This window comes from Panthera tigris, chromosome C1, assembly GCF_018350195.1.
Source record: "Panthera tigris isolate Pti1 chromosome C1, P.tigris_Pti1_mat1.1, whole genome shotgun sequence".
NCBI lineage: Eukaryota > Metazoa > Chordata > Mammalia > Carnivora > Felidae > Panthera > Panthera tigris.
In genome coordinates this window covers 104,467,631-104,711,423 of record NC_056667.1, presented here as the reverse complement: position 1 = coordinate 104,711,423, position 243,793 = coordinate 104,467,631, and the positions used below count along the sequence as shown (strand labels likewise).

At 39.1% G+C, this 243,793-nt stretch overlaps 7 protein-coding genes and 2 pseudogenes across 16 annotated transcripts in view; 7 read left to right on the top strand and 2 right to left on the bottom strand.

The window, feature by feature from the left end:
- The first annotated feature begins 3,547 nt into the window (after window positions 1–3,547).
- ARNT (aryl hydrocarbon receptor nuclear translocator) lies at window positions 3,548–79,496 on the top strand. 5 transcript variants are annotated; one of them, XM_042994045.1, is made up of 22 exons: window positions 3,548–3,727; window positions 27,951–28,062; window positions 35,494–35,538; window positions 42,289–42,333; window positions 46,299–46,343; window positions 48,827–49,040; window positions 53,139–53,352; window positions 54,482–54,584; window positions 56,282–56,347; window positions 56,762–56,847; window positions 58,419–58,495; window positions 63,543–63,677; window positions 66,285–66,359; window positions 69,690–69,841; window positions 73,437–73,547; window positions 73,746–73,818; window positions 73,961–74,084; window positions 74,261–74,363; window positions 74,747–74,894; window positions 76,115–76,277; window positions 76,908–77,074; window positions 77,788–79,496. In XM_042994045.1, the coding sequence occupies exons 1-22, from the start codon at window positions 3,703–3,705 to the stop codon at window positions 77,875–77,877; spliced, it is 2,373 nt and encodes a 790-aa protein (XP_042849979.1). In that variant the 5' UTR covers window positions 3,548–3,702; the 3' UTR covers window positions 77,878–79,496. The 5 variants fall into 5 exon arrangements, with proteins under 5 accessions (XP_042849979.1, XP_042849977.1, XP_042849976.1 ...); XM_042994043.1 differs by lacking the exon at window positions 46,299–46,343 and having other exon boundaries at window positions 74,753–74,894; XM_042994042.1 differs by lacking the exon at window positions 46,299–46,343 and having other exon boundaries at window positions 76,118–76,277.
- Window positions 66,695–67,812, bottom strand: LOC102964929 (annotated as a pseudogene).
- Window positions 79,497–79,705: 209 nt separating the features above from the next.
- On the top strand, window positions 79,706–91,241 carry CTSK (cathepsin K). 2 transcript variants are annotated; one of them, XM_007088078.3, is made up of 8 exons: window positions 79,706–81,315; window positions 82,723–82,846; window positions 83,335–83,457; window positions 83,543–83,698; window positions 84,691–84,909; window positions 88,893–89,058; window positions 89,321–89,426; window positions 90,553–91,241. In XM_007088078.3, exons 2-8 carry the CDS (start codon window positions 82,724–82,726, stop codon window positions 90,650–90,652), a joined length of 993 nt encoding a protein of 330 aa, XP_007088140.1. In that variant the 5' UTR covers window positions 79,706–81,315; window position 82,723; the 3' UTR covers window positions 90,653–91,241. The 2 variants fall into 2 exon arrangements, with proteins under 2 accessions (XP_007088140.1, XP_007088141.1); XM_007088079.3 differs by having other exon boundaries at window positions 82,613–82,846.
- A 7,092-nt stretch (window positions 91,242–98,333) lies between these two features.
- LOC122240854 lies at window positions 98,334–101,113 on the bottom strand (annotated as a pseudogene).
- Window positions 101,114–109,963: 8,850 nt separating this feature from the next.
- Window positions 109,964–133,123, top strand: CTSS (cathepsin S). The gene is made up of 8 exons (XM_007088075.3): window positions 109,964–110,081; window positions 111,017–111,143; window positions 112,750–112,872; window positions 113,728–113,877; window positions 116,244–116,471; window positions 117,695–117,860; window positions 118,943–119,045; window positions 132,661–133,123. Exons 1-8 carry the CDS (start codon window positions 110,047–110,049, stop codon window positions 132,758–132,760), a joined length of 1,032 nt encoding a protein of 343 aa, XP_007088137.1. The 5' UTR covers window positions 109,964–110,046; the 3' UTR covers window positions 132,761–133,123.
- Window positions 133,124–144,772: 11,649 nt separating this feature from the next.
- Window positions 144,773–164,409, top strand: HORMAD1 (HORMA domain containing 1). 4 transcript variants are annotated; one of them, XM_042994038.1, is made up of 15 exons: window positions 144,773–144,876; window positions 145,599–145,661; window positions 146,357–146,501; window positions 148,318–148,381; window positions 149,177–149,213; window positions 151,218–151,238; window positions 151,512–151,538; window positions 153,058–153,125; window positions 153,639–153,790; window positions 155,010–155,269; window positions 157,102–157,168; window positions 157,251–157,327; window positions 158,046–158,129; window positions 162,114–162,185; window positions 163,753–164,409. In XM_042994038.1, the coding sequence occupies exons 2-15, from the start codon at window positions 145,629–145,631 to the stop codon at window positions 163,831–163,833; spliced, it is 1,188 nt and encodes a 395-aa protein (XP_042849972.1). In that variant the 5' UTR covers window positions 144,773–144,876; window positions 145,599–145,628; the 3' UTR covers window positions 163,834–164,409. The 4 variants fall into 4 exon arrangements, with proteins under 4 accessions (XP_042849972.1, XP_042849973.1, XP_042849971.1 ...); XM_042994039.1 differs by lacking the exons at window positions 144,773–144,876; window positions 163,753–164,409 and adding exons at window positions 144,904–144,995; window positions 163,365–163,445; XM_042994037.1 differs by lacking the exon at window positions 144,773–144,876 and adding an exon at window positions 144,905–144,995.
- Window positions 164,410–165,036: 627 nt separating this feature from the next.
- On the top strand, window positions 165,037–201,680 carry GOLPH3L (golgi phosphoprotein 3 like). 2 transcript variants are annotated; one of them, XM_042994036.1, is made up of 6 exons: window positions 165,037–165,413; window positions 165,865–166,001; window positions 167,416–167,610; window positions 187,178–187,309; window positions 188,837–188,951; window positions 199,868–201,680. In XM_042994036.1, exons 3-6 carry the CDS (start codon window positions 167,428–167,430, stop codon window positions 200,293–200,295), a joined length of 858 nt encoding a protein of 285 aa, XP_042849970.1. In that variant the 5' UTR covers window positions 165,037–165,413; window positions 165,865–166,001; window positions 167,416–167,427; the 3' UTR covers window positions 200,296–201,680. The 2 variants fall into 2 exon arrangements, with proteins under 2 accessions (XP_042849970.1, XP_007088133.1); XM_007088071.3 differs by lacking the exon at window positions 165,865–166,001 and having other exon boundaries at window positions 165,043–165,413.
- An 8,461-nt stretch (window positions 201,681–210,141) lies between these two features.
- ENSA (endosulfine alpha) lies at window positions 210,142–223,224 on the top strand. The gene is made up of 4 exons (XM_007088069.3): window positions 210,142–210,341; window positions 213,328–213,453; window positions 214,741–214,907; window positions 217,929–223,224. The coding sequence occupies exons 1-4, from the start codon at window positions 210,285–210,287 to the stop codon at window positions 217,942–217,944; spliced, it is 366 nt and encodes a 121-aa protein (XP_007088131.1). The 5' UTR covers window positions 210,142–210,284; the 3' UTR covers window positions 217,945–223,224.
- A 19,072-nt stretch (window positions 223,225–242,296) lies between these two features.
- MCL1 (MCL1 apoptosis regulator, BCL2 family member) overlaps window positions 242,297–243,793 on the top strand; it is a 4,837-nt gene continuing 3,340 nt past the window's right edge. The window contains exons 1-2 of the mRNA XM_007088067.3: window positions 242,297–243,077; window positions 243,432–243,679. Of these exons, the coding sequence (XP_007088129.2) occupies window positions 242,390–243,077; window positions 243,432–243,679 (936 nt within the window). The 5' untranslated portion in view covers window positions 242,297–242,389. The remainder of the gene's footprint in view (window positions 243,078–243,431; window positions 243,680–243,793) is intronic.

The following is a 243,793-nucleotide window of genomic DNA, read 5'->3' as shown; positions in this document are numbered from 1 at the left end:
AATTCTATACATTACTCAGTGATCATCAGAGGAAGTGTACTCATTATCTCCTTCACCTATTTCACTTCTCTCCCCCCCACCCCAACACTTTTGGCAACCACCAGTTTGTCCTTTATATTTTAAGAGTCTCTTTTTTTCTTTGTTCATTTGTTTTGTTTCTTAAATTCCACATATGAGTGAAATCATATGGTATTTGTCTTTGACTGACTTACTTCACTTAGCATTTTATTCCCTGGATCCACCCATGTTGTTGCAAATAGTAAGATTTCATTCTTTTTTATGGTAATATTCCATTGTATACCACATCTTTATCCATTCATAGGTCCATGGACACTTGAATTGCTTCCATATCTTGGCTACTGCAAATAATGCTGCAGTAAACACACAGGTGCATATGTCTTTTAGAATTAGTGTAACTTTAATTTTGAATAATAATCCTAACAGGAAGTTTCTGGGCATTTTTCCTTATGTACTGCATATATGCTGTGAAATGGTTCATATTATGTACATTGGTTGTGTCCACTGTTAGCAAGTACAGGGCTAATATTGCCCTTTCATGCTCTATACCATGATTCTGTGTGGTATTGGATTAGGGATTTTTGCCAACAGCTTGTTAAACTTTCTCTAAGCAAAACATTTGTTGTTAACTTTTTTTAATTTTATTTTTTATTTTTTTAAATTTACATCCAAATTAGTTAGAATGTAGTGCAACAATTATTTGAGGAGTAGATTCCTTAGTGCCCCTTACCCATTTAGCCCATCCCCCCTCCCACAACCCGTCCAGTAATCCTCAGTTTGTTCTCCATATTTATGAGTCTCTTCTGTTTTGTCCCCCTCCCTGTTTTTATATTATTTTTGTTTCCCTTCCCTTATGTTCATCTGTTTTGTCTCTTAAAGTCCTCATATGAGTGAAGTCTTATGATTTTTGTCTTTCTCTGACTAATTTCACTTAGCATAATACCCTCTAGTTCCATCCACGTAGTTGCAAATGGCAAGATTTCATTCTTTTTGATTGCCGAGTAATACTCCATTGTGTGTGTGTGTGTGTGTGTGTGTGTGAGTGTGTGTGTATATATATATATATATGTGTGTGTGTGTGTGTGTATATACATACCACATTTTCTTTATCCATTCATCCATCGATGGACATTTGGGCTCTTTCCATACTGTGGCTATTGTTGATAGTGCTGCCGTAAACATGGGGTGCATGTGTCCCTTAGAAACTGCACACCTATATCCCGTGTATAAATTCCTAGTAGTGCAATTGCTGGGTCATAGGGTAGTTCTATTTTTAGTTTTTTGAGGAGCCTCCATACTGTTTTCCAGCATGACTGCACCAGCTTGCATTCCCATGTTGTTAACTTTGTAGCTAGTTGTACAAGCATTGCTGAAACAAAATGACTTTTGCCATTTTTAAAGCAGGGATGTAACTTGATCTTTTTTATCCACAAATTCATCTATTTCATACTGGAAAACATTATTTTGCATTCATTCTGGAAAAATACATTTTACATGGCAAAGAGGTCATTGTATTTGGTTCAAATATGACTTGTAAGCTTTGATGGCTTTTTGAGTCACTGACAAAAGTTCCTAACAGCCAAAATGTAGCAGACAATAGACAAATGGATTGCTGGCCCAATAAAATCTAGTTTTTAGTTATTCATAGTTGTACTTTCTATTTACATTTTTATTTATTCATTTATATATTGCTGCTTGGATGAACTTACCACATGAAAAGGCACAAAACTTACAGTCTATATCTAAACTGCAGACTTTTAAAAAATGTTTATTTATGTATTTATTTGTTTGTTTGTTTGTTTGTTTATTTATTTAAAGAGCTTGTGTGTGCATAGGGAAGGAGTAGAGAGGGAGAGAGGGAGAGAGAGAATCCCAAGCAGTATCCGTGCTGTCAGCATAGAACCCAAAACCAGGCTCGGTCTCATCAACCAAGAGATCATGACCTGAGCCAAAATCAAGGGTTGGCTGCTTAAATGTTGAGCCACCCAAGTGCCCCCTAAACTGCGATCTTGTTTAATAGCTGGCTATCTTTACTAGATAATTTTGATTCTGTTTTTTTTTTTTAATGTTTATTTATTTTTGAGAGAGAAAGAAAATAGAGTGTGAGCTGAGGAGGGGCAGAGAGGGAGACACAGAATCCAAAGGAGGCTCCAGGCTCTGAGCTGTCAGCACAGAGCTCAATGTGGGGCTCCCACTCAGGAACCTTGGGGTTTGAACTCAGGAACTTTGAGGTCATGACCTGAGCCTAAGTCAGACACTTAACTAACTGAGCCACCCAGATGCCCCTAGCTTTACTACACAATTTTGAATTGAAATACTGTACTTGTGACTTTTTTTTTTATCACTACTTCTTATGTTTCAATATACTTCTTTTGAGTGGATGATTTTTCTTTTACGATGAATTGGAAATACAACACAATAAAATAGCAACAAAGAAAAAATTAATTTAACAAATGTAAACAATAATATACAAATTATGTTAAGCTACCTCAGCTAAGATAAACTGTGCTGTTAACTAAACGAGAGAAATGGATCAATGTAATCCTTGTATTACATATATAACCTATAAGAATGCAAAGATGCTCAATAGCATGACGGAGTTTCTGTTAAAATTCGAATTAAATTTATATTAAACAATTTGTGAAAGATATGTAAGGTGAGCTAAAACTGTAGTGCTAAAACATGTCCCTGGAGTCAAACTTCTCCAGTTTGCCTCGCACACCATTACTTACTAGTTGGTTATCACTTGCTTAATCTCTTTGCTTCTGTTTCCTTATCTGCAAAATGGAAATAATAATAGAATCTACATCACTGTGTTGTGAGGATCGAATGAGTAAATACACATAAAACAGTTTGGACAGCTTCTGGAGCGAATGCTCAATGCTTTCCGATTATTAAAAAATTTGTTCAGTCCTCATCTTAGCACTTCCCTACTAAAATCCCATCAGTATGTCCCTAAGTTTGACCAAAGGAAGTCATCCCACTCACTTCTGCATACATTGCCTTCCGTTTTCGCGGTAGGTATCTATCTCCCTTACCAGATCTTAAATGCCCAGATCCTTTTACACTACCAGTTCCATAGCAAGCACTCAAAAATTAGTTATTGAACTTTTTCCACCAGGGAAAAGATCCTTAAAGGAGAAAAAAACAACAACAACTCTAGAAAGGATTACAAATCACTGGGTAAAGTTCAAGCATTAGAGAATCTAAAGAAGATTTTCAAAACCAATCGTCTGCACAGCGGTCAGCCCAGCGAAACCACCACTTAGCGAAGCTTTTTAGAAATTGTTTTTCACTGACGTCACTTGATTACGGACCTCTGACGCACAGGAGGCGGGATTAGAGAGACAGCTGCACTTCTTTTTCAGGGCCCCTCCTCCAATGGACAGGCAGGCACAGTGGCCGGCCCTACCTCTTGGCGTTTCTATTGGTCAGTTTCCCCGAGCAGGCGGGTCTCGGCGAATGACTCCACCCACCCTGTGGGCGGGGTGTGTGCTCCGCAGGGGCTGGGGCCGGGGGGGGGGGGGGGTTGCCGCAGCCGCCATCTTAGATTCCGCGGTAGCGGCGGCGGCTGTAGGGTACCGCGTTTGGGGAGTGGCTCTCCCCTCCCCCTTCCCCCAGTTCGGTGGCGGCGGCTCCTCCCACTGGGAGGAGGGTGGTGCGACGGCAGTGGCATCTGCGGCCATGGCGGCGACTGCTGCTAACCCCGGTGAGTAGCAGGGCTGGGGCGCCTCCAAAGGAAGAGGGGCTGAAGAGGTTGGCAGCTGAGGAGACCCTGGGCTGAGGGGCCGTAGTTGGGGCTGAGGGAGCTAGGACACGCGGGGACAGCGAGGGGGTTGTGGGGGAGGGGAGGAACGGGGGGAGGGGCCGACCTAGGGAACTGGGGAGACCCGGGTGGAGGGAGGGAGCGTGCGGGTGGGACTTGCGTGGGGCGAGTGCTGCTGGAGCGGCTCCCCGCGCTGGGCTTGGCCTGCCTCCCTTCTGCTAGCTGCGTGCTGGTGTGCGATGTGGTCGTCTTTCAACTCTGCCCGCGGAACGGCTTGATGCAGAATGACTGTGGGCAGAATGGCTCCTTTTACCTTAAAAGTAATTCGGGTTTAGAAACACTGGACCGCCTTGCTGTTTAGCTGAAGTGTTAAACTTCCAAACGTTTAAACATTTACATTTAAAATAAAAAATCTTTGGATACTCTGTTTCTCTAGGCTGTAACCCCCCCCCCCCCCCCCGAAATTGGCATTCACGTATTTAGTGCCTCTAGTATCTTTAGCTGCTGAGGACTGAAGTTTGAGTAATGGTTGTTCAGGGCAGATCTTGCCCTACAGCAAGAACCCCAGGTTTAAATCTTGTTTGGTGTAGACCGAGGCAGTCCCCATTCTTTAAGAAAAGTTCAGTTCCTTGTCATTTTTCAGTGAACATCTCTTCTGAAGGGGGAGCTTGAACATTAACAACAACAAAAAAAATCTAGCCAATCATGTCTAAGTGATGGAGTGGGGTGTAGTGCAGATGAGGTCTCTAAATTCCTAGTCCTCTTTCCACTATATTACAGTTATTTATCCCTGGGAAGTATTTCATTTTAGGGATCCTAGTTTACCTTGCAGACTTTGGCGATTCTCTTGCAAAATAAAATCCTTAAAAAAAAATCCTTAAAAAAGAAGCCAGAAGTTGGGGGTGAATTGCTTGAAAATACAGCAGGGGAAGGGATTCACTGGTGTTCCCACCTTGAAACTGAAATTGGATTTTTTCCATGTCTGTGAACTGCAGTATTATTTTGTGGTACCCAGGTTTTGCTATAAAAGTTGTCACTATTAAATTTATTACCTTTACTACCATGTTTTTGGGAACAGAGCTATTTAAAGAAGCTAATTTGTCACATGTCAATATATAATCTTTTAAAAAATTTAGAGGAAAAGTAGATAAAATTAATGGCTAAAGTTCTATTGTGGGAAGTTCTGAATGATGGAATAAAATTGGAAAGATGTTATTATTACGGCCACCTGACCTTATAGAAGAATAATAACCTATGTGTTAAAACTAGGGAGTAAATAAACCTGATTTTAAACTGATAACACATTGCAAAATAGTTACATAACCCTAGTCAAGTTGCAAAGCATTTCTCTTATTAAGAGGTGGCCTTGGTAAACAAGTTTAGTGCATATGTCAGAAGCTTTTTTCCAGCAGTGTGGGTGGGGCTGCTTTATTTTGTTTTTTTAAACAACAGTGACCAGAATGACAGTCTTTTGACCACATTTCATTAGCTGATCGATATCAGCTTAAATCTGAAGCAGAAAATAGTATTTATTTGTGCAGAATCCTTGCTGATGAAACATTTTAGTTTTGTTTAATATCCTTTGACTGTTTCTGTATTTTGTAGATTTCCTTTTTGATGTTGAAACATTCTCACATCTCTTCCAAGTTATTGATACATTCCACACCTGATAATTAAATTAGAAAATGTATTTTCTTCCTTCCTTTCTTCTTTTGCCCCTTTATTTCAAAAGGAAGCGGTCATAGATGCATTGTGGACTTTATAGCCTGCTGTGTTTTGGGATATGTGGACTGAGTGGAGGGACAAGGGTGGAAATGTACTGTGCTCAGTGAAAAGAAAGTAAATGGTTTTCAGGTCGGAATTTTTTATTGCATGGTCAGATCTTTCCTCAGAGCCATTTTAGGGACTAGAGACATTATACCTATTTCTTTGATTTTTTTTTGTTTTATCTTTCTGCTTTTTGTTAAGATTCCCTCCAATTCTTGTTAATTCCATCTTCACATATGTCTGCAAAAGGTGTTTGTGATCATTATTTAACTTTTCTAAGGTTCATTTAAGTTCATCTGCAGCGTTAATAATGCGTGAAGATCGTGTCAATTGTACGTAGAGTATGATTTAGGGACTGTTGGTGGCCATTCCGTATCTTGCAGGGAACCTCGTTCCTTTGCATTTTCACTATGTCTTAACATGGTGCTGGATCACAAGTAGAGTAAGATGTGGTTTATACTCTACTCTCTTACGAGTTATGTTAAAGTAATAGGTTTAATGCGATAATGCCTTTTTCTTTGCATGAATTGATAATTCCCCATATTCAGTTATTGTTCACTAATTCTACTTACCATTGGCAAGTAGAAGTGGGTGGGTAGGTAGTTAATGAAGGTAGCCTGGCTGTTTTTTGTCTGTGGAACACTAACAATATTGAGGAACACTTTTTATTTTATTTTATTTATTTATTTTTTCAATATATGAAATTTATTGTCAAACTGGTTTCCATACAACACCCAGTGCTCATCCCAAAAGGTGCCCTCCTCAATACCCATCACCCACCCTCCCCTCCCTCCCACCCCCCATCAACCCTCAGTTTGTTCTCAGTTTTTAAGAGTCTCTTATGCTTTGGCTCTCTCCCACTCTGACCTCTTTTTTTTTTTTCCTTCCCCTCCCCCATGGGCTTCTGTTAAGTTTCTCAGGATCCACATAAGAGTGAAAACATATGGTATCTGTCTTTCTCTGTATGGCTTATTTCACTTAGCATCACACTCTCCAGTTCCATCCACATTGCTACAAAGGGCCATATTTCATTCTTTCTCAATGCCATGTAGTACTCCATTGCGTATATAAACCACAATTTCTTTATCCATTCATCAGTTGATGGACATTTAGGCTCTTTCCATAATTTGGCTATTGTTGAGAGTGCTGCTATAAACATTGGGATACAAGTGCCTGAGGAACACTTTTTAAATTGCATGCATGATCCGTAATGCATTGGCTAAGGTGCTGGTTGGGGAAAGAGCAGGTATTTGACTTCTAATTCAGTATTCATACCCGAGATGTGAATGAAAGTGTAGGAGTGTAGGTATTTCTTCCCTTGATTCTGGTATTCTCGTTAGTGGACACCTCCTCTTGTGCTATTAGGTACCACTTATTGTGGATGGAGAATGTAGCGGAAGGTAAAGGAAGGAACACTCTTTGGGTTTGTGAGGCTGACATTTAGGAAGAATTTTTCTTTTCAACTATTTAAATTATAGTTTTGAAAACATTAATTAACAAAATTCTTACCCATTACTTTTACTTTTTTCAGATATGGGAAAAAAGGAATTTATGTGGTATAAAGTCAAGGTGTCAAGATACTTTATTGCAAAAACTTTTTGAAAAGTATATTATTTTCTTTTTTACAAAAGTGTTGTTTATTCTTTTTTTTTTTTTTTACCACTTATTTATTTATTTTTAAATTTACATCCAAATTAGCATATAGTACAACAATTTCAGGAGTAGATTCCTTAGTACCCCTTACCCATTTAGCCCATCTCCCCTCCCACACCCCCTCCAGTAATCCTCAGTTTGTTCTCCATATTTATGAGTCTCTTCTGTTTTGTCCCCCTCCCTGTTTTTATATTATTTTTGTTTCCCTTCCCTTATGTTCATCTGTTTTGTCTCTTAAAGTCCTGATATGAGTGAAGTCATATGAAATTTGTCTTTCTCTGACTAATTTCACTTAGCATAATACCCTCTAGTTCCATCCACGTAGTTGCAGATGGCAAGATTTCATTCTTTTTGGTTGCTGAGTAATACTCCAGTGTGTGTGTGTGTATAGTATATATATACATATATATATACACACACACACATATATATACACACACACACACACACATATATATATATATATATACACATACATACATACACACCACATCTTTTTTATCCATTCATCCATCAATGGACATTTGGGCTCTTTCCATACTGTGGCTATTGTTGATAGTGCTGCTATGAACATGGGGGGTGCGTGTGTCCCTTAGAAACTGCACACCTGTATCCCTTGGATAAATACCGAATAGTGCAATTGCTGGGTCATAGGGTAGTTCTATTTTTAGTTTTTTGAGAAACCTCTATACTGTTTTCCAGAGTGGCTGCACCAGCTTGCATTCCCATGAAAAGTATATTAAATATAATTTACTAATTCAGCATTTGAAATACAATTAACATTTTTTAAAAAGAACCTTCATCCGCATATTAGATCTGTGCAGATCTATGATTTAGATTTGTGGCATCAACTGGGATCTTCTGTTTTCTTAGAAATTAAGAAGTAGATACCACTGCATTATTGGAACTCTAGTTTTCTTATTGTTATAAAATAGTGGTCTCTAATCTTAGTTTTTTGCATTCCAGCCCTACCCCTCTACTCAATCCACTAACAGATGAGAACAATATGTTGTTTATGGATGTTTTATGAAAAGTTTTTTGTGGTTCTCTGCTGTTGATGACTTTCTTAAGGCAATAACAGGGATTTTCATAGCGCCAAGTGGTGATCTTCAGAAACTAAATTGTAATAGTCAAGGAAACAGACCCTTTTTTCCCCTTGATTTTACTCAGGTCATGACATATTGTGGGTATTTCATTCCAAAACTAGTAAAATTTGAATCCTTGATAGTGGAACCTGTTTTCAGAGCCATCCTTTTTTTTTTTCCTTCAAGGTGTTCACTCACAGTATTTATTTTAAAGGTTAATTCCTTAGTGGTACAATCCTATGTAGGGGTGCAAGGGTAACATTTCTGTCTATGGTGGTATAGCAGATTTCATTTAGATGGAACAGAAAAAGAATACATTTTTTTAAAAAACTTCTGTTTTTTTTTTTTTTTTTAAGTTTTGAGAGAGAGAAAGAGAGAGAGAGAAAGCATGTATGTGTGTGCAAACGCACATGTGGGAGGGGTGGGAGGGGGTGGTGTAGAGAGAATCCCAAGCAGGCTCTGAGCTGTCAGCACACAGCCCAACAGGTGCCTCCATTCCATGAACCAAACTGTGAGATCATGACCTGAGCTGAAATCAAGAATTGGATGCTTAACCACTGAGCCACCCAGGCGCCCCAGTAAAAAAATACATTTAAGACCTTTCTGAAATCCAAGGCTTGAGCTCGCTGGATTGTATCTGGTGGGTCCATCATACACACCCAGTGATAGGCCTTGCTTGTAGAGCCATCTATTTTTAGGAATGATTAAACATTTGTTAAGTTCCTACTATAGGCCAGGTTGCACTTTTTGTTTTGTTGGCTATTCTGTATGTTAGAAATGTCTCTCACTTTCCAAATTAATTCTCTAAATTTACATCTCTTCATCATTTCTTTCTTTCTTTCTTTCTTTTTTTTTTTTTTTAATAATCTCTACACCCATTGTGGGGCTCAAACTGACAACCCTGAGATCAACAGTTGTATGTTCTGGCGACTGAGCCATCCAGGTGCCCCTCTTCATCGTTTCTTCATTTTGCATTTTCCCCTCTATATTTTCACTGTAGTTGAATGGACAAAGTTTATGACTTTTACAATTAATTAGAATTTAAGTTCCATGAGAACAGGATGTTTACCTTCCTTTTTCACCACACTCTTCACTGCTCCCAGTGGTGCCTAGGACGTTCAGTGAGTATTGGTTGAATAAATGAATGTTGGGGTTCATATCTTTATGCACTGTTAACATGAAAATATCTCTGAAAGGGTAGTACTAATAAAGTCATTAACATCATGAATTAATTTATAATAGCATTTATTAATATATGCCAGTTATTCTAAATGTATTATTTCATTTAGTCTTCATATATATGTATGTATTATTTAATTTTTGCAACAGTCTTATGAGGTATGTATTATTGTTTTACAAATGAGGAAACTAAGGCACAGAGTGAATAAGTAGTTTGTCTGAAGTCTCATAACTAGTAGGGGGTAGAGACAATTTGATTGTTGGCAATTCGTCTACATTGTCAACATTAAAAAAAAAATATTTTTTTAACGTTTATTCATTTTTGAGAGACAGAGAGACACAGAATCCGAAGCAGGCTCCAAGCTCTAAGCTGTCAGCACAGAGCCCGATGAGGGGCTGGAACTTGTGAACTGCAAGATTGTGACCTGAGCCGAAGTCAGAGGCTTAACTGACTGAGCCACCTAGGCACCGCTATATTAAAGATTCTTAAAAAAAAATTCTCAAAAATGTTTATTCCTGTTCTCTCACATAAACTTCTTTTCTATATTTTCATCTGTTTAAGAGCTATCTCTATTTGAATAATATTTAATACGCTATTTATGTATATACTCACAAGCATTTCCTTCAAATGTGTTGCCCTTCCTGACTTTTCGGTATCTTTCACGACTGTCACAGTTTTTCCAGTTCCCCAGGCTAAGCAACTAGAGGTGTTTTAGGTTCTTTCATGTATTTATCTGGTTGGTTATCACGTCATCTTTTTTTTCTCCTCCATAAAACATACGTATATTTAAACACATGAAATGTTTTAATCATGTAAATATATTTAAAATATTTATTTAGGGGTACCTGGGTGGCTCAGTTGGTTAAGCGTTGGACTCTTGATTTTGGCTCACGTCATGATCTCACGGTTTGTGAGTTTGAGCCCACATCAGGCTCTGTGCTGACAGTGCAGAGCCTGCTTGGGATTCTCTCTCTCCCCCCTCTCTCTGCCCCTCCCCTGCTCACGCTCTCTCTCAAAATAAATAATAAAATAAATAAACATTAAAAAAATGAAATAAAATTGGGGCACCTGGGTGGCTCAGTCGGTTAAGCATCTGACTTCAGGTCAGGTTGTGACCTTGCGGTTCATGAGTTCGAGTCCTGTGTTGGGCTCTGTGCTGACAGCTGGGAGCTTGGAGCCTGCTTTGGATTCTGTGTGGGTGTCTCTCTCTCTCTCTCTCTCTCTCTCTCTCTCTCTCTGTCTCTCTGCCCCTCGCCAACTTGTGCTCTGTCTCTCCCTGTTTCTCAAAAATGAAGAAATATTAAAATTTAAAAAAATGATTTAAAATACATATATTTAAACATTTAAATGTATGTTATTTTAATCAAAATTATCCATACATATATTTAAAGACTTAGTTTTACATGATTTCTTACAACAACAGTCCTCTACTCCCTCTCTCAGTTCCTTTTCCCCAGTAACAACCATTTTCATCTCTTTTAACCAAGCTTTGTTGTTTTTGTTTAAAAGAATGTTCCAGCAGTAGAAGACATGAGTTTCCAAATTGAAGGGGACAGACCAGTGAATGAAAACACACCCACATCAAGGCACAATATCATGAGATTTCAGCATCAGATACAAAGAGTATCCTACAAGCTACAGAGAAAAAAAAATTGGTCAGTTCAAAAGAATCTGGAGTCACGATCTCACGGTCCGTGAGTTCGAGCCCCGCGTCAGGCTCTGGGCTGATGGCTCAGAGCCTGGAGCCTGTTTCAGATTCTGTGTCTCCCTCTCTCTCTGACCCTCCCCCATTCATGCTGTCTCTCCCTGTCTCAAAAATAAATAAACGTTAAAAAAAAATTAAAAAAAAAAAAAAAAACAAAAGAATCTGGAATCAGATTGGTCTTGCTTCTCAGTAGTCACACCCGACAGTAGAAGACAATGAAGCAATGCCTTCAGAATTCTTAGGGGAAATAATTTCCGACGTAGAATTGCATACCTAGGCAAACTATCAGTTAGTGAAATATAAGAAAGATGTTTTTATATATCCAAGCTCTCCCTTACACTGTTTCTCAAGAGCTTAGTAGAGGATACTCTTCACCAGTAGGAGTAAACCAAGAGGAAACATGGAATACAGGGAAGAGGCAGTACAGCAAGGGAAGAGTGAAGCACCCATTTTGCATACACTGCTGTTTTCAGTATGGTACTCTCACTTCCAGCTTCGCCTGGTTTCCCCCGACTGGGGCAAATAGATCAAAATGATTTATACTCTCCAGAGAACAAATCAGTCTTTTGACAGGGTGGAATTAGGGCAGTTTCTTTCTTTTCTTTTCTTTTTTTTTTTTTTTTTTTAATCAAATAGTCAATAAGTTTATGAAAAGGTGTTCAACATCATTAGTTAAAGATAAACATCATTAGGGAAAGATAAACCAGGACACCTGGGGGACTGTTGGTTAAGAGTCTGACTTCAGCTCAGGTCATGATCTCACAATTTGTGGGTTCGAGCCCTGTATCAGGTTCTCTGCTGTCAGCACACAGCCTGCTTTGGATCCTCTGTCCCACTCTGTCTCTGCCCCTTCCCTGCTCAATCTTTCTCTCTCTCTCAAAATAAATAAATAAACTTATTTTAAAAAGATGAACCATGATGAGATACATTATCAACCATCAGTGCACACCAGAATGGCTAAAATTAGAAGGACTGATGAGCAACCAGAATCCAATACACTGCTGATAGGAGTGTAAATGGGTGTGGTCACTCTGGAAAATAGTTTGGAAGTATCCACTAAATGAAGCATATGTTTGCCATATGTCCCAGAAATTTAAATTCTGTGTATACCCAACAAAAATGAATACATATTTGTGTTCCCCAAAGACATATATAAGAATGTTCATAAAAACGTCATTCATAATAGTATGAAACCAGAAACAATCCAAAGGTCCAGTTACAATAGAATGTATAAAATAAATTATGACACAGTTGCATAACAATATTACACAGCAATAAACTACTATTTTGCAAAATATGGATAACTCTCATAGATGCAATACTGTGTGAAAGAAGCCAGATATATTCCATATGATTCTGATGATTTGAAGATAAAGATAGCAAAATTAACCCATAATAAACATAGGTCAGAAGAGTAGTTATTTTTATGATGGAGGGGGTAAGGACAGTGTACAAGAACGCTGTCTGGGGGCGCCTGGGTGGTTCAGTGGGTTAAGCATCCAACTTTGGCTCAGGTCATGATTTTGTGGTTTGTGAGTTGGAGTCCCACATCGGGCTCTGTGCTCACAGCTGAGAGCCTGGAGCCTGCTTCGGATTCTGTCTCTGTCTCTCTCTCTTTCTTTCTCTCTCTCAAAAACAAATAAATAAACTTAAAAAAAAAAAAACTAAAAAAAAAAGAAAGCTGTCTGGAGTGATGGTATTCTGTATTATCTGGGTTGTGGTCACATGGGTATATACATATATAAAAATTAATTGAGTTGTGCAATTAGTATTTTTGCACTTTGCTCTGTGTAAGCTATACCACAATTAGAAATGAAAGGAAGGGGGCACTTGGGGTGTCTTTGCTGCTCTGCTTCTATTTCCTTTAGGTGTGCTGTTAGATTTTGTATTTGGAATTTTTCTTGTTTCTTGAGATAGGCCTGGATTGCAATATATTTTCCTCTCAGGACTGCCTTTGCTGCATCCCAAAGCGTTTGGATTGTTGTATTTTCATTTTCGTTTGTTTCCATATATTGGGCAGTTTCCCTGCTAGAAGGAACAGGGTAAGGACCTGGAAATCCACCTGCTGCTTAAGCAGATGTTAAAGCAATCCTTTTTTTTTTTTTTTTTTTAATGTATGTTTATTTTTGAGAAAGAGAGAGAGAGCGTGCGCGTGAGCACAAGCAGGGAAGGGAGAAGGAGACACAGAATCCAAAGCAGGCTCTTGGCCCCGAGCTGCACAGAGCCCAACACAGGGCCTGAACCCATAAGCCATGAGATCATGACCTGAGCCGAAGTCAGACGCTTAACTGACTGAGCCACCCAGGCACCCGGAACCAATCCTTTTTACTTTAGCTTTCATTCATACACACCTCCCACTACTATACCTGGAGTCACCAGTTCCTGAGACTTTGGGGGATTCTAACATATATTGAGGTAGTTTTCTGCTTCTCCCTTTGTTGGGTTAGGATTCAGTTCTTTTTTCTTTTCTTTTCTTTTTTTTTTTTTTTTTTTGAAAGAGAGAGTGTGCATGTGTGAGTGTGCCAGAGGGGGAGAAGCAGAGAGAAGGGGGGACAGAGGATCCAAAGTGGGCTCTCTGCTGACAGCAGAGAACTGGATACGGCCATCAACCAGAGCTGAAGTTGGATGCTTAACCGAATGAGCCACCCAGGTGCCTAGGATTTAGTTCTTGTGGATCTATCAAGGCAAAGGTTCCAGTTTCCAAAAATTTGTTGCTCTTTTCTTTCTTCCATTTTTTCTATCCATGGATTTTATGTCTTGTATAAAATTGTTTTTCTTCTTTATATAAATTTTTAGTGGGAGAGAAAAAAAGTAGATGTATACACTTACCTCACTATTTTTTTTTTTTTTAATGTTTATTCATTTTTTTTGAGAGAGATGGAGTGTGAGCCGGGGAGGGACACAGAGAGAGGGAGACACAATCTGAAGCAGGCTCCAGGCTCTGAGCTGTCAGCACAGAGCCCGGCATGGGGCTCGAACTCACAAAACTGTGAGATCATGACCTAAGCCGAAGTTGGACACTTAACCTACTGAGCCACCCAGACACCCCTACCCCCTTATTTTTATTCAGAAGTTATATAGTTTAAAATTATAGAGGTTCCTTTACTTTTTCATCCTGCTGTCATACTATGTCTTTATCGCCTCATTTTGGTTAGTCTCATTCATTTCCCTGCTACTATTACTTCAAACTTTAAATATGTCAGATTAATCTTTAATTTACATTTTATTTTTGTCACTCTCACTTAAAGATATATTTTGTCTTTGTTAAATCAAATCTAAGATTTTATCTTGTCATTCAAGGCCTTCTCACAATTAACACTTGAGATCGTATTTTTTTTTTTTTTTCCCAAATACAGACTCTGTGCTCTGTATAGGTCTGACAGTTCTTCACAATTATTTTCATACCTCCCTTTAGGATTTGCTTATGTCCTTTGTCTCTGTGGAATGCCTTTTTGCTCTCCTTTACTTTTTCTGAGGCCCACATTCACTTTACCTTTTTGAAACTGCTGGCTGGCTGCCCTGTTTCCTTTACTTTTTCCTGTTACTGAGCACCTTCTCTGTGCTACAGACTGTGCCACATCTTAATTTAAACCATCTCAGAATCATCTTTTCTTTCTCTAAATTCCTCTAACTCATGGATTCTATATAAACCTATTACTAGAAGTGAGCTTTATTTTTTTATGGGAAGATTTTGCTTTTTCTTAGGGACGTTACATGTAATCACTATTTAAATTTTATAGGATGAAATAGAAAAAGTATTAGCAATAATATAAAAATATACTCAGTCTTACTAATAACAGATAAATGAACATTAAACCAACAATGATAATCATTTTATACCTAGAAAATCAGTAAAAATTTGAAGGATTGCCAGAACCCAGGGTTGGTGGACACATGGATAATTTGATATTGTTGGTGAGGCTCTTCATTGGTGTAGCTTTCTTGGAGGGTAATGTGTAAAGTTTTAAATATGTTCCCTTACATCCAGGGAGTCATTTTCAGAAATTTGTTAGTGTAGAAATACTGTCACCACGCATAAAGATACACAGTTATATTTATTGAAACATTTATGATAGTGATAGTTTGAATGTCATAAATATATACATTTGTACTGTGAAGTACTTTATAACTATTAAAAAGAGTGTGCTACCTGTATTTATTGACATGACACACCTTCCAGTGTATTATTACATGGAAAAAACAAGATTCAGAATAAGTATAATATGATCTCTCCCTGTCTTATGTAAAAATTACCCAAGCTATAATATATGATATGTAGAAAAAGATTTGGAAGGTTTCAAAATATTAATACCATAGGGGGGAGGTGGGATTGGAGTACGTGTGTAGAGGATTTTACTTTTATTTTATTTAATCTTTTTTTTTTTTTAAGTTGGCTCCATGCCCAGTGTGGGGCTTGCACTCATGACCCTGAGATCAAGAGTTGCATGCTCTAAGCCAGCCAGGTGCCCCAAGGATTTTACTTTTGATTGTTTGCTTCTGTATTGTTGAATATTTTTAGAGACTTTCACATTTGGTTTTCTGGATATGTATAGCATTTTCTGTATATCTATAATATTGTGTGTATGTGTGTGTGTGTGTGCAGTATACATATATTTTTCTAAGTAGGCTCCATGCCCAATGTGGAGCCCAGTGTAGAGCTTGAACTCAAGACCCTGAGATCAAGACCTGAACTGAGACAAAGAGTCGGATGCTTAACTGACTGAGCCACCCAGGCACCCTATATATCCATATTTTAATATATTACTTCTGTAATGAAAAAGTTAATCATAGCAAAATCAGTTAACATTTTGGTGTTTGATATATATTTATAAAGCTACTATTTAAGTACTACTTACACTGTGTCAGGTGCTATGCTAAGTACTTTTCACTTGCAGTATCTAATATAATCTTCTCCAAAGGTAGGTATTATTATTAGTTGCATGTAACAGATAAACTCAGAAAGATTAAGTAATTTGCTTATGGTCATACAGGTGGTAAGTGGTAACCCTAGGATTGGAATCCAGGTTTATCTAATTGTAAAGTTTGAGCTGTGTTCTCTCAGATTTTCAATGCATGCCACACACACACACACACACACACATTCATTTTCTTTTTTAAAAACTTGGGATCGTGTATTTCCCAGTTATAAAAGTAATATATGCTTAATGTAAAAGACAAAATAATATGGATATACAGAAAATTAAATGTAGAAGTCTCTAAATGCCATCTCAGAGATAACCACTATTAGTTTATTGTGTAACCTTTGCTCACTTCATTCTAGCCATGATATCATCCATACTATTTCTAGAACTTAACAGGCATGTTCTCACCCTGTGTCTTTGCACTCTGTCTGGAATGCATTTTCTCCAGATACCTGCATGGTTAATTCCTTTATCTCCTTTTCTTATCTCCTATTTCCTATTACCTTTTCAATGATGTCTTTCCTCACTATCTAAAATTGCTGTCCTGGGGCGCCTGGGTGGCTCAGTCGGTTGAGCGTCTGACTTCAGCTCAGGTCACGATCTCGCAGTCCGTGAGTTCAAGCCCCGCATCGGGCTCTGGGCTGATGGCTCAGAGCCTGGAGCCTGCTTTGGATTCTGTGTCTCCCTCTCTCTTTGCCCCTCCCCCGTTCATGCTCTGTCTCTCTGTCTCAAAAATAAATAAACGTTAAAAAAAAAATTAAAAAAATAAAATTGCTGTCCTCCTATTCTTCAACCTTATATACTTTTTTTTAATATATATTTTTTAATGTTTATTTGTGAGACACACACACACACACACACACACACACACACACAAGGAGTGTGAGCAGGGGAGGGGGAGAGAGAGAGAGACACAGAAGCTGAAGCAGGCTCCAGGCTCCCAGCTGTCAGCACAGAGCCCTATGCAGGGCTCAGACTCACGAACTGCAAGATCATGACTTCAGGTGTAGTTGGACGGGGCTCAAACTCACAAACTGCAAGATCATGACTTGAGGTGAAGTCGGATGCTTAACCGACTGAGCCACCCAGGTGTCCCGACCTTTATATACTTCTGATTTGACTTCCTATAGTTTATTTTTCTCCCTATTTATCACTGTATAACAAATTATTAGTTTGAACCATATGAAATTTGTTATTTATCTATTTTTTCCTATAAAATGTCACTTTCATATTGTCATCCGGTTTATATTTTAATTATTTCTCTTGTTGATTTCTCTCTCCCACTAGCATATAAAGTTCATAAGTATTGGGATCTTTGTTCTATTTATTGCTTTATATCTGGGATCTGCAACAGTGCCTGGCATATAGTAGGCATGCAGTTAATATTAAATGAGTTCTTCCAGGCTTTTGTTATACATATAAATTTTAAAAAAGAACATTTTATATGTTTTTTTCTGTAGCTTATTTTTTCTATAATCATATATGGTAGATAACTTTCCATTTCAGTGATACAGAGCCACTTCAAAATTTTTCTGGAAAAACATTTTTTCTGATATATTATAGTTTTTTTTTATTGTGGCAAAATACACATAACATAAAATTTGCTACTTTAACCATTTTTATGTGTACAGTTCAGTGCCCTTAGTATATTCACATTGTTGTACAGCCATCACCACCATCCACCTCCAGAACTTTTTTCATCTTGCAAATTGTCTTCAAGAAGTTACGAAATTCATTGTCATGATACTTTCCTCCTGTGCTTTCTTCTAAGAGTTTACTAGCTTTAATTCTTACATTTAGGTGTTTGATCTATTTTGAGCTGATTCGTATATGTGATGTAAGTAAGGGTACTTTTGTATGTGGATATACAGTTTTTCCTGTAGCATTTGTTGAAAAAAAAAATATTGAATTGTCTTGGAACCCTTGTTAAATCATTTAACTGTACATATAATGGTTTATTTTTAGACTCTAATCCACTGGTATGTAAATCTTTGTGCCAGTACCATACTGTTTTGATTACTGTAGTTTGCAATGATGCATCATCATTTTAATTGTATTTAAGTACATTCTTTATCCAGTATTAAGGGCAGTTATAAATGCCTGGACTTATAATAAAAGACATGCATAAAAGAGGTTTTGTGTTTTTAGGTTAGTTGCAGTTTATTTTAAATATAGTTTGGAGGTAGATTTTAGGAATAATAAAGAAAAAATTAAAAACATATCCAAAGTAATTCATATTTTATTTTGCTTAAAGTTTATGTATTTATTTTGAGATAGCATGACTGGAGGAGGGGAAGAGAGAGGAGACAGAGAATCCCAAGCAGGCTCTGCACTGTCAGCATAGAGCCTGATGTGGGACTTGAACTCAGGAACTGTGAGATCATGACCTGAGCCGAAATCAAGAGCCAGACGCTTAACCGGCTGCAGGTGGCTCCCAAAGTGACTCATATTTTAGACATTAAGAATATGATGAATTATTGTTCCAGTATTTCTTTATGAACAAATGTTCATATTATGTATTCAACTTTTTTCTTTTATTAAGAGAGAAAGTGAGAGAGGGGCAGAGGGAGAGGGAGGGGCTTGATCTCACAACCTTGAGATCATGACCTGAGCTGAAATTAAGAGTTGGATACTTAATTGAGCCACCCAGGCACCCCTTGTCTATTCAGCTTCTAATGCTTTTTTATCAGTTCTGATTTCCTCAGTCCTGTTTTCAGTGAACTTAGTTTTGTATTATTCTCATATTTCAGGAAAGGAAGTTATGTTTAGAAGTAGCTTTTTGGTAAATCTGGGAGACTATGTTGACTGACTAAAATATGTTATATTTATTGTTTTTCTGTAATTTCTGTCAAATTGTGATTTGAGTAGAAGGTACTTGACTTCAGTGGAATAAGAATATTCCTTAACTATGCTATCCTAAGTTCTTCCATTTAAAAGGAGCTAATCTTGGGGCGCCTGGGTGGCTCAGTCGGTTAAGCGTCCGACTTTGGCTCAGGTCATGATCTCGTGGTCCGTGAGTTCGAGCCCCGTGTTGGGCTCTGTGCTGACAGCTCAGAGCCTGGAGCCTGTTTCTGATTCTGTGTCTCCCTCTTTCTCTGACCCTCCCCCATTCATGCTCTGTCTCTCTCTCTCTCAAAAATAAAATAAAAACGTTAAAAAAAAATTTTAAAGGAGCTAATCTTAGTAAATCAAATCCAGAGTATGTTAAAAAGAATCATACATCATTATTGTATTAGTTTCCCAGGCCTGCTGTGGCAAATTCACATACTTGGGGGTTTAAAACAAACAAAAAATACTCTTTCACAGTGCTGGAGGCTCAGAATATGAAATGAAGATGTTGGTAGCTTTGGTTCCTTCTGGAGTTTCTGAGGCAGAAATCTCTCCTTCTTCTCTAGCTTGTGGACATGTCACTCCATTTTCTGTGTCCCTGTATCTAGGTTTCTCTCCTTGCTCTTATAAAGAGAGTAGTCATTGGATTTAGAGCCCACCCTAACCCATTTCGACCCAGTCTTAGCTAATTATATCTTCAGAGACCCTGTTTCCAAGTGAGGTCCCATTCTGAGATTCTAGGCGGACATGGAGTTTTAGATTATTCAGTCTTCTGGAATTACTGAGTAAGGTTTAGTCCAGGAACTCAAAAGATGGTTCAACCTGAGAAAACTTCTATAATTTATGTCATTAGCAAGCTAAAAGAAAAAACTTTTATATTAATAAATACTTTACAAAAGTATTTGCTTCAGATTAAAAAAAATCCATTCCTGATTTTTTAAAAAAAGCTGTTAAATCCATAGAACTACCCCCCCCCCCCAATTAAGTCCAATGAAATCATGGATAAGTCAGAGATATATCCACGTTTGCTTTGGAGATTGTCTAGATCAAAGTTGCTTAACCTCTTGTAGGACGTGGATGTCTTTGGTGAGAACTGTTGAACCCTTTCTCACTTCCTTTGGGTCATTATGGGAATAAATGAGAGGCACACAGGTTGTTCACAGTAGTGCCTAACCCACAGCGAGGGCTGAGAAAAAAGTGTTAGGTATTGCTATACATGCACTTTCTACTCCCCCTTTACTCCTTGTAAAACTCAGGAACAGAACTTCTGCTTTGTAGGTAAAAAAATTCTTACCTCACTTTTATGTCACCCTTACCCCTAAAATAAAAGGCTCTGCTTCTTCGGCCATGTTGGAACCCTTAGACTCAGCTGGCATGTGCTTGGAAAAGCTGGAATACAAGGAGACAGCTTGCTCTCCTTGTTGAACCTTTCTTAGATATTCCTTAGTTATTCAGTGCATAAAATAGCAATATATAGTGGAACTACTAGAGATTGAAAAGTTTTATCTTCTGGCTTACTGCATCTTTTCTAATTTTTCTATAGTAATGCACTTAAATAATAAAAATATTTAAAAATGTTCATATTACGGGGGCACCTGGGTGGTTCAGTCGGTTAAGCATCTGACTTTGGCTCAGGTCATGATCTCACAGTTTGTGGGTTTGAGTCTGCATCTGGCTCTGTGCTGACAGCTCCGTGCTTATGGCTCTGAGCCTGGAGCCTGCTTCGGATTCTGTCTCCCTTTCTCTCTCCCCTCCCTTTCTCTCTCTCTCTCTTTCTCAGGAAAATAAATGTTAAAAAAAAAAGTTTATTTATTTTATTTATTTTAAATGCTTGTGCATGTACAAGCAGGGGAGGGGCAGAAACAGGGAGAGAGAGAAAATCCCAAGCAGGCTCTGTGCTATCAGTGCAGAGCCTGATATGGGGTTTGGTCCCATGACCCTGGGATCATGACCTGAGCCGAAATCAGGAGTTGGAGGCTCAGCCACTCAGGCGTCCCATAATTACCCTATTTTTGAGTAGTATTGGATGTTAATCCTAAATATTTTTAGTAATTGTGATATAAAAATATCTGATTCCTACTGATGACAGTCACAGTTACTAATACTGTGATGGTTTACTGTGTACTTTCATGGTTGAAGGAAATGCTAGATTTCAGTTAGAGATTAATGAGAATAAAGATAAAATTTTTCCTCCAAGTTCACAAACCAGCCTCCCCTGGTGGAGGGGGGGGGGTTATCCATTGACCCATGGATTAAGAACCTTGCAATAATGCTGTAAGAGAAGAAAACAACATACTGTAAGTATTGAGTAAGGAAAGGTAAAATAATCATTCCTTGTAGATGATGTGATTTTATACTAAGAAAATCCAATAAATTAAATACTTTTAGGTAAGACAAATTAGTAATTTGGATACAATATAAATATACTGAAATCAATAGTTTTGTTTTATTCTAGCAAAAACCAGTTAGAAGTTGAAATGGAAAAATGATTTAATTCACAATAATACTAGTAACTATAAATTACCTAAAAATAGAGGAAGAAATACATAAGACTTAGGAAGACTATAAAATTTTATTAAAGGACATTAGAAAAGATCTGAATAAATGTAACACATACTATATTCCTGGATGAGGAAATTCAAAGTCATGATGCTCTTCTTCTTTCAAAATTACTATATAAATTTAATGTCATTGAATTAATTTCATGAATTGTTTAATAGTACTTGACAGATTTTAAAGTTCAAAAGGAAGATGAAGTATATGACTTTAAAAGTGTTTTAAAAACTTTTAAACTAAATGTTACTATTATTTTAATGTTTATTTTTGAGAGAGAGCGACAGAGACAGTGTAAGCAGGGGAGGGGCAGAGAGGGAGGGAGACACAGAATCTGAAGCAGGCTCCAGGGTCTGAGCTGTCAGCACAGAGCCCAAAATGGTGCTGGAACCCACAAACCATGAGATCATGACCAGAGCCAAAGCTGGACACTTAACTGACAGAGCCACCCAGGCGCCTCTAAACCTATTGTTTTTAAAGGTTTGCTTATTTTTAAGAAAGAGAGACAGTGTGTGTACCAGTGGGGGAGGGGCAGAAAGAGGGGGGGACAGAGATCCGAAGCAGGCTCTGTGCGGACAGCAGCAAGCCCCATGTGGGGCTTGAACCCACGAACCGTGAGATTATGACCTGAGCCGAAGTTGGACACTCATCTGAGCCACTCAGGTGTCCCCAAACTTCTTATTTTGAGATAATTTTAGGTTCATATACAGTTATGAAAAGTAATACAGAGATCTCCTACCCTTAACTCAGTTTCCCTCAATGATAGTGTCTTGCAAAACTAATAGGCACCATCATGACCAAGACACAGATTTCTACCATCACAAGGGTCACTAATGGTGCCTTTTGAAAGCCACACCTTTCTTTGTGCCCTCCCCCTCCCTCTGGGCAACCCCAATCTGTCCTTTATTTCTATAATTTTGTCATTCAAAGAGTATTTTATGAATAGGATTATACATTATGTAAGCTTTTACTGTTGGCTTTTTTCACTCACGTGATTCTCATCCAGTTGTGTGTAGTAATAATATTCCATTCCTTTTTGTTGCCGAGTAGTATTCAGTGATTTGGGTGTATATCACAGGTAGTCCACCTATTAAAGGACTTACCACCCTCCCCCCCCCCCCCCCCCCCCCCCCCCCCCCAGTTTTTGGCTATTACAAATAAAAGTATTATAAACATTTGTGGACAGGTTTTTGTGTAGATACAGTCTTCATTTTTGGGGATAAACACCCACTAGTGTAGTGCTGGTTTGTATGTTAGTGGCATGTTTATTTTTTAAAGAAACTTCCAAACTATTTTCTGGAGTGGCTGTGTGGCTGTACTGTATTACATCCACCAGCAATATATAAGTGATCTACTTTTTTTTTTAAAGTTTATTTTGAGAGAGATCGTACATGCTCGAGCAGGGGAGGGGTAGAGAGAGAGAAAGAGAATGCCAAGCAGTCTCCGTGTTGTCAGCACAGGTTTGATGTGGGGCTTGAGCTCATGAACAGAGCCATGAGATGTGAGATCATGACCTGAGCTGAAATAGAAAGTTGGATGATCAACTGGTTGAGCTACCCAGGCACCCCTCCTTAGGATTTTCTACAAAGACAATCATGCCATCTGTGAATGGGGACAGTTTTATATCTTCCTTTTTGATCTTTATGCCTTTTGTTTCCTTTTCTTGCATTTTTGCACTGGCTAGAGCTTCCCACACTATGTTTGATTTAGTGATGAGATGGAACATTCTTGCCTAGTTGCCAATCGTAGAAAGCATTGTCTTTCACTGTTAAGCATAATATTAACTTTAGGCTTCTTTACTTACTTACTTACTTACTTATTTTTATTTTGGGCTTTTTGGTGGTAGGAGGTAGATTCTGTTACCAGGTTGAGGACATTTCCCTCTATTCTTATTTTTCTGTTTTTTTGTTTTGTTTTGTTTTTTTTAAGCAGAATTAGTGTGGAATTTTATCAAATGCTTTCTTGCATAAGTTGATGGATCATCTGTTATTTTTCTTCTTTGGCAATATGGTGGATTATGTTGGCTGATAATTAAATGTTGAGCCAGTATTCTTGCTTCTCTAGAATAAATCATATTTGGTCATGTTGTATAATTCTTTTGCATATTGCTAAATTTTATTTGCTAATAGTAAGAATTTTTGTTCCTTGGGGCACCTGGGTGACTCAGTTGGTTAAGCATATGACTCTTGATTCCAGATCAGGTCATGATCTCACCATTCGTGGGATTGAGCCCCACATTGGGCTCTGTGCTGACAGCGTGGAGCCTGCTTGGGATTCTCTCTTTCCTTCTCTCTCTCTGCCCTTCCCCTGTTCACATGTGTGTACTCTCTCTGTCTCTCAAAATAAATAAACTAAAAAAAAAAAAAAAGTTTTGTATTTGTTTTCATGAGGAGTATTGATCTCTAGTTTGTTTGTTTTTATGTAGGCTTCACAACCATTGCAAAGCCCAATGTGGGGCTTGAACTCACAACTGTGAGATCAAGACCTGAGCGGAGATCAAGAGTCGGATGCTTAACTGACTGAGCTACCCAAGTGCCCCTGAGCTCTAGCTTTTTGTCAGTTTGTTTGCTTTGTTTTTGTAGTGAGTTTGCCTGGTTTTGGTATCAGGGTAATTCTAGCTTCATAAGGTGAATTAGTGTCTCCTTTCTCAACCAGTTTCTGGAGGAGATTGTGTAGAAATGATGTTAACTCTAAATGTTTGGTAAAATTCATTCCGTCTGGACCTGGAGATTTCTTTTTTGAGAGTCTTTATGGATTCAATTTCCTAATAATTATGGGACCATTCAAGTCATCTGTTTTATGTGGGGTCAGGTGTTTTAGTTTTTTTTTTTTTTTTTTAAGGAATTATCTGTTTTGTCCAAGTTGTCAAATTTACATTTGTAAGTTGTTCCTAGAATTACTACTTATCTCTTTGGTTTCTTCAAAGTCTGTAGTGATATCCCTTTTTTTGTTTCATTTTTTTCCTTCTTTTCATTTCTGATATTGGTAGTGGGTTTTTTTGTGTCTGAGGGCTTGTCAATTTTATTGATCTATTTAAAGAACCAGCTTTGAATTCATTTATTTTTTAAAAATATTTTTCTGTTTTCAAATTCATTAATTTATGTTGTCTATTACTTCCTTTTGCTTGCTTTTGGGTTTATTTTGTTTTTTTTTTTTTTTTTTTTTTTTTTTTGAGAGAGGGAGAGCACACAGCCCAAGTGGGGGAGAGGGACGGAGGGAGAAAGAGAGAATCCTAAGCAGGCTCCACACTCAGCCTGGAGCCTGATGTGGGGCTCAATCCCACAACCCTGGGATCACGACCCAAGCTGAAACCAAGAGTTGGATGTTCAACCAACCAAGCCACCCAGGCACCCTGATTTTGTTCTTTTTCTAGGTTCTTAAAATGGAAACTTAGATGATTTGACTTTTCCTCTTTCCACTATAAGCATTTTAGCGCAATAAAATTGTCTCTAAGTACAGCTTTTGCTGTGTCCCACAAATTTTACTGTTTTGTGATTACATTCATATTTTATTTCTGTGTACTTTGTATTTCCTTTGAGATTTCATTTTTGATTCATTGATTTTTTTTTTTAGAAGTGTGTTGTTTAGTGTCCAAGTGTATGGTGATTTTCCTGTTCTCCTTCTGTTACTGAGTTCTAGTTTAATTCCATTGTAGTTGGAGAATACAATCTGTGATTTCATTCTTGTAAATTTGCTGAGGTTTGTTTGTTGGTTTATATTCTGGGGACAGAATATAAAGAATATAGGAATGTGTACCTGCTATTGTGTGGTGGAATATTTCTGTAAATGTTAATTAGACCCTGTTCGTTGAGGCTGTCATTTTTTTTTTTTTAATCTTTGCTGATTTTCTGTCTAATTGTTCTGTCAGTTGAATGAGGGGTGTTGAAATCTCCAACTATAATTATTTTCTTCTTTCTGTTATGTCAGTTTTTGTTTAACAGATTTTGGAGCTCTGTTGTTTGGTACATACATACCAACTGTCTTCTTGGTGGCTTGAATATTATATAATGTGCTTTGTGGTCGGTTTATCTGATTATTAATATAGCTACTCTTGCTTTCCTTTGATTGGTGTTTACATGATATATCTTTTTTCATTCTTTTGCTTCCAACCTGTCTCTGCTGTTATATTTGAAGCAACTTTTTGTGGACTGCATGTAGTTGGGAGTTGGGTTATGTTTTTTAATTTGCTCTGCCAATCTCTGTTAATTGGTATACTTACATTAATTACATAAAATTATTAATATGTTAGGGCTTAAGTTTGCTGTTTTATTTTTTGTTTTCTGTTTGTTTGGGTTTTTATTTCTGTGTTTTTTTCTCTGCCTTCCTGTAGGTAATTTGAACATTTTTTAGAATTCCATTTTGAGGGTCACCTGGATGGCTCAGTTGGAAGAGTGTGCATTTCTTGATCTTGCGGTTGTGGGTTTGAGCCACATCATATTGGGAATGGAGATTACTATAAAACAAACAAAAAACCTTAAAAAAAATCTTAAGTAAGAATCCCATTTTGATTTATTTATGTTTGCTGGTGTATCACCTTGTATACCTTTTCCAGTAATTGCTGTAGTGAGCATTGCATTATGTCTCATAACATCACAGTCTGTTGGTGTCATTTTAACACTTTAAGTGTTGACATCTTACCACCCTTTAATATCCCCATTTGTAATTGGTATTAATTATTTTTTCTGTATTCATTTAGAAACAGATAGTGTTGTATTTTTTGCTTCAATCATTAAACATAATGTAGAGGACTCAAAGGAGAAGGAAAGCCTATTGATTTTACCCATATTTTTGCATATTGTTTTTTTTTTAATTTCTTTGATATATGTTGATGTGTTGTGTTCCAAAATTCCTTGTTATATAATTTCTTCTCTGTTTAGAGAATTTTGTTTAGCCATTCTTTTAGGATAGGTCTGTTGGTGGCAAGTGCTCATTAGTTTTAAATCATTAGAGACTGTGTTGATTTCTCCTTCATTCCTGAATGATATTTTCACAGGGTGTAGGATTCTGGGTTGATTTTTTTTTTTTTTTTTAACTTTAAAAGATATCATTCCACATTTTTTTGTCTCCATGGTTTCTGATGAAAACTCTGCTGTTGTGAATTATTTTTCTTCTATAAGTAAGGTATCATTTATCTCTAGCTACTTTTTAGAAGTTTAATTGTTATGTGTTGGGATGGATTTCTTTAGGTTTGTCCTTTTGGGGTTTACTCAATTTCTTGAACCTGTAGGTTACATCTCTTGACAAATTTGGGAACTTTTCAGATATTATTTTTCAGCTTTGTCCTCTTTCTCTTCTCTTTTTCAGGACTCTAATGGCTAATTTCTAGTGTTGTGTCTTACATTTCACTGATTCTTCTCTTTGTTCCTTTTATTCTGCTGTTGAATCAATCCACTTAACTTTATTTCAGTTATTTTTCAGTTCTAAAATTTCTATTTGATTCTTCTTTATATCTTATCTTTGTTTAGACTTTCTTTGCTGAGGCTTTCACCTTGTGTATTTGTTTCAACTGTGTTAGTAATTGTTGAAGCATTTTTATTGTGGCTGCTTTTAGAATCTTGTGAGATAATTCTAACATTTATGCCATATTGTTGGCATCTACTGATTGCTATTTTTCATTCAATTTGAAATCTTCTTGGTTCTTGGTATGATGAATGGTTCTTTCTTTTTTTTAAATTGAAGCTTGGATATTCTTGTGTTATGTGACATTGGATCTCATTTAAACCTGTTTTAGCCAGCTTTCACTGGCACCACTTTAGGAAGAGAAAGGTGAGTGAGGCTTTGTTATATTGCTAGATAGAGTTAGAATTCCAGTTTGTTTGTTTGTTTGTTTTTCATTTTCCAAATAAAATAAGTGAAAGGATATGTTACATGTTTGCTGCATGAGTAAAATGTATAAACTAATTTTGTGTGTGTGTGTGTGTGTGTTTTAGATTAACATTATGTCACTATCACAAGCTTTTTTTTTAAATTTTTTTTTTTTTTTTACTGTTTATTTTTTATTTTTGAGACAGAGACAGAGCATGAACAGGGGAGGGGCAGAGAGAGAGAGGGAGACACAGAATCTGAAACAGGCTCCAGGCTCCGAGCTGTCAGAACAGAGCCCGATGTGGGGCTCGAACCCACGAACTGTGAGATCATGACGTGAGCTGAAGTCGGACGCTTAACCGACTGAGCCACCCAGGTGCCCCTCACAAGCTTTTAAAAGTAAAGGCTGCAGATAGAATCTAGTACTCCCTTTTCCAAACTCTGTGAAGCAGGGAGAAGTGAAGTAGGGAATGTATACTTTCACCAGTGTAAGAATTTAAGAAGAGCAATGTGGATATGAGCATAAGGGTTTTCTAGCAAACTACTGAGATTTCACCCATAGCTTGAGCCTTTCTTCCAAGAAGCTAATTTGATGATGATGATGATGATGATGATAAGAAGACAGGACTATCTTTTTTAAATGTATATTTCCATTTTTCTTTGATAGAAATGACATCAGATGTACCATCACTGGGTCCAGCCATTGCCTCAGGAAACCCTGGGGCTGGGATTCAAAGTGGAGGAGCCATTGTCCACAGGGCTATTAAGCGGCGACCAGGGTGAGTTTGGATATCATGTGTTGTGTCTCTCCTGTAAGCCAGCCTGATTTAGTTAGTGGCTGAATCCTCTTGGCTATGCTTAACCCTTTCACTTCAACTGGTTACTTACTACACTGCTGTCAGATATCTTTCTTTAGTTCCTAGATTTTTTCCTTACACAGAATTAACATTTTTATCTAACTTTCTTTTATGCAGGGTTTTTTTTTTTAATTTTTATTTTTTATTAAGTTTTTTATTTTAATTATTATATAGTTAACATATAGTGTTATATTAATTTCAGGTGTACAATATAGTGATTCAACAATTCTGTACATCATTACTCAAGTGCTCATCATATGTGTACTCTCAATCCCCTTCACCTATTTCACCTGTTCCTGCCACATTCCCTCTAATATGCTTTATTTTATTTTATTTTATTTTATTTTTTAATGTTTATTTATTTTGAGAGAGAGAGAGCAGGGGAGGGGCAGAGAGAGAGGAAGAGAGAGGATCCCAAGCAGGCTCCACACTCAGTGGAACGTAGTGCAGGGCCTGATGCAGGGCTTGATATCACGAACTGTGAGATCATGACCTGAGCCGAAATCACGAGTCAGACTCTTGACTGACTGAGCCACCCTATGTCCCAATATGCTTTATTTTAAATGAGTACCCTGAGTTAAAGTGTTTTTTTTTTTTTTTCAAAAAGAGCATTTCTTAATGATGCATACTTGAGAATATATGGTTCTAAAAGATATAATATATAAAACATTCCATCCAAGAAAAATAGAGTGCACATTTTCTTCAAGTACACATAGAAGTACACATAGAAGAATCCATTGGTTAATTCACTTAAGAAAAGGCATAGCAAATATTACAAATTTAAGAAAACTGAAATCATACCAAGTGTATTTTCCAGCCACAATGGCAAAAAACCAAAGATAACAGTAAAACAAAGCTGGAAAATTTACAATGTAAATTTACGTTAAATATTTAATATGTAAAAACTAACACACAACTGCATGAGCAGTGGGAAAAATAAGAAATCAAATGCCAAATGAAAATATGTCTCAAAACAAAAGAAAAAGAAGACACAATATTGCAAAACTTATGGGATGCAGCAAAAACAGATGTTAGAGTGAAATTTGTGCTGTCAATCTTTGTATTAAAAACTCAAGACAAGTTAACATTACACCGCAAGGGACTAGAAAAAAAAGAAACATAGCTGAAATTTAGGAGATGAAAGAAATAACAAAGAAAAATCAGAAATAAAGACCATAATAAACAATAGCATAACATTGAAAGTAATGACCAGTTTTTCCAAAAAAATAAACAAAATTGGAATTATTTTAACATTAAGGGGAAAAGACTCAAAAACTACAATGAGTACCAAAATGGAAGAGAAAACAATACAACAGGTAACCACAGAAATACAATAGATAACATAGATTACTATAAACTATTATATACTAACAAATCTGATAATTTAGGAAAAAAACAAAAACAGATAATTCCTAAAAACATACAAGTTACCAAGATTGAATTAGGAGTCTTTTTTTTATTAAAAAAATTTTTTTTTAAATGTTTATTTTTGAGACAATGCGAGAGACAGAGTGCAAGCAGCGGAGGGGCAGACAGAGGGAGACACAGAATCTGAAGCGAGCTCCAGGCTCTGAGCTGTCAGCCCAGAGCCCAATACAGGGCTCAAACTCACGAACCGTGAGATCATGACCTGAGCCGAAGTCAGACGCTTAACCAACTGAGCCACTCAGGCGCCCCTGAATTATGAGTCTTGAATGCAACAAGTAGGAAGTCTTCTTAGACCACTGACATGAATGAAAGTTGAATTTAGGAATCAAAAATCTCCCAGCACAGAAAACCTGAGGCACATGGCTTCATCGGCAAACCCCACCAAACATTAAAAAAAAAAAAAAAAAAAAAAAAAATTAATGACAATCTTTATCAAAATCTTACAAATAATGGAATAAAGGGAACACATTCAGTATCATTCCACCAGGTCAGTACTACCCTGATACCAAAGCAGGACTAAAGCAATACAAGAACAAAGAAGTCTACTTTATCTGGTATAACTATTGCTACTCTTTCTTTTGATATCCATGTGTGTGCTGCTTTTCCACTTCCTCACTTTCAATCAGCGGGTATCGTTAGGTCTAAAATGAGTCTCTTGTAGGCAACATATAAAAGGGTCTTGTTTTGTTTTTTAAGTTTTTTTTTAATGTTTATTTATTTATTTATTTTGAGAGAGATTGCAAGCAGGGAGACGTAGAGAGTGAGGGAGAGAGAATCCCAAGCAGGCTCCGTGCTGCTCCCACGTGGGACTGGATCCCATGAATTGGGAGATCATGATCTGAGCCAAAATCAAGAGTTGGATGTTCAACCAGTTGAGCTACCCAGACACCCCCAAGGGTCTTGGTTTTTATCCATTCGGTCATCCTATAATCTTTTGATTGGAACTTTTAGTCCATTTACATTCAAAGTAATTATTGGTAGATGTGTGCTACTTTATTGCTTGCTTTGTTGTTTCTGGAGATTTTCTTTGATCCTTTATCACTTTTGATCTCCCCTTTGCACTCAAAGAGTCACCCTTAATATTTCTTTTTTTTTTTTTAATGTTTTATTTATTTTTGAGAGAGAGAGAGTGAGAGTGAGACACAGAATTCGAAGTAGGCTCCAGGCTCTGAGCTTTCAACACAGAGCCCAACACGGGGCTCAGACTCATGAACTATGAGATCATAACCTGAGCCGAAGTTGGATGCTTAACCGACTGAGCCACCCAGGCGTCCCATCCCCTTTTATATTTCTTGTAGGCCTGGTTTAGTAGTCACGAACTCCTTTAGTTTTTATTTGGGAAACTCTTGTCTCCCCTTCTCAATGATAGACTCTTGCTGGTTAGAGTATTCTTGGCTCCAGATTTTTCCCATTCAACACTTTGAATATATCATGCCACTCCCTTCTGGCTTGCCAAGTTTTTGTTGATTAATCTCCAGCTAGCTTTATGAGTTTTCCCTTGTACATTAAGGACTTCTTTTGTCTTGGTGCTTTTAGTATTTTTTATCAGTATAGTTTGCAAATTTAATTACAGTATGTCTTGGTGTTGTCCTTTTATTGATTTTGATGGGAGTTCTTTGTGCTTCTTGGATCTGGAGGTCTGTTTCCTTCTCCAGATTAGGGAAGTTTTCTGCTTTCGTTTCTTGAAATAAATTTTATGCTCCCTTTTCTCTGTCTTTTTCTGAGACTCCTATAATACATATGTTACCATGTTTGATCGAGTCCCTGAGTTCTAAGTCTGTTCTTGTCTTGCATAATTCTGTCTTTTGTTCAGCTTTATTACTTTCTATTATTTTGTCTTCTAGATCAGTAATTCATTCCTCTGCTTTTTCCAGCTTCCTGTTCATTGCATCAAGGCTGTTTCCAATCTTTTTCATTGCATTCTTCATCTCTGATTGATTCTTTTTTAATTCTTTTATCTCTGTTGCAAGGGTCTCACTGATGCTTCTTTTCTCAAGCCCAGTGAGTATCCTTATGATTGTTGCTTTAAATGCCTCCTTTTCCTGAAAGTAGTGAAACCAATGAAACCAGAAACGTCTGCAAAGCCCAAAGATTTCATGGTTGCTGAGAAAACTCAGTATTCTTTAAACTTTGTGTCTGCATTTTCAAAATTAGAGAATGCTGAACTGCAGTGTATTTCTCCACTAAGGTATTGACATGTTGCTTGGTTTGGAATGCAGAGTCCATTCATTTCCAGAAGCGTGTATGTATTTATGTATTTCCAGAAGTACTTATTAATTGCCTAATTAGTATAAGATATTGTGCTGATTGCTAGTATGATACAAAGATAAATAAGATACGGTTCTTGTCTTTAAGTTGCTTATGTCCTAAAGGGAATAATCATTATACATATAAATAGAGTACAAGGTAGAATATGCCAAGTTTGCTAAGAAAGGAATGCTTATAGTACTGTGTATTTTTGTGTATGGAAATCCCATAATTAGTAAAGATTGGAAAAGCTTCAGAAAAGAGGTTGCTTTAGAAAAGCCTGAGAGAATTGGTAGTATTTTGTCCATTTTTTGGTGTTAAATTTCTCTTCTTTCTTTCCTTTTAAAAATTGTGGAACCAGTATTACAACTAGTCTTTAAATTTCACCCACTAATAGTAATGCAAGAGTGATCCCTGGGTTTAAGTGGTAACATGAGTAACATTTTAAGAGTTGCTACGTCTCCAAGAGTTTTACACATTTTTAACTCACTGAATAAGTAACTTACTCAAGGTTCTAAAGCCAGTAAATGGAAGATCTTTGATATGAACCTTGGGAGGTTAGGGGGGTTAGCTTCAGAGTACACTCTCTTAAACACAGTTTATGTTTTTGTATAATAGCAAACAATTGGAAATGATATAAATATCAAAATTAAGCAGCACTCTCAACAATAGCCAAATTGTGGAAAGAGCCTAAATGTCCATCAACTGATGAATGGATAAAGAAATTGTGGTTTATATACACAATGGAATACTATGTGGCAATGAGAAAGAATGAAATATGGCCCTTTGTAGCAACGTGGATGGAACTGGAGAGTGTGATGCTAAGTGAAATAAGCCATACAGAGAAAGACAGATACCATATGGTTTCACTCTTATGTGGATCCTGAGAAACTTAACAGAAACCCATGGTGGAGGGGAAGGAAAAAAAAAAAAAAAGAGGTTAGAGTGGGAGAGAGCCAAAGCATAGGAGACTGTTAAAAACTGAGAACAAACTGAGGGTTGATGGGGGGTGGGAGGGAGGGGAGGGTGGGTGATGGGTATTGAGGAGGGCACCTTTTGGGATGAGCACTGGGTGTTGTATGGAAACCAATTTGACAATAAATTTCACATATTGAAAAAAATATATCAAAATTAGGGGATTATGTATTATATTTGAAAATGGAGTATTCTATAGCTATTAGAAGTGACAAATATGTATCAGTACATGGTGTGCCTAGATGGCTCTGTCAACTAAGTGACTCTTGATTTTAACTTAGGTTGTGATCTCAGGGTTGGTGAGGTTGAGCCCCTGCTTGGGAGTCTTTCCCTCTCTGCCCCTCCCCGTGCACCTGTGTGTTCTTTCTCTCAAGATAAAAAATAAACTTTAGAAGTGACAGATATGTATCAGTACAGAAAAATGTTCACAATATATTGGAAGGTTACAATTTATGTAATATATCACTCTGTCAGAAAGAAATATGTGTAACGTGTGCGTAGCAAAACTGAAAGGATACTCATCAGATTTCTAGATGATGAGATTATGGGGGATTTTTTTTCTTTTGTTTTTAATTTCTAGATTTTCTGAAATGAATGTATGTTGTAATCAGGAAAAAATTTTTTTTAAGTTTATTTATTTATTTTGAGAGAACGTGTGTGAGAGAGCATGAGCAGGGGAGCGCCAGAGGGAGAGGGAGAGAGAATCCCAAGCAGTCTCCATGCTGCCAGTGAAGAGCCTGACATGGGGCTCGAGCCCATGAACCATGATATCATGACCTGAGCCAAAATCAAGAGTCAGATGCTTAACCAACTGAGCCACCCAGGCGCCCCATCAGGAAAATATATTAAAAGAAGTAATACACATTCTTTTAAAGAAAGATTGGAAAATAGAAAGAATAAAATAGCAATAATCCTATTGCCCCAAGTCATGTCCTATCATTTTTTTTTAGTGTAATTCCTTCATTCTTTATATGTAGATCTTATTAGTAGTTGTAATCATATAATTATATAGATTTTTTTTTTGTATTTTGTATTTTTTTTTTAAGTTTTTGTTTATTTACTTAGAGAGAGAATGAGCCAGGGAAGGGCAGAGAGAAAGAATACCAAGCAGGCTCTGTGCTGGCCACAGAAAACCCAATGTGGGGCTCAGTCTCATAGACTGTGAGATCATGACCTGAACCGAAGTCCAGAGTTAGACACTTAACCAGCTAAGCCACCCAGGCACCCCTGTTTTTGTTTTGTTTTTTAAGTGGGCTCCATGCCCAGTGCAGAGCCCCAGTGCACAGGGCTTGACCTCACAACCTTGAGATCAAGACCTGAGATCAAGAGACTGAAGCTTAACCACTGAGCCACCCAGGCGACCCTAATTATATAGTTTTATATAGCCTGGTCTTTTCACCTAACCATATGTAACCTTTTTTTTTTTTCTTGTGTTAAATATTTTACATAAATATAATTTTTCATAGTTATATAAGAGGATGTACTTGGTTTCTTATTTTGGAACATTTAAGTTGTTTTGAAGATGTAAATAAATGCTCTGTGAACATCTTTGTATATAAATTTTTTTCTCTTGAGTTATTTCCTTAGGATAGATTCTTAGAAATGGAGTTATTGGGTTAATAGGTAGATTTTGAACACATGATTAGGGGGCTACAGGGAGGAAGAGGAATGAACTGACTGAGCCACCTAGGCACCCCAATATATAACCCATCTAGAGACTCATAATGTGAGGTTATGATACTAGTAGAGATGCCAAGAGTGGTCACTGGGTTAAAGTGGTATCATTTTAGTTTAATAGAGTACAGAGACTAATAGGAGATTGTCCTATCTTGTTACCTATAATCTTCCTAATCCCTTGAAAGTCACTGCTGCTTTCACTAAATACATGTCTTATAGCATATTGGTTTTGCTTCTCACATGGCACTTTCCTATTCTCACTTGTTTTATATTTTTGTCTACATAGACAGTCCCTTGAGGTCAAGTCTCTTGTTTTCTTCTCATCTAGCATTGTCTTGAGTGTAGCATATATTACATGTTTATTAGATGTATGATGGAAAGAAGCATTATTTGATAACTTTCTGAGATATTAAATTACTCCCTTATATATCATCACTGTTTTGGGATATGTTTCAGAAAGCTGGTAACCTAGCTTAGCCTATAGAAATGAAAAATGGGGGCACCTGGGTGGATCAGTCAGTTAAGCATCTGACTCTTGACTTTGGCTCAGGTCATGATCTCATGGCTTGTGAGTTCAAGCCCCACATCCGGCTCTGTGCTGACAGTGTAGAGCCTGCTTGGAATTCTCTCTTTCCTCTCTGTGCCCATCCCCACCTCCCCAAAAATAAGTAAATGAACTTTTAAAAACTTTCACAGAAATGAAAAATGGACCTGAATTATTCATATTAATTTTTCATTTTGATTTTTGAGTGGATTTCTGTTCCTTGGTAGAGGTTGTACTCTGATGTAAAACTTTGGCAAAGGTGGATTGCCAACTTAGGAAAATGTAAGGTAGCAGTGGATACTCTTTTGATTGCCCAGTTTAGTGCAAGGAAGTCATATAGCTTTGTTTCACTTCTGTACACCTCCTCTTTTCCTTCTTCCATTTGGGTGAGTGTTTAGATAGCTTGTGGGTTGAGAATTTTTAATTTCATAATGCTCTGTATTGGCAGTAGGCTTATAATATTTACTCTTGGCTTTCTCCAGGTTGGATTTTGATGATGATGGAGAAGGGAACAGTAAATTTTTGAGGTAAGATTTTGAAAAATTTTCTCTAGATTTCTGATAATAAAAATTAGTTCACACACACAAAAAATTAGTTCATGGTATTTCTGACTTGTAATATTTTTGTCCTTAAGGCCTAAGGAGAGTGCTTCATCCTAAAACTAAAGTTTCCTATTATGTTATAACTCATAATAATTTTTTAAAGCAGTTTGTTAATGGCTCTAAGGGAAGGAGCTCAGTGAAGAGAGGGCAGAGAATTCCTAAGGCCCTCTGTTTCTGTTATTTGTTACTGTGTGGTTTAAAAATAATAATGATTTATAGTTTCTGACAATGCTGTGGATTGGCTGGGTTGTTATGGTGTTTTCTTTGTGGTCTTTTATCCTTAAGGAGGTCGTCAGAGTTTTTTTACATGCCGTTGGCTACAATCTGAAGGACAAGTCCCAGTCTAAGTGCTTAGCAAGCCTTTGCTTTATGTTGACATTTGCTTGTGTCCCATTGGCCAAAGCAAATCTTATATCCAAGTCTTGAGTCAGCGTGGGAGGAAGCTAAGGTATAATTCCTTGGGGGGGGTCATTAATGTACCTTTCATACCTTCTGATACCTGTTGACTTCTACAGACCAGGAATTGGTATTTGTATCCTTGAATAATGATCTTCTGGAACACTGAAAATGGATTTTTTTTTCTTTTTTGAATTTTATTAAAAAAATATTTTTTTTTAGCATTTATTTATTATTGAGAGACACAGAGCATGAGCAGGGGAGGGGCAGAGAGAGGGGAGACACAGAATCCAAAGCAGGCTCCAGGCTCTGAGCTGTCAGCACAGAGCCTGACGCGGGGCTCGAACTCACAAACTGTGAGATCATGACTTGAGCCGAAGTCAACGCAACCAAATGAGCCACCCAGGCACCCCTTGAATTTTATTTTTGAGAGAGAGAGTGTGAGCTGGGGAGGGGCAGAGGGAGAGAGAGAATCTTAAGCAGGCTCCATGCTCAGCCTGGAACCCACCACAGGACTCGATCCTGAGACCCTGGAATGATGGCCTGAACTGAAATCAAGAGTTGGACACTCAACTGACTGCCATCCAGGTGCCCCCTGGACTTTTCGATATATTGATGGAGGAGTTTTTTCAGAGAAGAGAAATACTTATTCTGGCTGAAGATCAATGATTTGGCTTTGTTTTTAAGTAAGGAAAGCAGTAAGAATCAAAGAAAGGAAAATAGCCTTGCCTGCAACCTGCCTTTTTTTCTTTCCAGAGTTGAAAATGTTACGTAGGTGGGTCTACTTTGCTGAGTGACAAATATTTAATAAATAAAGTAGCCCTATTTAAAAAATATATGTAATATGAGTGTCCAGATTTCATTTATTTGTTTTATTAACTAAATCTTTAAAAAGTAATATATGTCGTCAGTTTTTAAGCAGTACAAAGTTATATATAGTGCAATTATATCTTCCTTTCACTTCAGACCCTTCCCCTTAGACAAGTACAGTTTCCAGTTGAGTATCCTTCCAGAAATATTCAGTACATATGTAAGTGTCTTTCAGTGTGTTTGTGTGCATGTATATTCATAATCTCCTCAATTTTTGTTTTTGCATAGAGGATGTCCATATTATAAATTAAATTGCTTGCCATTGTTTAGTTTTATAATGCTTAAGTGCAGTAAGAGACATCTATTTTTTTTTTTCATTTTCTTTCTTTCTTTTTTTTTTTTAAAGTAATTTTTAAAGTTAGGCTTGTATTTCTCACTACTTACTAGTTGCTGAATCCTACCAGATATTCTTGAAAACAACAACCATGACTTGGCTACCATAAAGAAATCATTTCAAAATATTGGAGAAAATAATTCTCCAAGAGAGCTCTTGAGAATTAATGAGTATTAATAAAAGTGAAGAGGGGAAGATATTTCAATTTTGGTGGAAGGATGGACTTTCTCAAACAGTTCTGGAAATTCTTCCATTGGGAATCCCTAATTATGATGATAGATGCTATTAGTGGAACTGTGTTGTGCATATGAATGGCATAGTGGTAACCACTAGTCTTACTTATACTTGTCAATTAGCTCTGGCCCTGAGTCATTGCCTCCATTTCCAAAAAATCTAGTAGGTACAAGAGATATGCAATCCAGAAAAGTTCATTTTTCCTTTCCCCAATCATAAAAAACAAACAAACAAACAAAAAAAACTGTCACAGTTCATTTTACCAAGTGGGTCATAATGCCTGAGAGAGGCATCTCCAAATTTCTTTATCTTTTTTTTTTCTTTTTCTTTTTCTTTTTCTTTTTTTAAACAATTGGAATTTTCCACTCTGGTCAATGTATGAAAGCCTTACGTGCATTGTTTCTGTAAGTCAGCACTAAATCTCCTTGGTGGATGCTACTTTTGAAAGTTTTAATTTATTTCTTTCTATTGATTTGTTCAAATGCCATTTTGTTACATTCTCCAGACATCTATAACATAATTTTTAAGAATGTCAAGGCTTTGAAACTCTAGGTACAATATCAGAGTTACTAGTGTCTAGAATAGTGCTTCTCAAACTTTAATGCATGTACAGAGCCACCTGGGATTTCTTGTTAAGATGAAGATTCTAATTCAGTAGGTCTTGGGTAGGGCCCAAGGCTCTGCATTCTGATTCGCTCTTAGGTGATGCTGCTGCTTCCAGCTACTGACCATACTTTAAGTAGTAAGGATCTAGAAGACTCATTCTTGAGATTCCAAGTTAGTATATAAATTATAGGTCTTTTTTTCAGTTTAGGTCACATGTTTTCACCAGGAGTTTATAGCATCTGATTTAAAGCGTGCTTGTGTCCTAGGAACAGACCATTTGTACTTGAGCTAAAATTCCACTACATCTCATGTTTGCCCATTCTTCTTCTGCTCTCCTGTTCTTTTTATTTTTATTTTCTTAATTTTTTCTTCTTTTTTTATTTTAGAGAGAGAACATGGGCAGGGGAGAGGGCCAAAAAGCGCGCGCGCGCACGAGAGAGAATATTTTAAGCAGGCTCCACACTCAGCGTGGAACCAGACACAGGGCTCGATCCCATGACCCTGGAATCATGACCTGAGCCGAAATCAAGAGTCAGAAACTCAACCACCCAGGTGCCCCTCCTGTTATTTGCAAAAACTGAAAATTCTTAAGGTTGGACTAGTTGAGGATATACAGCCTATGAAGGAACAATATAAATTTGGCTCTATTTTTTTTTTAAACATTTACTTATTTTTGAGAGACAGAGAGACACAGAGTATGAGCAGGGGAGGGGCATAGAGAGAGGGAGACACAGAATTCGAAACAGGCTGCAGGCTCCAAGCTGTCAGCACAGAGCCCGATGCGGGGCTCAAACTCACAAACTGTGAGATCATTACCTGAGCCAGAGTTAGTTGCTTAACTGACTGAGTCACCCAGGTGCCCCTTGGCTCTAATTTAATAACTGGTTTAACTGCAAATTTTGTGAGACTTAACCTTTCTCCCAAAAGCTCAAAGTTGATAGATCTTTGCTATATCCTGTAGCAGTGAGAAGAGGAAAATTTAAATCATCCAGAGAATAGTGTTTCTATTTTTAATTTAATTTTAACTTATTTTTAGATGATTTTTTATTTCTATTCTTGAGTAATCTCTATACCCATCATGGGGCTCAATCTCACAACCCCTAGATGAAGAGTTGTATGCTGTACCGACTGAACTAGCCAGGCACTCCGAGAGTAGTGTATTTAAAGTTAGGTTTCTCTCCCCCAACAAATCCTATAGTTTCTGTATTTAGCAGACATGGGTTATTGCTTACTAAGTACCAAAGTTGTTAGGATGAATGGATTATGTTTCCTTGATCAAAACGATAAAGAGCATTGTTTAAGCCGTAACTAAAAATTATCTCTTAAAAATTTCTGTGGATCAACTAAAACAGTGAAAAGATAACCTATGGAATGGGACAAAATATTTGTAGATCATGTATCTGATAAGAAGCTAATATCTATAACATATGAAGAACTATCACAACTCAATAAGAAAAAACGCAACCTGATTATAAATGGGTAAAGGACTTGAATAGAAATTTTCCAAAGAAGATATGCAGATGGCAAACCAGATTATGAAAAGATGTTCTACTCACTAATCATGAGAAATGCAAATAGAAACTACAGTGAGGTACCACCCCACACCCATGATGGTGGCCACCATCAAAGAAACAGAAAATAGGGGCACCTGGGTGGCTCAGTCACTTAAGCATCTGACTTCAGCTCAGGTCATGGTTTGTGAGTTCGAGCCTCATATCGGGCTCTGTGCTGACAGCTCAGAGCCTGGAGCCTGGTTTGGATTCTGTGTCTCCCTTTTTCTCTGCCCTCCCCCCCCTTGCCCTCTATTTCTCTCTCTCAAAAGTAAATATTAAAAAAAAAGAAACAGAAAATAAACGTTAGATAAGGATGTGAAGAAATGAGAATCCTTGTGCACTGTTGGTCGGACTGTAAATTATAAATTTAACCACTGTCGAAAACAGTATGGATTCCTCAAAAATTAAAAACAGAATCATTGTATGATTCAGCAGCCCCACTTCTGGTTATAAATATCCAGAGTAATTGCAAGCAGAGTCCTTGGCACAAAAACAGACACTCAGATCAATGGAACAGAATAGAGAACCCAGAAATAGACCCACAAATGTATGGCTAACTAATCTTTGACAAAGCCAGAAAGAATATCCAATGGAATAAAGACAGTCTCTTCAGCAAGTGATGCTGGGAAAACTGGACAGCGACATGCAGAAGAATGAACCTGGACCACTTTCTTATACCATTCACAAAAAGAAACTCAAAATAGGTAAAAGACCTAAATGTAAGACTGGAAGCCATCAAAATCCTCTAGGAGAAAGCAGGCAAAAACCTCTTTGATCTTGGCCACAGCAACTTTTTACTCAACACGTCTCCGGAGGCAAGGGAAACAAATGCAAAAATGAACTATTGGGACCTCATCAAAATAAGTTTTTGCACAGTGAAGGAAACAATCAGCAAAACTAAAAGGCAACGGACAGAATGGGAGAAGATATTTGCAAACGACATATCAGATAAAGGGTTAGTATCCAAAATCTATAAAGAACTTATCAAACTCAACACCCAAAAACCAAATAATCCAGTGAAGAAATGGGCAAAAGACATGAGTAGACACTTCTCCAAAGAAGACATCCAGATGACCAACTGACACATGAAAAAATATTCCACATCACTCATCATCAGGGAAATACAAATCAAAACCACAATGAGATACCACCTCACACGTGTCAGAATGGCTAACATTAGCAACTCAGGCAATAACAGATGTTGGTGAGGATGCGGAGAAAGAGGATCTCTTGCTTTGCTGGTGGGAATGCAAGCTGGTGCAGCCACTCTGGAAAACAGTATGGAGGTTCCTCAAAAAATTAAAAATAGAATGACCTTATGACCCAGCAGTTGCACTACTATGTATTTATCCAAGGGTTACAGGTATGCTGTTTCGAAGAGACACGTGCACCCCAATGTTTATAGCAGCACTATCAACAATAGCTAAAGTATGGAAAGAGCCCAAATGTCCATCGATGAATGAATGGATAAAGAAGATTTGGTATATATATACAATGGAGTATTACCTGGCAATCAAAAAGAATGAAATCTTGCCATGTGCAACTACGTGGATGGAATTGGAGGGTATTATGCTAAGCAAAGTTAGAGAAAGATAAATATCATATGACTTCACTCATATGAGGACTTTAAGACACAGAACAGATGAACATAAGGGAAGGGAAGCAAAACAATATAAAAACAGGGAGGGGGACAAAACATAAGAGACTCTTAAATATGGAGAACAAACAGAGGGTTACTGGAGGGGTTGTGGGAGGAGGGGTGGGCTGAATGGGTAAAGGGCAATAAGGAATTTCTCCTGAAATCATTGTTGCACTATATGCTAACTAATTTGGATGTAAATTAAAAAAATAAAAATATTTTTATAAAGAGTCTTAAAGAGATATTTGGACACTCATGTTCGCTGCCCCATTTTCACAATAGCCAAGAGGTGAAGCTACCCAAATAACCATTTATAGATGAATACCTAAAGAAAATGTGGCATATATGTCCAATGGAATATTGTTCAGCTTTAAAAAGGAAAGAAATCCTGGCATATGCTACAATACGGATGAATGTTGGGGACATTATACTAAGTAAAATAAGCCAGTCACAGAAAGACTGTATGGTCTCACTTAATAAGAGGTATCTAAAGTAGTTAAAATTAGAGACAGAAAGCATAGTGATAGTTGCCAGGAGCTGGGAGTCAGGTGGGGAGGAGATGGGAAGATGATGTTTAGTGGCTACAGAGTTTCAGTTTTACAAGGTTAGAGCCTTCCATAGATCTGTTGCACAACAATATGAATATAGTTAGTACTACCAAAGTGTACTCTTAAAATTTACCATCTTAACCTTTTTTATGTTCCATGTCCCCCTCCCCCTCCTAATAATTAAACAGAACAAAACTATCCCTAACCTCAGAGTGGTGCTGACAGGGCAGTCAGCTGGGCCCTCATGAGGTCATCATCTTTTTTTGGAGTGTTTGATAAATAAGGGTAAAGGAGAACATCAGAGACCTGACAAATAAGAGTCATGGGTTTTTTAAGTTCTGTGGGATGCTATTACTGTTTCTGTTGCCTTGTGATACTTGTCCATTGGCGCTTTTTTTTTCTATTGAATATTTTTACCCCTTTTCTAGTTTTTATTTCAGAATGAAATAGATAACAAGTATAATGCTTTGAGCTAATCCCATTTTTCTCCTTCAGGTGTGATGATGATCAGATGTCTAATGATAAGGAGCGATTTGCCAGGTAATGTAGTAGAGCATCTTGGGCCATCTTGTGGAATCAGGCAAACAAGCATATTGAGTTTTAATTTGATCTCATTGAGAGTTAATTTCTCTGTTCAGTCTTCTTCCTATTCTGAAAGCTGACAGAATTACGTATGATAGGGGTGCCTGGGTGGCTCAGTCAGGTAAGCGTCTGACTTCAGCTCAGGTCATGATCTCGCGGTCTGTGAGTTCGAGCCCCGCGTCGGGCTCTGGGCTGATGGCTCAGAGCCTGGAGCTTGCTTCCGATTCTGTGTCTCCCTCTCTCTCTGCCCCTCCCCCGTTCATGCTGTGTCTCTCTCTGTCTCAAAAATAAATAAACGTTAAAAAAATTAAAAAAAAAAAAGAATTATGTATGACAGCTATTGTTAATGTTCAGGTAACATGGCTTCAAACTGATGGTAGAATTTACACAGTGTTTTTATTCATATGATGATAGGTAGCTATACATTGTGCTTGCTGGGTGTCCACAGGAACACAGGCTATGGATTTCTTGGTTGCATTTTTATTGAATGGGTCCACAAAATTTGTACAGATAATAGTTTTCTTTTAAAAATGACAACAGATTTGTAGCAACGTGGATGGAACTGGAGAGTGTTATGCTAAGTGAAATAAGTCAGGCAGAGAAAGACAGATACCATATGTTTTCACTCTTAGGTGGATCCTGAGAAACTTAACAGAAGACCATGGGGGAGGAGGGAAGGAAAAAAAAAGTTAGGGAGGGTGGGAGCCAAACCATAAGAGACTCTTAAAAAGTGAGAACAGTCTGAGGGTTGATGGGGGTGGGAGGGAGGGGAAAATGGGTGATGGGCATTGAGGAGGGCACCTGTTGGGATGAACACTGGGTGTTGTATGGAAACTAATTTGACAATAAATTTCATATTAAAAAAAAAAAGACAACAAACAATTTTTGTGGAGGTGAGTTTTGATTGGAATAAATTTCTTTAAATTTTGTCAAGATGAAAAATGCTTTTATTCAACAACAAATCCTTCACAAGTCAGATGTTTCGTTTTTAGGAAGTTCATTCTGTATATTATTAAACAGTGAATTGGTCTTTTTTTAAATTGAGTTTGCAGCCACCTCAGAAAAACAAATAATCAAAAATCCAGTGCTTACCTGAGTTCTTAAAATATATTTACTGCTGATTTTGCTAGTCTAGGGACCATACTTTTGAGAACCACTGATGTAGAGGGCTAAGAAATGTCAGAGTAGCTTATAACTATCTGAAACAGTAAGATGCCATTATAGACTTGGAATAAGAGATTTTAATAAATAAAATATGTATGGGATTTTTCTCTAGTAGCACTATACAGGATTGATTAAAGAGAAACACTGTACTCAGGGAAGTAGATGGGAGGCTGTTGAAGTAATAAGATAGCTCTAAAATCATAGTGCCTAGGCTAGAGTGGAGGCAATGGCAATAAGAAAGAAGTGAATTTAAGAGATTTTCAAAGGGTTTATTTATTGAAGTAGATCCTTGTAAACACTTCAGGATATGAACCATCTCTAAAATGAGAAGTTAGTCATAGATACTTGGGGAACAGTTTTTCGAGCTGCATTAGAAAGTTAAGCCCTCAGGGGCACCTGGCTGGCTCAGTCTGTAGAGCATGCAATTTTGATCTTGGGGTCCTGAGTTCAAGCTCCTTGTTGGGTGTAGAGATTGCTTAAATAAATAAACTTTAAAAAAAATTAAAAAAAGAAAGTCAAGCCATCAAATAGTACTGATGGTACAGGTTCACAGTCTCTTTTTATTTATTTATTTTTAATTTTTTTTTAATGTTTATTTATTTTTGAGACAGAGACAGAGCATGAGTGGGGGAGTGGCAGAGAGAGAGAGGGAGACACAGAATCCAAAGCAGGCTCCAGGCTCCGAGCTTTCAGCACAGAGCCCCAATGTGGGGCTCGAACTTATGGGCCATAAGATCGTGACCTGAGCTGAAGTCAGATGCTTAACTGACTGAGCCACCCAGGCGCCCCAGGTTCACAGTCTCTTGATTGAAATTCCAAAAAGCTATGAAAGCATTACTTGAATTATTTTAGTTTTCATTTGTCATACTTAATATAAATATTTATACATTCACATATTTCATTCAGAGATATGAGAGTAGATAAAGGGATTTGTAGTAGTAGGAATAATGATAATAGGAATTTTAGATATTTAACTTTCTTTCAAACAACTCATTCCTCTAAGAGAGGATTTGTTATGCTGTTCACCTCACATATCCTTGGGAATTCAGTAGAGGGTCTTCAAAAACTGAAAATGTATGTATTTTCTCAAATCTTTGAAAAAAATATTTGTAGTTTGTTAAGGAACTGTAATAACCCAATGAACATTAAGTATATATACTTAATATAATGCAGTTCTCTTGCGCTTCTTATCAACATATGTATATTTTTATATTTTTGTTCTTACTGTTACTGTGTTCTTTTGAATCTTTTCTTCCTGTTGACCATTTATTTTTATTTTTGTTTTGAAGTTTATTTTGAGAGAGAGAGAGTGTGTGTGTGCGGCACTGGTGTGCACATAGGTGTGCGTGAGTTGGGGAGGGGCAGATAGAGAGGGAGAGAGAGAATCCCAAGCAGGCTTCCCCACTGTCAGCACAGAGCCTGACATGGGGCTAGATCTCACAAACCATGAGATCATGACTTGAGCCAAAATCAAGAGTCAGATGCTTAACTGCTTAACCGACAAGCCTCCCAGGCTACCCTCATTGACCATTTTATAGAAACTTTCCCATGTACTGATAAAGTCTTGGTGCATGTCACAACTGAATAATCTTTCAGCCTGTTAATATGTCATACTTATGTAGACATTTTATTTGAGGCTTCTTTATCTATATTTAAAATGGAGTTGATTACTGATACATTGGCCTACCAGCATGTTGATGTTTCTTCAGTTGCCACCAACTCAAAGTATTTCAGTTTTCCAGAAAAACTCAGTGGTAATCCTTTGTAGCCCCCTCCAGGGGAGTGGGGGCTGGCACTGGGGATCCAGCAGTGTTGGGGCTTTACAACAAAGAAATGGGAGAGTGACTAAATAGAAATATACTACCGGGGTGTCTGGGTGGCTCAGTCTGTTGAGCATATGACTCTTGATTTTGGCTTAAGTCATGATCTCATGGTTTGTGGGATTGAGGCCTGCCCTACCCGCCCCCCGCCATGTCGGGCTCTGTGCTTGGGATATTCTCTCTCTCTCTCCCTCCCTCCCTCCCTCCCTCCCTCCCTCCCTCCCTCCCTCTCTCCCCACCTCCCTCTCCCTCTTTTTTCCTCTCCCCACTACTTGTGCACGTACGCACTCTATTTCTCAAAATAAAAAAAAAATTAAAAAAGAAATTTACTATTTAATTATAAAATCAATGATATGGGATATCCCAGAAACCTAATTCTTAAGTTTTATTTATATAATTTCTCCAAAGAACCCTGTTTGGCTATTTTGTCTGTGAGTGCATGTGTATGCGTCTGTGTTACAGAGAGATTATATTTTGTGATCATTTGTGACAATGTGATATTCTCATCGTGATTTACTCTTAGATTTTTTTTATTATAGAATAGCATATATGGATATCCTTTTATTTCCAAATTGGGAGCAGTGTGAGAATGGTCTTCCCTTGTTTGGTTCTTGTTCAAACTATATATCATTGGCCTCTACAGAGATTGGCAAAGTGCTTTCTGTGTTCAGACTATGTTTATTTATAATGAATATTGGCCTTGCTTTTATGTCAACCTTTGTCCTGTAAGTTAATTTTTCTTTATCCTAACAAATGACTTTTGTAGAGTTACAGGCAAGGTTCCTGTCCATATTTTAATGTTCCTTTCTCTGCATCTATTTTGTTCTATTTCCTTTTTCTTTTCCTTTCCCCTCTCCTTCTATCCACCCATCCATCTTTCTTTCTTTTTTTCTTTCTTTTTATTTTTATTTTAGCTTAGTTCATTAATTCTATTTTTAGGTCGGATGATGAGCAGAGCTCTGCGGATAAAGAGAGACTTGCCAGGTAGGAGAACAGTGTTTTCAGCATGATGAAGCAGATGCTGCTGCTTCTTCCTGTTTCTTACTCTGCTGTTTTCTTCCCCTTTCTCTTTGTGTTTTTACTTATCTGTGGCAAGAGAGGACAAGAGTTTTTGGAAGTTTGTATGTAACAGGAACTTTGGCTTCCCCAATCAGAAAGAGGGTGCGTTGAGGAATTTAAGTAACTGCTAATAATTTTATAGTTTTCTCTTTTCCTCATTATCTTAGCACTAAGTTTCACAGAATAAAAGTCTTTAGAAAGGAGGCAGCTGTACCAGGTGGTGCTTCAGCAGGGAAATAATCTTTTATCAGAAGACTCATAGGGGTGCCTGGGTGGCCCAGTCAGTCAAACATCCAACTTCGGCTCTGGTCATGATCTCATGGTTCATGAGTTCAAGCTGACAGTGTGGAGCCTGCTTGGGATCCTCTGCCTGCCTCTCTCTTTCTTTCTCTCTTTTTCAAAAAGAAATAAGCACTTGAGAAAAAAAAAACACAAAGACTAATAAATATACCTGTGTTTGAAATTAGTGCCCAACATTTAGGCCTTAATATTTATTCCACACTTTTCTAGAAAGCACACCCTTATTTTCCTGTGTAGACTCACAGGCTAGATTACTGTGTCATAGCATTACAGCCTTGCTTTGGTGCTTGAATTTTTCATGGTTTCCCAGAAAAGTTTTAACAGCCTTGATGTTGTTATTGAAAAGATCAGCCTTGGGGCACCTGGGTGGCTCAGTCAGTTGAGCGTCTAACTTCGGCTCAGGTCATGATCTCATCCGTGAGTTTGAGCCCCACGTCGGGCTCTGTGCTGACAGCTTGGAGCCTGGAGCCTGCTTCGGATTCTGTGTCTCCCTCTCTCTCTGCCTCCCCCCCGCCCCCTCCTCATGCTCTGCCTCTCTCTCTGTCAAAAATAAACATTAAAAAAAAAAAAAGGTCTGCCTTCTGGATTTCAGTGTTAGAAATCTGTCAGATTCTAGGAGGATGGGTGCTTTAAGTTTGAGAGTAGAATGTTTCTCAGGGATATTAACAAATATAGACCTATGTGGTGAGATCTTTTTGCCATTTAGAAAGGAGAGTCTAGAGTTGTCTTTGGAGATTGTTGTCAATAATGTAGAAATACTAGGATATTAATGTTGTACCCAAGTTTTTCTATTTTCTGGCTTCTGTGATTTGGGACCACTCAGTAGGAGATAGATCATTGATACCAACTACATTCCCACCCCCCACCCCCCCACCCCCCGACCCCCCGCCCCAGTCTATCATTACTTTTTCACCTGGGCCACAAGCTCATTTTGTTGCCATTTCCTGCCAACTCTTTCACTCTTCAGAAAGCTGATTTGGCATGGTATGGTGGGAAGACCATTGCATTCATTGGGATTGAGTGCTGCCCTTGGGAAAGTCACTTACTTAACTGCTTAACCGCTTCTCATAAAGAGATCAGTTTATGTTAGATCAGTTGTTTTCTGTTTTCTTTTTTACACAAAGAACTTTTTTTAATAGAATCCTTAAGTGGTAATGGAAGTAAATAAAAAGGATAAAGCAAAGCTGCTCAAGTAGAAGCAGAAACGCAGCACGTTGTTTGGTTGTCTCTGAGGCTTTGTGGGGTTTCTCAGAAATCCACCGTGAGAACTACTGGATTATTTTTAACAATGATGAGATTCTCTCTTGATTTGAGGAAATCAGCATTGGAGATGTGATCCAACTTGTCTCTTTTCAGGCCTTTTCCTCCCCATTCCACTTTCACTCTCTGATTCATTTTGTTCCAACTGGGGACCCACAAAGGACCTCTGGTAGATATCTTAAAATCTCAGTGCACTGGCATGGCACCCGGATAGACACACTAGGACTTTGTGCATTAGTGAGACAAATAAAACTTCAAAATCTTCCAATTCTGCTTTCTAGTATTGAGAGTTAGAGAGAAGCTTAGAACAAGCAACATTTTATAGACCAAAGGAATCTATACTTTCAATTCTTGTATCAGTTGTTGGGCAACATACTTGTGTTGGAAAAAAGCTGGTAATTTTGTTTTCAGCCTTAAAAAGTTGAATTAGTAAACATGGAATTAGCTAAGCAGAGATCACTTGTCTCTCAGGAACTAAAGTGAATAAAATCAACATTGACTTTCAGACTGTAATTTCATAAAATATTTTATTGTTCTGATGAACAGGTAACTTGCAGAGGAAGTGAAGTTACCAGGAGATAGAATTGCTGGTATCTGCTTATTCTCTGTGTGCCTTGTTAACTTCTATTCCATTGCTCTGCATGAAGGTTGGCAGACGTGACTCTACCTTCTGAGATTTAAGCACTCCTAAATCTAAACATAGTTTAGATTTAGCAGCTCGCTTGGTATTTACATCACTCTCTGCTCTCAGATGGCCAGATGTGACCACCTGGGTGGGGCAACACTCTCTCTCTCTCTCTCTCTCTCTCTCTCTCTCTCTCTCTCTCTCTCTCTCTCTCTCCATGCAGGGAGAATCACAGTGAAATTGAACGGCGGCGACGGAACAAGATGACAGCCTACATCACAGAACTGTCAGACATGGTGCCCACCTGTAGTGCCCTGGCTCGAAAACCAGACAAGCTAACCATCTTACGCATGGCAGTCTCTCACATGAAGTCCTTGCGAGGAACTGGAAATACATCCACTGATGGCACCTACAAGCCTTCATTCCTCACTGATCAGGTCACTGGACTGCACAACTCTGAGCAAGTCTAGAATCTGTTGAAAGTTTTGATCTTTTGGGGATAGATAACCATAATTCTATTTAGGGCCTTATATTGGGAGTCAGAGCAGAGCTGAGTCTGTAGACTGTTTAAAGTGCAAGAATTCAGCTGTCAAGGAAAAATTCAGACCGTGGGAAAGTAGTTTCAATTCCTGGCTATACATTCATTAGCATTGAAACAGTGAGAAGTACAGCAGACTTTTGCAAACTATTTGGCAAGCTTATAGGTATTTTAGATTTCACCCATGAATACAGCCTGTAAGGTGGAAAAAGAGTGGAACTGCAGGAAAAAGAGATGACTATGTCCATGGAATCAGCCCTCTTCATTGGCTTTAAGGTTCTAGAAGATGGAAAAAATCTACTTCTTATTCCTGAAGCAGCGTTCAGTTTTAGTGATAAAAGGAATCTTAACAAGGCAGTCATTGTTCCTTAGAGATGTACTATGGTGCATGTAATGAGAAAAATATAGAAGGTAAAAACATTTCCAGCCTTTCAGGAACTCAGTCTAAATATGAACATGTGAGTAGGTGGAAGTCAGTCTGAATATGACTATTTAAGTGGCTGGATACACACATAAGCGAAAAATGAGAGGAAAATGCATAGAGAAGAAATAAATTTTTAAAAAACTTTTTAATAATTTGGGGCACCTGAGCGGTTCAGTTGGTTAAGCATAGGACTCTTGATTTCGGCTCAGGTCATGATCTCACGGTTCGTGAGTTCGAGCCCCACATTGGGCTCTATGCTGACAGCTCAGAGCCTGCTTGGGATTCTCTCTCTCTCCCTCTCTCTCTGTCCTTATCCTGCTCATGTGCACTCTCTCTCAAAATAAACACTAAAATTTTTTTTTTTTAATTATTGATAATTTATATGAGGCTGGGTAAATATATACTGGAGGGATGGCGAAAGTGAATAGAATGACCTGGCCTGAGTGAGGATGGTCAGCAAGACTTCTTTTTTTTTTTTTTTTTTTTCTTAATTTTTTTTACATTTATTTATTTTTGATAGAGCATAAGTGGGGGAAGGGCAGAGAGAGAAGGAGACACAGAATCCGAAGCAGGCTCCAGGCTCCGAGCTGTCAGCACAAAGCCTGACACGGGGCTCGAACTCCCAAACTTTGAGATCATGACCTGAGCCGAAGTCAGATGCCCACCCGACTGAGCCACCCAGGCGCCCCTAGTCAGCAAGACTTCTAAGAGTAAGGAAGCCGTGTTCTGTTTCAGTGATTAAATATAACCCGTGGGGAAGGAGGGGGCACCTGGGTGGCTCAGTCAGTTGAGCATCCGACTGGGGTCATGACCTTGTGGTTTGTGAGTTCAAATCCCATGTCGGGCCCTGTGCTGACAACTCAGAGCCTGGAACCTGCTTCGGATTCGTTGTCTCCCTCTCTGACCCTCCCCCACTCTCTCTCTCTCTCTCTCTCTCTCTCTCTGTCTCTCTGTCTCTCTGTCTCTCTGTCTCTCTGTCTCTCTCTCAAAAATAAATAAACATTAAAAAAAGATTTTTTTTTTTAATAACACAGGGGAGGTACCTGGGTGGCTCAGTCAGTTGAGCATCTGACTCTTGATTCCAGGGTTGTGGGATTGAGCCCTGTGTGGGGATCTGTGCTGAGCATGGAACCTCCTTGGAGCTCTCTTTCTCTCTACCTCTGCCCTTCTCCCCCACTTCCATGTACGTTCTGTCCCTCTCTGGCTCTCTCTAATAATAATAAAAAATAACCGTGTTTTTGCAGAAAAATTTGGAAAATACAAGAAGTATAAGGAAGAAAAATTGACCCATAATGTTACTCTTTTATTCAAAGGATTAGAAGGAAGAAATGTGGTTTGGAAGAAAGGAATAAGAATAGTTTTCCAGGGTGCCTGGGTAGCTCAGTCGGTTAAGCGTCTGACTTCAGCTCAGGTCATGATCTCACAGTCCATGAGTTCGAGCCCCACGTCAGGCTCTGTGCTGACAGCTCAGAGCCTGGAGCCTGCTTCAGATTCTGTGTCTCCCTCTCTCTCTGCCCCTCCCCTGCTCATGCTGTGTCTCTGTCTGTCTCAAAAATAAATAAAAACATAATAAAAAAATAATTAAGAAAAAGAATAGTTTTCCAAGTAGGGATTGTCTGTATGATAGCACACATAGTATGGATTTTATATATATGTATTTTGGAATAGTTACTCAGTTTGTTCTAACAACAGACATAGAGATACTGATTCAGTCAACTCCAGTCATGCACCTATTGTGAGTTAACCAAGTGTTTTTGTGCTATGAGAAAAATGAGATAAGAGATAAAGAGGAAAACAAAGAGATAAGAGATAGTCACTGGTGGAAAGAGGTAAATAAATAGATCACAATATAAACACACGATCAGTTCTATTCTAAAGGTACAGTATTAAGTCCTGTAGAAGTATAAACATGGGAGAGCAAGAGTAGGGGAGTAGTATTGGGAGTAACCCAAGCAAATACCTGGTAAGAATGATTTGGTTATTCAAGGCAAAAGAAGGAGCTTAGCAAGCCTCGGGAGATGATAATAGGTAGGCTGGGACCTGATGATCCAATATTTAGGTGTTACGTTACCAAATTTAGATATTAATTTTTAGGCAGTGGGAAGCCATAAAAAAATGTATGCATTTTAAAAAATTGTAGCATTTTAAGGCTGGGTTGGAGAGAATGAAAGCAGGGAGACCATTTCATTGATTTGGGGGTAAGATGACTAGGACAGTGATGTAGTATTGGAAATGGAAATGATAAAAGAGAGTTCTCACTAGAGCATAAGAGAGAGTAATTAGATTTTGAGTCTTGTAGCCTGAGAGGAAGGTGATACTGTTAATCAAAAAAGGAAATGCTAGGGGTGCCTGGGTGGCTCAGTGAGTTAAGCTGACTCTTGATTTCAGTTCAGGTCATGATCTTGTGGTTTGTGAGATCCAGCCCCGAGTTGGAGAACCTACTTTGATTCTGTCTCTCTCCCTGCCTCTCCCCCTGCCTCTCCCCACTTTCGCATGCTCTCTTTCACTTAGAAAATAAATAAATTAAAAAACAAATGCTAGAAGAGCACAGAGGATTGTTCTTTGGAGGGGGAGATAATGATATGTTTTGAGATGTTGAAATTGAATTGCTGATACAGTGTCTAAGAGGAAATGTTTAACAGATAGTTGGAATTCAGGAATTCAGGTCTGCTTAAAGCTAAAGAAGAAAAGTTTAGGCAAGTCTAAAGATGTAGATTTGGGTATCATTTCATAGCACGGAGGAGTGGATATAATTTCTCAGAGAGTATGGTATAAATAGAGAAGAGAACTTAAGATATAACTTAGGAAATACCTATACTTGAACAAAGAGAAGGGAGCCTGAAGCAGAGAAGGGACATTTAGAAGTGCAGCAAAAGTTGGAGGATGGTGTTGTAGAAGCTAGAAGAAAATAAAACTTAAAAGGATAGAGTGGACAACGTTAACAGATTCTGCAGAAGACATCAAGTAATATGATAAAGACCCAGGAAAGAGGACTTGAATTGGCAGTTAGGACATTGATAACCTGCTGGAAACAACATGAACGGTTTAGAGTGAAGATTGTAGTGTGATTGAGAAATAATTGAAAGATAAGAGAATGGAGCCAGTGAATATAACATTTTTCTTAACATAAATTGGCACTGAAAAGGAGATCATTTGGGCAAAGTTGAGGAAAAATTTGCATGGAATTGAGAAAACTTGATCATGTTTATAGATCTGAGGGGAAAGAGAGTGAAAATGAACATATTTGTAGAGCAAGATCGTAAAAAGAGACCAAAGGGGGTGAAATCAAGAACTCAGTTACTGTTAGTGGTGAGCTTTCTTACTCCCCATCTTAAGTCCTGAGATTGAGGAGGAGGTGGATACTGACACAGAGAGGATGAAGAAATAATTGATAAGGAAAAGCTGTCGTGAAGGCACTTACACTTAGGTTGCAAAACTGTGACTATGGATCAGGCAGGAGCCAGCAATTGCTTCTGGAGAGAGAAATCAGTCATGTACTATCTTATTCTTTCCATGAATAATACTTGGCTTTTAAGAGTTCAGTATTAACTTGTATTTCTCTTCTTTGAACAGGAACTCAAACATTTGATCTTGGAGGCAGCAGATGGCTTTCTGTTCATTGTCTCATGTGAGACAGGTCGGGTGGTTTATGTCTCTGACTCAGTGACCCCTGTTTTGAACCAGCCTCAGTCTGAATGGTTTGGTAGCACACTCTATGATCAGGTGCATCCAGATGACGTGGACAAACTTCGTGAGCAGCTTTCCACTTCAGAAAATGCCCTGACAGGTGTGAATTATGTGGATGGAAAATGAATGGGAAGTCCTTTTTTTTCTGAAACAGAAGAGGTGTTTTAGCTCAATGTTTGTTGAATCTGGCAAGGCTTCTAGAATTTTCTCCTTTAATGAATATGGTCAGTTTTTTCTATCTACATGGAGATAATATAATTTGTAGCTTATCTTTAGAAAATGTTTCTTTAATGATAGGACACATATAGAAGTTTAATTTTAATGTAAATAAAACAGTAAGTTAAAACCAAATCTAATAAACTTTTTTTTTTTTCATTCTAAAAGAATTAATTGCTTCATGTTTCTGTCTTAATTTGTATGGGTAATTACCTGGTATTTTTTTCTACCTGTTTGTGCCTCTCTTTGGCTTTATACTGGGTTCTATGATAATAGATTTTTATTTTAGAGATGTTATCCATATAAGTTTTTACTTTTTACTTTTTTTTTTTTTTTTTTGGTTGTATTTGTACTATTTTTCCGTTTTATTCCCTCCCCCACTCCCCCACTCCCCCACAACCCCGTTTTAATGCTGTTCAGTCCTGTTGCCAGAGTTTGGCTATAGGAAACACAAGTGCTCCTTAAGCAACTCTGGAAAAAAAATTAAAGTGGAAGCAGATCTAAACTGGTATTTAAAATACAAGAAAGCCTACTATGGTTAAATTAATGTTGTTTTAGTTTTCCCTTCTTTTAGGTTTTTATGGATTTTATTTTTCTAGTTCTTTTCCCCAAAAGTTGCCATTTGTTTCTAGTTTCTCTGGAAACAGATATGTGTTTCTATAGCATATAAAAATATGTTTTTAAACAATGACATTCCCTCAGTGTGCATGTGTACATGCTTGTGTATAAGCTTTTCCTTATGTTCTTGTTAACCTTTTGCTTACCAACAGTACTTTCCACTCCTACTTTCCTTCCTTGCACAAGGTTATCTCCAGTGGTGGCTTTGAACTTAAGTATAAGATTCATTGATGCGAATTGAGCTCTTTTAGACTTGAAAAAAATCCGTCCCCTCCTTGTTATAAGCAAGGAGATTGGAGGGAATGATTAGGATACTTACCTTTGCCTCCAGTGTCTCTCCTGCTTTCCCCCTCGTACAAGAACACACTCCATACTGCTCTTCATTCTTTTTTCAGGGCGTATCCTTGATCTGAAGACTGGAACAGTGAAAAAGGAAGGCCAGCAGTCTTCCATGAGGATGTGTATGGGCTCAAGGAGATCATTTATTTGCCGTATGAGGTAAGTGTCAGGCTGCGGACTGTGATTTGACACAGGAATAGTAGCAGAGGGTTTGATTTCTGGTTAGAGGAGTTAAACTTTTAAATCCAAGCTCTAGTTGGATTAAATTTAAGTGTTACCACATGGGTTGTAACAGAATAAAGTGTTTGATAAGGAAACTAAATTTTAATGAACTCCTCCTGTGCCAGACATTATGCTAGGAAGTTTATTGCTATAGTCTCATTTCCCACATCTGTCCTTCAGAGTCGAATTCATGGTACCTATTTTGTTGTTAAAAAGAAAAAAAAAGGACTCAAAAAATTAACTTCCCAGAATTACATAGATAATGCCTGATATAGGATTTTATTTTATTTTATTTTTATTTATTTTTTAAATGTTTACTTATTTTTGAGAGAGAGAGAAAGAGAGAGCCAGAGAGAGGGAGGCAGAGAACCCGAAGCAGACTCAGCACTGTCAGCACAGAGCCTGATGTATGGCTCGAACTCACGAACTGTGACATCATGACCTGTGCTGAAGTCAGACATTTAACCGATTGGGCCACCCAGGCACCCCAGGATTTTATTTTAATCCACAGTAATTGGATTCCAAAACCTATATTTTTTCCCCAGTACATCACAAGACAACATCCATGTACTCATGTCATTGCTGCATTTTTCTTTTTTCATAAAATGTTGATACTTAATTATGTCTTTCTGTTAGTATTTAGTGTTTATAAATTATACATTTTAGTATTGTGAAGAAAGTATGGTGGTACATTCTACACAGGTAGAAAAGATCTCTCTTAAAATTACAAAATAAATTCAGGTTGTATAATAGAAACTTACTAATTTATACCATCTACTAAGGATGCTTATTAGAAATGATGAGTAGGATATTAAGAAAGGTTTCCTGAGAGATTTACAGAATTGAATATTATGTGGCTTAGTGGTTTAGAATAACTTCTGGAACTAGATTACTGGATTTCCCACTTAGTATCTTCTGGGACCTTGAGCAGATTACAGGACTACTTTGTATTGTGATTTCGTCTAATGGAATTATATTAATATCAACCTCATAAAGTTATTTTGAGGATGAGATGAATAAATATATGTAAAGATGCTTAGAATAGTGTGTGGTACATATTAAACTCTATATAAGTTTTACCTATTATTATTTTAAAGAAACGAGAGAAGGAAAGTGGAGAGGGTGGGAGAGAATGTCCCAGTATGTGGACATGGCCTACGTAGAGACATAGGCAGAAGCAAGAGAAATAATAAGGATATGTAGCAAATAGATTGGGATGTGGTATAGAACAGGAGTCTGCAAACCACAACTCTTTATTTGCAAATAAAGCCACATAAGAACATAGCATGTGCATCTGTTTATGTATTGTCTGTGGCTGTTTTCATGCCCTAATGGCAGAGTTGACTAGTTGCAACAGATTTTATGGTCCACGAAAGCTGAAATATTTACCATCTGGTCCTTTACACAAAAAGTATTCTGGCCCCAGTGTAGAGAATTTCTGCATTTGAAGAGTATGTGGAACATTTTGAACTTCAGATTCTGGGCTCAGTTACAAGTTTTAGAAATACCAAACCTGGTTCATTTATCCTTCTGTGTTTCATTGTATCCAGAGCCTGTTATCTGGCTGTTAACGGATGAAAAGTTCTTTAATAGCACAGCGTAATTGCTTTTAATGTCTCCGTTCCTTAAAACAGGTGTGGCAATAGCTCTGTAGACCCCGTCTCCATGAATAGACTGAGCTTTGTGAGGAACAGATGCAGGTGAGATCCTAAACAACGAAGAACCAAAGGGATGGCCAAATTCCTATAGAGATCATCACTTTTTAAACTATCTTACTGTGTGTAGTACTTCCTTCAGCAGCCCTTACCTTCATCCCTCATTTCCCAGTTACTTAATTTTCTGGCAATATTTTCCTGACCTTCTGCAGCATCTTTTGCTCATCTTGTTTTAAAGAAGTGGCCCTACCACTTTACCAACTTTCTTTCTGCTGTAATACCTTTTGGTTGCTTTATTTTGGCAAGGCTCAGAAATATGGTGGTCACTTTGGGGTGGAAGAGGCCAAAAAGTGACCACTTTTCTAAACATCCAAGAGCCTGAAGTTAAAGGTACTAAACCAGCATTGCCTTTTAAATGTTACTGGGTAGTTTTTCTCCTCACACATGTACTTCTTCTAGGAACGGACTTGGCTCTGTGAAGGATGGGGAACCTCATTTTGTGGTGGTCCACTGCACAGGCTATATCAAGGCCTGGCCCCCAGCAGGTAGGGAAGTTGGATTTCTTCCGTGGTGCAGCAGGATTGTCACAGAGTCTGAGAAAGTTAGCTCTAGCATTTGTCATGTACCTGGTACATGGTATGTACTGTGGTATAAACTATAAGAAAACACGAAAGAAAAAGCAGATAGACTTCTGCTCCTCCTTTATAGTCCAGTTGGGGAGATGGGTTACTCAGACTGGAAAATGACTCAATGTTGGCTGTGTCACAGAATGCAATTTTAAATGTGCAGATTCATAATAATATATACTGAATACCTATTTTCTAAGTATTTGTGTGCAAAGAAGCAGTTGGCATTGAATGTAGTTAATTTGAGAAAGCTACATAAAGTAGGAGCACGACTTTGAGGGAAAAGAGGGAAATGGCTTGATTGTAGTAATTTAGAAATGGGATATTCTCTGTAAAGGCTTTAAATCAGGATGTGAGCAGAGTAGCTTTACTAGAACTGGAAGTCAAACAGGGAATGTGAGAAGGGTGGTTGGGGTGCAGGGGTCAGCCTTTTAAACTGGTTTGTCAGAATTTCCAGATCTTAGCCACTTTATTACTTCCCTGCTGGATGGGTATGATTGGGAAGTGGGATTGTAGAGAGAGGGAAACTTAAGAGAAAAGGGAGGCAAGGTGGTATATTGGGGTAAGAAATTAAACTTTGTATTTGGAAAAACCTGAGTTTGATTCTGGCATTGTTACTTATTAATGGTATAACTTAGGGTAAGTTGCTTGACTTTATAAAAAGAACCCCTCAGATTTCTTACCTATGATTTGGAGATTATAACTCCAAACTCAAAATAACTCATGCAGAGTTATTTTGAGGATTAAATTTAATGTAAGAAAATCACTCATCCCAGTGCCTGGCATATAGTACCCATTCAATAAATGGCAGTTAAATGCAATTAAGAAAAATTTAGTTTTAAGTTTAGTGACATTTGAACTTTTTAATTTATATATCGTGTAAGCCATACTTGTGCAGTATGCATGGTCTTTCATTCTTCCGTATTGCTCTCAAAGAAATACTATTTTTCTTGGTAAAAAAAAAAAGATACATATGCAAAGACTAAAGAGAATGCAGTCTTCTTCCTTTTCCACACAAAATATTGAAACATTGGCTTCTCTCTTTTCCAAAGGACATAAATAACTGTTGGTGTTTGGTTTCATTTCATTTTTGGTTGTTTGCTTACTTTAAAAGACACAGGTTGGGCAAGACATCTGTTCTCTGCCTATCATTATGGTCACAGAATGAATGACTCTCTTCATATATGTTTGGCTTGGCCAGCATGGTTTTTAAGAATACTTAGGGTGGGACTTGTACTCTGCAATTTATTACAATTAATACGGGTAAAATACATGAATTATTATATGTAAAAATACTTAAAATAGTACCTGGCATATGTGGTAAGTTCTGTGCAATTGTTGTCTTACTGTTATTCTAATCATTCAGCACTCTCTATTGTGTTATACTTAGTCTCTTCATACCTTACATGTATTTTAAATCTTTCTATCTGTATTGAAGGCAATTGAGTTTGAAATTCCTGTTAAACCTTTTTAACTTCACCTTCCTGAAGGTGTCTCCCTCCCAGATGATGATCCAGAGGCTGGCCAGGGGAGCAAATTTTGCCTAGTGGCCATTGGCAGACTACAGGCAAGTATGAATTTCCACACCTATATCATCTTTTTTTTTTCCTTTTTTCCTTCTTTATTTTTCAGTTTTCTTTGAGTATTTGTTTTTTAACTTTTAATCCCAATACAGTTAACATATGGTATTATATTAATTTAGTAGTGTATTAGTTATATTAGGTGTATAGCAGAGTGATTCAGTAATTCTATACATTACTCAGTGCTCATCATAAGCATATTCTTGGGGGGATGGGAATGGGTTAAATAGGTGATGGGTACTGAGGAAGACACTTGTGATGAGTACCGGGTGTTATGTGTGTGATAAATCACTACCTTTCTACACCTGAAACTTAATTACACTGGATGTTAACTAATGAATTTAAATAGACACTTGGAAAGAAAATAGTGTTTTCTTAATCTTCTTCACCTTTTTCACCTATCCCCTGACCCAGAGTTTCTTCTCTGTAGTTAAGAATCTTATTTTTTGTCTTTTTTATCTTTGTTTTGTTTTTTAAGTCCACATATATGTGAAATCATATGGTATTTGTCTTTCTCTGACTTATTTCACTTAGAATTATGCTCTCTAGATCCATCCATGTTGTAAATGGGAAGATTCCATTCTTTCTTACGGCTGAGTAATATTCCATTATGTGGGTGTGTGGGTGTGTACGTGTATGTATATGTATATATATATACACGTACACACCCACACACACACATATCATCTTTATCCATTCACCTATCGATGGAGACTTGGGCTGCTGCCATAATTTGGCTATTATAAATAATGCTGCAGTAAACATAGTGCATGTATATTTTCGGATTAGTGTTTTTATATCCTTTGCATAAATACCCGGTAGTGGAATTACTGGATCATATGGTAGTTCTCTTTTTAATTTTTTGAGGAACCTCCATACTGTTTTTCACAGTGGCTGCATCAGTTTTGCATTCCCACCAACACTGCACAGGAGTTCCTTTTTCTCTTCATCCTGGCCAACACTTGTTTCTTGTGTTTTTGATTTTTAGCCATTCTGACAGATATGAGGTAGTATCTCATTGTGGTTTTGATTTCCATTTCCCTGATGATTAGTGGTGGTGAGCATCTTTTCATGGGTCTGTTGGCCATCAGTATGTCTTCTTTGGAGAAATGTCTGTTCATGTCTTCTCCCATTTTTTGGTTAGATTATTTGGGTGGGGTTTTTTTTGTTTTTTTTGTTTTTTGGTGTTGGGTTGTATAAGTACTTTATATATTTTGGATACGAACTCTTTATCAGATATGTCATTTGCAAATAGCTTTTCCCATTCAGTAGGTTGTCTTTTAGTTTTGTTGGTTGTTTTCTTTGCTGTGCAGAAGCTTTTTTATTTTGATGTAGTCCCAGTAGTTTATTTTTGCTTTTGTTTCCTCTGCCTCAGGAGCCATATCTAAAAAAATGTTGCTGTGGCCAATGTCAAAGAAATTATTTCCTGTGCTCTCTTCTAGGATTTAAAAAGAATGTGTATTCTACTGTTTTAGGATGGAGCATTCTGAATATATTTGTTAGATCCATCTGGTCCAATGTGTCATTCAAAGCCACTGTTTGCTTGTTGATTTTCTGTTTGGATGATCTATCCATTCAAGACAGTAGCATGTTAAAGTCCTTTGCTGTTACTGTATTACTATAGATTACTTCTTTTATATAATATATTAGCTGTTTTATATATTGGGTGCTTCCAATATGTTGAGTGCATAAATACTTACAATTGTTCAGTCTTCTTGTTGGTTTATTCCTTTTGTGATTATATAGTGTCTTTCTTTGTCTCTTATTATAGTCTTTGTTTTAAAATCTATTTTGTCCAATATAAATATTGCTACCCTGTTTCTTTTCACTTCCATTTGCATGAGTGATAAATGCTTTTCCCTTCACTTTCAGTCTTCATGTGTCTTTATCTCTAATAGGCAGCATATAGATGGGTCTTGTTTTTTTATACATTGTCACCCTGTGTCTTTTGATTGGAGCATTTAGTCCATTTACATTGAAGGTAATTCTTGGAGTGCCTGGCTGGCTCAGTCGGTGGTGGAGCATCTGACTCTTGATCTCAGGGTTGTGAGTTCAAGCCTCATGTTGGGGTGAAGCCTGTGCTTTGTTTCTTCTCTTGCTGTCTCCTCTAATGATGGTTTGTTGGCTTTATTTAATGATATGCTTGGATTCCTTTATTTTTTGCATATCTATTACTGGTTTAATTTGTGGTTACCATTAGGTTTGTGTATAACATCTTTTGCATATAGTAGCTTATATTAAGTTAATGGTCACTTAAGTTTGAACCCATTCTTTATTATACTTTACATTCTTCTATTTTGTGAATCCCTGGACTGATATTTATAAACCTACTTAATTTTACTGCTTTTGTGTTTCCTACTTTTTTTACTCCTCCTTACTGTCTCAAAGAGCCCCCTTTAACATTTCTTGTAAGGTTGGCTTAGTGGTCATGATTTCTGTAACTTTTGTTGGTCTGGGAAACTTTATCTGTCCTTCAATTGTGAGTGATAGCCTTGTTGGATAGAGTATTCTTGGCGGCAGGGTTTTTTCTTTTCAGTACTTTGAATATATCATGCTGCTCCCCTCTGGTGTACAAAGTTTCTTTTGAAAAATCTGATTATGTTATGGTTTTCCTTTATATGTAACTGTTATCCTTTTCTTTTTTTCTTCTTGCTGCTTTAAAAAAATTTTTTTTCTACTTTTTGCCAATTATTGTATGTTTTGGTGTGGACCTCCCTAGGTTGATTTTATTGGGGAATCTCTGTGCCTTCTGGATCTGGATTCCTATTTCCTTTCCTAGAAATTTGGAAGTTTTCAGCTATTATTTATTCAAATAAATTTTCTGCCCCTTTTTCTCTCCCTTCTTCTTCTGGGATCCCTATAATGTGAATGTTCTTAAGCTTGCTGGCATGACTGAGTTCCGTAAGCCCATTTTCATTTTTTATTTATTTATGTTTTCCCTCTTTCCTGTTCAGCTTGATTGCTTCCCATTATTCTATCCTCCAGGTTACTGATTCATTTTTCTGCTTCCTCTAGTCTACTATTTATTCCGTCTAGTGTATTTTTAATTTCAGTTATTGAATTCTTCATCTCTGATTGTTTCTTTTTTATGTTTCCTGTCTTTTTGTTAAGGGTCTCACTGAGGTACTCCACTCTTTTCTCAAGTCCAGTGAGTATCTTTATGTCCATTACTTTAAATTCTCTATCAGGCATATTACTTTATCTCTGTTTTGTTTAGGTCTCTTGCTGTGATTTTGTCCTGTTATTTCATTTGGAACATATTCCTCTGTTTCTGTGTATTAGGAAAGGCAGCTACATCTCCTGCTCTTGAAAGTAGTGGCCTTATGAAAAAGGGGTTCTGTAGTGCACTGCAGTGCAGTGTCCCCTGTTCCCCAGAACCTGGCGCTTCAGGGGTGTCTCCTGTGTGTGCCCCGCTATTGTGGCTGGGCTGCTTTTGCTTCGGTCCAGTCGTCTGCAATGGCTCTTTGTCCGTTGTGGGCATGTTTGGTCCCTGTGTTGTTAGTAGGCTAGTCTGGGGCCACCGTGGGCTTAAGTTGAGTCTGACCAGACGTTTGCCAGAGATAAATAGCACTCAGCCACAGGAGGATGCATGAGCAGAGTGCGAGGTGTTCACAAGGTTTGCAGGGTTCTGCTATGGGAGGAAACCTGGAGCTGCAGCCTGGCTGGAGGGGCTGTGCCTGGGTGGGGCACACTGTTCGTAAATGAAGTAATGAGTGTTGGTACCACACTGGCTCCTGCAGGTGTCTGCTTGTGCTGGGGGGTGGAGGAAGGTAATGGCACCAGCAAGCTCCATTGTTCCTGGAGAAGTTTTCAGATGATCCCTGCCCCTCCAGCACATCCTCTGAAGTTAGTAAACAAATCTCCTTCCTGTATACCTCAGGTGTTTTTCATAGTGCTGCTTCCATGCTGTATCTCCCTGGGACTGTTTGTTGTGCTGTTTCTTTAAGAGCAGGGACTTAGTTTCCTCTTGCCCTCCCAGCTTTCCCTTGAGATTGCTGATTTTTAGTGTTCCATGTTTTAAGCCCTGCTATTTGTAAGAATTCTTGAAATTCCACCCCTCTGGTTTTCAAAGCCAAATGTTATGGGGATTTGTCTTCCTCATAGGGGCTCTGCGGTGTGAGAGTATGTTTCTCTCCCTCCTGCTGACAGCCACACAGGTCCGCTTAGTGGGTCTGTTTAGCTCCTAACTGCATCTCTACCCTTCCTACCCTCTTAAGTGTGGCCACTTCTCTACGTAGCTGTGGAGAGTTTGTTCTGCCAGCCTTTGGGTCATTTTCTGGATTATTTACACTGATGTGGCTTTTATCTAGTTGTATCCATGGGACAAGGTGAGTTTAGGGTCCTCTTGCTCCACCATCTTCCCTGGAAGTCCTATATCATCCCTTTTCAGTGAGAAGAAATCTCCTCAGGACTTGTTCATGTTATTTTTATTTTACTCTCTGAATATAAATGAAGAATTATATAAAACTCTAGATATTTGGAAAAATATGGCATTCGTAGTTTGCTTCTCTTAGATTTAGAAGAATCTGAAAAGGATGAGAAGAGGAGGGAGATCTTTTCCCTTTATCTTTCATACTTTGACCTTTACAAGTGCTGAATTTTCTATTTCCAACTAATTTCTTCTATCAGGAGAAGAGAGATCTTTTCATTTTGTCATTACATGACTAGAGAAGTGGAAGTATTTTGATTCTTCCCATAAAGTTAGATAAGTTTCTTGGTTACTGGAGACTATAATTTTCCAATCTGAATAATGAACACAGCACAGCCAAGCTGAATGACAGTAGGTGAGTTTTGGGTTGAATGAATTTTTATCTTCTTTACAGAGTTGGTAAAGAGTACAGATGTGGGGGTGAAGCTAGGCCTCTTGGTCTCTCTAATTGTGATTGTAATTTTTTCCTTTCTGAGTGAGATGTGAAAGCACAGAAATTCCTTAAATTGGGATCCCCGTGTTTATGTATATGATCACGAGGACATGGGAAATGCATCTATAAAGACTGGAATCATTTTATCTTGTTTTTATCTCTTTACTTTCAGGTAACCAGTTCTCCCAGCTGTACAGACATGAGTAACGTTTGTCAACCAACAGAGTTCATCTCTCGGCACAACATTGAGGGGATCTTCACTTTTGTGGATCACCGCTGTGTGGCTACTGTTGGCTATCAACCACAGGTGAGGAGGTACAGCTGTTACACCACTAATACTTAAACCTGTTTACCTTGGCTTTGTTTAGATTATTCAGTCATGTAATTCCAGAATAGCCAAAACATGTTAGCCGCAGGTCAGAAAAAAGAGATGATCCTATTCTATCAGTAGCTAAGTTTATTCTCCACTTCCTACCAGTGTTATTCATCTAACCTAGAAAAATACATCTTGTGAAACCAGGTTGGGGCAGCAGGCATGAATGTGTATTTATTTTTTCTTGTTGATATTAATATAGATAATAATAATGCAGAAGTGTCATTTTAATTTTTATAATGGTATGACCATTGTTAGATAATTTTTGTAGTCACCTAGGTACATAGTAACCCACAAAATATGCAGATTTGGCACCAGTTATTATGATTTTATTGAAAATTTTTCATTAAAAATTTTTTTAATATCCATTTATTTTTGAGAGAGAGAGACAGAGTGTGAACAGGGAAGGGGCAGAGAGACAGGGAGACAGAGAATCTGAAGCAGGCTCCAGGCTCTGAGCTGTCTGCACAGAGCCTGATGCAGGGCTCAAACTCATGAACTGTGAGATCAGGACTCGAGCTGAAGTCAGACACCTAACCGACTGAGCCATCCAGGTGCTCCTTTATTGAGATTTCTCATTCAACAGACTAGGAAGCTATACCCAGAGTTGAGAAATAAGTCATTATACAAACTTTCAAAGCCATATGGCCAGGAGGGACTTCGGTTATGGTTCTGTGAAGAAGTTGGTAAAGAAGAGGTCTTGGAAAAAAAGAACGAAGTTGGAATCACTACCTGATTCATCATCTGTCACATAGTTGTCATCAAGGTAGTGTGGGAGCAGTATAAAGATAGGTATATAGATCAATAGAACCAGAGTAGAGTGTCTTTTCACATTTATGGTCAGATGATTTTCCAAAAAGATGCCAACAATTAAGCAGGGAAAAGAAGTCTTTTTAACAGATGGTGATGGAAAAGTTGGATATCCACCCACCTCAAAAGGATGTAAACTCTTACCCACACCATGCACAAAGATCAACTCAAAGACGTAAATGCATGAGAGCTAAAGTTATAAAACTTCTAGAAGAATATAGGAGAATATCTTTGTGATCTTAAGTTAGGCAAAGATTTCTTATAAAAGAATTGGTATCCAGAATATATAAAAGAACTCTCAGAACTCATTAAGGTAAACAGCCAGTAAAAAAAGGGCACAAGATTTGAATAGACATTTCACCAAAGAAGCAATAGGAATGGCATATAAAAAGATGTTCATCATGGGGCACCTGGCTGCTCAGTCAGGGGAGCATGCAACTGTTGATCTCAGGGTTGTAAGTTTGAGCCCCATGTTGGGTATAGCAATTACTTAAAAAGAAAATCTTAAAAAACAAAAACAAACAAAAAAAAACCCAAGATGCTCATCATCATTAGTCAATAGGAAGGTACAAATTAAAACCACAGTGAGATGCCACTATATGTCCAGTATTATCAAAAAGTGGGGCACCTGGGTGGCTCAGTCAATTGAGCATCTGACTCTTGATTTCAGTTCAGGTCACGATCTCACACTTAGTGAGATCGAGCCTCGCATTGGGCTCTGTGCCAACAGTGCGGAGCCTGTTTGGGATTCTCTCTCACCCTCTCCCTTTGTACCTCCCCCACACGCATGTGCAAATACTTGTGCTCTCTCTCTCTCAAAATAAACATTTTTTTAAAAAAGTGTTGTGAGAATGTGGGGAAATTGAAACCATCACATGTTGTTGGTAGACATGTACGATGGCATAGTCACTTTGGAAAAACATTTTGGAAAAAATGGAAAAACAGTTTCATAAAAAATTAAATGTGACTTACTCTACAATGTAGCAGTTGCACTCCTAAGTATTTACTTAAGAGAAATGAAACATATGTGCCCATAAAGAAAGATTTTTATTCACAGTTGTATTTCATAATAGCCCCAAAGTGGGAAAACTCAAAATGTTCATTAACTAGTGAATGGATACACAAACTGTGATACCTTCATGTTAGAATACTGCTGAGCAATAAAAAGGAATATACTTTTGATACATGCAACAACATACATGAACTCCAAAAATCTTAAGTTAATTGTAAGAAGCTAGACACAAAAAACTACATATTATATAATTCCATTTGTATGAAATTTCTAGAAAAGGCAGCACTAAAGTAGAAAGCAGATCACTCACTGGTTGGCTAGCAGATTGGGAGCGGGTGTTGACTACGAACAGACACAAGGGAACTTTTGGGGGCAGTGGACATATTCTGAAACTGGATTGTGGTAATAATGGTAGTTGCACAACAGTATAAATATGTTAGAGACCATCAAATTGTAGATTTAGAATGAGTGAATTATAGGTTGTACATTAGACCTCAAATCTATAAAAATGCAGTTAAAGTAAATAATGTTCTGAAAAAGAAAAATGTTCTAGAGGCCATTTGCTTAGCAGATTCTGTATTTTGGTTTTGTTTGTTTTTCCTCCTCACTTGTAATCCTGGGATAAAGACAGGAGAAATAAAATCCAAGTCCTTTGCTGATGGGCCATGAAGTTAGATGATCACAGAAGTGTCCATCTTACTCTTCTTTTTCATTTTTAGGAACTCTTAGGAAAGAATATTGTGGAATTCTGTCATCCCGAAGACCAACAGCTTCTAAGAGACAGCTTCCAACAGGTAACTTTCTCCCCTGGTTTGGATCTGACTAATATTTTTATTTAATATTTGTTATCATATTAATTCCTCAAATATTTATTGACCACTGATGGAGTACTGTGACAGGCACCACCATAATCTTATGTTTGGTACATAGCCTGTATTTTTAAGGAACAGAAAAGAGAAAAGGACTGGTATTTTGAAACTATGAATAATGGCCATATTTTGGCTTTGGCTACTCACTGTCTTATATCTAGCTAGCTGTATCCAAAAGACTCTTTAAAGTATTTAAAATACTTTAGGCCTCACTGAACTGTGGATGCTAGTAGAAATATTCATTTCTTAGTTGTTTTATAGATAAGTAAGAGTCAATGGCTTTTTTTTTTAAACATCACAAGTAAGATTTTTTGTCACCATTAAATGTCTGAATTTTAAATAGATTTTGTAGATATTCTCATATCCACCAGCTCGTCCCACTTTAGTACCAGTCTTATCCCCAGTGGCTTTTTCAAAACTAATTCCTTCACCATGAAGCTCCATGAGCGTTTCCAATTCAAACTTGGGCTGCTTCAGCATTTTTACCTAACAGTTAAAGACATCATGAAGTGGATAAATAGATTGGCAGGCCTTTTCTATGTCTTTTCTGATGCTATCTGCAATCAGTTATTTACCATTTCTTTGAAGTCATTTGTCTGCACCTCTCAGGTTATGATTTCTGCCATCTTTTCCTGAATTTGGCGGACCTGTCGGTGCTGAGCATAAGAGGTCTTCTAATTAATCTGATTTATGTGTTTTTTAGTGAAACCAACACAAAATAGACAAAGAAAATAGCCATCAGTAGTCTTAACATGAACATGAGCTTCAATCATTGTCTGCCATTTTTTGACCATGGAACACATTTTCTCATGAGTAAGATCTATGCCATAGAAATTAGGCAGTTTTTGCCCCGAACATCCTCAGTAATTAGCTTGAATTTTATAAATGCAACTTTATCATTCATGGCAGATCAGCAGGGCTCACTTCAAAAACACGACCCTTGAGGCCATCAGATGAGATTTTGATTCCTTGATTTCTCATGAGTAGTGTTTTTCCAGTATTTCTTATATCCAGTGCCTTCACATCATACCAGTCTTTCTTAGAAAATGGATCAACCACTTTCTTCTTGGCTGCCTTTTTGCCCTTTTATAAAGCGTCTGTTCTTGCCAGCCTGCATGGCACTGCTAAGGGAGCCAAAAGGCAAGAGTTAACTCTTAGTTGTAAGCTGACTCAATTGTTATTTTCAGGCGCTAGATTCTGAAAATATCTGGTGAATTTAATTTCGGTACAGATTTGGCTTTAGGAAGCATTCTTATATTAGACTAATTTCCCTCTTTAAGCCTCAGTAATGTCCTTAGGAATACAATAGGTATAATAACAGTACTTAAATTCAGAGGATTGTTGGGAATATTAAATAAGGCAATGCATTTAAAGCACATAGTCCAACTTTTTTTTTTTTTTTTTTTTTTTTTAACATTTATACATTTTGGGAGACAGAGACAGAGCATTAGCAGGGGAGGGGGCAGAGAGAGAGGGAGACACAGAATCTGAAGTAGGCTCCAGGCTCTGAGCTGTCAGCACAGAGCCCGACATGGGACTCAAACTCACAAACTGTGAGATCGTGACCTGAGCTGAAGTCGGATGCCCAACCGACTGAGCCACCAAGGTGCCCCATGTATGACCCAACTTCTATAGAAAATCAGAAGATGGCAGTGAAATGTCTCTGTCTCCTGAGTCCTCAGCATTACCAGTTCCTTGTACTCAGCTGCAGCTCACAGAAAAATCACATTTCGTGTATGTGTAGGCTCAGAAAAACCATTCTGAAAACCATTCTGACTTCTGTTGAATCCATTCAAAACTAAGGACATGGACCTTTAGTGTGAGAAGATATTGTACAGTATATTTTAAATCCTTGAATTCTGAATTCTTGACACTTTTGGCCATAGACTATTATTTTCTCTCTTGTGGAAAATGTTTATTCCAAAACAGCTTTAATGACTCATTACACACTATATAATCTCAAAGTTATTATTCTGACATTAGTTGCTACTGTGACTTTAGAGTACCTAGATAAAGGTGCTTTTTAATGTGTGGTCTCCAGCTGCTTACTTGGTTGCTGATTTCCTGATTTTGCTATTTAAGTCCAGTTGAATTTATATTTCTTTTTCAGTAATAAGTTTAGTTATTTCCAATGAAGCTTGTTTTCCTTTTTTTCTCTTCCATTTGAGTTACTGTAGTAACCAAGTGTTTTACACTTGATTTGTACAAGGTGTGTGTGTGTGTGTATGTGTGTGTGTGTGTGTGTGTGTATAAAACGTGCCATTTTATTATTACTAAGTGAAGTACGTCCCATTTTCTGCTGTAATAATTTCTCAGTCAGCTTGTAACATCACCAGTTATTTCCACACTGTTTGCAGCTTAAATACAAATGTTACCACTTTTTCTTAAAATATATATATATATATAAAGTATGTATTTTGAAGCATTGGGCTTATACCTCATTGGAATAGATATATACTGCAATAAGCAGGTTTTCAAAGCCAGTACTTAGTTGTGTATAGATGTCATATTCATTCTGTATATATTACACAGTGAGCACATGTAAGAGTTAAAGGCTGCTTAGTATTATTAAAATGCAGTAACTCATATTTCTTTTTTATCATGTTGTTAATGTTCTAAACAAAAAAAATAGAAAAGCACAGAGCCCAGTGCTCAATGTATAGTAAGTACAAAATAAATGTTAGCTGCAAATATTATTATTTTTTTATTGTTAGGGAGGGAGAGTCAAAGGTAATTTTTTCCCCATGATTACTTTCTTTTAAAAAACAAAAGCAAAACAAAACTAAAGCCAATTTAGTTTTAATAGAAACCTCCATGGATGCTGTGAAAACAGAAGTCCTCAGGTTTGGAGTGGGAAGAACCTAGGATTGAGGAGCAACATGTAAGCTATTTCAGTGTCAAACTACAAATTTCTAATATAGACTTGTAAAGCTAGATCAACATATCTTTACGGGACTTTCCAAGGGAAGTGGGGAAACAGTCTTTACTCTCCTGGAAAAAATTGTTTCTTTTGTTTGACTTTGACTAAAGTGGTCAGATAGCTACTTAGGACTCTAGGAAGAAAATAAATATACCTCCCATTATTTAGCACTCAGTTTTCACTGTGCATATTGTTTTATCTGTAACATTGAAAGAGACTGGTATATTTCAAGGACAGTGACACAAGAATCTTAGGTTTGTAGAAATGGGAAATTAAAAAAAAATTCTAAAGAAAATTTTTTGTGGGTTTCACTGATAGCATGAAAACTTTTTCAGGTGGTGAAGTTAAAAGGCCAGGTGCTGTCTGTCATGTTCCGGTTCCGGTCTAAGAACCGGGAATGGCTCTGGATGAGAACCAGCTCCTTTACTTTCCAGAACCCTTACTCAGATGAAATTGAGTACATCATCTGTACCAACACCAATGTGAAGTATGTACCATAAAGGCCTTTACCAATATTGGGTATTTCTCCTGGGCCAAGTCTGCTTAGCCTTACCAAGCTGTCTCCTCCTCTTCTACTTTTGTGGTAGTAAACACCATTAGTTTGAAGTTCCTCATCTTCAGCTTACTACAGAATTTAGAGTAATTCATCCAGGTAGAATAAGATTTTAACAAACAGTAGCTTAAAAGAGTAGGTTCTAAGATGTGAAGGGTTTGTATTTCAACTTTGTTTCATCCCCTTCTAGAAAGGATATTGTTTTGTTTTTTTAATTTTTTAAAAAATTATTTATTTTTGAGAGACAGGGAGAAACGGAGCATAAGCGGGGGAGGGCAGAGAAAGAGGGAGACACCGAAACCAAAGCTAGCTCCAGGCTCTGAGCTGTCAGCACAGAGCCTGACGGAGGGCTAGAACTCACAAACTGCAGGATCCTGACCTGAACCGGAGTCGGATGTTTAACCGACTGAGCCACCCAGGTGCCCCCAGAAAGCATCTTGTTTTCTACACCGGTTTATTGCTCTATTCTGGTAGGATTTTCCTCTAGAGCAGGTGTCTCTAAACTTTTTTTGTAAAAGGACAGATAATAATTATTGTAGCTTTGTGAGGCATATGGTCTCTATTGCAATTACTAACCTCTGCTATTGTAGCATGAAAAGAGTCCTAAACAAATGAAATGAACAAAGATAGCTATGTTCCAACAGACTTTGATTTACAAAAACAGACAATGGACTGGATTTGGCTCATGGACTATCGCTGAGAGCAGAGCTATCTATGTCCACTTTTGTTAGTTTCTGTTCCTCAATTCCTTGATTCCTTTCTTTTTGAGTTTTTCTTCCTCAACTTTGTGAAAACCAGTTTTATTGAGGTATAGATTGCATATACCATATAGTTCACCCATTTAAAGTGTATAATTTTTTTAGTATGTCACAGGGTTGTACAGCTATTCCCACAATCTAATTTCAGTACATGCTCATTCCCCCTAAAAGAAATTCTGTACTCATTAACAGTCATCCTCTCCACTCCCAAGCCCTTATGACAACTAATCTACTCTCGGTCTCTATAAATTTGTCTATTCTAGACGTTTCATATGCATGGAATCATATAATACATGATTCTTTATGACTGGCCTCTTAACGCTTAGTATAATGTTTTAAGGGTCCTCTCTTGTAGCATTTATCTGTACTTCATTTTTTTTATTGCCAAATAATATTCCTTTATATGGGGATACATTTTGTTTATCCATTCATTAGTTGATGGTCATTGGGTTATTTCTACTTTTTGGCTATTTGGAACATGGCTATGAACATTTATGTACCAGTCTTTATGTGGATGTTTTTATTCTCTTGGGTGTATACCTAAGAGTAGAACTGCTGGGTTACTTGGTAACTCTGTGTTTAGTTTTTTGAGGAATTGCCAAACTGTTTTCCAAAGCTTCAGTACCCTTTTACATTTCCATCAGCAATTTAATGAGGATTCCAGTTTCTCCACATGCTTACTATCTTTTTTATTATAAGTGGATGTCAGTTGTCAGGTTACTACTTTTCCACTTAGTCTAGCTATATAGAATTGCCCTTGAATCCCCAAAGGCAAGGGAATTAAAAGCAAAAGTGAATTACTGGGACCTTATGAAGATAAAAAGCTTCTGCACAGCAAAGGAAACAACCAACAAAACTAAAAGGCAACCAACGGAATGGGAAAAGATATTTGCAAATGATGCATCGGACAAAGGGCTAGTATCCAAAATCTGTAAAGAGCTCACCAAACTCCACACCCGAAAAACAAATAACCCAGTGAAGAAATGGGCAGAAAACATGAATAGACACTTCTCTAAAGAAGACATCCGGATGGCCAACAGGCACATGAAAAGATGTTCAACGTCGCTCCTTATCAGGGAAATACGAATCAAAACCACACTCAGATATCACCTCACGCCAGTCAGAGTGGCCAAAATGAACAAATCAGGAGACTATAGATGCTGGAGAGGATGTGGAGAAACGGGAACCCTCTTGCACTGTTGGTGGGAATGCAAATTGGTGCAGCCGCTCTGGAAAGCAGTGTGGAGGTTCCTCAGAAAATTAAAAATAGACCTACCCTAAGACCCAGCAATAGCACTGCTAGGAATTTATCCAAGGGATACAGGAGTACTGATGCATAGGGGCACTTGTACCCCAATGTTTATAGCAGCACTCTCAACAATAGCCAAATTATGGAAAGAGCCTAAATGTCCATCAACTGATGAATGGATAAAGAAATTGTGGTTTATATACACAATGGAATACTACATGGCAATGAGAAAGAATGAAATACGGCCTTTTGTAGCAACGTGGATGGAACTGGAGAGTGTGATGCTAAGTGAAATAAGCCATACAGAGAAAGACAGATACCATATGGTTTCACTCTTATGTGGATCCTGAGAAACTTAACAGAAACCCATGGGGGAGGGGAAGGAAAAAAAAAAAAAAAAGAGGTTAGAGTGGGAGAGAGCCAAAGCATAGGAGACTGTTAAAAACTGAGAACAAACTGAGGGTTGATGGGGGGTGGGAGGGAGGAGAGGGTGGGTGATGGGTATTGAGGAGGGCACCTTTTGGGATGAGCACTGGGTGTTGTATGGAAACCAATTTGACAATAAATTTCATATATTAAAAAAAAAAAAAAAGAATTGCCCTTGAGCTTAGCTCTTGAAGATATGCTTAGAAATAATTATCAAATACCTTGTGACAATGCTGAGTCTGTGTCCTTCTAATTTTAGGTCTTTTAATATTCTTTTCTAATTAGTATAACAGAGTGGATTGAGTTAGAAATTTCTATTTACTCAGGACTCGGATATATGGTCATGTTCACTGTAATTTTCTTTTTGTTTTTGCATCTTTATATTACAGAACAACCGTTGTTTTGTGTCTCCATTTTGTTTAAATTTAGAAAATTTTCAGTCCTTTTAAGAACTTGTTTCTGGAAATAATGGTGTTCCTCATTTTTACATACTGTTTTCCCCACCACTATTTATTTTAATTAATTCTTAATATTTTTAAAATAAATATTTTTACATAAAATTTGGAAAGCATGGAAAACTTATAAAGAGAGGGGAAAATTTTCTCACTATCCAAAAAGACTCTTTGTGGTATTTATTTATTTATTTATTTAGTAGACTCTGTGCCCACTGTGGGGCTTGAACTCCTAGTGCTGAGATGGAGTCTCATGCTTTACTGACTTAGCTAGCCAGGTGTCCCCCAAAAGAGCCTTTGTTGATGTTTGTGTATGTATTGTCAGTTTTTTTACTTACGCTTTTTAAAAACTCAGTGTATGGATATACACATGTATACCAACTAGGTATTGTATACCTAGAAGGAGTTTAAACCCAAACAGGATAAACCATTGTGCCATGGGACACAGTTTTTATTTGTACCTTGTTGTCCATGGTATGAAGTATTTGCTGAATCTGAAGTCACAGGTTATTTAAAGGATTAGACTTCTAAGTGGAATTTATTAGTTATTGCCTCACCTGTAAGTAAATGTATATAGCTTTATGTTCAAACAGTGCCTGACCCTTTTATTCCCCTCTGTTCTGTCTGCTGTCCCATTTTCCCAGGAACTCCAGCCAGGAACCAAGGCCTACACTGTCCAACACAATCCAGAGACCACAGCTAGGTCCCACAGCTAATTTACCCTTGGAGATGGGCTCAGGGCAGTTGGCATCCAGGTGAGAAATGGTAGAAGAATTCTTTATTGATGAGCCTGGGTAGTGGGTATCTGCAGTCCCATTTGTTTGTTTGTTTGTTTGCTTTCAGGGACTTACCTGAAATTCTCTGCTGGCCAGGGGAGATTTTTTCCCCAGATTTATTTAAAAAAATAAAAATAAAAATAATCTTTCTCTTCTTCCTGGCCTTTAAACATATAGGCAGCAGCAACAGCAAACAGAATTGGATGTGGTATCAGGAAGAGATGGACTGGCTGGCTACAATCATTCCCAGGTAAGTGTGTCTTTTTTTGAAGAGGCATGAGCATTTCCTTAGGAAATGTCCCCTAGTGCCAGTTAGAGTGTATGTGAATGTTAGGGTTATTGAATTGTCATGTTACATTTTTCATGGTTGTTTTTATCATCGTATCCCACAGGTTTCTGTTCAGCCTGTAACAACCACAGGGCCAGAACACAGTAAGCCCCTTGAGAAGTCAGATAGTCTGTTTGCCCAGGATAGAGATCCAAGATTTTCAGAAATCTACTCTAACATCAATGCAGGTATGTTTCTTCCTCATTCTCCTCTTAAATTCTCATTTAGATCACTTACTGATGTGCCTACTACTGCCCAACATCTTTCTACTTAATCATAATACCTCATGAGTAAATAGGAACTTGCTGAACTAATGTACTACAGCCCCTTGACTGGCCCTCCCCCCGCTCCTTTTGGTCCACAGATCAGAGTAAAGGCATCTCCTCCAGCACTGTCCCTGCTACCCAACAGCTATTCTCACAGGGCAACACATTCCCTCCTACCCCCCGGCCGGCAGAGAATTTCAGGTGAGCCCTTTATGTATGTGCTGCGTTAGGGGGCAACTGAGGCATTCAGTTGCTGAATCCAAGTTTTGTTCTTCCCTAGCTTTCTCTGGTTATTTCAGACAAAGCAGTGGAACTTGTAGGGCTTAAGACAAGGCAAGCTGGCTTTTCTTCCTCCTATTTCTTTGCACCTGTCCTGTTGCTATGTTATAGGTTCCATCTCTCTGTGTCCAGATCAGTGTGTGACTGTCAGTTTTCTCATCTTTTTCAAATTCTGTTATTAAGAATTCCTTAATCCCAGAGAAGTCAAGGGGATCTAGGGATAGTACTAGATTGTCCTGTGATACCTAGATTTTGTGGTAAACCCATCCTTTTAATCTTTTACTGCACTATGTGTTCATTCCTAGAAATAGTGGTCTGGCCTCTCCTGTAACCATCGTCCAGCCATCAGCTTCTGCAGGGCAGATGTTGGCCCAGATTTCCCGCCACTCCAACCCACCCCAAGGAGCAGCCCCAACTTGGACCCCTAGCACCCGCCCAGGCTTCTCTGCCCAGGTAAAGTGTCTGTCTGTCCCCTATGTACTAGTTTTTGTTTATTTGTTTGGGCTTTTGTCCATATGTAAAATTATTGTCATCTGTCTTAGAAGTCTTCTTCCCAGCCCCTACCTTCCAATTTTTCTTTTTGTTGGGAGTAGCTAAATAATTAAAATAATAGATAATCCCCAAATATCAGAGTTTGTGGTTTTCACATATTCACTTTAAATCAGAATTGCTCATATAGAAGAACATGTTAAACAGGTTTCATTTACATATTTGTTTTGGAATCAATTCTGAGTTTCCATTTTGGTTAGTACTACAAAGTACAGGAGCAAAGGAGAAAACTACTAATTTACACGCAATGATATCTATTTACCAAAAAAATGTGTTGAAAAACCTTATATAACATATATATATATGTTAAGATTAAAGCTACTATTGTTTCATATATTCATGTATGCTTATATAGCACAGTGATTTTTTAAGTTTATTATTTTGAGAGAGCACATGCATGCCAGTGGGGGAGGGGCAGAGAGAGAGGGAGAGAGAGGATCCCAAGCAGGCTCCACACTGTCAGCGGAGAGCCTGACATGGGTCTCGAACTCATGAACTGCAAGATCGTGACCTGAGCCGAAATCAGAGTTGGATGCTTAACCAACTGAGCCACCCAGGCACCCCAACACAGTAATATTTTAAATAAAAAATCCCCAACCAAAAAGCACACTACAAAATTGTTATATGAAGTATGATCTCAAATGCATAAAAGAGTGTGTAAGAAAATAACTGGAAAAAATTCTCACAACTCTGAATGTATAGTTTATTAGTCCCATAGTTCTTTGTGGTTTTTGTTGTTGTTGTTTTTGTTTTGTACTTTGTCATAGGAGATTGGCATTAATTGGAAGAAATATAGAGTGACTCTTAAATACAGAGAACAAACTGAAGGTTCTGGAGGGGCTGTGGGTGGGGGGATGGCCTAAATGGGTAAGGGGCAGTAAGGAAGACAATTGTTGGGATGGGCACTGGGTGTTGTACCTAGGGGATGAATCACTGGAATGTACTCCTGAAAACATTATTGAACTCTATGCTAACTAACTTGGGTGTAAATTATAGATATATACATACATAAGAAGAAGTATAGAGTAAAAAATAAATGATGAGCTTGGCTCAGAAGAAATCCAGTGATTGACAGAGGGTTGACTCATAGGAATGGCATGTACAATAATGTTTCTCTCTTTCAGCAGGTGGCTACTCAGGCTACAGCCAAGACTCGTTCTTCCCAGTTTGGTGTGGGCAGCTTTCAGACTCCGTCCTCCTTCAGCCCCATGTCCCTCCCTGGTGCTTCAACTGCGTCACCTGGTGCTGCTGCCTACCCTAGTCTCACCAATCGTGGATCCAACTTTGGTGAGTTCAGATTAGAAAGGAGGGCGGGGGTGCCTGGGCGGTTCAGTCGGTTAAGCATCTGACTCTTGATTTCCGCTCAGATCATGATCTCAAGGTTGTGAGATGATGCCGCCTGGGGCTCTGTGCTGGGCACAGAGCCTGCTTGGGATTCTCTCTCTCTCCCTCTCTCTCTGCCTCCCTCACTTGCACACTCTCCCTGTCTGTCTGTCTGTCTGTCTCTCTCTCTCTCTCTCTCTCTCTCTCTCAAAACAACAGTAACAACAATAATAACAAAGAAAGGAGGGTAACAGGAAAATCACACTACTAAAGAGAAAGAATTTGGTGGTTCAAAGTTTCTTGTGTCCTGGATGCACTGACCTCATTATGGGGAAATCAGGTGATGGTCCATTTGGAATTTAAAACATACCCCCATGAAAAAGACTTTATCGTGTATTAAAAAGTTTGTAAGTTATTATACATTAAATAATATGCAAATTTAATCTAAATGATCAAAAGACTCTTGGGAAAGGCTACCCAGAGAAGAAAAATTAATCTGGGGCTGGGTTTAAAATAAAAGAGGCATTGATAGTTTCTCCTCTCCAGTGGAATTAGTAGCTTAAAGTTGTTTGTCCTTCCTTGCTGTATTTCTAGCTCCTGAGACTGGACAGACTACAGGACAATTCCAGACACGGACAGCAGAGGGTGTAAGTGTCTGGCCACAGTGGCAGGGCCAGCAGCCTCATCATCGCTCGAGTTCTAGCGAGCAACATGTTCAACAGCCATCAGCACAGCAACCTGGCCAGCCTGAGGTCTTCCAGGTGAGAGGGTGAAAAGACTTCAGAAAGTTAGAAACTGGAAGAGAAACAGAGAGCAGAGACAGAGAAGGAAGCATGGATTGAGGTGTTTGGGAGTACCTAGGAGAAAACAGAGTGGGGACTTGTAGAAGTAAATGTCATTAACTGGAACTTACTGTGTGATACACATCGTTAGTGATGCGAAGATGTTTAAGGAAGTCATTTTAGCCATTCCAGGAGAGCCACATCCCCACTGCACAGTAGCTTGAGTGTAAACATACTGATTATAGCTCTAAAGACCCATTTACCTAAGTCATGAGGGGACTGCAAGAGCAATTGGAGTAATCTTGGGACAAAGGAAGAGGTGTTTAAGACAGAGGTTGAAAGAGGCAAAGCAGGTTTTGGTGGAAAACAAATAGGATCAGAGATACTCCATATATGTGCACAGGGGGTTATGTGAAATGTGGCAAGCAGATTTTTCTCCTTTTGAAAATATGGGAGGACTAGAAAAGAAGGAAAATGTGGAACTGTAGGAAGAAGCCAGAAAAGGGATTGGGAAACAAAGTTGTCATAAAGGAGTCTGAGAGTTGCTGGGAGTAGGGAAGGCTCAGGGCATTCAGCCCCACAGACACTGTGGGGCCAGGGGCGTTGGGTTTAGGAGAATATTGGGAAGAAGCTCAGTACATGTAAGGGATTATTAAGGTGTGTGACCCAGACTTGTTTTTTTCTCTTATTAGGAGATGCTGTCCATGCTGGGAGACCAGAGCAACAGCTACAACAACGAAGAATTTCCTGACCTAACTATGTTTCCCTCCTTTTCAGAATAGAACTATTGGGGTGAGGATAAGGGGTAGGGGAGGAAAGTCACAGTTTGTTTTTAAAAAGCAAATCTTCCTGTAAAGAGAATAAAAGTCCCTCTCCCTTCCCTTCCCTCACCCCTAATGTGTGCCCCTTCCCCTTCTGGCCTTTCCTTGCCCTCCTGCCTCTGAGAAGAAATGGGGTGAATCCTGAAGGCTTTGGGGATCTTTGAAAAACTGAGGCTGGGTGAAGTTAAGAATGCCTTTCCTTACACCTCCTGACCAGAGATTTATGCAGAAATGATTTGTGCTAGGGTCAATAGGCAGGTTAGAGAACCTGACATCCATTCATCCACTATTTGCCTTGGATACTGTGGTTTGTTTTGGAAAGAAATTCTGAATACGGTTAGGGGGAGGAGAAATATCCTCATATCTGAGGACCATGAAACATGGTAGGTTACATATACCTGTATGGCTTTAGGAAGTGAGCATAGGCTCTTTCTGCTGCCTGGTGAGTGAGGAAGTGAGAGAGGGAGAAGGAAAGAGTGTGTGTGTGTGTGTGTGTGTGTGTGTGCGCGCGCGCACGCATATGCGTGTGGGCACACGTGTGTACGCGGTATGTGTGTGCACATGTGTGTTTCTGTGTCTGTTTCTCCCTATTAGGGAGTTATGCAAAATTTGTCTCAGATTTTATCTTTGTTTTTCCATGTAATTTTCAAAGAGTCCTAAGGAGTTAATCTTCTAGGTATTTTCCACTTAGTATTGCAGCCAAAGAGTATTTAAATAAATGTCTTTGCTGCACTTACATCTATGCCCAGCCAATATGCAACTGTAAGCAGATATATAAAGTCTTTTGATGTGGTTGGTCTCTCATCGAACATATTTAGTAGTAAAGCTGGGTCATTCCCGCTTTTGGTGCTCTCACCTTATAGAGTAGATCTGGAAACATTACAGATGTTTAGGGTGGGAAGATAACCCCCTTTTAAAAGCCCCATACTTGGCCATACTTGCTGCATTTTTCTGTCAGAATCACATATGATGTGTGTTCTGTAGAGGTTATTTCTGCATGGAAACTCAACTTCTTGGATTAGCAGTCCCAGGGAAATCTTCACTGCTGGAGTTTAAACCAAATACCATGTCTTGCAAAGTAGCCTCCTTCATCCCATTCCCAGTTCAGTCTGACTAGAAACTGAGACTTGGGTCTGTTTTGGACCTATAGTTCTTCCTCTTTGCTCCCTCCAATCTTAAGATTAGATTTTGCTATGATACAAGAGTATGAATCCATGTGATAGGTGGGGCCTGGACTCCCATTCTAACAGGGTCACAGAGTTAACTATAGCCATATAAATGCAGATACAGGTTACTACTCTCTCTGTACCTTCCTCAGGTAACAGTCATGTGTATCAGCCACTTTTTTTTTTTTTAATTGGCTCAGGCCAGTATCTTAAGTGCAAGACTGAATTAATAAGGAGAAGACATATTAAACGTAGCCATAGGAGACTGAGGGGCATAGATGGCCTTAGAGAGGCTGAGAGAACATCATTACTGGGTTTCTCTCCCTTTTGTCTCCAGTCTGGTGCCAGGTAGTGGAGTTGAAAAGGAGACAGTTTATTTTTTTATTCTATGTGCACACATACCGTATACATATATATTTATATCACAGTTTAACAAGCCAAAAAGTTGAGTTTCCAATGGAATCCTTGTTTTTAATAATTGTTTTTAAATGTGATCAGGACTATAATATTGTACAGTTATTATAGGGCTTTTGGGGAAGGAGAAGGGAGGGAGAAGATGCTCTGGGGTTTTGTTTCTGCTTTTCCTTCAGGGTTTTATTTTTGATTGTTTTTTTTTTTTTTTTTTTTTTCTTGTTGGCCATTTCTGTACTGCTGGCATCTGTGCTGAGCTTTACAGTGGCAAAAATAATGACATGTAGCAAAGATTTTAAAACAAAATATTTTTTCCTTTTGTAAACGTTCTTGTGTTGTGTGATCTTGATTGCGGCTTTATTATTCTTTTCCAGCTTGTGAACAACAAATACCCACCCACAACTAGTTGAATCCATAGCTTGAGCTCCAAATACGCAAACATAAAGCACAGTGTATCTATAATTTCAGGATTCAGAAATCATAAGGCCTCTGATCACTCAGCACTCCTTAGTTGTCCTCCTGATCCTGACTCACTCTGAGTAAAATCAGCAGGGACATCTGACCATGAGATGGGGGTTGGGAAATTGCCCATGTCCTTCAGAGCGGACAAAGATGAGACTCGAGACCAGTATGGCACATCAGATTCCTTCCCCAAGTATCTCTTGCTCTCCTGGAATAAAAGGAATTAGGGATGGGGAAATTTAAACTATGCAGGTCTGGACTTGGTTTCCCTCTAGGATCATGTGGTTCATTACCAAATCTTAAAACTTACAGGCATAAACCTGTGTTCTTGAGGGTCTATATGCAATCCAGCTAGAAACTGAATCTATCCTATGTATTTTCTGTTCCAAGAACCATCTTTTCCTCTTCCTCCGCCTCTGTTTATGGAAGAAAATGGAATTTGGGGATGTGGCTTAGGGACTGAACTAGACTCTTATGATCTGTCACATGCCTGGATGTTGGGGGAATCATTTAGAGAAGCTCATATGACTGGTCCTGGATTGGGGATTTTAATAATTGAAACATAATGTTCAGGCATCCTACCATCTGAGAGTTTTAGCAACAAAGAAGTCACATGTGAGTTTGTCAGTGCTATGCACTGATTCAAGTGCTGTCATTAATAACGAGGAGGGCTGGTTTGGGTTACTTTCAGAACCAGCTTCATCTGGGCGTTCTGGGCATATCATTCCTCAAGAAAACCGTATTAGGCTGGGAGAGGTATTCACAACTTTCAGCCAACAAACTTACAACATACAAATGATTTTTGAGCCTGTGGTTTCCATTACACTCTTTTCTAGTCTTTCATGTTTATTCCTTCATTCTTGCTGGATGTCTGACCCTCAGGTCAGACAAATTTGAAAACTGAGTTTTCGAAGTTGGAGAGATAACAGGAAAAGGGCAGGAAAAGATGTAGTCCCTAATACCATAAATACTATGTTATAAAGAAAGATGGAGAAGATCAGGGCTGTGTCCTATTAACCATCAAAGTGAAGGTAAGCCCCAGCTTGAATAAATGTGTATGGAAGTCTTTTTGCCCTCAAAGACAGTCATGAGAAACTAAATACCCAGCAACTTTCCACTTTGGTGCACATACTTGACATGCACACAAAAACACTGCGTATCCGCCACTTCCTTCCCTCTCCGACCCTGCTTCTCTCAGCATTTCTTTCCCCGCCTCCCTCCCCTATTCAAATTTTCCAGCCAACAGCTGGAACTGACTTCCGCAATCCTAATGGAATAAATCCAGCACCCCTAGTCATCCACCCACATTATCCACACTTCCCCGTCGAAAGGAGCCCGGAGCACAGAACCCCATCAGCAGGTAAAATTTTCTACTTCTCATTCCTTCCTTTGCCCATTTTAGGGGTATAAGGGATGTAGTGACTTGGAGATTGTGGTGAAATTTGTAGTTGTGTGGGTGAAAACAACAATATGCCCTTCAGTCATTTCCTGGCCAAATAAAATTTGCTGGAAATTTTTAGGATTCCTTCTGTGCTTTATATGTATGTATACATGGTTGTTAGTGAAACCCTAGGATATAGGGAATCCTTCACCTATCCCTCAAGGAGTGGCCTCTCCCTTTAGGGTTTGCGGTTTTAGCCAAAGGTACCAAAAGAGTTAACTTAGCTGGGAGGAGGAATGGTGCCCAGAGGCACTTTTCTGCTTCACCTCAAAGCCCTTAACACTGCAGATATTAAATATCTTAGAGTGTTTTGCCAGTCTGCAAAGATTGCACAAAAATTAGACTGTAAATTCAAAAATTTACTTCAGACTGTAAATTCTTAAAATGGAGAACATGGAATTAAGCAAGCTGCTGCAAGAAATGAGTGAAGCTAGAGTAAACTTCTGAAAAGCTGTGAATTTAATGATCGTAGAACACTGCTTTTGGGTCTTACATTTTTCTGACAAACTTTGGTTGTGAAGCTTTTTGTCCTGTGAGGCAGTCAGAGAGGTTTTTTGCTGTCAGGAAGAAGAAAGAAAACCTCCTTCCCATAGCATCTGGTTGAGATTAGGACAGTTTCCTGCCTGAGGAGGGAGCAGGAAGAGAAAGGAGGAAGAAATACATAACTAAGGAGATAGTAAACATCTCAAAAAGAATAGGAAATACTTCCTTGTCCTCTCCTGGCAAGATCTGAAAAAGTATCAGAATTTAGGCAAGGGAGTGAATAATGCCTTGAAGAAATAAATAGGCAGCAAAATTTAGCTGGAAATTTCTCCTTTGTGTATTCTCCAACCCCCCTCCAACCTCGTCTGTCTCCAAGTCTGCTGGGGACATTAGAGGAGGCAGGTGCTTAGTCCATTCTGATTGTCCATTTTCTAGCCTAATTCTGGTTTTCTGGTTTTGTGTGTGTGTTTTGAATCTCCCTAGGCCAGATGTATCAGCACTCAGTCCAAACCCAGACCCTTCGTATCGTTTTATCATGCACAGGTCACTCTCAGTTCTTTGTATCCCTTCCTTGTAAATTATTTTCTTTTGTCTCATGGTCCCAAGGAAGAGGTTCTTCTCTTTGGTTCAGGAGTTTCCCAGAATTGTGTGTGCATGCATTTTTTGGATGAGTGGGACTGTGATGGACTGTGAAATTTTATTAGCTTCTCAAAGAAGTCTGTGACTCCCAAAGGTTAAGAACCAGCTGTCTGGGAATATGGCTCCAGCTGTTTCCTCATCCCAAGCCAGGCTGTGAACCCCTTGGCACACAGAAGAACTTCCCCTAATTATCCCCTTTCCCAGGATGTGGGGACTCAAGATTCTACTGCTGCTGCCCACAGCGACCTTTGCTCTATATCCTGAGGCGATACTGGACACACAATGGGAGCTATGGAAGAAGACCTATGGGAAGCAGTATAACGACAAGGTGCCTGGGGACCTGGAGGGGAGTATGGTCAGGGAGCCGGCACTCGAGATGTCTATTCCTAATTTCCAGACTCCCTTCTTCAGTCTAAAAACCTTAACCACTCCAACCAGCCAAACCCACCCCTGTTCTTGAACTCTTTAACACAGTTTCATTCCTCCTCTTCCACTCACCCTCCCTCAAGTTCTAGCCTTCCTTTTCTTTATAATTGTCCTATTTCTCTTTGGGGAAGACTTCTCAGATTAATGCTATTAATCCATAAGCAGTTTTTCTATACATCTCTCCAGAGCTTTTGCATTCTATTATTTGTATTTATTTACATTTTTTTTTTTTTGCCTGCTCTTAATAATCCCATGGTCAGTTCCCCAACTAGACTGTAAACTCTGTATGATTGTAAATTTCATCTTTTTTCCTAAAAACCTCCACAGTATTTTTATGTTACTTTGTATGTAGGACATAGTCCATGCCAGTACTGACTATGTTCTGTTTAGGTGGATGAAATCTCCCGGCGTTTAATATGGGAAAAAAATTTGAAGCATATTTCCATCCATAATCTTGAGGCCTCTCTTGGTGTCCACACATATGAACTGGCCATGAACCACTTGGGGGACATGGTGAGTTGAACCTCAGCTCCTGGCCTACCTGCCCTGTTTGCCTTAGTTTCCTGCTTATGGCTGGCCTTTTTGTTCTTTGTCCCAGACCAGTGAAGAGGTGGTTCAGAAGATGACTGGACTCAAAGTACCCCCCTCTCGTTCCCGCAGCAATGACACCCTCTATATCCCAGACTGGGAGAGCAGAGCCCCAGACTCCATTGATTATCGAAAGAAAGGATATGTTACTCCTGTCAAAAACCAGGTACCCTCCTTTCTCCTATGTAGGTATGTAAGCTGGCATGACCTATTTCTGTGTCTTTGTTCTTAACTAGGAGGGAACTGGGAGGATGGCAAGGAATTAAGGGATGTGTCCCACTGCTCAGAGAATATAGCCTATTCTATTTAAGTCATCACCTATTTTTGTACATGTATATTGTTTCTGTTTTTTCTTTTTTACAAGTCGCATTGCTGTAAACACCCTTGTGCATATGTTTATGAAAACATGTGCAAATATTAATACAAAATAAAGCCTAAAATTGTAATTGCTAGGTCACAGAGAATCCTTTCCAAAAATTTTTTTACAATATTAACATTCTTACCAGCAAGAGAATGCCAGTTTTCCCACAACCCCAATGATCATTTTATCAGCCAGATGAAGAATTGATTTAACCCTCATTCAACAAACACACCTTTTTCAGAACCGACCAAGTATAGTGCTAGCCAGTGGAGATTCAAGATAACCAAGACATACCCTATGTCCTCCAGAAATCCTCATTCTTCAAAAATAGAACAGGAAAGAAAGAAAAATCTACAATCTAGCTGCACAAATACTAATAGTTATGGCATTTTTTGAGACGTTGTATGTCAGAAACTTATAAATCCTTTACATGAATTAACTTTTTAAATCTCCATAATCCATAATTAAGTACATTATTATCCACATTTTACAGATAAGGAACTAAGGCACAGAGAGGCTTAGTAACTTACCCAAGGTCACATATCTTGTGGGTTGCAAAGTCAGTGCCCTGCTCCTCTACAGCTAATGGTGACAATGTAGCAATAGTTATCAGTGGAAACAATAGCAATAGAGCCATGCAGCAAATATTAAATGAAGGGAAATAGGAAGCCTTCACAGAAAAGGGGACACACATGTGTTGGAATTTGTAACACATATGGGGCTCCAGCAGACAGTGTAGAGAGAAGAAACAAAAAGCGTGAACAGCAGTGACTGACAATTTCTGTTATGCTCCTCAGGGTCAGTGTGGTTCCTGTTGGGCTTTTAGCTCTGTGGGTGCCCTGGAGGGCCAGCTCAAGAAGAAAACTGGCAAACTCTTAAATCTGAGTCCCCAGAACCTTGTGGATTGTGTTTCTGAGAATGATGGCTGCGGAGGGGGCTACATGACCAATGCCTTCCAGTATGTGCAGAAAAACAGGGGCATTGACTCTGAAGATGCCTACCCGTATGTGGGACAGGTGAGACTTCCCTGTAATGGCTCCTCCTTCCCCAGCAGAGTATTTTATGCTGGAGATAATCCCGTAAATCTTGGTTTCTGTTCCCCTATCCTGCCTTCCTGATGGGATAATTACCTATAGAAGGCCAAGGAGAGTCCCATAGCTTTGGAGATTTGGGGGCCTTAGGCCCCACAGCCCTACCCACCTCTTTGCCCTAGAGAAGACAGAGCACAGGTGACCCCATGGACTTCTGGGGGGTCCTCTGCAACCTGTTACTCAGCTCCTCTGCTCCCGTCACCGATTCCCCAAACCCACACATGCTAATTTACCAAATCGCATGTCTTTATTTTGCACGATCTCAGTGTGAGTTTGGGGAATGTTTATGCAAATTATGTAAGTTAACTACTGACATGTACAAAATGAGAGAAAAAATAAGTTGCTTCATGTTTGTTGCAACTTCAGGGTTCAACTCACTTCCTCCTTTAGGAATAGGAAGGTCTGCTGACCTTTCTTATCTAAAAAGAAGAGAATCTAAGAGCTTTTCTGTACATACATAGGGTTGATAGATAATATAACATAGGGCCTTTGCAACAGGAGCCTTTGAAGCAGGGATAGCAAGTTTGAGTAATCAGGATGGCTATTATATACTAAACTATATGCTTAGTTCATTTTCTCATTTAATCTTCGTAACAGACATGTAAGGTAGACTTATCCTCACTTTATAGGTGAGGAAATTGACACTGAAAGAGATAAAACAGATGATCAAATTCATAGCACTAGTCACGTAGCAGCGCCAAGATTGATCTACCATATCTGTTCATCTGCAAACATGCTCAGCATATCTTCTGTGCAAATGTGCAAAAATGTCTTTAGTAGAATATAATACCTTGGGGCACCTGGGTGCCTCAGTCAGTTAAGCGTCTGACTCCGGCTCAGGTCATGATCACACAATTCGTGGGTTCAAGCCCCGCGTCAGGCTCTGTGCTGACAGCTCGGAGCCTGGAGCCTGCTTCCGATTCTGTGTCTCCCCCCCCTCTGCCTCTCCCCTCTTTGTGCTCTCTCTCTCTCAAAAATAAATAAATAAACATTAAAACAACAACAACAACTTTATAATACCTTGGAACAGAATTGTCTGAGTCTTGGGATACATGCGTCTTCAACTTGACTAAGTCATGACAAATTGTTTACCAAGGTATTTTGAAACATTGATGTTCCCACCTGAAGTATGTAAGAATTCCCTTGGAGTCCCATCTTCATCAGTATGTTTATCTAGCCATCTGCCTTTCTTCTTTAGTGAATTGACTGTTTATATTTTTGGCACATTTTTATTAGGTTATTTTGCTCTTTCTCACTGATTTTTAGGAATTTTTTTAAAGTTTACTTATTTATTTATTCTTTTGAGAGAGACAGAGACAGTGTGAGCAGGGGAGGGACAGAGGGAGGGAAGAGAGAGAACCCCAAGCAGGCTCTGTGCTGCCAGCTGCAGAACCCAATGGTTGGTTCGAATACACGAACTGTGAGATCATGACCTGAGCCAAAACCAAGAGTCAGACACTTAACTGACTGAGCCAGCCATGTGTCCTGATTTTTAGGAATTTTAAAAAGAAATCTAGATACTAATACGGTGTGTGTTGTAGGTGAACATTTGTCTCTTTATTCTCTTTATATCTTTCAACTTTGAAAAGTTCTTCATTTCAGTCTAGTAAAATGATTGTTTTCCTCTGCAATTTGTGCCTTTAAAAAATCCAGTAGCAGTGAATTTTATTCATTAGTGTTTAGTCATCTAAAATGATGTCTGTTGCAATAAAATGCTCATTAATGTGAATGACTGAACAGATCCATTTCACTGGATACTCAACAAGTATGGTCACTTCAACACATCTTCATGACATTGGCCATATCAAAACAGTACATTAATCTGTACATTTCAGCCCATTACTATTCCATGCTGTGGTTTTTTAGCTGTCAGGTATATAAGGCAGATAAATTAGAGGTTGTACCTGAAAAAAAAAAAATTCTTTCATCCGTATACAATTTTTAGAACTCCTGGATCCCAAGTCCATGTTTGAACTTGGGCTGCTACTTACTATAAGGTGCTAACTTGAGGACACCGTACTAAATCTGCCCTAGCAGATTGGCTTTTAAATTCTGAATACTTCAGACCAATTAGTGAGATAACCCGAACATGGCAAAATACTCTTTTTAAATTCTCAAATACTCTTTTGACACAGTTTTGTTGTCACTTGATATCAAAAAGTTAAATCCCAAGAGTATACACAAAACAAAAACAAAAACACCCCAAACCAGGTTTATGTTTACAATTTTTTCCATGTTGATTAACCCAGGCAGCCAACTTAAAGGATTGTATAACTATATTAAAGAAAAAGAAATTAAATACTATCAGAACTAATAGTCGATCATTATCCATTGATACCTTATTTATTTTGTACTATATTAACGAGTTTTTTGAGAGGCAGTTTAATAGCTCAGAGAGTTGAAATAATTTGAATGAATGAAAATCATATAATAAACCTTATTTTGGAATAGAAAGAACATTTGACTTCTTGGTGCACATGGGTGGCTCAGTTAGTTAAGTATCTGACTCTTGGTTTTGGCTCAGGTCATGATCTCAATGTTTGTGAGTTCAGGCCCCACATTGGGCTCAGCGCTAACAGTGTAGAGCCTACTTGGAATTCTCTCTGTCTCTGTCTCTCTCGTTCTGCCCCTCCCCCGCTCATTCTCTTGTCATTCTCAAATAAACTTAAAAAAATTTTTAAAGAAAGAGCATCTGACTTCTAATTTCTGCTAGCCTGCCCCCACAAATGATCTCTTTAGTATTTGAGGGCAACGTGGAATGATTTTGGTCTCATAATCAATTAAAATGAAGAATTTGCCATATAAGACACATATTCCATTTTTAATATTCTGAATCTTGGGGGTTTGGATTATATGGCAGAGAACAAGGGAATCCTGAGAAATTAAGAAAGGAGACTACTGTAGTCTTAGAATGTCATGTCACATCCTGCCATTATTGTTAATAATTTGATAATATGTTCTTATAGATTCAGTTTTAGGGTTTTGAAAAGGTAGTCTGAGGAAAATGAATTGCCAAAAAGAATATACCATGTTGACATGGGTTGCCATTAGATTTTGTAACTGTGGCTTGCCAGTGAAACATATCATTGTTAACTAGACCTCCAAAGCACAGTGTTAGAAATTCACAGGCAAAATTGCCAAGTTCCTCAATATGTTTTAGTGTCATGTTTTGTGGTTTTACCAAAGTCTCTCATGAGAGCACCAGCCAAAACTCTGCCTCACACTAGCCCCCCCAGTATATGTGTATAAGGCCCAGGTCTTCCTCCCAGCTGGGTCTTGGCCTTGGCCTCCTCCCCACACAGCAGCTGGTCCCTCCCTGCCCTCTGAGGCTCACACATACTACATGGCCAGAAGATGATTTGTGCCTTTAAAAACAACTTATTTCAGATCTCTCTCTACCCTGAGGGAATAAAAATGTTCTCTCTTAAGTTTTACAGTGTTTCCTTTCACATTTATGCTTTAAAAAACCTAGAGCTGATTTTTGTGGATGTGCAAGGTATCCACTTTTCATATTCTTTTTTATAGTTGTCTAAAATGGTAAGGAGGGGCGCCTGGGTGGCTCAGTCAGTTGAGCTTCCGACTTCAGCTCAGGTCATGATCTCACGGTCTGTGAATTTGAGCCCTGCATCAGGCTCTGTGCTGACAGCTCAGAGCCTGGAGCCTGCTTCGGATTCTGTGTCTCCCTCTCTCTCTGCACCTCCCCCACTCACGCTCTGTCTCTCAAAAATAAATAAATGTTAAAAAATAAAATAAAATAAAATGGTAAGGAGAGGACAGACCCTCTCTAAAGACTCTAAGTTGGCCATCCCAGTCAGTTCACCAACATCAAAGCATTGGTGGAGATTCTCACTTACCAGTTTCTGGCCTGTTGCTTTGTCCTAGTCCTATTTTAACCTTGTTTTTTCCAGGATGAAAGTTGTATGTACAACCCAACAGGCAAGGCAGCTAAGTGCAGAGGGTACAGAGAGATCCCTGAGGGGAACGAGAAAGCCCTGAAGAGGGCAGTGGCCCGAGTGGGACCCATCTCTGTGGCCATTGATGCAAGCCTGACCTCCTTCCAGTTTTACAGCAAAGGTAAGGAGCTGTTCCCGCAGAGCACAATCACCCACCTCATGTCATGCAGGCTCGGCAGCTTCTCGAAGGCCACCGAGCATTTGGAGTACTTAGTTTCCATATTTAGACTGAGTCTCCTGGAGGGAAACACAGCTGCCACCGTGCATCTCTGTCATCAGTCCTCCTGGCTGGGCAGGATTTTGCAGAGGGTCTCCTAGACCGGGAGACCCCACGGGGGATCCTTGGCCTGCAGAAAGCTTCACCTCGACAGTTTGTTTCCTAGGTGTGTACTACGATGAAAACTGTAATAGCGATAATCTGAACCATGCGGTTTTGGCAGTGGGATATGGGATCCAGAAAGGAAACAAGCACTGGATAATTAAAAACAGGTAATGATGGGGACACTAAGTTTGTCACTGAATCACTCTGTTAATGCTCAACCTAGTTTCCAACTTCCCAGCATTCCTTGCTCTCACTCGAGAAAGTTGTCTCAGACTTTTTAGTTCTCCCTTCCCAGTTAGAGGCTATTAATTCTAACATTTAATGGCCAGACGGTAATACAGTGTGTGTCGGGCAGGTGCTCCACATGCGGGATGCTTAGTCATACACAAGTGAACAGGACGTCTGCCTTTGGTGATCTCACGGCCCCCCTCAGATAGGCAGACCTAACTAACCAGAACATCCAGGAGCACAGGAAACCAGGAGGAGGTCTGGAATTATGTAGTTTTTTCTTTCTTTTTTCTATAATGTGACCAATTTCTTAGGGAGCTTTCCATCATCAGCATGTCTGAAAGCAGTAGGGAACCAAGTAGAGGTTTAATATCCTCCTGTGCAACTTTGTGCCCTTCCATATACACTTAGGATAACACGTATAAAAAATGGCCCAACATTTTGAAGCATGTGAAGAGAAGACTTTTCAGAAAGTAGGTATGAGAACAACAACAGCAGCATTTAATGTTTCCTTCTCTATTGTTGGGAAGAAATAAAACTACAGGGTATTTCAGCTCCCCTTTTCTCTTCAGCCCCTTGTGACTTTGGGGGGGAAACTTATGAGAATTATACATTTCCTTTCCTCACTGGCCAATACTAGCCTGGCAGCAGCACTAACTAAACCTGCTGTCCTTGGCACCCTCCAGGGAGCAGGAGTCCTAGAGTCTGGGGAGTTCACAGCTCTCAGCTATCAGCACAGAGCCTGACACGGGGCTTGAACCCATGAACCGTGAGATCATGACCTGAGCTGAAGTGAGACGCTTAACTGACTGAGCCATCCAGCGGCTCCTGGGCCTACTTTAAATGCCACCTCTTTCATTAGGTCTTCATCCCTTGATCACAAGCGATCTCTCATACCTTTGAGGCCTATAGCATTATGTCTTTATTCCTTTACTTTAAACTCTTCAAAGGTAAAAACTTTTATTTATTTTTTATACTACCAGTACCTAGCTCAATAGTCAGTTAAGTGTTTTAACGAATAAATACACTGAGGGTACTAAATATTTTCCTTCATTGATCCCACAGCTGGGGAGAAAACTGGGGAAACAAAGGCTATATCCTCATGGCTCGGAATAAGAACAACGCTTGTGGCATTGCCAACCTGGCCAGTTTCCCCAAGATGTGACTTCAACCAGCCAACCTCATCCTGCTTTTCCATTCCTTCTACGATGGTGCAACATACTGATGTACTTTGGAAGGGAGTTGGTGTGCCTGTCTTGAAGCAGATGTAGCAATATAGAGATTGTCCAATCAGTTTCCCGGTTTGTTTGTGCTTTGAGTGACACTCCTACTACTTTCCCTCCCTCCACCCAAGGCCTTTATTTTTCATTGTGGCCACAGTAGCAATTTTCCTAACAAGTGTACCTTCCTCAGCTAAGAGATATGACCACAGCCTGCTCTGACTGTTGTCGTGGGGCTGATGCTGTGCAAATAGTCTGAGGCTAGAGATCTTTAGATAGATTCTTATTCACAGGGACTAGTTTGCTTTAACCATCTAAAGGACTAAGGTGACCTGACGTCTCAGTCTCCAAATTCACTTCTTCTGTATCCAGAAGGTAGAAATTTCTATGTTTTCCACCCCAATTCATAAATATATTCATAAATCTTTGGTACAAGTTTATGTGATATTAGAAATATGCCTTCTTTGCATTTTTAAAGTAAACCAAGTATTTATCTGTCTCTAATTTAATAAATACCTATTTAGTAAATATTCATTTTGTGGCAGATACTGTGCTAGGTGCTGGAAACAAAAAGGTGACCAAAAAAACCCCACAAAACTCACATATTCCTTAATATTTGGTGTGCTCCCGGTTTGCTTGGAGTGACTGTCACATAAACAGTTCATCCTAATTCACTCATTTGTTCATTTCTTCAGCCAACATTTATGAAGTGCTTACTGTCTACTAAGGACTTGTAAATTTTGGGAATTCCATGGATATAAGGAGACTTCAGTATATAATTCTATCTGTGAGGGAACCAGGTTAATGACACATGAACCTGAGTCTTGAAAAATACCTTAAGGCTCTTTCTGAAGTTCTACAACTTAAACGTTTGCTGTCATCAAAAGAGGAAACTCTTATAATGATTTCCAAGCAGTATTAACTCTAAAAGACTGTGGCTGGCTAATAATAAATCAGCACAACATGTTTTGCCATTTTTCACATTTTCAAAATGTTTATTGAGAACCTAATATCACCACTAGAGTTTGCATTTATTCAATACTTACCATGCATCAGGCACTATTTTATTTCATTCTATACAAAAATTATTTATTTTTGTGTGTAAATATTTATTACCCTGTTGTAAGCAGTACATTTATAAAAAAGTATTTATTTATTTTGAGAAGGAGAGAGCGAGTGTGAGGAGGGGAGGGGCAGAGAGAGAGAGAGAGAGAGAGAGAGAGAGAATCCCAAGCAGGCTCCATGCTGTCAGTACAGAGTTCCATGTGGGGCTCGAACTCACGAGCCATGAGATCATGGCCTGAGCCAAAATCGAGAGTTGGACACTTAACACATTGAGCCACCACAGCACCCCATAAGCAGTGTATTAAACGGTAGGAGGATGAAACAAACTAGTAAGACACAGCTCTGACTTCACGAACAATATAGACTAGTGAAAGACATATAGACCCATAATGAAATAAATGCTAATTATGCAAGCTCAGGAATGAAGTATTAATTCTTTTTTGTAATGTTTATTTATTTGGTTTGAGAGAGAAAGAGCAAACAGGGGAGGGGCAGAGAGAGAGGGAGGAAGAGAATCCCAAGCAGGCTCCAGGCTGTCAGTGAAGAGCCTGACGTGGGGTTCGATCTCAGCAACCATGAGATCATGACCTGAGCCAAAATCAAGAGTCAATGGCTTAACCAGCTGAGCCATCCAGGTGCCCCATGAGTCATTAATTCTTTTTTTAATTTCTATTTGCTTATTAAAAAAATATTTCTTGATGTTTATTCACTCTTGAGAGAGAGAGAGAGACAGAGCATGAGTGGAGGAGGGGCAGAGAGAGAGGGAGACACAGAATCCAAAGCAGGCTCCAGGCTCTGAGCTGTCAGCACAGAGCCCAATGCGGGGCTTGAACCCACGAACTGTGAGATCATGACCTGAGACAAAGTAGAACGCTTAACTGACTGAGCCACCCAGGCGCCCCATGAATCATGAATTCTTAGTGAGCTTCATTGAGAACAGAGCTTTGAAAGATCTGAATGGGTGGGAAAGATGGAGGTGGGGTGGGTAGAGGGAGGGAGGGCAAATCAGGCAGAAAGTTTTGGGTGAACGAGGGGCCGCCGAGAGAACTAAGGAATGGTGAGGGGGTTGGGTTACCCTAGAGTAGAGTACAAGGCATCTACAGTAGATCTGAGGTGAGCAAAGTGGATTGGAGTTCAAGCCTGGAAGGCCTTGAATGCCTTCCATGTCCAAGAAGTTCATACTTTATTTTATAGATACACAGGCATTTAGTAGACATCAAATATTTTTGAGCAGGAGACAGACATGACCAGATCTATATTTTAAGCAACATTCCTCTGGCCATGTTGTAAAAAGCAAATAACAGATGGAGAACAAAATGGAGATGCAAGAAACTGGAGAAAAGTCAACACTTAGGAGACACTGCACATACTCTTGTCTCCTCTCAAAGAAACACTACTGCACAGAATGACTCCTGAACTTTTTTGAAGGTTAAGTATGGGTTTGGCAGATGGGGACGTGGGAAAAGGCATTTTGGACCCAAAGAACAGCATATTCAAATGTGCAGGCATGAGAGAGAACTTTCAGCAATCTGCAAGTAGTTTTTGTTGAGCTTTGAAAGGGCCAAAGCTGAGCTTGAGAGGTGTCTAACTCCCCACTGGGCAAATCTACACCATTCTGTTATTTTGATCTGGGATTTTTTTTTTCCTTCTGCCTAAAGAGCCTCTTTTAGAATTTCCTTTGGTACGGATATATGGACAACAAATTTACTCTGCTCCTGTATGTATTTGGATTTGTATACAGATTTTCTATTCCAGTGCACTAATGTCTACACTTGACCAGTATCACACATTTATACTTGTTTTCATATCTAATGGTTTAGTCTTCCCCCTTATCACTCTCCTTTTCTAGAATTCTTCCTGAATATTCTTGCTTTTTACTTTTTCCATTTGCTCTTTAGAATCAGTTTGGCAGTTTATAAAAAATCCTGCTAGTATTTTTATTTAGATCACATTAAATTTATATCTTTTTTTTTAAGTTTATTTTTTTATTTTGAGGAGGGGAGGGGCAGAGAGAGAGGGTGGGTGAGAATCCCAAGCAGGCTCTGCACTGTCAGCGCAGGCTGATGCGATGCGGAGCTCGAACTCATGAACTGTGAGGTCATGATCTGAGCGGAAGCCAAGAGTCAGACACTTAAACGAATGAGCCACCCAGGTGCCCCATATATATATCTTAATTAGGGAAAGTTGACCGCATCATACTACTGAATCTTCTTATCTAAGAAGGAGAGATGCCTTTATATTTTTCCTGTACTCTTTTGTGCCCTTAAAGATACTGTTCATTTCTTGCTAAACTTTTTTTCAAGTTTAGGATGTTTACCTGTTATTATTATTTTTTTTACAGTTTAAATGGGATCTTTTCCAACATAATTTCTTGTTAGATGTATATTTGAAAGCTGTTGGTGGTTGTTGTTATGTTGGTTTTTGTACTCAGATACCTTATCTTGAATTCTCTTTTTGTTTATATGTTTTTTGGTTGATTCTCTTCGATTTTTTTGAGTCAATAAGTGTATCATCCACAGAGGCAAATTTTACCCCTTTCTTTCTGATTTTTACATCTGATTTCTTCTTCATTTGTTCGCATTAGAAAAAACTTCCAAAATGATACCAGAATTGATAGGTCCTGACGTAAAAACATTATTATTTTTATAGGTGTACATAATTAATTTAACTAACCCCCCAAAATCAAAATTTATATTGTTTCCAGTGTTCGCAGTTACAAAAAAAAAAAAAAGACTGCAATTAATGATTGAAATTTTAACAGAGAAAACTTTAATTGTGCAATTAAATCTGTCATTATATAATTTTTTAATTTTAGAGAGGGAGAGAGAGTGCAAGCAGGAGAGAGGAGGGTAGAGGGGGAGAGAGAGAGAGAGAGAGAGAGAGAGAGAATGACTCTTACGCAGGTTCCACACTCAGTGTGGAGCCCAAGACAGGAATCCATCTCATGACCATGGATCATGACCTGAGCCCAAATCAAGAGTTGGAAGCTCACCTGACGGAACCACCCAGACACCCCTGAACATTTTAAACTATACAAAAGGTGAGAGAGTAGTAGAGTGAAGCCTCATTTGCACATCATCCATCTTGAACAAGTGTCAACATTTTCCAATCTTATGTCATCTATTCCTCTTCCATTTTTTAAAATTTAGTATTTTAAAGCAAATCCCAGATATCATTTCACTCATAATCATTATACGTCTCTGAGGAATCTTTTAAATATAATCACCATGCCATTGGCATGCCAAACAAATTTAACAAATTAGCCAAACAAAATCGTTTCCTAATATCATTTACTGTTCAGTCCATTTTAAAAATTTTCCCATTGTTTAAAGGTGTCTTTTTACTGTCTACTTAAATCAGTATCCAAACGGTTTTACACATTGCACTTGGCTGTTACTAAGTGTTCTGTATTCCACGACAGTCACGCCCCTACCTGCACTCCCCCGAACACACATACTTTTTTTTCTTCCTATAATTGATTTCATGGAGAAGCCAGATCATTTGGCCAGCAGAATGTGTCATACTCTAGATTTGGCTGATTGCTTGCTCTTTCTGAATCTAAGGTCCTAGCTCTCTTCACCACTGCAATACACCTTGTTTCTCACTATACGTCACAGATGTTGTGACGAGGAAATGAAAACTTGCAAGTGATAGCCCATTAAACTTTCAGTGACACAGATATTCTAGAAATCCTGGGCAGTTTCATTCTTTTTACAATATGTACCCTTTTGGCTGAATGTTCAGGCTCTTCTGCCCTTGAAAAGCCTTTATGAGTCATTGACAGGCTTCATAACACTTATAAGCTGAGTTTGTCCAAGGACTTCAAGAACCTACTTTTTCACTTCTGGGTGAAGTCTAAGCCTAAAGGCTTGGTTTCCTCAGACTCTATATATATAGATTTGACAAGGTAAAGATGTTACGCTTTTGCAGATGACAAGATTGTATATATACAAAATTCTAAGGAATTAACTAAAAAACTATTAGAACTAATAAATGAGCTCAGCAAAACTGCAAGGTACAAGATCAATATATGGAAATTAATGTTGGGACACCTGGGTTGCTCAGTTGGTTAAGTATCTGTCTCTTGGTTTCAGCTCAGGTCGTGATCTCACAGTTTGAGTTCGAGCCCCGCATCAGGCTCCATGTTAACAGCACAAGCCTGCTTGGGATCCTCTCTTTCCTTCTCTCTCTGTTCCTCCCCCACTCGTTGTCTCCCTCTTTCTCTCTCAAAATAATAGATAGATGATAGATAGATAGATAGATAGATAGATATTAAGGTTATTTCTATAGAGTAGCAATGTACAGACTGACAATGAAATCAGGAAAAAAATGCCATGGTGCCTGGGTAATTCGGTCGGTTGAGCATCTGACTCTTGATTTCTGCTCAGGGCCATGATCCCAGGGTCATGGGATCGAACCCTGTGTTGGGATCTGAACTGAGCATGGAACTTGCTTAAGATTCTCTCACTCTATGGGGCACTTGGGTGGCTCAGTCGATTAGGTGACCGACTTTGACTCAGGTCATGATCTCACAGCTTGTGAGTTCAAGCCCCACATCAGGCTCCCTGGTCTCAGCAAGGATCCTGCTTCGTTCCTCTGTCTCCCTCTCTCTCTCTGCCCCCCGCCCTGTTCACTCTCTCTCAAAATAAAATAAAAGATTCTCTCCCTCTCTCCCTCTGTCCCTTTCCCCCTGCTTGTGCACTCTCTCTCTAAAATAATAATTTTTTAAAATGTCATTTATAATAGCATCAAAAAGAATAAAATCCTTAGGAACAAATCTAACTAAAATGCAATATTTATCCTTTGAAAACTACAAAACACTGGTGAAAGAAATTCAGAAAACCCAAATAAATGGAAAGACATCCCATGTTCATGGATTGGAAGGTAATATCATTAAGATGGCTGTATTCCCCAAATTGATCTATAGATTCAAAACAATTCCTATCAAATCCCAGGGCTGCTTCTTTGTAGAAATTAACAAGCTGACACTAAAATCATATGAACATTCAAGGGACCCAGAATAGCTAAGACAGTCTTGAAAAAGAACAAAGTTGGAGGACTCACACTTGCCAGTTTCAAAACTTACTACAAACCAACAGGAATCAAGACAGTGTATTACTGGTATGAGGATATAGATCAATGGAATAGGATTAAAAACAGAAATAAGCTCATGTATGTTCAACTGAATTTCAACAGGGGTACAAAGATAAATCAATGGTGAAAGAATAGTCTTTTCAACAAATGGTGCCAGGGCAAGTGAATAACCTCATATAAAAGAATAAAGCTGAAATGCTACTTCACACCATATACAAAATTAATTCAAAATGGTTTAAAAATCCAAATGTAAGAGCTAAAACCATAAAACTCTTAGAAAATATATAGGGATAAATATTCTTGGCTTTTCTTAGACATGACACTACAAGTACAAGCAACAAAAAAAAAAAAAAAACAGATAAATGGATTTCATCAACACTAAGAACTGCATCAAAGTGTCACTCAAATGAGTGAAAGACAACCTAGAGAATGGGAGAAAATATTTGCAAATCATATATCTAATAAGCAATTGCTATCCAGAATATACAAAGAACACCTGCAACTCAACAACAAAACAACCCAATGTAAAACTGGGCAAAGGACTAAACAGACATTTCTCCAAAGAAAATATCCAGATGATTGTTAAATATATGAAAATATGCTCTTTACTGGTTATTAAGGAAGCGCAGATCAAAACCATAATGAGATGTCACTTCACACCCTTCAGGATGGCTATTACAAAAAAGCAGAAAATATTAAGTGTGGCAAGGATGTAGAGAAGTTGTAACTCTTGAAATATTGCTGCTGGGAATGTAAAATGGTGCAACTGCTGTGTAAACAGTTTGATAGTTCCTCAAAAAAATTAAACATAGAATTACCATGTGATCTGAGGTGTGTGGGTGGCTCAGCTGCTTGAGCATCTGACTCTTGGTTTCAGCCCAGGTCTGATCTTACGGTTAATGAGTTCAAGCCCCACATTGGGCTCTGCACTGACAGTGTGAAACTTGCTTGAAATTCTCTCTCTCTGCCCCTGCCTGGCTCGCTCTCTCTCAAAAATAAACATTAAAAAAATTTACGTAAAGGGAATCATACAGTAGGAATTCTTTGTTGCTTGGATTCTTTTCATCAAAATTGTGTTTGTGAGATTCGTTTATTTTCTGAAGGCATAGTTCATTCTTGTGGTAGCACTAGAGTCTCTGGGAAAATATACTGCTATTTTTGTATCCACTTTACTTTTGACAGGCAGTTTAGTACCTTCCAATTTTAAATGTTTAAAAATGATGTTACTATTGGGGCACTTAGGTGGCTCAGTCAGTTAAGCATCTGACTTCGGCTCAGGTCATGATCTCACGGTCCGTGAGTTCAAGTCCTGCATTGGGCTCTGTGCTGACAGCTCAGAGCCTGGAGCCTGCTTCAGATTCTGTGTGTCCCTCTCTCTGTTCCTCCCCTGCTCACACTCTGTCTCTCAAAACTGAATAAACATTAAAAAAATAAATAAAAATAAATAATAAAAATAAATTAAAAAGAACTGTTCATGCCTACATAAAAGACTACTTACCAATACCCCCTCCCTGGTGAAAAAACCCAGGGCTTTATCTGGTTATTGTGTTCAGCTCTAAGACCAGGATTTTTGGCTGATGTATACACATAGTCTTCTTCGTCAATTTGGAAATGGCCCCTTGAGGCCTGGCAACCTAAAACGTATCTGATATCTAATATAGCTTTAAGATAAAGAAGAAACAGGGTAACTATATGAAAAGCCTACCTCTGGAAAGGGGTGAATGTATGGAAAATAGCACACAGCTGTCATTTTTCTACAGCATCTATTATATCCTGATCGGCAGGAATATAGAAGAGTCTCCTTGTTGGTAAAGTGAGTTTCTTGGCCAGCCAACTGGGAACCTCTAGGTCTGTTCTCTGTAAAGATCTTCCTTATTGTCCACCATGACCTCTGGCTCTTCCTACTAGATGATCTTTCTGGTCCTTATTCTCCATGGCTATGCCAGAGGTGGGCATAGGGAAAATGCCCTTTTTGGAGACTACTCAACTTTAGCTGTGAGCCTAGAAAAGAAACAGACTGTTAGGTTTGGGGTTTCTTTGGAAATATAGTTCCTATAAAAGGTTCAATTCTTTCTGCTAGTTATCACAGCCAAAGAAAAGAAAAAAATTTTTTCCCAGTCACTATAGCCAAAGGGATGCAAAGCTTTGAGAGGCTAATGTTGGAGCCTACACCTATTCCTGGAACTAGGGGTGAAGTTGCTTCTATCTCAAGCCCAGGAGTGTGTGTGTTTTGGGGGATGGTCCCCAGTTTAAGATCCCCTTCTATTGCCATTAGAAGGGGAAATGGAAACTAAGTGACAAAAATAATTTACATTGTCAGACATTCTTTGAGTCAGGTGTTTTCAACTTTTCTTCACTATTGCAGAGAAGACAGATGTTCACATTTATGACATATTTCCATGATACATTCACAGCATAATGCCAGTCTCTGATAGCTATCTATAAAATTTCCCCCCTTCCTCTCCCAGAAGGCATATTGAAATGCACACATATCAAAGTGATGTTATTATAGAGATAACCTGAATCTGCTCCAATTAGTTCTTAGATATATCACTTGCAAATTTCAGTACTTTATTACTACTAATGAATTTATTGTGACTTACCTTGCAATTGATTGTTAACACACCAAGTGTATCACAGTCATTATATACTTGGGGGAAGGGTCTTATCTTTGGTACCCCAAGTACTCCTTAGTTATGTCTTATTTTGATCTCTTGGTAAAACTAACCTTCCTCCTTAGAGCAAACATTGCCAAGTAATAGAAAGAAACACCCAGGATAATGGGGCATGTCCACTGGGATCAAGTATTTCTAGTGAAAAATGCACCAAGCAGATAATCTATACAGAAAGTGTTAGAAATAATGTGTATTTTTAATTTAGAACATTCCTATTTTCCCCAATTATTCCCCATATTCCCTTTTGAGGGGGGCTGGGTACAGTATACTTTATTGATGGTCCATGACAAGGCATGACTCCCCAGACCCCTCTCCTTCTTCAGGGGATCTGGGATGGAAATGGTGTGGAGATTGGGAGATTCTCAGTGTGTTGGGGGATGATTTGGGGCAAGGACTCCCCAACAGCTGAGGGCCTCTCTCTTCATCTTGCTCTTGCTGGGGCTGGCAGCCAGGTGCTGTTACTCCTTGGAGGCCATATATACCATAAGGTCCACCACCCAGGTGCTGTAGCCAAATTCATTGTCATACCAGGAAATGAGGTTGACAAAGTGGTCAAAGTGGTCACTGAGAGCGATGCCAGCCCCAGCATCAAAGGTGGAAGAGTGAATGTCTCTGTTAAAGTCACAGGAGACAACCTGGTCCTCAGTGTAGCCCAGGATCCCCTTGAGGGGGCCCTCTGATACCTGCTTCACCACCTTCTTGATGTCATCGTATATGGCATCTTTCTCCAGGTGGCAAGTCAGATCCATGACATTGGGGGTGAGGACATGGAAGGCTACGCCAGTGAGCTCATTCAGCTCGGGGCTGACCTTGCCCACAGCCTGGCGGCGCCAGTAGAAGGATAATGTTTTGGGCAGCCCTTCGGCCATCACACCACAGCTTCCCAGAGAGGCCACCCGTGGTCTTCTGGGTGGCCGAATGGCATGGACTGTGGCCATGAGCCCCTCCATGATGCCAAAATTGTCATGGAACACCTTGGCCAGTGGGGCCAAGCAGCTGGTGGTGCAAGAGGCATTGCTGACAATCTTGAGAGAGTTGTCATACTTCTCATGGTTCATGCCTATCACAAACACGGGGGCATCAGCTAAGGTACAGAGATGATGACCCTCTTGGCCTCACCCTTCAAGTGAGCCCAAGCCTTCTCCATGGTGATGAAGACCCCAATGGACTCCACAACATACTCAGCACCAGCATCACTCCATTTGATGTTGTCAGGATCTCGGTCCTGGAAGATGGAGATGATGGGTTTTCCATTGACGACAAGTTTCCTGTTCTCAGCCTTGAATGTGCCATTGAATCAGTCATGGGTGAGCTTGATAGAAATAATAGAACTGCATTAGCTGTGGGTGGAATCATACTGGAGCATGTAGACCATGCAGTTGAGGTCAATGGAGAGGTCACTGATGTTGAAAGCAGCCCTGTTGACCAGGTGCCCATATAGCCAAATCCATTTACTCTGACCTTCACCATCGTGTCTTCGGGACACGGCTGGCACTGCGCCAGAAGATGTAGCTGTCTGTCGAATGGGGAAGAGTAGAGAGTCCTGTTTTCTTTCCTCAAAGTGTAAACTGGATAATTTTAGCACAAAGGTAATTAATTTTCTAGTCTCCTATATTCTATTCAGGGTATTCTTCATCTCATTTTTGTGTATTTCTTGGGCAGAACGATCAGTCATAATTGAGCTATTTCAACTATGGAAATAATGTTATTTGTTACTAAACCCCGCGCACAAAGTTAATCACTTGGGTAAATAGAGAATAAAACTAACATCAGTATCATCCTAAAATTCAGAACCTTTTTTTTTTTAAGACTAAACAAGAAGTTCCTCAGAGAAACGTGAAGCAGCTAACGTTGAGGGTACATAAGGCTAAGAGAGGGTGACTTTAAAACCTGGAGAAGGCACTAAGCTTCCTTATTCTGCTTTCATTTCCCTTTTCCATATCATTCAGGCGATGTTTCTTCATCTGTGATGGAAAGGAAGCAGCATTCTACATAAGATTTAGTACTATAGCAGATTTCTTTGTTTTTAATCTCTCTATAGATCTTCCTCAACTTATGATGGGGTTACAACCACACAAACCCATCATAAATTGAAACTATTATAGTTGAAAATGCATTTGATACACCAAACCTACTAAACACCATAGCTTAGCCTTGTCTACCTTAAACATGCTCAGAACACTTATATCAGCCTACAACTGGGTAACATCCTCTAACACACACAAAGCCTATTGTATAATAAACTGTTGAATGTGACCTCATCTAATTTCTAATGTAATAAAGTGTTGAATAGCCGATGAATACTGTACTGAAAGTGAGAAATGGAATGGTTGTGTGGGTACAGTTATAAGTGCACTGGTGGTTTACCCTCGTGACTGTGTGGCTGATGCCCTGCTGCAGATGATGTGGAGTATCGTACCACACTTCACCAGCCTAGGGAAAGATCAAAATTCAAAATCTGAAGTAAGGTTTCTACTGAATGTGTATCACTTTTGTACCGTCATAAAGTTGAAAAATTGTAAGTCGGGGATCATCTGTGACAAAGTAAACTTGCAACTGCCAGGGTGGCCCATTTCAAAGAAACCTACCATACAAAAACCCAGTTTACAGCGTTAGAGTGTTGCAGGATGATTTTGCCTTTATAATTTAAAAAAAAATTTTTTTTAACGTTTATTTTTGAGACAGAGAGAGACAGAGCACAAATGGGGGAGGGTCAGAAAGAGAAGGAGACACAGAATCTGAAACAGGCTCCAGGCTCTGAGCTGTCAGCACAGAGCCTGACACAGGGCTCAAACTCATGGACCGTGAGATCATGACCTGAGCCGAAGTCGGACGCTCAACCGACTGAGCCACGCAGGTGCCCCAGATTTTACTTTTATAAAATGGATTACGTGTACATGGGGTAGACCAGGTAATGACATGCTCCCTTAATGTATTTAAATACTATACATTTTTGTAGACTTATACATACCAGGAAAACAAAATCTGCAGAGAAACTTGAGACTAAAAGCCTCAGGGGGGAGGGAAAAAAAAAGAAAGAAAAAAGGCCTTAGAAACCACTGCCAAATGGGTTATGAATCATAAGTGAAGATAAAACATGTAGAAAATTATAATTAGGAAAATCAATCCAACAAATATTCCTTAGTTATGGCCTACATATGTGTTAAGCTACAGAACAATACAAAGATGAGTAAGATAGGATTCTATATTCTCAAGTTAGCTGGTGAGATAAAACTATCTTATGTAGGGTGCCTGGGTGGCTCAGTCAGTTAAGCATCTGACTTAGGCTCAGGTCATGATCTCAGGGTTCGTGAGTTCGAGCCCCGCGTCCGGCTCTGAACTGATAGCTCAGAGCCAGGAGCCTGCTTCGGATTCTGTGTCTCCCTCTTTCTCTGTCCCTCCCCTGCTCTCTCTCTCTCTCTCTCTCTCCTCTCAAAAAATAAACAAACATTAAAGAAATAAAATGAAAACAATCTTATGTAATAAAATATGGAATAAGTTCAAACTCTGGGGTATAATTTGCAAGTGTCATAAAAGTATGTAGAAAAGATGAGTGGGCTAGTTAGAGAAGGCTCCATGGAAAGGCAGTGCTTGCGGTAGGTCTTACAAGACAAGAGAAGTCAAGACAAGACAACACGAATGACCACACAATGTGGGAGGCCCACAAGACCAGCCTGACCAGAGCAGAGGTTGAGTGTTAAAAATCTGTTCTAAACTAAGTAAAATGCTCAAGTATGGGCCAGATTATGAGGAAACGCAGCACACCACAGAAAGCATTGGATTGGCAAAAAATGGCATGACAAAAATGTGTCTTAGAAGTACAAGGTAGACTAGATTGAAGGCTGTTGAAATAATTTACATCACGTCAGTAAATATTTACTGAGTGCCTACTACATCATTGCCTTACATACTGTGGAGGACACAAAAATGAATACGATGTACACAACTCCTGTGCTCAAGAAGCTAATCTGTATGGCAAAGACATAAATAATTGTAATTCCAAGTAGAAAATTAAAAGGATGGGGACGCCTGGGTGGCTCAGTCGGTTGAACGTCCGACTTCAGCTCAGGTCATGATCTCACGGTTCTCATGGGTTCGAGCCCCGCATCGGGCTCTGTGCTGACAGCTCAGAGCTGGAGCCTGCTTCTGATTTTGTGTCTCCCTCTCTCTCTCTCTGCCCCTCCGCTGCTCATGCTCTGTCTCTGTCTCTCAGAAATAAATGTAAAAAGAAAATTAAAAGGGTGATTTTTCTGTTCTCAGCATCTATGAGATTCTCGAAGAGTCTCGAGGCACTGTAGAGATTTAAAAAAAAAAAAAGGTATCAAGTTGGGGATAAAGAAAGGGGTTTTTTTGCTTAAAAAATTTTTTTTAAATGTCTTTATTTATTTTTGAGACAGAGAGAGACAGAGCATGAGCAGAGGAGGGGCAGAGAGAGAGGGAGACACCGAATCCAAAGCAGGCTCCAGGCTCCGAGCTGTCAGCACAGAGCCCGACACAGGGCTTGAACTCATGGACTATGAGATCATGTCTGATGCTTAACCGACTGAGACACCCAGGTGCCCCTCCCCCCGCTTTTTTTTTTTTTTTTTTTTTTTGCTTTTAAAGGGGTGTATTCTTAAATGGGTCCTGAAGGAACAACAGGATTTCAAAAGGCAGAAGTGAAGAGAAGGAAATTCCAGACAGTAGGAGGCAAAAATAATACTGTTGGGAAAAGCACTACTATGCAAACTGGGTTCAGTCCCAGGTCAGGAACCAGTTCTGTCCTCTTGAACAAGTTTTATAACCTCTCAGAACTTCAATTTCTCCCCTGTAAAATGAGGATAATTGTATCTAATTCATTGTGTTGTAAAGATTGAATAATAAAACATGGCTTGCTCGCTTCAACAACACATATACCGAATAATAATGTACAAAGAGCATAGCACATCCATCGACATATAATTGGCACCCAACAAATGTCAGCTGGGCTGTTATAGTCAGAAAGTTAGCGTGAACTGCAGAGGGTGGTAAGCACAGATGTTCTGGAAACATTAAGAAAACTAGTTGTTTTAAGTATGAGGTTCATGTGTGAAGATAGATGTCTTAGTTTGTTCAGGTTTCTATAACAAAATACCTAAACTGGGTAGTTTATAAACAACAGAATTTATTTCTCACAGTTTTAGAAGCTGGGGAGACCAGCCCACTGCAATATAGAATCCTCAGTCCAGGCAGCGAGGGGCAGTAAAAAGAGTGTGGACTTTGAGTCCCAGATCTACCAGTCACTTCCACCGTGATCTTGGACAAGTCTCACTTAAGTCCCAGTTAGGCCATGTCCAGGAATGAAGGCAGAAAATACCTATCTTTTGCCCAATGACTACATCCATGCTGTGTACTGAGTGTAGGTTTATAGACTCAGTCAGGCAGAGAAATAATGAAAAAAAAAAAAAAAAAAAAGACCCTTCTAAAAACAGTTGTCTACATTTTTTCATTTTGTTGAAAGAAATTTGTTTTTATGTATATTTCCTCACTAAGGAAGTAATACCAGGAGGTATAAATACATATAAAGGCACGTAGGCTAAAAGCAAAAAATTAGATATGATATCAGATGTATAAAAAAGGACAGAGAAAAAGACAATCTGAGGTAATTGAGAGTCCCCAAATAGCTTTCTTCTGGAGTTTCTTCTGTTCCTGGGAACAACACCTTTCCAATCTACCTGCTGAGTCTCATCGCTTGTTTTTCCAAACTACACTCTCTGTGGATGTCATCATTGGGTTCATCTATCTGGGTGCTACAGTTTATTTTAAAATAATAGGGATGCCTGGCTGGCTCAGTTTGTAGAGCTTGTGACTCTTGATCTTAGGGTCTTGAGTTCAAACCCCACATTGGATGTAAAGCTTACTTTAAAAAAATTATAGGGGCGCCTGGGTGGCTCAGTTGGTTGAGTGTCCGACTTTGGCTCAGGTCATGATCTTATGGTTTGTGAGTTCGGGCCCCCCATCAGGCTCTGTGCTGCCAGCTCAGAGCCTGGAGCCTGCTTCGGATTCTGTGTCTCTGTCTTTCTCTGCCCCTCCCCCACTCGTTCTCTTCTCTCTCTCTCTCAAAAGTATAGAAACATTAAAAAACTTTTTTTTTTTTAATTATAAGAAGCTCACAAAATCTCTGTAAAGGCCAGAAAGGCTTGGAGATTATGTCCCCCCTCTAAAATCCCAAACCACACAGAGAATGCTGCTCATCCTATAATGCTACTGAACAGACACAATGCTTGACGTGAACACTCATGCAGGTGACACTGAGGACCAGATGCACGGGTATGGTGCAGCCACTGTGGAACATCTCCTCTATCATCCTCCTCGGAAGGCAGATTCTACAAGGCCTGGTTCATCCCATTCCCATCCTGAAACGATGTCTTACACGAGTGTGTCTGATTGGCAAAGGCTAGGTCACTTTTCTGTGCCTTAACCGCAATGAAGGCTTGGAGACAGAATTTTGGCTTCTAATTTGGAGAAGCAAAATTTATAATGAGAGAAATTCTCCAAACATGACGAGATCGTTCAAAAGATGGCCATAAAAATAAATGAGGACTATATATACTACCGTGGAGTTGTTTTCAGGATTTAATTGCTTAAGTATAGTTTCCAAAAATATGAGAATATGACTTGTACAAATATAAAAAGAACATGGGTCAATATTTTATTCAGCTCATCAGCTGGATCAAAGTTGTGCACTCTCGTAGAATCAGATCAGCCTGCCTCCCTGCCTCAGAGTCTACTAGCCAATGCCCAGACTCCACTGAAAGTATGCCCAATAATCTCTTTTGCCTATTTCTAAGTATTGAAAAAATTTCTTAACACAAGTGGAAACAAGCAAGGTGGAGAAAGAAGTGATACTAATACATTTGCATATTTTCTTATTTTTTTAAAATGGGAAGACAAACCATAAATTGTTTAAATGGGTACCTATTATCAAAGGAGGAAGGGAATAATATCGAGAGGACAGATCTACAAGCTAGACTTCTTTGAATATACTTCATTTTGCTAATTTGGCTTTGCACCCCTATAAATGTTTTACATAATTATAAAACAAAATTGCATAAATTCTAAAAAGTATCTCTAAAAATTAGAAGTAAAATGAGGGGTGCCTGGGTGTCTTAGTTGGTTCAGTGTCTGACTCTTGATTTCAGCTTGGGTCATGATCCCAGGGTTGTAGGATTGAGCCCCATTTGGGATTCTCTCTCTCTCTCTCTCTCTCTCTCTCTCCCTCTGCCCCTCTCCCCTGCTCACACACACACACACACACACACACCCTCTCAAATTAAAAAAAAAAAAAAAGGGAAGAAGAAGAAGTGAAATGAAACAAATGAACAAATGGTTATACAGGTGGTGGCATAACCATACAGGAAACTATTCCAGGTGACTTACATCCTTAGCAGAATATGGCTGAAGAGGGTGGGGGTGGGGAATCTGTCTCCCCCCCTCTAAAATCCCAAAGTTATTCTCCGTAATGATCTTATTGGTGGTAGACTTGATATTATTATTATGGAATATTATGGGATAAACTGAGTACTTATGTTGATGTTTTAGAGAACTGAAATTTTCAGCATGTTTGAAAGAGGTACAGATGAAAGATTGGTGAAGTTAAGGTAAAAACTCCATAGCCTTCAATTTGGGTCTGAAGTATCAGTGTGAGCTTGGGATTTATTTAATCTATTTATATAATAATTATATATAATAATTTTATATAGAATATATTATAAAATTATATATAAATCAAATCCCCTAGCTCTGTCTATGGAAAGGCTTAGAAACAATGGTCAATCTGGTATCAGTGACACTCCTACTGCTTAGATTTTGGTATTTAAACATCATTTCCACTAAAAAGAACCAGATCTCCTTGGAGAAATGGCTGATTCCAGGTCTGAGGCAGGAATTGTTCAAAATAAGCCTACAACAGTTCATCATACTAGAAAGAAAAGAACTTATTAAAGAGTACTAATGTCATGCCAGATACAGAGACTCGAGAACTTAGGAGCCAATTTGAATAAGTTCCCACTGACCAAAGATGGGACAATATGGATATTAATGAGAACAAAACTATAATGGGTCAAAACACATAAAATATGGTTAAATCCATGAATTCATAATGATACAAAAATAGCTCAATGTTTTGTAATGTAGGGACCTTATTTGGATCTCAATTCAAACAAGTTATTTTTTAAAATGTATGAGACAGGAGAATGTGAATGCTGACATCGGTGGTTTTAAGAAATTGTTGTTAATTTCTTTCAGACCTGATAATGGTCTTGTAGTTAGATTTGTTTAAGAATCTTTTATCTTTTAGAGACACACACTGGAATGTTTATAAAGGGAATAGTATGATGTCTGAGATTTACTTCAAAATAATCTGGGTAGTGTGAGTGTAAATAACACAAGATTGGTCATGTATTGATAACTTGAAGCAGGATAATGGTTTCATGGTGGCTCATTTCACTATTATCTCTACTTTTATATATGTTTAAAATATGAAAAAAAATTATCTTAAAGTCAAATGACCATAAACCTGAAAATGTCTACTACAGAAGATTCAACATTATAACATTGGGTCTCCCCAAATTTATAAAATATATACCTGTAATCATATATACAGCAATTCAATATAAATATAAATATGGCAATTCAAATAAAAACTCTGACAGAATTTTTCAGAAAACTGATTCATTTGGAAAATTTACATGGAATAGATAACATGCACAAAATACTAAGTCAAGTTTGAAAAAGAAAAACATAAGAGTGGTGGTGTGATTGTCCTATCAGACATGAAGAGATATACGGAGCTGTTTTAATCCCCAAAACTCTGTGGTATTGAAGGAGGAATAGAAAAAAAGAACAGATTGGTGAGCTCAGAAACTGATCTTTGTAGGGGCACCTGGGTGGCTCAGTTGGTTAAGCATCTGACTTCGGCTCAGGTCATGATAACACAGTTTGTGAGTTCGTGCCCTGTGTCGGGCTCTATGCTGACAGCTCGGAGCCTGGAGCCTGCTTCAGATTCTGTGTCTCCCTCTTTCTCTGCCCCTCCCCTACTCATGCTCTGTCTCTCTGTCTCACAAATAAATAAACATTAAAAAATTTTTTAAAAAGAAAAGAAACTGATCTATGTATATATGAGAATTTGGTTTATGGGTTTCCCATCACAATGGGAAAACAAATAAAATAAGCTCCCTATTTCACACCATAAACAAAACTAAACTCCAAATGAAATAAAGACTTAAAAACAACAACTATAAAAAAGAAAAAATAATACACACTCTAAAACTATGAAAATTAAATGAGTGTATCTTCTTTATATTGGAATGAAAAAAATTTTCTTAAATAAGACAACTGGATGGCTCAATTGGTTAAGCGTCCAACTTTGGTTCAGGTCATGATCTCATGGTTTGTGAGTTTGAGCCCCTCGTCGAGCTGTGTGCTGACAGCCTAGAGCCTGGAGCCTGCTTCCGATTCTGTATCTCATTCTCTCTCTTCTCCTCCCCCACTCATGCTCTGTCTCTCTCTGTCTCTCAAAAATAAATAAAAGTTTAAAAAAATTTTTAAATAAGACAAAAAGCATATATCATAAGGTAAAAGTGAATAAATTTTTCCATATCAACATTATAAAAGTTCACAGAGAAAAAGTCAATATAAGCCAAACACCTGTGAAAGACTGAGAGAAGATATTTTTAGTATTTATCATTGTCAAAGATTAGAAGCCAGAATACACCTATGTATGTATGTATGTATGTATGTATAAAACAACTACAAGACACAAAGTAAAAGCAACAATACAGTAGAAAATTGAACAAAAGATATGAACAGTCATTTCACAGAAAACTCCAACGGTCAGTAAATGTGTGAAAAGATGCTCACCCTCATTAGTAATTAAGAATATGCAATTTATAAAAAATTATAGTTCTCCCTGCCCCAGCTTCCACCCAGTTAACCACTCTAGCAGTAAGATGTACCTAGGCTTATCTTTTTTCCATAAATATACTAACATACATTACTATCAATAAAGATATTTTGACTTGATGAGCCAAGGAATAGCTGAGCGAGAATTAGACAACAGTCGTCACAGATAGTCATGGGTTTTCCTAGGAAATCCTGGAGGAAGCTGGGGCTTCAGGAGTTTAATCCTCATATCTCCATAACTAAGTTTTTCCATGTGAAAATTGGTGTTTTGAGGTAAAGTGAATTATCAAAATGATGAAGGATTAAAGGGTAAGCTTGTGCTGCTCCTATTTTGCTGAGTTTGTTCCACTGACCTGCTCTACTGGGGGCTCTTTGTGATGGCTTACTGTACCCACTTTGTCCCCAGAACCGTAGGATGAGGGCCAGAGGTAGCTGATCTGGTTAGATTTTAAGTGAAACTGAAATGAAAGTTAACTTCCTCATTGTGAATACCTCACGTGACAAGGTCTGATTTCTTTTTAAAACCAATCTAACTGAAGTCTCTTTGCTGCCTTAAAATCTTTGGAGAGGGTCCACCCGCAAGCATGCTTAGTATGGGAGCTCCTGCCGGTTCTATCATGTATGTACTGTCTGTTCTTTTTCTCCCATTTGACCTTTAAACCCTCTGTTTATGCTTTTAACTTGCTGTATCTGCCAGGGTTTAAATCTTTGCTTTCAGGAAGTAAACTAAAAAATCATGCCACTCAACTTGCCTCTTCTTTTTTTGACTAAAAAGAATCTATTTTTGAGAAGTCAATGTCTGCTTGCACATCTAAACCTGGGGCTGAAATGTAGCTTTCTTTGGAATATAATGTGAAGATTTACATGGTTAAAATTCCAACCGTTTTGAATGAAAAAGAAACAGAAAAGAAACTATAATCCAGTTTGAAGGAGGTAGTCACTGAATTTCTGTTAAAGTCTTTTTGTATTAAATATAGAAGTGGTGTTTTCAAAAGTAAAGTGCTTCCTTTGAAGTAGGTATTTTGATTGTTGGAAAAAAATGGTTAAAAACATAAAATGACTCTAGGATTTGAAAGCAATACATGGGAGTTGTCTTTCAACTACCTCTAAATGTTGTGGATATTTAAATAGACCAGAAGAACCCATATATCCAAAAGTTATGAAGATAAACTGATTTTTCAAAGGTTTGCCCTCCTCTTAAGGATGAGGGTGTCCTGGGAGGATTTCCCTTGATTGGATTTATTGGCAAATCTTGTAAAAGTCCCTGCTCCCTCCGCTCCCCACCTCCTACCCAATTCCTCCTACCTTGGATGAATGTTTGGTATACCAGACAGCAGGAAATTTCTGAAAATCACTTTTTAAAGTGCTACTAAGTATTCGAAGTGGTATTCTAGTCATAAATCATAAATTCCTGTGACAATATATCCCAGAAAGTTTCCTGTATAATTCTGATTTGTATTCTCCCTGTGACAGACATTGCTATTTTTTAATGGAAAAATATCGTCACAATATATGCAGCTAATAACTATTCTTATGTTACCTTTCCTTCAACAGCATGAAATGTCTGGTTTGGGTGCTCCTGGTGTGCACCTATGCATTGGCACAAGCACATAAAGATCCCACTCTGGATCATCACTGGAATCTCTGGAAGAAAACGTACGGCAAACAGTACAAGGAAAAGGTAGGTGGGACAGTCACTTGGGCAATTTGCTTTATTTGAGTAGCCTATGCTTTCTCCTCCTCAAAACTATATTCTTACGAGCAATGTTTTCCATAAATGCTTATGCACTCATTTCTTGCCAGATTCTATTCTTGGTACTAGAGACATAGCAGGAAACAAAATGAAGTTCCTGTTTTTGTGCAGCTCATATCCTAGTAGGAGAGACAGGAACTAGGTAAAGAAGAAGCAGATATGGTATGTGAGGTGGTGATAAGTGCAGTACAGAAAAATCAAGTAAGGCATGGGGGTCTCGTGAGACCTAGTGCCGAAGGGCTCTGGTAGACAGCTGTGAAAGGTTGGAAGTGACTATTCTCTGCATGTGATAGAATGCTCAGGGAATCACTCTCCTCGAAGGTGACCTGTGAGCTGAGAATTCATAGAAGCCAGGGAGCAGTCATAACCACAATGAACGTTCCAGGTCAAGGGGAATAGAGTGCATGTTCAGGGACAAAAGACCTTATTTCAGTCCCTGGTGCACAGAAACGCTACCAGATGGTTTTGACTCTCACTTCCCACTTTGTACTTTTGTTTTGTTTTATTTCAAAGCATACTTATTGATTTTTGAGACCTTAACCCTAGTGCTTCAAATAACTAAGTCCTATAACTATATAATATTCCTGAGTTTGGGGGTGCCTGGCTGGCTCAGTCAGTAGAGCGTGTGACTCGTAATCTCAGGGTCGTAAATTCAAGCTCCATGGTGGGCGTGGAGGCTACTTTAAAAATTTTTTTTTCTGAGGGCCACCAGGCTGGCACAGTCAGTGGAGCATGCTACTTTTGATCTCAGGGTTGTGGATTCAAGCCTCATGTTCGGTATAGAGATTACTTAAAAATAGAATCTTTAAGTGGCCCCTGGGTGGCTCAGTCAGTTAAGAGTCCAACTTCGGCTCAGGTCATGATTTCACAGCTCATGAGTTCGAGCCCCGTGTCGGGCTCTGTGCTGACCGCTCAGAGCCTGGAGCTTGCTTCAGATTCTGTGTCTCCCTCTCTCTCTGTCCCTCCCCTGTTCACACCCTGTCTCTCTCTTTAAAAACTAAGCATTAAAAAATTAAAAATGGAATCTTTAAAATATGTATATTTCTGAATTTGTAAGCAATAATTATGTATTTATTTATTTGATGTATTATTTTCATATAAAAATGACGCTTTTAGTAGGATGTGGACTCTGAGTTGTTTTCTTAGTAATGATGAGTTTTACCTTCATCCAATCCCCTTTAGAACCAGGCCTCCAATTTCAAGGTTAACTACAGTGAGATGTTCAGTTAGCACCACTATCTGATTAAATGAATGCTATCTGTCTTTTTAATGATTCTAGTCCCTTGGAAGGGATGAAAATGACTTTTGATTAGTATCCTGTTTATAATTTATCTCAAAGTTCAAATACATAATGCTATTGGACACTTAATAGACTACAGTATAGTGTAAACATGACTTCTCTATGCACTGGGAAACCAAAAAATTCATTTGACTCCCTTTATTGTGATATTTACTTTACTGCAATGGTCTGGAACTGAACCTACAATATCTCTAAGGTATGCCTGTGACTATGTTCATTTTCCTTATATTGTAGAATGAGGAGGTAGCACGGCGTCTTATCTGGGAAAAGAATCTAAAATTTGTGATGCTTCACAATCTGGAACATTCAATGGGAATGCATTCTTATGACCTAGGCATGAACCATCTGGGAGACATGGTAAGTAAATTACAAATAGTCCTACTTTCATCTCTGGGTACACATGATTTCCATCTCCCAAAAGGCAATTTGAAGGTAAACAGCAAAGGAATATATCTATATGTGTACAAAGTTAGAAAACAGTAGAATTTAAGGACATGAGAATTTGCAGATGCCTTGTTTAATCCTACTGTAACCATTTCCCTTAAAAAATGCTTAAAGAAAAATTTGAAGCTTATAGGCTACTACTGCTTTTGCTTATTTTTTTTTTAATTAATTCTAGAAAGCGTTGTCCAAAGATTACTCACAATCTTTTAGAGTTAAGTTACCATACTTATGTAAGTCTAAACCAGTAATACAATATGGTCCACCTGCTGTCTTCATGAGGGAATGTCGGTATTTAATATCACAAACACTCTCCCATTAGTTTTTAGATTTTTTTCTATCCTATGAAACTTTACCACTGTGGCCAAAATTAAAAACCACAGTACCTCTTGGAAGAGAACACCCCAGGTGGATTAAATTTCTACTTAGATGCAGGCATCTCCTTTGTAATTCTTTCTCACGAAGAAAACCGGTTCCGTCCACTTTTTAGACAGTCCTCTTATAAAATTCTGCCTTGCTTTAAACCAAAAATCTGCTTCCCTGTAACTGCTAGTTTCTACCACTTTATTCTTCCTCTTCCCAATGCCTAACTGGGTGCTAAGACAAGTCGTGAAAGAGACCCTGATAATTCTCCTATCAGATGGTTAGCAGTACCTATGTTGGCCACAACTACCGCTAATTTTTCCCCATTGTCAAATATATTCACAGTTACGATTATTAGATTATTGAAAAGGTCATAAGTGAAAGGAGATACATATATTTGCCTTGTAGACCAGTGAAGAAGTGATATCTTTGATGGGTTGCCTGAGAGTTCCCAGCCAATGGCAGAGAAATGTCACTTACAAGTCAAATTCTAATCAGAAATTGCCTGATTCTGTGGACTGGAGAGAGAAGGGGTGTGTTACTGAAGTGAAATACCAGGTGAGTATTGTCACCCCAGGCCTCTGTACCCCAGGAAGGGCTCTCTCTTCCATCAATATTTAGTCTAGCTACATAATTTGGCAGTGAATCTTCCTTATGTTAGTTCTGATTATTTTTTTTCTCATCTTTCCAATGAAATTATAAGTTCCCTGAGGACAATGATCACATATCATACTTCATTTGTATTCTCCAATTTAGTCCTTGTTTAGTCTTACTGTGACCAATTTCCTTAACAAAATTTCTAGAGGAATATTTGAAATTCACAGGCTACTGTTGCTTTTGTTTTTTATTAATTCTGGAAATCATTCATTAATGATTAATTAATTAATTAAAGATTACTCACAATCTTTTAGAGTAAGTTACCATACTTCCGCAAATCTAAATTGATATTAGACTTAGAACACCAATGGCTAGAGCCACGTAAACAAAACTGTCAACTAAGCAAATATGTCTTTAAGACAGACTTTTTTTTTAATGTTTATTTATTTTTGTGTGAGAGAGAGATAGACACAGCATGAGTGGGGAAGGGCAAAGAGAGAGACGCAGAATCCGAAGCAGGCTCCAGGCTCTGAGCTATCAGCACAGAGCCCAACGTGGGGCTTGAACTCATGAATTGTGAGATCCTCACCTGAGCTGAAGTCGGACTCAACAAACTGAGCCACGTAGGCACCCCTAAGGCAGACTTTTAGTGCTCCTACTATCCATCAACTGACTGGACCCTCCACCAAGCCAATTGCTTGACAAACAATACTGTGTGTGTGAGAGAATATCAGGAAGTTTCTCTCTCCATTTCAGAGTTGAAGAAGAGGAAAAACCTAGAGCTAAGAGTAGCCTGTAAATCGTACCAGTCAACTTTACTCATGACCAGGCTTGCATTGTTAGAGTAAGAAATACAGTATGCATTTTATAAATTCATTCCTATGATTTTGTATTTCCTTTAGTTTGCTTGTTTTTGTTTTTTAAAGGCAGCCACGATCCTAAATTAGTTAGGGATAACTAAGGGTAAAACCCATGTATCACCTTAGAGGTCAGAGGAAGGGAGAGAAATCAGTGTTCTAAGCAGCTGCCCCAGCTGGTGACCAATGAAGAAAGTAAAACTTAAGAAGTGAATGGTACTGGGGCACCTGGGTGGCTCAGTCGGTTAAGCATCTGGCTTTGGGCCAGGTCATGATCTCACAGTTCGTGTTGTTCGTGTGGTTCATGTGGTGCGGTTCGTGTGTTTCAGCCCCACATTGGGCTCCCTGCTGTTATCACAGAGCCCACTTGGGATCCTCTCTTTCTCCCTCTCTCTGCTCCTTCCCCACTCACTCTCTCAAAACAAACAAACAAGCAAACAAACAAACAGAAATAAAATTGTAAAAAGAAGTGAATTGTGCTGCTAATATCTTGTTCTTTTCTACCTGGAAAATTTTCTTGCAATTTGTTTTGGGTTTCTTACTAGAGCTTCTCTACAATAAAAGTGTGGGAAGATGCAATAAACTACACATTGAAATGTTAACTACAAATAACTTAATGAGCTCTTTTCCCTGGGTGCTTGCATTCAAATGGGTGATTTTGCTTTAATCAAAAGCAAATTCAATTTCCTTCCTTTGGGTGGAAAGCAAAGGGGAATGAAGGAAGAAATGAAAGAGAACAATTATGATAGGGCCCTGGACCTTTTTTAACTAAAGCAGCTTTGTGTTCTTCTGTTTCTTTATGCTTCCCTGAAAAATACCTTTTTAAAATTTTATCTATTTTATTATTTTTTTTTTATTTTAGAGAGAGCAAGGGGGTGGGGGCAGAGGGAGAGAGTCATAAGCAGGCTCCACACTCAGCACAGAGCCCAATGTGGGGCTTGATCCCACAACTCTGGGATCATGACTTGAGTCAAAATCAAGAGTTGGACACTCAACTGACTGAGCCACCCTGGTGCCGCAACTGTAAAATATCTTTGATCAAAAAATTATGAAGCTAAAAATGTTTGAAAAAATTTAACCTTATATTTTCAGGCCTCGTTTGAAAGGAGAAAGGGTGTTTTAGGTCAAGAGAAGATTTGAGCTGCTCTCAAAATCACTGTACTACTGTAGCTGCCTAATCTACCTCACGTATAGGTGAAGATAGCTGGGATCTGGTACACGCTCAGTACGTACTGTTTCTTAATATATTCGATTATACTCTGAGCTCAGCCATTTGCATCTCTCTATCAACACTGGACTTTGCTCAGAGATCAACCAAGTGTTTAGTCTTTAGGCCCATGTCTAGGAAACGAAGAAACTGTAGTGTGGGGAGCCGTTTCCCATAACAACAGACACAGCTGACATGTTTGCATTAAGGAAGTCCTCCTTACGGACTCTCTGACTGCCTTTGTGACTTTGTCTCTGTTTCAGGGCTCTTGTGGTGCCTGTTGGGCTTTCAGCGCTGTCGGGGCTCTGGAGGCACAGCTGAAGCTGAAAACAGGCAATCTGGTATCTCTGAGTGCACAGAACCTGGTAGATTGCTCGACTGAAAAATACGGGAATAAAGGCTGCAACGGTGGCTTCATGACAGAGGCTTTCCAGTACATTATTGATAACAACGGCATCGATTCAGAAGCTTCCTATCCCTACAAAGCCATGGTGTGTCACAAGTCAACTTTTTAAGCTGCCCTGTGACCTTATGCTATCCCTTGACTAACTGAACTAAACTTACCTTGAGAAGCAGTGTATGAAAACCCTGATCAGGGATTCTTAAATTTTCAAGAGTTCTCTTCCTTGTTCAGTAGCCTTCTTAATTTATTAGTGGCACAATAGTTTTAAGCAAGTAGAATCCATGCTTTAAAAATGGATTTGCAGCAAACCTTAGAATTCCTTCTGTCCATTTGCCTGGTATTTCAACTTGTTTTTCCTATGGTGTCCCGTGCTCACCCTTATTCTCAGATCATCAACCATATCATTCTTCTACCTACTAAAAATCTAACTAATGCTCTCTTCTTCCTCCTCACCAGTTCATGACATATTTTGTTAAATGAATTCATATATCTTGGGGCGCCTGGGTGGCTCAGTCAGTTGAGCATCTGACTTCAGCTCAGGTCATGATCTCACAGCTCGTGAGTTTCAGCCCCGCATTGGGCTCTGTGCTGACAGCTCAGAGCCTGGAGCCTGCTTTGGATTCTGTGTCTCCCTCTCTCTCTGCCCCTAACCCACTCGCATTCTGCCTGTCTCTCTCGAAAATAAATAAACATTAAATGAATTCATAGATCCAGATTACTGAATATTTAGAAAAGATCAAAAATACCACTCCAAAACCTCCTCCCTTAACCACCATTACTTTGATTTATTTCTTTCAAGTTCTTTCTCTTATTAAGCATTTTAAAAACATAGTTATATGCACAACAAATGTGAATTTGTAACCCCTCTTTTGCCACTAAAATATATACTCTAAGTGTTCTTCATATTATACAGTCTTTAGAAATCATCATTTAAACTGCAGATCGTCTTGTTGGTATTATAGCATCAAAAAGATTTTTAAGTTCTAGTACAGAGCCTATGACCTTTACGCAGTATGCCTCCACAGCCCACCTGACCCTGAGGGACATTATCCGGCAACTTTACAGGCATGAAGATATCCACAATTTAAAACCATAGAATAGTTACGTATTTCCTCTGTTACTGGTGAAACATGGAACTGTCAGGGTTTGGAAGATTCGATTTTTCTTTCTTTAAAAGGAGGAAGGAACCTTAGACATTCGAAAGGCTAAATGAGGAAAGAAAATGTATTTAAAATCCAGACTTAGGATGTTGGCTATTTATAAAGGAAGTTGAAGTATACTTCTTCATCTGATTTATATTCTTTTTTACAGGATGGCAAGTGCCAGTATGACTCAAAAAATCGAGCTGCCACATGTTCAAAGTACACGGAACTCCCTTTTGGCAGTGAAGAGGACTTGAAAGAAACCGTGGCCAATAAAGGACCCGTGTCTGTTGCTATAGATGCGAGCCACTCTTCTTTCTTCCTCTACAGAAGTGGTAAAAACTCAGACACATCGTCCTCTTGTTACATGCTGCCCCGCACTGTAAGAGAGAATATCATCCTTCCCCATCACCCCACCTCTGAATGTTGAGATTGGGTTAAACAGGTTCCTCCATTTCATATACGTATTTTATATCCAGCTCTAATTAGTGAAGGAATACTCATCAAAGTTTACTAACACTACATGCCACATACTCTGATAAAGTCTTTCCATGCATGATCTTATTTAATCTTCACAATAACCCTATTTTACAGATGAACAAGTCTTAGATGGTTAACTTGCCTAAAGTCATATAGTCTGAAAGTGGTCAGTTAGGATTAGAAACGCTGCTACTTGACTTCAGAACCTGTGCCCCTAACCCCTGTCGCCACTGTGTACTGTACGGGTAGCACGGCAGAATACAAGGAGGGCAGGGCACCCATCAATGTTAGAGCCTTGTATTAAACAAAGTAAGTGGCCCTTTTATTAAAAAACAACAACGGCAACACACACCTCACCTTAAAGATCATTTCACCTAGTAAAGAATAAAAATGTATGGAACAAGCAATTTAGGAATATATACAAAGAAATATAGTAACCGACTCTATGTTAAAAATCATTAGGAGGGGCGCCTGGGTGGCTCAGTCGGTTGAGTGGCCGACTTTGGCTCAGGTCATGATCTCACGGTCCGTGAGTTCGAGCCCCGCGTCGGGCTCTGTGCTGACCGCTCAGAGCCTGGAGCCTGTTTCAGATTCTGTGTCTCCCTCTCTCTCTGCCCCTCCCCCATTCATGCTCTGTCTCTCTCTGTCTCAAAAATAAATAAACGTTAAAAAAAATCATCAGGAAAAGGTAGCCATTTATCAAAGATTTCTGAGGGAACTGTGATTGGGTTGATGCCAAACTTGGCAAGAAAACTGACAAGTGTAGCATTGATGGCAAAGAATTATGGTCTAAATAGTTTAATTAGAGTATATGTTTCTAAAATTATAATTAAACTTGCCATGTATCCAAAACAGTCTACTAAAAGCAATAGCATTTTCAAATGTCCTTCATTGCTACATACCATTTACTCGTTTTCCCTCTCATATTTATTCTTAGGTGTCTACTATGAGCCAGCCTGTACTCAGACCGTGAATCATGGTGTATTAGTGGTTGGCTATGGTAACCTTAATGGAAAAGACTACTGGCTTGTGAAAAACAGGTAATGCATTCACATGTTAATGTATGTTTAATAAAATAAGGAACTCGATGGAGCTTCAACAAATGCTTTCTCGTATGATGATGATGATCATGATAATGACAATGATAAATATTTATAGCTTTTTATAAAATGACATACTAAATTAATCACTCGGTGCCCCCATTTCCTCACTTCCTATTCTGGCTTCAACACTTTGTTTTCATGACTTCTCTCCTATAATATTTCTCTGATCATTCCTTCTTAGTCTCTTTGATAAATATCCATTCCTCTGCTTAGTCTGTAAATGGTGGTCTTTCCTCCACGACTCCATCTTTTGCTCATTACTCTTCTGATTCTACATTTTTCTTAGGTACCATCATTCCATTCTTATGATTTTAGTTATAACCTATGTACTAATGGTTTTCAAATCTCTAGCTCGAGCTCTGACCTCTGCCCTGAACTTCGGACTTATCTATCTGGACATATCCACTTCCCTGTATCTTAGTTTCTCCAAACTCAGTATGTCCAAGGAATTCAGTATCCTCTCTGCCATATCGTCCTCCCAAAACTTCCCATCTCGCTAAATGGCAACAACACACAACACAATCACCCAGTCAGATATTATGGGTTTGTCATAGGCCCATCCAGATCTCATCAAGCAACAAGTCAAACTACTTTTCCATGTATCTGTCCTTTTTTTCTGTCCCCTTTCCATTTCTTCAATTATTGCTTTGGGTCAGATGTTTCTTGCCTGGACTATTCCTACAGCCTTCAAACTGGTCTCCTTTACTCTCAAATCCATCTTTTACACTGCTTCAAAACTGGTTTGTCTCACATATGACAAACTGGGTTCATAACTGTTCTACTGGGTACCATTTGGTATAAAATTAATATTCCCCAGTGGGGAAGACAATGATCTATGTTGTGATCCCTGCCCGCCCTGCCAGGTTCAATTGCTGGCACCTGTCTTATACTTTTTTCATTTCAGTTACATTGAACTGTACATGGAGTTCCCATACATACCATTTATCTCTAATATCTTCACATCTTGGTTATGCTGTTCCCTCTGTCTGGAACATCCTTTCTCCTCACTTGGTTTATCCCACCTTTTCCTTCAAAACCAGCTTGGGCATTCTCTATACCAGAAATTTCCCCCTAAATCCTTGGGCTGGGTAAAATGTCTTTTTTCTATGCTCCCCAAATGTCTTATGCATCCTGGAGTATTTTATAGATTGTATTTAAATTTGTTTTTACCTATCTATCACTCTAATATTAATATTCTGTCTGTGCCTTTGGGGTAGGGATTTGTTTTGTCCTTGTATCCTTAGCTGTATGACCTGTTAGGAAAGTAGTTGCGGGAAATAACATTTCGCTTCACTTGTAACCTATTCATAGCACTGATCAGCTTGGGCCTAGATGAGTGATAACTTTTTTAAGTGAAGCAATATTTTTTCACTTACCTCTTTTTTTTTTTGTTGACTTCCTACAGCATATATTTTAACTTCTTTCTGTATTGAAACTGCTCTTCTTGAAGGCCATTTATAACTTTTATTTTATTTTTTTAAATTTTTTTAACATTTATTTATTATTGAGAGACAGAGAGAGACAGAGCATGAGCAAGGGAGGGGCAGAGAGAGAGGGAGACACAGAATCCAAAGTGGGATCCAGGCTCTGAGCTGTCAGCACAGAGCCTGATGCGGGGCTCGAACCCATAAACAGCGAGATCGTGACCTGAGCCGAAGTCAGACGCTTAACCAACTGAGCCACCTAGGCCACCCGGCCAATTATACCTTTTAGTGTTTAAACTCAAACCCCCTTCTCAGCACTTACTCATTCAATAAGTGTTTACTAGGCATCTCCTTGTAGGTGGGGGGCATTATCTAGGCCCTGGAGACACAAAAATTAATGAGAAGTCATCCTGTTCCAAATGAGCTCACAAAACAGTCCAATGGGGAATTAGATATATATTTAAAACAATAAAATACAACACATCATGGTATATGTATATGTCTCAATGGCTATGGGGCCATAAAAGAGAAGATGCCTAACTGCCCAAAAGTTTCACAGAGAAGGCACTACTTACTTGCATTAAGTTCTCAAGTAAGTGGAATTGCTCATGTGTTGGTGGAGGGAAATAAATGGCCCAATAACTCAAAAAGGATATGCAAAGGCACAGAAATATGAAAAATTTCTCTGCTTTATAAACTCTACTGCTTTTATTTCTTTGGCATCTATGACATAACACTATCCTGACCCGTTTTGCTATACCAGCTTTAGCCTCATTTCCCATTTTCTTCCACTGGTCCCTTACAGTCTAGTTCTATCTGTATCAGAGAAAACTCTTTTGCTCCTTGAGTTTCAAAGTTATTGCCATTATGTAGATGATAACCAAATTCACAATCTCTAAAAATGACCTCTCTACTTAGCAACAGATATCCAACTTCCAATTTCATAGCTCTGCTGAAAAGTCCAAATTCCCTCCTGCCTACCCTATTACTACTTACAACATAACTATCTCTCTTTCACACACATACATACCCACACACACACACTCAACAAGTCTAAAATCAAATTCCCTCTCTCCCTCCATCTCAACTCCCCTTCCTACTCCACCCCTGAGAAGTATTTTAGAATAAGCTCAAGGGAAACTCATTCCCTGTTTTGAGTAATGCATTACCATCTTCAGGTTATCAAAGCCACACCTTGGTGTCATCTGGGCTCTCCCCTCTTTCCCTCAACCCACACGGCCCTGTCCATTTGGCCTTTGAATCGTACTTCGTATTCTTTTCTATCCAGGCTCTAATTCAGATTCCAGTCTTACCCAGCCAGGGAAGTATCTTCTTAAAATATAGATCATGTAGGGGCACCTGTGTGGTTCAGTTGGTTAAGCGTCTGGCTCTTGCTTTCCACTCAGGTCATGATCTTGTGGTTTGTGAGTTTGAGCCCCACACTGGGCTCTGAGCTGACAGTGTGGAACCTGCTTGGGATTCTCTCTCTCCTCTCTCTCTCTCTCTGCCCCTCCCCTTCACATGTGCATATGTGCATTCTCTCTCTCTCTCTCTCTCAAAATAAACTTTAAAAAAATAGACAGGGGCGCTTGGGTGGCTCAGTCGGTTGAGCAACCGACTTTGGCTCAGGTCATGATCTCACGGTTTGTGAGTTCGAGCCCTGCGTCGGGCTCTATGCTGACAGCTCAGAGCCTGGAGCCTGCTTCTGATTCTGTGTGGGTGTGTCTCTCTCTCTCTGCCCCTCCCCCACTCATGCTCTATCTCTCTCTGTCCCAGAAATAAACATTAAAAACAATTTTTTAAAATAAATAAATAAATAAATAAATAAATAAATAGAGAGATCATGTAAACCCATAGTCAAAATTCTACACTTGATCTTAGTCAAAGGCTAAGAAGCGATGCAAGGTCAAAAATTCTAAATAGTTTACCATTGTCATCATAACGATGTCCAAATTTCTGGCCAGGCATTCAAGATTCTCCATTATCTAGTTTCCAACATAGCTTTTTAGACTTTTCTTCCACTAGTTCTAATGCACCCATATTTACACTCTGGCCACAGTGAACTACTTACTCATCATTCCCTAAGTTTATATACAATTGGCTATTTCTATATCTTTACTTAAGCTGTTTCATCTTTATGAAATGCCCTTAAAGCCCATTGCTACCTATAGAAATCCCACCTGTGTGGGGCACCTGGGTGGCCTCAGCTGGTTAGGCCTCTGACTCTTGATTTTGGTTCAGGTCATGATCTCACAAATTCATGAGTTCGAGTCCCACATCAGGCTCTGGGCTGACAGTGCAGAGCCTGCTTGGGATTCTCTCTCTCTGCTCTTCCCTCACTCTGCCTCCTTCCCTCTAAGTCAATCAATCAATCAACCAATCCCACCAATATATGGTGAAATGGGCACTCTCATACATTCTAGGAGAAGAATAAATTGTTACAATCCTTCTTGGAAGCAATTTGATAATATGAATCAAGAACTTTTTAAATGTTTATACTCTTTGTCCAATTTTTCCTCATTTCTTGGAATCTATATGAAGGAAAGAATTCTACATATGGGGAAAACGTCATACCCAATTTAAGTAAATTGTAGCATTCTTCTTCTTTAACAGTGAAAGCCAGTAAACAACCGAAAGTACCTAACAATAGGGACACTATTAAGCTATTACACAATCAAGCCCATGTATTAGAAATTATATTAGGGGCACCTGGATGGCTCAGTCGGTTAAGCATCCGACATGATCTCACAGTTAATGAGTTCAAGTCCTGTGTCAGGCTCTGTGCTGACAGCTCAGAGCCTGGAACCTGCTTCTGATTCTGTGTCTCCCATTCTCTCTGTCCCTCCCCCTTTTGTGCTCTCTCTTGAATATTTTAAATAATGTTTTTTTTTAAATGTTTTTTTTTAATGTTTATTTATTTTTGAGACAGAGAGAGACAGAGCATGAATGGGGGAGGGGCAGAGAGAGAGGGAGACACAGAATCGGAAGCAGGCTCCAGGCTCTGAGCCATCAGCCCAGAGCCCGACGCGGGGCTCGAACTCACGAACCGTGAGATCATGACCTGAGCTGAAGTCGGACGCTCAACCGACTGAGCCACACAGGCGCCCCTTAAATAATGTTTTAAATAAACAAAAACGTTATTTAAAACAAGGAACTGTATTTATTCAGACTGTTATTAATACCCCAATAAAATACTTAGAATATATGTTTAAATTGAAAATACATATAAACATAAAACTTATGTATAATATAAATATTAAGTTTAAAATAATATGCCCAATTTCTTTGATTCATGTTATACTAAAGAATGAGAAGGAATGATACCAATTGTTAATAATGGTTATTTTTGTCTACCTTTATCTATTTTCCAAAGTCTTTAACATGTACCTTATTACTTTTAAGATGAAAAAGAAAGACACGAAAAATCCTATTCATTCTTCAAAACAGACCTGAAATGCTATCTCCTCCATACCCCATTAATTTACTCAGAACTGTTTCTCTAACTTCTGAGCTTTAGAAATGCTTTAGAAATTCTATTCTAGTATTTAATACATTGTGCCTTGTGTTATAGCTATTCCTGTAAAGCATGCTCCATTCACTACAATATGAACTTATTAAAGGTAGAATTGTTTCTTGTTCATTTTTGCATCTTCATTCATACCCTGATTCAACAAACATATATTGAGTACCTACTGAGTGCCAGAGTGCCAAGCAGATATGGCAATGAAAATACAGCCTTTCTATCATCCTTCAAAATATTCATAGTCTACGAGAGTCAGGAAAACAGGCGGGTGCATGTACTGACCATTGCAATAGAATGTGATAAATACTAGGATAGAGGTTTGTACCAAGTCGCAGCGGAAGCACAGAAGAGTACTTGGCTGAGTCTCGGAAGTCAGGGAAGGTCTTTTGGCTGGGTTATTTGACTGAGTCTTGAAGGACAAGATGGAATTTGCCACATGAAAAAGAGCAATCAGAGCAGAGGAAGCTAAATGTGCACAAACGCTGAGTGAGAGAAAGTAGATGAGTTAAGGGAACTGCACGTTCTCTTATAAAGGTTGTAGTATAAGGTGCCTGTTAGAGAGAGAAGTGAGATAGAAAGGGACCAAATTATGAGAGAGCACAGCGATCACTGACACTGAGTACTAACAAGGAGAGACCAGACATGGACATGAATTCTAGACTCTACAAGAGGTTGACTCAAACAAAATCCTCTTAGGTCATCAAAACTTTCTTACTGACCTCTTAAAAGGTTACTTTATATGTCATTTCCAGTGCTACCAGGTTAACCTCAAGTAAACGAATGTGAGTCTTCTATTTGGGTTCTTCTTTTATATCCTCCTTTTGTTTATACTTAATCTTTCTGGCAGGTGTATAACATTGATCCATGTTCCTGATTTTTTCCCCCTTTCTGGATATAGATATTTAGCTTCTTTATATAATACACTGTAGCATAGTGAGTAAAAGCAGTGACTTTGAAACCAGGCAGATCTTGGTTAGAATCCTAGTTCCATTTACTGTCTATATGACCTTAGGTAGTTATTTAACGTCTTGAATGTTCAATTTCCTCATCTGTAGAATGTGAATAATAGCCTCAAGGTCATTATAAGGATTAAACAAGATAATGTCTGTAAAACACTTAGCACATAGTGCCTGGCATGTAATAAGTGCCCAATAAATCATAGTTATTATTGCTATTATTATTCCACCCTTGAATCTCTCTCTCTATATAAAAAACTATGCCCTCAATAGCATGCCAACCATAAAGTTATGTTTTATAGAATGCTTTCATAATTCCTAAAAATACAGACCAATAATTTAATGCCAAAGCATAATTGAGAAAAATTATTTTATGGGGGCAAAAATAATGCAAAGTACCTGATTGTACAACCCTCTGATGGTTTGCCTTAATCCAGAAACAAAATTTAGAGCATCTAGGTGAGGAATGGTGACCTACATATTCTTCAGGGACATCTCCTTAAACATGAAGCAGTAAAAATTCTGAGGTTATACTATCTGATAAGATCCTGAAGTATCTGTATAGTCTGTGTTGCCACTTGTGGGCAGATCCATAAATTTAGAAAGCTAGATACAATTGCTATCTACTTAGAAAAAGTTAGCAGACTAAGGAGCAGTGAAAGCCACCCCAGTCTAAGAGACTGTCAACAAGAAGGGCCAAAATCATCTTTAGAAAAAAAAGGAGTTCACTGCAGCTTTATTCACAATAGTGAAGATATGGAAGCAACCTAAATGTCCACACACACACACACACACACACACACAATGGAATATTTCTTGGCCATAAAAAAGAATGAAATCTTACTGTTCACGACAACAGGTATGAAACTAGAGGGCATTATGTGAAGTGAAATAAGTCAGAGAAATAAACACCCTATGATTTCACTTATATGTAGAATCTAAAAAATAAAACAAAACAGAAACAGACTCTTAGATACAGGAAATAAACTATTAGTTACAGAGGGGAAAGGGTTTGGGTGGATGGGAAAAATAGGTAAAAGGGGATTGAGAGATACAAACTTCCAGTTATAAAATAAATAGGTCATGGGGATGTAATGTATAGCATAGAGAATATAGTCAATAATATTGTAATTACTTTGTAATGGTGACAGGTGGTAACTAGATTTATGAGGATCATTTGTAATGTATAAAAATAGTAAATCCCTGTGCTGAAACTAATAGGATATTATACGTCAATTATGCTTTTGTGTTTTTTTAATTTATTTTTTTTAATTTACATCCAAGTTAGCATATAGTGCGACAATTTCAGTAGATTCCTTAATGCTCCTTACCCATTTAGCCCATCCCCCCTCCCACAACCCCTCCAGTAACCCTAAGTTTGTTCTCCATATTTATGAGTCTCTTACGTTTTGTCCCTCTCCGTTTTTATATTATTTTTGCTTCCCTTCCCTTATGTTCATCTGTTTTGTCTCTTAAAGTCCTCATATGAATGAAGTCAGATGATATTTGTCTTTCTCTGACTAGTTTCACTTAATATAATACCCTCTAGTTCCATCCATGTAGTTGCAAACGGCAAGATTTCATTCTTTTTGATTGCCAAGTAATACTCCATTGCATATATATACCACATTTTCTTTATCCATTCATCCATCGGTGGACATTTGGGCTCTTTCCATACTTTGGTTATTGTTGATAATGTTGCTATAAACATTGGGGTGCATATGCCTATGCTTTTGTTTTTTAAAGGGAGGAGTTTAATCTAATGCACAGATCAATGAGTAATGCAGACCCAAAGTTATTGGGCGTAGAATAATTTTAGCTTGGAGAAAAAAAATTAAAGGTGTTAACCATGTACTCATGAGAACCTTAAATACCCACACACATACTACCAAGGAACTAAGAAACCATCCAGAATATCTTTAAGCAATATCAGGTGAACTCTCTAAGATAATCAGTTGTGGGGTGCCCAGGTGGCTCAGTCGGTTAAGCATCCAACTTCAGCTCAGGTCATGATCTCATGGGTTCATGAGTTCGAGCCCCACATCGGGCTCCGTGCTGACAGATCAGAGCCTGGAGCCCATTTCGGATTCTATGTCTCCCTCTCTCTCTGCCCCTCCCCTGCTTGTGCTCTGTCTCTGTCTCTCAAAAAGCGAAAAAACATTAAAAAAAAATAAGATAATCAGTTGCAAAATAGATGGGCCTCTTAGACAATGAAGAAAGTTGAAGGAGTTGGTGGATGCGGGACACTAATGTTTCCTTTTCATCCATAAGTGGATTAAGTTAGTAAAATGCAAGTTGGAAAAAAGAATATATTCCATTTTCCCTCACTGAAAGCTACTGTCTGATCTTTCAAGAGATCCTGACTGTTAGAGTTAGAGTATACATTCTACATTAGACATCATGGGTACTTCCTCCTCCCCATGGAATCAAAGGCTGGAAAAGGGTTAAATAAGGAAGAAGTTATAATCTCATGATTTTTCTTAGATATTTATCTACAAAGAGATTAAGAACGTGCATATTGGTTTATAACTCAAATAGAATATTTATTGCCACTACTCCACTGAAATCACTCTTGTCAAGATTAGCAATCATCTCCACCTTGCCTCATTAAACAGTTTTCAGGTTTCATCTTCCCTGAACTCTTAACGTTTGATGTACGGTGACTCTCTATATTCTGAAGTATTTCATTTGACTTTCAGGGGACCATACCCCCTGGTTTTCTTCCTATTTTACTTTTCAGGCTCCTGAGCTCCTTAGTTCCTCTTATTCTTCCTCACTTTTATAAATATTAGAATGCTCCAAGCCTCAATTTCTCTCCCTTTATGCTCGCTCTTTAGATGGTCTCATTTAGTCTCACAGTTTTAAACAATACCTGATGACTGTCAACTTTGTATTTTCAACCTAACTTCTTCCCTGAGCTCCAGACTCTGTGTCCAAAAGCCTACCATCTGCCTTTCCGCTTGAGTATCTACAGGCCTCTTTAACGAACCATGTCCAAAATAGAATTCTTGACTCCCTGCTACTGCCCCAGTTTTTCCCCTCTCAGTATATGCCAACAGCATTTTCCCCAGGTCAGAATATTGGAGCCATCATTTCTTTTTTCGTCTGATACCCCACACCTAAACCATCTGCAAATTCTGTCATTTCTATCATCATTAAGTTGTCCCAAATCTTACCACTTCTCAATTTCTCTACTGTTACCACTCTAATTCAAGCCACCATCCATCCATCTCTTGATCTACTGCAATAATCTCCCAACTGGTAGTCACTTACCCCCTTGTTTGCCTACAGTCGATCCAATACACAGTAGCCAGGGTGATCTTTCTAAAGCATCAAGCAGATTATACTATTCTCCTACCCCAAACCCTCTAATGGCTTTCCTTCATACTCAGAATAAAATCTGTGACCTATAAAACCATGACAATTTCTGGCCTCAGCCTGTCTCTCTAACCACTACCTTCCCCTGTCTCACTCAGCTCCAAGGACACTAGCCCTTTTTCAGTACCTTTTCTCAAGGTACTCTTGAAATTTCTCATACATCAAGCTTATCCCAGCTCATTTTTCCAGACCTTTGCGTCATTTGCACCTTCACTTTACTAGATCTTTGCTCAAATATTTCCTCAGAGAAGCATTCCCTGACCACTCCTTCTAAAATGTAGCCCTGATTCCCAACATTCCATATCCTCTAACTCTGCTTTATTTTTCTTTATAGTACTTACATCTTGTCATATTATTTATTTGTTTATTGTATGTTTCCTGTGTAGGCTTTGAAAAGACTTTGTCTGTCTTATTTACCTCCGTAACCCTAATGCCTAGAATAGTGTCTGGCACAGTCTAAGAAGCTAAGCACTGTGGTTTATTAGAAATGAAATTGGTGGGGCGCCTGGGTGGCGCAGTCGGTGAAGCGTCCGACTTCAGCCAGGTCACGATCTCTCGGTCCGTGAGTTCGAGCCCCGCGTCAGGCTCTGGGCTGATGGCTCGGAGCCTGGAGCCTGTTTCCGATTCTGTGTCTCCCTCTCTCTCTGCCCCTCCCCCGTTCATGCTCTGTCTCTCTCTGTCCCAAAAATAAATAAAAAACGTTGAAAAAAAAAATTTAAAAAAAAGAAATGAAATTGGTATACATTCTAGAAGGAATGTCTAACCAATTGGTAGTCTATAATATGCAGAGAGAAGGTAGGGTGACCAACCATCTCACTTTATCAAAGACTAAGGGGTTTTCCAGGCCACAGGATATTTAAAAAAAAAAAAAAAACTAGAACAGCTCCTTGCAAACTGGACTGTTGGTTACCCTAGAAAAAGGCTATCTTTTCTAAAAGGGGTGGACTCACACTTGGATAACAAAAATAGCTACCTCTACTTATTCAGCATTTACTACATACAGACACTGTACAAGCACTGTACATACATTTTTCTCACTTAGTTTTTAAGGTAATCAATGAGATATCCATTTTATCTCCTGATAAACCTCTGATATTGACAGAGTTAAGAAACTTGCCTGCAGGTGAACAGATTGAATGAAAGGGCTATAGAGTTAGTAAAAATAAACAACTTGGTAAGGACTAGAATGAACATTTGGAGCTGACCTTTTACAGTTCTGAAGGAAAGAATTTGTCCTCACATATTTATTTAGCTTGAGACTTTTAAATCAGTTTTATTCTTTAAGAGAAGGTTACCAGGACTCAGTCAAAAAGAGTCTGGGATTTTCTACAAAGTTTGGGACAGTTGATCTTGGTCTATGAAGGCGGGAAGAGTAAGCTCTCCAGATTCTGAATAGGACCTCATTGACTGAATTCATACTACTAGTAATTACAACCTCAATTCAACTTTCATTACCAGAACTTAGGTCCAAACTCAGCTTGTCTAAAAATTGTTATCTACTTTTTTAAGGCAATGAAATAACTACAAAGCAAGGTACAGTAATATATCTGATATAATTAATATAAGGTTGTGGATGTTCTGGTCTGAATTTTATTCTTCATGCTACCTCACTCATAGGAATAATGTAGGGCTAGGGATAGTATAAATGTTAGAGTAGGCTTTGGAATAAAACAAGCCTAAATTTGCACCCTAGCTTCATAATTAACCATCTGCGCAAGCCATTTTACCTCTTTGACCTTTTCCCTCTTTAGTAAAAAGAAGATAACACCCACCTCACAGGGTGATGATTGAGATAGCATATGTTTGTGGGTTTTTTTCAAAATTTTAAAAATATTTATTTTTGAGAGAGAGACAGAGTGCAAGCAGGGGGAGGAACAGAGAGAGAGAGACACAGAATCTGAAGCAGGCTCCAGGCTCCAAGCTGTCAGCATACAGCCCGACGCAATGCTCAAACTCATGAACCATGAGATCATGACCTGAGCTGAAGTCGGCTGCCTAACCGACTGAGCCACCTAGGTGCCCCAGTGAGACAGCATATGTTAAGGTACTTAGCACAGAGTACTTGTTCAATGAATGATGGCTATTAATATTAATGATAGCTTCGCCAGAATTTATTATTATTGCTTTTAGATACTAAAAGAATAGTGCATCCATTGATGAGAGGTGACAGTGGAGTTTGGATTTTATTCTAAAGATATTGGGGAGGCATTAAAGGATGTTAAGCAACAAAGTAGCAATAAATTAAAGGAAACAATAAAGAAGCCCAAAAAGTTTTATTTTTTTAATTTATTTTTTTAAGTTTTTATTTATTTTGAGAGTGAGAGAAAGAAAGAGACAGCATGAGCAGGGGAGGGGCAGAGAAAGGATCCCAAGCAGGCTCTGAGCTATCAGCAGGGAGCCTGATGCGGGAGCCCATAAACCCTGAGATCATGATCTGAGCTGAGATCACCACCCAGGTACCCCAGCCCATCAAAGAGTTTAAGAGGAGAAAGCAGAGAGAGAAGAGAAAAATCAGGACACGGTAGCATCTTAAGGCCAGGAGAGAAGTAATAGATAACGGTGTTAAAATGTACAAGAAAGGAAAATTAAGACCTGTAACGTGTCCACAAATGGCTGATACAGAGAACGTTTAAGGTCTATTAGAGCACAGCCATTCTAAAGCAGCCACTTGTCTGCTTGCAATTAAGCAGCATTTCTTAGTTTCCCTGCTGCATGTTTTTACATGTTTTACACAATCAACCTTTCCTTCAAGTCTCGAGCAAAAATTTGCAATGGCTTCCTTTTGCCGAAGGAATTAATACTACAAGTTCCTTAGCCTGTTGTTCTAAGCTCTTCACAACACGGCCCCAAACCAACTTTCTAACCTCTTTGTGTCCTACTACCCTAAAGACCTCCAATTTTCAACTAAATGTCTCGCTACTCTCCAAATATAAACACAGTAGGCATTTTCTCCGTTTCACGCTTTTATTTGTATCCTAGTTACAGCACTTAACAAAGTCTCTTAATATTAGCATTATTTGTATATCTACAATTACAAAACTTCAGAAACATAAAAAACTTAAGAAATTTCTCTTACAAAAAGTGTGACCATTTTATTTTTACTAGTCCGTGGAAAAATGAGAAAAAAAAAAAAAGAATATTTTGGTGTATCTTCCATAAAATAAATGTATCTGACTCAAAGGACTATCCTTAAATTAAAGACTATGTCCTCTTAAGTTTTCTTTTGGTGTTAAACATCCTTTCTTTTACAATATGATGGTGATAATAAAGAGTATGGGTTGTGTTTTTTTTTTTCAATGTCCCTACTTGCTAATTTAAAACTTGGTAACCTTGGGGGCGTCTGGGTGGCTCAGTTGGTTAAGTGTCCAACTTTAGCTCAGGTCATGGTCTCGCAGTTCATGGGTTTGAGCCCCACATTGTGCTATCTGCTATCAGCACAGAGTCCGCTTCAGATCCTCTGTCCTTCTCCCTCTGCTCCTCCCCTGATCACGCTCTCTCTCAAAAATAAATATTAAAAACAATTTTTAATTAAAATTGGTAAAATTGCAAAAATTTTTTTTGAAATTATAAAAGTTGATGAAATCAAAAAGTGAGAGAACCATTGATCTCTTCTAACCCTTACCTGACCCACGAATCCCCTCTGCAACATCTCTAACAGGTTATGCAAACCTCTGGATGAACACCTCCAGGGCCACTGAGCTCACTCCCTCCCAAGAGAGCATATTCCATTTTTTTCACAACTTTACCTATGAGAAAGCCTTACCTCAGCTCCACTTCTATGTCAAAAAGCTGTTTGAAAGCTTCACTTTTTATTGCTTACTTTGGAATTCCCTGCCCTATGCCTTTTCCATAATAGTCACTCAAAAATATTTCTTAATTGACATTCTCTAAAGGAATTTAAGTTTGATAGAAAATTACAACCTATGATCCTACTATGCAAAAATATTTAGAGGTGGGGCCTTGGAAAGGATAATAACACTCTCTCCCTGCAGAAGGCATATTTACAAAATAAGAGGATTAAAGGTTTGGGATGGAATTTATAATGTTTACTTAGGTATTAAGTCAATTCACCAACATAGCATTAAAGCCTTCCAAACTCGCCTTTGAAAATTGCCTAAAAGCCCTGGGGAAATTATTATATTATTTTGTTCTAATTTGGTTTTATACTTTTATATATAATCACTTTAGGAGAACAACAATTTAGGAGATAAAAAGCTGATAATGTGATATGATTATATTCATTTGTAATGTTGTGTTGTCTTTTTCTGAAGCTGGGGCCTGAATTTCGGTGACCGAGGATATATTCGGATGGCAAGAAATAGTGGAAATCATTGTGGGATTGCTAGTTATCCCTCTTACCCAGAAATCTAGAGGATCTCTTCATTGTATAACAAGTCAAGAAAAGAAACACTTTCTCTTCACTTAATTTTACCTGCCATAACCAGTAGAAATAAGGGAATCATGAACAATGTATATGTAACGTACTAACAAAATATATAGTTTGACTCTTCTACTTTTTTAATCTTGCAGTTATGGAAAACTTTTGCCAGGTAAATTAACAATGCATTACAGATATAACTGTATGAGAATTAGTCAACCTAAGACAATCTGTCATGTTTGTTTTGTCACTGTCTTATTTTACATGCTTTGTCTTTTTAAGTTCCCTGATATAATTTTGTAATACGATGGCATATCAATGCTTAATAAATACCTGTTTTCATCTTTGTATCATTACCACATACCATTATTTTCTTATACTTAGGTAACTATTATAATCTATCATGAGAATGTAAACTATAGGATGCTGGTGAAGGGCTTTGGCAACTTTAATGGAAAAAACTAGGTTATTAATGTCCTAGGGCTCAGATTGTATCTTTGCACATTAAAGGATTCAATTATTTTTTAAAATAAATGTTAAGGTAGGCAAATATAGTAAAACCTTGGTTTGCAAGCATAATTTGTTCCAGAAACATGCTTGTAATCCAAACCACTTGGGTTTCCCCATAAAAAGTAATGGAAGTTCAGATGATTCATTCCACAACCCAAAAATATTCATATAAAATTTATTACGATACTGTAATAGAATATAAAATAATTTTAAAAATACAAACTATAAAATTATAAATTATAAAAATAAACAAATTAACCTGCACTTACCTTCAAAAACCTTCATGGCTGATGTGAGGGAGACAAGAGAGAAGAGAGTTATTGTGTAGGATGACTTTTACTATCACTAACAGAATCACTGCTATCTATTGGCTCAATGGGATCTTCTTCTGCCTGGAGGCCATTGTATATGCTCACAAGGATGTGACTATAGTACAGTATTAATAAACTTGTTGTATACTGTATTTAATGTAACTGGGAATCAGGCAGCAGAGGAAAGGGTCTATATCTGCAGGCAGCCTGACTTAGAATGAAGCAAAGCATTTCTAAGCTTACTCTTGTACAGAAAAGCAAAGGACTGTCCATAGGTGCTTGGAAGTGACAAAACATACACTAGTGACAGTTGTGGGCACCTTCCAACATTCTGAAAAGTCACTGATTTCTGCCAAATAGCGCCCCTGAGACCAAGCATCCAAGCATGGGAGATGATCACCCACAATCCCATAAAGAGAGAGAGAGAGAGAGAAAGAACCATTGGCTCAGTTGTGATTATGTGACATTCGGTGTCACGTACTCCTCGTATTGCAAGAAATCACTCATTTATCAAGTTAAAATTTATTAGAAATGTTTGCTCATCTTGCAGAACACTCACAGAACAAGTTACTCGCAATCCAAGGTTTCACTGTACTTAAGAGACAATCTGTTTTCAAGCATTTTGGAAGAATCATTTTAACGATCAACAATAAATATACTAATTCAAATTATTTTTACCTAGTCATTAGCAACTTGGCAAATAATTAAGTCAACCTGAATAAAATAAGAAAACCGCATCTCTTTTAAAATATTCCATTACTGATATTTTAATCTAATTCAGATTGAGCTTCCTCTCAACTGCTCTAGAATAGTATACAGGTTCTGAGGATGCAGCAAGAACTTTAAATTTTACAAGTTTACGCATATGACATGAAAAACATGTGGGATGATATAACTGGTTTATCTTAAAATGAACTTAAACTAATTTCACTGTCTTTGGTTCCCTCTCTGCAAAGAACATTTTATTTTATTTTATTTTATTTTTTAATTTTAAAAAACATACTTATTTATGTATTTTGAGAGAGAGAAAGATAGAGCATAAGCGGGGGAGGGACAGAGACAGAGGGAGACAGAGAATCCAAAGCAGACTCTGCACTGTCAGCACAGAGCCTGACATAGGGCTCGAACCCATGAATCGTGAGATCATGACCTGAGCCAAAATCAAGAGTGGGTCTCTTAACTGACTGAGTCACCCAGGCGTCCCAAGATCATTTTAAAAAGCAAGGCTTGCTAATTAATTAATAAAAACATGAACATAATATATGACTATCATTAAAAGTATAGAGAAGCATTGTAATTAAAAAGTATTTAGTCAAGGGGTGTCTAGCTGGTTCAGTCCTTAGAACATGGGACTCTTATTTTCGGAGTTGTGAGCTCAAGCCCCATGTGGATATAGAGCTTACTTAAAAAAAAATAAGAAAAATAAAAGTGTTTATTAAATATATATATGTATATGTGCACACATATTAGTTGATTATTCTTTAGTTTTTATTTTGCCCACAATTTTTCAAGCACTGTAAATGGAACAAAAACATAGGTCTTAACTTTATTAAGTCTGATGAAGCCTATAAACACTTTTTCAAAATAATGCTTTTAAGTGAAAAAACTAAAACATAGGATCACAAAGGAAACCAGTTTTATTGAAATACAGTTATTAAAATGTTAAAGTATAGGGGCACCTGGGTGGCTCAGTTGGTTAAGTGTCCAACTTCGCCTCAGGTCGTGATCTCACAGTTCATGGGTTTGAGCCCTACGTTGGGTTCTGTGCTGACAGCTCGGAGCCTGGAATCTGCTTCCGATTCTGTGTCTCCCTCTCTCTCTGCTTCTCTCCCACTCTCACTCTGTCTCTCTCTCTCTCTCTCTCTCAAAAATAAGTAAAGCATTAAAAAAACATTTTTTTATTTTATATATTTTATTTATTTTATATATGTGCCATAGTAATACATATGCTTCTTTATAAATGCATTAAATAACAAGAGTTAATAACTATCTTAAATTTGAAGTAGTGATGAGTATAAATGATATTTGAAAGATATCTGCAGAAACTGTAATGTGATATGAAAACATCTGATTTTTCTTTTGGTGATAAAGTTACAAGTATTGCTAATATTATTGTTTTATGGACTATATTCAGAATTGAAGGAAATAGTAACTTTCAGTTAGAGGTTAGTGAAAAGAAAGATGTAATATTTTTCCCATACAAATTCATAATTTCTCTGAATTCTATCCATGGAGCCTTTAGACATCTTAGATCCCAGGTAAAGAATCCTTGAACTAAATAAGCAGAGTAAGGAAATACTTAACAAAGATCTTTATTCTATGTGCAACATAAAGGGAAATTTTTAGCAATAAGTAATATCAAACTTATAGAAATAAACAGCTTTTTTGTTAAAAAAATTAAAAATTTGAGGGCGTCTGCATAGCTCAGTAGGTTAAGTGTCCTACTCTTGATTTCAGCTCAGGTCATGATCTCACAGTTCATGGGTTCAAGCCCTGAGTTGGGCTCTGCACTGACAGCATGGAGCCTGCTTGGGCTTCTCTCTCCCCTTCTTGCGGCCCCTCCCCCACTCTCTCTCTCTCTAAGTAAATAAATAAACTTAAAAAAATAAAAATAAAAATTTAAAACAAAGAAGAAGCCTAAGATTAAATTTATCCTGGGGGCACCTGGTGGCTCACCTGGTTAAGTGTCTGACTCTTGATTTTGGCTCAGGTCATGATCTCAGGGTCATGAGATGGAGCCCCAAGTTGGCTGCACACTCAGCGCCAAGATTCTCTCTCTCTCCCACTCTCTGCTCCCCCCCTCTGTTTCTCCTTCCCTCCCTCTCTCTCTCACTCTCAAAAAACACTTTTTTAAAAACCAGAATAAACTTATCCTGGAATCTGTATATAGGGATGATTTGAAGAAAATAAAAAGAAGGATACTACCCAGAAAGTATTACAGTAAGTACATATGTGAGGTGATATAAACCCCTGGACAACTTTAGCAGCCATGAAAAAGAGAAAAAATTTTTTAAAAGATACAACGAGTAAATCTAGGAGTCATAGACTAAAAGCTGACAAAACTTTTAACTGGATATTAAAGGTAAAGAAACAAGGATTTAAACATTGCAGAACTAGGAATCCATTGGACAATGCTACCGTGAACATATAAGGAAAATATGAAGATAAGACTTATTTCCTTGAATAAAATTATCCTTTTTTTTTTACTGTTCTCTAGATGAGAATCTTGATGATGCTTCAAATATGCATACTCTAAGTTACCAGAGGAACTATATAAATCAGAACATGCCAATCTTTAAAAATGAAAATACTCCTTCCTATCTTTCTTAGTCTTTCAGCAGAGGCAGGATAAGGCACCTCCACATGGAAAGAGACCAATTCATTCATACAGCAAATTCTAATGGAGCACCTTCTACACGCTAGGCTCTGCAAAGTATCAGCAAAGACACCACAGCTTTCTTGCAGCTTATCCCCTGGGTGGTGGGTGGGGATGAGGGCAAGGGTTAAATAAGTAACCAAATAAATAAAGATGATTTTGAACATTGAAAAACAAATTTTAAAAATTAAAACAAGCAATCCTTAAAAGACATAACTACTCAGGATGAATCAATGTGTCTTTGCAGATGCCTGCCCCCCTCCCCAATTCATTCTCCAACCAACAACCAGAGTGATAATGTAGAAACATAAATTTGATATCTTTCCCAATCGTAAGCACTCAATAGCTCCCATTATACCTGAAATAAAACACAAATTCCTTAACATTGACGATTAAATTCTGCATATCCTGGTTTTCCTATCTCATCTGGAGTCAGTTTTCCACATTTGCTATGCACTTGCCATACTGGCCTTCCTTCAGTTTTTGAAGTACTTCTCATATTAGGGCCTTTGCAAATGTTTTTCTCCCTGCACAGCATACTTTCCCGCCACATTCTTCTTCTTTTTTTTTTTTTTCTTTTTTTTTTCACACTCTTCTTCTAATAACTTCTACTCATCCCTCTGGTTGTAACTTAAATGTAATTTCCTTAGGTCTTCCATGACCCACCTTCTCATGTAAACTGCTTTTCCACCTTTGACTCTTATTGAATCCAGTACTTACATCAAATTATAATTATATACATATTTATACTTGTTTGTATAACATCTCTCTCCTTCATTAGATCATAGACTCAACTATGGCAGAAATCATGACTCTTGTTACCACTTTGTAACATACTGTAACTGTACATAGCACAGTGCCTGCCTTAAAGTACTCTGTCACTATTTGATGAAAGAAAAAATACACGAGTGATAGATGAATGCAAATGAATAACCAGCATATTGTGTTAGAAGTAAAGCTGTGTCCTAATAGTTCTTCCACAGTAATGGAAATCTAAAACTTGCAGAAACTATTTTAAAACTTCTATTAAAATTTAAAAGAACCTAAAGAAAAAAATTTTTAAAGGAAGCTATTATTCAAAACTTTCTTTTCCTTCTTCCCTCTCTCTTTCTTATCCCTCCTAGGCCTATACTTTAACCCAGATTTTGTTCCTCTTCCTTTCTACTTCACTGAGATAAAGATAATTAATGAGATTGCTTTAAGAAAACAGTAAGCTGGGGCACCTGGCTCAGTTGGCTAAGCAACATACTGTAGATCTCAGCTCAGGTCATGATTTTGTGGGATCATGGGATTGAGCTCTGAGTCAGGCTCCTTGCTGATAGCCCGGAGACTGCTTGGGGCTCTCTCTTTCCCTCTCTCTCTGCCTCTCTCCCACTCATGCTCAATGTCTCTCAAAATAAATAAAAATGATCTTTAAAAAAAACCAGTAAGTTAAAATTTTATAATATTCAGGTAGCAGTTCCTGGAGCTGGTTGTTTGTTTAATTTTTTTTTAGTAGAGCTAATACATTCACAAGGCTCAAAAATAAAAAAGTATTGTAGGGGAGGAAGAAAATATCTTTTTCCCACTACCCTTCTAGGTTCTCTAGCTGGAGCCCTGTGAATTCAACTGCAATAGAAAAGCATACAGATTTATTTAATGTAAGTTTTACATGACACAGGAGCCTTCATAAGGAAACGAACACCAGGACAAATAAATTTGACTGTTTTTATACAATGATTGATGAAGAATGGAAAGTCCTGGAAAAGTGTGATAGGACAAAAGGGTATGAGCTAATAGTACTGAACTACAGGAATCTTACCAAGCCCTGTTCATTTGGATTTCTCTTGGCATCCCTTTGTCTTCGGAGACAAGGATGCTCCTTTCCTTTAGGTATGGAGAGTACCTTTCACATGAAGGTCTTACAACATGCTTCAGAGGAAGAGAAGTAGGTCAGAGAGTCCTTCTGCCACCACTGTTTCTAGGCACTGGTTCAGGGGAAACTGGACAGATAAAGAGAATCCTTCCTGCACCTGCCATTTCTCAAAATCCTTCAACTTAAGAATTCAGTATGCTGGGGTGCCTGGGTGGCTCAGTCAGTTAAGCGTCTGACTTCAGCTCAGGTCATGATCTCATGGTTCGTGGGTTCGAGCCCCGCTTCCAGCTCTGTGCTGACAGCTCAGAGCCTGGAGCCTGCTTCCAATTCTGTGTCCCCTCTCTCTCTGTACCCCCTCCCCCCCGCTCCTGCTCTGTCTGTCTCTCTCTCAAAAATAAATAGGCATTAAAAAAAATTCCAGGGGCACCTGGGTGGCTCAGTTGGTTAAACATGGGACTTCAGCTCAGCTCATTATCTCACAGCTGGTGAGTTCGAGCCCCACCTTCAGGCTCTGTGCTAACAGTTCAGAGCCTGGCCTGCTTCAGATTCTGTGTCTCCCTCTCTCTCTGCCCCTCCCCTGTTCACACTCTGTCTCTGTCTCTCTCTCTCAAAATATAAAAAGATAAACATTAAAAAAAATTTTAGGGGCGCCTGAATAGCTCAGTCAGTTAAACGTCCGACTTTGGCTCAGGTCATGATCTCGCAGTTGGTGGGTTGGAGTCCCACGTCCAGCTCTGTAATGACAGCTCAGAGCCTGGACCCTGTTTCAGATTCTGTGTCTCTCTCCCTCTCTCTCTAACCCTCCCCTGCTTGTGTTCTGTCTCTCTCCATCTCAAAAATAAATAAACATTAAAAAATTTTTAATAAAAAATTTTTTTAAACTCCAATATGCCAATGTCCCATATTTTGGGGTAGTATGTTCTGAACTCTGTCAGTTTATAATAGTCAGTTCTGATTATTTTCCGTTGTTATGTGCAAATAATACAACAACACTGAATTATTGAATATTGAACCATTGCTTCTAAGGGAAATACAGGGTTACATTCCTGTGAGACCATGGTCACAACATTTTCATTAACTGATTAATATAAAATCCCATTCTATGTATGTTTCTGTTTAAGAAAATTTATTCAATATATTTTGTGGATATCATTAACATTGAACTCACAGCCAACACCAACAGCACTATAACTCATGCCTGAACAAAGCTTATCCAACACATGTAGTTTCCCTGTAAGGCACATCACAACTTTCTTAGGTCTAAACAGCACTTCAGCTATCCATTTTAAACAGCAAAATTACCAAAAAAAAAAAAAAAAAAAAAAAGCCCACAAAAAAAAACAAAAAAAAAAAGGGAGAGAGAAAGGAAAAAAAGAAAACAAAAAGTCACAACAATGCAAAAACATGGTACTAAATAGACCACAAAAAGAACATTTGTTTACAATATGAGAGCTAAAACAAGAAAGCAAAACATCATCTTGTTCAACCTCAGCTGGGAATGTGTGTATAGAAAGACTCAAATTTTTTCTTTACCACTTTGAACGTGTCTGCAAATGAATGCAAACGCATTATATTGAACTGCTTTTTAATTTGGAGGTTACAAATTAATTTCAGTAAGTGGGAAATTTCACTGTTATGAAGTCCATGAATAATGAAGATTGACTATATATATAAAACAGTGAAAAATTTATATCCCATTCCTTTCCCCTAAAGGCTCAGATCCTTCCTCCTTAGAAGTAACCACTATTAAGAGTTTCTTGTATATCTTTCTAGAATTTATTATTCATATACAGGCAACTTAAACATATTTGTATGTTACTATTTTATCATTATTTATTTATTTATTTATTTTAGAAAGAGAGTGAGCATGTAAGTCGGGGAGAGGGGCAGAGGGAGAAAGAGAGAGAGAGAGAATATCTTAAGCAGGCTCCAGCACGGAGCCCAATGCAGGGCTTGATCTCATGACCCTGAGAATCATGACCTGAGCTAAAATCAAGAGTCAGCCATCCAATCGACTGAGCCACCCAGGTACTCCAAATTTTTTATTATTAATTTTGAAAGGGTCGAGACTATGCCACAGTGGCATAAGGATTATTGTGAACTAAAGACATTTTGAAAATCAATGGATGTGGGAAGAGGCTTTGTCTCCATTCCCCTTATTTTCCTAAAAGCAAAGCTTCCCAAAAGAATTCAACTGTCCTGAATCTCCTCCCAAGGAGTTTCACCACAGGGGAAGATTAACTCTTATAAAGACAAGAAGTCAGCACAAGTCAACACCTGGATAAGAAATCACCTCAAGAGACATTGTTATAAAACTACCATATATCCCACTTATTCTCCTAAGGGCCCATTCATTTTTCCTAGAAGTCCTCTGTTCTCCCATAAGTGCCCCTCTATACCTCCCCATTACCTATTAAGATGGTATATAAACTCCAAAATCTAACTACATCCTTGAGTCACATTTCTTTGTGAACTCCTGTGCATATGTACATACTTACATTTGTTTTTCCCTCTTGCTGAGCTCTCCGTTGTCCATTAAAATTGAAAGCCCTCAAGTACAAAATCTAAGAGGATACAGGAAGGGGTGCTTGGGTGGCTCAGTTAGTTAAGCATCTGACTCTTGGTTTCAGCTCAGGTTGTGATCTCACAGCTTTGTGAGTTTGAGCCCCACGTCCAGCTCTGTGCTGGCAGCTCAGAGCCTGCTTGGGATTCTCTCTCTCTCTCTCTCTCTCTCTCTCTCTCTCTCTCTCTCATTCCCACTTTCATAGCCCCTCCCCCACTCATGCTGTCTCTGTCAGAATAAATAAACTTAAAATTAAGATGATACAGAAAAATATTTTCCTCCCTAATAATTTCAAACAGCAAATGATAAATTGTACAAAAATTGATCCATGGGGCACCTGGGTGCCTCAGTCAGTTGAATACCCAACTCTTGATTTAGGCTCAGGTCATGATCTCATGGTTTGTGATAGAGCCCTGCATTAGGCTCCGTGATGTCAGTGCAGAGCCTGCTTGGGATTCTGTCCCTCTCTCTCTACTCCTCCCCAATTTGTGCGTGCATGTGTGTGCTCACTCTCTTTCTCAGAATAAGTAAATAAACACTTAAAAAAAATGATCCATGGTAGATAGATATGTGTATTTGGGCAGCACTTGTGTCATGTAACCAAGAACTCATCAATTTCTAGGTAGCAAAAATGTTATGGTCTCTAAAGTAAGTACCTAGTAGCTGTCATCAAACAATTCAGAGGCACATTCAAAATGGTACTATGATTAACACCATGCATAACTGAAGGTCGTTTGTTTTATAGTATCTCTAAAAGCCTAACATCCCGTTCTCTTAACCAATATTTTTAAAATCAGTATTATTTTTAAATCAATGATAATTCTTTTAACTGTCTCTTCTAGTATTAACCTTCAGATTTCTAATATATTTGTATGCTATTTTTTTTTAGTTTATTTATTTTGAGAGAGAGAGTGAGCGGGGGAGGGGCAGAGAGAGAGGGAGGGAGAGAGAGCCCCCAAGCAGACTCTGCATTGTTAGCATAGAACCCAATGAGGGGACTCGATCACACGAACCATGAGATCATGACCTGAGCTGAGATCAAGGGTCAGACACTTAACTGACTGAGCCACCCAGGCACCCCTGTATTGCTATTTTTAATGGTATGTACTTACTATTATGGTAATCAATGTTTTAAATGTCTTGCCCCAACACCACCCACTCTCATCCTCAAAATATAGTCAGTGATCTAGTTGGTTAAATCAGTAACTACTGATTGCATTGAAGGAGTTCAGAACACAGAACCTCAAAACATGTTGCTGTGGCATACTGACTATGCTGCGTTAAAAGCATTTGAAAAATAGCACCTGCAAGAAGGACATTCTGATTTTCCTTCTTTTTCTTAAAAGCAGGAGAGAAAATTCCCTCGTGAAAGATATCCTCCCTATATCAGAAGGAAAGAGAAATTCTTGCCACCAAGGACACGAGGTCAAGGCCAAGATCAACCTGTACAAACAAACCTTGTTAACCTAACCCCATATCACATCACTCACTTAATGGCTCCAGCCAAAGCCCCTTTGCCTAGTCACATTTGCACAATTTAGTATTCTTTGTCCAATTCAGTATACAAGCATTCAACTTGATTCTTTAGGTCTTTACTTTTCATGTGAAGACTCCCAGATACGTGTAAAAAAGATGTAATTAAAACATGCATGTTTTCTCCTGTTAATCTGTCTTCTGTCAGTGAAATTCATAGGCCCAACCAGAGACCCTAAGAAGGGAAAGAGAAATTATTCCTCCCCTACAGCATTATTCTGATTCTGTGACTCAGGATGAGTCCGACTCTTGATTAAAAGTAAATTACCTGATTAAAATAATTGATTAAAAGTAAATATACTTTTTCATATTTCTTTTCTATAGTTGTTAATAACTCAGAAGTAAATTTAGGGGCACCTGAGTGGCTTATTCTGTTAAGCATCCAACTTTGGCTCAGGTCATGATCTCACAGTTCATGAGTTCAAGCCCGCGTCAGGCTCTGTGCTGACAGCTCAGAGCCTGGAGTCTGCTTTGGATTCTCTCTCTCTCTCTCTCTCTCTCTCTCTGCCCCTCCCCCACTTGTTCTCTGTCTCTCCGTCTCTCAAAAACAAATATTAAAAACATTTTTTTAATGTAAATTTAACATGAAGCACCATATCATAAACCTAATGTGTCATCATTAGGTGGTGTCATGGCTCCCCCTCTGCCAAGGCTAAAATTAGTTGTAGTTTCAGGAAACCAAATTTACCTGGATCAGTTTTCTCATCTCTAAAATAGGTGTAACAGGGGCGCCTGGGTGGCTCAGTCAGTAAAGCATCTGACTGTTGATCTTGGAGTAGGCCATGATCTCAGGGTTCCTGAGTTAGACTCATGTCCAGCTCTGCACCAACAGTGTGGTGAGGAGTCTGCTTTGGATTCTGTCTGTGGGTCTGTCTGGCTCTCTCTCTCTCTCTCTCTCTCTGCACCTTCCCCGCTCATGCTCAGTGGCTTTGTCTCTCCTTCTCTGTCTCAAAATGAATAAACTTTTTTAAAAAATAAGTAAAATAGCAGTAATACTTATGTCTTCTTCACAAGGCTCTTAGAATAAGCAAAGTAGGAGAAAGAAGAAGTGAATTTTGAAAGCCATTTGTAAACTTGACCTGTGAGAGAACTATAAAGCAAAATAATTATTAAACCAGGGGATTTGAAAATTGAATTTGCGTGGGGCCAACGGGGAGATTGCACTCATGATCCTGAGATCAAGCCCTGTGCGGCGATCAAGAGTAGAATGCTCTCGGACCGGGCCACCCAGGTTCCCCAGATACTGAATATTTTTCATTGAAAACAAGATTCTAGACTTCATTCCTCTAACTGACTTTGGGCAAATCTTTTCATCTTTTCATACAGACACATCTAAGTTAATGAATAATTATGAAATGTTTATACCGATAACACAATTTATTTGGATATATAACAATTAGTAAACAATTTGTACTCTTCGACAATGTCCAACTACCTACCAGCTCTGATCGTGTTTGTAAATGCGACATTAACTACATTAGTAGCTATGCACTGTCCCCACCGACAGCGCAGCAGAAATAACTAAGTAGGCCACTGCCAGAGCAACTGGCTTCCTGAAGACACAGGAGACTAAGATGGGAGTGCAATATATATGTGGTAGATCGAATAACAAAAGCAAAAGTTCGAAACCGATCGGAAATTAACAGGATTCATTAAATGACGGCCGAGAACACTTGGGTCACCGTAGGAAAGCTTTGTTATTTCGGGAAGCTTGGCACACGCCATTACTTAACGTTACCCTGCTGGCAATCGGGCCTTTCTCTGGCTAAGAAAAGGTTTTCGGCCGGTTGGGGTTCCCAGCGCGCTTTGCGCGGCTCTTGGCGGGAAAGCGACGGTAGGGGGATCACACGGCCCTGTAGCGCCTCCGCGGGCGACCGTTGAAGGAAGGCGCCTGCGCGTCAGGCAAAGCGCGCGCCGCACGGTGCCAGGTTTCTCAGCGGCTGGCGCCCCTCAGACCTTACGTAATGTATTTGTTTTCTTTCCTGTTTGTTTGTGTCTTCTGCGTTTCAAGCTCTTTTTCTGTCGCTTCACAACTACTTTTAAGCTTCTTAAATTCTTAATGGTGAAACGGGGCGGAAACGTGAGCCTGCTTCTTTTTCACGAGAGGTTCAAGATTAGGTTAACTCCAGTGTCTAGTCCGGGCTTCAGGGTCGATGACAGTAAAGCGTGTCCTCTGGGACCTCTTCCAGTGGAATTGTCTGCTTAAGACAAGGGAAACTGGAACCCCCAAATGAAACTTACGTGAAAATACCAGTTGTAATTGAGAAATCAGAATCAGCCAAGAAAGATCTGGAATATTTTCCATTCCGCTTTTTGGGGTGGTTCCGCAGAGTAGGACAATATGTTTTTATACCCAGAGCTGGGCTGAATAAAGTTCAGTTAAGAAACCTGACTTGAATCAGTCGTTTGAAACTATAAATGTAAAAACAAAACAAAACAAAACAAAACTTCTAAGATTATTTTAAAGAGTCTGGCAGGGGCCGTTTTCATACCTACCTAACTGCAATGTAGTCAGTACTCGAATACTGTGATTGATTTCTTTATGTAAACATTATTTACATGAAATTGATCACATAAAATTTATTTTTATTCACTTAAAGTTCTTTCTGACTTTACATGTAGCCAACTAGAATATTAGCGATACAAAAAAGATCTGAAGTTAAAGCTCGCGTTTCTGTCACAGGTTGAATTAAGGAAAAGACTTTCCCAGAAGATGGCCACTGCGCAGTTACATAGGACTTCCATGGTATGATTTCTTGTATTTAAAAATATTTTAATGTAGCTAATCTTATTGTTTCCTGGAGTCTTTTATGTTTAAAAGTTAGAGCCAACTGTTTGAAGGGTTTAATGAGATCAGGAAACTCCATGTTTTAAGAAAGGAAGGTATTTGCTAAACTATTTAGAATCCATGGAGAATTGTGTTGGATGTTTGATGCATTGCATTAAATCACTGGTTCGTATCCAATTTACACTAGGTGTTAATGAATGCTATTCTGTGGTTTTGATGAAATTATCATTCTTAGCAGTCTAGTCCAAGGAAATGAATGTGCATGCCTCACAAAGATAAAATTCTCATCTTTGCAATGTTCTTGTGTTACAGGGTTATGTGTGTCAAATCTAGTTAGTAACTAAAGAGTTACTGCAATCTATCATGTATTATGCACTTACAGACTGTTAATCTGCAAGAGGATGTTAAGAGGATTTTTAAGCACTTTTTGCATTTTACCTTTAGGCTGCTTCCCTGAAATCACTTTTGCCTCTTAGAAGCCACCCTGACTTTCTGGGTTAGAAATTCTATGGGAAATTACCATGGTTCACCACTATGGTTAGAAATTCTTTGGGAAAGTACCATGCTAACGCAAAGTTAGATCTACCTGAAGTTTGGGAGGATGTTATTTTTAATAAATCTAAATAAAATGTTTTAATTTTCCTGAAATTTAGAGTGCATTGGTATTTCCCAATAAGATATCAACAGAGCAGCAGTCTTTAGTGTTAGTGAAGAGGCTCCTAGCAGTTTCAGTATCCTGCATCACCTATTTGAGAGGAATATTTCCAGAATGTGCTTATGGAACAAGATATCTAGATGGTAATGTAATGTTTATTTTTTGTTTCTTTCAACTTTGTTCATGTTGATTTTAAAACCTGCTTTAAACATGTTGTTTTTATTTTGGCTTGCTTTAAGACTGTATAAATTTTTGCCTAGAGATCTTTTTTTAATAATAGCTTTAGTGAGATGAAATTCACATACCTGACAATTCACTCACTTAAAGTGCACAGTTGAATGATTTTTAGTATATTCAGATTGGTGTGCAACCACTACCATAGCCAATTTTAGAACATTTCATCACCCCAAAAGGAAACTCCATACTCACTAAGTCATTCTCCACTTCCCCCAACCTCCCCAGTCCTCGGATTCCACCAGCCTGCTTTCTGTCTCTATGGATTTACCTATTCTGGGCATTCCCCATAAATAGAATCATATAATATGTGGTCCTTTGTGACCAGCTTCTTTCACTTATGTTTTCAAGATTCATCCATATGGTGACATGAATCAGTCCTTCATTCTCTTTTATTGTTGACTAATATTCTATTATATAGAATGTTTATATTGATAAGCAAACATTGATGAATGTTTGTCTCAGTTGTTTACACTTTTTTGGCCATTATAAATAATGCCACATTCATGTACACATTTTTATGTGGACTAAGTAGTTTTTAAAAAGTATATTCAATACCTTTGGAAGCACTTAATCCTAAAATTTTTCCTTAGTTTCTCAAGTTTAATTTCACCTGACATTACTCTTTAATGATGAAGTTGGTAGGTAAAAACATTCTATTATTTATTGCTTTGTATAGTAGTAGTATATGTTCTTGTGTTATTTTGGGAAGTAAAAATAATACAGCCTATTTATACTACAGTAATAATTCATTACCCAGCACATAGTGTGTACCTAATTTTGTGTGCCAACTATATGGTGGGCAATATGTTAAGCACTATGTTATGTATTACAGCTTGTTAATTCATATTACAGGCCTGTGAGTTAGCTATTACTCCTATTTTTCAGATAAGGAACCTGAGACAGAGACAGAGATCTTAGTCCTTTCCATTGTATTACCTGTTGCTTCCTTGCAGGTCTCTATCTCTCACAGCCAGTTAACTTCTTGGCCTTTTACAAGAATTTAATTGGGATACGGGCCCATGCAAATACTCTAAAACTCTTGGATAATGATGGCGTGAAAACATTATATCTAACTTTTAAGTATTCTATAGCTTTTAAAAATTAATTTTTTTTAACGTTTATTTATTTTTGAGACAGAGAGAGACAGAGCATGAATGGGGGAGGGTCAGAGAGAGGGAGACACAGAATCTGAAACAGGCTCCAGGCTCTGAGCTGTCAGCGCAGAGCCCAACGCGGGGCTCGAACTCACGGACCGTGAGATCATGACCTGAGCCGAAGTCGGCTGCTTAACCAACTGAGCCACCCAGGCGCCCCGAAAAAATTAAATTTTTTTTGCCCATCACATGCATCCTAATCATTTTGATGCCATCTTATAATAAGGATAAAAAGATTATTTATTTCCATAAGACCTTTCTTCTTTTAAATTATGTTAATACCAATCATCTGGAAGTTCATTGCCATTGCATAATATATATCTAATACACAGCTGACGAAAATAATTTCACTTAAATTTCTAGGTGCTTGGGTTGCCTGGGTGGCTCAGTTGGTTAAGCATCTGACTCTTGATCTCAGCTCAAGTCTTGATCTCGGGGTCACGAGTTCAGGACCTGCGTTGGGCTCCATCGTGGGCCTGAAACCTACTTAAAAAAATAAAATAAAATAAAATTTCTGCTTGCTTACTAATCTTAAGTAGTTCTATATTTATATCATTTTGGTGTTTAGATCTTTGTGTGAAAATTCTGAGAGAAGATAAAAACTGTCCAGGATCTACACAGTTAGTGAAGTGGTAAGTAAAAGATTACCTAATGATATGAAATTATTTTTCTCTTAAATCATTTTTTTTGTACCTTGGATACCTTTCATTGTTTAACCCAATTTTAGTAACTCCCCCTTTAACACTAGATACCATTTTTGCAGGTCTTTGGATCTTTGCATTAAATTTTTTCTTTAATTTTAAAGAAATTAAAATTCTGGCTCAATAGGTAGAGCATTTGACTTTTGATCTTGGGGTTGTAAGTTTGAGCCATACATTGGGTTTAGAGATTACTTTAAAAAAATAAAATCCTAGGGGTGCCTGAGTGTCTCAGTCGGTTGGGCATTTGATTCTTGGTTTCAGCTCAGTTCATGATCTCACGGTTCATGAATTCTAGCTCTCCATCAGGCTCTGTGCTGACAGCGCAGGGCCTAGTTGGGATTCTCTCTCTCCCTCTCTGTCTGCCCCTCCTCACCTCTCTCTCTCTCTTTCTCTCACACACACACACACACGCAAACACACACACACACACACACACACACACACACACACAGTAAATAAATAAACTTAAAAAATAAAATAAAATCTTAAAAAAAGGGAGCTTTTTTTTTTTTAAGTAAGCTCCTTGCCAAATGTGGGATTTGGACTCACAACCCTGAGATCAAGAGCTGGATGCTCCACAAACTGAGCCAGCCAGATGCCCCAAGAAGGGAGCTTTAATAAGAAAATTTTGTATTATTTAGTAATGAGATAATATGGAGACTTATTAAAAGAATTATTTTCTGGAAAAGCATTCAGTCTAAAAATGAATATTTCATTATTTTTTAGGATGCTAGGATGCTATGATGCTTTACAAAAAAAATACGTAAGTCAGTATCTCATTGTCTTTTTTTCTACAGCTTATACTCTATAAATGTAACAGCAATAGCCACAAAGTAGAACATTAATTTAAACTAATTTGGGCATAGGCCAGCCCAAATTACTGAAAAGTTTGAACATTTGAATATTTTAAAGACTAATATTCAACTCAATTTAAAGCCGATAGAATTAATGCTTAACAAATTTTGCCAAGCCAGTTTTAGTTAACACTTGGTTGTGTTAATAATAACACTTATTAACTTACAAAAACTTAATGAATTAAAAAAAACTCTTTTAAAATAGTTTATTAGTTTCACATGCCTTCTACAATTTTGTTTATACTAATAATTTAATAAATTGTTTCTTCATGAGAATTCAAAAATAAATTTCTGTGTAGTCTAGGTTAAATTGTCACAAATCATAAATAGGTGAAATTTCGATTAATAAGGGTTTACTGTAGATTATAAGCCTTTTTGTATACCTATGTTTATATTAACATATATAAAGAAGTCCATCTCTAAACAAAATTGTAAAAAAGATGTAATTTTATCCATGGTCACTAACCTCCCTTATTAAGGCATTAAGTATTTAATACTCATTAAATATTAAGTGCCTGCTATGTGCTAGACACATACTCCAGGTAGGAGCTGGGTGAACTAACAGTGGTCAGCGAAACAAAGAGAGCCCTTTCTATAGTGGGAAAACAGTCAATAAAACAAGTAAATCAGATAATTTCCAATTGTGCTAAATGCCAATAAAATATTTAGAAAAAGTGTGTTGCAGGTGGAGAGGTGGGGTAACTTTCGATAGGATAGGAGCTTCTCTGAGTAGGTGCCATTTAAGCTGAGAATTGACTGAGAAGAAACCAGCCAGGCGTTGACTTTGGGAGAGAATATTCCTGGCAGAAGAGCAAATACAAAGAGTTGAGGGAAGTTTAGAGAGTTCAAGGAACAAAAAGAAAGCGAGTGTGAATGGAATGCAATGAGCAGTGGGGGAGGAGGAGTCGTTTAGAGGAGCCTGGAGAGACAGGCAGGGCCAGAGCTTTCAGGACTATGTAGGTGAGGGGTTTGAATTATATTTTAGGTGCCATTTGAAGGTTTTGAGTAGAAATGTAACATCATTTAATTTACATTTTAAATTAAAAATCACTGTGGCTACTTTCAAGACAATATACTGTGGAAGGAGAATAAGATGGGAATCAAGGAGAGTGTTGCTTAGTCCGTTAATGCAGTACTGGTGAAAAATCACTGTGGCTTAGACCAAGAGGCAGAGAAGGAAATAAATGAAAAGATTCAGGATATATTTGGCAGTAGAACTGATTGGACTTGTTGATAGATTGGTTGTGGAGTATAAGGAAAAGATCCAAATCAAGGATGACTCTTAGATTTTTGTCCAATTACTTTAGTGGGTGATTTCCTATGATTCTCTATTCCTCTGGTTTCCAAAGCTTCTTCCCTTTATTAAATGAACAGAGTCCTGAACTCTACTTTTCTCTTTTCAAAATTAGTTCTAACATTGGTAAGGTTTAATGTGTTATTTCATAATATATATTTTCCTTGTAACTGGCAGAAATACCCATGTTTGCTTAAGTCAGTGACATGAATTTCAACCTTTAGTAAGTCAACTAGAAATAGCTATTTGGGGGTGCCTGGGTGGTTCAGTCGGTTAAGCGTTGAACTCTTGATTTCACCTCAGGTCACGATATCACAGTTGTGAGATTGAGGCCCACATTGGCTCAGATCTGAGCATGGAACCTGCTTAAAATTCTCTCTCTCCCTCTGCCCCTCCCCCAGCTTGTGTGTGCACAGGTTTCTCAAAAATAAAAGAAAGAGAGATATTTGGGGGACTAGAGAAAGATACATAATGTATTGCTTTATATACATCATATTTTCTGCAAGGTTATTTCTTACTAGGAATAAATGTTGAAATAAGGCGAAGAATTCTTATGATCCATCATGAAAAAATATTTTATGGAGTAAAAGTAAGATTTTTGTTCTTTGTTATATTTCAGCTAAGAATGGTTGTTCTAGCTGTAAGTATTTTTAAATTGTATGTTCTTTTTTAAAGACGTCAAATTTGGCCTTGCTTGTTTAAATAACACTAAAACCAACAATTGATTATGTTACTTTATTCAAGTAAATGATCTATTCAGTGGGGGGAAAAGTAACAAATTAATATTTTGGGAGGTTATTTTGTATTTTGTTTTGCTGAATCCATTTAATAGTTTCATCTAAATATCCAATTTAGTTCTCCTTGAATACTTAGCCTTATATAAATAACTCAATTATAAATTATTTTTAAATAGGTATACACCAATCCAGAAGACCCTCAGGTAGGTGTACTTAGGTTAGTAAAGAAACATAGTATCTTTAAAATCTAAAAATAACATAAGATTATAATAATATCCTATGCTTTTACTTGTGCTTTAATCAATACACTTTCACATATATTTTCACATTTGAACCATTTGAACCTCGTAAAGGCCTTTTGAGGTAAGACAAGGCTTGTATTGTTATCTTTAAACAGATTAATACACTTACTACCAAAGAGACTGTGTGACTGCCCTTGGCCACTAAGCCAAAAACCAATAGAAATAACTTAAAACTCCTGATTTCTGCTTCAATATAATATTCTTTTTATGGAATTTTGAAAGAGGTTGAGTTTGACAAAAATAAGATACTTAACACTTGCACTTTGGATATTCATCCCAATTCAGTCACATCCACCTGTTCATCTGACAATTAAAGAAGGTATTACAAGAAATGACAGGGAAAACCAAACAAGAAACAAAGGGGAAAGATCTGTTGAGTGCCTACTATTACTAGGCTCTGTTCCTTGAAGCTTTATATGCATTATCTCATTTATTCATCATAACCTTCATGGGGTAACTACCATTATCATCTCCACTCTAGATAAGGAAACCTAGATACAAGGTTTCTTGCCAGAGGTCACAGTGGCAGAACAAGAATTTGGACCTAAGAAGTCCAGTTCATGACCTTGGTGCTTAACCATTGCACAGTAGCTATTATAGTGTTCCATTCAGTCATGGAGAAGCAGCTGTTTTTAAAAAGAAAGAGCTGATCCCCATTCCTATGTGAGCACTGAAATAGAAAGAAAGCAATAAAAAAAAAAAAAAAAAGCTTCGAGAGAGTTGGCAGTGTCTTTTCTTTGATACTCATGCCTGCAGTTAATGCTTAATATATGTCCATGGTGACAAAAATCACGTAAGCAAATGTTGTGAATTAGTTGATTGTTCGGAAACTAACTGCTCAGAAAATATTCATTTAGTTTCAGATGTTTTATATAGTTGAACATTTTTTACTTTCAGTAAAAGAGCAACTTTGTTGATTCACTAATATTTATTGAATGTTGGCATGCCAGGCAGTTTATTAAGTGCTCTGTATAAATTATCCTGTTTGTCAAATATTCATAACCACCAATGAGATAGGTACTATTTTCAACCCCTTTTATTAGTTGGGGAAACTGAAACTTAGAAGGTTTAAATGACTTGCTTTTAGTCACAGTATAGCAAGGATTTAAGCCCTGTGCTTGAGCCATTCTGCTAGAATTAGAGATAATGCTGCCCCTCTCACCTATCTGCTAAGGAGTTCCTTTCTGATATGTATGATATCCATTGCAATTAGTAGGGGAATGACCATCTCTCCAAGACTGAAGCACCAAATCCCAAACCAAGGGAATTATTAGGATTTGAAGATTTCAGTGGACCAATAAGGGTTAACATGGCAGAAAAATTACTAAATCAGCATGAAGAGTCGTAGAAAAGCTGTATATAGCTACTTGGCTGCCAGTACTGTAAATCAGATACATAACTGCAATGTTTTTTATTTAAGACAATTTCAGAATGTTACCAATTTAAGTTCAAGTACAGTAATAATGGACCAGTCATGGACTTCATAAGGTATGGTTTTATAGTTTTCTTTTTGTACTACGGATTACCACTTATTCATATTAATACTATATTGCTAAACTTCAGAAGTACTGAAGTACTTCTGAAATGTCTCAAACACCCCCAATTAACCATCCAGGAGTGGCTGTAAAAACATCCTTTGAGTAGCTGCAAGCCCAAATTCTGTGGCTTATTATATACTATTTTAATTGTGAAACAGAGCCAAAGGGTAGGAAAGCTGTTGTATGCTTGAGTGATTAGAAATGTAATTAAAATCCATCACTTGTTTCCTTTAAACATCTTATATAAAATGCATATTAAATAAAATTATTAGTTTATACTGTTATTAATAATGATATTGATGATATTAAATCTTTCATAATAGTGACATTAAAACACATTTATGGTAACTTTCAACTTAAAAACTTAATGCTATAATAGGAATAAGAATCTCAAATAGTAAAATATAAAGTTACTAGAAGCCATACATGTCATAAAAGAAATTAATGTGTGATTCTCTTGTAGTAAAAACCAAAGCAACGATTCCAACATGTCATCTGCTGACACCAAGAAAGCAAGTATTCTCCTCATTCGCAAGATTTATATTCTAATGCAAAATCTGGGACCTTTACCTAATGATGTTTGTTTGACTATGAAACTTTTTTACTACGATGAAGGTACTATTTGTAACACGTCCTCTTGTTACCTGTATGTTTTATTTAGTATTGAAACAATTGGTTTCCATCCTAACTGATTTTAAGACCTAAATTCTAATATATTTTTTGAAATTATAAAATTTTCATTTAATATAAGTATTTGAAAAAGAAAGATTAGAAAAAATAGACTTCAAATGTATATAAGCTTCTCCAGCGATATGAACATACCCATATGAGGTACAACCTCACTCATAATTAAAGAAATAAAACAGTGAGATGCTACTTTTCACTTACCAGAGCAGTAAAACTTGTAAACCATTTCTTGGCAAGGGTGTGGGGGAAAAGTAGGCACTTTTATAAATTCTCAAGGGAATGTATGTAGGTGCAAGATTTTTAGAGGACATTTTGGCAGTATCAGAATTTTAGATGCACATTCTCTTTAAACCAGAAATTCTATAGCTAGAAAAGTGTCTTGGGAATATATTTAACACAAACATGCAAGGTTATATGTTTATAAGGATACCATGCAAGCTATTATAGAGAATGTGCTAGGGTACCTGGGTGGCTCAGTCAGCCAAGCATCTGACTCTTGCTTTTGGGCCAGGTCATGATCTTGTGGTTTTGTGAGTTCAAGCCCTGCACTGGGCTCTGGGCTGACAGCTTGGGGCCTGCTTGGGATTCTGTCTCTCCCTCTCTGCCCCTTCCCCACTCACGCTGTCTCTCTCAAAATAAATAATAAGCTTAAAAAAAAAAATGTGCTGATTAAGTTAATTTATCCAAGAAATAATACAAATGGATTAAAAAGAAAGGTTAAAAACACCTAGGTATAGAACAGTATGATCTTATTTGTGTTTTGTTAAGGATATATACATATATGAAATATATATTTTACATGCATAATATCTTCTAGAAGAACATAAAGCAACAATAGTAATAACAACTAACATTTATTGAATACTTAGAATGTGCCAGTTTTAGTCTGAGTAGTTTATATACTTTAATTCATCTAATACCCACAATTACCCTATGGGGTAGATACTATTATTTTCCGCATTTCATAGGTGAGAAAACCAAATCAGGGATGATAAATAATTTATTCAAAGTCACACAGCCAGTCAAGTGAAGAAGAAAAAAGGTTGCCTTTCTATACTATTTGAAATGTTTTCAATCTTTGTATGTTATTATTATTATATTATGTTCTCTTCAGTTTCATGAACTTCATAGTTTATACTTTTTGCAGTTACACCCCCAGATTATCAGCCTCCCGGTTTTAAGGATGGTGATTGTGAAGGAGTGATATTTGAAGGGGAGCCTATGTACTTAAATGTGGGAGAAGTTCCAACACCTTTTCACACCTTCAAAGTAAAAGTGACTACTGAAAAAGAACGAATGGAAAATATTGATTCAGCTATTTTATCACCAAAACAATTAAAAACACCACTTCAGAAAATTCTCATGGACAAAGATGATCTAGAAGATGAACAGGAGCATTATATAAGTGTCAGTACATTTTAAAGAGTTATAAAGTACCATAGTAACAAATGTTTGACTCAATTCTAAAGACTAAAAGTTCTCGTTAATATTTGTATAAATATTGTATTATAATCATAAACTCAAGGTTGATCTGGATGTAAGAAAGGTATAGGCTTTTCATTTTAAAACTCTTTATCTTGGTGCAAACATTATTCTCAGAAATTTAAAGCACAGCTATTCTGGGGCTCCTGGGTGGTTCAGTCGGTTAAGTGTTCAACTTCTGCTCAGATCGTGATCTCACAGCTCATGAGTTCAAGCCCCGCATTGGGCTCTGCAGCTGACAGCTCAGAGCCTGGAGCCTGCTTCAGATTCTGTGTCTCCCTCTCTCTGCCCCTTCCCGGCTCATGTTCTGTCTCCCTCTCCTTCAAAAATAAATAAACATTAAAAAAAAAAAATGTTTAAAAGGAACAACTATTCTGAATGAAGTCCTAGAGGCCCAGCCACTCACCACCTCAACTACCCTCATAGTGTACTCTGAGGAAACCCCTTGGTCTGGAGCATAATTTGCAAGCCACTAAAATACTCCAATCCCCCAACTAATGTTGGAATCCTTCCTACAACACCCTTACTAGATGCTCATTTAAACCCGTGCTTGAATTCATTTGGGGCCTGCAAAATCACTGTCCTAAAGCAGGCTGGAAGTTCCTAAAAGGCAGGAAAAGTGTCATTCATCTTTATAATCCTCCAGTGCCTACCAGACTTAGGTTTACTGTGTACATTCTCAGTTTTGAATAGAAGTATGCTAGAAGTATAAGAAGTATAAATAGAAATATAAAAAAGACCTTTTTTTATTGTTACCTTACTCCCAGAAAATCTTCCACATTAACATGATTGTTATTTAATGTAATCTTTGTTGTTTTGTCTTATCTCATTTAATTCTAAATTATGATCTTAGTACTTATAGAGACTGACTTTTCTGATTTAGGCTCTGCCACATCCTTATAAATAGAAAATTCAATTTTCAAACAGTTTAGTCAAAGAAAAAGTCTTCTCAAAACCTAAATCCCAGTCTTGCTTTATAAACAAATAATGCTGGGATTTATGTAGCATTCTTTAAAATATTTAAAGCTCTTTGACATGTGTCACAAAAAAAATGTATAATTATAAAGTAGACATTAAACTTGTTGCTATTTCTACCGTACCATGACTGATCTATTCTTCACTAACTTCCTGAAGAGGGTTGGGGCATATTCAGTGTGTGCTAACATATGTATAGAAATTCCAGAGATATGGGCGCCTGGGTGGCTCAGTTAGTTGAGCGGCCGACTTCGTCTCAGGTCATGATCTCGCAGTTCGTGAGTTCGAACCCCACGTTGGGCTCTGTGCTGACAGCTCAGAGCCTGGAGCCTGCTTCGGGTTCTGTGTCTCCCTTTCTCTCTGCCCCTTCCCCGCTCATGCTCTGTCTCTGTCTTTCAAAAATGAATAAACACTTAAAAAAAAAAAAAAAAAAGAAATTCCAGAGATACAGCAATGATGCTTGTGTAAACATGTCTAACGCAGTGCCCTCCGACAATAGTAAGAACTAAGGATTCTTAGAGCCATTATGTATTTTTGAGAAAGTTGTATATTTGTTCTTAAGGCAACCCTGCCAAAAAGAGTAGTAGTTTTTACTTTGTCTGGATAAATGTTATACCTTGTTATAGTAATTATAGGACTTTATTTCTAGCAAACGTAAGGTAGTTATACTGTTATGTTATATTTAACCTTCATAAAACAAATTTGTTCATAAATACTTTTGCCCAGTTGTTTTAATTTCTTTTCAAAATGTGTCCATTTTTTTTATTCATGTAATTATGTAGGATGATTTTGACATTGAAACTAAAATGGAAGAGCAGAAAAAAAACCCTGGATCTTCTGAACTTGGAGGTAAGAAGTTAATGAAAATGTAGATTGATTCACTTCCAATTCTATTTCATACCATTTTAACTCTTTTTTTTTTTTTTAACAGAACCAAGTTTAGTTTGTGAGGAAGATGAAATTATGAGATCTAAGGAAAGTCCAGATCTTTCAATTTCTCACTGTCAGGTATAAATTTGATAATTCATCTCACTTTTAACTTGCTTTTTTTCCCCAAAAAGACTTGCTTATATAGTTATCTAGTTATTTTTCAGGTTTTGTTATTATATTCAAGGTCTTTTAGGATAAAATTAGGTCTCAAGAATGCTTTTTAACAAAACTTGAAAAGTATATATTGCAAAGTTTTGAATTTTTGTGGATTTATTTGGTAGTAAACCTAAATACTGTTCATAGAATCTCAGAATTTCAGCTAGAGAATCTTAAGCAATTATTCTACCACCTTTTGTGCTTACAAATGGAGTATATAATACATTTTTATTGCCTTGAGAAGACGTGTTTAATTTTGTTTTCCGTAGACAGTAAAATCTTGATATAACATTTAGATAAAAAGAACTTGAAAATAATGGGACTGAGTATTGTCCACCTTCCTCTGCACATCTCCTTTCTCCAATGAGGGTGAGCTAAAGTTCTTATCTTCTGGAAGAGTAGTGTAGTGCCCAATGATCATTTGGGACTTTTTCAGTTCAGTGAATGATCGACTGTATACAGGGTCAGTTTCATTATTTTTACCTTTACATTTTTTGTGACAGTAAAAACCACTCAAAATTATTGGTTTTCATTAAGATAATACCCTAGATTTTACGTTACTGAATTTTAGAGCCTAGTATTATGTTATGGAAAGTTTTTATTATGTTATATGATTTTGTGTAATTATTTTCTTTTCTAGTTTGAACAGTTAGTCAGTAAAACATCTGAACTTGATGTATCTGAAAGCAAAACAAGAAGTGGAAAAATCTTTCAGAATAAAATGGTAAGTGTCTCTTTAGATTTGTTTTCCATTTTAACCTTGTAATTTTTCCCCACGTGTGAGTTTATTTTGCTTCTTAATCCTTTCTTTATTGGACCAATATTTAGTAAGCGCCTATTATGTGTCAGGTACTTTTACTAGGTGTTGGAGATATAATATGAATAACACATTGTTCCTACTCTTAGCTAAAAGTTTTGTAACTGGAGCAGTGATATAGGGCCACGGTAGCAGTCTGAGTAGGCTACATGGAGGCACAAAGGAAAGAATGGTTACTTTGATTGAAGGTGCATGAAAGAGGAGAATTCAGGAAAGGCTTTGAGAAATGACACTATCATCCAGTCTCCCAAGGAGACTTCCTAGAATGCCAAAATATTCTCATGTTCTATCTTGTAAATGGATTGTCTTGTTAATGAGACATAAAAATTAATGTTTTGTACATGTTTTGCATAAAATGAATCTCATGTTTTTAAGGAAAAACCCACTGCTTTATTTTAGTTTTCTATTTTTATTAAATGGAGATTTATATTTTATTTTAAACCTTTAAGTTACTCAAATGTTCAGGTATGAAGAAAAACCATTCTATAAGATATTATATCCAAACTCAGGAAACAAATAGCACACCCTAACAGTATATTGGCATTTCTTCCCAACTCCTCATTCAGTGACATCATGTTGATAGCTTAAAAGTGGAGATGATGAGAATATCCACAGCATGGAAATCTGTAAAGGCCTCAACTCAGGATTTGTTACTCCTAGAGAACTGGTTGTTAAACATTTACCAGCACACCATTGATTATAGTGCCATTTTTAGGTGTTCTTTTTTCTACATTCTTTTTTTTTTTAAGTTTTTATTTTATTTTTTTAGTAATCTCTTTCTCCAACTCAGGGCTCAAACTCATGACCCCAAGATCAAGAATCACGTGCTCTTCCAACTGAGCCAGCTAGGTGCCCCCTTTTCCATATTCTCAGTAGGAAGTTAAAACTGGCAGAAGGCAGCATGCAAACTAATATGCTGATGAAAGCAAAAGAGAAAAAGTTTCAAAAGTTAGTACCCCTAGCAGCAAAATGGTCTTCTAAGCAGCTTCTACTTAAGATGAGTATCCTTTACTAGGATATAGGGAAAAAATCAAGAGTTAAAAAAAAAATTATTAGGCAGGATTTCCTTGTAATGTGACATTAAGACACTTTAGGAGCATAAATTCACTTCTAAAATTGCCCATGTTGGGGCGCCTGGGTGGCTCAGTCAGTTAAACATCCAACTTCGTCTCAGGTCATGATCCTGCAGTTCATGAGTTCAAACCCTGCATCAGGCTCTGTGCTGACAGCTCAGAGCCTAGAGCCTGCTTCAGATTCTGTCTCTCTCTCTCTCTCTCTCTCTCTCTCTCTCTCTGCCCCTACCCCCCTTCATGCTCTGTCTCTCTCTCTCTCTCTTTCAAAAATAAATATTTTAAAAAATAAAATAAGAAGAAATAAAATTGCTCATGTTTTTTTTTGTTTTTTGTTTTTTGTTTTTTGTCCATTAAAATATATGATCTTTATTCACAGCTGTATTCTTTTTTTTTATTTTTAATATATGAAATTTATTGTCAAATTGGTTTCCATACAACACCCAGTGCTTATCCCAAAAGGTGCCCTCCTCAATACCCATCACCCACCCTCCCCTCCCTCCCACCCCCCATCAACCCTCAGTTTGTTCTGTTTTTAACAGTCTCTTATGCTTTGGTTCTCTCCCACTCTAACCTCTTTTTTTTTTTTTTTTCTTCCCCTCCCCCATGGGTTTCTGTTAAGTTTCTCAGGATCCACATAAGAGTGAAACCATATGGTATCTGTCTTTCTCTGTATGGCTTATTTCACTTAGCATCACACTCTCCAGTTCCATCCACGTTGCTACAAAAGGCCATATTTCATTCTTTCTCATTGCCACGTAGTATTCCATTGTGTATATAAACCACAATTTCTTTATCCATTCATCAGTTGATGGACATTTAGGCTCTTTCCACAATTTGGCTATTGTTGAGAGTGCTGCTATAAACATTGCGGTACAAGTGCCCCTATGCATCAGTACTCCTGTATCCCTTGGGTAAATTCCTAGCAGTGCTACTGCTGGGTCATAGGGTAGGTCTATTTTTAATTTTCTGAGGAACCTCCACACTGCTTTCCAGAGTGGCTGCACCAATTTGCATTCCCACCAACAGTGCAAGAGGATTCCCGTTTCTCCACATCCTCTCCAGCATCTATAGTCTCCTGATTTGTTCATTTTGGCCACTCTGACTGGCGTGAGGTGATATCTGAGTGTGGTTTTGATTTGTATTTCCCTGATAAGGAGCGACGTTGAACATCTTTTCATGTGCCTGTTGGCCATCCGGATGTCTTCTTTAGAGAAGTGTCTATTCATGTTTTCTGCCCATTTCTTCACTGGGTTATTTGTTTTTCGGGTGTGGAGTTTGGTGAAATTGCTCATGTTTTTGTATATGAACTCTTTGCCAAAGTATTGCTGCTTTTGAGAATCATGACTGCATTATTACTAGAAAAGGGCAAGAAATGAAAATATTTAACTGTATATACATTAAGGAAGCTATATGGAAAAGTACACTTCCCACATCAGAAAATATGCATGTCTGGGGCGCCTGGGTGGCTCAGTCGTTTGGGCATCCAACTTCGGCTCAGATCATGATCTCCTGGTTTGTAAGTTCAAGCCCCACGTTGGGCTCTGTGCTGACAGCTCAGAGCCTGGAGTCTGCTTCGGATTCTGTATCTCCCTCTGTCTCTGCCCCTCCCCCACTCATGCTCTGTCTCTCAAAAATGAATAAACGTTAAAAAAGTTTAAAAAAAGAAAAGAAAAGCATGTCCTTTTAGAGAATAGTAATATGACAGCTAACAATTTGTCATCGTCCAATATTCATTTTAAAAACTGCATAGATAGGGGCACCTGGGTGGCTCAGTCAGTTGAGCATCGACTTTTTTTTTTTTTTTAAGGTTTATTTATTTTTGAGAGACAGAGCACGAGAGGGGAAGGGGCAGAGGGAGGGAGACACAGAATCCGAAGCAGGCTCCAGACTCTGGGCTCAAACCCACAAAACGTGAGATCATGACCTGAGCCAAAGTCAGATGCTTAACTGACTGAGCCACCCAGGTGCCCCAAGCGTTGACTCTTGATTTTGGCTTGGGTTGTGATCCCAGGGTCACGAGACAGAGCCCTGCATCGGGCTCCATGCTGAGCACTGGAGTCTGCTTAGGATTCGGTCTCTCCCCCTGCCCCTCTCCCTTGCTCACACACTTTCTCTTTCTCTCTCTCAAATAAAAATAAAATAAAAACTGCATAGATAGCATTATTTACAATAGCCAAAGGTGGAAAAAAACTATCTATCAATAGACAAAATGGATAAACAAAATGTAGTATATCCATACAATGGAATATTATTCAGCCATAAAAAGGAATGAAGTACCCATATATGCTTCAACCTGAATAAACCTTGAAAACATGCTAAATGAAAGAAACCAGTGATAAAAGTCCACATATTATTTGATTCTACTCATATGAAAGTCCAGAGTAGGAATTTCTGTAGAGACAGAAGAGAATGTCTCAGAGCTAGTGGGAGAAAGGGGGAATAGGGAAATGATTAGTATACTCTACATTTAAAGAAACCAGGTATCGCATCTTAGTCGGAAATAGGTACACTATGTATAATTTTAAAAAGAAAGAAGAGAAGGAAGGAGGGAACAAACAAACCTCAGTGTTTCTTTTTGGAGTGATGAAGTATTCTAAAATTGACTGCAATGATGGTTGCACAACTCTGAATATAATTAAAATTATTGAACTGTATTGCTTTTTAAAATAGATGAACTGTATGTTATCTGAATTATATCTCAGTTATATCTCAGGAAAGCTTTTTTTAAAAACTGCATATAGTTAGTTGCCTCTTGTTTTTCAAGTGTTGGTTATTCTTTGAGAAATAACCAATTGATGATTATTCTGTCTTTGTGGAGGCTAATGGAAATCAACCAGTAAAATCTTCTAAGGAAAATCGGAAGAGAAATCAACTCAAATCTGGGAAAACAGTAAGTTTTATGATAATATACAAGTTGAAAAAAATGGCAAGTATCAAACTATCATTACTATAGATTAAACTTTAAATGCTAAATATGATAATATTCCTGGATATTACCTCAGAGTACTGATATCCAAATCTTGTGTATAAATTGGTTCTAAAAAATGAGGTGATTTTAAATAAGGTGTGCTATGGTGGTTTATTAATTTTTTCCATGTAAATATATACTGATTTCATCAATGATTTGAAATAGTTGGAGGAATCTATAAAATAAAAGTCAGTGTGTCCAGAAAAATATGAATAGAATGAGAAAATTAAATATGAATAAATATGGTAGAATGAGAAAATATAAGAATATTTAGGCCATTTTATTTATGTAGAGCTAACCATTTTATTTATGTAGAGCTACAATTGGGCCAGAAATTTGATCTGAGCTTCCTAGAGATCAAAAATGAAGTAGAAATAAGATAAGTTACCAAATCAACTTGTTCCCTAAAAATATAGCATCTCCCCTCAGTACCTTAGGGGAAAGAAAAATTTTCCTGACCTAAATTTTTTAACAGTTGTTTCATATTTGGGACCTTATTGTGTACCAAGTCAGATCATATGTTTGCCATTTCTGAGATAAATATTTGTATTTTCAACTATAACTTTTAGTATTATTAGTAGGTTAAAATTAGACAACTGAATACATAAGACTGCTTTAAAGGGGTAATCTCAAAAATATTGTTAATAGTATTTTTAATTTACATATCTTAAGAAGGGAATGAAATAACCTGATACTTCATTAATATATTAAGTTGTCTGACTTTTCCCAATGTATTAAGCCTTGATTTTTTTTCAAAATCATTCAATTTGTATCATTAGTGAGGTGGGGTTTTGTTGTTGTTGTTGTTGTTGTTGTTGTTGTTGTTTTCCAGAAAAATCAAAGTTGAGTAACTCAGGGAATACTTTCAGGAATTTCCCTAATTTGTCCTCCTATTCATTCAAGATTATACATTGAATGTCTAATAGCTATCAGGCACTGCTAAGTACCAGGAATACAAAAAAAGAAAACATGATTTAAACCTTACATGGTGCCAAGGTAGAATGTTTCTCTCTCTGCAGCTCATTATTAAATCTTTTTCCCTCTTATCCCTCCAAAATATTTTGAGGACATAATGTTAGATCTTTCTGATTTCTCCAATAGCCCTAATGAAGACCTTACTTTACAAGTGTGTACTTTCAGCAGCCATCAAGAAGATATAAATATATCAGTAATAAAATTTACCCTACTTTATTTATTTGTTTGTTTGTTTATTTATTTATTTTTAAGAAATCTTTACACCCAGTGCGGGGCTCAAACTCACAACCCCAAGATCAAGAGCGGCATGCTCCTTGGACTGAGCCAGCCAGGTGCCCCAATTTTACCCTACTTTTAAACAACTCAGATATACTATCTTAGTAGGAAATAGTTACACTACGTATACTTTTAAAAAGAAAGAAGGCAAGGAAGGAACAAACAAACTTTACAGATGGGAAAAAAATTAAAATTAAAAACATGTAAACTGGAAAGTATCCTTGTTTTCTTTTGACAGGTCCTTCATCACTTTGATACTTCTAGTCAAGAGTCAGTGCCAAAAAGAAGAAAATTTAGTGAACCAAAGGAACATATATGAAAATTAATTCTTCTGCATGTTTGCAAAGTTCTCAACATTTAAACTAAAGGACACTATTACTATTTTAATGTGCATTTGCCCTACCTGTGAAAAATTATATATAGTCTTAAGCAGTTAGTACACTAAAATGAATTTTTACGTGACTATCATATTATCTGAGACAATCCAAGAGAACTTTTGTGTAAAATCAAAAGTACCAATGTCATAATTGATTTTGTTCATTATCTGTTCAATATTGATCTATCTTCCATTTTGATGGATACTGCCTTTAAACGTATGTTAACTTTTAAGTCAATTTTAAAAACAAATAACGTTTATTTTGTTATTAAATTTTGGTAGGAATTTACTTTTTACTTATGTTAAAACTATACCACTTAACTGTTTGTCACTGTCATTAAAACCGTATTCTTCAGTACTTTGAGTACTGAATAGAGTGTATTAACATGGTAATACATAACATACCATTAAAAATTGGTTATCTTTTTAACATTTTTGTACTTGAAGACAAAAATGAGGACTGATTTTTAAGGTCTGGCATTTTTGGCAGCATAAATAAAATATTGTTCAGCATCTAGACTCTTTCATGGCTTCTAATTTTTATTTAGCAGCACTAATTCTATGATCATTTTGGTAGATGATACTTTGGAAGAGTTGAGCACACTTCCCAGAACCTTTAAGTGGTCGTATGAAAGATACTGTGCTTTTAGTGAGAAACCTGGGACGTGGTTTCAGCTTTGACCGTTTCCTTTGCCTTAGAAAAGGAAGACTTAAAACTTGGTCTGTTTGCTTCTTGCAGTTTTCAGCAGCCATATTATAAAACATACATTACCCATGGGTTTGCCAGTAACAAGCGCTGATAGAGAAGGTAGGGGTGTATGCTATGGTAGAAATGTACCTATTCCTGTTTAATGTAAACCACATAAACGTACACAAACTGACCCAGATCAGGTTTTTCTGGAACAGGAAAGTTAGGGACAAGCTAATTGTCGAAAACAACCAATTTTAAAATGTTTATTTATTCTTAGCTTTTTTGGATCCCAACACATCTCACCGAATTGTCCTAGAATACACTGCTACAGTTAACACACCTGCTACAGAGGTTGACCAACAAAAACCTTTGTTGATTGGCAGCTGGTGCTAGCTCACTGAACGCTTTGATTGGACGATTTAATGGGGGTGGGGATCTCAGCTCCCTTTCCTCTCTTCTACCAAGGTTACTTCATTGGATTGACCAGCTGTCAGGTTGACCCAAACCTGCCTCCTTTTGGTGGTGTTTGTCGGGATCGCAACACAATAGCCCGAGGAGAGCCTCCCCTCGTAAGCTCCGATTGGCTGGGCTCAACCTTGGCGGTTTCTGATTGGTCCAATGAAGAAACACCAAGGTAGGTTGCCTAGCGATCCTGAGGAAGCTGATGTGTTATTCCTTCTCTGCATCGAAGGATCAGGAAGTTTGTGCTCTCTGCGTGGCTGAGAAGTTTTTCTACCTACTAGGACGGGGGGGAAGAGGGGGAACAGGTGTCCCCCTAAAACAGAGCGCAAGCTGCAACCTGCGTCGGGCCGTAACCCAGGAGTAACGTCAGGTAAGCAACGGAGGATATACATTTCCTAACGTCCAAAAACAGCCTCCAGATTTTTTATTTTCTGAGGAGAGGGAGGTTCTTATTTAGTTAGTTTTTGGCCATTTTTTTTTTTTCAAATAGTGTTTTTAACTTGTAAATGTCGAGGGGGTGTTAGTTCCTCAAAATTCCCCTTAAATTTTTTTTTTTTTCTCTGAAGACCTAAAGTTTTTTTGGATTGGGTTAGGAAATAAACCCTATTCACAGTGCCAAATAAGGCTAATGCCTGTAAGCATTTATTTTATGTTTTATTTTTTCCTCCTCCACTCTTCTTCCTGCCTCCCACCAAGAATTATATTTGAAATATAGCCTTGTATAAACAATCTCTTGTAAGTCACTTCACTTGTATTTCTCTTAAAAATGTTCACATGCATTTCTGAGTATTCATTTTAATCAGTATATATTTATTGAGCAGTTACAACGTTAAAGACATTGTGCTAGTTGCTATGGAGACTATAAAAACCCAAGAAGACAATATCCCTGCCCTCAAGAAGTTTACAGTTGAGAGACAGCCATACCAAAAGAAAGACTATAATAAATACTTTAAAGGATGTAAGTATAAATAAAGTTCTGTGAAAGTACAGCTGAGAGAGAGACCAATTCTGGCCATGGGACATACATGGGTAATGGAGAAGGAGATTCACTTAAGGCTTTACCTGGGTCCTCAATAGACCTTTGAAGAATGGGTAGGTAATAGAGAGGAAGGGAAAAAGGAGAGAACACCAACATGTACAAAGGAGGAGAAGTAGCAGCATGGGACATGTTTGAGAAATGGTTTGTTAACAGTACATAATTGAGAGTAATGTAATGGGAAATATTGCTAGAAGGTAGGATGGTATCCAGTCACAGAGGCTCTTGAATGCATTCTTTTGGTCTTAAAAAAGATATTCTTATGATCTCACGGTCTGTGAGTTCAAGCCCCTTGTTGGGCTCTGTGCTGACAGCTCAGAGCCTAGAGCCTGTTTCAGATTCTGTGTCTCCCTCTCTCTCTGCCCCTCCCCTGTTCACGCTCTGTCTCTCTCTGTCTCAAAAACAAATAAACGTTAAAAAAAATTTAAAAAAATAAATAAATAAAAATAAATGATTTCTGATGAAAAATATTTATTGTATATCATCTTAAAAATGTTTAGATTTATTTAAAATAAAGTACGCTAATTTTAAACTTTATCACAGATGATTTATTGCACTTTCTCTTGAGTGTAGATTTTTAAAACATCTGTGGTATATGGTATAAAAGTGCTTTGTTTTTTTGTTTTTTTGTTTTTTGTAATTGACAAAGAATTTGTTAATCTTTTAATATTCTCTTGCTGGTACTTTTTGTTGGCAGCTGTTTGTGTATTTGCAAGATGGCTAGCTAGGGATAGAGATGAAAGTTTTCTGGCTATATAGAATTACTACAAGTGATCTTCTAAGTATTATTCTGTAGCAGTGATTTCCAAAGGGAGTTCATGAAGTGAGTTATTAAGTTATGGAAAGACAATATGAGAATATATGTTTATATTTAGTTTTTCTTATTTTTTAATTTTCTCTTTTGTGTATTATAATGTGCCATTGAATGCTTATACAAATTATATATAAATTATTATATGCCTTTTGGACCTGGATGCTCCACAATGTTTATGCTGTCCCATAATATTTAACTTGGGGAGGATCCATTTTGTGAAAGGAATTACCATGATGGATATATACTCCTGGGTTATAGACTATGCACGTAAAATTGGCAGACTTAAAAGATAATCATTTCTACCAGTCTTTAAAATCACTGATTTTATTTTTCTGTCAGTGCCTTCTGTGTACTTTGGGAAAGATATGTTAACCTAGTTTTTCTGGTCATTATTCCTTTATTTAAGTGTGTATATATTTCATATTTCTATACATTTGTAGTATGTTAATATGTATGTTTTTGTTTACATAAGCATGCATACAGATATTTTTTTGTCACCGCCCCCCCCCCCCCCCCCTTCAGAAACAGGTGAGAATGACCACCTTAACTCACCGGGCCCGTCGCACTGAAGTAGGCAAGAACTCTGAAAAGAAGGTGGAAAGTGAGGAAGACACTAATCAAGACAAGAGTCCAGACAATGAGGACTCTGGTGACTCTAAGGATATTCGCCTCACCCTTATGGAAGAAGTATTGCTCCTGGGACTAAAAGATAAAGAGGTAATGCAGTTGGGTTTGGTAGCCCATCTCAAAGACTCCTGAATGTCAGAATGTTTTTAGGAAGTAACCTGACAGAATATTTTCATGAATGCTCAGTTGGCCTTGGAATTGTGCTCTAGCTATCTGAGGGATGGGGGAGTTTGGGGAGGATGAAATCCAGAAGTATAATTACTTGAAATGTAATTTAATTACAAAGTTACTCCAAAATTCTGGAAGAGACAAGAGAGAATATAACACAGTGTAAAATTTTGGTACTTGTAGTTCCCCAGTCAGATTGAAGGTGAAATAACTTCCTATTACACTAAGCAGGCCCACACAATGAAGTTGTCTTGAGCTGTGGAGAGGAAAATCTTTTAAACGACAAGGAACATGTATGATTAGCTGTTTTACAAAAATAAACAGTGGGTAGGTTTCTTACAATACAGTAGAAATAATTTTTTAATTCTATTTTCTGGATCTTTAGAAGTTAAATATCAATAACTGATAAGAAATATTTTAATTTAGAAAATGTTTTTAAATTAATTGCAGTTTTCCCTTATTAATAGAACATTTTGTAATAGAATTACTCTTGAGATAACAAGTCTTGTGGTACATATTTGTGGTATATATGTGTTGGCTTTCCTACTAGTACTATACATCATCTTTCATTTATAATTTAACTTTTTTTTTTTAATGTTTATTTTTGAGAGAAAGAAAGAGAGCATGTGAGCGAGGAAAGGGCAGAGGGAGAGGGAGACACAGAATCTGAAGGAGGCTCCAGGCTTTGGAGCCCAGTGCAGGGCTTGAACTCGTGAACTGTGAGATCATGACCTGAGCTGAAGTCGGGTGCTTAACCGACTGAGCCACCCACGTGCCTCTGTAATTTAACTTTTTATTGTGTTTCACTTTCTTCTTTAATGAAGAGGTTATGAAGAAATATAAATGTAATATTTTAAACAGTCTACTTCCTTTCCAAGAAAGTCTTTAGTAAATACAATAATAATAAAGGCACATTTATTATTGGCCTCTGTTTGGAAACTTAGCAAGTTAAAGTGTTACTTTACATTAAAAAATACTAAAGTTGGGGGCACCTGGGTGGCTCAGTCGGTTAAGCATCTGACTTCGGCTCAGGTCATGATCTCACAGTCCATGAGTTCGAGCCCCGCATCAGGCTCCGTGCTGACAGCTCAGAGCCTGGAGCCTGCTCCGGATTCTGTGTCTCCCTCTCTCTCTGCCCTCCCCAGCTCATGTTCTGTCTCTCTCTGTCTCAAAAATAAATAAAAACATTAAAAAAGGATTTTTTTTTAAATACTAAAGTTGGGCGTGCCTGGGTGGCTCAGTTGGTTAAGGGTCTGCCTTTGGCTCAGGTTATGATCTCACAGTTCATGAGTTCAAGCCCCACATCAGGTTCTCTATTGTCAGCACAGAGCCTGCTTCAGATCCTCTGTCTTCCTCTCTCTCTGCCCCTGCCCCGCTCACTCTCTCTCTCTCTCTCTCAAAAATAAATAAGCTTAAAAAAATACGAAATTTTGCTCTGATAATTGTCCTTAGCTAGTAATGAATTGGCTACATACATCTAATAACACGTGTTCTTTTCTGCACCAATTCCTCAATTTAGGATTACCTTTGTTTCTTTTTTCTTTTTTTTAAAGTTTTTATTTATTTTGAGAGAAAGTGTGTGAGCAGGGGAGGAAAAGAGAGAGGAAGAGAGAGAGAATACCAAGCAGGCTGTGCAGTGTGGGGCTCAAATCCACAAACCATAAGATCATGACCTGAGCCAAAGTCAGACCCTTAACTATCCGAGCCACCCAGTTGCCCCCATTTTATTTTCTTTACCACTTTTCCTTTCACAATTTTTTGTCATGTCAGATTACCAACTTGAACAAAATTTATAAGACTTGTTATAGCTTGTGTATTGGTAAAACTAATATTAAAGACATCATATATGTACTTGACCAAGACATGGAAAAATCAGAAAATCTTGCCCACAAGTATATTTTCCTGTTTGCTGAGAAAGTTTATGAAGCTCTAGTTTTATAAAAATCAAACAAATGAAAACACAAAATTGACTCTCCAAGAGAACATGAGAGTAGGTCTGAAGATTAGGTGGTATAAATATTGTTTTGAGATGTTTACACAGTGCCTAGGAAACCTTCACTGACTGTAGAAGAGCATTTTAGAACTAAGCATCTATTTGGTTATTTTACTTTTGAATAGGAATGATTAATTTCCTGCTGACCTTAGATAGTAGAATTTTTGTTTCTGTTTTGTAGAGAATCTAACTTTGGACTTCTCTTTGTGTGTTTTTAAATGTATAATAGTTAATATAAATTTAAGGAAATAGAGTAAAAAATAAAGGAACTCTGGCAAGATACCATTCAAAGATGAGCATGTAACAATTAACCTTTTGAATTGTTCTCATTTTATTTTGAAAATAGTTGACAAAATATGTTTTTACCTTTCAGTTGGCTTAGGAAGAACAAGAAATGACAAATCCTTAGGTGTAAATAAATAGGAGAGGTCAAACCTTCTGATTTATTAAAGTAGTAGTGTTGTTCCAAAATTCCAGTTATATAACTATCTCTAAAATTATTAGTTGATTTCCAGCACTAATTATTTTCTTCTCAACTCCTAAACTACTCATAGATTTATTTAATCATTATTTAGCATGATTGGGGGTACCCATTATGTGCTTAGCATTGTACAAATACTAAGGTAAATATAAAATAGTATAATATATGGTCCCTGGCTTCAAGAAACTTGAATTCCAGCAGGGGAGACAAGACATTGATACCTTGTAAAACTAAACTAACACAAAGGCACCTGGGTGGCACAGTCAGTAGAGCATAGGATTCTGGAGCTTGGGGTTGTGAGTTCAAGCCCCACGTTGGATGTGGAGATTACTAAAAAATAAAAATAAAATAAAAGCTAAGTAATCCAAAGGTCCATCCACTGCAGAATAGATAAAAATGAATTGTCCATTTATTTAAATGAACATAAATATCTTTTCTATACAGAATTAAAATGAACATTGTTATAAAACATGTATGATTCTCATGTAATGTTCAGTACTGGAAGCCAGACACAAAAGACATACTGTGTGATTTCATGTATATAAAATTTTTAAAAAACTAAACTATAGTGTTTGGGTTTGTGTATTTAGGTGATTAAAACTGTAAAGAAAAGCACAAAAGGGATTACCATAGTTGTGAGCATAGTGCCTACCTTTCTTTAGGAAGTGTGGGAAGTGGGGGGGTAGGTATTAGTGGTTAGAAAAGAACACGAGCTTTCTGGGTACTAACAGTTTCCTGTTTCTGTACTTGCAGAAAGTTTCATGGATTTTTCACTTAGAGATAAGTCATTGAGCTTTTTTCACTTTTGTTTCATGCACTCTTCTGTGTGTGTCTTATATTTCACAATTCAAAAGATTTTTAGAGAAGTAAACAACAGTAAAAATCCCAAGTTTTCCATGTTAGAATGGTAAAAAAGCCAAGAGAGTTGGAAGGAAGAGAGATCATCATGGGGGAAGAATAGGAGGTAGTAAAACAAGCTGGACCTTTAAGAAAGGTAGGACTAATGTAACTGGAGTGAAGGAAACATATTCTGGATAAGGGAACCTGCAAGTATGAGCTTGATAAGTTTGGGAGATAAGTAACCACTATGACTGAAGTAGGTGGCATTCTTGGAGAACAAGGAGAGTCAAAATTGGCAAATTAGATTCAGACTATAGAGTGTGGCAGATTTTTGAATGCCAGGTAGAGACTTTTAGACTCTTTATTTATTTATTTTTATTTTAATTCCAGTGTCATTACATACAGTTTTATATTTAGGAGTATAATATAGTGATTCAACAATTCTGTGCATTACTCAGTGCTCATCACGATAAGTGTACTGTTTATCCCTTTGACCTAATTTCACCCATGTCCCCAGCTACCTCGCCTCTGGTAACCATCAGTTCGTTCTCTATAGTTATAGATTCTTTCCTTTAAGTAATGCGATCAGCCGAATGAAAAGAGTAAAGCCCATTTCATTTTTGTGTACAAATTAATGACTTAGTGATATTTTTACTCTATGTTCTTTGTGAGTATATGTTTTGATATGTATATAATTTCTTGTTTTTGCATGGCTTTAGGTTTGTGGCCATGCAAACCTAGGTTTGTTGTAAAAAAACAAACAAACAAACAAAAAAAAAAACCACCTTCTAAGTGTTAAACTTTGTATTCCAAAGTCCCAAAGTTAAATTTTGCTGAAGATTTCCATAGGATTCTTTGTTTATAACCCAATACTCTGCAGGGACAATAGTCCCTACTTTTGAGATCATTTATAGTCTAGTGGGATGAGAGTGGCTGGAGAGGCTGGAAGGGGGATAGGGAAAGTCAGCAGACCATTGCAGTGCATGTGATATATGTGTGACTGTGTTGTGGGGACTGAGGGAACAAAGAGGAAAGAAACCCAACCCAAGTGGGTGGTAGAGAGTGCTAGTGGGATAGGGGAGGAAAGAGATACTGGGAAAGACTTCTGGGAGGTGATAACTCTTAACCTGAATTCTGAAGATGAGCAAGAGTTAGTTTGTGAAGAGAAACAAGTTCTAGGGGGAAAAAAATCAGCTGAATGCTTGTGATAGTTTCAGTGATTTGCAACTGGAATCACAACAGATATTTAAAAACATCTCATCTCCTTTAAATGAACTCAGTTGTTTTGAAAGTCAACTACCAAAACTTAGCTGGGCATTCAGTTCTGTATTTTATTGTTTAACCTTTCTAAAATTGTGAAATACAGTGTATCTAGAAAAATATATAAAACACATATCATGGGGTCATCCTCTTGTACCCTTCCCTGATCACATGCTACTGCACTTCCTGCTACTCTGAACATGTATATATATCCTTAAACAATGTATTTTAGTTTTGCATGTTTTTAAACTGTATGTTATTCGATTACGCTGTTACGTATCTATCGATTATACTGTTACGTATTCTTTTGCTCAATATGATGTTTGAGATTCATCCCATGTTGTTGCATATCATTTAATTTAATTCAGTTCATTGGAATATAGTATTTCAGTTATATCAGTATACCACTATTCATTCATTCTCGTGGTTAACAGACATTCAGGAGTCCATTATAGACAGTGCTGATAAGAATATTCTTGTATTTATCAGTTATGTTCTTTCAAACAATGCCACTATTCATATATATAGAAAAATTATAAATCAGGGGTATCTGGGTGGTTCAGTCAGTTAAGCATATGACTCTTGATTTTGGCTCAGGTCATGACCTCACTCACGGTTCGTGAATTCAAGCCCAGTGTGAGGCTCTGCGCTGACAGATTTTTAAATTAAAAAAAAAAAAAAGATTCTCTCTCTCTTTTCCTCTGCTCCCTCCCCCACTCTCACTCTTTCTCTCTCTCTAAAGAAAAAAAAGGAAAGGAAAAGTTGCTGGGTCCTAAAATATTTTATTAAAATCAAAAGTTTAAAAGTCTCATTTAGGTCACTGCCTGGTCTTTTAGTTTCCTGATTGCACAAAATGAACAATAAATCCCTTGTCAGTAGTTTTTGCCATTGTAAATAGAGCAAGTGTATCAGAAAGACTTGTTTGTCAGGTTTTGTGGTTTTTTATTAACATAGGCTGTTAAAAAAAAAAAAAAAGAACCGTTTTGTTTTTTTTATTATATCCATTCATATAACCCCCCAAATTTACTATTGGTACAAAAAGAAGAAAAATGGAAGACCAAAGTCCTATTTTAACAGTAGGAAATATAGTTTAAGCTATTTAATTGAGAAGCCTGCCTCTCCATATACCCCCAACCCCTAACTGCACACTGTTCTCTTTCAAAATATCTGGCATGGATATTAAGATAAAAACCACCTACTTATATTTGGACCTTTGGCTGTAGCCACTGAACCTATACATTTGATGTGAGCCAGTCCATGTCTTTGTGTCCTTTTTTTGTGTGTTTATACAACTTAAGAGTCTTCAAAACAATTTGCACTTTCTCATGCTTGATCCTGCAAGGCAAACATCATCTTATCTTTATGAAAGCAAAGTCAGATGGTTAATTGGCCAAGAAGTGATGGAATTTATGTTCAAACTGACTCCAAGGGGCGCCTGGGTGGCTCAGTCGGTTGAGCGTCCGGCTTCGGCTCAGGTCACGATCTCGTGGTTCGTGAGTTCGAGCCCCGCGTCGGGCTCTGTGCTGATGGCTCAGAGCCTGGAGCCTGTTTCAGATTCTTTGTCTCCCTCTCTCTCTGCCCCTCCCCTGTTCATGCTCTGTCTCTGTCTCAAAAATAAACGTTAAAAAAAAAAAAAAATTAAAAAAAAAAAAACAAAAAAAAAACTGACTCCAAGTACAGTTTAAGAAGGGGCATGCTTGCAAAACACGTATCACATATTTTTCTGTATTTCTTGACGAACAAAGAAAATTGTTCAGGATTGTTAATGCTTAGTGGAAAACCAAATATTTCATCTCCTAAAATAGTTTTATATGGAGTTTATACCTCCTATAGAGATAAAAGATTATTATGTTCTGCAGTAATTTTTGGCACAAGTTATTTTTCTCAAGCTTTATCCCTGGTTTTCTTATTCCAATATGTAATACCCTAGCAAAGCCCACTGTGTTTTGTTTTGTTTTAGCAAAGCGCACTCTTGAAGACTTTGGGATCCCATAAAAATATTAAGTTGACATCAATAATGGCAGAATAAGAGAAAGTACCATTTAGCAATTCTCAATGATACAATTTTATCTTAGTTTCATCCTACTACCTCACATTTTAAGGAGGAAATATGAAAGTCCTACACATTTTTTCTCTTTTGTTTCTTCTGTCAAACAAGATACCCTGGTCATAAGAAACAATAAGTCCAGGGGTGTCTGGGTGACTCAGTCGGGTAAGCATCTGACTCTTGATTTCCACTTGGGTCATGATCTCACGGTTGGTGGGTTCGAGTCCCGCATCGGGCTATGTGCTGAGAGCCGGAGCATGCTCCGGATTCTTTCTCCCTCTCTCTCTGCCCCTCCCCTGTTCATGCTCTCTCTCTCTCCCCAAATAAATAAACTTAAAAAAAAAAAAGTAAACATATAAGAAACAATAAGTCCAATAAGAAGTTTCAATAATCCAATTTACAAAATGAAAAATGTTTAGAGGCAGTAAATGAGGGGTGCCTGAGTGGCTCAGTCAGTTAAGCATCTGACTCTTGATTTCGGCTCAGGTCATGATCTTAGAGTTCATGAATTCGAGCCCCACATCAGGGATTCTTGGGATTCTCTCTCCCTCTCTGCCCTTCCGCTCCTCCCGCACTTTCTCACTCTCAAAATAAATAAGCTTTAAAAGAGGCAATAAATGATATTTATTATAACCATATCTTCAGAAAGTCTAGTGTGTAAATAAATAGGCATTATATTTTTCTTCTCAGTTCACAATGACAGCCATAGATTAGATCCCATGTCATACATTTTTCTTATGGAAGGAAGAGTAGACTATTATACTAAAAAGATACAAATGAGTAGGTAGGGTTCTTTTTCTTTAATTTTATTTTTTTAGGTTTATTTCTTTTTGAGAGTGCACGCACGCGTGCACGAGCAGGGGAGGAGCAGAGAGAGAAGAGAAAGAGGATCCCCAAGCAAGCTCCACGCTATCAGTGTGGAGCCTGACTCGGGGCTTGGACTCCCGAACAGTGAGATCATGATCTGAGTTGAAATCAAGAGTCAGGACACTTGCGGGGGGTGGGGGGAGAAGAAAGAAAAAAAAAAAAAGAGTCAGGACATCTTAACCAACTGTGCCGGCCAGGCACCCCTTTCTTTAACTTTAAAGCTAAGACCAAATGAATACACAAGCTTCTTTTAGATTTTTGTGCAGGAGTATGTTGTATTAAGTTTGCTAGGGCTGCCATAACAAAATACCACAGACTGGGTGGCTTAAACAACAGAATTTTTTTCCCCCATAGTTCTGGATGCTTGAAGTCCAAGATTTGGTTTCTCCTGAGGCCTCTTTACTTGGCTTACAGATGGCCGTCTTCTCACTATGTCCTTATATGGTTGTTCTTCTGTACATGCATCCCTAGTGTCTCTGTGTCCAAATTTCTTCTTCTTATAAAGACCAGTCAGATTGGAGTAGGGCCTCCTTAAAAGCTTTATTTACTTAATCACCTCTTTCAAGGCACTATCTCCAAATACAGTCACATTCTGAGGTACTGGGGATTAGGGTTTCAACATATGGATTCTGGGGAGACACAGTTAACCCCATAACAGTGATTTAGAAGAGTTGAGAGGAAGTGGGAAGGTTTTAGAGATAATTTTGTAATATTTACTTATATCCACCTGGAGTGCAGTTCAACCTCAGGAAGTGTCATTAAAACTGTATAATGATGTGATGTTTCCTTCAGTTCAAGTCAGGCACCATTTATTGAGCACCTGCTCTGTCCAAGCTGCTGAATAAAGTAAGGAAACAGAAATAATTAAGATGTGTTTATCTTTCATCAAGAAGCATTTGAATCTGAAATGGGAGAAAAGATATGTATACAATAACTGTACTACTAGATACAGTATGTAAGTGCTGTAAGAAAGGTACAAAAAGTGCTATAAGAACATGGAAGAGAAAGACAAAAATCGTGGAAGAGGTGGAAATTCCTTGGAGGTTACTCGTTACTTTCTGTGTTTGCTCTCTCCTATTCACAGTTGTCTAGAAGGTTTAAGGTGGGAATGGCAAATAGAAAAAACTACTGAGGGGGCCTGGGTGGCTCAGTCAGTAGAGCTTCTGACTCTCGATCCCAGAGTTGTGAGTTCAAGCCCCACATTGGGAATGGAGCGTACTTAATAGACAGAGAGAGACTGAATAAAGTGTCTTCAGGTTTTCATGTGTTCATTGGTGGATTGTGCTCACCCTTCTTTATGGTATTATTGACTTCTTTTAAAAATCGGTCTAAGAGGGGGTGCCTGGGGGGCTCAGTCAGTTGAGCGTCCAACTTCAGACTTCAGCTGGGGTCATGATCTCACCTTTTGTGGGTTCAAGCCCCGCGTTGGGCTCTGTGCTGGCAGCTCCGAGACTGGAGCCTGCTTCAGATTCTGTGTCTCCCTCTCTCTCTGCCCCCGCCACCCCACCCCGCTCACATTCTGTCTGCCTCTCTCTCAAAAATAAATAAAACATTAAAAAAATTTTTTTAATTTAAATAAATAAATAAATATCGGTCTAAGATTTAAAAAAATCTTTATTATTTTAAAAGTAAAATATGTTTATACTAAGAAATTGAGATAAAAGTCTACATGAGAGAACTTAGTGATAGGGCTGTGAAATATGGGGATATATGCATTTGTCAAAACAAACTGAACATCTGTGCATCTCATTCTATATAAATTATACCTCAATTTTTTATAAAAACTTTTAAAAAAAATTTTTTAACATTCATATGTTTTTGAGAGACAGAACGTGAGTGGGGGAGGGGCAGAGAGAGAGGGAGACACAGAATCAGAAGCAGGCTCCAGGCTCTGAGCTGTCAGCATGGAGCCTGATGTGGGACTCGAATTCACGAACCGTGAGATCATGACCTGAGCTGAAGTTGGATGCTTAACCGACTGAGCCACCCAGGTGCCCCTATAAAAAGTTTAAAGAAGAGAATAAAATTCACCCATAATCTCACCCCTGAAAAGTAATTGCTATTAAAATATTTATAGAAAAATCCTTATAGACTTTTCTAGGTACCTCTTAATAATCTTTCTTAGAAAGCAGTCTTGTAGGAGATACCTCTTATAATAAAGAAATGTTTGAAGTTCAATAATTCCTTCAGTTTCACTTCATTTTCTCTTTCTTATGTTAAATTTAAGTAAAATTATATTTATTACGTTTTACTTTTAAAATAGCACAAGTAGAATGATTTATTCCATTTTTTAAAAAAGTGATAAGTGTGATGTTACTTGAATTTACATAAAAGGGAAATTAAAGTTAAACTGAATCTTGCTTTTGTTCATCACAAAATATTATTTACTAAAAGGCCCACTAAAGATAAAAAAAAAAAAAAAGATCTTATGACAAACATAAAGCTATGTATGTGTGGACCTTGTTTGGCTGTTGATTGAAACAAACCAGCTATATAAAAATATGTATTGGGGCGCCTGGGTGGCTCAGTTGGTTTAGCGCCTGACTTCAGCTCAGGTCATGACCTCGCAGTCTGTGAGTTCAAGCCCCGCATCGGGCTCTGTGCTGACAGCTCAGAGCCTGGAGCCTCCTTCAGATGCTGTGTCTCCCTCTCTCTCTGCCCCCACCCCTACACACACACACACACACACACACACACACACACACACTCATTCTCTCTCTCAAAAATAAACAGTAAAAAAATATGTATTAAACAATTGATGGAATTTGAAGGCTAACTGAATATTTGATAAAATTAAGGAATTCTTGTTAATTTTTAGGTATGATATTAGTATTACAGTTTTTTTAAAAACCTGCATGTCTTGGGGAGAGTATGGTGATTTTTATAGATGATATGTTACAATGACTGGGATTTGTACTGAAATAATCTGGGGAGCAGGGACATGTATAGATGAGAGATGTGTATATATTGATAGCTGTTGAAGCTAGGTCATGGGTACATAGAGGTTCATAATCTCTCTCTTTGGTGTGTGTTTGAGAATGTTAAGCCAAAGATGTTAAAAAGAAAAAAACAAGACATTTTCTTAACCACATGATTCCATTTTACACCATATCCTATTGACTCCCTGTTATGAAAGGTGATGAGATTACAAACTGTGTGGCTCACAGTTTGTTCTACCTCTATTCCCCAGTATTTTGTGACAATTTATAATATATACATTCTGTCATTTCATAATTCATACAAAGCTGTTCTGTGAAGGATAGCCCCAAAATTGAAGTTGGGGAAGAAGCATATGGGGAAATTAGTGGTTATGAGAGAAGAAATGTGTATTGTGTGTTTAAAGAAAAATCTGGTTTTACATAAGCCCAAGAGATAATAGGATGATGAAATTTATGCATCATATTAATTTTTTAAGATTTTTTTTCTTTCCAATTTTTCTGAAATATATATACACTGCTTTTTAATCAGGGAGAAAAAGCTGTTTGAAAACACAAGGTGTATCTACATTTACCTAGTTTTGTTCTTCTGAGGTTTGAACATACTATACTTACCTTTAAGTGTTTTTAAATCTATTTTAAATTATTTGAGAGTTGTGTGTGGGGCACCTGGGTGGCTCAGTTGGTGAAGCATCTGACTTCGGCTCAGGTCATGATCTCACAGTTTGTGGGTTCCAGCCCCGCATCCGGCTCTGTGCTATCAGCTTAGAGCCTGGAGCCTACTTCAGATTTTGTGTCTCTCTCTCTCTCTCTCTCTCTCTCTCTGCCCCTCGCCCGCTCATGCTCTGTCTCTCTCTGTCTCAAAAATAAATAAAACATAAAAAAAATTTTTTTTAATTAAAAAAAAAGAGTTGTGGGGGAATAGATTTAGGGCCACATACATGTTTTCAGATTTTTACTCCCCTTAACTATCTGTTTTCTTCTTTTCTCTTTGGATACTGTGTAGCAGTGAAAATTCCTTTTTCTCATAAATAACAGATTGTGGGAAAAGAAAATCATAGAGATTTCTGCTTTTGGTGCTACAATCACTTTTAAGTTTTTTAGAGTAAGAAATTAAGGATATTCAGGGCGCCTGGGTGGCTCAGTCGGTTGAGCGTCCGACTTTGGCTCAGATCATGATCTCACGGTTTGTGAGTTCAAGCCTCATGTCAGGCTCTGTGCTGACAGCTCAAAGCCTGGAGCCTGCTTCGGATTCTGTCTCATTCTCTCTCTGCCCCTCCCCTGCTTGTGCTCTGTCTCTCAAAAATAAATAAATGTTAAAAAAAAATTAAACAAACAAAAAAAGAAATGAAGGATATTTTTCTTGGCCAGAATGTGATTTAAACCTTATGAAGGAATATTCAGAGATGACCAGTTGCTTTCCTTTATTTTGAATTTCTCTTTCACTGACAAGGCATTATCATGTTTCCTTTTTAATTTTCTGAACTTTTGACGATGGTTTTATTTTAAGGAAAAAAAAAACTTCAACTGAAGTTGAGAAAATTTATAACCTGATCATTATGACTAGCTTTGCATCTTTCACCCAACTTCCTTTTTTTTTTTAATATGAAATTTATTGTCAAATTGGTTTCCATACAACACCCAGTGCTCATCCCAACAGGTGCCCTCCTCAATGCCCATCACCTACTTTCCCCTGCCTCCCACCCTCCTCACCCAACTCCCTGAATAAGCCTGAAAGGACATCATCTTCATGAAGCTGATCGAGAAATTTTGTTCATTTGTCTGGGTTAATAGTCCAGCCTCTCAGTAATGCTGAAGTCATGTGTTAAACCAGAATAACATCCAGGTCACAGTTCCTCGTTCCCCCTTATGATTAAGCAGAGTTAGGTTTTAATGCTTAATCTCTTTTATGAAATATTTCTATTGGCAGGGGCTCCTGGGGGTTCAGTTGGTTAAGTGTTCCATTCTTGATTTTGGCTAAGGTCCATGATTTCAGGGTTGTGGAATCGAGCCCCTACATTGGGCCTCCTTGCTGATAGCTTGGGGCCTGCTTTGGATTCTCTCTCTCCCTCTCTCTCTCTGTGCCTCTCCCCCATGATGTGAGTTCTCTCTCTCAAAATAAATATTAAAAAAAAAAAAAGGGAAGAAAGAAAAACAGCACATTAACTCTTTTTAAGGTAATTTTTTAAAGGAAAAAACTAGTTTTGCTTGTATAATTTTCATTTTTGATAATTCTTTTTTTTTTTCTGGTAATTCTTGACATCCCGATCCAGAGATTGTTATACAGACACTGAGCATATAGAAAAGATTTCAAGAAAACATAGTAAGATTCCTTCTCTTATGGAAGGTTGAAGCAGTTTTAATGTTGAATCTTCAGATTTGGTGGAAAGGAAGATTTTTTTCTGATATTTTTCCTAATAAACATATTTGCTCAGTGTAGGTAACTTGGAAAAAATTACAAAACCATTTTTTAATGTTTATTGATTTATTTTTGAGAGAGATGGAGAGCATAAGCAGGGGAGGGGCAGAGGCAGAGAGAATCTGAATCAGGCTTCAGGCTCCGAGCTGTCAGTGCAGAGCCGGATATGGGGCTTGAACTTATAAACCGTAAGATCATGACCTGAGCCAAAGTTAGATGCTCAACTGACTGAGCCACCCAGATGCCCCACAAAACCATTTTTTAAGGCAGGCTCATTCTTTTAAAGTAAGGTATTTTGTGTAATTGTGATAATTTTGAATACACAATTATGTATTTGGCTGTTTTTGATTAAACTTTTCATAGGAATTTTCTAACATTTTAAAAAACTCCTTGTAAGCATAGTTTTTAATGATGCTTTAAGTTTCTTTGTTTTCTGTCCTCTTTTTACCCCAAGCAGACAACTTTAAAATCTTTAACCTTCGAGTTGTTTTAAGGTGTGTCTTTAAGGAAGTTTGGATAAAAAATACTAGACCAGGTGGAAAAGCATAAAATGTTGACTGTCTGAATTTATGGAAGCTCAATGCCCTACCTTTTATAAGAATAAAGTAACATTATCAAAAATGTAAATATGTACAATCTTTGACCCCAAAATTTCCTATAGGCATTTATTCAACAGAAACACCAACAATGAATATTTCTTTATAGCATTTTTGTGTGTGTCTGTGATGACAAAAAACTGTAAGCAAATGTACACCAGTAAGGGCTTGGATAGATAAATTATAGTATATCTAAAGTGCACTGCTAGGTAGCCATTACAGTGAATGAGGTAAATCTATATTAATTCATGTGAGAAGATAGCCAAAATAATGGGTGAGTGAAAAAGTTGCCACTCAGTGTGATCTCATTTCTGTAAATAATACTAAGATAGAATAGGCATATAAAATCTAGAAAATATGCACTAGACTATTAACCCCTCCAGATAAACTTCCATGTTGTAAATTACACGTTTCTTTCTTTCTTTCTTTCTTTCTTTCTTTCTTTCTTTCTTTTTTTTTTTTTTTTTTTTTTGTTGTTTATTTATTTTTGAGACAGAGACAGAGCATGAGCAGGGAAGGGGCAGAGAGAGAGGGAGACACAGAATCTGAAGCAGGCTCCAGGCTCTGAGCTGTCAGCACAGAGCCTAATGTGTGATCTACGAACTGTAAGATAATGACCCAAGCGAAGTCAGATGCTTAACCGACTGAGCCACGCAGGCACCCCTGTAAATTACACATTTCTATAATGTGATCTCTTTTCCTGTCTTTTCTTTTCTTTTCTCTTATACGATCATTTATTATGTTTATAGATGTTATTATAGATGGTTTGAGAATTCACCAGTTCAGCTAGATAGATTTATTTGGGGGAATATGGACCTTAGATTTATAATTATTTTTTAAAACTCTGCATATTTTTAAGCTTTTTTTCTATTATATATGACTCGATAAAAAGAAAGTTTAAAAAAACTCATTTGAGGAGTTTTACATTAGATCCTTGGATGGGAATGATATTCAGAAACATAGTGTCTACATCCTGCTGTTCATTGTTTCTTTATTTACAGTTCTCACTTACAGTTCTGATGACAATCTGGCATCACTGTTCCTGAAACAGAAGTTATATGGTCAGGAAGAAATGAGAAAACAAACAAATTAGTTTCCTCTAATTGCTTTAATACTGGCTGATGTGTTTGCACACCTGTTGAGATTTATAAAATCACCAAGATTATATAAAAGTTATGCTTAAGTAAATTATGTGTTCTAAAGCAAGTTGCAGTTTAACCTTAAATCCTTAAAAAAGCCTACTCCCTCCTTAAAGAGGAGTTATAAATTATGACTCTTTTGGAGTAGCCAGATGCAGGTAATAGATGGAACTAACTCCAGCTTTGAATCTAAGATCAGGCCCTCAGGAAATGCGAGTCCGTCTAAGGGTGTTTATGGTTCAAACTGAGCTTTTGCCAGGTTAACATATTTACTTTCTTTTTTGTCTTGTTTTTTGTGTTCTGTTTTGTTTTTGGTTGTTTTTTGTTTTTGTTTAAGGTTAACATATTTACTTTCAATCCTAAATTTATGCTGTCAAGAAACATTTATTGAGAAATACTGTGTATCAGTCAGATACTCTCTCCTTAAGGAATTTATAGTCTACCGAGGACAATTGATTACAATGTGATAAAACAAATGATAAGGGAGAAGTATATATAGGCACACCCAGGTGGGGAACCTAACCTAGAGGGTGGAGTTGAAGGAAAGACATGGTTAGAGAAGGTACATGGAAGATGTGATTCCTGGAAGCCATCCTTAAGAACAAGGAGGAGTTGGGGGAAGAAGTATATTGGTTCTTCTGGACAGAGAGAACAATGTGTACAAAGGCTAGTAGGCAAAAATGATACATTAAGAGTACTTGAGATAGCTCTGGGGGCTCAGATAGTTCTGGGGGGGAGCTCAGATAGTTCTAGAGGGGGGCTGAGATAGCTCTGGGGGGCTCAGATAGTTCTGGCGGCTCAGATAGTTCTGGCTCTGTTGGAGGAGCATCCAACTCAGTCTCACGGTTGTGAGTTTGAGCCCCGTGTTGGGTGCAGAGATTACTAAAAAAGATAAACCAACTTAAAATAGTTCTGGAAAGTTAAGCCCTAGTGTTCAAGGAGAGGGGGTCAGAGAGAGACCAGTGAGCATTTTCTTAGCTTGAGTGCTATCCTAAGGAATTTGGACTGGAGGAGCATTTGAAATATTTTTAATCAAACTTAAAATCCCAGAGGTGATCAATAAACAGATGAGAAAACCAGATTGCCCTAGGACAAATTACCAAATCAGTCCTGACATCCAGGAATTGGGTAGTCAGGAATAAACTGCAGTGTTGAAATAAAACGGGGAAGCTAGGTTTAAATATGATCCCGGTTGGCGGCACCTAGCTGGCTCAGTCAGTGAAGCAAGTGACTTTTGATCTCAGGGTTGTGAGTTTGAACCCCACATTGGGTATAAAGATTACTTAAAAATAAGATCTTTTGGGGTGCCTGGGTGGCTCAGCGTCTGAGGCATCCTATTCTTGGTTTTGGCTCAGGTCATGATCTTACCATTTGTGAGTTTGAGCCCTGCCAATGTGTATCCTGCTTGGGATTCTCTCTCTCTCTGCCCCTCCTCTGCATGTCCTCTCTCTCAAAATAAATAAATAAGCTTTAAAAATATATATACAATAAAATCTTTTTTAAAAAATAAAATAAATGTGGTCCCAGTTGTGTGGCAGTCCTCCAGTCCCCCCCTCCCTATGCCTGATTCTCAGCAGAAGCAAATATAGCTCTTCCTCTCTGAAAGAAGACATCTTTAATTTAGGCCTCCAGGATCTCATAGATTCACACCAAAAAAAAATTGAATATGAGCCACTTCTTAATCAAATGCCAAATGTACAAAGAAGCAAATACCCACAAGAAAGAAACAGCAGAAATAGCAAATAATAGGTCATTCGTGGACCTCAGATATTAAAATGACCAGACAATATAAAATATCTATGACATTTTTAAAGAAATAAAAGAATCACAAAATGAATAACAAAAAGAACTGATCACAAGTGAGCAAGCAAATATGAAAAATAACTACATAGAACTTTTAGAAATCAAAGTTGAAATCAAAATCTCATGGTTACACATTAGATATAGATGGAGAGAGAAAACTGGAAGCCAGATATAAAATAACTCTTCAGAAAGCAATTTAGAGACAAAGGAAATGGAAAATATGAAAGAAAGTTAAAGATATGGGGGTTAGAATAAGAAAGATTGATGTCCCACAAGGAAAAAATAAAACGGAGGAGAGTCAAATTTCTTAGAGATAAAAAGTGAGAAATTTTGAAAACTAAGAAATGGACCGGACCTATAGAAACAGGAAGCATATGCCAAACAGGATAAGGAAATTCACATAAAGTCATGTCATAGTCGAACTGCAAAACACCAAGGGAGAAGATCTTACAGAACCTGAGAAAAAAAGACAAGTCAATCACACCTACAAGAAACCACAATCAATGAGAATGATACATTTCTCACTGCAACAATGGAAGCTAGAAGAGGAGGACTTCATATGGTCAGTGTGATAAAACTATCAACCTAGAATTTTATGTCCGGAGAAACTATCTTTAAAAAAATAGTGGTGAAATAAAGACCTTTCAGATAAAATAGAGTTTGCCTCCAACAGATTTTCACTTAAGGAAATTCTACTTTAGGAAGAAGGAAAATGGTACCAGAAAGGAGGTCTGAGATGCAAGAAGGAATGGTGAGCAAAGACATTGGTAAGCATCTGAGTAAATCAGACCTGTATAAAATAATGATGATGCCAATAATAATGTCTAACGTGAGGTGGTAAAAAAAAAAAAAAAAGAAAAAGAAAAGAAAATATTGGTCAACTAGAAGAGTGGTTAAATATTGATTTGTTTTAAAAATATGGGGCACCTGGGTGGCTCAGTCAGTTAAGCATCCAGCTTCAGCTCAGGTCATGATCTCACGGTTCATGAGTTTAAGCCCTGCATCAGGTTCTGCACTGATAGCACAGAGCCTACTTGGGATTTTGTCTCCCTCTCTCTCTGCTCCCCTCCCCCCCCCCCATTTGCTCTCTCTCTCTCTCTTTCAAAGTAAAATAAACTTAAAAAAATACTAAATAAAAATAAAGTGGAGGGTGTGCCTGGGTGGCTGAATCAGTGTTAGCATCCAACTCTTGATTTTGGTTCAGGTCACAATCCCAGGTCATGAGGTCAAGCCCCGTGTTGGGCTCTGTGCTGAGTGTGGAGCCTGTTGGGATCCTCTTTCTCCCTCTCTCTCTCTGCCCCTCTCCTGTGTGCTTGTGTGCTCTCTCTCTCTCACTCTCTCTCTCTCTCTCTCTCAAAAATAAACATGCATTTAAAAATAAATAAAATAAAAAATTTTAAATACTGATTTTTTTTTTTTGAGAGTGTGAGAGAGACAGAGCATGAGTGGGGGAGGGGCAGAGAGAGAGAGAGCGAGAGAGGGAGGGAGACAGAGACACAGAATCCGAAGCAGGCTCCAGGCTCTGAGCTTTCAGCACAGAGCCTGATGCGGGGCTCCAACCCATGGACTGCGAGATCATGACCTGAGCCAAAGTCAGACTGAGCCACCCAGGCGTCCCTAAAATACCAATTTATGTAGCGATCCTTAAAGGTGATGCTTTAAAGCCATGCTAGAACCTCCCTGCCAACATCTCACTCAGCTTCTCTCCAAGAGGGAGTGCTATACCAAAAGGTAGAGTGTTAGACGGGTCTGATACTTTTGGTGGGTCTTCTTGTGTTAATCATAACTCCTTGCTTACAATCCTCAGGATTCGATTGCCTTTCAGTAAAAGTTCAGAGCATCAAGACTTCCCACAGCCAACTTGATCTTATGTCCTTGAGTTAGATCTCTAAACATATTTGATGTCTCCTTCCTTTATACTTTTACTTAGAATGCTCTCTTGAAAAATAAGTAGAATTTGAATGATTTATCTTCATCTGGAAAACCCTCCCTCACTGCTAAATTCAACCTATTTTTCAAACCTCAGTTCAAGTCCCATGAAAGTTTCTGACTAGCCCAAAAGTGGTTTATAATTTGAAAAACTATCATCTAAACCAAACATCCAGTAGTCATTTTTGCCTGTCTCCTGCTTTTTCAATTGAGCTTTTATTTAAAATTTATATTATTATAGGGGCACCTGGGTGGCTCAGTCGGTTGAGCTTCTGACTTCAGCTCAGGTCATGATCTCGCAGTCTGTGAGTTCAAGCCCGTGTCTGGCTCTGTGCTGACAGCTCGAGCCTGGAGCCTGCTTCAGATTCTGTTTTTTCCCTCTCTCTCTGACCCTCTCCCGTTCATGCTCTGTCTCTCTCTGTCTCAAAAATAAACATTAAAAAAAACATTTTAAAAATATTTAAATTTATATTATTATAGAACTTTCTTCAAGTTTGCATGGTCTTTCCAGTTAGATTTTTAGTTTCTTAAGACAGTGGGTATTTCTTCTATGTCTTTGTACCCCTCTAGCTCCTAACTAAAGGAAACCAATATTTAAGTGCCTACTATAAGCCAGGTTCTCTACTAAATGCTTTCTTATACAGGACACCTGATTTATTCCTCACAGCAAACTTATAAAGATAGATATTAGTGTCCACATTTTACAGATGAGGACATTGCACTTGAGAAATAACATACCCAAAGCATTTACGTAGTCAGTGGCAGAGCTGGATTTCTACCACATCATCCATCAAAATGGCTTGCAAATAATCCATGTCTTGGAGGAGTAAAAGGCTCAGATGGTTTATACATTTTTCTGCTAATATTGATACTCTGAAATTTAGAATGTCATGAAAACAGATTTCAAAGAAGCCAAAATTCTTTTCAAAAATTACAAATTGACCTGCCAATTATTAACTAGGAGCTGAACCCTGGGAATTCACAAAGAGCTTGAAGTCAGAAAATCTTATTTCGGGGGTTTAGACAAAGGGAATTAAAGAGAGATTCTGTTATTTTATGCTTTGAGTACACGTAATGTGACATGAAATGAATCACAATGAAATGAACCATCCTTAAGGTGCCTGCTGCTAGCCCATAACCCTTTCAGAACATTCTTTTCTTTTTATTCCCCTTTTCTAGGGTTACACATCTTTCTGGAATGACTGCATATCATCTGGCCTGCGAGGGGGCATCCTGATAGAGCTGGCCATGCGGGGTCGAATCTATCTGGAACCCCCCACCATGCGTAAGAAGCGACTACTGGACAGAAAGGTGCAACAGCCTTGTGAACATTCTCCTGATTTATGAAAGAGCAGATACCAATGGTCCATTTTGGAGAAATGGGAAGATCTGAGTAGTGAGACAAGATAAATATCACTGACTCAGCTGTCCCATTGTCTAACAGGTTTAATTAACCTATAGCAGAGGGAGAAATTCAAGTATCCATTATCTAAAGAGTTACAAGAAGTTTATGGTTTTGTCTTTTTATGCAGAAAAATCACATTTAGGATGCTGTTGATTGTTACTCCTCTGTATCTATAACTATAACATTATGAAATAGAGTGTTATATAGGAGGAGGGCAAACACCTGGGTTGGGTGCAGTCTTTGTTTAATTCTGGTCATGCTCAGATAACATTAGATTTTTCTCCTTCCATTTATAGCAAGTCCTCTCCACCATATGAGCTTGACTCCCATCTCTGTTTTCTTATTATGTATTTTTTCTACTCATAACTTCATTGTCATACTCTGAACTCTACCAAAACTACATTCTTCAGTGTCACCAGCAGGCTCTATGCCCATCATGGCACTTGAACTCACAACCATAAGATCATGAGTCACATGCTCTACTGATGGAGCCAGCCAGGCACCCTATCACCAACTTCTCTTTTGTCTTCAATTTATTTTTCTCTCATAACCTATACGTGGCATTTGACATTTTTTGACCACCTCCCCCTACTTGAAATTTTCTCCATTCTTGGCCTTTGTTATATTACATTTTCTTGCTTCTTGCCTGTACCCTATTTCTTTTTTTTTTTATTTTTTTTAATGTTTATTTATTTTTGAGAGAGAGAGTGCAAGCAGAGGAGGAGCAGAGAGGGAGACACAATCCAAAGCACGCTCCAGGCTCTGAGCTATCGGCACAGAGCCCGACAGGCTCAAACCCACAGACTGCAAGATCATGACCTGAGCTGAAGCTGGACGCTTAACCAACTGAGCCACCCAGGCACCCCACCTGTACCCTATTTCTTATACTTCTCCATTCCTTAACATCTGAGTCTCAGTTTGCATCCTTTTGCATACCTTTCTTTCCTTTTGGAGATACCATTTATCTTCTAGCTTTATCTATCACCTCCATGATATTAACCTATCAAATCTGAGGCCTGTCTTCTTTTTCTGCCTCTAGGAACATATTTAACTCTTGACTAGACATTTCAACTTAGCTATCCCTTTTGAGTTAAAACCAAACTTATCCACTTTTGCCCTAAAGTAGCTTCCTCTTCTTTTTTACCTTTATTAATTGTTTCACAGGTTAGTTTTCCAGACCTAAAGAGTTATTATTGCATATTTTCTTCCTGATCATTTATATCCAGTTTGTCACTAGGGCCCACTTCAAATGTTATTTCTTTCTCCCTACTATCACTCCATACTAGATATTAAACTTCTTGAGGACAGGGATAGTGTGTTATGTTGTTTTGCATTTCCTACAACATTTGACCCATAATGTATATACAGTATATTGAAAGATTCTAATTTGAATTAAGGGAATGAACCAGGGTCCCTTGTTTCTTCTTTTAAAGGTATTGCTAAAGTCAGATAGCCCAACAGGGGATGTTTTACTGGATGAAACTCTCAAACACATCAAAGCAACTGAACCCACAGAAACCGTACAGACATGGATAGAGCTACTCACAGGTAAGATGGCTCAAAATGGCTAAAAAAATCCCACACTTTATAATCTTTATCCTACTAGTTCAAGCAGTGGAATACAGGAATTCAAGATGCTGGGTAAGAAATGTATGGCTCACTGTTTAACTGTATTTAAAGAAGGACAGAAAAGACATGGTTAATCAATACATAAAGTTTTCCAAAGCTCTATCTTACGTCCACCACCCTACCACATAAGCTCTTTAATAGTATTCTCCACAAGAAAAAACTTTAACATTTTTTTTAAATGTTTATTTATTTCTGAGACAGAGACAGAGCATGAGTGGGGGAGGGGCAGAGAGAGAGGAAGACACAGAATCCAAAGCAGGCTCCAGGCTCTGAGCTGTCAACACAGAGCCCGACAAGGGGCTCGAACTCACAAACCATGAGATCATGACCTGAACCGAAGTTGGTCGCTCAACTGACTGAGCCACCCAGGCGCCCCAAACATTTTTATTGATTCATAATTCACACCATACAGTTGACCCATGGAAAGTACACAATTAAGTGGATTTGAGTATATGCACACAATTGAACAGCCACCATCACAGTCCTAATTTACAACATTTTCATCACCCCAAAAATAAACCCCATACTCATTAGCGATTTTTCCCAAGCCTCCTGCCCAGCTCCAGGCAACCGCTAATCTACATTCTGTCTCTATTGATTTGCTTATTCTCAATATTTCATATAAAGGCAATGTACAACTTTTTTTTGACCAGGTTAAGATAATATTTAAAGTCCATCCATGTTTTATCATGTACCAATACTTTATTCTCTCTTTTATTTTTTTTAAGGGTAAATTCAAAAACTTTTGTATAAGTAAGCAGATCTATGGCATAAAATTTTAGGAGAATCTTCCATGGGGCACTTTGAGGTCACAGCCAGTGTCACCTTCTGGAACAGTTTTTTTTAATTGAAATTTTAATCGAGGTATCTGTACATTCACATGAAGTTGTAAGAAATAGTACAGAGAGATCCCTTATACACTCTACCCAGAGTCCCTCAGTGATGACCAGTTACAAAACTGTAATATAATATGACCTCCAGGATATTGACATTGATACAATCTACCAATCTTACTAGAACTTCCCCAGGTTTACCTTGACTCCTTTTTGTTACCAAATAATACTTCACTGTATAGATGTACCACATTTATTTATCAGTTCATCAGTTGATAAACATTTGGATTATTTCCACTTTTTGACTATTATGAGTAATGCTGCTGTGAACATACCTGGACATGTTTTTGTGTGGATATGTTTTAGTTACTTTGGGGTATATAGTTAACATTTTTTACTGTGGTAGAATACATATAATATAATCTTTATTGTTTCAACCATTCATAAATGTATAATTCACTGACATCAAATACATTCACAGTGTTATGTAACCATCACCTCTGTCTATACCCAAAGCTTTCTCATCATCCCAAACATCCCTCTTTCTCCCTGTCCCCCCATGCCCTGACAACCTCTTTTCTGCTTGTTGTCTTTATGAATTTGCCTACACCAGGTAACTCATATAAGTGGAATCATGCAATATTTGCCCTTCTGTTATCTGGCTTATTTTACTAAGCATAATGTTTTCAATGTCCATTCATGTTGTAGCATGTATCAAAATCTCATTCCTTTTTCTGGCCAAATAATATTCCAGTGTATGGATATACCACATTTTGTTTATTTATTTATTTTGAGAGAGAGTGTGCATGAGTATGAGCAGAGGAGGGACAGAGAAAGAAGGAGAAAGAGAATGTCAAACAGGTTCCACACTGACAGTGCGGAGCCCAATGCAGGGCTTGATCTCACAAACTCTGAGATCATGACCTAAGCCAAAATCTAGAGTTGAACGCTTAACCAACTGAGCCATGTGCATGCCCCACCACATTTTTTTTTTATTCATTTCATTTGTTGATGGACACTTGAGTTGTTTCCACCTTTTGGCTATTGTGGATAATGCTGCTATGTACATTAATATACAAATATCTATTCAAGTCCCTGCTAGTCATTCTTTTGAATATATATCTGAGAGTAGAATTGCTGGCTCATATGATAGTTCTGTTTTGAGAAACCACAAAACTGTTTTCTACACAGGCTGCACCCCTTCTCGCCAACCCTGCATAAGGGTTCCAGTTTCTCCATATTGTCATCAACACTTGTTCTATTTTTAGCTTTTTTGAGGGTTTTTTGTTTGTTTGTTTCTTAAAGTTTATTTTGAGAGAATGAGAGAGTGGAGGAGGGGCAGAGAGAGAGAGTGAGAGAGACTCCCAAGCAGGCTCTGTGCTGTCAGTGTGGAGCTTATACAGGGCTCAGTTCCACAAACTGATATCATGACCTGAGCCAAAATCAAGAGCTGGACATTTAACTGACAGAGCCACCCAGGTCCCCCTGTTTTGTTTTGAATTATAACCATCTTAGTAGGCATGAAGTGGTATCTCATTATGGTTTTGATTTGCATTTCCCTAATGTCCAGTGATGAGCATCTTTTCATGGGCTTATGAGCCATCTGTATATCTTCTTTGGAAAAATGTCTATTCCAGTCTTTTGCCCGTTTCTTTAATTGAGTTCTGTTGTTGTTATTGTTGAGTTTTGGAAGTTCTTTGTATATTCCGGATATTAATCTCTTATCAGATATATCATTTACAAATATGTTCTCCCATTCTGTAGGTTGTTTTTTCAACTTTTTGATGGTAGTCCTTGATGCACAAGAGTTCTTGATTTTGATTAAATTGAATCAGTTTATCTATTTTTCCTTTTGTTGCCTCCACTTTTGGTTTTATAGCCATGAAAAGACTGCCCTTTCCCCCATTGAATGGTCTTGGTAGCCTTGTTGAAAATAAGTTGATCATCAATCTGAGGATTTATTTCTGGACTCTCTGTTCTATTGCATTGATCTGTGCTTGTCCTTATGCCTATACCATACTATTTAACTTACTATAGCTTTGTAGTAAGTTTTGAAGTTGGGAAGTATGAGTCCCACAACTTTATTGTTTTTCAAGATTGTTTTGGCTGTCTGGGTCTCATGAAATTCCATATGAATATGAGGATCAGCTTTTCCATTTTGGTGGGAAAGGCTTTTGGAATCTTGTTAGAGATTGTGTTGAACCTGTGGATCTCTTTGAGTGATACTGACATCTCAAAAATGTCAACTCTTCCTGTTCATTAAAATGAGATGTCTTTCCACTATTAATGTCATCTTTAATGTTTTTCAGCAATGTTTTATAGTTTTCAGCATATAAATCTTTCACCTCCTTGGTTAGATTTATTCCTAAATATTTAATTCTTTTAGACACTATTATAAATGGAACTGCTTTCTTAATTTCCTTTTCAGATTGTTCATTACTGGTATATAGAAACAACTGATATTTGTGTGTTTTTTTTGTACCCTGCAACTTATCTGAATTAGTTTATTAGCTCTAGTAGCACTTTTGTGTACTCTTTGGAATTTTCTCTACAGTTGGCCCTTGAGCAACGTGCGCAGGTCCACATCTTTGTTTCTTCTCTAACAGCTCTGGTTGCAGTAGGGAAAGCAGGCATCGTTATGTTGTTCATGACCTTTGAGGGAAAACTTTCAGTCTTTTACTATTAAATGTGATGTTAGCTGTGCATTTTTATACCCTTTAAGTATACCCTTTATTCTGGGGCACCTGGGTGGCTCAGTCGGTTGGGTGTCTGACTTTGGCTCAGGTCATGATCTAACGGTCTGTGAGTTCAAGCCCCACGTTGGGCTCTGCGCTGACAGCTCAGAGCCTGGAGCCTGCTTCCAATCCTGCCTCTCTCTCTCTCTCTCTCTCTCTCTCTCTCTCTGCCCTTCCCTCACTCACACTCTGTCTCTCTCTCAAAAATAAAGAAATAAAAACACTAAAAAAAAAAAAGTATACCCTTTAGGGGCACCTGGGTGGCCTCCGACTTTGGCTCAGGTCATGATCTCACAGTCTGTGAGTTCAAGCCCCGCGTTGGGCTCTGTGCTGACAGCTCAGAGCCTGGAGCCTGCTTTGGATTCTGTGTCTCCCTCTCTCTCTGACCCTCCCCCATTCATGCTCTGTCTGTCTCTGTCTCAAAAATAAATAAATATTTTTTTAAAATGTTTTAAAAAGTAAACCCTTTATTCTGTTGAGAAATTTTCCTTTTGTTCCTAGTTTTCTGGGAGTTTTAAATCATGAAGGTGTATTCATCTTTGTCAAATGTCTTTTCTGAGTCAAGTGAGATGACTGGCTTTTTTTTTTTCTATTAATGTGATGTATTGTTACATTGATTACTTTTTATTGAGGCATAATTGACATACAACATTGTATTCGTTTCAGGTATAGAACACATTGATTCAGGATTAGTATATTGTGAAATGATCACAGTATGTTTACTTAACATCCATCACCATATATAGTTACACATTTTTTTTCTTGTGATGAAAACTTTTAAGATCTCTCCTAGCAACTTTCAAATATACAGTACAGTGTTGTTAACTATAGTCACTATGCTGTTTATCACATCCCTAGGACGTATTTATTTTATAACTAGAAGTTTGTACCTTTTGACTACATTCACCCATTTTGCCCACCCCTGCCTCTGGCAACCACCAATCTGTTTGCTGTATCTATGAGCTTTTTTGTTTTGTTTTTGAGTTGTTGTTTTTTTTTTAAGATTTTATTTTTAAATAATCTCTATACCCAACGTGAGGCTAGAACTTAAAACCCTGAGATAAGAGTCACACACTCTACCAACTGAGCCAGCCAGGCATCCCTTTTAGATTTTTGTGTTTTAGATTTCATATATATAAGTGAGATCATACAGTATTTGTCTTTCTCTGTCTCACTTATTTCACTTAGCATAATGCCTTCAGATTCCATCCATGTTGTTGCAAATGGAAAGATTTCTTTTTATGGCTGAATACTATTCCATTGTATATATATACACATTTTCTTTAGTCATTCAACCATCGATGGACACTTAGGTTACTTCTATGTTTGGCTATTGTAAATAATGCTTCAGTGGACATCAGAGTGCATAAAGTTATTATTTTCATTTCCTTTGAATAAATACCCAGAAGTGAAATTGCTAGATCATATGATAGCTCTATTTTTAACTTTTTAGGAACCTCCATACTGTTTTCTATAGTGGCTGCAACAATTTACATTCTCACCAACAGTCACAAAGGTTCTCTTTTCTCCACATCCTTTCCAACACTTGTTATTTCTTGTCTTTTTGATAATAGGCATTCTGGCATGTGTGAGGCGATTTTCATTGTGATTTGATTTGCACCTGATGACTAGTGATTTTGAGCAATTTTTCATGTACTCGTTGGCAATCTGTATGTCTTCTTTGGAAAAAGTCTATTCAGATCCTTTGCTCAGATTTTTTTTTTTTTACATATATATAACATTCCTGGAATAGATTTTACTTGTTCATGATAAATAATCCTTTTAATATGCTATTGGATTCAATTTGCTAATATTTAATTAAGGATTTTGCATCTATATTCATAAGGGTTATTGGTCTGTAATGCGATTTAAAGTGAGTTTCTTGTAGATAGCATATAGTTGGATCATGTTTTTTAACCCATTCTGCCAATCTTTGTCTTATGACTGAATTGCTTAATCCATTTGCATTTAAATTAATTATTCATGAGGAGACACTTCTACCATTTTGCTATTTGTTTGCTGTATGACCTATAGGTTTTTGTCCCTCATTTCCTGCATTACTGTCTTCTTTTGTGTTTAGGTGATTTTTTATAGTGAAACATTTGTATTCTCTCTCATTTTATGTAGATATCATCTTGGTTGCTACATGGGATTTAACATCCTAGAGTTAGAACAACCTAATCTGATTTTATACCAACTTCAATGACATAGAAAAACTCTGCCCTGATATAGCTCCATTCCACCCTCTTTCTGTTTTGATGTCACAGATTATTCCTTTATACATAGTATGCCCAATAACATAGATTAGTAATTATTTTTGATGTATTTATCTTTTAAAGTATATAGAAAATAAAAAGTAGTGTCACAAACCAATACTAGTTTTTATAGTTGTACATATATTTACTTTTACTGGAGATATTTATTTCTTCATACTGCTTCTAGTTACTGTCTAGCTTCCCTTCATTTCTTTCTTATTTTTTTATGTTTATTTATTTTTGAGACAGAGAGAGAGTGTGTAAGCAGGGGAGAGGTGGAAGGAGGAGGGGACACAGAATCTGAAGCAGGTTCCAGGCTCTGAGCTGTCAGCACAGAGCCCAAAGCAGGGCTCAAACCCACGAGCCACAAGATCATGACCTGAGCCAAAGTCGGACACTTAACTGACTCAGCTACCCGGGTGCCCCTAGCTTCCCTTCATTTCAATTTGCAGTGCTCCTTTTTAGTATTTCTTGTGTGGCAAGGCTAGTGGTAACAAATCCCCTTGGTTTTTGTTTATCTGGGAAAGTCTTAATTTCTCCCTCATTTTTGAAGGACAGTTTTTCTGGATATAGAATTCTCATTTGACAGGTTTTACTTTTTTCTTTTCTTTTCTTTGCTTTTCTTTTCTTTTCTTTTCTTTTATTTCAGCTCTTTGAATATATTGGCCCACTGCCTTCTGGCCTTCAAATTTTTTGATGAGAAATCTGTTATCTTACTGAGGATCCCTTGTATGTGATGACTCACTTCTCTCTTTCCTTTCTGCTTTTAGATTCTTTTTGTTTGGCTTTTAACAATTTGATCATAATGTGTCTCAGTATGGATGTTTTATCTGACATTGGGTTCATTATGCTTCTTGAATTTATAAATTCATGTCCTTCATCAAATTTGGAAAGTTTTCAGATAGTCAGAAAGTTTTCATAATTTTCTTTAGATAGTCTCTCTGCCCCTTTTCTGTCTCTCCTCCTCCTGGGACTCCCACAATGCATATATTTGACCATTTGATGGTGTACCAGAGGTCCCTTAGGCTCTGTTTACTTTTTCTCATTAAACATCCTTCTGTTCCCCAGACTATATAATTTCCATTTCCTATATTCAGGTTTGTTCATTCTTTTTCTGCCTGCTTAAATCTGCTTTTGAACCCATATACGTGGTGTTTTTCATTTCAGCCCTTGTATTTAAGCTCGAGACTTTCTTTTTAGTTCCTTTCAATAATTTTTATCTCTTCATTAATATTCTCATTTTGTTCATATATTGTTTCCCTATGTCCATATATTCTCTTAGCTCTTTGAGCATCTTCAAGACAATTGTTTTCAAGTCTTTGTCTAGTAAAGTTGATATCTGTGCTTTCTGAGGCACACATTATGTCCACTTCTTTCGTTTCTTTGAATGTATCATAGATACATACATAGATTCTAGTAGAGCACCAGGGTGGCTCAATTGGTTAAGTGTGATTTCTGCTTGGGTCATGATCTCATGTTCATGAGTTTAAACCCCGCATCAGGCTCTGCACTATATGGAGCCTGCTTGGGATTCTCTCCCTCCCTCTTCCTCTGCCCCTCCCCTGCTCTTGCACACTCTCTCACAATAAATAAACTTAAAAAAAATAGACTCTAGTATAATTGTTGTCTAGGTGAAGAGATGGATTTCTGGCACTTCTTACTCTATCATCATCCCTGATGTCATACCTCAGTGATTAACATTTTAAAGAACCTTATCTCTATGTCCAGTTTGCCATTAGGGCCCACTTCAAATGTTTTTTGTCTCCCCACGGTCACCCCATACTAGATTTTAAACTTCTTAAGGACAGGAATGGGGCCAGTTTTTTCAAAGTGGCTATACCATTTTACATTTCCACACCAGTGTATAAGTTTCTATTCTTCCACATTCTCATCAATACTTGTTATTCTCTGTCTTGTTTATTTTATCTATCCTAATGAGCATGTAGTGGTATATTGTGATTTTTATCGGGATTTTCCTAATACTAATGATGTTGACCATCTTCATGTATTTATGGCCATTTGTATATCTTCTTTGGAGAATTGTCTTTTCATATCTTTTGCCTATTTTTCAACTGGGTTTGCCTTTTTTGCCACTGAGTTGTACTTTTCAAATATATTGTAGATACAAATCGCGTATCATATACAGGATTTGCAAAATTTTCTTCCATACAGGGGCACCTGGGTGGCTCAGTCAGTTGAGCATCCCACTTCAGCTCTGGCCATGATCTCACGGTTCGTGGATTCAAGCCCCATATCCGGCTCCACACTGAGTATGGAGCCTGCTTGGGATTCTCTGCCTCCTTCTCTCTCTGCCCCTCTCCCACTTGCACACACATGCTTGCTTGGTCTCTCTCTCTCTCTCTCTCTCTCTCTCTCAAACTTAAAAAAATAAAAATCATTTGACCATAAATGTATGGGTTTATTTCTGGGTTCTTCTTTTGATCCCTAGGTCTATTTTATTTATTTATTTATTTATTTATTTATTTATTTATTTATGAGAGAGAGAGAGAGAGAGAGAGAGAGAGAGAGAGAGAGAGAGGATGCGTGCGTGCATGCACAGGCAGGGGAGGGACAGATAGACAGAGACAGAACCCAAAGCAGGCTCCAGGCTCTGAGCTGTCAGCACAGAGCCCAACACGGGGCTCAAACCCACCAACCACGAGATCATGACCTGAGCCGGATGCTTAACTGACTGAGCCACCCAGGTGCCCCTCTCTTGTCTATTCTTATTCTCTCTCTCTCTCTCTCTCTCTCTCTCTCTCTCACTGTTTTTTTTTTGTTTTGTTTTGTTTTTTAATATTTATTTCTGAGAGAGAAGAGAGAGTATAGGTAGGGGAGGGGCACCCAGAAGAGGACAGAGGATCCAAAGCAGGCTCTGCACTGACAGCAGAGAACCTGATGCAGGGCTTGAAATCACAAAGCACAAGATCATGACCTGAGCCAAAGTCAGACGCTTAACCAACTGAGCCACCCAGGCAACCCCTTATGCACTCTCTTGATTATTGTAGTGTTTGGTTTTTTAAGTTTATTTATTCATTTCAAGAGAGACAGAGAGAGTGAGCAGGGGAGAGGCAGAGAGAGAGGGGGAGAGAGAGAATCCCAAGCAGGCTCCACACCATCAGCAGGAAGGCCAATGTAGGGCTCGAACTCATGAAACGTGAGTTCAGGACCTGAGGTGAAACCAAGTGTCAGATACTTAATCGACTGAGCCACATAGGCTCCCTGATTATTGTAGTTTTGTAGTAGTTTTCAAATCAGGAAATGTGAGTCCTCCAACTTTATTGTTCCTTTTCAATATTTTTTTGGCCATGCTGGGTCTTTTGCATTTCTGTATGAATTATAGAATCAGCTGGTCAGTTTCGGCAATCAAGCAAAGTAGTGGTTTTTTTTTCTTTAAGTTTATTTGTTTAGAGAGGGAGAGAGAGAGAATCCCAAGCAGGCTTTGCACTGTCAGTGCAGAGCCCAACACAGGGCTCAAACTCACGAACCATGAGATCATGACCTGAGCTGAAATCAAGAGTTGGACATTTAACCAACAGAGCCACCCAGGTGCCCCTAAGGTAGGATTTTAATAGGAATTATATTGTATCTGCAGATCAATTTGGGGAATATTGCTATCTTAAAAATACTAAGTTTTCTGGGGTACCTGGGTGGCTCAGTTGGTTAAGCTTCCGACTTCAGCTCAGGTCATCATCTCGCAGCCCATAAGTTCCAGCCCCGCATTGGGCTCTGTGCTGACAGCTCAGAGCCTGGATCCTGCTTCAGATTCCGTGTCTCCCTCTCTCTCTCTGCCCTCCCCCACTCGTGCTCTGTCTCTCTCTCAAAAATAAAATAAAAATTAAAAACAATAATAATATCAAGTTTTCTAATCCATGAACATGGATGCCTTTCCATTTATTTAGATATTTCTTTCAACAATGTTTTGTAATTTCCAATGTGTAAGTCTTATACTACTTTTGTTAAATATAGTCCTAACTATTTTGTTCTTTTTGATGCTATTATGAGTATAATTGTAGGAAAACAACTACAAAAATTGAGAAAAAATTTATTTTCAGATTGTTGCTAATGAATAGAAATTCAATTTGATTTTTTTTTATTTACTTTTTTGGGGGGGGGGCAGAGAGGGGGAGAGAGAGAGAGCATCCCATGAGGGGCAGAGGGAGAGAGAGAGAATCCCACAGGGGGCAGAGGGAGAGAGGAAGAGAGAAAGAATCCTGAAGCAGGGCTCCAACTCACGAACTGTGAGATCATGACTTGAGCTGGAGTCGGATACTGAACCGACTGAGCCACCCAGGCACCCCCTGCCATTTTTATTTCTTTAAGGTCAGTAGTGATGTTTCCTCTCTAATTCCTAATGTTAGTGATTTGACTCTTCTCTCTTTTTTCTTTGTCATTTTAGGTTTGTCAATTTGTTGATCTTTTCAATGAACCAACTTTGATTTTAATGATTTCCTCTATTGTTTTCATTGTTTCTATTTATCTCCTCTCTAATCTCTATTATTTCCTTTCTTCTGCTTCCTTCGTGTTTATTGTGTTCTACTTTGTCTAGTTTTTTAAAGTAGAAGTTAGGTTATTGATTTATTTAATATCTTTTCTAGCATACCATTTGGGGTCATATCTTTCTCTCTTGGCACTGGTTTAAGCTACATAGCATAAGTTTTGGTCTGTTGTCATTTTCATTCAACTCAGAGTTGAGTGTGATTTCTTTGACCCCATTGGTTATTTAGGAGTTTGTTGTTTAATTTCCACATATTTTTGAATTTCCCAAATTGTCTCCTGTATTTAATTTCTAGTTTAATTCTATTGTGGTTGGATAGCATACTTTGTATGTTTTCAGTCCTTTTATAAAGGCTGATTTTATGGCCTAGCAAATGGTCTATCCTGTAGAGTATGCCACGTGTACTTGAGAAGGGTATGTATTATGCTGTTAGGGTGGAATGTTCTGCAGATGTCTTGTTAGATCTAGTTGGCTTAGCATATTGTTCAAGTCTTCCATTTGTTTTTTCCCAAAGGTGAGACCTGGAACCCCTTCAAATTACAGTACCAACTGAGAAATGTGAGAGAACGAATTGCAAAGAACCTAGTAGAGAAGGGTATTCTAACCACAGAGAAGCAGAATTTCCTCCTATTTGACATGACTACTCATCCAGTGACCAATACAACAGAGAAACAGCGACTAGTGAAAAAACTTCAAGATAGTGTCCTAGAGCGGTGGGTGAATGACCCCCAGCGTATGGACAAACGAACACTAGCGCTCCTGGTGCTGGCCCACTCCTCTGATGTGCTAGAGAATGTCTTCTCCTCTCTGACAGATGACAGGTATGATGTGGCAATGAATCGAGCCAAGGACTTAGTAGAACTGGACCCTGAAGTGGAGGGGACAAAGCACAGTGCCACAGAGATGATCTGGGCTGTGCTGGCAGCCTTCAATAAATCCTAAAGCCAGTGGGTGGGTTTCTCCTTTTTCCCCTGCTGGCTCGTGACTGTCAGAGACACCACACGGAGTTTTGTGTGATGAAATGTTTTTCATCGTTTTTTGTTTGTTTTTTTGTTTTTTTTTCCTTCTCTTGAATCAGACTTATGATTTGGGGAGAGCCAACTTCAGGGCTTCTCCATAAACCTTGACCATTGTAAGCAGACTTTATTTCTCCCTAAATTTCCACTGCAGAGGTGAATAAACTAGGTGAATACACACACACACACACACACACACACACACACACACACACAATTATCACTTTCTCTCATTTCCTGGTTTGCTTCCATCCAGTGTGCTTTTGGATAAACAGGAATATCTAAGTGGGATTTGGAGTTCTCCAGCCACAAAATGTGAATGAGATATAGAGCAAACCATTAATTAAGATTTCTAAGGGTTGTTTTCTATCTCTTCCTTTTTTTTAAGTGGGCTCCACATCCAATATGGGACTTGAGCTCATTACCCTGAGACTAAGAGTTGTATGCTCTATCAACTGAGCCAGCCAGACGCCCTGTTTTCTATCTTAAATACACGTTTTCACAGTCTTTGTCTCTCAGACTCTACTAAGGATTGTAGTTATTGAAATAACTGTCTGGGCAGTAGAAACAAAACTAATTTTTGGAACAGATGGTCTCTGGGATTATATGTCCCACTAATGATTTTTCAGCTTTCCTTTTCTAACCTAATGAGAATATTGCAAATTTGCTTACCTGGTTCTCACAGTCCTAGAATCAGAAATATGTTCTGTACTCTCTCTTAGCATTATCCTACTCCCTCGTTCATCAGGGCAAAAGTCTGAATGAAAAAAATGGGTCTTTCAGCCACGTCCTTCATACAATCAGCATTCCAGTTTATAAGGGAGGGAGGTGGCATGAGAATTTCCACCCTTCAGCTCATGATTGTCCTGATTCCTCCAGATTTACTCTATATGTCTCTGCTCTGATCAAATTGAGGGAGTTATAAATTTCAGTTGCCTAATAGCAGCATCCTGAGTCCAGACAGTGTATCTAAACTCCAGATCTTCTTTTTCCCTGTTTTTGGCTTCCTTCATAAATTGATAGATTCTGTCCGTATTTAAGGGTTCTAGAAGTAGTTTTGTCTGTATTTAGTCCATAGATAACCTCCTAGTCATTAGTCTTGTTTCAATATAACCATCTTTCTAGCCAAATCTCTCAAAACTTTTCAGTTTTTTCAATTCAGTAGTGAGTGCTAAGAGAAGATTAAGAAAAATACTATTTTGATGGGCAATTTGGTATGAAATGCATGTTGACATAAAGTCTACTATTTAGGAATATAAAGAGGACAGGCACCAAGTTGTGCTAAGTTCAGGCATTTACTATGCAAATATTTTTTTAAGATTTGTTTATTTAATCTCTACACTCAACATGGAGATCTACACTCAGCTTTTTACCATTACAGAGAAGCAGGCTGTCAAAGGGCTCATACAGACAACCCAGACATGATATCAACTCTTCCTGATCTGAAACGAATGAATGATTGTAACTTTCATCTCCTCCCCCAAACCTGTGTAGCCCCATGGAATTCCCCAAATCAACAATCATTGTTTTTTTTTTCACTTTCAGGTATTGCTTGTATGACTAGAGATACGAATTTTAGCATGAAATGAGTTCTAAACGTGCAGCTGAGTAGAGCTTCAGTTTGGCACTCTGAAAGTACAAAAGCAGTCCATGTGTTGTCTCTACGTGGCTTAGTTTTCCTTTCTGAACCAGGTTTTGTTCTGGAAAGTGTCAGTTTGATTGGGGGGTAGAAGTCGAGTTCTTTCTTGCAACACTTGGTCAGTGTTTATTTTTATGTTGTATCTCAATGAGAATGTCTTCAGTTTGAATCTGTATAGTAGTCTCTGCAAAACACCTTCTTTAATGCATAGGGTTTTCACATTTCTGTATAATAAATAATTATTGGTTTTCTGGTTTTACAACTTCAATTATTTTAACTAGAAATAAGAACTTTCCACACAAGGCCAGTAACACTCCCCCCTTTACACCAGGAGACCAGCCTGTTTCATCCTGTATAGAATATTAGAGAGAGACAAATAGAATCGTAACGTATATAGGCAGGGCATACATCAAGGCTAACCTGAACACCAGCTAATGTTGTAGTCTGAATAGTGTCTCCATCTCAATCAAAATAATTTACCCAATTACACCATTTTTCATCAAGAAAAGGATTATGTTCTGCCCTATTCATATCTACTTGCAAGTGACACTGAAACTTACCTAAGAGCTGAAAGTATAAAGTTGGAAACACAGGTAACCTACCTAACTGTAACAGAGTTAACAACATGTGAAAGTGTGGCATCTCTCCCAATCAGATGGGGGCACCCAAATGTAGGGCGACCCAATCAGGTGGAAGCCTGGGGCACAGGCTGTGGAAGGATTCACCTGAGGCAGAAGAGCCAGTATAGAAGTTTCTTGAATATACCACAAGGGAGCAAAGTAGAGACTGTCTGCCAGGAGGCAGTGGGTGGGGGCTGTTTTTAAAGTGGGGGAGGTAAGGAGATATGGGGACCATGGAATTTTCCCTTGTTTTGGTACCTGTGCCTGGTTGTGAGTAGCCCATTGGTTAGTTAGGGCCTGTGGATATTTTGAGATGGGTCGCCTGATGGGCCTGTCTGTATTCAGTCAACTGGTCAGGCTGTGGACCCTTTGGCCTTGCTCAAGTTTCCATTGTTCAAGCCTGTTACCTAAAAGTGGCCTCTACAAAAAGATAACTGTGCTTATAACAGGCGTATTGTTCTTCCCTTCTTTATAATGTCTACAGCACAAGGAACAATAAGAAATGTATATACTAGGATTGTTTATACTTCCTGTTCTTTTTATTTCAAACAAAACATTGTTCACATAAGTCATCCTTTATACAGTGTTTCTCAAAACATGGTGCCAAGAGCAGTGCACTGAAATCACCTTGTGGGGTGGGGGTGGGGGGTACCTTACGAAAATGTAAGTTCCTAGTAAATCATTCTCTGGGGTTAGAGGCTTAGGAAGCTGCACTTTAAACACAGTCTCCAGGGGCAACTGGGTGGCTCAGTTGGTTGAGCTTCCAACTTTGGCTCAGGTCACGATCTTGCAGTTCGTGAGTTCGAGCCCTGCGTCGGGCTCTGTGCTGGCAGCTCAGAGCCTGGAACCTGCTTCGGAATCTGTGTCTTCCTCTCTCTGCCCCTTTTCCATTCATGCTCTGTCTCTCTCAAAAAGTGAATAAACATTAAAAAAATGAATAAACACAGTCTCCAAAAACTTGCATGTCAAAATTTGAGAACACTGCTTGATATTTTATTGTAATTCGTTCATCCCAAAAATATTGAGTACTTACAAATTTGGCTCTTATAAGTGCCAAAACTGGCACTTGCTAGGTGCTGACAATAAAAAGTTGTGTAGGACACAATTTCGGCTCCCAAGAACTCACATTTAAGTGAGCAAATAAGGGGCACCTGGGTGGCTCAGTTGGTTGAGCACCTGACTTCGGCTCAGGTCATGATCTTGCTGTCTGTGAGTTTGAGCCCCGCGTCGGGCTCTGTGCTGACACCTGTTTCAAAATCTGTGTCTTCTCTCTCTCTGATCCTCCCCCACTCATGCTCTTGTCTGTCTGTCTCTGCAAAAATAAATAAACTTAAAAAAAAGAAAAAATTTAAAAAATTTCTGGCTAATGGGTTTTTTGTTTTTGTATAACACTTTAAATACTCTCTTATTGTATGTTTTCTGACATCAAATTTTAACAACTCTAAAAAGGATTCTAATTAAAAGATAAAAATTTTGTTCTTCCCCTTTTCCACAGTTCTTAAAAGAACTGTAGACATATATTCACTCATATGATATTTAAAAATGTTTTACTCTAAATAATAAAAAAATTGTTTTAATGCTGAAACAACTTAGGTAGAACTTATTTTTTAAATATTTTCCTATTACCTATTACATGTGTACATGAATCTCTGTTCCTGTGTCCCCAGTTCTTTCCAAGACTTTGGTCTGTCTGCCTTTTCTCCCCAGTGAGTTCCAATGGAAAGAGACCAGACATGGATGACTGTGTTTTAAGTGAGAAAGGGAGCTATCTCTCCCAGGAAGCAGTAAAATTATCTCAGAATGCAAGTCAGACAAAGTGAGGGTCACTTCCTGGCAGAAATCTCCTATTTCTAGCAGTCCAACTCAATGTCATCAGTTTCCTTTATATTCCAAATTGTAAAAAAGTAGATTCAACTTTGGGGGGTGGGATCAAGTACTCCAAAAGAGCTTTTTAAACAGACATGTTCTGTGTAGTTCTTTCCCCCTGAATATCAGTAGTCTGTCCACCACTTTGTTTTTCTCAACTTACTTGAACCTCCCTAAGTATAGAGCAAATTTTATCTGAACTTACCTTAGAAACTCAGGAATCTAGGGACTTTTACCCCTTCAGAAGGGTTTCTTTTTTTTTTCCTCTTTTTTCTTTTCTTTCCTTTTCTTTTCCTTTCTTTCCTTTTCTGTTTCCTTTCTTCCTTTCTTCCTTCCTTCCTTTCTTCCTTCCTGTCTTTTTCTTTCCTCCTTTCTTTCCTTCTTTCTCCTTCTTTCACCTTCTTTCTTCTTTCTTCTTTCCTTCCTTCTTTCCTTCTTTCCTTCCTTCCTTCTTTCCTTTCTTATTCTCTTCCTTCCTCTCTTTTCCTTCCTCCTTTCCTTTCTCCCTTCCCTTCCCTTCGCTTCCCTCCCCCTCCCCCTCCCCCTCCCCTCCCCTCTCCCCTCTCCCCTCTCCCCTCTCCCCTCTCCCCTCTCCCCTCTCCCCTCTCCCCTCTCCCCTCTCTCCTCTCCTCTCCTCTCCTCTCCTCTCCTCTCCTCTCCTCTCCTCTCCTCTCCTTTCCTTTCCTTTCCTTTCCTTTCCCTTCCCTCTGAGCGGGGGAGATCCAGCGAGGAAGGGAGAGAGAGAATCCCAAGCAGCCCCCACGCTGTCGGTGCAGAGCCTGATGTGGGGCTCACACTCACGAACTGTGAGATCATGATGCTTAAAACAGCTGAGCCACCCAGGTGCCCCTTCAGATTCTCTTTTGAGCCAGTTTAATACCTTATTAGTTCCATCATTTGTGTAAGTTATGATTTTCCTCATAATTTTCTTTTTTTTAATTTTAGAGAGAGCGCATACAAGCGGGTGGGGGAGAGGGACAGAGGGAGAAAAAGATAATCTTTTTTTTTTTTTTTAAAGTTTATCACTTTGAGAGAGTACAAGCAGGAGAGGGGCAGAGGAGGGAGGGGGAGAGATGCTTAACAGACTGAGCCTCCAAGGCGCCCCAACATGTTTTTCCTTTTTTGAAATTTATCTTTAACTGTATTATTTTGATCACTTAGCTCCTTTCCTCAGGCTACACTTGGGGCCAGTTCTAAGAGTGTAAGTTTGTTAAGGAGGCAAGGAGATGATAGAGCTTGGTTAATTTCCTAATATTCTCAATTTGGCCCATCAGAGGGTGCTAAGAGACCCAGATATTTCTGCAGTCTCATGTTTTTTGTTTTTGTTTTTATGGCCATTCTTCTGTAGAAAGTAGCTTATGCATTGGCAAGTTGTACAGTGTTATTCCCAGATATCCCATCCCATACTGTAAATATATTTAGGTCCTGACCTGAAACAGTCAGACATAAGCAAGAAAAAAAACCCAAAAGGTAAGAAGTTCAGGTCTTCTTCTCTCCTTACTTTCTTCCCTCCAATTGCCTCTTCTTGGATTTGCTTCTCTGTAAATGGCACTTCACTCAGGAACCTGGGATTCATCCTTGGTTCTCTCATCTTTATTCCCCACCTCCGGTATCATTTGTCTCTTCGGCTCCTTCATTTACATGGCTTCTGCCTTTGATCAGGCCTCAACTCTCACCTGGCCTACCACAGGCAGATGTCCAGCTGGTCTCGCCTTTCCTCCAGTCCACTCTCCACCCAGCTACTCCAGTTAAGTCTTTACAAATCCCGTCTAACAGTACAATTTTCCTGCTTGAAATCAGGTTTCCCTGTGTCCTCATGAAACCCCAACACTTGACTATGACTTACGAGTCTCCTCAGGACCCCGGCAACCTGAACAGCTTCATGGTTTGCTGCTTCCACACAGGTTCCTAGATTAGCCTTATTTATAGACTGTCCTTAGGGAGATTTTCAAAAATACAGATTGGGCTAGCAGGCTCTCTCTCCCCCTAGGAAATTGTTATCCTTGCTATAGTTTCCCTCTCCCTCTTCCATTGTCTTCAGTTACCCTCTAACCTTTTATAAGATAAGGTTGTCCTCTAAATTGTCTTCCTTTCCTCCCCCACCCTCTGCCAATCTCCAACCTTCCTATTCATCCTTAGGGTCTGGGTTCAGGTTCCGCCTTGTCTGAAACATTCCTTGCCCAGCTCAGCTAGAAATGATCTTTTAAACACTTATGAGTACAACCCATTTGGTGTCACACATACTTACCTAATACTGTAGTTTTTCTACACAATGTAAGGCACACAATGTGGTGACTTATGTGTTTAAATACATACATTGGAGACTTATAGCTCATTCCCACCTATGACTATGGGTCACAGTCACCCTGTCCTAAACCCCTTCCCTATCATTATGCTCTGAGACTTCAACATTTGTGACTTCACGTGTGCTTGATTACATCAAAGTCAGTGACTTTATATCCCTGCATATCTACCATCAATTACAATTATAGGCTGGAGCTCATCGTAACCTGCAATTTCTCCACCTTCCTAGATACACCCTCAAATTCCCCTCACTATGACCTCCTACTCTTCTGCCTCTTAGCATCCCCACCAAATCTGAGCTTCCTTCTGTGTCATGCCCAGTTCTCCATCACCTTTCTATTCCATCCTTCCTAGAGAGCCTCAATGCTATGGTCAGGTATTTCAACAAACTGGCAAACCAATATGGACTTCCTCATTGTCTTCCCTCCACTGTTCCTTCTTTACCAGTCCTTTGTCCTTATTAACAGGCTGGCTGTTTTCTCCACATCAAGACAGCCAGGAGTTATTGACCAAAGTCACAAAGCCATGGTGATTAAGACTACTACAAATCCATACCTATCTAATCTTAGATCTTTTAGGAATCATTGCTATTTTCTATAGTGCTGTTTCTACCCCCACCTTTCCTAGATTCTCTATCCCACCCTGCCATCCTTTTTATTCTCAAAAGATTGACCGCAGAAAAGCAAGGACATTCAACGTGACTTCCTTAAATGTTTAACTACTTCAAAATCTCTCTGTACAATTTCCCCTTCAACACATCTGTTTCTCTCCCTCTTGATCTAATGATCTCCCCTGAGACTTTAATTCTTTATCTTCTCTTTAAAATGGATAATTACAGCAGAACCTGGGTGGCTCAGTTCATTAAGTGTCTGACTTTGGCTCAGGTCATGGTCTCACAGTTCAAGCCCTGCATCAGGCTCTACCCTGGCAGTGCAGAGCCTGCTTCGGATTCACTCTCTCTCTGCCCCTCCCCCACTCACGCTCTGTGTGTGTGTGTCTCTCTCTCAATAATAAATAAACTGAAACAAAACGGATTCATTACCTTTTTAGTTTCTCTCAATTAGCCTCTTGCCCTTTTCTGAAAACATGCTTGAATTGTGTCTGTTTTCCCAAAAAGAAAACAGAGTTCTGCCTCCTCTTCATTATTCTAATTCCTTCCTCTGCTTTACTGTTGAATATTGCTATCACTTCCTCACTCTTTAACTGCATGCAATTTTGTCCCCTCCATCTTCAACTTCTGTCACTTTTTTCCTGGTTCTTCTCCTTACCCCTCTGATCATTTGTGTCTGTGTCCCTTACCAACTTTTATCCAGTTTTCCATCTTGGGACTCTTTCATTCTCCTTAGGTGATCTCATTTACTTCCACAACTTTACTTACATTTACATGAAGAAGTCCAAGTTTTGCTCATAGTGACCTTCTACTTTTCTCCCAAACTCTAGGTCTACATTTCCTAGACCTCTAAAATGGTAGCTATGCTGGAGATCTCGGGTCATTTATCCAAAGGCTTCATTGACTGGATAACTCCACCAAATGGCCCATTTGTCTTAAAAAGTCAATGTTCTCAAAGCTGAACTCCTCATTTTCTGTTTCCAATTCCATTCTCATATTGACTTCTTGAATTATTTCTGCAATATTACCCTGAAACACATGGCCACCTCATTCCCTGTATTCACTCAGCTGTGAATCTCATAGACACAGACTTTCTCAATTATGTTCACAGTTTTCTATAAACTACCACATTTCTAGTTTAAATCCCAATTCTCTTCCACCTAGAGTATTGTAGTGCACTCCTTGCTAGACTGCCACTTCTGGGGTCTTTCTGCATGGAATTCTGAATTATTTTTATTCATTATCTCCAAATGAATCTTCCTAAAGGGGAAGTTCTGATCTGCCCACTCTCTGGCCTAAAAACCTTAAATGTCTCTCTCATGGATTACTAAATTATTCACAAGTGCCTTATCCTGGCATTCAAAGCCCTCCATGTTCTGCACTCGATTCTATTTTTCTAGCCTTTGTGTTGCACCTATCACCTGGAATACCCTTCCTTCCTTCACCTTTACCCAGAAAACTGATGAGTTCTTTAAAACTTATCTCAGGGAGACCTGGCTAATTCAGTCACAAGCTGGTTGATGAGTTTGAGTCTCACGTTGAATGTAGAGTTTACTTGAATAAAAAACAAAACAAAAAAAAAAACTTATTTCAAGTGCCACCCCCCACCCCATGAAGTCTTTTTTTTTTTCTTGGTCACAGGTGGTAGGGAATCTAAACTGAATATGACTCTTCCTACGAACCCCTATAACACTTTATTAACACTTTTATATCAATGCTTACCAGATTTTGCCTGGTATAATTGCGTATTACAGTGCTTCTCAGACTTTTCCAGAAGTACACCTAATTATACAAAAAAATGAACAGATAGCCCCAAGGCTGTCACAAGAAGCTGCCTGGAAAATTAAACTTTAATATGAATTTTTCAGTGTTATTAGTATTAAACTAATGTTTGTTTTTAATATAAAAATGTGGACTGACACTCCAGGAGGATGTGTCTACTTAATCTGAGGGTACACCTGGCACACTGTGAAACCCCTCCACACATGTCCATTAAGCTAAGAGCAGAGACTGTCTTATTCTATACGTACCCCCGTAAAACTAATATATTACCATCTACACACTGACGCTCAAGAAATACTGTTGAACTGTGACTCAGGATACGTTAACTAGTGTTAACTGTATTTACTAAATGTTTACCATATACCTAGAACTGTGCTCTCCGTTTCAAAGAACTTAGTCTCCATGGGCTGACCCTGAACAAGTAAAAAACTGTACAGAAGAGTTAAATCATGGAACGTAAAGCCTTCTGTGCAAGACAACTTGGTTTGGGGTCCCAGTCTCTCCCCTCCAAACACCAAGTACATACATGGCAACAGTGTTGAGTACCAATTTAAGGTATACTCTGCCTTCCAAATTATTTTCTGAAGATTGAGAGTTTTCTGCTAACACTGCACAAAGCTTAATCCTCTTTATCTGAAAATGAAAGGTTCCCATCTTTTCGCTCTCCAGTTTGAAGCTCAGCAAAGCCTTCTGGGTGCCGGGCCGTTAGACAGAAAGAAGTCTCGTCCCACCAAAGGAGCAAAAATGCCAAAGCTAGCTGCGCCGCCCGCTAACACCCCCACGGGCTCCCAATTGGTCCTCGGAGCTCACTCTGTGTCCACATTGGTGTTCCAGCTTGCCTGTCGCCTTCAAAGAACCCACCTCTAGCCAGCGACTATTGGCAGATCGTTACGTCATTGCCCTATCTACCTCACTCCCATTGGCTCCCATAGGAAGGGGCGGCCATAACGTCACAGGCAGGGGCCGCCATTTTGACTGAGCAACCCTAGTGACAGGAGCCGAAGAAGCAGCGCAGGTTGTCCCCGTTTCCCCTCCCCCTTCCCTTCTCCGGTTGACTTCCCGGGCCCCCTACACTTCACAGTCCTGGTCCCGCCATGTCCCAGAAACAAGAAGAGGAGAACCCTGCGGAGGAGACCGGCGAGGAGAAGCAGGTGAAATGGAGGGGGTGCGGGCCGGCGAGCTGGGGGCGACCGTGATGGGGCGGGAGACGGTCTCCCACCAGTGCGGATTGGTCGCCATGGTCTCAGGCTCTGCAGGGGTTGGCCACTTCTTGCGTCACGCAGGGTGAGCTTTAACACAGCTTGCAGCTCTGGGGCTGGTTGGTTGGGCCCGTTGTCAGTCAGTGCCTTACTCTTTCTGATTGGCCAATAGGCCTACTGCTCAACACATTGAAAAGGTGCTATCATTGGCCAAACTTGGGTGCGGGGCGGGTGTTTGGAAAGACTGGGTGAATGAAAGGGGGCAGGTGGTCCTGAGAAGCGATGTGTGTTATTGGTAGAGAGGGGTAAAAGGCCCAGCAGCTAGGCTGGGTTCCCAATCAGAAGGATACAGGTGGAAGTAGAGACGATTAAAAAGGACCAGCATTGGGCGAAGGGAGAAGTAATTATTAATCATGGCTACTTTAAGGCGGGCAACTTTCTCAGACCTATTTTGACGGTTGGGGTCCCACTGTTCCCCAGCCTCAATTGGGAACTAACAGGACTGAAGAGGACTAGAGATCGATAAAGCATAATGGAGATTAAACCTAGGAAAGACACGAAAGGAATCGTGACAAGAGAGACTCCACCCTATTTCCACCACGACCCCGACTTCCAAGGCAATGGGACTTAGTTCACCCACAATTCTGTGATGAAAACACCCCAAATAAACCTCTTCTTGGGGCTTGTATTTGACTTACAACATTTAGTACTGGGCTCAGGGCGTTGTGAAAGGCACCTGATATATCTGCCAGATTTTCAAGGGAAGGGAATATAATTACATTAAAAAGAGACACAAATTGCCTTAGGTCTTTCTTTTCTCTTTCTTCCTTTCTTTCTTAGGTCTTTCCTTCCTTCCTCCCTCCCTCCCTCCCTTCCTCCCTCCCTCCCTCCCTTCCTCCCTCCCTCCCGCAGGGGAGGCACTTGTGAGCGGGGGAGAGGCAGAGATAGGAGGGACAGAGGATCTGAAACAGGCTCTGTGCTGACAGCAGAGAGCTTGATGCGGAGCTCGAACCCACTAACCGTAAGATCACGACCTGAGCAGAAGTCAGGCGCTTAACCTCCTGAGCCACCCAGGTGCCCCTAGGTCCTTTTTTAAATAATTTTTTTAACATTTATTTTTTTGAGAGGAGTGGGGAGGGGCAGAAGGAGAGGGAGACACAGAATCCGAAGCAGGCTCCAGGCTCCAGGCTGTCAGCATAGAGTCCCACGCGGGGCTCAAACCCATGGACCACGAGATCATGACCTGAGCCGAAGTCGGACGCTTAATCGACTGAGCCACCCAGGCACCCCCTTAGGTCCTTTTTTAAAAAATGTTTTTTAATTTATTTATTTTGAGAGAAAGAGGGAGAGGGGATCCCAAGCAGGCTCCTTAGTCAGTGCAGAGCCCAACTCAGGGCTTGAACTCACAAACCATGAGAGCATGACCTGAGCAGAAACCAAGAGTCAAATGTTTAACCAACTGAGCCACCCAGGCACCCCGGCTTTAGGTCCCTTTAAAAAGTCACTAAAGAAAAGGGCATTGGGGCCCACAAAAACAAGAAGAGAGTAATAACTACCGTGAGAGCCCCTGCAAGCCAATTCCAAGTTCTTGGCATGTTCCCTAAACTTCCATCACTTGCCCCACTGGGGAAGGTGTTGACCTTTTGGCAAAAACTGTGGGTAAATACTAGTGAACCTCCTGTGTCTTAATTTTCTTGAGGTTAAAAATAGTGTCATTTTTATCTCTTTACCTGTTACCTTCCTACCTAAGGTTTATGGAAATGCTGAAGCAACGTTGTTCCTTTATTAAGGTAGAGACATTTGGAGAAGGCCACATAGCTCAGAGAGGCTTAAATCAGATGACTGCCTTAGACTCGGGGTAAAAGGGAACATCTCAGCAGAATTATCCCCTTTGATTTCCTGTTTGACCTGTACTGTGTGTTAGGGATAGCCAGGGAACTTTCCTACTCCTCTTGGATCACCAGAAGCCCTAGTTAGCTCTTTTCTTTCTTTCCCAGCTCCTTTGCTGAATAAGCTATGGTTTGCTCTTGATTGAAAAATTGTGTTTAGGTATTATTTTTAACTCCAAGTCACTGAAGTGGTTCCTTAAGCGTAGTGTGAGAAGCAGAGTGTGTGTGTGTGTTTTCTCACAATACAGTTATCTTGAGCTTTAAAGATTTGAACAAAAGTCTAGGTTTGTTTAGGAACAGGGTAGAGACAGTATATTCACAAGAGGGTAGATTTCCAGGAAAAGTTGATAGTATAAAGTTACTAGGGGCTCCTGGGTTGCTCAGTTGGTTATGCATCCCATGACTTCAGGTCACATTCTTACGGTTTGTGAGTTCGAGCCCCGCGTCAGGCTTTGTGCTGACAGCTCGGAGCCTGGAGGCTGCTTCGGATTCTGCGTCTCCCTCTCTCTCTGCCCCTAACCCCCTCACACTCTGTCTCTCTCAAAAATAAATAAACATTAAAAAATTCTAGATATTAGAAGGGTTGCTTCCCAATTTTTTTATTTATTTATGGGGCACCTGGGTGGCTCAGTAGTTTAACCGTCTGACTTGGGCTCAGGTCGGCTCACCATTCGTGAGTTCAAGCCCCCCATCAGGCCCTCTGCTCTCAGCGCAGAGTCGCTTTGGATCCTCTGTCTCCCTTTCTCTCCTGCCCCTCCCCTGCCCTGGAGCATGCGCACACTCACTCACATGCTCTCTTAAAAATAAAAACTTTTTTTTTTTTTAGGTTTATTTTGAGAGAGACATAGTGTGAGTGGGAGAGGGACACAGAGAGAGAGAAACAAGACAGAGAGAATCCCCAGTTTGCACCGAACTATCAGTGCAAAGCCCAATGTGGAGCTCAAACTCACAAACCATGAGATCATGACCTGAGCCACTTAACTGACTGAGCCACCCAGGTGCCCTTGCTTCTCAATTTTTAATTTAATTGGCCCATTTGTTTCCTCCAGGACACACAGGAGAAAGAAGGTATTCTCCCTGAGAGAGCTGAGGAGGCAAAGCTAAAGGCCAAATACCCAAGCCTAGGACAAAAGCCTGGAGGCTCCGACTTCCTCATGAAGAGACTCCAGAAAGGGGTATGGGACCCAATCTCTTATCCTCTTACTGGAGCCAAAAGGGTCTTTAGTGATGAGATCTGTAGAGCTTCTTCTGAATGTTTATCCAGAGGTTCTGCTGTTGGGCAGTAGTAGAGAGGAATTAAAAACTTGTAAAGAGCGAGGCAAATTATTTGAAATCCCTAATATGGTATCATACAGGGTATGAAGGCTTAATGTTGAGACATTTGGATGTGGGGGGCATTGGAGGATTGGGGGAAGGAAGGATGTTAGAAACTGAAATGCTGACTCCCCCAGGCATTTGCCTGTTTAAATGGTGGGAGTTTTAGGACTGCACTTTTTAAGATTAGAGCTAAGTTTTGGGGTGCATGATTTCAAAAAAAAAGATCAAACCATCTGTCCTATAGATTTCTTCAGCTTGAAATGAATAGCTTTCTTCAGACCCTTGAAATTAGCACCAGCCATTAACTGTGCTCTCTCAAGAGACTTATTTTTCCATCCAGAGTGGTGGTCCTCACCAAGGGAGGGTCTGCTTTCATAGCCATCTAGCTCCCAATCAGGTTTCTCAGTCCCCATAGGTACCTGAAGCTAATTGAGAGATTGTAAGGCAGTAAACTGCCTGAGGGCGTTCCCAGGTGTGGATGAAATAGACAGTGAAACAGATCCCTGTGGAGAATCCTAGTTATTGAGTCTTAGGCACAGATGATGATGTGATGCTGATTTGCAGTTTACCTTGCTGCAGGCAAGGCAGGCGTGGGCAGGCTGTCATAGCCATGGAACATGTGTGGGAGCAGTGGGAGTCAGAGGAAAAGTACATTATCCTCATGAACAAACCGTTTCTATTCATGGTCTGAGGGAATCATTTTTAATTTTGAGGTTGTAGGCTTGAGGTTGATCTCCTGCTGATTGCTAGGATAGCTCCAGATTGACACTTCTGTATGTCTTGTTAATTTCCCCAGGACTAAGCCCATTGGAGACTAATAGGTCCTCAGTAAGCCTTAATGAATAGCCAGTAATTTGGTTGAACCATCCTGTATTGATGGGTGTATAAAGGATGTAGGGGCTATCTCTTTGCTCATAAAATGTCTACTGTAGCTAGGAAACTGCCTACAACCTGAAACGCCAGAACACATTGGAGACAAGACATAAGTACATGTAATTAATGCTAAACTATGTGTGTAATGAGGTTAATCAAGGAAGACTGGAAAAATCTAAGCATTGATGAGGGTTTATAATGGATGTGGGTCTCCTTGCTTTCGAGGAAGGCCAGAGTTCCTCACTCACCTAAACATCCCTCTTGTCTCCTAGCAAAAGTACTTTGACTCAGGAGACTACAACATGGCCAAAGCCAAGATGAAGAACAAGCAGCTGCCAAGTGCAGGACCGGACAAGAATCTGGTGACTGGTGACCACATCCCCACCCCACAGGACCTGCCCCAGAGAAAGTCCTCACTCGTCACCAGCAAGCTTGCGGGGTAACCTGGGCCCCCCCTTCTCTCCCCTTCCTCACCCACTGGACTTTAATAGATCATAGGCAGGGATGAAATGAGCACCTAGATAAATCTTCTCAGCTTGCTAGCCAGAAATGACTGTGATTCTCCTGGGGGCTGCTGAGAAGGTGATGTGGGTTGAAAAGGGGCTCTGAGTTCATTTCTTTGATTAAATTGAGATTTTCGCACCCTCACTGTAGCCCAGGTAGGGGCCCAGAAATAAGAGACTAGGATTGGATAATGCTGCAAATGCTCTTTTTCTTTTGTATGAGAAACTGGGGAGATGTGATTTCTCCTTTTGGAAGAGAATATCCCAAAATTGGTTAGGCTAAGCCTTGGGAATAATATAGTAGATTTCCATCTAGAAGCTAATCCGACATAGCTGGGAAAGGTAGACTGAATGAGATCTGTTTTCTGTGCTTCTAAGTGTTTTTTCCCTTAGGCTGCTATTGCTTTGTGTTTCCATTATGTCAGGTTTAGAGAACCCTCAAAAAGAAAAACTGATTTGCTTGCCTAAAACTACAGTGCCCACCTAACCTCCCTTACTCCGTGAGTGTCTCTTACAGGTTACCGTGGCTCTTAAATAATGTAAAGATTGGAGAACTTCATTCACATGAAATGGGCACCTTCTCTCTCTCTTCCAGCATGTTGCTTTCGAAAATATGGGATAGTAGAAAGATTCGCACTGGCTTTGGAGTCAAGATATCTGGGTTTTAGTTGCACTCCATCTCAGCAGAACTGATATGTAACCTTGGTCATTTAACCTCTGTGGATTTCTATTTCCTCATCTGTAAAAGAGCTGAATATAGATAAGATGGGTTAGAATTTTAAAATCCTGTAACTGCCAGCTGAAAAAAAGTCTGTGCTATTCATTGTAAAACTAAGTGAGGAAGGCCTGTGAGTGAGCCTACAAAGGGGAACCATTAGAGGACTACATGGGGAGAGAGGAAGTTGAGATTTGGGGATTATAAATTCAGGCAAGAGGGCCTCATAAGTATCATGGACTTAAGGCCAAGGGAAAAGTTCTAAGAAGCTAGCTTCTATGAAAGCTTCTTGCCTCTACCCCCACCCACTTTCCTGGCCCCCAGTCTGGGCCTTTGCTGCTAAAAAGCTGCTCTGGGAGCCAGGCTGCAGGCCTGAGGACACGTGCTTAGTCACGCACATGTAGAGTCCCATGTTTCAGATGTGATCAGATGCCAGGCGTACTGCTAAGGAGACCAGAAAAAAAGGGGCAATCTGAGCCAGCCTCCAGGCCTCGGTACTGTGGTGGGGCTGGAGCAGCAGGTTCCTAGGAGATGATTCACCGTGGAGGAAGCTGGTGGAGGAAGATGGTCAGGGGGCGAGAAATGGAGCACTGATAAATCTCTGCCTTCCTAGGGCTCAGTAACTCAGCTCTTGTGGGATGAGAAGCAGCAGTGGAGATTCAAGAGCAGATGGAGGAGAGGGGTACAGGTGGCCAGCGTCTTCAGTCTGCTTATCACTAGCTTGGCCTGAATCCTACTGCTGGTTATGACAGAGAGGGCCAGGGCAACAACTAACTGTTTAAGAGGACAAGATTCTGTAATTCTCTCTCGCCCTCTCACCTCACAAATCCTAATACATCAAATCTTTGGGCTGATGAGAATGACCCGTGGTGCCTGGCTGGCTCAGTCGGAAGAGCGTGCGCGAGTTCGAGCCCCATGTGGGGTGTAGAGAGTACTTAAATAAAACTTAAAAAAAAGAAAAGATTTAGCAGGAGAATGACCATGAACTTGCTGGTGCACATGCAGAGTGATTGGCAGGTGTGTATACTCCTTTCCTGACCAGCCGTTCACTTTTCAGGCAGTCACTCAGATGGGGTAGGAGAGAGTTGGTAAGGAAGGAAGGGAGAGAGCAGGATCCCTGGATTTCCTGGCCCCCAAACTCCTTAACTGTCACTTGTAATTGTATATAATTTTTGTGTTTCTTGCTTCATTCCTCATGCTGTCTTCCTTAGTCTAAAGTCCTTGTGGGAAGGGGAAAATGCTGAACATCCTTGTATAGTTTCCTCAACTGTCCCAGCCATGTTGTACATAGATATGTCATGTTATTATATATATAAATATATATATAATTTTGTACGTTTTCTTCATCTCCGATCTTCTCGAATTTTGTACTTTTTTCTTTTCTGTCTCAGCTGCTTTCTCTATTGGTCATTTGAATCTTCAAGACTGAGGTCACAAGTCTGGTTTTTAGGAAGGAATAGAAAAAATAGGGAAATCAGAAAACTGTTGATCTTGCTCTTTCTCTACCTGGTCATCTTCAAGGATAAGAAACAAAGAAACAAGCTACATTTTGTATTTGCCACCTATTTCCACAGCATGAAATACATCACGTCCATGGCAAAGAAGGGTCATTCCCAAATCCAGATCCAAATTGCTTTGATTAAACCTAGATTATTAAATCCACTCAGAACAACACGTGTGTTGTCTGGCCGTGGACTACATGCTGTCACCACCTCATCACTCTTAGCCCCCTGTCAGTCTCTGCTGCTGCGTACAGCTGACTGTGGCCATGCCTGTGAAACCAAGCCTGCTCTAAGCCAGGCAGCTTATGGCCCTGCAAACCTCCAGTTATTGTGATCTTTGTCTAAAGAATTTTCTGTATTGCTTTCATGGGTATCTCCAAAAAGGTAAAGAACACTTTTTGTGGATAGAAAAAAACTGAAATTCCCTCCCCCCCACCACCACCACCCTTCTCCCTCTCCCTCCCTCTCTCTCTCCCCTCCCCTCCCCCTTCTCCTCTTCTCTCTTCTCTACCTCTCTCTCCCTTCCCCCCTCCCTTCCCCCCTCCCTTCCCCCCTTCCTTCCCCCCTCCCTTCCCCCCTCCCTCCCCAGCTCTCTGTGGATCAGATTCAGGCATGTGCCAGGTAGCCTAATGATTGTTAAGTGTGGAAGAGTCATGGGGTAGGGACTGGGATGGAACTTCGAATTTTTTCCCTTATTACTTGACAGTGTTTTCTTTTTCTTCTTCTGTGTTCGTCCGCAGTGGCCAAGTTGAATGATGCTGCCCGGGGCTCCGCCAGATCCTGAGACGCTGCCCTCCTGGGTCCTGTGCTGGCTCCTGCCCCTCCCTGCTTTGGCAGCCAGGGGTCAGGAGGTGGCTCGGGTGCGGGCTGGAGAGGCAGAAGCCCCTGCCCGTCGGTGTCCCAGCGCATGGAGCCCCTTGGGCTGAGCACCAAGACCCTGAACCTTTTTTGTTTTACCTTTTTTCCAAATAATTGTGGGGAGAAATCTCAGTGAAATCCTGGTGGGTGGGGGGTGGGGTGGGGGGGTTGGTGTTTGAGAGGGTGGGATGGGAAATTTGTGGGGGATATGAAATAGGACTTGGAGTTGATAAAAACATTCCTGACTATCTTCCTTCCCAACCATGTGGCTGGTGTGGGATGGGTGTAAGGGGGAGGAGTGGAGCAGATTCCAGATGAAGAGTTCTGATTCAGCTCTGTAGAAAAATGCCTTGTTTGCTTGGATGTGGCTGGGGACCTGGGGTCAGATAAAAGAAACTGTCCATCTAAAGATGACAGAAGCAAACAGCCCCTCTGGTCCCGCAGAGCAAGCTGAGAACCCAATGTTAATTGTTCATTTTAAAAAGTGCTGTCCTTGAAATAGATTTGCTGTGGGGAAAAAAAGGGCAGTGAGTGTGGGGAAAGGGGCCATGAGTGTGGGGAGCCCCACAGAGCCCAGGGGACTTTTTGAGTATTTGAAATAAAAAAAAAAAAAAAAGAAGAAGATGACCCACAAAAAAACACAACCCAGAAATATTCTGAAGCAGTTGGTGTGTTTTATTGGGGTTTGGGGAAAGGGAAGAAAATGAAACTGAAGACAGCATTCAGGGGAGAAGCTGGTATGGGGCCCTGAGTTCTAAGGAACAGGGGCCCTTAATACAGGATGTGACTGGGCTTGCCGCTTCCATCACTCAGGGAGAGGGAACAGGGTTATTGGCGTATAGATCAGGGCTTTTCCGGACTCCTGTCCATCCCTTTTGTTTGTGTAGCTAGTGTAGAAGATGTGTCAACCTCGGGTTTTGGTTCACAAAATAAGGAATCTGATCTAGTTTATTAACACCTAGAGCTTAGTATAGGCTAAGCAAAAAAGGAAGCCCACTCTTCCTTTTCCCTTTTAGTCTTCCATTCCTTCATAAGTTCTTAAGTCTGTGAAGGAGAAATGTGACCTCTGGTCATAAGCCAAAAGCTCAACCTTTCTGTTTGTGGCCAGCAGGAGGCAGAGTGACTTACTTCCGCACCATTGTCACAAGTATCACTGGAATCCTGCCGCTGCAAGAAGTTAAAAATTGCCTGTGAATGTAACCTAGAAAAGAAACATTACCAAAGGAGAAACAAACTCACCTGTCTCTCCGTGACACACACCAACATTCACATACAGTAGATGAAATCTACTTGCGCATTTTGCCCAACTTGAGTAGGAGAGTTTGATATTTTCCCAAATGTGATTGGCTTCTCAAATGAGTATGCATCAAGGAAGATAAAGTCCAGGAGACATAGATATTCCAGCGAACTCTCCATCTTTTTGAAGGGGACGGGTAATTTTAAACTAGACTAGGAACGTGATTCTCAGTATCTAACTCATTCTTTCTCTTTAATCAGAAGTTTTCCAAATATGTTTTCAGTTCCTCAGGATGTTACAGACTTGCTGTCTTCTGCTTTAGCCAGGGGATGGTGATGCCTCTTAGCCATCAGCCTTTCTGAACCGCATGCTAGACACTGAGCCAGCCAGGTGGTATGGAGGTACATTAAAGACATTCCCTACCATTGTGGGGTTTATTGTCTTTGTGAAAGAAAACATCTGCAAAAGTTCACATACTTGAAACTTACAGACTCAAAGCTATGAGCTGTACACACACAAATAGAATGTTTACTGTAGTGGGGTTAGTCTTCTCATCTTTATTCCCCTTCAGCCAATCCCATGACTTCTTTTTGAGCATGACTTCCCTAGTGTATGTTTGCCAGGTGGATACAGCTGGGGAGTGAAATCAGGGAGGCTGAATGTGGGATCATTTGGTGCAGATTCGTTTTAATACAGATAAAGTTGAAGTGTAGAAGTTATTTAGGAGGTGGCAAAGTTAGGTTGCTGAAGAGATCGAGATAGTCTCTCGGCTTATATATATGACTTTTCTAATATTCCTGGCTTCCCTGGTCCTTAGTTCTAAGCTGTAGCCTTGAGGGATCCTGAGGGGCTGAGAAAGGACTGTGGCTATCTCTATTTTAGTGTAGAACCTTGCCATTCCTTCTCCCTCACCCCCATACTACAGGGCCAGGCAAGCAGGACAGATTGCTCTGCAGTGCCTCAAGTAGCTATTCCTGCCCACATCCCAAAGAGTGAGGTAAGGGTTCTTCCACTCCTCCAACATAGTTGAGTGATGATTGTACTGACAGGCGTCTTGACCATCTGATATACAGGGTGGCAGGGATGAAGTCACCATTATTATTGTCCAGCAGCATTTATTTTAAGCTAATGTGGCCCGGGCATGGAAAATGCAGGCAAAAGAAAAAAAACTTGGAGCCTTTCCATTGAGAATATCTGCAGTGAGCCAGCAGTACTCACACGAGCAGTCCTCGGGTGTATAGTGCCCTCTACTGGGCCTTGACGGGGGTTAACTAGGAAAGGGAAGCTAGGACTTGACAGAGGCATACAAATAAATGCAAATTCTAAGCAGAGTTCTAAGCAGAATTCTTCTAAGGGAAGGAGAATCAGGAGAAGGGTTGTTAGCTAACTTTTCTTAAGAGACTGGGGACTTACTAATGATGAGGTGAGGCCTCCCGTTCTTGGACAAGAATATTTTCATTCACCAGTAACTGCTGAACACTCACTTTGCAATTAGAAATATTAGCTGTTGTTGGGCAGATAGACAATGTGAGAGATGGTGTCTGCCCTGAAGGAACTTGAAGCCTCATTGAGACGATGCTTCTACACATAATGCAAGGCAGCATATCATCAGTCCATCTGTAGTAAAAGAATCCCAAGAAGGGAACATCCAAAGGGCTGCAATCATTAGGTAAATACTGGTGGTGGAAATGAAATTGTCCAGTCTGATTACTTAATAAAAGCCCAAAATATGCCAGGTGCTGTGCTAAAATATAAGTGATATGTGGGTGCTTCCTTTTTCCATGTGAAGAAATCATGCTACCGTGTTGAACTTGGGTAGTACCCAAGTAGGCCTAGCTACATAGAGGAATGGGGATGAGCAGATAATAATTGCTAAATGTTTTGAGCACTTACGGTGTGTCAAGCCCCGTGCCGAGTGCTTAACACACCCTCACAGCAGCTCCATGAGAAGGCAGTCTTACTGCTGCCATTGTCCAAGTGAGGAAACTAAAGCAGTAACTTGCCCAAGTGGCACAGCTTCTGAGAATGGAGGCAGGAGTCGCTACGGTGTCTGCAAAGGGATGGGGAAAGAGTGATCAGGAACACTTATGGAGCAAGTTCTGAAGGAGGAACAGGATTTCTCCAGAAAGGTAAGGTGACAAGGGGCATTTTGGTAGACAGACCAACACTTAGAGAAGGATGGGGCCGTGTGGAGTCGGTGGTATTTCTGCAACAGCAGCATCAAGTCCTGGGGAGTGGCTGGTACCAGGCCAACAGGGCAGATAGGAGCCACATGACAGAGGCTATGACAGGCAGGCATGCCTAGGGACCTGATGGATGGCAAAGAAGAATATTTTAGGTCAATGCCAAAACATGTGGAGAAGGAATTTGAAGGTGAAGGATTTAGTGATGGACTGGCTCTAGCATCAAGTTGTCTGGTTTTTATCTATTTTGGTAACTCAAGACAAGTTTCTTAAGCTCTCTTTGCTTAGTTTACTTACTTGTAAAACAGGAATGATGTGGTACCCACCATGAAGGGTGGTCGTGCTGACTAAACAGCATAAGGTGTGCAAAGCCCTCTCTTCAGGGATTCCAACAGCACGTAAGGAGCCGTCAAGGAGCTTACAGACTATAGAGGGATATAATAAGGATGGGTAGACAAGACAATTAGAATACAAGAAGGGATGAGCACAAAATGTTCTGGAAGCACTTACCTAATTTGGGGAGGTAGAAGAACAGAAAAATCCTTCCACAGAAAGGAGTTAGTAAGCTGAAATCTGATGCAGTAAGACTGACAGGTAAAGGTTATGTCAGGAAAGGGAGTCTTCCAAAAGGAAGCATGTAACAAGATGCAGATGTAATTCCATTACATTGCAATAATTGGAAACTTGAAGTAATTGAGAATAGTTGTAGCATGCCATGCAGCAGGTCAGGCTGGAGATGGGTGGAGGGAAGCAGGAGTCCGATCACAGAGGGCCCTTTGGACTTTATCCTGGAGGCAATGAGAAGCGCTGTTTAAAGACTGAGCAAAAGAATGACGAGTCAGATTGGCTCTTTAGAATAATCTTTCTGACTACGGTGTGGGCAAGAGGTTGGAGAGGGTAAAATTGAGGTATTTAGAGGTGCTGTTAACAGGATGGAAAGTTAAGGGATATGGCAGTTGTAAAGAAAAGATGATTCAACCTGTGGCATAAATTTGACATAGCAATGAAGCATCATTACCTAAGTGGGGAATTCTGTACTACACTCCACTTAGTAAACGGTTACCACAAGCTATTATAAATAAGACAGACTGTTGTGTTGCTACAGTACTTAGGCTAGATATGATTAGGAACTAAAGAAGGTAAAGACAGTAGGGATGAAGAAGAGTGGACAAATTCAAGAGATACACAGGAAGCACAATCAACAGAACTGGATATGGGGTGTAGGACTTGGGAAGAGAAAGCACTCTAATAAAAGATCCCCAGGTTTCTGGCCTCGGTTACTGGGTAAAGGATGATGCTATAACCTAGAGAGAAACTACCACTGAAAGAGCAAGTTTAACAAGGAAGATCATGAGTTCTGTGTTGCAGAAAGGATGATACGAGGTGCCTGTAGGACATCAAAGAATAGGTTACCCATAAGTTACTGCATTTAGGAGCCTAGAAGGTGAAGAAATCAAAATAGGAAATGTAGATTCTGTGAATTTCACAGTATACTTAGTAATACTATGGAAGTGAAAGCATATAGAGCAAAATGACTGGAGGGCTGGCCCTGATGAAAGCTAACATGTGAAGGCAATAAAGAAAGGGCCCAACAAAATAAGAGAATCTGGAAGATGTGGTGCCCAATGACAGAGTTTAATGGAAGAATTGAGTCAATGTGAAATGCTATTGGAGGTTGCTGAAGTAAGAAATTAGAAATATCTCTTCTATATAATAAAAAGTGCCCCTTGGGGCACCTGGGTGGCTCAGTAAGTTAAGTGTCCGACTTTGGCTCAGGTCATGATCTCACAGTTCGTGGGTTCGAGCCCCATGTCGGGCTCTGTGCTGACAGCTCAGAGCCTGGAGCCTGCTTCAGATTCTGTGTCTCTCTCTGCTCCTCCCCTGCTTGCACTCTGCCTGTCTCTCAGAAATGAATAGACGTTTAAAAAATTTTTATTTTTAATTTAAAAAAAAAAAAGTGCCCCAAGGGGTGCCTGGCTGGTTCAGTCAGTGGAGCACGCAACTCTTGATCTTGAAGTTGTAAGTTTGAGCCCCATGTTGGGTGTAAAGATTAAAAATAAGATCTTAAAAAAAAAAATGCCCAGAATTTCAAGAAATGTGTCACAACAGTGGGTAACTCTATTTGTCATGATTATAGTTTAGAGTGTCTATGTCCACTTTCTATATTTTTCCAGATTTTGGAAATGAGTGTATATTTGATAATTAGAGGTCATTTTAATTCTAAAAACAATAAAAATCACATTTTTTTTTAATGGACTAAAAGGGTGTCCATTTGATTTGGCAATTAGTAACCTTCTTGAGCCAGCAGTGTCAACAGATTGGTAGAGGTAGAATCTTGCTTGTAGAACCAAGTGGTGTGAGAAGGTTTTCTTGTTTTAAGATGTTAAATTTAGGCACATTTATTGACTTGAGTGAAAGGAACCAGTAAATGTTGAAGCTCAGTGGAGAATGATGAAGAAAAAGGAGGGGATGTAAATGAGTTCAGGTGGATGTGGTCAATTAAACATTTCAACATACATTTATGAAGCACTAATGTGCCAACCACTACGCATGGTGAGGTGTTGGGGCTGGTTTAGTTGGGAAGCCAGCTGTGTAGGAAATTGGTCTCAAGCAGGGAGATGTTTACTGCATCCTGCCTGAGGCTCAAGGTGAAAATATAATGAGGGGTAAACTCACAGCTGTTTGTGACTGGGGTTGGTAGTTGATGGGAGTCCTTCTCCGATGGCTTCGCTATTCTTTGCGGAGATGTAAGGTTGCAAGTTGACAGGGAGATGAGAGTTAGGGGGCTTAAGAAGAGTGGCCATCGTTTAGGAGAGAGGTTGAAAGGGAGAGGAATGGAAGAGAACAGACAATAATACTAAGTAAAAGGGTTAGAGAACAAGTGTCAAGGGCCTAACAGATTGGAAACATGAATATGTAATCCTTGGAATGTGTAATCTACTGGAATGGTACCAATCTATATTTCTGCTGTTTTCTCTAGCAACACCCAGCCGCCTGGGTACAAGAGCAGATAAGATGCATTATTATGTAGCTCCTGGATCGTAGTCTGTGGACACATGGAGTGGATTGATAAGGGAATAAGGGGATGGAAGGTGCTGGGGAGGGACAGTTCAAGATATCCACCCGATTCAGACCGGGTGAAAAGGTAGGCCAAAGAAGGTATGATCAGCTCTGGTCAAGAGAGGTCTTGATAAGGTCAAAGAGCTGATGATGATTTAGAAGTGAAAGAAGTGATTAAGTTGGAAGCTCAGGACCTGGTGGTCACAGTGATGTTAGAGTTAAGATTTTGGAGTTGGAACTCTTCCATGTAATGAAATGGGTAGTAGGAATGGGTGTCTAAAGTCAGGTAAAAGTAAAGGTCATTAGAGTCAAAGAACAAGGGAGCTCCTACATCCAGCTGCAAAGGTAGGTAGCTCAAGTATTTGTGGTTTTGTTGTTATCTCTTGTTAAACCCAACTGTCTTTTTTATAAAAGGAAGATTAAAGCAGTTAGCTTACAAAACAACAACAGAGAATTATGGGCTTGGAATGTTGGATCAGTAAATCAAGGTGTTGCAATCAACCCAGAATTATGTAGGATTGGGGAGAAGAGGAAGCCTCGTACCAGTCCTGGTATAGAAGTGACCAGGAGTAGCCAAAAACATGAAGGAGAGTTTAGCCTGAACTCCATAGCAGGAGGAATGGCATGTAAATATCTTAGAAGAATAATGGCCTGAAAATGACATTAGGGAGCTAGGAGTATCTCAGTTTCCCCACTTTCTGATACTGGAGGAGGGGAAAACCCTCCAGGGCTGCAAACAAAGCAGGGTCTGAGGGGAAACGTGGGTGTAATTTGAATGAGTGGGTTGAGGGAAATTCCTCTTAAGAGTTTCTGTGTGAGACCTCAGAGAAATGAGGGGACCAGGGATGAAGGTTTTGTAAGTGAGTGGGAGAGTTCTGCATTGGGGGCAGAATCCAAAGATCATACAGAGATGGGACCACTTGTGCAATGAATTCACATTAAGGTTCTCAACTTCGGTTTAAAAGTTGTTTGGTATCAGTCTTGACCAAAGTCCCCAGAGGGTTATGGGGCACAGTCTCCTCAGGCCTGTCTCCCAGGGTCCTCAGGGGTAGGTAGGTTGAGCATTCCACCTCTGACAAGGCATCCTAAGAAAAAAGAGAATGGAGCAGTAGCTTAAAACTGATTATAAAAAGGAATAAGTAGGCTAGACTAAAACAAACAACTGGAAGAGGGTCCTTCATTCACTTATTTTACAAGTATTTATTGAACTACCAGGGCTTGGTCTCATTTATTGCTATATCCTCACCATCAAGAATGGTACATAACAGGGGCACCTGGGTGGCTCAGTCGGTTAAGCATCCGACTTCAGCTCAGGTCATGATCTCAGTTTGTGAGTTTGAGCCCCACATCAGGCTCTGTGCTGACAGCTCGGAGCCTGGAGCCTGCTTCAGATTCTGTGTCTGCCCCTCCCCTGCTCATGCTGTCTCTCTCTGTCTCTCAAAAATGAATAAACGTTTAAAAAAAAATTTTTTTTTTAAAGAATGGTACACAACAGGTGTTCAATAAATATTTGTTGAAGAATTGTTCATTGTCAATCTGTAAATATTCAGAAAAAATTAAAAAGAGTTTGACCTCCTGCCACAGTCTCTGAATAGCAGAAACAGGGGATAAGCAGAAAGACAACACCTCTAGTGAGAGAACAGCTTGGGAAGGCTACTCCCCAGACAAAGCTGGACCTCTTTTGGAAAACTTTTAGATGAGCCACATGACTAAGAGCAAGTAAGAGCCAAATACTCTGTCAACGAAGGATAGCTTTTCTGTAATGAAAATGTCTCCTTATGACAGGAAGAGCACTCAACACTGATAACCACACTGTGATAAAGTGGCCCCTTCAGTTAAAAGTTTTGATATAAGTAGAGCTTTGGTGACAGAGGTATGTAGTGTATTTAGATGGACTTTTTTTGCACCTTGTTTTGACATACTTATCATAGGTAGATACTAGAGATTAAAACAAAATATGAACTTACAACTAAAATAGTTAAAAAGCTCAAACTGAATATAGAGTTTATAGAGTATATGAACTTCTCTCAAATTATTCATATTAACCTCTAGGACTGCAAACCCATGAACAAGCATCATTCTTGATCTAGTGCCAGCTACCTACCTTAATGGCCTCAAACCCAATTAGTAACATCAAACTGATACATATGCTAGAATATTTGTATGTTTTTTTATTTTAAAAAAATTGTTTTAAGTTTATTGATTTATGAGAGAGAGACAGCATGAGCGGGGGAGGGGCAGAGAGAGAGGGAGACACTGAATCTGAAGGAGGCTCCAGGCTCTGAGCTGCACAGTGCCCAACACGGGGCTCAAACTCACAAACTGAGATCATGACCTGAACTGAAGTCATATGTTTAACCGACTGGGCCACCCAGGTGCCCCTACAATATTTATATTTTTAATGAGAAAGAAAACTCTCATGCATTAGCAGACCTGTTGGTAGGGGCTGAGAGTGAGTGGTTAGCAAAAGCAATTTACTGTTGCTAAAATTACCCCATGAAGAGACCACCTACTCAGAGACACAAAGGGAAGTCCTGGCTTCATTCAGGGACCGTGAGTCCTGGCTCAACAGTTAAGGTCCATGTCTGAAATGCCTGTTATGATTAGGAAAGTCTGAGTCCCCTTCAGACTTCCCTACTTGCTCTTCTGAGTCATTTTCTGTTCCAGTGACCAAAACTGGGCACAACTACATATGAAAAATATTCAGAAGCGCAAAGTTTGGGAACTAAAGGGACATTAGAGATCATGCATTCAGTGTACTCACTTCACAAATGGTAAAACTGAGGCCAAGAGATAGTGCCTTTTGCCTAGCTGCACAGCCGTTAAAGGCAGCTTTAAGGCCATCTTCTATAGAGGCTGACTTCACAGCAAATTTGGGACTCTGGCTTTCATTTATTTTTATTAGAAGTAAACAAACTAGGTGCACCTGGGTGGCTCAGTTAGTTTAGCGTCCCATTCTTGATTTTGATTCAGGTCATAAGCTCATGGTTCATGGGATCGAGCCCCACATCCGGCTGTGTGCTGACACTGCAGAGCCTGCTTGGGATGGGCTCTCCCTCTCTCTCTCTGCCCCTCCCCCGCTCGTGCATGTGTGCACTCTCTCAAAATAAGTAAACATATTTTAAAAAATTAAACTAAATACTCAGGTTGGAAGCTTGAGAGGAGCTCAGGGCCAAGCTGAACAAGCTGGTGTCCATGGTATCCCCTTCAAATAACATGTGATGGTGTCCTGCAGTGGATCGAGGAGAGGGCTACTGTAGGACCAGCATCCTCTAACTCATGCTTTCTCTACCTTGGGACTGTGAACATTTTGGACTAGGTACATCTTTGTTGTGGGCGCTGTCCTGTATATTTTAGAGATGTTAACAGCAGCTCTGTCCTCTACCCACTAAATGCTCAGTCAGAACAACAACAAAAGTCCCCAGACGTTGCCAAATGTTCTCTAGGATCCCCTAGTTGAGAACCACTGTGCTGACTTAAGGAAGGGGCTCCGGTAACTCGGTCCTGGTCGCATTTAATCCTCTCAGCAGCACCCATCCTTACTCCTATACCCTGCGCCTGGCTTCTCTCCCTCACGTTTCCCTCTGGGGCCTACCATGCCTTCAGCAGATGGGATCCTCCAGCTTCTACCTCCATGGCCCCGAAAGTGACACCTGGGGTGAAATAGGAAGCAAAAGTTTCTACCCTCCCCCTTTTGAACCAAGGGGATCCCCCCCTGACTGCACAGGAATTTACATACTTGGTTAAAATAAGACAAAATGTATGCAGGGCTTAGCTCTTAACTGCAACTGCTGTGAACCGAAGAGAGATCAGGGTCTTAAGCCCCTTTCCTACCTTGGGGGTGGGCTGGGAGGGGTAGATGAGGGCACACCAAAGGAATCTGCCTTTTCTGCACAATTTTCCTTTGACTCAGCAGGCAACTTCCCCTCCCCAGCCACACTCATCCTCACCAGTGCCCATATTTAGACACTGCAAGCCTGTATTGTCATAGAAGGACAGAAACCAGATGGTTGCTATAGAGATGTGTTTACACACACCCCTAGAGCATAACCCAGTCTGAGCCTGAGTGGTAGGGATGAATGGCAGTTCTTGCTGGGACATGCAGTTTTCGTAATTTGCTATTACCTTACCTCTTCTATTCTCCACACATTTTTTTTTTAAGTTTTATTTATTTGATCTCTACATCCAACGTGGATCTTGAAGTCACAACCCCAAGATCAAGAGTCACATGCTCTTCCGCCTGAGCCAGCCAGGCGCCCCTCTCCACACAGTTCCAGGCTTCTCATTCCTGCTTCCAGATACCACTTCCCACTGACAAGTACTGTTCTTAAGCATCTTCTTTGCCTGAGGAAGTCACAGTTTAAACACAGAAGTACTGGGGTGCCTGGGTGCTCAATTAGTTGGGTGTCCGACTTCAGCTCAGGTCATGTTCTCACAGTCTATGAGTTCGAGCCCCGCATCAGGCTCTGTGCTGACAGCTCAGAGCCTGGAGCCTGCTTTGGATTCTGTCTCCCTCTCCCTCTGCCCCTCCCCCACTTGCACTCTGTCCCTCTCAAAAATAAAATTAAAAAACTAAAGAGAAGTACTTAACCTTTCTGAGCATCAGTCCCTTCATCTGTGATATGAAGATAATTATAATACGAACCTTACATGGCTTTTGTTAGAATGAATTAGGTGTATGTAAAGAAATTTGGACCGTGGCTGGCAAAGTAGACGCTCAATAAATGGAATTTGTTCTCACGCTAAAATAAAACCCCATTCTGGGACACCTGGGAAGCAGCCACTAGTGCCTTTGGAAATCTTGGCTTATGCCTCCTCTGACAGTAGGTAAAAAACTGTTGTGGGAGGGAGGAGGGTTGCTTTGGTTTTTTGTCTTTGTTGTGTTCAGCTGGAAAGCTGTTTTGGGAGGGGAAGTCTGGGCATATGATCTCCTCCTTTCTGCAATTTGTTTTGTTTTTTTATGTTTATTTATTTTTGACAGAGAGAGGGAGAGACAGAGCATGAGCGGGGGGGGGGGGGGGGCAGTGGGGAGTGGGGGGAAACACAGAACCTGAAACAGGCTCCAGGCTCTGAGCTGTCAGCACAGAGCCCTACGCGGGGCTCGTACTCACAGACCACGAGATCATGACCTGAGCCGAAGAGGGACGCTCAACTGACTGAGCCACCCAGGCGCCCCTTCATTTCTGCAATTTGAAATGAAAGACACAGGGAAGAGAAGACACAAGACATCAACTCATCCTTGCCTGGCTGAAATGGAAGAATAAAAAGGAGGCAAAATGCTTTCTGGGCCTGTGGCTCGGGCTCCTCTCCTCCAGCAGACCCCTATCCAAGAGGAGGCTCGCTGTGTCCATGTAACAAGCCGAGGCTTGCTCCTACTGTAGATTCTGTGCATGATGCCTGCTGAAATTTTTGAGGGAGAGAAAAAAACAGACAAAAAACTGGTATTTTCTAATACCAGATAGAAGGCAGGTAGTTCCACCCCAGGTAAGACTTCTCTTCTTCAGCATGAATTTAGTGCAGAGCTATGTTCCTGAAGGGGGTCTCAGCTCCTCCCAACCTGCAAGGAAACAGAAAGAAGAAAACATTATGCCTTTGTATTGTCACTTCTGTTTTGTCTCATGGAATAGATATTACTATCCTATTTTCACAAGTAAAATTGATTTGATTGAAAAAGGCCTGGAAAGATTAATGCTAAACAGAATTATAGTCACTTTGGGAGGTGGTTAGGGAGGGGTAAGGGGAGTGGGCTTGAAGGTGGTGATCAAAGGAAATTTAGTCTCATCTGTCCTATTTTGTTTTTTCAAACAATATTTATGTATTGTATAATTCAAAATTAAATTTTAGGGGTGTCTGGGTGGCTCAGTTGGTTAAACATTGACTCTTGATTTTGGCTCAGGTCATGATCCCACAGTTAGTGAGTTTGAGTCCCACATCCAGCTCCAAGCTGACAGTGCGGAGCCTGCTTGGGGTTCTCTGTCTCCTCTCTATCTGCCCTTCCCCCGCCTGTGGGCTTTTGCTCTCTCTCTCTCTCTCTCTCAAAAAAAAATAAATAAACTTTAAAAAAAATTAAATTTTGAATTAAAAGATTATATTTTACAAAACTTTAATGAAGTTCAGAAAAGGTAATTTATATTAGGCCACTTGGTAATTCACAGACTCCAAAGTCCATGGCTGCTCCAGCAAACCACAGTGCTGTGTTCATCCTCATGGAGAACTAGGTTTAGAGCCAGGAGGGAGTCCTGAGCTCTCCCTCACAGGGGCAGTGGAATCACTGTGTAGCCTTGGCTTGGCTTTCTTTTTTTTTTCCCTAAATCACTAAAGGGGATCATGCCCAGACCATGTCAGAACAACTTGCTGACTACCCTATGAGTTGGCCTGTGAAGTATGACTGAATCACAAAGATCCCAGACAGGAAACAGGGAAGGCTATAAAGCAGGACCAATGGGTGGCTCAGTCAGTGAAGCAGCCAACTTCGGCTCAGGTCATGATCTTGTGGTTAATGAATTTCAGCTCCACATCAGGCTCTGTGCTGACAGCTCAGGGCCTGGAGCCTGCTTTGGATCTGTGTCTCCCTCTCTCTCTGCCCCTCCCTTGCTCACAATCTGTCTCTCAAAAAGTGAGTAAACATTAAAAAAAAAAAGTTAAATACTGAAAAAAAGGATGATTAATAAAGCAGATTGTTTTATATTTAATAAGATTTTTTTTAAGATTTGTTTTTAACTAATCTCCACACCCCACATGGGACTCAAACTCACAACCCCAAGATCAAAAGTCACATGCTCCACTGACTGAGCCAGCCAGAGGCTCCTATATTTAAAGATTTTATTTTACTTTATTTCGACAGCACATTTAGAGTACCTGTCTTTTTTTTTTTTTTTTTAATGTTTATTTAAGAGAGAGAGTGTGTGGGTGGGTGTGCATGCACATGCAAGCCGGGGAAGAGCAGAGAGAAAAGGAGAGAAGATCTGAAGTGAGCTCTGCACTGACTGCAGAGAGCCCAATGTGGGGCTTGAACTCTTGAACAGTGAGATCATGACCTGAGCTGAAGTTAGACACTTAACCAACTGAGCCACCCAGGCACCAGCCCCTCTTTTTTTTTTTTTTTTTTTTTTTTTTTAATAGGCCCCATGTCCAATGTGGGGCTTGAACTCACGACCCTGAAATCAAAAATCTATGCTCTACTGACATGTTTCAGCTGGAGTACCAAGATACAACAGATATGAAATTCTATTCATATAAAAAAAAGTGGATATGCTAGGGAGCCTGGGTGGCTCAGTCGGTTGAGTCCAACTTCAGCTCAGGTCATGATCTCTCAGTCTGTGAGTTCAAAGCCCCACATCGGGCTCTGTGCTGACAGCTTGGAGCCTGGAGCCTGCTTCAGATTCTGTGTCTCCCTCTCTCTCTCCCCCTCCCCTGCTCGTGCTTTCTCCCTCTCTCTCTCTCTCTCTCAAAAATAAACATCAAAAAAGTGGATACATGATTTTCAAAAGAAATTTCTTTGGAGACAGCTACTACTCTGTTGTGAGCCACACCAAATCCCAAACAGAAGCAGTGGGAGCACTTCTCTCTTCTCCTCAGGCCCAGAACAAGTGGCCTCAAGGGACCACTGAAACCTATTTGTCTCTGGGCAGAGGATGGTCATTAGACTGCGTATGACTCATGGTAGAGGAAATTCAAGGCAAAGGTTGGCTAACAACAAAGCCTGAGGTAACCAAGTAAACAGCTACATTTCGGAAATAATTGCACTGTCTTGTGACAAAAGGTCAAATATACATTAATCCCATGGACCAAGCATGGAGCCAGTTTAAATCCTACTCAAGAGAAATTTGTGGGGGTGTCTGGGGGGCTCAGTTGAGCATCCAACTCTTTTAGTTATGTTTTTTACATTTATTTATTTTAGACAGAGACAGAGCACAAGTGGAGGACAGGCAGAGAGAGAGGGAGACACAGAATCTGAAGCAGGCTCCAGGCTCCGCGCTGTCAGCACAGAGCCCAATGCGGGGCTCGAAACCATGAACTATGAGATCATGACCTGAATCGAAGTCAGACGCTTAACTGACTGAGCCACACAGGTGCCCTGAGCATCCTACTCTTAATTTCAGCTCAGGTCATGATCCCAGGGTCATGGGATTGAGTCCCACATGAAGCTCGGTGCAGACAGTATGGAGTCTGCTTGGAATGTTCTCTCCCTCTCTTTCTGCCCCTTCCCCACTCATGTTCTCTCCCAAATAAAATAAATATTAAAAAATAAAAAGCTAGAATTTCTAAAGAAGAGAACTTTGTGGAAGCATAGTGGGATTCTTCACAAACGGTTCTGTATAGAACGGACCTCTGGGAAACAAAAGGATGAGAGGGGAAACTCAATGAATCACCTCAATGTCATCTTTGAAAAGTTAACATCCTCTCTAAAACAAGACAACTTGAAAAAAAGGGGTATTAGGGATTTGAGCTTTGGCAAAGCTGGCTGAGACCAAGGGAATTTAAAATAGACTCTTTTAGGGCTCCTGGGTGACTCAGTCCATTAAGCATCCAATTCTTGATTTCAGCTCAGGTCATGATTTCCTGGTTCATGAGATCGAGCCCGCATTGGGCTCTGTGCTGACAGTGTGGAGCCTGTTTGGGATTCTCTCTCCCTCTTTCTCTGCCCCTCCCCCCTCATATTCATTCTCTGTCTCTTTCTCTCAAAAATAAATAAATAAAATTGACTCTTTTTTTTAATGTTTATTGATTTTTGAGAGAAGGAGGCAGATGATCTAAAGCAGCCAAGCCCACCAACCACGAGATCATGACCAGAGCTGAAGTCAAACACAACCGACTGACCCACCCAGGTGCCCCTAAAATAGATTCTTAAAGTCAGTTGGAACCTTGAATATCATCTAGTTCCAACTAATTCCTCCTGAATTAATCTCTTCCACAGCATCCATGACAAGTGATTGTTCAGTCTTTTGAATAACTCCAGTGTCTCAAAACTTCCTCTCGCCGTCACCCTCATTAAAACTATTCAAGTGTTTGAGGACCACTTCTCTCTACATCGCACTTCACTAGATAAACATCCTTCCCTGCTGCAGTTATTTCTCCCTGATTTGATATGGACTCCTAGCCTGACCCTGGCTGCTTTCTGGAAGAGCTCAAATGTGTCAGTGTGCCTGTCTGACTTTGGTGCAGACGTGGTCTGACTGAGCCAAGGAGAACTAAACTGTCACTCGCTTGGTCGTGGAACTGGACTGTAAGAGAGCCTTAGGTGTCCTTAGATTTTTTTCACTTCCTACCTTATCACACTATTGACTCATTAAAACTAAATAAAACCTACAGGTGTAATTGTGGAGTGGGGTAGGGTTGTTTTAATTTGTTTTGACTTAATGTATAACATACGGATTCATTTACTTTAGTAAACATGTAAATAATAGGGATCAAAATCTTCATTCAAAAAAATCACAGGGCCACCTGGGTGGCTCAGTCGGCTGAGCGTCCGACTTCGGCTCAGGTCACGATCTCGCAGTCTTGTGAGTTCAAGCCTCGTGTCAGGCTCACTGCTATCAGCAGAGCTCACTGTTGTCAGTACAGAGCCGCCTACTTCAGGTCCTCTGTCCCACTCTCTCTCTTTGCCTCCCCTCCCCCCAGCTTGTGTCTCTCTCTTTCAAAAATAAACAGACAAAAAATTACAGAGGCGCCTGGCTGGCTCAGTCAGAAGAGCATATGACTCGATCTCAGGGTTGTGAGTTCAAGCTCCATGTTGACTATAGAAATTACTAAAAAAAATAAAAAAAATAAAAACTTAAAAAAGAAAACTATAGACAAATCCAAGTTTTCTTTGACCATTATCCCAAATCCTGGTCCTTTCCTTTAAGAGACACATACTGTTTGATTTTGGTTATGTATCCTCCCAGACTTTTTCCTATGTATTTACATGGATATATATTTACACGTGGAAATAAGCAGTTGCAAGGGAATTTTGAAACCTAAATGTATCAGGGGCACTTGGATGGCTCAGTCCATTAAGCATCTGACTCTTGGTTTTAGGTCATGATCTCACTGTTCATGGGTTCCTGCCCCAAGACGAGCTCTGTGCTGACAATGCAGAACGTGCTTGGGATTCTCTCTGTTCCTCCCCTGCACACATGCTCTCTCTCTCTCAAAATAAATAAATTTTAAAGTTTAAAAAACAAACACATAAATGTATCAAATGGTTTGTATTATTCTAAATCTTTTTTCATTTTAACACATTTCAGAGAACTTTTCACATCAGTACATATAAAGCTATCTCCCTTTTTATAACTGCTATATAGTATCCTATAGTATGGATGTATCATTTTAACCATTCTGTTGTTGGACGCAAATTGTTTCCATTTTTTTTTTGTTACTACAATGTTTCATTGAAAATTCTTTATGACTGTTAGTGTTATACAGGAGTATCTCCCTGGGGTAAATATTAAGAGAGTTAATTGCTGGGTGGCAGGATGTGTACTTTAAAATTTTTAATAGATACTTAAAAATTGCCCTAAAATGATCTATATTCCCACCAAATTTATGAGAATACCTCAGCCACTTACCTATATTTTGCTAACACTTGGTATTAGCAGCCTTAAATTTTTGCCAATAAGATGAAAGTTATCTCATATAATAACACACACGTATATGTATGTATATAGGTATAAGTGTGCATGTACATATGTATACACCTTTTGTATGTCCTCTATTTTTTTAAGTAATCTCTGCACCCATCATGGGGCTCGAACTCACAACCCCAAGATTGAGAGTCATACGCTCTACTGACTAGGCAGCCAGGTGCCCTTGTGTCCTCTATTTTTTTTTTTTTTTTTAATGCTTATTTATTTTTGAGAGAGCGAGAGACAGGGAGACAGAGGGTCTGAAGCGGGCTCTGCACTGACACCACAGAGAGAGTCCTATGGAGGGCTCAAACTCATGAACCATGAGATCATGACCTGAGTGAGGTAAAGTCAGACACTTAACTGACTGAGCCACACAGGTGCCCCTATGTCCTCTATTTTAATTGCCTACTTTGCCCATATTTCTGTTCAGTCTCCTAAGTAATTTTCAAAACATTATTCTATATTGCCTACAGAGTATACACATACATAACCTTTGCGCTATACTTTACATTTAATCCACTTAAACTAAGTCTTGTGGGGTGCCTGGATGGCTCAGTAGTTTGAGCACCTGACTCCTGATTTCGGCTCAAGTCATGATCCCAGGGTCGTGGGATCAAGCCCTGTGTCGGGCACCAAGCTGAGTGTGGAGCCTGCTTGGGATTTTCTCTCTCTTCTTCTGCCCCTCTCCCCTGTTCTCTCCTTGTCTCTCTAAAATTAAAAAAAATAAAACCCTAAATCTTGTTAGATTTGATCTAGCCTATCAAGATCTCTTTGCATTCTGATTCTCCTCTCCAACAATATATTGTCTCTCCCATATTCTTGTTATCTACACATGTGATCACCTGTCATCAATGTTCTTTTTTTTTAAATTAATTTTTAAAGTAATCTCTACACCCAACATGGGGTTCCCACTCACAACCCCGAGATCAAGAGCTAGATGCTCTACCGACTGAGCCAGCCAGGCACCTGTCATCAATGTTGTCAACTAAACCATTTGTACAAACGTCGGACAGGACAGCTCCCAGGTCAGTGCCTGGTGGAATGTACTACAGACCTCTATTTTTTTTTTTTTAATTTTTTTTCAACGTTTTTTATTTATTTTTGGGACAGAGAGAGACAGAGCATGAACGGGGGAGGGGCAGAGAGAGAGGGAGACACAGAATCGGAAACAGGCTCCAGGCTCTGAGCCATCAGCCCAGAGCCCGACACGGGGCTCGAACTCATGGACCGCGAGATCATGACCTGAGCTGAAGTTGGACGCTTAACCGACTGCGCCACCCAGGCGGCCCTCAGATTTTATTTTAAAGTAATTTACAAGTTGGTAGTATCCCCAGGTACTTGAAAGAAGCAAACACAAATCCTCTGGAGGAAAGCACCTTCAATCCAGACCTCAAAAGTTCCCTAAATTTCTTTCAAAAATGAGTTCACAGAGGTGTCTGGGTGGCTCAGGTGGTTAAGCATCTGACTTCAGCTCAGGTCATGATCTCACAGTCCATGAGTTCAAGCCCTATGTCAGGCTCTGCTGACAGCTCAGAGCCTGGAGCCTGCTTTGGATTCTGTGGTCTCCCTCTGTCTGCCCCTCCCCGGCGCATGCTCACGCTTTCTTTCTCTTTCTCTCTCTCTCCCGGCTCATGTTCACGCTTTCTCTCTCTCTCTCTCAAAAATAAATAAACATTAAAAAAACTTTTTTAATGAGTCCACAAATAAAAATCCCAAAACACAAGGAAACAGGAAATAAGACACCGTGAATGAGCAGAAATTATAAATAGCAGAATTAAGCCCACAAGGACATTGGATATTGGAATTATAAGACAGCCTATAAATAAGTACGTTTAATATATTTAAAGGAAAAAAAGAGGGGCACCTGGCTGGCTCAGTCAGAGGAGCATTTGACTCTTGATCTTGGGGTTGTGAGTTCAAGCCCCATGTTGGGTGTAGAGATTACTTAAATAAGTAAATAAATCTTTTTTAGAAAAAAGAAAGAGTGAAGGAAGTATGACTAAAGAATAAAAGACTAAAAACATGACAAGATGGGGCGCCTGGGTGGCTCAGTCGGTTGAGCATCCGACTTGGGCTCAGGTAATGGTCTTACAGTTTGTGGGTTTGAGCCCCACATTAGGCTCTGTGCTGACAACTCAGAGCCTGGATCCTGCTTTGGATTCTGTGTCTCCATCTCTCTCTGCCTCTCCTCCACTCGCACTCTCTCTCTTAAAAACAAACAAACATTAACAAATTTTTGAGAAAATGACAAGAGAGATTTTAAAAGGTACAATCAGGGGCACCTGACAGCACAAGGTGCTGTCAGGTGGCTCAGTCAGTTAAGCGTCCGGCTCTTGATTTCAGCTGAGGTCATGATCTCACAGTTTGTGGGTTCTGGCTCCGTGTCTGGTTCTGTGCTGGCAGCGTTTGGGAGCTTGGGATTCTCTCTCTTTCCCTCTCTCTCGGCCCCTCACTCATGTTGTCTCTGTCTCTTTCAAAATAAATAAACTTAAAAAAAAAAGGTACAATCAAGATCTAGAAATTAAACATATAATTAAAATAAATAATTTAAAATTATTATTAAAATACATAATTAAAATTGCCATAGATGCTCTGAAGGAAAATTAACAATGCTATGAACACAGGGGCACCTGGGTGGCTGTCGGTTTAGAGTCCGACTTCGGCTCAGGTCATGATCTCACAATTTATAAGTTCGAGCCCCATATTCAGCTCTGCACTGATGGGGTAGAGTCAGCTTTGGTTTCTCTGTCTTCTTCACTCTACCTCCTACCCTGCACATGCCCTCTCTCTCTCAAAAACAAATAAATAAACGTTTTTTAACATTCTATTAAAAACATAAGAGTTGACTCTAAGGGTGCCTGGCTGGCTCAGTCAGTGGAGCGTGTGACTCTTGATATCAGGGTTGTGACTTCAAGCCCCATGTTAGGTGTAGAGTTTATTTTTTAAAAATAAAATATTTTTAAAAATAAAAATTAAGGGGTGCTTGGGTGGCTCAGTTGGTTAGGCCTCTGACTCTTGATTTCAGCTCAGGTAATGATCCCCTGGTTTGTGAGATCGAGCCCTGCATCAGTCTCTGTGCTGACAGTGTAGAACCTCCTTGGGATTCTCTCTCCCTCTTTCTCTGCCCCTCCCTCTCTCTCTCTCAAAATAAATACATAAACATTAAAAAAAACAATAACAAAGACTACCCTTCATAGCCTCCCTTGCAGGTAAGAGACCATATGACTAACTTCTAGCTAACAGGATAATGACAAAAATGATGTGCAACTTATGGGAAGTGTCATTAAAGGAAACTAGACACCCTCTGCATTCCCTCTTCTCCTTCCTGCCGGCAAGAATGCAGGTAACACGGGTGGGGTGAAGCTAGCCTGCTGGACCATCAAGTAAGAAAGCACATATGAGGGCACCACCACCTGACAGAAGAAGAAATAGGATTCCTGATCATAATGGAACTACCATGCCAACTTCGGGTTCCATCAGAGAGGAAGAAGAATAAATACTGGATAAGGCAACTAGCAATGTTTGTTACACCTTCCGAGAGGCTACCGAATCCCAGTTATATGCTAGTTTAACCTGTGGGGACTAGGGCCTGAAATTAATGTCCTGTAGGCAAAGATGACAATTACAGTGTTGTGATGGGAGGGTAGGAAAATAGCGATGCTGGAGGCATGGTGCAAAAAAGTACTGATATGCAGTAAGAAGTGCAGAAAGTGGCCAACTAAGCCAGAAGTTCAAATAATGATTTTGACAAAAAAAACAGGAGATCAGGCAGATCATGACCTCATGGTTTGTGAGTTCAAGCCCTGTGTCAGGGTCTGTGTTGACAGCCCAGAGCCTGGAGCCTGCTTCGGATTCTGTGTCTCCCTCTCTCTCTGCCCCTTCCCCGCTCGCACTCTCAAATATTAACATTAAAAAAAAAACAACACAAAAAACAGGAGATCAGGGGTGCCCGGGTGGCTCAGTCAGTTGAGCATCTAATTCTTGAGTTTGGCTCAGGTCATGATGCCAGGGTGGAAAGATCGAGCCCTGTGTCGGGCTCCATGATGAGCATGGAGCCTGCTTAAGATTTCCTCTCTCTTCCTCTCTGCCCCTCTGTCCTACTCTCACGATCTCTCTCATTCTCTCAAACAAAAAACAAACCCCAGGAGATAACCGTTTCAGTGTGTTATCAAGAATAACCATTAGAGGGGTGCCTGGGTAGGTGGGTCGGTTAAGTGTGCAACTCTTGGTTTCAGCTTAGGTTATGATCTCCTGGTTCGGTTTATGAGTTTGAGCCCTGCGTGGGGCTCTGCGCTGACAGTGCGGAGCCTGCTTGGGATTCTCTCTCTAACCACTCTCTCTGCCCCTCCCCCGCTCATGCTCTCTCTCAAAACTAAATAAATAAACTTTAAAAATAAATAAATAAATAAATAACCATTAGAGATTATGGTCACAGAGGGATTGTTTAGGAAAAAATTATGCACACCTTATAAATGAGGCTAGGGGCACCTGGGTGGCTCAGTCGGTTAAGCATCCAATTTCGGCTCAGGTCATGATCTCACCGTTTGTGGATTCCAGCCCCTAGTCGGGCTCTGTGCTGACAGCTCAGAGCCTGAGGTCTGCTTTGGATTGTGTGTCTCCCTCTCTCTCTGCCCCTCCCCTGCTCACGCTATCTCTCTCTTTCAAAAATAAACATCAAAACAAAAAATTAAAAAATAAAATTAAATAATAAGGCCAAAAGATGACATGATCTTTCAATACAGAGCACTTTTTTTGTTTGTTTGTTTGAGAAAGAGCACACACACGAGAGCAGGGGAGGGACAGAGCCAGAGGGAAAGAAAATCCCAAGGCAGGCTCTGTGGTGTCAGTGCAGAGCCTGACACGGGGCTCAATCTCACGACTCTGACATCGTGACCTGAGCCGAAAGCAGGAATCTAACACTTGACTGAGCTACCCAGGTGCCCCAATGCTAGAGCATTATCAAGTAAATCCACCTGAGGGTCACCAGATTATCTTGGGGAATGTAATTTTGTTTGCTTAGCACCCAAAAGTTTTACAACTTCCAAAAGTTAGAGGGTAATGTGTAGAAAACTAACAAGGTGCAGTGATTTTTTTCTAGTCTACTAAAGAAAATAACCCCAAAGTTACAGTTTATTGCCCTATAGGACATCAACTGCGTTTATACCTAAGCATCCTTCTTCAGCAGTTCTTTCCTTGATAATAATATAAATCTCAACTTTTCATATCTTCATGGAACCAGTTTTATCATTCTGTTAATTTCTTCATTACTAAGGTAAATAAAATTTTGAAAATGTGTAAAAAAAGAAAGAGTATAGTATAAAGAGGACTTAGAGCTCAAAGGCAAAAGATTAGCTTCACCTCAGTGGAAGAGAACAGGGTATTCCAGTAATTCTGGAAATTGCTATCAGCAGAGTGGAGAGCTTCCCAAAACTCAAGTTTATATATAGGGCCTAAGAACAAAACAAAACCAAAAACACTGCTTTCCCAAGGTGAGGAATAAAAGGGATGAGTAATTAAGAGAGGCAATAAGGATGAGAGCAAACGTTTTTTCATTACAGAAAGGGAAAGGCTACATGAAATATTAAGTATGCCCAATTTCAGGCCCCAAAAGATGTAGAATAAGGTTCTTAGTTCCTTGGAGAACTTGGGGAAGTTTCAAAGGATTTAATACACACCTACAAAAAAAGATTGGCACAGCCAGGATGTCAACAATGCTTTTCTTTTGAGGGTCAGGACTGTGGCCAAAATAGTTACCCTAAGAACAAGAACCATTCTTGAAAGGGTGTGTACTCTGACTCTGAACAATACTAGGGATCAGAAGTACTAAGTGATTTTAAATTCCCTGAAATACTAAGTGATTTTAAATTCCCTGAGGACAGGACCTTCCAGATATCCTGAAGACACACCGATTCCACCTCTAAACTGCACAGACCTCCCAGCCTACTACTGAGACTCGCGGCTTGCTAGAGCAGTCTGAAGGCGTCTGGAAGGTGGTCGGCCTGTTAATCTTATGTAGTATGGATGCCTACATCACGATCATGCCACACACTGTTTTGTCATCCTCTTAGTCATGAAGCACTATAGACTATAGACACCCTGTCCTCAAGAGGGTGATCCCTGGAGTCAAAGGTGCCTCATACCCACCCACTACAAAAATAAAAGGTGTCAGGAGCCTCAGAAGAGATGCGAATAGGGTCAGGCTTACATGTCAATAAAACCAGTGATTGTGGAGTAGAGATAGGAGGTGAGAGAAAGCAAGTAGAGAGGCAGAAATAAAATTTACTTTGGGCAGAACAATTTCCTTTAGTCAAGTTACATGTAAGTGATCCATGGGGCAGTTCTTGGACCGTCCCATTTCCAAACATTGTTGGACTGAGAACAAAGGGCAGAGGATGTGCAAAACAAATGCAGGTCCCCAGCAGTGCCGCTTAAGGACCCATATTATCTAAATGGTTTTTTCTTTGTTTTTTTTTTTTTTTTTTTTTTTTTTTTGAGAGAGAGAGAGAGAGAGAGAGAGAGAGAGTGAGCGTGAACACGAGTGGGGGAGGAGCAGAGAAACAGGGGGACAGAGGATCCGGAAATGGGCTCTGTGCTGACAGCAGCCAGCCGATGCGGGTTTGAACTCACGAATTGTGAGATCATGACCTGAGCGGAAGTCCGCGGCTCAACTGACTGAGCCACCCGGGAGCCCCAAGAACCCCTATTATCTAGACTGTTGTTTCCCAGCCACGGCAAAACTTCTTCATCCCCTTTCCTTAATTTCTGAATGACTCAATGGGTAAGACTTTAGTAGCGGAAAGAAAAAGCCTCCGCCACAGAAGCAACAGCCGGGGCTCGCAAACCAGGAGCCTGGAAAGCAGCTAGGCAGCCATTAACAGGCCCACATCGGCGCAGCGGAAGAACTCGAGCCCACCAGCTCCAGCTCCCGGGTCGCCGTTACGTAACCCACCGCGTGCCCACCGAGTGTCGGAAGACCCCGCCCAGCCCTAAAGCCCCGCCCCTACCCCTACCGGCCGGTGAGGTGCCGTGCGCAGCTCTAGGGAAGCTTCCTCCCCTTTCCCCTTTTATGGGAGTACCTTTTTTTTTTTTTTAAAGATTTGCTGACGTCACCGAGTAGGACTGGCTCTGAAACCTTGATATAGGAGGCCCTCTCTCACTCCTTACTTCCGCTTCCTTCAACTGAGGAGTCAGGGCCTCCCCCATTTTTCTCACCCAGGAGGAGGAGGCGGCGGCGGAGGCAGCAGCAGCTTACGATGTTTGGCCTCAAGAGAAACGCTGTAATCGGACTCAACCTCTACTGTGGGGGGGCCGGGCTGGCGGCCGGGAGCGGCGGCGCCTCCTCTTCGGGAGGGCGGCTTGTGGCTGTGGGGAAGGAGGCCACGGCCCGGCGAGAGGTAGGGGGAGGGGAAGCCGGTGCGGTGATTGGCGGAAGCGCCGGCGCGAGCCCCCCAGCCACTCTCGCGCCCGACGCCCGGAGGGTCGCGCGGCCCTCGCCCATTGGTGCCGAGGGCCCCGACGTCACCGCGACCCCTCCGAAGCTGCTGTTCTTCGCGGCCACCCGCTGTGCATCGCCGCCTGAAAAGATGGAAGGCCCAGCCGCCGACGCCATCATGTCGCCCGAAGAGGAACTAGACGGGTACGAGCCAGAACCTCTGGGGAAGCGGCCGGCTGTCCTGCCTTTGCTGGAGTTGGTCGGGGAGGCCAGCAGTGGCCCCGGCACAGACGGCTCACTGCCCTCGACGCCACCCCCAGCAGAGGAGGAGGAGGACGAGTTGTTCCGGCAGTCGCTGGAGATTATCTCTCGGTACCTTCGGGAGCAGGCGACTGGCGCCAAGGACGCGAAACCACTGGGCGGGTCTGGGGCGGCCAGCCGAAAGGCGTTAGAGACCCTCCGACGGGTCGGGGACGGCGTGCAGCGCAACCACGAGACCGCCTTCCAAGGTAAGGGGGTTGGTTAGTCGCGGAGGCTGCGCTGCCCTGGTTCACCTGTCCCCGGACTCACCCACCGAATGGGGGTGGAAACCGAAAACAAGTCAGTGTTGAAACGACTCGCAATCTATTTCTGAAACCAGAATATTCTGGCCGTGAGTCATTGTTTCCGCCCATCTTAATTCTTGTGGAAATGGCAGCTCTGTTCAAAGCCCGGAAAGGGTGGGATGTCATTTTTCAGCTGGGGTCGGCCCGAGTTCTGTGGACCCCAAATAGCGATTTCCCCCGCCGTGGGTGGGCAGGCAGATCATGCGCCGGTTTAGACAAAGGAGGCCGTGAGAACCTGCATGCTTTTCTTCCTCTCAGGCATGCTTCGGAAACTGGACATCAAAAACGAAGACGATGTCAAATCTTTGTCTCGAGTGATGGTCCATGTTTTCAGTGACGGAGTAACAAACTGGGGCAGGATTGTGACTCTTATTTCTTTTGGTGCCTTTGTGGCCAAACACTTGAAGAGTATAAACCAAGAAAGCTGCATCGAACCATTAGCAGAAAGCATCACAGATGTTCTTGTAAGGACAAAACGAGACTGGCTAGTCAAACAAAGAGGCTGGGTAAGTTTGTTTTAAGGTCGAAGGGGGCCTTGGAATGGAAATGGAATGAAGGATTTTATAAAGAAGGTCTGGGGTTATCTCAAGCTTTTTATGATGCACAATTCAGGTTTCAGG

Coding starts and splice junctions, on each gene's coding strand:
- GOLPH3L (XM_042994036.1), top strand. CDS start 167,428: ATGACCACCTTAACTCACCGGGCCCGTCGCACTGAAGTAGGCAAGAAC. Junction 167,611..187,177: donor TGGGACTAAAAGATAAAGAG/GTAATGCAGTTG, acceptor CCCCTTTTCTAG/GGTTACACATCTTTCTGGAA. Junction 187,310..188,836: donor AGCGACTACTGGACAGAAAG/GTGCAACAGCCT, acceptor CTTCTTTTAAAG/GTATTGCTAAAGTCAGATAG.
- ENSA (XM_007088069.3), top strand. CDS start 210,285: ATGTCCCAGAAACAAGAAGAGGAGAACCCTGCGGAGGAGACCGGCGAG. Junction 210,342..213,327: donor AGACCGGCGAGGAGAAGCAG/GTGAAATGGAGG, acceptor TGTTTCCTCCAG/GACACACAGGAGAAAGAAGG. Junction 213,454..214,740: donor TGAAGAGACTCCAGAAAGGG/GTATGGGACCCA, acceptor CTTGTCTCCTAG/CAAAAGTACTTTGACTCAGG.
- CTSK (XM_007088078.3), top strand. CDS start 82,724: ATGTGGGGACTCAAGATTCTACTGCTGCTGCCCACAGCGACCTTTGCT. Junction 82,847..83,334: donor GGAAGCAGTATAACGACAAG/GTGCCTGGGGAC, acceptor TGTTCTGTTTAG/GTGGATGAAATCTCCCGGCG. Junction 89,059..89,320: donor CTTCCAGTTTTACAGCAAAG/GTAAGGAGCTGT, acceptor TTTGTTTCCTAG/GTGTGTACTACGATGAAAAC.
- HORMAD1 (XM_042994037.1), top strand. CDS start 144,975: ATGGTGAAACGGGGCGGAAAC. Junction 144,996..145,598: donor TGGTGAAACGGGGCGGAAAC/GTGAGCCTGCTT, acceptor TTTCTGTCACAG/GTTGAATTAAGGAAAAGACT. Junction 162,186..163,752: donor AACTCAAATCTGGGAAAACA/GTAAGTTTTATG, acceptor TTCTTTTGACAG/GTCCTTCATCACTTTGATAC.
- CTSS (XM_007088075.3), top strand. CDS start 110,047: ATGCTTAGTATGGGAGCTCCTGCCGGTTCTATCAT. Junction 110,082..111,016: donor GCTCCTGCCGGTTCTATCAT/GTATGTACTGTC, acceptor TTCCTTCAACAG/CATGAAATGTCTGGTTTGGG. Junction 117,861..118,942: donor TTTCTTCCTCTACAGAAGTG/GTAAAAACTCAG, acceptor ATTTATTCTTAG/GTGTCTACTATGAGCCAGCC.
- ARNT (XM_042994045.1), top strand. CDS start 3,703: ATGGCGGCGACTGCTGCTAACCCCG. Junction 54,585..56,281: donor TCATTTATTTGCCGTATGAG/GTAAGTGTCAGG, acceptor TCCTTAAAACAG/GTGTGGCAATAGCTCTGTAG. Junction 58,496..63,542: donor TGGCCATTGGCAGACTACAG/GCAAGTATGAAT, acceptor CTTTACTTTCAG/GTAACCAGTTCTCCCAGCTG.